The 287,721-nt window shown below is 45.9% G+C and overlaps 3 protein-coding genes and 5 long non-coding RNA genes across 10 annotated transcripts; 4 read left to right on the forward strand and 4 right to left on the reverse strand.

Annotated features, from left to right (window-relative positions):
* Positions 1-8,893: 8,893 nt before the first annotated feature.
* GALNT10 (polypeptide N-acetylgalactosaminyltransferase 10) lies at positions 8,894-232,951 on the forward strand. Of its 2 annotated transcripts, none has more exons than XM_055559625.1 (12): positions 8,894-9,177; positions 108,221-108,323; positions 111,480-111,618; positions 135,569-135,735; positions 187,124-187,309; positions 191,911-192,094; positions 196,700-196,817; positions 214,393-214,500; positions 220,161-220,382; positions 223,450-223,566; positions 228,254-228,403; positions 228,930-232,951. In XM_055559625.1, exons 1-12 carry the CDS (start codon positions 9,019-9,021, stop codon positions 229,086-229,088), a joined length of 1,812 nt encoding a protein of 603 aa, XP_055415600.1. In that variant the 5' UTR covers positions 8,894-9,018; the 3' UTR covers positions 229,089-232,951. The 2 variants fall into 2 exon arrangements, with proteins under 2 accessions (XP_055415600.1, XP_055415609.1); XM_055559634.1 differs by lacking the exon at positions 8,894-9,177 and adding an exon at positions 60,239-60,259.
* LOC129636263 (uncharacterized) lies at positions 27,579-30,465 on the forward strand. Its single transcript, XR_008706843.1, has 2 exons — positions 27,579-28,507; positions 29,343-30,465. It is a non-coding gene; the product is annotated as an uncharacterized LOC129636263 (long non-coding RNA).
* LOC129636253 (uncharacterized) lies at positions 30,373-31,713 on the reverse strand. The gene is made up of 3 exons (XR_008706831.1): positions 31,578-31,713; positions 31,084-31,253; positions 30,373-30,688 (listed from the first exon to the last, which is right to left on the reverse strand). It is a non-coding gene; the product is annotated as an uncharacterized LOC129636253 (long non-coding RNA).
* LOC129636270 (uncharacterized) lies at positions 35,821-52,645 on the forward strand. The gene is made up of 2 exons (XR_008706845.1): positions 35,821-36,828; positions 51,255-52,645. It is a non-coding gene; the product is annotated as an uncharacterized LOC129636270 (long non-coding RNA).
* On the reverse strand, positions 196,451-206,479 carry LOC129636269 (uncharacterized). Its single transcript, XR_008706844.1, has 2 exons — positions 206,274-206,479; positions 196,451-196,783 (listed from the first exon to the last, which is right to left on the reverse strand). It is a non-coding gene; the product is annotated as an uncharacterized LOC129636269 (long non-coding RNA).
* On the reverse strand, positions 211,345-222,637 carry LOC129636259 (uncharacterized). The gene is made up of 4 exons (XR_008706836.1): positions 222,502-222,637; positions 221,956-222,129; positions 218,142-218,214; positions 211,345-211,528 (listed from the first exon to the last, which is right to left on the reverse strand). It is a non-coding gene; the product is annotated as an uncharacterized LOC129636259 (long non-coding RNA).
* Positions 232,952-256,483: 23,532 nt separating the features above from the next.
* Positions 256,484-269,749, forward strand: SAP30L (SAP30 like). 2 transcript variants are annotated; one of them, XR_008706849.1, is made up of 5 exons: positions 256,484-256,823; positions 260,656-260,778; positions 262,949-263,047; positions 264,569-265,071; positions 267,088-269,749. XR_008706849.1 is itself a non-coding variant. In XM_055559680.1 (4 exons), exons 1-4 carry the CDS (start codon positions 256,626-256,628, stop codon positions 264,695-264,697), a joined length of 549 nt encoding a protein of 182 aa, XP_055415655.1. In that variant the 5' UTR covers positions 256,484-256,625; the 3' UTR covers positions 264,698-269,749. The 2 variants fall into 2 exon arrangements, 1 of the variants encoding a protein (XP_055415655.1); XM_055559680.1 differs by having other exon boundaries at positions 264,569-269,749.
* Positions 269,750-282,821: 13,072 nt separating this feature from the next.
* On the reverse strand, positions 282,822-285,903 carry HAND1 (heart and neural crest derivatives expressed 1). Its single transcript, XM_055566810.1, has 2 exons — positions 285,352-285,903; positions 282,822-283,805 (listed from the first exon to the last, which is right to left on the reverse strand). The coding sequence occupies exons 1-2, from the start codon at positions 285,901-285,903 to the stop codon at positions 283,701-283,703; spliced, it is 657 nt and encodes a 218-aa protein (XP_055422785.1). The 3' UTR covers positions 282,822-283,700.
* Between the last annotated feature and the right edge of the window lie 1,818 nt (positions 285,904-287,721).

Raw genomic sequence — 287,721 nt, forward strand, 5'->3', positions numbered from 1 at the left:
TGTCTGAAGCTGCAATGAGGGTAAGGCAAAATCTGGACTGATCCAGGCTTATCAGAGCCATGTGGGGAAATTTCGACTGCAGGACTTGGGTTCTCTTGCTCTCTATTTAGAAGTATGAACTTGTTAAATGACCAGCCTGGTAGAGAGAGCAATTTGGATTACTGACACCAGTGTTAATAAATTTTCTGAGTGCAGGTTTTAAAGAGGTGAATGTTTGATTGATGGATTGATTCATTTCCCAAATGTTTGTGGAGAAACTGTTTGGGTCAGGTACTGCATCAGGCATTGAGGGTAAGCTGGAGAGCAAAACAAACATAAGATGCTCCCTGTCCTCACAGGGCTCACAGTCCAGTGGAGGAGACAGATATCAATCACCCTGTAACTGGAAACACTGTGACTCTTAAGGAAAGGCATTGCTAAGAGGTCACAGAACTGGGGAGCTTAGGCAGGTTTCTCTGAGAGTGTTTGACGACCTTGACCATCTCGCAGAAAAGGAGGGGCAAGAGGTCTTCAGGCTTGCACACACCAGAAGTCCAACAATCAGAAATTTCCTGTGTTTTTCTTAGAGTCAAGGAGACCTCTCTCTCACCGGTTTGGAAATTATATTATGGAGTCACGATTATCCTCATTTCACCTATGAGGAAACTGAGGCTCAGAGTAGCTAAGGCCCTTGACCAAGGTCAAACAGTGTTAGAAGTAGACTGGTTATCACACGAACACCTCCTGACTTGCTGATCCATTCCACTTTCACACACCCTTAGCTCAGCCTGCTGCTGCTGCTGCTAAGTCGCTTCAGTCATGTCCGACTCTGTGCGACCCCATAGACGACAGCCCACCAGGCTCCCCCATTCCTGGGATTCTCCAGGCAAGAACACTGGAGTGGGTTGCCATTTCCTTCTCCAATGCATGAAAGTGAAAAGTGAAAGTGAAGTCACTCAGTCGTGTTCAACTCTTCACGACCCCATGGACTGCAGCCCACCAGGCTCCTTCATCCATGGGATTTTCCAGGCAAGAGTACTGGAGTGGGTTGCCATTGCCTTCTCCAAGCTCAGCCTAGGCCAGACCAACCTGAGGGTAGAGCCCTTGACAAATGGGGTCAACCACAGGAAGAAAGCTAAGGTGAGGCCGTCGAGAAGGAAAGGTTTTTGTATCCTCATAAGGAAGGCTGATGGCCTGCACCTATCTTGTCATCTCTCTTCCAACTGACCCTTCTTGCTGAAGGATGTCTGGGTATACTAAAAATCTACCTGTTGCTGATGACAAGTGGAAAACTGAAGAGTGAGCAAGACAATAAGCAAATCATAAAAATAAAGGAAAAAAGAAAAGGAAGTTAAGATGGGAAGATAGGAGGAAAGAGGAGACACTAACCACTCATCAGATGTGTGCATTCAACCCTTTCTATGTTCCAGGCATGCAGAATGTGGGGATAGAGCAAGAATGAGCCATTGAAATCTCAGCCCCACACAGCTGACATTCTATTTGGAGAAGCTCAGTGATAAACAAGTCAACAAGCAAATACATAAAACTATCACTCAGAGGGATATGCACCATGAAGAGAACGCAGCAAGATGTAAAGTAGAAGAGAACCATGTGCAGGTTGATGGTGAGGGAGGGTCTCTGTGAGGACGGAGGTCTTTAAGCTGAGATCTGAAAGCTGAGAGAGAGCAATGATGGGTGGAAGATCCAGGGAAAGAGAGGCGAGGGCTAGTTCAAAGCCTTTGCAGCTGGAATGAGAATAAAGCTTTCAAGGACCAGAAGGAAGGTGGGTGTGGCTGGAGCATGTGACTGGTATGGCTTGGAGTGAGTGACAAGGAGCATGATGGGTGAGGTGGGAGAGGCTAGGCCTGGAGGTGGAGGTTTTTGCCGTATAGCCAAAATCCTGTTCATCCTTCCTCAGTGTACCTCTGGATGCTGAACTTTTACTTCAACCACAGCTACTAGTCACATTAGACCAGGGTCTGTGGTAAGCCCTTTGTGCAAATTATCTCATTTAGAGCCCATAATAGCACAGGAAAATCTGCTTGGTGTTATGTGGCAGCCTGGATAAGGGGGAAGTTTGAGAGAGAATGGATTCATGTATATGTATGGCTGAGTGCCTATGCTGCCCTCCTGAAACTATCTCAGCATTGTTAATTGATTATACCAAAATATGAAATTAAAAGTTAAAAAAAAATTTTTAGTTTTATTTTTAAAATTTTATTGAAGTATAGTTGATTTACAATGTGTTAATTTCTGCTGTAAGCAAAGTGACTCAGTTATACATATATATATTATTTTTCATATTCTTTTCCATTTTGGTTTATCACAGGATACTGAATATATAATAGTTCCCTTTGCTATACAGTAGGATCTCTTTGTTTATCCATTCTATATATACAAGTTTGCATCTGCTAATCCCAAACTCCCAAGCCTTCCTTTTCCCACCCCACCTCCCCCTCAGCAACCATAAGTCTGTTCTCTTTGTCTGCGTGTCTGTTTCTGCTTTGAAAATATGTTCATTTGTGCTGTATTTTAGATTCCACATATAAGTGAAATCATGTGGTATTTGTCTCTTTCTTATTTCACTTTGTATGATAATCTCTAGGTCCATCCACATTGCTGCAAATGGCATTATTCTGTTCTTTTTTATGGCTGAGTAATATTCTATTGTATACATGTACCACATCTTCGTTACCTGCCAGGAGCCAGCATGAGGAGCTCAGCCCGTGGCAAAGGTCATGAGGAAGGAGGCTCGGCATACACAAAGGCAGGATCAAGCCTCAGGAGTCCCCCTGGAAATTCTCGAGCATCTACCCCCAAAACCAGAGTCTGCCTACTTTCTGCTTTGTGCTCCCACCTACACCTCTGACTTTACGGGGGCTGTCCCCCACTACCTCTCTCTGAAAAAAAGATAACTTACAGCTCCAGTTAATAATTCCTGGGTGCGACAGTGTTTCAACTTACAAACTCCTTTGGAAGTCCTCTAGCCTGTCTGAATAGGTTTTTCCGGCCACATGTGATTGTTCAGAGCCTCCCAACTTTGAGAGGCATGAGATGTTCTAAACTGTCTAAATACAGATTCCTTTGAGCAGTTAAAAGATTGATTAGAAATTGTATTGGTGAAGGGTTTTTCACTTCTTGGGCCAATGTTTGCTGCTAAGTTTCCATATCCCTTATCTACTGTGTCCCTGGCAGTGTATTGATTAATATAATCCGTGTAAGTAGTAGCTTTAATGTTTGTAACCTTGGACCCTTGAGTTAATTCTTTTTCTTATTATAGCCCACCACACCTTTGCCCTGTAGGAATGCAACTTTATCTAATGCTTTTGGAGGGTGGCGCCTGACCAATCACCTTTAGAGAAAAATAAGTTTTCTGAAGAAAGGGTCTTAAAATGTAAACAGGCCTCCAGGCCAGAAGATGATGCAAATCACCTAAACTTTTGCATATGATAAGTTTGCAGGAAGAAAGCCTGGCTTACTGCATGACTCTACCCCTTCCCCCATTATCCTCTATGCATAACTTAAGGTATAAAAACTACTTTGAAAAATAAAGTGCGGGCCTTGTTCACCGAAACTTGGTCTCCCCATGTCGTTCTTTCTCTCACCTTCTGGCTGAATTATTCAGCCTCTTTTCTCCACTGAAATTCCTCACCGAGCTATCCTTACTCTATTACTCTTTATATCCTTAATTAACGTTTAATTAAGCAATTGTTTCCTGATCCTCGCCGTCACCGTCCCCGCTTCGAATTCCCTGGATCCACCGGGGCTGGACCCCAGCACTTACCCACTCATCTGTCAATGGACATTTAGATTGTTTCCATGTCTTGGCTATTGTAAATAGTGCTGCTATGAACATTGGGGTGCATGTATCTTTTCAAATTATAGTTTTGTCTGGGTATGAAAGCAACATTTCTTGTTCAATTTCAGTTGATGACTTGATCAGTTTCCCCAGGAAAACAGCCTTAGCTCCTGTGCTGCTCACTTGTCTCCAGTGGTATTGTCTTGGTGAGTGTGATAAAGCCCTGAGAGGATCACCACCCTCACCCGAAGGCTCACCACCCAGGCCTGGCATGTCTTACATTGTGCTCAAAGAGTCCTGAAATTAGAGCTGGGTTTGTGGGCTAGAGTTTCTAGTGAGGGCTAATCCAGCTGATGTGAAGCTTTGATCAACAAGTCCCTCAGATAAGACATAAGAAACAGCTTAAATCCAATTTTGTGCAGACTCCTTCTGGGAGCTAGAAGGCATGGGGAAGAGAGAGACACTGAAGATTCTCCCATCCATGACCTCAGGTGCTATACTTCACTCAGCTGGTGATTAGGCACCCCACTCCAGTACCCTTGCCTGGAAAATCCCATGGACGGAGGAGCCTGGTAGGCTGCGGTCCATGGGGTCACGAAGAGTCGGACACTTACTGAGCGACTTCACTTTCACTTTTCACTTTCATGCACTGGAGAAGGAAATGGCAACCCACTTCAGTGTTCTTGCTAGGAGAATCCCAGGGACGGCGGAGCCTGGTGGGCTGCCATCTGTGGGGTCGCACAGAGTTGGACACGACTGAAGCAACTTAGCAGCAGCAGCAGCAACCGTGTTGCAAGCCTGAAGGAGCCACAGCTCAGCTCCCTGTGGTTGAGCAGGAGTAAGAGCTGAAATCCAGGTGCCCTGGCTCTGCTAGCTCTGCTATGACCAGGGCAGAGGTGAGCACCCTTTAGGCAAATTCCTCTACTTGGCAGGAGCACTCGTTTTCTGATTCACAAAAAGAGAAGTATGTGCTAGTAGAGGCAGGGCATAACGTAGAAGGACAAAAACTTACGAAGTTCCTTCTTGCTTGAAGCTTAACATTCTAGTGAGGGAAATGAAAAATGATACCTGTTCTAAAGCAAAATCAAGCAAAAGGAGATGATGGAGGCACTTTCTGATATTTTAGATCAGCTAGTGAGGGAAGCTGGCTCTAAAGAACATTTGATTTGTTCCCTAAGAGACGGGAGGGAGAGAACCATGTGCAAAGGTTTAGAGGAAAAGAAGCAATGGCCCAGCAATTTTGCAAAGGCCCTGAGACCATTATCAACTTGGTGCATTTGAGGAATACATTTGCATTTATTTATTTGAGGAATGAATTTGCATTTGAGGCAAATTCATAAGACCAGTGTAACTAGAAGGGAAAGAGAGAGCAAAACCTCAAAGTCAGGCCAAATCACAGAGGGCCTCATGGGTTTCTAGCATTGTGCTGGGTGCTGTAGAGGTGCTTAAGTGTTGCAACATTGTGTTTTCCTCAATGGAAAAAACACAAAAATTTCCTTTTGTTTCCCAAAAGGAAATTCCACTTTTGTCAAACAGAGAGGATGGAAATCCAATTACAGAAACACTGAACATCAGCTGCAGTGTAAAACCCACAGGGCTATTCAGAGCAGTGTTGTTCACCATTGCCCACCCTTAGATGAATAGAAAAGCAAAATATGTGTATACGTACAATAGAATATTATTCAAACTAAAAAGAAGGGTGAAATTCTGACACATGCTACAGCGTGGATAAATCTTGAAAACATTATGATAAGTGAAATAAGCCAGACACTAAAGGTCAAATATGGTATGATTCCACTTATACGGAGTACCTGCTGCTACTGCTAAGTTGCTTCAGTCGTGTCCGACTCTGTGCGACCCCATAGATGGCAGCCCACCAGGCTCCCTGGGATTCTCCAGGCAAGAACACTGGAGTGGGTTGCCATTTCCTTCTCCAATGCATGAAAGTGAAAAGTGAAAAGTGAAAGTGAAGTCGCTCAGTCGTGTCTAACTCTTAGCAACCCCACGGACTGCAGCCTACCAGGCTCCTCCGTCCATGGGATTTTTCCAGGCAAAAGTACCTAGAACCGGCAAATTCATAAAGACAGAAAATAGAGTGGTGGGTGGTTACCAGGGGTTGAGGGGAGCAGGGGGAAGGATGGAAATTGGGGAGTTAGTGTTCAGTGGATACAGAGTTTCAGGTTGGGAAGATGAAAATGTTCCAGAAATGGATGGAAGTGATGGCTGCAAAACAATGTGAATGTATTTAATGCCACTGAATGGTTAAAATGGTAAATTTTATATTATGTATATTTTTACCTCAATAAACAAGGGCAATAAATATTAAAAATCACCAGGTAGCTTAAAATATATATAAATACTATTAAAATATAATCTTCCCTTGAAAAATTCCTTGAAGGATTGTAAACCTTGCCTGTGACAATCCCTGGGTTTGGTGCCTTTCCTCTTCTTTGAAAGAAGGGCTGGAAATGGTTTTTTTATTATCTGTTTAGTTTTTCTTTTTAATAGTTATTGTGATATTCAAGATTCCTCTTTTTTCTTGAGTTGTGTTTGGTAATGTATGTTTTCTGAGAAAAATATTGTCATCTAAGTCTTCATATTTATTTGGCATAAATGTAATTTGTAACATTTTCTTACTATTTTACAATTACAATTGTGATCGTTTTCATTTGGAAAAAAAACAAAAGTCACAGGGCTAGGATCTAGTGAAGGAAGAGTGGGTATTCCAGACAGAGGGAACAGCAAGTGCAAAAGCCAAGTGGCAGGAACGTGCCTGAGGCACTCTGAGAAAGAGCAAGAAGGTCCATGGGCTGGGGCACAAGCAAGAGTAGAGGGTGGGGGTAGCACAGAGTCGGACACAACTGAAGCGACTTAGCAGCAGCAGCAGGTCAGAGGGTTCATATGGCCCTGTAAGACCTTATAGCTCCTTCCAGAAATCCAGTGGAAGTTGGGAAGCCATTAGAAGGATCTGAGCAGAGTGTTGATCTATCTACCTGATTTTTGTTAAATCAGGACCATTCTGGCTGCAGCCTTCTTTAATCTGAATCTCACTTGCAAACAAGAATAAGAAAAGCACTTAACTCACAGAGTAACTGTGAGCAGTAAAGGCGGTAATGTTTGCTGAGGGTTTAACACGATGACTGGCATCGAGTAAGCATTTCAGTATAAGGTAAGCAGTACTGTGACAAGACCAAAGACAGCAGCGCCCTGAGGAGAAGTTTTGAAGGACTTCATGGAGGAGATGGCTGTTCAACTAAACACAGAAGGAGGGACGAGGTTTCCACCGACATAGATGAAGAAGAGGAGCAGGCTTTCTGGGTGGAGGGAACTGTGTGGTCCACAACACATGAAGGAAAATAACCAGCAGCTGGCAGGCAGAACAGAGAGGAGAGAATGTTTGATGAGCTCTAGCAGATCAGAGCTGAGAAGGCGATGGCACCCCACTTCAGTACTCTTGCCTGGAAAATCCCATGGACTGAGGAGCCTGGTAGGCTGCAGTTCATGGGGTCGCCAAGAGTCAGACACGACTTCACTTTCGCTTTCACTTTTCACTTCCATGCATTGGAGAAGGAAATGGCCCCACTACAGTGTTCTTGACTGGAGAATCCCAGGGACTGGGGAGCCTGGTGGGCTGCTGTCTATAGGGTCGCACAGAGTCGGACACGACAGAAGCGACTTAGCAGCAGCAGCAGGTCAGAGAGGCATGTGGCTCTACAGTCTAGGTGATGGGAGTTTTGAAGGTTTCCCAGCAAGTGTTAAGATCTGATCTATGATTGCAGAAAACCGAATCCCCATCGCCCAGCCTGGAGCTGGAAGAACCGAGAGGCAGGAGTTGTCAGGACGCCGGTCCAAGGCCGGGGCGGGGGAAGGAGCGTTGCTAGCCACTAATTAGGCACAAGGGTCTGCGACTGGGCTGGAGACCCGGAGATCAAGAGAACGCATGTACCGGGGCGGGGGGTGTTAAAAAGGAAGGCAACCAAGAGGGCGCGTCGTCCCTGGGCAGCAGAGAGGAAGCAATTTATTAATAAACGAAGAGCACAGTAGGAGCCACAGGCATCACCGTCGGAGTCCCGCTCCTCGGCCGGCCGGCTGCAGCGCCGAGGCGGCCCGACTTCCTGAGTCCTTACCACAGCTATAGGCACATTCGCTCATCTAATGAAAATACGTGTTTAATGTTTTAGCCCCCAGACGTCAGGGCTACAGAATCTGTTTTCATTTCATCCCCATGCCTGGCACAGTTTGCCGAGGAGCTGAACAGGAGATAGGAACCCACAAAAGGTTTGGAGAAAGGGCTCACTCGGTGAGCTGACAGCCCAGAGTGCGACTGGAGGGCATTCCAAGTCCAAGGAGGCTGATCTCGCGTGAGGAGAGGTCCTGCAGAGACGCTGCGGTCACCTCCCCGCCGGTGTGCAGGGACCACAGGGAGGTGGCGGGGTGAGTGAGGCTGCACTCCCCAGTCTACAGATGGCGTTCACACCTACCACCAGGAACTCGGGGAGAAGAAAACCAGGGTGCACAGAACCGTGCGCTTGCAGCGCAGCGGCGGCCCCATTTCCCGCCTGGGAATACCGAGGCCGGGGGGCAAAGGAGGTCCGCAGGTCCTCCGGGCCGAGCCTCGGAGTCGGACGCCACAGCCCCACTCCCAGGAGTGGAGTGTCCGGACTCCAGTACCATTTGCATATCCCCTGGAGAGCCCGAAAACTCTCGGCTGGAGTCCGGAGCTGAGGTGGCCGGGCGGGACTTTGGGGGTCCCCAGGAGCGCTTCCTACAGAGCGCACCAGTTAGCGCCCAACTCGCCAACTCCGGGACTTTTGCAAAGCTCCCGCGGGCGGGGGAGCCGCCGAGGAGCGGGCCGCACCATCGCGGTCCGAGATGGGGGGGAGCGGGCCGCCCTGGGCCCGTCGCCCCCGGGCGGAAGGGAAAGAGCAGCGAGAAGCCGCGGCCCAGGGCTCACGGCTTTCTGCAGCAGGCACTGAAGAGGTCGAGACGGGACACGCGGCTCGGCGAGCCTCGCGGGAGGCGGTGTCGGCGGAGCACCCCCACCCTGCGGCGGCGACGCGGTGGCGGAGCCCGGCTCCCCGGCTGGCGAGCGGCGGAAGTGCCGCGGAGTTGGAGCGGGGCCGGCGCCGCGGTCGCTTCTCTTCGCAGAGCTGCTGCCGCCGCCGGGCGGACGGGCGGACGCGCGGAGCTGGGGGCGGCGCAGCGGGGCCGGCGGGGCGCGGCGGGGCTGACCGACCCCGATGAGGCGGAAGGAGAAGCGGCTCCTGCAGGCGGTGGCGCTGGTCCTGGCGGCCCTGGTCCTTCTGCCCAACGTAGGGCTCTGGGCGCTGTACCGCGAGCGGCAGCCCGACGGCACCCCCGGGGGATCCGGAGCAGCGGCGGCCGCGGCCGCCGGACAGGTGAGTCCCCAGTTGCCATGGAGTTGGAAACACGCTCTCCCTGATTTCCCTTCCAGCCTTCGGTTGGTTCCTTCCTTCGCCGTCCGCTGTTTCCTCAGAGTCAGCGCCAGAGACTCCTCTGTTCTTCCCATTGTTTTAGATGGGAAAATTGAGGCTCAGAGAAGGGCAAGGATTGTCCCCGCTATTCAGAAACCGAACCAGAACTACAAACCAGGACTCCTGATGCCCATAGGTCACCATCCTCTTTTCTGTTCCATTTCTCACCTCTTCAGCATCTCTCCCTTTTGGAAGATCCTGTCTGCATCCCCTTATCCCAGGATGGCACCTTCTTCTGGAGGTGCCGGTCCTTCTGTTTGGTGTCCAGGTCTTTTCTGCCCCCCCCGCCCCCCACCTGCTGATCCAAGTGTTTCCTACTCAGGTCAGCCCCTTTCTTGTTTAACTCATGTGCCCAAAGAGACCTCTGGACCTCCTTCCTCTCCACAGTATTCACCCTCCCAGCCTTCTTTCTTTCCCAGATCCTGTGGATTCCTTGGAAGATGCAAAGATCATGCTCTCCTTGGAGCTTCAGGCCCTGGAGAATGGGGGTGTTTGAGCTCCTGCTCATTGAGGGACCTGCTGCCTTTGACTTTCTGGGCGTCCAGAAGTGGGAGCTATGGTGGGAGGACCCCCCAAATTCCTCAGAAGCTATTTGTGCCCAGGGCCCTAAGCATGGAACATCAGATGCTTTTCCTGTCCCTTCTCAGAGTACTACCTGTGGCCCCTTCTGAACTTGTCCAGGCTGATAGGTGTGGTGTTTTTTGTAGCCAAGACTGGGATTTTAATTATTTTTGCCTCCTCTGAACTCAATTATGTACGTGTGTGTGTGTGTGTGTGTGTGTGTGTGTGAGAGAGAGAGAGAGAGAGAGAGAGACTAGTACCTATAGACTGATAGCAAAAACTCTGTCACATCACTCCTACTCTCAGCTCCTGGCTCAGTAGGTGCCAGTCAGGATATATATGCGTGAACTGTTTCACACAGTGGGACATTGCAGTTTTTCTTGTGGGATTTGTTTTGTCCCATGGCAAGTAGATAATTTTGCATTAGGGTTGAACTTGACTGATGGTTGGCAGACAGGGGAAGAGACTGACTTTGGATGGTTTGCCCTTATCCTCCCAGGTTCAGGCTGCTGTCTTATGTACAGAGGGCTCTTTATGACAGGGCTGACCAATTTGAGGGCAGCCTGTCGTTTTGGTAATTGTTGCAAACCATCCTGGCGGACCTGGTTACTCCTTCTGGGAGATCTTCCTGTTTGGAAGCCAAAGCCCCAACTCCCTTCCTAAACCCCCAGTTCAAACCCTGACAACTGACTTAGACAACCCTCTCTCTTAAATTCTGTATCCGTATGGGTTTTTCCTGCGTGAAATCTGTTCCCACCCTGGAGCAGCATCAGGGGCAGGAGGTCAGGGTTCTGTCCTCAGCTTTACTATTAACTTGCTGTGTGTATCTTTGACCACCTCCCATCTCCCTACCTGAGCTCCCCTTTCTCCATCTGTGAAATGTGGTCTCTGGTCCAGTGATACCATAAGTGAGTCAGTGTGGAGGACAACAACCACTTCTGTTTTCCTTCCCTGAGGCAGGAGCCCTTTGTAGCATCCCTAGCTGTGAGGGCTCCATCCTGGACACAGCCCCAGATCAAGGGGGCATTGTCCTGCCCAAGTGCAAACTCTCCTTTGGAATAGCTGTAACCAGTTCTAAAATAGCTCCTGACATTCTGCTTCTGCCCGGAGAAAGCCCTCGTATTTCATCTGCTGTGGATGCCAGAGACGTCCTGATTTTCATTTTCTATAGACCCAGATGTGTAGAGAGAAGGTCAAGGTTAACTGCCAGTTTGGCCTGAGCTTTCAAAGTAAATTACTCTCTTGCACAAGAGGGGATTGATGGAGTAAGGCAGCCTTTGGGGCAGAGAGAGGGGAGCAACAGCTGGGCGCTGCTTGGAGCCCGTAACTGAAATGGACAGAAAGGCTTATCTAGGAAGGTCTAGTTCTGTTCGTTTCTTTTGCTTTAGAATATCATGAAGTGGGAGAGAAGCCAGAAGTGGCAAAGGGGTTTGGTGGTGATGGTGTGTGGTAGCAACTAATGATCTTTGCTTTAGAGGAAATAGTGTCTCCTGGGAGCAGCAGAATGGAGCTGTTTCCCGAACGACCAGCTCTTCTAGGTGCTATAGGATTCGGCATCCGTCTGCTGCCTTTCAGGAACACTCTGCCAAGTTTCCACACAGCCCCTTTATGTTTCACTCTCCTGCAGATGCACAGTGCTCGGCTTGGCCCCCAGTCCCTTTAAATGTCAGCTGGCCTCGAGAGAGGAGGCTGACTTCTCACAGCACTGAGGTTCCATCTCATATCCCAGAGGGCTGGAACGTGCACAGACCACGTCAGGCTGCTATCTGGGGAATCTGGCATCTGGAGCACACACAGCTTCTTTCGACAGAGCTGACCAGTTCTGAGCTCAGCTTGTCACTCTTACAATTGCTGAGAATCATCCCAGAGCACCTCACTGATCTTTCAGGTAGAAATAACTACAGAGGCTGTGGAGGGAAGTCAGACAACGGACTTTACCCAAATGAAAACTGTATTCCTTGTGGGTTTGGGGTAAGTTTCTCTGATAGTAACATACCCACTGTTTTAGTCCTTTAACTCTTTGATTTCTCCACTGGATTAAAGAGTACAGGATTTTGAACTCAGAGGGTTTATCATCTGCTAGAATGTAAGTCTACATAACTCATACTTGCTTATGCTGGGTGTACCACTGGAGCCGGGTAGGGCAGTGAATTTGTAAAGGACGCAAAATGCTTCAAGGATTTGAGCATTCCTTTGGTCGGACAGCTGGCTTCTTGGAAAGTTGCAAAACCAAGCAAGAAAAGTCAGTCTTGAAGCCATCTTCATTTTAATTTGGGGGTGCCTCTCCTCCCTAGTCCCAGTCTGTTTAACATCTTGGTTTAATTCTCTGGTCTGTTTCACATTCCAGGCTTGGGAGCTGGCTATTAAAAACCTGTGTTAAAGAAATATGATGCAGTCCCTCCCCATTTCTGAGCCTTAATCTCTTATGAAAATGACTTCATTGGATAATAGCAGCTTGCAGTAGAAGTTGGGATAATGGAATACCAATGGGATAAGAAGGTGGGATAATGGAATACCAATGACTTTAATTTTCAAATATCAAAAATTTTTCCTTATTGTGTCAGAGCTGAACTTTATTCTTAGAACATCCAGAAATCAAAACTTCCCTCCTCCCCCCACCCCCTTTTTTTGGCTTCCTGGTGGCAGAGTCTTACCCATCAGGAAGTGAAGGACCCTAGAAAGGTCACCAGGGAATGATTTATTTCCCACAGAGGGGCTGGGATCCTTTAGATTGCTAATCCCATCTCAGTCTGCTTGCCCAGTTGAAATCTGATGCTGCTGGGGAAGGGTTGTTGATTTACCTGAGCAAATCTGACTTCCTGCATTCCTTTATCATCCTAGGCTTGCAGGTTCCCAAGGAGCCAAGCGGAGGAAGGTCTGGGAACAGAGGCCTGGGTTTTACTTGAGTCTCTTGCCCTAAACTCACTATGTGATCTCAGGAAAGTGGTTTAACCTCTCTGGGCCTTAGATTCTCCATCTGTGAAGTGAGGGCTTAGATTCAGAAGAGGAAAGGTCAGTGTGTGTCAGAAGAGCATTTCCCCTTCCCTGGCCAGGGCAGACATTGCTAATCAGTCTCTTTTCCTCAAAGCCCAGACTGCACCTCAGCTGTTTCTAAATGCTGCAACTTAAGTGGAGTTAATGGCATGTTGAATCTCATCTGCAATGGAGGGGATAGATAACTTTATTAGGTCTTTCCCAACTCCAGTGTCCTGGGGTTCTGTGAGTTTGTTTGGAAGCTTGTATTGGAAAGACCTGGTTAGTAGAAGCGTGTTTAAATAGGCCACTGTATCTAACTTGTGATGAGGTCACTGCTTTAGGGACATGTTCATACTCTAATGCCTTCTCTCAGACTGTGTTCAACCTTTAAGCTGTTGGCTCCAGTGACACGATAACAAATAATGGAATCAGGAATGAAAAAGCAGAGGCCCATTTAAAGGATAACCATCTTGCCTGCTAATTGTACCTTGTCCACAGACAGCTCTTACACAGAGATGGTATCAGGATCTCATCACTGAAAAAACGCCCTGAAGCAAACTTGGCAGCCAGAAGTATGTCCCATGGCAGCTGAATGCTCATGAGGGTGTTTGCAGTGGGCTCTGAACTTTGCATATATCTGACTGTATGCCATATATGGGGCTTCCCAGGTGGCGCAGTGGTACAGAATCTGCCTGCCAATGCGGGAGACAGAAGACTCCGATTTGATCCCTGGGTCAGAAGATCCCCTGGAGGAGGAAATGGCAACCCACTCCGGTATTCTTGCCTGGTAAATTCCACGGATGGAAGAGCCTGGCAGGCTACAGTCCATGGAGTTGCAATGAGTCGGACATGACTGAGCACACACACAGGCCATATACGTGTCAGAGTCAGCAAGGGAAGAGCTGATGCCCCCAGGGGTCCTTCCTGCTTCACAGAGAACCTCTGTCCTCATGCCCAGGAAAGGAGGTAGCCTATACGTCCCTGAGTTCCTGTGGCTAAGGAGTGCTTCATGACCTCCCCTCCCAGAAATGTCTTAGAGTAGAAACCACATCCTCTTCTCGCACATAGCTAAAGCCTTGGCACTTGGAAAACAGTCAGAACGTGTTTGCTAAATGATCTATGCATGTCAGAGCAGGAAGGGTGCCACCAAAGTTATCTAGTCCAAGCCCCGCCTATTGTAGGTACGGAAACTGAGGCCTGGGAGAGGGGCTGTCAGTTGCAAGAGGGAGGGATGCAGACAGAGCCCAGTTCTTCTCCGAGTTCTTTTCTAGTTCACCAAGCTTATTTTTCCCCTTGACAAGGAAACATTTTTTTCTTAATACTTGATCCTTCTCTATGATAATATCCCTCTTGAGCCAAGATTATCAGTCTCAGTTTTGGAGGCCAGTACTTATTGAGACCGATAATCTGCTGGAATTTACTGGGTTGTAAGTGTTTGTTTTTGGTTTTTGCAAATCTATTTTTGTAAATTTTCTTCCTGAATTTTTGCAGTTTTAAAGTAAGTGAAAAATATTCAATATGAAGGTGGCAGTGGGATCCAGCAGGGCAGTAGAAGAGTTAAAAGGATGCGTAGCATGTGGCACCATTAGTGCTCCCGTGGCAGGCAGAGCCAGTCTGTGTTTAAGAGCCATGTCGGGCTCTGTCAGTTGAAGTTAACAGAATGAATTAAGTCATGTGGGCTGAACCAAGTAAGGACCTATACTGCTCTTGGCAGTATAGTGTCAGCACTTTGCAACCCTGTGGACTGTAGCCCTCCAGGCTCCTCCATCCACGGGATTCTCCAGGCAGGAATACTGGAGTGGGTTGCCATTTCCTCCTCCAGGGGATCTTCCCGATCCAGGGATGGAACCCATGTCTCCAGTGTCTCCTGCACTGGCAGGCGGGTGGGTTCTTTACCACTAGCGCCACTTAATGGAATATATTAATTCCTGTCATTGCAGTGGACTTCAGGTGTGGTGTGATCTAGAGGTTCACATTCTAGACTGAGCCCCTAAGGTAGCAAAGAAATGGTTGTAGCTCTATCTGATCTCATGTCCACACCTAGATCCCAGAAGAGAGTCTGTCTCTTCTGGTAGCTTCTTTATAAGAGAGTAGAAACTTGTTTCCTGTACACTCTAGCAAGACTCCTTAGGTGTTATTGGCTCAATTTGGATGTAACCACGCACACTTGTCAGGAGGAAGGGCTCTGCTGAAGGACCTAACCTACTCTGGAGCTAGGGGTGGGGCCAGGCCACTCCAGTCACAGGAGGAACAGTGTCTGGGGACAAGAATCTGGATCCTCTTGTGGGGAGGAGGGGAAATAAAATCTAGGGATGAAGCCAACAATTGTCAACTCCAGAATCCTGCTGACACAGTGTCCTAGGCAGTCACTACTGGGGCATCAGATTTGGGCCTCGAGGCAGAACCTCTTTGCCATCTTGGACTCAGTTCTGGCTACTGAACCTGCAGTCTGGAGGTCCCTGTTCTCATCCCAGCCCTGCCATCCCTGGCTGAGACATCCCCTCTGCGTGTCTCAGTGTCTTCCTGGGAAAAGCTCGGGCGCAAATGCTTCCAGCATAATGTAAGTAGAGGGTTAAGATGAGGAGCAGTTAAAAGCTGCCTTTATTTCATCTTATGAGTTCTGCAGCCGCCTGCCTTTCCCCTCACAGAGCTGTCCCTCTCCCTCATCCCCCTGCCCCCCATTAAAAGGCAGTTCATTGAAAATTTCTCTCAAGCTGAAAAAGAACTTCTGTCTCTTCAGCTTCCACTTTTTTTTCTGCCTGGCCCTTCTTAGCTGGAGGAGGCGGAGTGTTCATACTTTGAAAGCTAGAGGAAGCTAAACAATTCCGCTTGCTGTGATGGGTGGGTGTGTATTTATGACTGTGTAGCTTTCTCTCCATGTGTCTCTCTCCTCTCTCTTATCTTTGGATGGTTCCTGTTTGCTGCCCTCTGCTGAGTATAGACAGTAGAGAGAAGGGGAAAAGCAGGCCCATTTTTTCCTTCCCTTGGGTTCTGAGAGAATTCTGAGCTTCAGATGCTAAATTGTCTTCAGATTTCTCAAATGGTAGAAACTACAGTATGAAATGACACTGATAACACGGTGATGATGTGGATGATAATGAAGATAATAATGTTAATGATAATGATTAACAGCAGCCACTGTTCGTTTAGCACTCATTCTGCTAGATGTTAGACTAATAAACCCTTTACCTGTACATCTTGTTAAGTACTCACAATTATAAACAGGTGGGAACCAGTGAAGGCATGGAGGCTCACAGAGGTACAGATATTTGTCCAAGGATGCACAGCCTGTGGTTGTTGAACTGGTATTTGAGCCCATGAGTCTCTAACCCAGAGCTGAGGCCAATCAAAGGCCCCGCTTTCCATGCCACCCCTCCACCCCGAGATCTGTGCAGAGGGAAGAGACCATGGCTCTCAGACTGAACTTCCTTGGTGGTGGAGGATGAGCCCACAAGGTCACTTGGTGACCTTGAAGAGGAGCCTTCACCCTACCCTGCTGAAGCCCCAGTGGCAAAGTGACTCCCTAGTGCCCCTGGATTGAGATTCTGTGGGGCAGTGTGTAGGGCTCTAGTTTTGGAGCTGCACTTCCTGATTCAGATCCCTACCCTTGGGCAAATCACTGGACCTCCATGCCAGGGATTCTTGGCCTGTGCAATGGGCATCATGTTAACCGTATAGGGGTGGGCATTCTGAGGGCTGGATGGGCCACCGCAGGTGGAGCCTGAGCACCAGGCCTGATACAGAAAGCACTCAGTGAACGTGGTGCTGCTGCTACTGGTGGGCAGTGCCTGGCTCAGAGTAGGGGTCCATTCTTTGTAGCCTCCCTGTGGCAGAAGTAGGGAGGGATGCTTACATTGTCATTGTGTGGAAGGTGGATAGGTGGTCGGCCTCATGGCACAGACTTCACCAGTGGAGCAGGGCCAGATATGTCTCTAATTATTATTTAGGGGTGGGAGAGGTCATGCATGCACAGGCTGCTCTGTGTACCCCACTGCCTGACTCTTTAGAATCTGAAGTAATCATTGGCTATGCCCACCTACTTCCTCATTTGGGAGAGAATACAGATCCTCTGCATCCATCTAGGTGATATTAACCACTTCCAGGAAGCATTCTTTGGTTACTCCAGCCGCCAGGAGTCGCTCACCCTGCCTTAGTTCCTCTGAGCCTTGGCATTCTCTGCCCATTTAGACCAGAGGCCCTTCCAGGAAGGCATGGTCTTGTCTGTCTGTCTGCTTCTCCCTTCCTGCCCCTGTCCATGTGTTCCATGAGCCTCTGGACCTCCATGTACCTGCTCCCTTGCCTTTGACACCCTTCTTCCCTGCCACCTGGCCCCTAAACCCGACTCACCCCTGCTGGGACAACTTTAGGAAGCAAGTCTCTTCTCTAAGCCCCTTATGAAAGTCTATCATGCAGCGTAGTCAGCGTTTTTGATCTGTCCAAACCATCTGCTCCTGAAAGCAGGAGCAAGTCTCCATTCTAGTCACCCTCTCTTGATTGCCCTAAATATTTGCTGAGGGACTGAGGAGCAGGCAGGTGAGTGAGTGATGTGTGCATGCTAGGTGACTGCTGGCCAGGTCCAGGAAGCCTGGCCTCAGAGAACGGGTCTTTTGCAACTGCAGGGCGCTTCAGCATCCCCTAGGAGCCTGTTAACAGTGGAGGCTCCAGGGCCCATGCCCAAGGAGCCTGCTTGAGCCTGTCTGGGGTGGGCCAAGGAGCCTGTATTCAATAGATCCTGCTGAGAGTACAGCAGGGAAATCTCTCCGCCCACATCCCCAGCTTGTCAGCACCCCCAGAAGGCGGACTTTGCCCTCCTTCCCAGGTGCTCACTCCTCTCCTCCCAGGAACGCTTTGAACAGCTATTCCTGGGGAGTGCATTTATCTGCACTTTCTCTGAGTTGCCAGCCGGTTCTCCCTGAGGGACTCTGGTGTCTGTTAATAGTGGCACAGTGTCAAATGCAGACAGCTCAGAGTCCGGGATTGGCATCCGGGATGAGCCATGCACTTTGCAAATCACTTTGCAGTGAGGGGCAAGGACTCTCTGGGGGCACTAATGCTCCACTTTCCATTCGTGCCTGTGATCTGCTGCCCTTCCAGGATGGGTGCTCTGCCATCCTGCTGTGGGGATGGGGTGAGATGCCCACAAAGGGGGCAGGGACTAAACTCAGGGCCTGCTTGGGGAAGGGTCGCATCATGGAGACCCTCAGGGACTCTCCCTTGATCTGGAGAGAGCATGCAGTTGTGAACCAGACCCCTGATTCCCAGACCCTGCTCTCCTTGCTCCTAAAATGAACACAACCAGCACCGCTTCCTCATGTCATGGTTATGATTAAATTACGTTAAAGATGCGAATATGAGCAGAGAGGTTCCGTGACACGTCCGGGGCCACAGAGCGGGGAAGTGATGGAAACAGGATCCAGACCAGGTGTCTCCCTGGAGCAGAGCAGAGTGCACAGCCCGAGGCTTCTTCCTGCTGCCTCGCCACCCAGTAGACCTCTGACCCTGGGTGACTCCATCCTCTTCTCCAGACCGGAGGAGGCCACAGAGGGAGGTTATCGTGAGAGCCCCATGAGCCTGGTTCTTGTGTCTCGTGTTGGCTCTGGAATGCTCTTCCGTGAGCTGGCTGCCTCCGTGCAGCGTTGCAGCAGGTCCCACAGCTACCTGGGAGCCTCACTCCTGGGCAGCTTCCCTAGAAGCCTAGTTAACCAGGGTTGTGTGTTTGGGCTGGTCTACCTCCTAGAGGAGGAGAGGCCAGGGCTGTGGAGCAGAGGGGCTTGGTGGGGCTTTGGAGGAAGGCGTTTCTTAAAGGGAACAGGTTGGAAACATCTGGTGGCGGAGTGTGTGTGAAAATTACTTCCTGCTGCTGAAGCACATTGTATGCGTTCAACTGAAAACTGTAATTTTTGCATGTCTCCTCCTGAGTATTGATCAGTCCGCTGCTGACAGTTAAAATGTGTACGTGTATGCACGTCTATTTGTGAAATAACCAGTTTCTAAATTTGGCACCTAACTTTGGTGAAAAGTTAGTGACTGTGTTTTTGAGACACCAGGGGCTGCAGTTTGAATTCCTAGTTATTTTATTGGTAATAAACCTTAATGGCTGTCTCCTTCAGAGAACTTTTTACTTATTACTTTATAATATAAAGTAATTATAAACTTCTTATTACTTTATTTCACCTTTGTATTATAAGGTGATAATACGAAGGTGAAATAAAAAAAACACCTTACATGGTGCTTTTTTGGAGATTGCAAACTGATGGCCTGTGGGCCACATGTAGCCTAAAGGTGTGTTTTGTGTGGTTAACCCAGTGCTGGCCATATGTGGTTGGGTGTCTCTATTTTTAAATGTTAGTAAGTTGTCAGTACGTAAAACATTGAAATACTTCACATTTAAAAAAATCTTTTCGTGCTCTTGGGAAAGAACGGAAGAGCCTAGCATCACAAAAAGTGGCTGCGTCCAGGAGCAGCTGCCCCTCTAGACAGGCTGCAGCTCTTGAGTTGGCCGCCGCCCCCACCACACTTTGTGATCTCAAACCTGGCTTCTTCACCTTTTCATGTAACTGGCCTCTGGGGACATTTGAGTTTGGGAGCCCTGCTTTATAGAACTTGTGTTCAGTTTGTTCTCTGCCTCATGGTAGAGGCAGGATGAAGTTGATGATACCCACTTGACAGAGGAGACAACTGCAGTTCAAAGAGCATGAGTGAGCGAGTAAGCTGAGGTGGTCCTTCTGAGTGTAAGCCTGACGCACTTTCCAGGGGAGTGAAAATGTGGTTACTTGGAAATGTAAAATATAAGCTTTAGGCTCTTGAACAGACTCAGTTAAGTTTCTACCTGAGTGACTCCTGCTCTGTGTGAGCCTAGGAACCACTTGCCTTGCCTCTGTCTCTCTAGCGGTTCTGAGTTTGAGGTCCACCTCGTCTAACATAGTTCGTTCCAGCTGTGTCAGGGGCCACCGTTGGTTCATTGGAACTAATGTGAACACAGAGTCTACTGTGTTTTCTGCCTGTGTTTCTTGGCATGTTAGGGAACCCCAGTATGTACATTCCTGGTATGGGGGTGTGTTAGGAGTCTGTGAAATGAGAGGAAAGACGCCTTTCCCAGCAGAAACGGCCTTTGGGAGGGGGGCCTTCAAAGGCATCCAGGGGCATTTCTGGAAAAGAGAGCCTGTGTGAGGGCAGTTCACTGAATGCAGCCACTTGGGTCTCTGAGTAAAGGGGCCTCTGCCATGGAGGAGTGGCTGCAGCTCTGTCCAATCTCTCCCCGCCCTGGCCCCTTTCAGGAACCTTCCCTTAGTGGTTCTAGGTGGCTGCTGGTGGGGCGGTGGAGGGTGGGGGTTGGGGCCAGTCTGTGTGCTGGCCAGTCCTGGGCCGAGAGTTCGGTCTCTTTCTGCCCTGGCTCCACAGCGGTACTATGCCATGCTATGCTAAGTCACTTCAGTCGTGTCTGACTCTGTGCGACCCCATAGATGGCAGCCCACCATGCTCCCCCGACCCTGGGATTCTCCAGGCAAGAACACTGGAGTGGGCTGCCATTTCCTTCTCCAATGCATGCAAGTGAAAAGTGAAAGTGAAGTCGCTCAGTCGTGTCTGACTCTTAGTGACCCCATGGATTGCAGCCTAATAGGCTCCTCCATCCATGGGATTTTCCTAGCAAGAGTACTGGAGTGGGGTGCCATTGCCTTCTCTGACAGCGGTACTGGTAACCCCCATTAATCATTACAGTCTCTCTGCCTGCTGTGCCCTGTGCCCATCTTATCTCTCCACTGTACTGAGTGCTCTTCTTGTTGTTCAGTCAGGTGGATTCTTTACCACCATGCTACCTGGGAAGCCGCTAAGTGCTCTTACTGTGGTCATTTTGCAGATGGCAAAACAGGGGCTCAGGAAGCATAAGTAACCTCTCAGGTCTGCAGAGGAAATACGTGGTGGGACCCAGACTCAGACTTCTGACTCTCAAACCATGCTTAACTGCCTCTTAACTACCCCATTTTATTGACGCCCGTGGCAAGTCATTTGACCTCTCTTGGCCCCCATTTCTTCACCTGTAAAGTGGGGATAATAGCTTCTTGGCACATGAACCAAGGACAGGTACAAGGGCCTTGTCAGCTTTCATACCTGGAACTCTTCCTGTGCCCTTCCCTTTGGGCCATTACCAGATCTTGCCATCTGCTGGGTGAGCTTTCCTGCTGGGAAAGCCAGAGTCAGCCCCACACATCTGGGGTGCACCTCCCCTGACCTCCCTGTCCCCAGCCTGATTCTGGCTAGTCCACTGCTCTTCTCCTCCCCTGGCAGTGGGAGAGGCGGTGGAGCCCTGCCAGGAAACAATAGGGCACATTAAGAAGGCTGGCAGGTGCCAAGAGAGATATGAAAGGGACATTTGATTGTTTTCACCCTAATTGTTGGGCTTTTGCTCTCTCTCTCTTTTCTCTGTAGGAGATAAGGGGACCACAAACCCGGGTGTGGATTTCTTCCCTTTGTGGTTGATGGGGGCTCTCTTTGACTTTGGGTGTGATACACCTCTTTCAGCCCCTCTGATTCTCAGCCCTCTCTTCTCTCTGTGTGTCTCTCTTCCTCTTCCCCTGCCCCCTCCCCAGCTGTCCCCCCTCTGCTGTGTGTGGCTTTCTGAGCAAATATGATGAAAGATGAGACTGCAGAAGCCATCTGCCTACCACTGTGGAATCCACGATCTAAGGGGGACTGTTTTTCATCTTGCTGTGTCTCCCTCAACTGCATCCCTGCCAAATGGTCAGCCATCATTGGCTTGAACATCTCCAGTGATGGGAGCTCACTTCCTTTAGCTGAGCAGAGTCCTAGATAATCTATTGCTGCTCAGGGTGGCCTCAGAGGATTTCTCGAGTGTCCACTACCCATCTTTGCAGGCTTCTCTCAAATCTTTCCTTTCCCAGAAAGTCTTCTCTGACCTTCCTGTTAGAATTAATCTGTCTCTTGGAAATGCATATAGAATTTAATTTATACAACTTTAGCGGCACGGATGTTGTCGTGCTGTTTTGCCATTTCTCTAGGCAGAGGGAAGTTATACTGAAGGAGCTTTCCCAGCAGGACAGCTGAGAGGGCTTCCACTGGAAAGAACAGGTCCCAGAGAGCTGCCGTGTGGGCCTAGGCCTCCTCCTGTCTCTAGAAGTTCCACCCCCAAACGTGGCCAACGTATTTTATGTATTCTTGCAGTCCAGAGAATATTTTAGGCTTTACAGGCCATACAGTCCCTGCCACGTCTCCCCAGCCCTGTCATTTTAGTGTGAAAGCAGCTGAAGACAATATATAAAGGAATGGACATATCAATAAAACTTTATTTGCAAAATCAGACAACAGACTGGTTGGCAGGCCCTGGTTTGTTGACCCCTGTTCTGTTTTCTTCCTAGTGGAGGAAATGCCTTCAATTGCTGTGTGACCTTGGGCAGGTCTTTTTCTAAGGACCCCCATCTCCCATTAAATGGATGAATGGACTCCTATGGGTTGAACTGTGTCCCCCACAAAAGACATGTTGAAACTCCAACCCCCAGACTCTCAGTATGTGACCTGCTTGGAAATAGGGTCATCACAGATGTATTTGATTAGGATGAGGACATGCTGGAGCAGCATGGTCTAGTGTGAGTGTCTTGTGTAACTGACTGGTTTCCTGCTGTGAGGAGAGACACAGAGAGGGAAGACAGCCGTATGGAGTCGGGGGCAGAGATGGGAGCTGTGCTGCCCTAAACCAAGGAGGCCTGGAGCTGCCAGCAGCAGATGAGGCAGAGGCGCACCCTCCCCTGGAGGCTTTGGAGGGAGCGTGGCCTTGCCAACACCTTGCTTTTGAATTTGTAGCCTCTGACTGTATGAGACAGTCAGTTTCTTTTTTAAGCCGTGTAGTTTGAGGGAGTTCTTTACGGCAGCCCTGGGAAGACCATTTTCTCATCGGATTGTTTTATGCGTGTCATGAGTGTGTTTGTGTGAAGATGGACAAAACACTGTTAGCAAAGGCAGAAATGATTGTCCTGATCTATTCCAACTACTTCAGCTCCTCTTTGGTTTGTGAGGAAAACGCTTACTTCCTATGGAGGATTAGCTTATTACCCTGTACATATGCATTCTTTAGCTAAAGCCATTCTCCTTGTCAAGAGATCAGCCTTTTTTTTTAAAGGCAAAAAAAAAAAAAAAACTCACTTAGCCATTAGCCTTGAATACCAATGAGTAAACATGAGTTACATTCTGCCTTTTACTTAACTGTATTGTCTTTTTTTTTTTTTTTTTTTTTTTGCGTGCCAACTACCCTGGTTCCAACCATTTATTTCTGTTTCTGGGCCCCCATTCTGTTGATTTGCGGGTGGGGGCAGTTATTACTATGTGATAGGTACGGAAAACAGCCCCTGCCTGCAGAGAGCTCCTGGTCCGTAGGGAACACAGTCAGGTTCCCAGTGGCGTGGTGCACAGGCAGTGGGCGGGAGGGGTCAGCCCAGCGTTGTGTGGTACCAGGAGGAGGTCAGGAAGGATGTCTGAAAGGAGGTGACTTTTAGGCTGACCCTGAGGAAGGTTAGGAATTTGGTGAAAGCACCCATGTTGGAATTGAAGTCTGTCAGGTGGCAGAGTCACCGAACCTTCGGATGCCCAGTAGAGAGTAACTGCAGGGAGTGACGGCTGGGTCACAGGGGCTCTGACTGGAAGGCATGACCTCAGGACGCGGGAAAGCTGGGGATAGAGGTTGCACAGATCACCTTGGCTGGATCCGAGGTGTGCCTCACAAAGGTGAATGTGGCAACGGCAGAAGGCACCAGAGCCCAGAGCAGCAGGTGGAAGCCTAATGGGAGTGGAGGGAGAATGAGTCCATTCATTCATCCACTACACCCTACTGTGGGCCAGCCCCTGCGCCAGGAAGTGAGACCACCAACATGCATGACTCAGCCCCCGAGCTTCAGACACTCATGATCATGACTCCTCTGCAGGCTGCTTTGGTAAGACACAGTCCTAAGCATTTTACATCCATGATTGTTCTTAATCTTCACAGCAACTCTATGGCCAACATAAACATCCCCATTTTATAGATGAGGACACTCAGCACCAAGGACATGAAATGTTGCACCCCAGTCATACAGCTGGTCACTGACGGAGCTGTGGTTGGCCTGCAGGGTCCTGCACTTCACCACTATCCCAGCTGCATCACTCGGGATCCAGTGGGATCTCACTCTGGTAGCGCAGGTGCAGGGTTCTATGTGAGCACACAGGAGAGCCAGTTAACCCGGATGGGCAGGGGGGTGGAACAGGGAAGACTTCCTGCAGGAGGGACTCATGACCTAAGTCTTTGGAGGCAGAGCAGGGCTGAGGAAGGGTGAGGAACAGAGGGGAAGCACCCAGAAGCCTGGAGTGGGGAAAACCACATGGTGTATACAGGGTCTCCTGAGTTCAGTGTTGTTGGCCCCTAAAAATAAACCCAGGAATGGGCCTGGGAGAGGCTGGGATGCTGGTGGGGCCAGGTCCATAGGCTAGATTCCAAACAGTGGTTCCCAGAGATGTAAAAGGTGTTAGGCAGAGAAATCAGGTAACCAGATTTGCTCTCTGATGAGCCCTGGAGATCTAGAATTGAAAAAGACCTAGAAGTCATTTATGTCAGCCATTGTCAGGTGTCTACCCATGAGGCCAGGTGGGACAGGGAGCTTCCAGGATAGCACTGCAGGGCCAGAGTGCTCCAAGCACAGGACGAGACCCAGAAGGCTCAGTCTATGGTTCTGGCTTTGGGGCCTGTAGTTCTATTTCATCCAACATGTCATGATCTAGCAGATTCTGACTGAATCCTGGAATATGCCCAGGCTGACTCTGTGCTAAACACTTGACATTCCAGGAGGAAGGGTCAGGGTCTCTGCTCTGTGCCCCAGGAGCTGCTGGGCCTCTGGGCAGGTGGTTCTGGGGCTGGGTGGGGAGAGGATGCACAGTAGCCTTTGAGCTGATCTGTGTGCTGTCTCCTCTCACCTCACTCCCTCCCCACCTCACCCGCAGAATTATGAGGTCACAGATTTACTTGGGTTTGAATCCCAACTCTGCCCTTTACTACCTTTGAGACTTTGGCAAAGTTATTGAACTCTGTTAAAATCTTTATGTAAATCAGGATTAAATTAATTCATATACACAAAGCACTTGAAACAGTGCCTGGCATATAAAAAGTGGTACATAGATGCTGTTATAATGTGAGGTCCAGAATTTCTTAGCCTAACTCCTCTAAATGAGGCAAATTTTAGGATTTACAACTATGTTAGCCAAGGTTCACTGAGAGGAGCGAGAACCCACCTGGTGATCTACCCACGGAACTTTAGTATAAAGAACTGTTCACTGAGACAGGAGACTGGAATAGTGAAGGATAGGCTGTTGCGAAGTAAGGCAAGCTCTAAATATGTTCTGAAGAATGTGGGAGTAGCAGGTATAAGAGCATTCTCTAGCCTTGGCAGAGATAGAATTCCCAAGGAAGCACTCCCTCCTGGGCTGAGAGCACTCAAGGAAGATCCTCCCCTTCCCTCACCCAGCTTCCCCACTTGCTGAGATCTTGACTTTGTTTGGGAGGGAACAGGTGTGCTTTACTGAATGGCAGAGAAGGAGCTCTGGTGCCACACCAGTGAACTGTGCTGAAGGAGGCTCTTGGTGGTGGGGTAAGCAATTCATGGTGCGGTAAGCTGTTCTTGGTGAGGTGTCTCATGGAACACATTCAGCTCCCAAACTGCCCAAGGGAGTAGTTGTTAAGGGGAAGCTGCTGGTCACTGAAGCTGGATGAAGGAGAACGTGTGCTTGCTACCGGAGCCTGGACAGAGGTCATCTGTCCAGTGGCCTACCTCACAAATACACCAAAACCAGGATGAAAACAAAAACAAAAAAGCCTTCCTCTTGCAATGTCTCTCTAGCATCTACTGATCGCTGTTAACAACATGTTATCTGCAAGGGAAAAATGTTTTTTTAAGGGTCCAGATCCTTTTTCGCACAGCTGTCGAAGAAGGTAGATTTGAAGTCGAGAGGCAATAAATTGACCAGTGGCACGAGAATCTTTCTGAATTGGGACAGTTAATAAATACAGTGCACACACTGGTTTCTGTAATAGCCCCAGCAGGGTCTCTGGTTGCTCCTTACAATCATGACGTATCCCCCCCCACCCTCGCCGCCCTCAACTCCATCCCCTGCCGAAGCAAAAATGTAAGAATATTCACACTAAGTGAATAAATGAAGATTATTAAGTAGCCTCATGTCCATTCAGGTCAGGTTTTGTCATTAAACGAGTTACTAAAAAAGCTTTTGGATTCCGAAATCGAGGCTAAGGGATTGTTGACCCATATTATTTTCATTACCTTTCTCCACATAGCAGCCAGAGTGGTCTTTTGGAAATGTGAATTGTGCTACTGGCTCTCCTGGGACCCATCAGCGGCTTCCTGTTGTTCTGAGATACAGATTCTGGGCCCCTCTCCACACTGCCACCTCCACCCTCCATTCTGCTGACCTTGAACAAGCCACCTAGAGCCTTTTCACACATCGTTTTCACTGCATGTCTTTCTGTTAAACTGCCCCACCACACACGCACATATGCACAAACAGCTTGGTTAACCCTGCCCCGCCTTTGATATCTCAGCTTCACATGTCCCAGCCTCAGGGGAGCTTTCTGATCCCAAACCCCCACCACCACCTGCACACCCACCAACTCTCACCCTACTCAAGACTTTTTTCCTTTAAAGCGTCTTAGTTTGTGATGCGGAGAAGGCAATGGTACCCCACTCCAGTACTCTTGCCTGGAAAATCCCATGGGCAGAGGAGCCTGGTGGGCTGCAGTCCATAGGGTCGCTAAGAGTCAGACATGACTGAGCGACTTCACTTTCACTTTTCACTTCCATGCATTGGAGAAGGAAATGGCCCCACTATAGTGTTCTTGACTGGAGAATCCCAGGGACAGGGGAGCCTGGTGGGCTTCCGTCTATGGGGTCACACAGAGTCGGACATGACTGAAGTGACTTAGCAGCAGTTTGTGATGATGAAAATAATGATTAGTGATTAATTAATACATCTCCCTACTACACCATCTACATCCACCATCTCCCTAGGACTATTACAATCTTGGACATGAGTTTGAGTAAACTCTGGGAGTTGTTAATGGACAGGGAGGCCTGGCGCGCTGCAGCCCATGGGATCGCAAAGAGTCAGACACGACTGAGCGACTGAACTGACTACACCATTAGCACCCTGAGGACAGTGGCTGTGTCTGTTTTCTCCCTCATTATTTTATCCCCTGTACTTTGACACAGTGCCTGACGTGACATACGTGATCAGTGAGAAAATGAACAAGCAATCTTGGATTGGATCCTGAACTAGAAAAAGATGAGCATAAAGGGCATCATTTAGAATCAGTTGGCAAAATTTGGATATTGACAGTAGACAGTCATGTTGTGTCAGTGTTAAATTTCCTGCTTTTGATGTCGTAAGTCATAGGAAATACACACCAAAGAATTTAGGAATCAAGGATTCTTATGTCTTCAACTTTCTCTCAAATGTTTAAGGAAAAAATTATAGATACGGATAGATGGGGAGAGGGAAAGCAAGGCAAGAGGAGGGTGGGAAATAGAGACAGCAAACATGGATGAAAGGGTCGTTGTGTATTTCTTTTCTGTAAATTGGAAAGTGTTTGACAACAAAACGTTTTTTGAAATGTGGTGAATAGAAATTAATGAACATAAGGGCAAAGGGATGCTAGGAGGAGGACCCCCCCCCTCCCCCCCCCGCAAGTGTGAAGGCCAGAGGGCAGGAGTGGGGCTTGATCCCTTTAGGGAACTTTGAGGAGGGTTTGTAGCTGGAGTGTGTCCTGGGGCTGAGGAAGGACCAGGTAGGGAGGGAGCCGGAGCTCTCATCTGGTCAGCCTGAGGGACTCGAGTGCTCAGCCCATCAGCCAGCCTTCCCTTGAGTTGTCCACACCTTCCCCTCACCTCCCCCTCGACTTCCATGTGGTGATTACCGAGCAAAAGCCCGAAAGCATGAAACCTGGGTCTCCTATCTGACTTTTCTTTTAGTTTAGTAACAGTGAAGCTCTCATCCACGTACGACGATTACTCCCTCTCCCCTAAACTGTGACTTTCCTGCTGTCTGCCTGTGTTGAATGCACCATGTGGTTCCTGTTTTGCTTTTATATTACCATATAAAGTGTGGTGGCTTAACACAACATTGATTACCTCACAGCCTCTGGGCGTCAGGAGTTTGGGCTTAGCTGAGTGGTTCTGGCTCACCAGGTTACAGTCAAGATGATAGCTGGGGCTGCAGTCCAGTGACGTCTTGACCGGGATTGAGAAGTCTGCTTCTGAGATGGCTCGTTCACCTGGCTGTTGGTGGGAGGCCTCAGTTCCTCCACGCCTGTACCTCTCCCTAAGGAAGCTTGGGTATACTCTCTGCATGGAAGCTTGCTTTTCCCAGAGCAGGTGATCTGAGAGAGAGAGAGCAAGCTGGAAGCCACGAACCTTCTATGACTTAGTCTCTGAAGTCACACAGTGTCACCGACACTTTATTCTCTTAGTGAGAGTGAGTTCAGCCTACTTGCAAAGAGAGGAGAACTAGTCCCCGCCTTTTGAGGGGAGGAGTGTGAAAGAAAACTATCGAACAGTTCCTGAAGGCCCTACTGTGTGCTTGGCATTGTAGGTGGTTGAAGGGATCCATGGCACGGATCATTCTGTCCTCTGGATGGTTTCATATGTTTAGGAAAGTAAGATGTGCTCTGAAACTTGTGATAAGAACCAAGATATCCATGGCAAACCAAGTCAGAATTCATAGCAAAGGAGGGCCCTTTATAACAGGTGACACCAGGCCTGGGCCTTCAGGGTGAACAGTAATTCCCTTGGTTCTTGACCCTGATGGTCGGCACCATTGTACGCGACAAAGAGTACTGATGGTAGCGTTTGGTATTTTCACCGTGATAGGCACTGGGCTGAGCAGGACTGCCTTATAGCACATCTCCATTTGTGAATAGCATTCCTTAGAGCTGTGAAACGAGGCAGTCCTGATGCTGAGAGCTTCATTTATGTTATCTCATTTATTGCTTTGAACATTCTTACAACGTTACTGTTATTATTCCCATTTTACAGATGAGAAGGGTAAAGTTTAGAGAGATTAAATGACTTCTGTAAGATCACACAGCTGTAAATGGCAGGGAGTTAAGACCACAGGCCCTGTAGGCTTAAATTCCAGCTCCCTTACTTTAGAGCTTTAGAGCCTTAAGCAAGGGACTTTAACCTTCCTGTGTCTCAGTTACCTCATCTGTAATATGCGTATAAAACTATTTAATGTTCTCCACTCAGTGCCTGGCATGGGGTCAGTATTAGCTATCGCTGCTCTCATTATCAGCTCAGATAGGCAGCTGTGCTGTCCTCAAGTTCTTCCCATTAGTTTGTTGTAAAGGGTTGAGATGAGAACCGCAAGTGGTAGCTACAGCCACCCCATCTTGTGCAGAGACCATGAATTTGAATGGAAAAACAACTTGTCCAGGCTGAACATGCCAGCAGGGCTTAAGTGACTGTTTCCAATTTCTGCTTTATTTCCAGGAGAAAGTGAATGCTTCAAGAGGGATACCTGCCCATTGACTCCTCTGTGTTGGAGGAGGGCCAACGGGTGGCCAAGCTGGGTCTAGAGGCTAAACTAGAGTTGGCAACTTTCTTGGGAAGTGCTTTCCCTGTTGAGAAGCAAGGAGCACTGTATTGGATCTGCTGCTGCTGCTAAATTGCTTCAGTCGTGTCCGACTCTGTTCGACCCCATAGACGGCAGCCCACCAGGCTCCCCCGTCCCTGAGATTCTCCAGGCAAGAACACTGGAGTGGGTTGCCATTTCCTTCTCCAATGCATGAAAGTGAAAAGTGAAAGTGAAGTCACTCAGTCATATCCGACTCTAAGTGACCCCATGGACTGCAGCCTACCAGGCTCCTCCGTCCATGGGATTTTCCAGGCAAGAGTACTGGAGTGGAAGAAGTGCCATCGCCTTCTCTGTGTTGGATCTAGGTCAGGATAAAAGTCTGTGCTGTGTGTCCTTGAGCCATAATTGGCTAACCTAAACCTTTCTGGGCTCCAAGGGCCTCTTTTACTAGACGAGCTTGGCAACCTCTCCCCTCCAGGGTTCTCCATCAGCAAGAAGATGGGTGTTTTGAAACCCTCCATACAACTCAGGTGCTAGCCTTTGGGACTCTTCATTCTCTTCCAAATGAGTCTGGAGGAATTGTGGCTACTTTAAGTACTTGGAATACAGAAATGCTGTTTGATGGGAGTCACTCCCCCTACTACCCACGCCCTCTTTGCTAAAACATTCTTGAGAAAAATCAGTTTCAGTCTTAATTCTGAGGATCAAAACAGCTTCCAAACAAAATCAAGAACCAGGTGAATCTCTTTTTGAAAATCCAAACCTGATACTCAACCTAGGGGACGTATCTTTTAGAATTAGCCTTTTTTTCCTTCTTTAATGAATTGGCATTTGTCTTCTGTGCCAGTTCGTTATGGAATTCACCCGAATGTTTCATTCACTGTCATCTCAGAAGCAGTGTGCACTCATGCAACATGCCCCCCCTACCCACCCCGCCCCGTGGGAACAGCAGAACCTAACTTTGAAAAAAAACTTCCTCCTTTCATTTTCTCACTTTGAACTAAAGTGCTTCCTTTTTTGTAAACTTAAAAAAAGAGGCTAATTTTTTTTCTTTTTAAAATTTGGATGTGCAAGAACCAGTTTTTAGAAGGATTATTGCACATCTCAGTGTATCCATCACCCCCCGGAGGCTCTGAGTGAGTCTCCTCTGAATCATCTGGCGGCGCAAAGTGATGGGCCGGGCATCTGGAGGCTCCTCAGTGTCTCTCCTCCATTTTCTCCTTGTTAAGTTGTACTGCCGGTGAGATGAAAGGGGGAGAGGCTGAGGGAAGAGGAGGAGGAGGAGGAGGAGGAGGAGGAGGAGGAGGAGGAAGCGAAATGTCAGCCAGGAGCCTGGGGCTGTCAGCGATTTCTGCTCCCCAGCTGTCTGACCGAAGAGCAATTACCTAAGCTCAGAGCCCCCATCCCATCTCTGAAATGGGGATAATGACAGCAGTTGCTGTGTCTAGGGCTGTGGCCATGATTACCTGAGAAAATGTATGTGGGGGAAAATGTGTGATAAATGCCATTATACTCTTGTTGGTGCTGAAATAGGATTGTGTACATGTGTAACTTGTGTGATTTAAAAATATATATTTTTTAAGGGTTGGTTTTATTTGTAGAAGCAGAGTTTGAGTCGGAAGGGAACCTTAGGAATCTTTCAGTAGGATGTCTCACCCTGGGGAGGCGTCCTCTCCACAGCAGCCTTCAAAGGTAGTCATCTGGTCTTTGCTTGAATAGCTTCAGGGACGTGGAGGCCACCACCTCTCCCTTTTCTTCGTTCTCTTCATCACCCCAGCGCTTTCATTCTTCCAAATACAGGACAGACAAGTGATTTTTCTTTTCCCCTAGATAGACAGCAAAAGAATAATGTCACGGTTAAAAATGAATGAGCGTGCCGTGGCATGCATTATGCAGATCTGCCGTCTGTACATACGGCTGCTGCAGGTATATTCGCTGCTCTCTAAACCATCTGAATTGCTTGTTTGGGGGGATCTGGTGTTCTCTTTACCAGAAGCTTCTAAGTTATGAGGACTAAGCCTTGCAACAGGGGGAGGACCCAGCAAGGCCCCCTTTGCTTTGAATTCCTTTCTTTTTTTCAGCTGGGGGTTCTTCTAGGTCTAGGTAGATGCGGATTTATCTGAGGAGTAGTGTGTGGCAGTAATTGTTACCTTCTCTCCTTTCCCTCTTCACTTTTCCCTCTGAAGTAGGAAGACAGGGAGCACTTGGTGGATAGCCCCTTGGCCTTAGGCCTGCTTTTGGCACTAGTTTTTCAGACCTTTCTGCTTAGGATGTAATGGTGAGGACGCAGGGGCCGAAGCTGGGGCCACCTCAGAGATCATCTCCAGCCGGCACTTTGCAAACTGTGGAAGTCCACCTGGGTGCTTCAGGGATTCGGTAAACATTCTTTCAAATTGTGTTGATTCTTTTTAAAGCTATAATAACATGGAAAAAAAATTAAAACCACTCATTTTTGTTTTATACTACCTTTTTTCATGTACAAGGTTCCCAGCTTATTCTTCTAACATCTGTTTAATCGAAGAGAATTCCTGACATTGTAGGGCAGGTTGTGTTTAAAAAAAAAGTCATCTACTGTCCATTACATCAGAAAAGTTTTCTCAACATTGGGCGACTAAAGTGAAACAGAGAAATGGTTCTTTGAGGCAGGTGTAAGCTGCAAGCTGTTGCCTCTTAACTCCTGTGGTCAAACTATTTGTGTTGATCGAAACAACCTCATCTGTCCTCACTGGTTAACTTCACAGTAAAAAAATGTTATTAACTTGATCATTTTAAATGTATGATAATAAAATGTAAATTCCTGGCTTAGACTTTACTCACTGAAAACCCACCACCCTTTCAAAAAACATAGAACTGGCAGCCCTTAGTATAGTTTGGGTTTTCTTTTAGTCCATCATCACTTACTTATTAAATTGTGTCCCAGGTAGGCTGGATAACTACATGATACTTGCATTAGAAGACCTGCCTGTTGGCAGCTACATTTCTATTTTCATGTTCATGTCCAGGCTACTCATTTTCACTTGTGAATGGACCCTGGCAGATTTTTCCCTTCTAAATTTTGTTGACCTCTGAAAGAGAAAAATTCCCCTCTCCTGTCCTCATGGGTGAGAAATTCTTTCCTCTGTCCAGGTGGTGAGGCTTTAGTTATAAGGATGTAACCTTTTACCTCCTGTCCAGTTTCTTTCCCATGCAGAGGAATGGGAGTTGTCAGAGGCCTGTTGGGCAGTTTGCCCTTAAAAGTCACTCCAGCAGCCGTGGAGCCCCTAGGATGAGGACTAGATCGTGCCCAGGCCTCCTGGAGGCTGAGCAGCCCCATTTCCTCCCTCTCCCTTCTGTCACTGGGTCACTTTCCCCACCTGTTGGTCTGTCAGACTGCCCTACTCTCACTCCTCTCCTTTCCAACCTTTGTGAACTACAGTGGCTCAGCATCCCGATGATGCTGACGGAGCCCACGGTTTGTCTGTTCTGAGGAAACTGAGGCTGTCACCCAGCCTTCCTGCTCACGGGGTGTGTGGCAGGGGCAGGGGCAGTGGGGGTGCAGGGTCTGCCACCTCTCCCCTTGGGGTTGGTATCTGTGCTCTTTAACGTTTCAGCACCCCAGGCCTGTCTGATGGCATATCTGTCCCCCTCCTTTCTCATCCCAGGAAGGCAGGTAGGAGATGGAGAGAGTTCCAGCTCGCCTCCTAAATAAATAAAATCAGTGAAAATCCCCAGCGCCCCACAGTCAGCGCATCCCTCCTTCCTCCCCGCACCCGGCCCCCGCATCAAAACAGATCTGGTTAGGGGGCCTCTCCCTCCAATATCACCCCTTCCTCAGCAGACATAAGAGCCTGGGCTTGAATTTTGGCTCTGTCATTTGTTACGGTTGTGTAAAACCTCAGGTAAGTTGCTTGATCATTTTGAGCCTCAGTTTTCTCACCTGTGAAATGGAAATAGTTACCACCATCATAGACATGCTGAAGATCATTGTGAGACTATAGTCAGGAGGGCTGTGCCTGGCCCTTTGTAAGGGCTCAAAAACAGCTGTTAACTTTTTGGTGATAGTTGGCCTCTGGAGCCTGTTTTCCTTTCTACTAATAAACTGCCCAGTTTTAATTTCCCTGTTTTACCCTGGATAGTAATGTTGGGGGTGAGGCTGGAAGAAAGGGAAGCCTGCCATGGGCTTTGTCTCCTCTGCTCCTCCTGCCACTTCCCTTCCCTGTCCTGGCCTAGCCCTCCTGTTTGATCAGGAGCAAGGCTGTCCAACCTCCCACAAGCGGAGAAGGATCCTCGGCTGTGCTCTGGCTGTGCATTCAGCCCTCTTGGAACAGGCGTTTTCAGCCAGTGTTTCCTAGCAGGCTCTGGATATCTTCTCCCTCCCCACCTTGTAGGTCCTTCTCTCATTTCAAAAGCCCTCCCAGGACTTCACGATGAAACACTTCCACCCTGGGCAAATCATTTTCATTGAATTCTCCAGTTCACTGTCTCCAGCGCTGAAGAGAGACATTTTAATTAATTACAGTCCCCGTGGGCTCAGGGATCAATAGCAGTAAAGTGCCGTGGGATGAATTCCTAGCCTCTGCTCTGTTTCCAGCTCTCTCGTTGACCTTGCACCAGTTGTTCCAGCCCCCTGGGTCTCGGTTTACACCCTTCTAAAATGGGAGTGCTTTTTTTCCTGGAGCACTGGGCACCTCCAAAAAGGTGTGGTGAACGGAGGCTTGTAAACTGTAGAGTGCAGGCCACAAATAAATGATTACTGAGATTGTATTTATAGTTGTATCAAGGATGATTCTCTTCTGAGCCATTTCTAGAACTTTTTGGCTTTTGCTTCTTGATACCTTAAGCCCAATTGGCAGTTTTCTGAGCCTGAGAGAAGCAAGCAGCCCAGGCAGAATAAGGCAGGCAGGTGTGTAGAGAGGGTCCTGCTCTCCCAGCCCTGAGTTTCTCCTACAGGGAAGAGCGATCCTATAGTGGGACCTGGGATAAGAAAGCCAAAGTCTGGGATTTTCCTGAGAGTCCTGGTCCCTGACCATTCTGACGGTCACTGGCACCGAGCCTTCACAGTCACTAGCAAGAGCCTCTTCTTCCTGCACTGTATTCTACACACAGCAGCCAGGGTGATCTTTCTGATGACGTTCATCTGGTCCTGTCCCTAAGCCTGCTCTGAGCGCTCCCACGGCTTCCCACAGTCTTCAGGATAAAATCCCCAGTTCTTGGTGTGGCGGCCCAGGCCCTGCATCACCTGGCCCTGTCAGCTTCTCCAGTCACCGTCTCCTGCTCTCCCTCCCCCGACTCCCTGGGATCCAGCATAGCCCACCCAGTTCCCAGACACACGTCCCTACCTAGCCCCCAGGCCTTGGACATGCTGCTGATTGGAAATTCCCATTGCAGGTTCTCCACGTGTTTCAGGTCTTTGCTGAGATGTCGCTTCTCCCAGCAGACTTCCCTGACCTCCCTGTTTTCCTCAGTCTGGGTAGGTTCCTTGACACCCTGTGCTGGTAGATGTTGTGGCCCCATCTGTATCCCAGGACAGTCATCCCTTTCCTTGACAGTTTCCTTTCCCCTTGCCTACGCCCTCCTACCGTGCATGAGTCCCTTGAGGGTTGTGCCTGTGTGACTTGTTGACTGCCACGACCCCGGCCCCTGGTGTGCCTCCTGCCACAGAGTGCATGCCAAATGGGAGAGTCAAGAGTCGACTTAGAATGTGACCATTGGATGAGAAATCTGGAGGAACGGGATCCCCTGGCCACTTGTCCGGCTCCATCTTCCTGACCCACTCCAGCCCAGATGTGGAATTTCTGTGGGTGTGCCAGAAATCTGCATGTTTAACAAAGCACACACCCAGGTGCTTCTGATGCAAGTTTGAGGTCCTCCCAGTGATCTGGTCCAAGCCTTGCGTTTTGCAAAACAGGAAAGTGAGATCCAGAGACAGGATCTCAGTCCCCACCCCAGCCCTCCCTTGTCTCTTTCTGTTTCTCTCTCTCTCACACACACACAATTTCTATGAGCTGAAGTAGGTCCAGTACATTTTTCACTCCCTAAGTGCTGATCTTCAGGAAAGCCATGGGAAGCACACGAGAGGGAATTTTTGTCTTTTGTCCCTGTTCTTGCCTTAGATCTGAACTAAGAACACGTGTACACCCGTGGCGGATTCATGTTGATGTATGGCAAAACCAATACAATATTGTAAAGTTATACTAATTATACTAATTATTTTACTTAGTTATTTTATTATACTTATTATATTTATTATACTAATATATACTAAATATATATTATATTTATTATACTAAGTATTTTAATTATACTAATTAAAATAAGTAAATTTAAAAAAATGGGAAAACTTGGCATGTTTTTATTTTCTTTCCATAAAAAGTACTTACCTCAGAATATGGGCTACTTATTTTTAAAATTTGAAACAATTACTTTCACTCAAAGATGTGTGTAATTTTTTAAAAACATAGGAAATCCCTGAGGTTTCATTTTTCCTGTTCAGAAGTGATTTGTAAGAGAGTACAGATTATCCTGCCTGATGCCATGGCGTCTATTTTTATCCATGTGGGCATGCTGAGAGTGAACTGGGAGGACATATTTACTGTTGCTTAGAGTACCTGGTGACGCTGCCTCTCTTTAGAGCTCACTAGAGAGAAGCCGTGTAGCAGCAACATGTGTTTGTAATTCACTCGACCAGCTCATTAGGACAAAACGGGGAGGAAGACTCCACCACGTGGGATAGATAAAGTGGAGCGTGTTCAGAGGAAAGCCCTGGAGACACCAGGGAATGAGGAAGGGCTATAGAAGCTGGGCTTTAAGATTTTCATAGAAGAAACTGAGCCCGTAAATGCCTGAAGGGCTGGGATGGAGGGAGAGGACATGAAAGAAAGCAGAGCCCCGGCCAAGGGTGCGAAAGTCCTCCCACTGAGGATCGGGAAGGACTTTCCAGTAGTGAAATCCTGCCAGCTAGTGTCCTCAAAAGTAAAGAGTTTTCTCATCAAGAGAAATTTTCCAGGCTGGGGCTGTCTTACGGGCCTGTCACAGAGTATCTTGGCTGAGGGCTGGTCTGGACTAGATTAAGTCCAAGTCCCCTTCTTGCTGACTCGAGAGCAGATCCAGTGCTCACAGATCCACTCAGAGAGCCCAGTGAGGGAAGGGTTCCCAGGTGGAGGCTGTGGGCAAGTGAGAAAGGGGCTCATTCTTCAGTTCCAGCTGATTGCTTGGGAATGTGAGCCCCATTAGGCCAGATCTTCAGGTTTTTCAGGAAAAGACAGACGTCTAGATATTTTAGATGGACTCTCCTAAGTTTTAAATATCGTGTGAGCCAAATAAAGCTATCTGTGCCTGCTGGGTCTGGGCCATGCCTTGTCAGTGTGACCCCTCTGTTCCAGGATTCTCAGAGTTACATGAAGTTCAGTCTTTGGGGGACAGGTGGGTGTGAATTGAATGAGGAGAATAGGGTAAGAGCTTAAGGGGCTTCCAGAGAGACCTAGGGCAGGGTAGTAAAGTTGAGGACTAGAATTGGGTGAGGCAGGGTGAATGGGCACAGTGAGGAGTGCAGTTTCCTGTCTTGCCTATTCTGACGTTTCACTTTTAAGCTTTTCTTTTAAAATAACATTTGATGAAGGGAGTACTGGGAAGGTGACTACTTCCTGAGGGTAGAGCTGGAGCAGGGAATCCAGCCTCCCAGTGGCCCTTTCCTTCTCCATCCTGCATTCTCCACCAGCACCACACGCTTTAAGTTGACGGTGAGTGGCGCCCCCTGGCGCCCCCTGGGGTTGTGCTGTGCTCAGTCTACACATTTGTGCCTGGAGCCAAGTGGAAACTGCTTCTCCTCTCCCTCAAGGATCTGTGTCTTTAGGCTTCCAGCCAAGGCTGAAATCTCCATTATAACTGCTTTTGGGTGAAGGCATCAGGGTACCCAAATATCTCTTTCGAAACACACGCAGGAAAAGAAGAAAGGCCACAGGAATGCAACCTGACATCTGTCTAAGGTTCCAAGTATTGGATTGCCAGGGACTTGGGCACCGAATAAATTAGCTTTGCCATGAAGCCAACCTCAAAAAGCCAGTCGTATCCAAACCACATTTATGGTGCTCCCCGCTGCAATCCAAGGCCTGTCTGCCTCACTTCCTGCCTCTCTTTATGCTGAGACTGCACTTTCAGGGGCGGCTTTCAGACCAGCTTCAGGCTTTGCTCACTTGGCCAGTGAGTGACTGGCTTGCTTTATTTTGTTGTTGTTCTTGTCTTTGTTTTAAGTATCAGTACTTTTTCATACCAGTTTGTTGTATGAAGTACAGTAAACTGCCCACTTTTAAAAGTGTATCATTTGATCAGTTTTAACATACATATATGTGAAACAATCCCCGCAATCATAATAAACATTTCTATCATCCCCCAACAGCTTCTCTGCCTTTTTCTAACCTGTCTCTCCCTCTATCTCCACGCAATCACTGACCTGCTTTCTTTCTCTCCAGATGAGGCTGCTTTTTCTAGAAATTTATGTAGGACTTACACAGTTCGTGTTCCTTTTGCCTGGTGTTGTTTTTTTTTTTTTCTTTCCTTTTTACTAAGCATGATGATATGGAGATTCATCCATTTCTTGTGTGTATCCATGGCTTGTTCCTTTGTATTACTGAGTAGTTTTCCAGTGCACATTATCATTTGTTTAGTCTATTCACCTGTAGAGAGACATTTGAGTTGTTTCTAGCTTTTGACTATCATAAATCTAGCTCTTTTGGTTTTTTGGGGGGAGGGGCTTGTTTTTTTTATTTTGATTAATATTTATTAGAGTATAGTTGCTTTACAGTGTTGTATTAGTCTCTACGGCACAGCAAAGTGAATCAGCTACATGTATACATATATCCCCTCTTTTTTGACTTCCTTCCCATTTAGGTCACTACAGAATATTGAGTAGCATTCCCTCAGCTGTATAGGAGGTTCTCATTAGTTACCTATTTTATGCAAAATATCAGTAACGTATATATGTCAATCCCAATCGCCCCATTCATCCCATCCCCACCCAAATCTAGCTCTTTTGAACATTTGTGTACTTTGTGTGGATATGTATTTTGTTTTCTTGAGTAAATACCTACAAAAGCAATAGAATGACTATGTGATGTGGCAGGTGTATGTTTAATTTGTTAAAAAAAAAAAAACTACCAAATAGTTTTCCAAAGTAGTTGTCCCATTTTCCATTCCCACATCACTGTATGAGAGTTCTAGTTGCTCAGCATCCTTGACAGCACCTGGAATAGTAGGTCTTTAATTTGAGCTCTTCTCGTGGTTGTGAAGAAATGAAATATACTTTTCTCACATGTAAATTTGCTTGCTTTCATGAAGAACTTTTCTTCATGTGTTTTTGGGCCATTTTGTACCTTTTGTGAAATGTCTATTAAAATCTTTTGCCAGTTTTTAATTGGGTTGTCGAGTTTTAAGAGGGTTTTTTAAAAATATATGTATTCTATAATACAAGTCTGATATATGTTTTGTGAATATATTCTCCCAGTCCTTGACTCTGCCTTTTTGCTTTCCTAATAAGTGAAATTATCATTTAGTAAAATCTGGAGCATGTGAAGTTTCCAGGGATAAGAAAGACATTGAATTGTTAACAAATGCAGTAAATCCTAACAATTCTGTAGAACCTTAATGTGGTCCCAACATGAATGAAAGCTTATTTAATATCACATCAGTTCTTTTCTTTTTAATAATTGTATTTATTTTTGGCTGTGCTGGGTCTTTGTTGCTGGGCGGGCTTTTTTCTAGTTGTGGTGAGGAGGGTGCTAATTTCTAGTTGACGTGCATCAGCTTCTCATTGCACTGGTTTCTCTTGTTACAGAGCACAAGGCTTTAGAGCATGGGCTCCATAGTTGTAGCACGGGGGGCTTAATTACTCTGTGGCAAGTGGGATTTTCCCAGATTGGGGATCAAACCCATGTCTCCTGCGTTGGCAGGCAGATTCTTTATCATTGAGCCACCAGGGAGCCCTATCACATCAATTCTTGATTTGGAAATTATTTTGCATAATTTGAAAAACTCTACCATACTAGGTACTAGAAGAGAGCGAAGGAAGGGCAGAAACTTCAAACATGGATATTCTTCTCAGGAGACTTATATCCATGGCAGAGGGATATAACACATGTGTTCTGATAATAATTATTGCTATATGCTATGTGCTCTAGGGGCATGGAAAATAGGTATTAATGTTGGCAGTGATCAGGCTTGTTTTTTTTTTGTGGGTGTGAAAGTCTTAGCTAAACACGGATCCTTGGGTTCAGCCTGGCAGGGAAGTTACAGCTTAGTCACTACCAGTGACAAGAGGAAGTTGTGAGAATGGCATGGCTTTTTTCTTCATCTTTGTCACTAATCAGGTCCATCATCTGCGTGGTTTTGTCTTTTGTCAAGCACACCTATAAACTAAACACCAAAACAGGAAAAAAAAAAGAACAAAGCTTAGTATGTTAGACTAAGAGACCCAGGTTCTATCCCTGGTTTGGGAAGATACCCTGGAGAAGGAAATGGCAACCCACGTCAGTACTCTTGCCTGGAAAATTCCATGGATGGAGGAGCCTGGTAGGCTGCAGTCCATGGGGTCGCAAAGAGTCAGACACGACTGAGCGACTTCACTTTCTTAAGAACAGTCCTCTGATACAGATTTTCCCCACTTTGCAGATGAAGAAACTGAAGCTTAGGAAAGTTAAGTAACTTATCTAGTTCATACAGCTAGGACATGGCAGACCTGATTTAATCCCAAGTCTATCTGACTCAAAAGTCTATGTTCCTAACCTTAGGCTAATTTGCCTCCCAAATAGAGCATAAGATAGGATGTGTTAAGAATCATCAGAGAGTTGTAAATAGAGTGTTGTAGAATAAGAAGTGAAAAATCTTCCTTTTGGCTCTGCACCAGAAAGCACCTTGGAACAGTTCACATTTGATTTGGGCCTTGAATAATGTCCCCAGCCTCTCTAACAAAGATGGTAGGTAGAAAGACACTTGAAGGGAACAGTTTAAGACAAGACTCAGAGGTGAGAACCGTCCTGGGATCCATTGACTAAAGCCTAGTATTCTTCAAGAAGAATGGTGAGAGAAAGGGTCATGAACATCAGTCCGTAAAAGGCCTTGAAAATCAGGCTAAGGTGTTTTGAATTTGATTCTGGAAGGCAGTTGTGACTATTGAATCATTTGAGCAGTAGGGTGGCAGGTAGTCTTTTCACGGCAGCCGTGTATCATGATGGGGTGACGTCTAGATGGACAAGGATGTAGAAGAAGGGCTGAGAGCAGCTGAGGACCTTGTAGTCTCTACTGTAGGTACTGAGGGCTGCAACTAGGGCATTAGCCATAGAAATGGACAGGAAGATAATTACATAATTCAAAACTGGAAGCTACTTCCCATCCATGCATGATTTTCATTCTGTTAACTTTTCTATAATCTGGGATTAATCTGACTCAGTCCCTGTTGCCTCCTTCTTCTTTGTCCATCTGTATCTTGTGTACTTCATTGCTCCCAGACAGTGGCCAGGGAAAAGAGAGAAACTGGATTTGTCCTGTCTATAATTTGTTGGCTAATCTGATAAATGAAGTGGTGCCTGAGTGCCTGGAGCAGGCTGAAACTTTTGACAAAGTGAAGTTTTATGTTGTTCATACATTCCTTTATTCATTCAGCTAACCGTGTTCATTGATTTACCATTCCAATGTGTTTTGTTCAAAATCAAGTAGTTCTCCAGTTTTTAATGGCACTGACTGAGTGTCCTACAAATTTAACTCAATTCTGATACTTTTCTACCCAGAGTTAGTATCAGATACCACAGGTTAAGGACTCAGTCCCACAAGACTACCCCACTTCAGATGCCAATCACAAATCCAGGTTGTCATCTGTGCTTCTGGCTGTCTAGGTGTAAATCAGACGTTCCCACAGCTCCTTCCTCTCGTTCAATTAGTTTGCTAGAGCAGCTCACAAAACTCAGAGAAATGTTTACTTATATTTACCAGTTGATTATAAAGGATATTATAAAGGATATAGATGAATAACCAGATGAAGAGGTATATAGGGTGAGGTCCAGAAGGCTCCTGAGAGGAGCTAGGGTGAACCACCCTCCTCTCATATCTGCCAACCCCCAGAAGCTCATCAAATCTTATTTAAGAGTTTATGTAGACATTTATCTGTAGCAGCCCCCTTCTCCTTCCCAGAGGTCCTTATGACCAGTCCCATCCTTAGGACCATCTGGGGCGAGGGTAGGGGGTTACCTTATTAGCATAAACTCAAGTGTACTCAAAAGGGCTTCTTATGAATGATGAAGGACAATCCTTTCACTCTGGAGAAATTACAAAGGTTTTAGGAGCTTTGTGCCAGGAACCTGAAACAAAGACCAAATATACTTCTTCTTATACCACAACCATCCATTCATCCAAACATTTACTCATTCAGCAAACTCTCAGTCATTTGATTATATATATCTATATATATATACACACACACAGTTACTGGAGTATATTTGCTTTACAATGTGTTAGTTTCTGCTACACGATGAAGTGAATCAGTTATATGTATACGTATTTCCCCTCCCTTTTGAACCTCCCTCCCACCTCCACTGTCAATCCCACCCCTCTAGGTCATCACAGAGCACTGAGCTGGGCTTCCTGTGCTTAACAGTGGGTTCCCATTAGCTACCTGGCTTCCCTGATGGTTCAGATGGTAAAGAATCTGCCTGCAATATGGGAGACCTGGGTCCAGTCGCTGGATTGGGAAGATCCCCTGGAGGAGGGCATGGCAACCCACTCCAGTATTCTTGCCTGGAGAATCCCCAAGGACAGAGCAGCCTGGTAGACTACAGTCCATGGGGTTGTGAAGATCACACACTACTGAGCAATTAAGCACAGCACAGCACTAGCTGTTTTACACGTGGGAGTGCATGTATGTCAATCCTAATCTTTCCGTTCATCCCACCCTCCCCTTCCTCTGTGTCCACATATCCGTTCTCTATGTCTGTCTCTATTCCTGCCCTGGAAATCAGCCATTTGATGTTTATCATTTGATGTATGTCTAATATGAGCCAGATTCTATGATATGTGGAGATACAGTGACCAACACAGCTTCTGTCCACAAGAAGTTCATATTTTAGTGGAAAATTATTTCTGCCATTTTCTTCTGGGCTTTGTTATTATCTCACCTTTACATGTATTTCCCACCCCCTACCCCATCTTTTCTTACCTTCTTTTGAATTTTTTTTTCCTCAGTTGTCTCACCTTTTCATGTTTTTTCCTTCCCTGCGTTTTGTCTTGCCTTCTTTTGAATTTTTTTCTCATTTTATTTTTTTCTTCTCTTCTACTAAGAAAGTTCAATGTTCTGTTTCTACCAAGAAAACCAAGTAAACCAAGAAATTTTAACCTGTATTTTGAGTCTAAAATTAATTGATATACTTACCCTGCTAAGTTGCTTCAGTCATGTCCGACTCTGTGCAACCCGTAGACGGCAGCCCACCAGGCTTCCCCATCCCTGGGATTCTCCAGGCAAGAACACTGGAGTGGGTTGCCATTGCCTTCTCCAGTGCATGAAAGTGAAAAGTAAAAGTGAAGTCGCTCAGTCATGTCTGACTCTTAGCGACCCCATGGGCTGCAGCCTACCAGGCTCCTCCATACATGGGATTTTCCAGGCAAGAGTACTGGAGTGGGGTGCCATTGCCTTGTACTTACCCTACTTCCAGTCAATACAGGGATCTTAGTGAACCCAACTTTGATCACTGCCTTCTCTGACTTACCTGCTATGGATGTCATTGTTATTTTTAATTCCATAAGACTGTAATCTTACTCTTTATGCAAAACCTTCAAAATGGAATCAGGTTCCTTCTACCTGAAGCATATTCTTTTAAATTTAAGTGAGGGTGTCTTGATAGCAAATTCTAGGTTTTGCTTGGGAATATCTTTATTTTGCTCCTGTCCTTGCTGGGCATGTAATTCTGTTTGATAGTTGTTTACCCTCATGTATTTAAAACATTATATACTGACTTCTAGATTCTTTTACAGCTGTTGGGAAGTCAGGGGTCATATAATGATTATTCCTTTACATTAAAACTATCTTTTTCTAGCTGCTTTTAAGATTTTTATCTCTTTTTGAGGTTCTGCAGTTCTGTATGATGTAGATTTTTAGAAACAGCTTTATTAAGATATAATTGGCATAGAGTAAATTGCACATGTTTAAAGTGTGTAATTTGGTAAGTTTTGACATGTGTATATACTTGTGAAACCATTACCACGTCAAGATAAAGAACAGATCCATCATTCCCCAAAGTTTCCTCTGTCCCTTTGTGTTTGTAACGCTTCCATCCTGTCCTTTTCCATCCTCCTCTGTTCCCCAGGCAACCACTGATCTGCTTCCTATCACTATAGACTAGTTTGTATTTTATAGAATTTTGCACAAATGGAGTCATACAGTATATACTCTTCTTTAGTTTTTTGTTTTAAGCTGGCTTCTCTCGCTGAGTATAATTATTTTGAGATTCATCCTTGTAGCATATATAATAGTTTTTTTTTTTTCTTTTTATTGATTGGTGATATTCCTTTGCATGGATATGCTGCTGTTTATTTATCCATCTGTCTGTTAGTGGATAGTTGTGTTATTTCCACTTTGGGGCTAGTACAGAGTTTTTGTGAACATTGATGTTCAAGCCTTTGTGTAGGCATATGCTTTTATTTCTCTTAGATAAATATGTAGGAGTGGAGTGGTTGGATTATATGTCAGGTGTATACTTTTGGCTCCCCCATATCCAAGGGTTCCACATCTGTAGATTTGATTCAACCAACTGGATTGAAAACAATTTAAAAAAAAAAATGTCAGTAAGTTCAGAAAAGCAAAACTTGAATTTGCCACAGGCCAGCAAATATTTATATAACATTTACATTGTTTTCAATATTAGATATTATAAGTAATCTAGAGATAATTTAAAGTATAGCAGAGGATACTATGCTATTTTGTGTACGGACCTTGAGTATCCATGGATTTTGGTATCCTTAGGGAATCCTGGAACCAATTCCCCACAGATCCTGATGCTCTACTTTATTTAGTTTCATAAAAATTGTGGTGGTTCCATTTTAAGTTTCCAGCAGCAGAGTTTGAGAGTTTTAGTACCTCCACATCCCTGCCAACACTTATGATCAGTCTTTTCAGTTTTAACCATTCTAATAGGTGAGTAATAGTATCTCATTGTGGTTTTAATTTGTATTTCTCTGATAACCAGTGATGTTGAGCATCTTTTCATGTGCTTATCTGCCCTGTGTATATCTTTTTGGTAATGTGTCTGTTTAAATCTTTTGCACATTCTTTTAAAAATGGGTTGTTTGATCTCTCATTATTGAACTTTGAGAGTTCTTTATATTCTGGATACAAGTTCTTTATCAGATATATAGTTTGCAGTATTTACTCCAATCTGTGGAAGGAGTGGTAGAAGTTTTAAATTTTGATCGTTTGATTTATCAGTTTTTTCCTTTGTAAATCATATTTTTGTCATATCTAAGAAATATTTGCCTAACCCAAAGTCACAAAAGTTTTTTTTCTTAGATTTCCTTCTGGAAGTTTTTTTTTTTTTAATTTTAGGTTTTAAATTTAGAGCTGTGATCTATTTTGAGTTAATTTTTATATACAGTATGAATATGAATCAAAGTCTTCCTCATCCTGCCCCCTAACCCTGCCATGGCCCTCTCCCTGCCTCTCTTTTTACATATCAATGTCCAGTTCTAGTATTATTAGTTGAGTAGACTGTCATTTCTACACTTAATCGCTTTTGCACTTCTGTCAAAAATCAGTTTTTCATATATGTGTAGGTCTGTGTCTGTACCTTCTATTCTGTTTCATTCATTCATTGTTCCTTTGTTTTTCTTTATGCCAGTACCACACTGTCTTGATTACTGTCACTTTATAGTTTGTCTTGAAATCAGGTGTTAGTTTCCAACTTTGTTCCTTTTTAAAGTTTTTTAATTTTTTATTTTGGCTATTCTAGGTGCTTTGCATTTCTAGATGTGCTTTAAAATCAGTTTTTGAATTAACTGTATAAGAGCATGATGGGATTTTTATTGGGATTACATTGAATCCATTGGTCAGTTTTAGAAAAATGAACATTTTATCAATAGTTATTATTTTGCATATGTATAACTTTTTGAATTGAGTTTTATTTCCCTTAGCAATGTTTTATTGTTTGTGTCTTTACATCTTTTTCAAATTTATCCATAGAATTTGATAACTTTTGATATTCTCATGAATATTATTTTTAAAATTTCAGTTAATTGTTTTTCATTGCCAATATTTTGAAATACAATTTGTTTTTAATATATAGTCTCCTGCAAACTTGCTAAACTTACTCATTAGTTCTAATAGCTTTTTATGTAGGTTATATTAGATTTTCTACATACACAGTCATGTCCTTTGCAAGTCTTGTCAATCTAGGTGACTTTTATTTCTTTTTCTTGTGTTATTACACTGGCTAGAATCTCCAGTACAGTACTGAATGAAAGTTATGAGAGTGGATATCCTTATCTTGTTTCTGATCTTTGGGTGAAAGTATTTAGTCTTAATGGTGACATTATATATGACTTTAACTGTGGGTTTTTTGTAAATGCCATTTATAAGATTTAGGAAATTCCTTTCCACTTCTAATTTCTTAAAAAAAATTTTTTTTTTTTAATCAAGAAGCAATATTGGATTTCTCAGAAACTTTTTCTGAGATGATTTAGATGATTATTTGGTATTTCTTTTTTAATTTGTTAATATATGGATTATATTTATAGATTTTGAATGCCAGCTTTGCATTCCTAGGATAACTCCACTGGTCGTGATTTATTATACTTGTTATATATTGTTGGATTTGATTTGCTAAAATTATATTTCAAATTTTAATATCTATTTTGAAGAAGGAATTTGTGTGTAGTTTTCTCTTAACGTCTTTTTCTGGCTTTGGTGTTAGTCTATTTTTTAAAATCATGCTTGGGCTTAGTCTTTCCGAATCTTGGATTATTGCCTTTTATCAGTTCAGAGAACTTCTCAACCATCATCTCTTCATTATTTCTCTTGTCCCATTTTCCCTTTTCTCTTCTACTGGACCTTTAGACATTTTAAAGACTTTTCCGCTCTATCTGTCTTCCTTGTCTCATAACTCCTTCCATGTCTTCTTTTTTTTTTTTCCTTTTTTCTCCCTCATTGCTCTATTCTGAAAAATTATCTTGGAGTTCTCTTCTAGTTAATCAGATATTTAAACTACTTAGGCTATTGTTTTACCTACCCATTTTTTTTTAATTAAAAAAATTTTTTTTCCTATTAGTATAGTTCTAAAAGTTGTATTTGGATTTTTTTCAAATCTATTTATTCCTTTTTATAGTCTTTTGTTATTTTTTTCATATTTTAAATCCTTTTTATTTATTAAAGCATGTTAAACACATTCTCTGTCTGATAATTTATGGACTTTTTTGGTGGGTCTAATTTTGCTGTGTGTTTTTCTCACTGCTTTTCTGGTACCTTACTTCTTTGTGAGGTACTTTGTGACTTCCCTGGTGGCTCAGACGGTAAAGCATCTGCCTACAATGAGGGAGACCCGGGTTCAATCCCTGGGTTGGGAAGACCCCCTGGAGAAGGAAATGGCAACCCACTCCAGTATTCTTGCCTGGAAAATCCCATGGACGGAGGAAGGCTATAGTCCATGGGGTCGCAGAGAGTCAGACACAACTGATTTTTATGCTAAGGATGTAGGGAGTTCTAGCTGAATGTGATTGCTAGTGGACCCCTATCCAACTCCCCACCTGGTGTGGACTCTGCCTTTATCCTCTGTCCTGTGTTGTTAGAGGTTGTGCAAAGCAACACTGGTGTTAACCTGGTTCAGTAAATGCCCTCAAACAAAAACCAGATTCACTTTTCTACCTCCCTCTGTATTCCCATTTTCATTTGATTTTTGGTTTCTGATTATTTCTTACTTTCTTGCAGACTTACCAGTACATTTTAATAATGTATGATTTTGTCTCTTTTGTTACTTTTTTATTCTTTTTTGGTTGTTTTCACTTAGTGAAACCATTTCCTGGAAATGGAAGCTGGGTCTCAGACATTTTTATGTTGTGGCTGTTAGAAATTGTTTCTCCTGTGGGATTAATTGCCTTGATGTCAGTTTTTGTTTTCATTTCCTATGGTAAACACTAGAAAACCAAAGGAGGAAGGGGTTTATTTTTCCTATATTGTGATCTATATGCTGTGGTGTTAAGACCATCTAATGACCCCCTGGGCTTTACATCTTTCCCTTTTACTAAATCATCTATGCCAGCAGAGTTGAGGTTTTAGTTTGTTTTAGTGTGATTAAAATACCTGTACTCCACCACATCAGGAGTCAGCCCCTTATGATATCCTCTCATACTATTCTTCCTGAGGGCCTGTTGCTGACCAGCTTTGTGAACCTTAGGTTGCTTTCTCCTTGTTTGAACATGAGGGAGATGGGCTGGATCTGTAAGTCCCAGGTACTGGTCCATTGGTGTCTTCCAGTTGTTAAAATTTTCACCAGTCTAAGGTAAAATGAAAAAGAAAATGGGGAGAGAGCAGTGAGTTTTCTCAAAAAGCTCATTGTGGTGGCGCTACTGGTAGAGAACCCGCCTGCCAATGCAGGAGACATAAGAGACCCAGGTTTGATCCCTGGGTTGGGAAGATCCCCTGGAGAAGGAAATGGCAACCCACTCCAGTATTCTTGCCTGGAGAATCCCATGGACAGAGAAGCCTGGTGGGTTACAGTCTATAGAGTTGCAAAGAGTTGGACATGACTGAAGCAACTTAGCACACATAAACACATCTTTTATTTTATTTTATGAAACCTATTGTAGTAAATGATAGAGTAGTCATCTCTTTGGTTGGTTTGAATGCATTTATTGAACAGAACACAAAGCTGGCAACACCAGGTCTCTTCCCACCTTTCTGGGATTGGGTGGGGGAATCTTTTTAAGTCCATCAAAATCACAAGTCAAAGAATTGCCAGGTTAGATGACTGAACAGCTTCATCTTTTCCATTGTATTGAGGAGAGAGATAACTTTCTTTTTCTTATTAGCTAAAAAGTTAGGGTTTTGATTACTTTAATTTTGGGTTTTATTTTTTACCATGGGCATATTAGAATAAGAGTTAAGCCTGTTCTCTGGAGAGAAAAGAGGCCGTAGTGGGGCAGTACCTTGGTCCATCATCTCAAGGTCATGCACATGTTTTCTAGGTCATGGTTTTGGTAGGACCCTTATTGCTAGCATATCTCTCCTGTGTATACCTTTTAGCTCTCTGAGATACTGGTAAGTTCTCTGACACTTGCATGCTTGCCTTTGCATTCCAGAATCCTAGAAACCCAGGTTTTTGTGCCTATCAGCTTTTCTGCACAAGATCTGGGTACTTTGGTTTGTGGATTAGCTTCACCCCTGAGAGCCTGTTAATTCACATTCCCTTGCAGTAAGTCAGCTCAAAGAAATGCTGCAGGCATGGGCAGCTCTCTGCCCTCAGGGGAGGGAGTGCCAGAGCCAGAGGGTTCAGCAAACAGCCCAGTGACCTGTGAGAAGTGGCAGTGGGAAGAAACTGGAGGAGAAATATTTTAAGCAGATTTTTATAAAATGTGACAGTGCTAGAAAGCCAGGATCTCTTTAAGGTCTAACTCCATCTCTCACTGCTGTGTGGCTTTAGGCAAGCTGCTTAATTTCTCTGGACCTCCAGTTTTTATCCGTAATAGAAAAAGAAGGCTGTTATCTATCCTTCTACTTATATCTGATTGTTTTAAGATTATTTGGCTATTGAATATAATTTGGTTATTATAAATGAGGTGCTGAGGATTGTAAAAATGGTCAAATGCCAATAAAATTTATTGAGTTATTCAGTGCACTTATTATTAATACTAAATGTCTGCTATGTGCAAGGCATATTTCCACAGAATGGGGTGTGCTGGTTCAAAAACCACTCCCTGCTTACATTCTAGTGGAAGAAACAGATGACAAACAAGCAAATATATTAATAAGAGTGGTGATGGGTGGTGTGAGGAAAGTAACTGGTTGTTGTGAGAGAGTCAGGGGAGGGGGTTAGAAGAAGTTCTATGAAAAAGTGGTGGTTAAGTGACCTGAAGTTTGGGAAGAATGCAGGAGAAGAGTTCCAGGCAGGACCAGCAAGGACAGGGGTCCTGAGGCCACAGAAAGCTGACTGACTTGAACACTGGAAAGACATACACGGGGCTAGAGGATCTACAGTTAATTTACAGATATATTCTAGATATTAAAAATCACTCCTAAAAATATCTTTAGAATGCAGAAGGGAAAATACTGTGTGGTAGAGTGCAGGCTGTGGAATCAGTCGCCCCTCGGGTTCTCATCAACTCTGCCACTTAGAAGCTCTCTGACCTTGGACAAGTTACTCAGCCTTTCCAAGAAGCCTCAATTTCCTCATCTGTAAAATGAAGACAGTAAACCCGGAGCTCCATCCCTCAGAGGAGTGTTACGAAAATAAGATATTTTAGAGGAAATGATAAATATGAAAAAGCATGGAATATTTAAAGAGCATTATTAGTGGAAGGGAGGGTATCTTGCCTCCCGCCTGGCTCTCTGTATCCCGGGCTTGTGGGGTTTGGAAAAGAGTCAACTCAGAGGTGACGTGCCTTGGTTGGGGCAAATCAGTGCTAGCGTGCAGGTGGGAAGCCCGTTCCAGGGCTGTGTCCTTCGAGTGCTGCAGCAGTGGTATTACAAGGAAGTAAATGAATAATAAATGAAGGGCTCTGGAGTCAGGCTGCTCCTGCAATTTTTCCGTGCCGAGGAAACTCAGCAGAAAGGACATGGCTTCACTGTGCTGTCCCTGCAAGGGGAGACCAGCTCTCTGCTGGTGGCCCCAGCATAGTGAAGGCTCTGGTCTCTGAACGCAGTGTGTGGCCCCCGGGGTCGAGGCCCTTAGTGGCTGGCAGTGGTGACAAGAGCCAGAAAGCCTCTTCCAGGTAAAGGGAAGGCTTACGAGTGAAGGCTAAAAGGGAAGGCTAAAAGTGCCGTGTGCAGATATCAAAAGCACTGATGTGGAGAGTGCCACGTGGACTTCTTTTTCTTTCTTGAGCACAAAAAGGATGGTGTTTGCTCTGCGCCTGGCTTTGTCCTAAGCACTTCACATTGTGACTCATGTCATTCAGAAACAAGTTTATAAAATAGCGTTACCCCCATTTTACACATGAGGCTAATCCTGGCTAGTAAATGGGATCTGAACCGTTGGAGTTGGCCATCAGAATCTGGCCACGTGGGCTGCGACCAGGGCAGTTGCCCAGGGCCCTGTGTTTAGAAACATCCCATGTTTAGAAGGGCCTTGCACTTGGTTCATTGCTCTGCTCTTGCGACCTTGAAATTCTTGGTGTTTTTTTTTTTTACTATATTCATTTAAAAATATATTTATCTGTTTACTCATTTGGCCCTAGTTGAGGCATGTGGGGTCTTTAGTTGCAGCATGTGGGATCTAGTTCCCTGACCAGGAATTAAACCCAGTCTCCCTGCTGGGAACATGGAGTCTTAGCCACTGGATCACCAGTAAAGTCTCTTAATTTTTCAGCAAAGGTCTCCATGTTTTCATTTTGCCTTGGGCAAAGTATCATTAGTAATGGGCACGGTCCATGCTCTTAGGCTGTCACTGCATTATTCAGAATATTGAACAAGGTGCCTCATAAGGTAGCATGTTCCACACCTTGGAGGTATTCAAGCAGAGGCTGGACGACCCTTTGGCAGGAATTCTTTAGAGGGGAACCTCAGTGCCAGATGGAAAGGGTGGGCGTGAGAGGTTGAGGTAGACAGCCTTTAGCATCTAAGCTCCTCTGAGCTCTGAGATTCTATGATTCTGTAACTTTCCTTTCTACAGCTTGATGAAAGTCAGAAAATAGAGGAAACAGGCCCTGAGGGAAATGATCTAATGCAAAGAATTTTGTGGAAAAGTGGGACAGTTCCCGAAGGAATGAATTCGTGGAAGGACACAGAACCCGGAGACGTGTCCTTAGACAGCTGGCAGTGGCCCTGGGCCGCGATCCCCTCACAGCCCAGCACAGGCCTGCTTCTCTCCCCATGTTCATCAGAAATGTCCCCGACCAGCCGCACATAAACCAGATGAGCGTGAAATGGGAGCCTCTTGATCTTCATGAGCCTGCGTAGTCCCCCCGCATGTCACAGGCCACCGCCGCAGCTGTGCACACTGCTTAGGGCAGCACAGATGGGCTGAATCTGATGCCACAGTGACACCTGTCCTTGGGCTGCGCTCTTCACGAAACTGCCGCCTGAAGACGGGAACACTGACTTGAACTGCGACTCAAAGGGGGACCTTTGTGGGTGGCTTCCCCAGCCCTGGGGAGTGTGTGCGTGTGCACGTGTGGTTGACTGAGGGTGGCAGTGAGAACGGGAGGAACAAATGGCTTTCCAGATGCTCTCTCGTGGCTGAGCCCCTGCGTCTCAATTCTGAGACCCTGAGCAGGTTATCTCATCTCTCTGAGCCTGTCTCTGCCTCCATAAGGGGACGTGAGAGGAGGCATGTCAGCACTTGACTGGATCCATTTTATCTCAGGGGTTTCGTTAACACGATTTGTACAGTGCCTTCAAGTTTTCAAGGAGCTTTTCACATATGTGATCTCACCAGATTTTCCTAACAGCCAGAGGGTCATATGGCCTCATTTTATTGATCAAGGCATGGAGGCTACAGAGTCAGGCCTGGAAGTTCACAGATGCATGGAAAAAGGGATCCTTTGTATTCTCCAAAAGTTTGTCCTTCTGTCTGTTGTGCTGACGACAGGGCCCCATAGTCTGACATTTACGTGGTCCCAGGCCTCCTTGAGTGCAGTGACGTTCAGGAACCCCCACTGTGCTCCATCCTGGGTCAGCTCTGGCTGGGAGGAGGGCTGGCAGGGTTACCTGGATCCCAAGCTCTAAAGCTAGACCCCACGTGTTCACAGCTCCAGTCTCTCACTCACCAGCTTGCTGCGCTGAGGCAAATGGCTTAACCTCTTGGAACCTGAATTATCATACATGTAAAATAAGGACCACCAAAGACTTACCACACGAAGCTATTGCGAGAATTCAATGAAATGATCCACACAAGATGCTTAGCCCAGTACCTGACCCAGTACATCTTCGCTGTCATCATTGCTATTATTATAATCATTAGCACTTTCACACTAAGCATCACCATCTTCAGATGAGCTACTTGCCATATTTTGGCTGTTATAAATTAAGCACATTTTTAATAAACTTGATTTTAGGCTTAAAGTGGTAGATTCTTCTGGTTTTCTTTTTAGCATCTGTTAGGAGTATTTTTTAAAAGCTCTGCCTGAATTCACGGGGAGCCCCTGTAAATCCACTTGAAAGCAGATCTCATCACTAAAAACCCACAAAACACCTTCATGAGAATGGAGAAGTCAGGCCTTAATTTATGGCGTCCACTTCTCGCTGCCATTTGGCATCTTGCAAACTGCCACTGCCATTAGCTGTCACTTTTGAGTATTTATGATTTTGCAGTTGGAGCACTTTGATTCTCATAACAGAAACAGGGTCACATTTAGAAAATGTACCCTACGCGGAGCTGGAAAATGAGATCCCCCAGGGTGGCTGATGAATGGGGCTGCCCATGGCAGTGTGGCTTGCCAGCCCTGCTGAACTGTGCCCTTCCTGCACACCCTGATGGGATGCTGTCTTTGTGTCTGAGGCCTCAGCCTGCCAGGCCCAGACTTTCTGCTTGGCGGTGACCTGGAGCTGGGGCAAAAGACATGTAGTTAAGTACCAAACCATTTTCCACGTGGTTGCCCTTCACAGACTTGAGATTGGCAAAGACAGAGCTAGGAATTTGGCAGGAATTCCTCCATGGCCCTAAACTGGTTCTTCACATCTAGGTAGTGGAGAGAGTTTGGGATATTACAAGCAAGGAAGCGTGAGTTAAGTGTGGCACCAACCAACACACTACCCTGGCAATAGGCAAGGCACTGTTTCCTCCTTCAGGCCTCAGTGTTTCTTGTGCTCAGTGGGAAGATGTGGTCTTAGTGAGCTCTGAGGACCATTCTTCTAGGCTATTGGTTCCTTTGAGGTGCTTGCTTGCCAGATTTTACAGGACTTTTGGGCAGTAGAAGTTGAGGGTTTTCAGAGGAGGGAGGAGACCTCATCTTAGTTGCAAATTAAAAAAAAAAAAAAATCAAGGAACTTCCCTGGTGGTCCAGTGGCTAAGACTTTGTGCTCCCGATGGAGGAGGCCTGGGTTCAATCCCTGGTCAGGGAACTAGATCCCACATGCCACAGCTGAGACCCAGGGCAGCCAAATAAATAAATAAACTTTTTTTTTTTAAATCAAGATATTTACTATGTATGAAGAGGAATACCACGTCCATCCTTCTGTAATACATCAGCACAATTGTGAAAGCCTATCCACCAGGAGAATCTCTAAGACCTTGGACGGGTCTCTCCTCCTAGACTAATTTCCCCTGCTGTAAAATCCATCTAGAAGAACACATCATATTATTAAATCTCTGTCTTCTTAGGCTCCTCTTGGCTATGATGGTTTCTCAGACTTTCCTTGTTTCTGGTGACCTTCACAGTTCTGAGTAGGAGTCCTGCTCGGGGATTTCATAGAACCTGTTGGAATTTATCTGATGTTTTTCTGATATTTAAATGGGGGTTATGAGGTTTTGAAAGGACGACCACAGAGACCTATAGTTCCATTTTCATTGCATATATCAAGGGTACATACTACCCATGTGACTTATCTCTGCTAATGTTGACCTTGACCACCTGGATGAGGGATGGTTTGTCATATTTCTCCACAGTAACGTTATTCCTTTTTTCCTCTTTTCTATGCAGTACTCTCAGGAAGGAGGTCACTGTGTAGCCCTTGCCTTCCTCTTTTGGGGTCATTCATTTGTTTCATTATGCTCTTGACTTCTCCTTACGTGCCTGGTGCAGTGTTAGGGCCAGAGATAGGGAAGGATAGAGGACTGGGCCTCTACACTCAGGGAATTTAGAGTCTAGAAGGCAAAGCAGAAAGTAGACTTAAGTCACACACACTTCTGTGGTAAGTGCAGTGACAAGCTTCCACAGGAACACAAAGGAAGTCCCCGCACACCAGGCTTTCCTATTTTATGTTTCTGCACTTTAAGTGAATTTTCCAAATTGCCCTCCATCTCCTTCAACCGTAAAATCATTTAAGATTTTAACATTTAAGTTAAAAAAAAAAAAGAGGCCAGCTTATTTCCTTTCCAGACTTATCCTGTGACTCCTGGATGTTATTTTTTTAAGCATCTGCATCACACTTTCCTTGTTGAAAGCATTTTTTAGCCATTAATTAGTAACCCACATTAATATGCAGATTGAATTAATCTATTTCAGGCAGAAGTTTGTCTTGAGGAAGCAAAATAGCTTTAAGTGTTATTCTTCCCCACCTGCATTTCTCCCCTCCCCCCATCCCAATCATTATTAGGATTATTGCTGTGATTATTAAACGCTGATGGGGCACCGCACGTGGCTGCCGCCCTTCCCAGAACTTGGGGGAGGGCACGTCCCTGTGCTCTGGACTAAGAGCTGTGCAGAGGCTGCCGTGGGGGATTCATTAGACTGAAATTGGCCTCATAAATAGTCATCCTCAGGATATGGTTTCAGCTCTCCTATTTCTATTTTAGTTGCACTAAGCTCAATTCCTGTTTGGCTGTGTTATTGTCTGAGAACGCTTTGCCCTTAAAAAAAAAGTGACTCCTCCATAGTATACCTACCATTTATTGAGCTCTTACTATGTACCAGGAGCTCAGCACACCTTATATTCGATTCACAACAGCCTCCTGGGGGCAACCTTGTGGTTTTCCTACCTGTAGAGATGAGGTGACTTAGCCTAGTGAGCGGAGAAGGCAATGGCACCCCACTCCAGTACTCTTGCCTGGAAAATCCCATGGATGGAGGAGCCTAGTGGGCTACAGTCCATGGGGTCGCTAAGAGTCAGACATGACTGAGTGACTTCACTTTCACTTTTCACTTTCATGCATTGGAGAAGGCAATGGCAACCCACTCCAGTGTTCTTGCCTGGAGAATCCCAGGGATGGGGGAGCCTGGTGGGCTGCCGTCTATGGGGTCGCACAGAGTCAGACATGACTGAAGCGACTTAGCAGCAGCAGCAGCAGCCTAGTGAGATGAGGCTCAAGGCTGGTGAAGTCAGAGGTGGGACTAGACCCTAGACTATATGGCTTCAAAGCCCTTCCTCTTCAGGCCTGCCTTTGGTCCATCCTTCAGGGCCTTCCGAGCCTCCCTCTCTGCCCACTTTTCATCTCTCTATCCCCATCACCATGTCCTCCCCTCCCTTCTCATGGTGTCGGGTGGCGAGGGCTTTCCGAGGGGGTTTCATTTCTGCCTCTTTAGAACTCTTTGCAGGTTAGGGGCTGACTTCATCCCCACTACAGAGATGACACTGGGTCAGGACCCTTCTGCTTGCCCAGCTCAGAGTCATCATCCTGGGCAGGATACATCTCTGTCATCACCAGATGACAAATGGTGTGGAACACCATTTATTGGCCCCTGCTGGGATTGCAAATATAAACGTTCCTTCCTTGCTCTCAGTGAGCGCATGTTCTACGGGGGTGGGGTGGGGGGAGGGGGGGACACAGGACACCTGGAGTTCCAGGTGTCTCATTAATTGGGCACTTGTTTCTGGTCATGTAGTAATAGCTGTCTGTGCTTTAATAGGCAGTTACTACATGCCAGACCTGCTCAGAGATGGACATCCTTGCCTCTTGTTCATTCCTCACATCCTCCCTAGGAGTGAGTTTGTAGGAATCCCCATATAACAGGTAAGAAAATGGAAGCTCAAGAAGATTGAATTGCTTAAAAGACAGATAACTTAGGATGTGGAAAAACTTTTGTCCAAACCCAGATCTAGCTGAATACAGAGCTCCTTTTTAAGTTACCCTGACTGTTTCCCCTTTAGTACTGTGTGTGTGTGTGTGTGTGTGTGTGCGTGCACGCACGCATGCACACAAGCTTATACTTACCTATATCAGGTACTGGACCAGGTCAGTAAAGAACATAATTCTGAACAGGATGCATCCCTATTGTTTTGGACCGACAGGCTGATGGGGTGACAGACCCCAAAATAACCCTCCAATGTGATTTGAGTATGATAAATGCTACAGGGCAGGCCCTAGTTCTGGGTGACCTTGGGCAAGTCCCTCAATGTATCCCCAGTTTCCTCACCTGTGATGTGGTGAGGGATATCTCACATCATTAGGATAAGGTTTAGAAGAGAGGAAGTACATAAAGCACTTACGTGGTAAGGCCAATGAATGGGAGCTTTCCTGCAAAAGTGTTAGTGAGGCTCTAATCACAGGGTTGAGTACTCAGTAAGGGTCAGCTAGACATAATTTTAGGGACCTCTCAGTCTGTCAGTCTTGTATCGACAATGAGATGTTTGGATGCTTAAGGACATGGACCATTTCTGGTATTAATAGGTTTTTTGGGTCCCGGGTTGAATGTGAGCGTCCCCAGCACATAGAATAAATATTCACCGATTGACTGAAAACAATCCTATTTTGTGGCTCAGGGACAGAGTCTGGGAAGTTGTGAAAAGTCCTGCAGGGGTAGCTGTCAGTATTTACTTAGTAATCTCAAGTGTTGAGTCCAGCTTCGTGGGTGAGGAAACGGAAATTCAAGGCCAGGTATACCAAGGTGTAGGAAACCATCATGAAGACATTGTTTCACTGTGTGCAGTAGAGTTAGACTTGGAGTTGGGTCCCTTGGGCTACTTCCTAGCTGCATGACCGAGGCCAGATATGGCAGAGCCTCCACTGCCTCATTCATAATTTGGGGGAAGAATATCTGTCTTGCGAGATTGTGGAGATCAAATAAAATAATGGTCAGAATGCATTTAACACAGGGCAAAGTAGAGCTTAACTGCTCAGGAAATGGCTGGAGATGTTACTTCAGGGGGCTCTTTGCCAAGAATCCGAGCCCCACAGAGTTCTGTCTGATGGATGGTCTATTTCAGACACATGTCATTCCCACTTATGCCTGCGGTTCTTTCTGGAAATGCCCATGAAAAGAATGTTAGATGAGGCTCCTATGGAGAGGCCCCACCCCAGCCCATTCCTGAGGAGTTGGGGCTTGGAGTTTGGCAATTCCTTGGAATGCTGGGCCTGAGCTGGGGAGCAGGGCTGCAGGCCTAGCCAGCCCAGAGTTCTTGGATGGTAGAAAAAGACATCTGGGGGCGGGGGGGAGGGGGGAATGCTGACCTGTATTTTGAATGCTGCAAACACAGATGAACTCAAGCACAAAAGATAATCCCCAGTGGTTATGGCCATCCCGAGAGCACCACAGTTATATTTTAGTATCTGTCCATTCACATTTTGTTATTGTTATGTGTCTCAGTTCAGGATGCCATAACAAAGTACCAAAGACTGGGTGGCTTATAAACAACAGAAATTTTTTCTCAGGACTTCCCTGGTCCAGTGGTTAAGAATCCACCTTGCAATACAGGGAATGCAGGTTCGATCCCTGGTCAGGGGATGTAAGATCCCACATGCCGTGGGGCAAAGAAGCCAGCGAGCCACAACTAGAGAAAGCTCATGCGCCACAACAAAGACCCAGAGCTGCCAAAACAAGAAAGAAATCTTTTCTCACAGTTTAGGCGTCTGGAAGTCTTGAGATCAGGGTACTAGCATGATTGGGTCCTAATAAAAGGAGCCTCTTCCACATTGCAGACTGCCAGCACCTCATTGTATCCTCACACAGAAAGAGAACCAATGTGATGGTATTTGGAGGAGGGGCCTTTGGGAAGTAATTAGGTCATGAGGTTGGAGCTGTCTTGAATGGGTTAGTGCCACTCTTGAGATGCATTTAGACAACAACACTCCTTTCCCGAAGGACATTTGAGAAAGCATAACTTAATCATTTTGTCAAGTGCTCACTCTATGGCAGATGCTATTTAATGAATTAACTGTATTAACTATTTTAATCCTCACGATGACCCCATAAGGTAGGACTATTATCCACCCCTGTTTTACAGATGAGAAAACTGAGACACAGAGTGGTTAAACATTTTGCTCAAAGTCACACAGCTCCGAAATGCTAGAACCAGGAGTCTAGTCCAGGTTGTCTGATTCTGGGTCATGAATTATTTAACCATAAGTAACATTGCCTGCTTTGGTTAAATCTCAAAGCGAGGGAGAGATGTTTAGGTGGGAAAAGCATGGCCAACTCCAGGAGCACTTGGGTCCTACTGGCGCATAGTCCAACAGGAGGAGTCAAGTCATTTGTTCAGCAAACACAGTATCTCCCATCTGTCCCCTATGTGAACTGCGGAGTGCTCAGGAGGGAGTGAGAGGGAAAAGCAGGAGTCATCTCAGCTCTTCTAATTAGTGGCATTTAAATTTCTGAAGTGCTCAAGCTCTGAGCTCTAAAGGGCACTTAGGGAGCTTCTAGTTCGCAGCCCTCGTTTTTTAGACGAGCATCAGCGGCCCAAGCAGAGAAGGTGGTTGCCCAGCAAGTGAGTGGCTGTGCCAGGAACCAGAAGCCACATCTCCAGCTCGGGGCAGGGCCATGCTGGCAAGCTCTTAGTTTCTGTTGCCACATTCCACACCGGCGGGGGGTGAGAAGGCTCATTTTCTGCTAAATGGGGGCTTTGCCCGTCCTAGGAACTGAATGGCTGCCTGGTGATGGTTGGATCGCATAGTTACATACCCTGAATATGGCCTGCTTTACACGTTGCATGATCACAGCCACGTTTGTGTTGAGAGTCATTCCACCCTGCTTCATCGAGAGATGGGATTCCAGCCCCTCAGAGGCTTTCCTGGGGACCACCAGAGCAGATTTGTTCTGTGAGCCCAGAGGGCAGTGCTGGGACTTGTGAGACTGGGGGAGTCCAGCACTTATCCATTTAATAAGTGAGTTGAGAGACTCTAATGCCAGGGAGGGTGCTTGGGAAAGAGGGACAGTCCGGGAGACAGCAAGGACGGCAGATGTGGAACCGCATCCAGTAAAGTGGAAGGGGTGCCATGAGAGAAGCGGGTGCCGCAGCCAGAGCAGGCACCAAGCAGTGGCAGTCACTTCTGCTGGGACTGAGACTTCAAGGAGTCTGTGGCTCTGGCTCCGTGTGGAAAGCTGAGTGTGGATTTACCAGGCAGGTGGAGGCCAGGCATCACTGGCTTAGAGAACAGAGCATAGTGGTGTAAAAAGGCCACAGTTTTTGTGTCCCCAAAGTGGTTAGGTGTAGAGCATGTGGTCAACTTGGGGGGAACCCCGGTGTAAGATAAAGATGGAGTGCTGATGCCCAGGAGCTGGAACTCAACCCCACAGATAGTAGGGTCTTGGGAAGCTCATGAGGCAGAGAGAGTGGCTCATCTTGGCAATCTAGAGAGCTCAATGGACCGTAAGGGTAGAGAGCAGACTGGAGGCAGGACTGGAGGCTAGGAGACCCATCTGAAGACTTGTGTGGTGGTGCCAGGGCATGAGATGAGGACCAGAGCATACTATGGCAGTAGGGCTGGACATGCAAAGACAGAGAAGAGGCCAGATGTGGGGGCATCAAAGAGGTGGAGTCAGCATGACTCAGTCATTAGAGGGACAAAATGATGTGGAGAAGAGCAGTGACAGTTGTGTGCATGGAGGACTTAGCTGTGTGCCGGGCACAGTGCTCAGCATCTGACATGGGCTATCTCATCTCAGCTTCACCACAGCCATTGTCCCTGTAAAAACACTGTCCTCCCTTCACAGCTGGGGAGCAGGCTCAGAAAGGTGAAGACTTGATTGCAGTGACATAGAGGACAATCTCCTGGCTGAGGTTTGCACCCAGGCAGTCTGCTTTCAGCACCTGATTTCATTACTCTGGACCACAGTTGTTGGGGTTTCAGACTTCCGTCCCTGGGTAAGTGGACACTGTCCTCTGCTCTGCCATAGAGAGGAGCTGGAAGGGGAGAGAGTGCCCTGGTCTTACTGTCCTGTGTTAGAAATGGAAGTGTTTCAGGCTCAAGGCTCCAGATGAGGTGTCGAGAAGTATGTAGACACTGGGAATGGCTCAGCATGGTTTTGAAATAGTTTGCAGTGGCTTTGGGCGTTACAGCTTTGCTTTCTTTCCAGTGCTGTGGGAAAGGCTCTGGACTGCAAGTCAGACTAGTTTAGTCTCTGCTGCTTTCCATCTGTGGGACCCTAAGTGAGTCACTTGAAGTCCTTGGGCCTGCACTTCTCCCCGCCCACCCCCCACCCCCCTCCGCCCCCTGCCTAATGAGGTTGTTGGTCTGGTCCTCCTGTGTGTGAAAGTCACCTGGAGGGCTTTTTCAAACACAGATTTCTGGGACCCACTCCTAGAGTTGTGATTCAACCGAACAGCTGGTAGGGCCTGAGAATCTGCATTCCTAACCACTTTCAAGGAGCTGCTGATGCTGCTGGAGTGGAGACTGCACTTTAATACCACTATCCTGGGTGCTGTCTCTGTCTCTTGAGTTTACAGCTCCATATCCGTGGGCAGGGACGCACTAGGCAAATGGACTCTCCCATGCTTATACCAAAGAACATTCAGTCCACAGCACAGAGCGTCAAACCACTGAAAGGGGTGGCACTTTGAAATGACAACAGGGTACAGTACACCCTGCCTTTCCATTCTCTTCTACTCTTTTTTAACCCTTCCCCACCACCAGTGACCCCAAGTCAAGATCCTTCAAATAACTTGTTTCCTTGTGTGGTTTGGGGGAACGGATGGGTCAGTGGAAGAGCCCTACGTAGCAGCTATCATCAGGGCTAAGACATCTGCCCTGAGCAGCTGGTAGATTGAAAACATCCAGGATGGGCATAAACTCCCCAGATCCTAGGGGCTCACCAGCTTGAGAGAACAAACTTCTAATATGGTGGTTGTTGTTCAGTTGCTAAGTCACGTCCAACTCTTTGCAATCCGGTGGACTAGCATGCCAGGATTCTCTGTCCTTCACTATCTCCCAGACTTTGCTCAAACTCATGTCCATTGAGTTGATGATGCCATCCAACCATCTCACCCTCTGTTGCCTTCTTCTCCTCCTGCCTTCAGTCTTTGCCAGCATGGGGGTCTTTTTCAGTGAGTCGGCTCTTCACACCTAATCGGGTAGCCAATGGGCTAACCTTCCACCTTGGTTGACAGTGAACTATGGCCTGAGCTTTGCCACCAGGGCGAGGAAAAGAAAATCTCTCTCTTGTTTTCCCCCAGAATACTCATCTTGTCCCCCTTGGACTTCAAGGGTATATAAGGGAATTTTTTTTTTTTTTTCCTGACCACACTCCAGGCATGAGCAGCATCACGTGTCTCTGTGACCCTGTGCCAGGAATCTGATGAAGAAATTCCAGGGAGACAAATGGAGATTACATGGAAATCAATCACACGCAGCTGGTGTTCTCTGCAGGCAACTGTTCAGTTTTATTTCCTTTTCATTTTTCTCCTCATTCCCTGGGATCAGCTCCTTTAAGAGCTTGACACCAGCTAGACTTGTGTGATTAAGTAGTAAACTTAAGCTGGCTGCTGGAACCTTCTGCGTGTTTCTGGGAGATTGATTGTTCAGGGCAACCAACCAAGACTCAGGGTCATGATTCTTCTGGACCACTAAGAGCATGGGGACTGTTTAAAGGGTATGTCTTGAAGTGGGCTTTTTTATGATTTCCCCTTACCGTAATTTTGGTAATTAATTATTTTCCCCTTATTTATAATTTTGGCTGCTTTCAGCTGCACGTAATAATATGGAGTTTCATTATCTCATATAATAAGAACCCTAGCAGAAGGGCGACTGTGAGATTAATTAACTTGGTGGCTTAGCAATATCATCTGAGATTTGTATTCTTGCCCATCTTTCTGCTTTGCTATACTCAGCATGTTCTCCAGAAGTTAAAATTCCTCATTGTCTCAAGATGGCTGCTGTAGCTCCAGCTAGCACCTGTAGACACAAAAAACTGCTGGATGGATAACAGGACAAGAAAATCAGAGTTCTGTTAGGAAGGAGGAGGGGGTTGGAGTGAGAAACAAGGTTCAGAAACATTTAATTAAGTACAGACATCTTGTCCTGGCATAACGAAACTTCTGCAGTGTGCCTTTAACTTATATTTCCTAGCTTTGTTTCCTGCTGTTCTCTTTGTAGAGCCATTGGGCAGCCAAACAGGATGACCATGTGCTATTGCCAGAATTTGCCATACATCTCATTTCTACCTCCTTGCCTTTGCTTAGACTGTGTCCAGTGTCTGGAATACACCTAGTCAGTGATCCCTGTCTCTCAGCACAAAACACGTCAAGAGATAGGTATAGAAATGGAACCTTGGGATTTCCCTGGTGGTCTAGTGGTTAGGATTCCATGCTTTCACTGTTGTGGCCCACCTTCAGTCCCTGGTTGGGGAACTGAGATTCCACAAGATGTGCAGAGCTGCCAAAAAAAAAAAAGAAAGAAATTGACTTTCTATTTTCTTTCCCATCCCTGTCTTTTAAAAGCAGTCTCTTTATTGCAAAATAAAATACAAGATACAGAAAACCACACACAAGAAACTGCAAACATAATAAATTATTATAACTGTAAATCCCCTTGCAGCGACCACCTGCCAGAAAATAGAACATTGCCAGTCCCTCCAGAAACTTCTTCTTGTGCCCAGTTCAGTCGTCATTCCCTCTCACTCCCTAATAGTAACTTTACTTTTGCAGCAGTCACTTCCCTTCATTTAAAAAATAGATTTATCACACCAGTGTGCATACCCAACAGTTTAGTCTAGCAGTTTAGTATTACCCATTTTTAAACGTGAGATTTTTTGTTGTTGTTAACTTTTTATTTTGTATTGGGGTATAGCTGATTAAAAATGTGGTGAGTTTCAGGTGAATAATGAAGGAACTCAGCCATACATATTAAATGTGATGTTTTTGAAGTCTCTCTTAATCTACAGCTTTCCCCTTCAGTTCTTTCTTTTTCTTATAATTTATCTATTAGAACCCAGGCTGGTCAGGTTTCCAGCAGTATGGATTTGATTGATTGCACATTTGTGGTTAAAGTTACCATGTTTCTCAGTTTACTTTCTGTAAATCAGCAGCTCTATCCAGAGCCTCGATCAGCCTGATGTTGATCCCTCTGGAAAGAATACACGTGATATTATGTTTCTTCATCAGGAAGCACACAATTTCTCTTGGTACAGTAAGTCCCCTACATCCAAAACAGTTCTGCTCCAAGAGCGCATTCGTTAAGTCTAACTTGTTCGTAAGTCCAACCGAGTTAGCCTAAGTACCCAACTAACATGATCAGCTATATAGTATTGTTCTGTAATAGGTTTATAATACTTGTCACACAAATAATACACAAAAAACAAACACAAAAAATAAAATGTTTTTAATCTTACAGTATAGTACCTTGAGAAGTACAGTAGTAGTATAGTTCAATAGCTGGTACTCCTATAGGAGTACCAGCTACATCACCACTGCTTTTATGCTTACTTCTGGACATCCTGGGCTTGAAACAAAGATATCGTACTACTGTTCTCTGTACAGTACTGTATAGTAAAGCACACAAAAGCACAACCACCTGTAGAGGACGCATGCGTGTGCAGTGTATGCCAGACAACTGAACTAACTTACGTGATTGGACATGCGAAACACACATCTTTGGAAGTTTGCAACTTGAAGGGTTGTGTGTAGGGGACTTGCTGTATTCTAATTCTGTTGTCTCTTCTTCATTTATTCGGTAGGAGGCTCTTCAAGTTGGATCCTGAGTCTATGACATACCCTTCTAATCTTTGATAGTGGCTTCTTTGCTCTCTGCTGTATAAGATGTTCCAGATTCATCTGGCATGTCTCCTCTCTTGGACCTAGAATTAGTAATTTGTCTAAGAAGCCCTTCAGTTTCTTTTAGTGGGGAATGATATTTTAAGACCATAATATGAGGATTAGAGATGCTTTTCAACACTAGACTTGTTCCTGACCTTTTCAATGAACAAGGTTGGGTAATTATAAATGCATTTATATTTATTTACATTTAAAGCTAAAATACCCCATGATGTATATATTTATGTTTTTTTTTTTATTTTATTATTTTGGGGTCTCAGCATGCAGGATCTTAGTTCCACAACCAGGGATAGAACCCATGACCCCTTGCAATGAAAGCACAGAGTCTTAACCACTGGACTGCTAGACAAATCTCTATATATGTTTACATTCAAGATTTTAGAGTGTTTTCCTTTTTCCCTGTTATATCTGTTATCTCCTTCGCATTAAAAACCCAAGTTTTCAGTGACACAAGAGATAGTAAAATTAAGCTTTTTGTCTCATCTCATAAACACAACAATATCAGAACAATAATATTAATACCACTATGATATGATTACTCAAAACACTAAAAAATCTTTTTTGCATATGCTTTCCCCATTCTCTCCCCATTGTTTTTATAGTTGTCTTCTCTCTGTATTATACTACTCTATCCCTCTTAACTTACAACTAATCTTAGTTCTGTGGTAGTTCTTAGGTAGCTTGGTGTTTAATGTTCATGGAGAAGGAAATGGCAAACCACTCCAGCATTGTTGCCTGGAAACTCCCATGGACAGAGGAGCCTAGCAGGCTATAGTCCATGGGATCGCAAGAGTTGGACACGACTTAGCAACTAAACCACCACCACCATCAGCCTATGTATTGATACCTCTCTAGTCAGATTGATTGTCTGAACCCTATTTCCTATTAGATTCCTTAGGGAGGGTTCATGGGAACAAAAACAGTATTTCTTGAATTCTCAAGTGTTGATAACATTTGTGCCTTTACACTAGTCTCTTTTGCTAGGTTTAAAATTGTTGGTTCACATTTTCTTGAGCACTTTGATTGTGTCACTCCAGTTTCTTCTGGCATAAAGTGTTACTTTTAGAAAGTTTGATAATAATCTAATTTCCTTTGCCATATAAGTACCTTGTCCCTTTTTCTTTCTTGAGTACCCAAAAGTATACTCCCTCCCTTCCTCCCTTTCTTCCTTCCTTCCTCTCAGTAAATTTACTGGATTATACCTTAGTATTGTTGTCCTGGATTGATATTCTTAGTTATGCAGTTTGCTATTTTAATATGTTCTTTCACATCTTTTTTCTTAAGTTTTAGGAAATTTTTCTTAAGTATTTTCGTATTTTTCCTGTTACCTTGTTTAGTTTTTTTTCTTCAGAGACTCTTACTATGTTAGATCTTCTTTGCCTATCTTCATTATTTGTCACTTTCTCTTTTTTTTTTTAATTTCTTCTGGATTTAAAATTTTTCTTCTTTTTACCTATTTTAAGGCATTAACTATTGTAGGGTTTTTTGTTTATTTGTTCATTGTTTCTTATAGTTTAATCTTCATTTCTAAAATGAAAGATTATTGCTGATTCTTTTTGTGTTTTGTTACCTCATTTTTTGAGTCTAATTCTAGTATGTTCTTTCATATCTTGGAACATTTTGTTAATGTTTTTTAAACTCATTTTTTAATACTAGGTTGCAGTTTTGATCTATTTTATGAGCATTTTTTTTTTCAAGCATGCTTTCATTTCCCATAGGAATGCTATCCTGCTTTCTGGGGTTTTTTTTAAGATAATAATTTAGCATTATATTTGACATCAGTACTTTGCTGTTCATTTTTTGGTGAAATTCATTTTCTTGAACTTTCAGAATGTGAGGTTTAGTAAAGCTTTTCTAACTTTATAGAGCTTCCTCTTGGTTTGTAGTATTAAAAAATATGGTGACTTGCTTTCTTAGATATCCTGGCTCTGTTTCCCTCTCCCACTTTTATCTGAAACTCCTCTTTCCTTTATTGCCATTGCTCCTGTCCTGCTCAATTTGAACTCTACTCAGCAGTTTCTCCTCAGTGAGCCAGACTGCTTCAGCCCCATCAGACTACACACTGTGGCCACCTTATGCTCGTCTATTACTGGATTGGCCAGAAGCCCTCCGAGTTTTAGCTGCTGTTCTCACACTGGTGCTTTGCTCTTTCCCAGCTGGTGTCTGCTGGTTGTTTGGTATCCACTCAAGGACTAGCAGCCACTGTTCCCATGGTTTCCGTTTATCCTCCTATACAGACACCAGTAATATGTAAGACTAGTGCTTACTGGTGACTTGTTCTCATTCACCCACTTGTATTCTAGGGTTCATGGGGATCCCTTGTGAGCTAATCTGGTTGTAATTGTTGTTCATGGGTTTTGTTATCCATTTGCTTTGTGCAGTAATTCTGTGGGGATTCAACTCTGGTTGTCGTCTTTTCCAGAGGCAGGAAAGGAAAGTTGGGAGGGTACCAAGGCTAGGCCTTGTCAGTATCATAGTCTGGTCAATACCTTACCCTACAGGAAGCCTTTCTTCTTTTTTAAAGAACAGCTTTATTAGGGAATACTTAAATAAACATACGTCAAGGCTGTATATTGTCACCCTGCTTATTTAACTCATATGCAGAGTACATCATGAGAAACCTTGGGCTGGAAGAAGCACAAGCTGGAATCAAGATTGTCGGGAGAAATATCAATAACCTCAGATATGCAGATGACACCACCCTTATGGCAGAAAGTGAAGAGGAACTAAAAAGCCTCTTGATGAAAGTGAAAGAGGAGAATGAAAAAGTTGGCTTAAAGCTCAATATTCAGAAAACAAAGATCATGGCCTCTGGTCCCATCACTTCATGGGAAATAGATGGATAAACAGTGGAAACAGTATCAGACTTTATTTTTGGGGGCTCCAAAATCACTGCAGATGGTGACTGCAGCCGTGAAATTAAAAGACGCTTACTGCTTGGAAGAAAAGTTATGACCAACCTACATAGTGTATTGAAAAGCAGAGACATTACATTGCCTAAAAAGGTTCGTCTAGGCAAGGCTATGGTTTTTCCCGTGGTCATATGTGGATGTGAGAGTTGGACTGTGAAGAAAGCTGAGCGCCGAAGAATTGATGCTTTTGAACTGTGGTGTTGGAGAAGACTCTTGAGAGTCCCTTGGACTGCAAGGAGATCCAACCAGTCCATTCTGAAGGAGATCAGCCCTGGGTGTTCTTTGGAAGGAATGATGCTAAAGCTGAAACTCCAGTACTTTGGCCACCTCATGTGAAGAGTTGACGCATTGGAAAAGACTCTGATACTGGGAGGAATTGGGGACAGGAGGAGAAGGGGACGACTGAGGATGAGATGGCTGGATGGCATCACCAACTCGATGGATGTGAGTTTGAGTGAACTCTGGGAGATGGTGATGGACAGGGAGGCCTGGCGTGCTGTGATTCATGGGGTCGCAAAGAGTCAGACATGACTGAGCGACTGAACTGAACTGAAATAAACATACCATACCATAACAGTCGCCATGTTAAAGGGTACATTTCAGTGGGTTTAGTATAGTCACAGAGTGGTGTATCCATCACCACTAAAGCTTTCATTTTTCAGTAACCTTTGTAACATTGCCTCTGAAGTGGGGAGGTTGACAAAGGAGGAGCTTGTTTCCCATGGAGATCAAACACAGATTCCTGAAGGGGTTCTGCAGGCCCCTTGTATGAGTGATATCTGGCTATGAAAAGGAATGTGGCAGGTTGGGGAGATTGTGGAAGTCCCTTCTCCCATCTGATGGGGCATCTGCTGTCAACTCAGCTGCTGTCAAGAGTTACTGTACTGGGTTGCCAGGTCTTCTGGTTACTCAAGAGAAGCTGGACATTTGGATCTTTAAGAGAACTTTCTGGATTTCTGGTAGCTGTCAACATATGCTTTTTTTTTTAAAAGCACTGTGTGTTATCCCTTGTAGATTGGAGGTGACCTTAGGCCTTTAGTTTGAGACCTCTTTTCTTTGACTTTGTCTCATTTTATTTAATCTATTTTCATTTTTTAATTTGTGTCTTTAATCTACTTATTTCGTATCACCAAGTGAGTGAGGTTTTCCTGGTGTGTCACAGAAGCCAGGCAAGAACCTGATCAGCCCCATTAGTTCAATGTAGCTGTGTTCTTAAATGTTAGGAGTAAACAGTCCCATGAGAGAGAGAGGGTTTGTTTAGATCTGATTCTCATATTTGTCTTGGAACACCATCACACTGTTGAATGAGATGGTGTGTTTCCCACCCTTGTTTCATAGTCAGCCACTGCTGTTTTTGATGCCAGCACTTCTGTGTGGACTTCAATGTCTTGTCTTCCCAAACCCAGCTGCTCACACCATCCTTTCCCCTCTTATCTTGCACCCCAGCAGAAGAAAGAAGTGATTGTATTTGATTAGGCAATGCCTTGCTGTTACACCTCCTACCTCTGTGGTTTTGATACTAACACCATGAAGTTGTTACTCCCATTTTAGCTGTATAGGAACTGAGGCCCAGAGAGGTTTAGCCATTGCCCAAGCCTCTTATCTGGCCACTTACAAAGTCCTGTAAGTGAATCCTGTCTGCTGATTTTTGAATCCTATCTGCTGCCTTCAAAACCAATGTTCTGTTGACTTCTTTATGCTATCTTGCCCTTATGACTGTACTTTTATCTGAGTGAAGCTGCCTGGCACTAGCTTAAATTTGCATTTTCAAGGTTAGCAAACCTCACTTCATCTCTACCTTCCTAATATTCTCTATTTTTAAAACACACTTGTGTTAGGACTCTTTCAGTTGCCAGTGACAGAAACTCTTCTCACACCAGCTTAAACGTAAAAGGGAATTTATTGGATTATGTAACTGAAGAGGCTGGGGACACACTGCCTTCAGGCATGGCTGAATCCTGGGGCTTCCGTGTCTGCAGTAATCTGTGTTTAATGTGGGCTGCTTCTCCTCAGACTTGCTCTCCCCATCATGGTGGCAAGAGGCCTCTGGCAGCTCCAGGCTTCCTCCCTGTAGCTGGGCAGCTCCAGCAGCAAGAGAAAGGCTCTTTCCTGAGAGCCTGAGTAGTCTTAGTCACTGAGCCGCCCTCCTGTGTCCACTGTGGTTTATGACTTATCTCTGAAGCTTTCTTTGTAGTCTGGAGGATACTACACTTTGGTATATGGGTCAGGTCTTCACTTATGGAACTGAGAGAGAGGCCAGCCCCCTAAATCTCATGCAGACAGTGGGAGAAGACTGGTTCCCCCAGATCAGTGTAGGTTCTAGAAAACCAAAGGAATAAAGACTGGGAGGGCAGTTTCATGCTTTTATATTTAAAGCAGCAGATATTTTAATGTTCAGTAAGTGTCTTTTGGACGAAAAACCATTATTAACAAGAATTCTGACTTTCCGAGAAAGAAGGGCTGACTACAGAATTTTAACAGCACTTCAAAACAGGTAATCTGTTATGAGCAATTCAAATATTCTTTTTTAAAAAAAATAAAAGAACCACTGGGACATTTGCCAAACCCACACCTTTCATAATAGAAAAAGAAAAGCAAGCTTTATTTTCTCATGCATAACTATTATAGGTACAATATAGATTTCCTAGGGTCTTAATACAACTTCTTAGCAGAGCAGTGCTTCATTTACCTTGCATCATTAGGGAGTGAGGTTTTCTGGATGAGTGAGTTGTGCAGATATGTTTGTGCTTTTAAGATTTAAATTTGTAAAAAAAAAAAATGTATATCTGTTTCTTAAAACAGAAGATGCTGATATAATAAACATAAACGTTTTCTAAGCCATTTTGCTCCACGCTTCCAGAAGTTAGGGTATATGTCAGTAGGTATCAGAATAAGCACAGATTGAACATGACCTTTCTTTTCGGGACGTGATTTGGTGGTAGTGGTGTGCGTCAGGGGGATGATAATACTTATATAAAAATAACCATGAGTACATTATGAAATAGAAGGCTAAATTCCTAGGAATTTTTCAGAGGAAACCTGAATTGATGTAATTGCTATCCGATTTCTTCCTTCCCTCCCCATGTCTCCCTTTCTCTTGTTCATGTCCATGAGTCTTCAGGGAGAAGTAGACCTCTCATGCGTTCAGAGGCTACTTAGACTCTCTGCCTCTTCACCAGTATCTGTGAGCTGCTTTTTTCTTTTTCAGTGTGTATTATCTTGAGCTGTTCTTCCTCACTGCTTGGTCTTGGGAATAATTGAGCATTGCCAGGGGAGATCAGAAAATCAAGCTTTTAAAAATGAATAACATTGAATTCACACATATACCTAAGTTAATAGACTTGGAAAGACAGGGGTTCTGTTATTTTTCTATAAAATAAATCCAGGTGCTTTGGGACTTGTTCTGGGGGAGGAAATGACAACCCACTCTAGTATCCTTGCCTGGGAAATCCCATGGACAGAAGAGCCTGACTGGCTACAGTCCATAGGGTCACAAAGAGTCGGACACAACTGAGAAACTAACACATGGGACTTGTTCAATGTGGACTCATACTGGGAAGAGACTGGTGATGTCTCTGAGACTCTGACCCCAGTGGCCTGGCTATTCATGACTATTCAAAATTCACACCTTTGACCATGAAGTTGAATTACTGTTAGTACCAGCAAGGCCTGTCTCTGTCATGGTTGATGACGAAAGTCCAAAAGTTCAATTATATTTCTCTTGGATGGTGGTTTTGTAAACTTTATTTAGGGACTTCCCTGGTCTAGTGGTTAAGAATTTGCCTTCCAACGCAGGGGACATGGATTCGATCTTTGGTCTGGGAAGTAGATCTCATATGCCACAACCAAGACCTGAAACAACCAAATAAATATATAAATATTTTTCAACTTTAGTTCAGAGACCTTATTTTACTCTTTATTTTGAACTAATTTTAGATTTACCAAAAAAAAAGTTGCAAAAATAATCCTTTGTACTCTTCACCCAGCTTCCCCTAATATTAACATCTTTCACAAACATAGTAGAGTTATCTAGACCATGAAACAGTATTCACCAATCTACACACCTTATTTGAACCTCGCCGATTTTTTCCCCCAATATTGTCCTTTTTTCTGTTCCCAGATCCCACATTACATTTAGCTGTTACGTCTTCGTAGTCTCCTCCAATCTGTGGTGCTTCCTCAGTTTTTCCGTTTTTCTTGACCTTGACACTTTTGAAAAGGGTAGCCAATTATTTTGTAACCTGTCCCCCAATTTGGATTTGTCTGATGTTTTCTCATGATTAGTTTGACACATTTGAGCAAATGTGCCACAGAAGTGACATGTGGTCTTCTCGGCGCGTCCTATCAGAGGCATAGGATGTCTTATTACCAGTGATATTAAGGTCATGTAGACCAGATTACTCTAGGCTAAATAACTATTTCCCTCCTTGGAATTAATGAGCCTCTTGTAGGGAGATACTTTGAGACTATGTGAATACCCAATTTTGGATATTTTTCTTCAAAGGATGTTTTATGTGAAAGTCTAGCATAGAAAATAAGTAGCAGTGACTTGTTTTTAAAGAGTTGAACATGGCTTGAGGGCAGCAGCCTCTTCCCCATTCCCCCCCTAACTCAGTCTCTGAGCCACCTCTGTTGAGCCCCCAAGCATCTCTGGATGCCCTTTGAAACTCATGGCTCTGGACTGTGGTTTTTGGTTTTGAGTTTTATGATGTGTATATACTACTGTAAGCCCCTGCACTCGGAATATTCTGCAAGACAATATTCTTTCAACATGGGAAGGACCAGCAGACATTTATGTTGCACCTCTGTGTACCAGTCTCTGTGCTAAATTGTGGGAGTAGAAAATTCATAAAATACAGTTCCTGCCCAGTAATCCTGCATCTTTTCTTTCAGAACGGAGGGAACTTTATAATGTAGACTCAAGGAAGAAATGTGAAAGGGGGAAACAAACGAAAAATCAGCTTTTAAGTGGGGGAAAGATACTTGAGGATTTGTGGTTTGTGTTTTGAGTGAGTGCAGAGGCTGCTTTGACCTAACTAGCCATCAGGTCTTGGTCAAAAGTATACTTTCTCCCTGAGCAGTTGAATGTACTTTAGTGGGAAAAAGAGAGAGAGAGAAAGAAAGGCAGTTCCAACCACCCCAGCCCAATAAAAGAACCACCATTTGGTCCTTTGATTCATCTTCCTGTATTTGAAAGACTCCAAATTCCCGTCCTTCATGGATGAGGTGTTTTAGCTGTCCATAATTATGTTATTATTCCAGACACTGTCGGCACGCTTCTTGCTGAGGAAGAAGGATTAGGCCAAGGAGGCTGGAGCAAGCCTGCAGCCATCATCTGCCCCATGCCTGGCAAGGGAGATTATGCCTCCAAAATGGAGGTTTCTGGCTGAGCCTTTGTTACTTAATTAGTTGCCTGTCTCTTTTCCCTCCATGACTGTGGCAGGATCCAGGACGCACTCTCTTTTAGACAAATGCAAATACCTTTAACGAAGTTTTCTAATCATTCCTTTTCAACACATCTGAAAACTCTCAAAACCTCTCTAGTCACTGGCAATTCAAGGGTGGGAAATAAGTTTTAAAGGCCTGTGTTTCTCCAGGGAAGAAACTAGCAAATGCCATCTCTTTAAATTCTGTTTAACATGAAGCCTTTATTGACTACTCATGATGATTCTGCATAGTTTAATGCTCTTTTAAGTGAATATTATTTAGCTTCTTCACCAAGTCAGTGTGGCTTTGTGGATTGGTAAATTTAGATGCTGATCACAACCAGAAGCCAGTGTATAAAATGGTTACAGTTTAATTAAGTGGTAATAGATCTTATGCAGTGTCAGGTTAAAGGGAATGTATAAATATTGCTTTATGAACCGGCTTTTGCAGACAGTAGACACCAGCCACCCTCTCCCCTCTCTGTCTCATAGGATGAGTTACGGCATGGCCCTATTAACTGCATTAGAATGTGAGGTAGGGTGAAGGGGGTGACCCATTATTAAGCAGCTGCATCCAGCCAATCAGCCTTAAAGAACTTGACTTCAGAGGTCAGTAAAGATTCCTGACACTGTTAATTTTATTTTATGAAGCACCATTGAAACACACTGACTTCATGCCTTCTCTCTGGTTTTTGATGGAGAAAAGGATGAACTTTTGAAGCCTCCTAATAGATTTGCACTAAAGAGCAAGCATTAGTTCAACCTGTTCACCTCATAGGTTGGGGACCTGGGAGACCCAGTCTCAGATGGAGAGGGACCCGGCCCTGTCTGGCAGCATCACGTGCTGCTGGTGAAATCAAGGACCTCAGGGCATTTACTCAAAACCTGAAATCCCCGACTTCTGGGCTCTTCAGGAGATGAGGCCCTTAGGCATCAGAGTTCATTATTCCACAGCTTTGTGTTCAGTGCCAAGGGAAAGTGTCCCATTGCCCTTCTCTCACCAGCCAAGCAGGGCCCAGGCGAGAGTTTTCTTCTTCAGACCTGAGGCACGTGACTTCCTCTTCCTTGGTTGACCAGAGGGCCGAGGACTCAGAGTTATGTTGTCTGATTTTCCCTGAGGAAAATCATGAGCCCAGGATAGAGGCTGTGCGTGGATTCCCCAGTACTTTTAACTTAGCAGTGCTCCTGTGTTGTTGTTGCTTATTTGTTGGTCTCTCCCGCACAACTGAAAGCTTGTGAGAATTCCTCCCTACTTGGCTGGTTATGGTGCCCCAGTGCCTGACATGGAGCATTCCCTGGAATGAATGAAGGAACCCCAGATCTGTAAGTCTACACATTCAAAATGGGAATAACTTGACCCCCTTCTACCCTCTGCAGGAATAAGCAAGATGACATATGCAGAAGAGCCATGAGGTGCCACAGAAATGGGAAGAGGGAGTTCACGGGAGTTACTGGCGGTCGTGTGACAGCACAGGCTATAGCTGTATGCATTTAGCTCCTCCAGTTGAAAGACAACCCTCATGTGTTCTTCTCCCCCTACCTTATAGCTGAGGGAGGGCCGCAGATAGGTTGAGTTACCTCCCAGCTTCATGTAGGGATTCCAGGGCTAAGCCAAGACCTGGCCCCAGGTTCCCTGACTCCATCCTCTCAGCTCAGTGCTCCAAGTCTTCATTCCTGCTGGAAAAGCTGTAGAGTATTTAATTAGCTAGTCTGTGATGTGCCGCATGTCAGAGCTCATTACTGTGGTGGGGCTGGTGGGTGTTCCTCTCCAGATCCCAGCCCCTGTTGTAGTTCAGCGGCCCCAATTAACTCCAACACTTGAGGCAGCCCAGCTACACAGGTGTCCCGGAAGGTCATTTGGAGGCGGATGCCCTGATCCCCCAGTGCCCTGCGGACTGTCCTCCTCCACCTCAGCCTGACCTGCTGCCCTTCCCGTGAGCTCCCTGTTGATGCCGAACAGGAGCCTTATGATGTTCAGAAACATTTCCCAGTTCAGAGGCACAAGATCGTGTTGCTCGGCCCTGAGCTGGGCTCTAGCCAGAAGTCCTAGCAGGCTGGTGTGGTTATCTTCCCAGAGGCTAAGTGCTCAGTGCCCCAGGCTGTCAGAGCACTGGACAAGAGACAGGTGCGTCAGGATGCACCAAAACCAGGGGTGAATGAGTGCCTTCTCTGGACTGAGCTCTGTTTTTATCCCTTTATTTTATTGTTAACACCAGGAAAGGCAAAAGGAGATTGGGGAATTGGTCCAGATGAAATCAAACGAAAAGACATAGGAAGTAAACACAATACAGAATTCATGATTCAATCTTGGTTTAAGGAGAAGATGGCTATTCCAGCAGTTTGGATACAGCCAATGGCAAGTGTTGGCAGAGAAATTAGAACTTTTATTCAGTGCTGGTGAGACAGAAATGATACAGCTGCTTTGGGAACACTCTGCAGTTCCTCAGAGGTTAAATGTAGAGTTACCATATGACCTGGCAGTTCCACTCCTAGGTGTGCATACCCAAGAGAAAGGAAAACTTACTTCCACACAAAAACCTGTACACGAATGTTCATAGCAGCCTTATTCATAGTAGACAAAAGGTGGAAACAACTGAGATATCTGTGAAATTATGAATGGGTGTACAAAATTTGGTGCATCCATACTATGGAATATTATTCAGCTATAAAAAGGAATGAGGTAATGAGCCATGCTAACTGAAAGAAGCCAGACACATATGCAAAAAAAAAAAAGCGTAAGAGATTGATGAGCAAATGTGGTCAAATATTAATCATTAGTAAACATAAGTGAGGGATGTATTGGTGTTTTTCTTACCATATCTTACAACTTTTCTGTTGAAATTGTTCAAACTATTACAGGTTGACAAATAATATTTTTAAAAGGCAGGGTTGGGGGGAATTTTAGAGCTCCCAGAGGTTGAGGTAACTCAGAAGGCTTTCAGACTGTCCTCCTTGACCCTTTGTCTGCATCCAGGATGAGGCTGAGCAAACAGTTGTCTCAGCCTTCCTTCCAGGGGAATGAACTACATTTCTGAGCAGCACAGACCCCCACTTGGCTGTTCTTAGGGAGTACCCGACATCCAGAGCCAAATACTGTGGGCCCACATTTTTGACTGTCAAAGGAGAGACTTTCTTCTGACCTCCCGTGGTCCAGAAAGGCGGCCAGGGGGGCCTCTGCGCACAGCTCCCTTCCTGACCTCGTTCTGAAGTGAAGCTGAGTTCTCTCTCTTTCTTCCGTGGGAAACACTAAATCACCAGCAAGCATGATTTCTGAAAAGGAGTTCTCAGTGAAGCTTTCTAAACCTGACATGTTCTTCTCTTGTTGGCAGTATTTAAATTTAGGGAAGAATGTACGAATTCTTGTCAAGACTTTTGTTTCTTGTCCCACTCTCCCAAGTATGAAAACAATCAGCAGGGTCTCAGACAGTGTTTAGACTCAGCCCTTCCAGAGCACATGGTGAGACCAGTCATCGAGAATGTCAGACCTGCAAGGCGGGCCCATGGAGCTACCTAATGTCTTCGAGGCCTTCCGCAAGCAAAACCCGCCACTCTCCCACCTGGTGCCCATCCAGGAAATAGAGTCCAAAGTGCTTGCAAAAAAAAAAAAAGCCTTTAAACCAACAACTGCTTTTACAGTCTGCAGGCTGATTTTTCAATGTGCAGATTTGCTATGAATTTATAGAGTGTTTTGATTCTAAATTCACAATGTGCATCTTTAATGGCTCCAAGTTGGGATAATTTCATGCTGTTTATATCCTAGCAGCAATGGTTTATGCATATTTCCCAAGTTATTACCCTCCTAGGAGAAGAGTGAACAACCTCCTTTTACAAAAGACAGTCCCATATGTCCTGGTTTAGTGCATCTCTCTTCAAAGATCATTTTGCACTGAGACGTGAGGAAAGCATGACAGCTGTTGGAGGCACCCACCCCACTTTGCAGTCAGGTGGGTTTGTGGGTTTCCTAGACCCGCATACACAGCTCCCAGATGGCCCTGCATTTGAAAATCACCAGTAAGGCACTCTGCAGTCTCCTGGACTGTTTCTATTGAGACATTTTTCAACCTTATTTCTGCAGGGGAGGGGAGGTTGGGGAAAGTTGCCCACCTCCCTCTACTCCCATCAGGAAAGAACTTAGTTATTGTACAACAAGAGCCTTTAGAAAATGATCTGAGAATTTTCTTTTTGGGAATCCAGCCTGGGGACGTAATCAGAAATGTGAGGCATATGGGCTGTTTATTGAAACTGAAAATAAGTTTTATTATAGTAAAATACATGTAACATGAAAAAATTTTAATAGTGGAAAATTGGAAGCAATTAAACGTCCAGCAGCAGGGGACATGATTCATCCATGTATTAGAATATAATGCACCCTTTGAAAACATTTTCAAAGAACTTTTAATAACAGGAAATTTCTCTTGACACAATGATAGGTGAAGAAAGCCAGTTCCAGATCTCCAATTAGGTCTTCAGATTTCAGATTCAGACGTGTGCATTGAAACAAGATAAAATGGGTAACCACAAAATTATTAACAATGGTTCTTATTGGCTAGTGGGATTGTGGGGGATTTTTTTTTATTAATTTCTTTTATTTTGAGATTAATTGTAGATTTCACATGCTGTTGTAAAAATATTTCAGAAAGATCTGGTATTCCCTTTACCAAGTTTCCTATAATGGGTTTACTTTTTTTTTTTTTCCTACTTTTCTCTTTTTCAAATAATCTACAGTCAGAAAACAAAGACACGCATGAAAAATCTACAATTTTAAGGGAACATAAAATTAAAGACTGTTATTTTTAAAAAATGTATTCATCCTTCTGAAGAGCCTTGCTCCCCTTTCTCCATACCCACAGAGCCCTTTGCCTGGCCTCTCCGTTCACTGTAGATCTCAACACCTGCTAGTAGTGAGGTTCAGTGGCTCTTTGCCTGTCTATAGGTTTTCATACAGTGAGTTTACATCGTAGAAACAAGGCATACCTTCTAGAAGTAACAGGTTTACTCAAACTCTTTGGAGCAGAGAGGACAGAAACGCAGTAATTTTATATGAAAATAAAGTTAAAATAAGACACCCAAATTATAGAGTGGAAAGTAAGTTTTTAGACTCGAGATGAATATTTAAGACAAAGTCAAGTTGCCATTTGAGAAGCACAATTAGTAGCTGTTGAACAAATGCTTCTTGTATTCAGCTGTGCCCTCTGCTTCTTCCACTGGCTTCTTGTCCCAGTGGGGGTTATCAGGGAACACACAGCTCTGTGGGAAGTCACCAGAGCAGTGAATGATTGGAGTCACTCTCCTTAACTAAGAAGAAAAAAAGATATTTAGATGTTCTGTCTGCCCTAGGGCCAAATCTTGCTGGAACACACACTGCCAGGGAGTCAGGGACCTGGGGTTGGATTCTTGACCCCACTGTTGACCTCTGTGGGAGCCTGGCAGGACATCACATCCTGGGCCTCATTCTCTTTACCTGCAGAATGAGCGGTTGAGACCAGACCATTGACTGCTTAGGGCCCCAAAACTCTAAGATACTAAGGTCAGTCAGCCTGTAGCATACGACTTGACCAGGCTTCCCAAACTCCTCCCACCTAACTGAAAATGCACACTGAACCTGTAAGGATTTTAGCATCCTCAGAAGTTAGTCTTCATTGATTTGAGTATTTCTCTGCCTCTTTGGTAAACCTTCCTGTCAACACTTTTCTTGTCATTTTTTAAAAAAGGATCTAGAGAAAGAAGGTTGTAGATACTGATTAAGAGACTATCCCTCTTTCCTCCCCGCTCCCCCCCACTTTCTTTCCCCTAAAGATTATCTTAGGGTTATCAAAAGCAATTTTTATAGGCAGGTTGATCTTTTATAGGAGATGTGTTTACAAAGCATGAAATTAACAATTTTGCACAGTGCCAAATAATTGCCTATAACATGGTGACTTTTGTAGTAAGTTTGCAGCTTGAGCAGTTATTAGCAAGGTCAGATGGTATATGCAGTAACGCAATTAGCAGACCACATCACCAAAACAGAGTTAGCCAAGTTCCTTGTGAGGGAACACATTCCTCCTTCTGAGGAGTTCGCCCATGAAGTCATTTCAGATGTTGAGAACAGTACAGTCTGTTCACGTTGCCGTCCAGCAAACCCTACAGTGCTACAGGACCATTCCACTCTTGGAGCTTCAGGCTCCTACAAACCTGCATACAAGGCTATACTCCTCGAGGGGCGGAAGAGATTCACCAAGGAAGGTCCAAGCCCTTTACTGCTCACAAGAAGGTTGGCTTTACCTTAGACTAAACATCACATTAGAATTAGGGAGTACCAGATGGCTATTAAGCTCAATAAATGTTAGCCTCTCTGGGGAAGAGACAATAGAGCAGACACTTTTAGGCCAAATAGCTCGCACATTCCAGGAGCAATTTAGGATATCCTTAAGTTCATAAAGATGGCAACAGACTATTAAGTTCCATTTAGGAAAATCCACTCGAGGGGGCATGTTGGTGTGTGATTTTTGGACATGCATTCCAACTGGTAGTGTTAAGTGATGTATTAGATCAACCCTGAAACATCAGCATTGTAACCCCACAGAAATCTGTTTCCCACTTATGAGTTACACTCCAGCCTAGGTCTCAGGAGCATTCAAAAGGGAGTGGGAAGTTTGGGGAGGTGGAATTATTGAGAGAGTTTCAAGGAACTTGGCTAAATTTCATTTGGGAAAATATAAAGCATCTGAGATGCTCTATCTTTTTGTGGCTCAGATCCAGGTGCATGGAAAGAAGGAAACTCCTGCTTTTTGTTCACCGGACTGGCAGACTGTGTACTCTAAAACAAAGGAAGTAAATAACAGTTTGAGATGTGCTCTACTGCCTGGCTAGAGATCAGATTGCAAAAATAAAGGTTACAAAACTTGGAGACATACAGACCTGGGTTTACCACTTGCTACATCTTTGGCTTTGGGAAGTTACTAAACCTTTGTAAAATCCTGGCTGCTGTCTGCAGCTTGGAGATCATAATTGCATCTACCTCACAGGGGTTGTTTTGAGGATACAGTGAGGTGATGCACTGAGAGGAAATTATTCCAGAGACCAGCACATAATATGCACCCATCATCCATCCACTCATTCCATTCATCCTGCTCACATTTACCGAGCACCTCTTGTGTCTGCTGCTGTGCCAGGTGTAAGCAAGCCAGGTGTTCCAGTGAGCTCCTGCCCTTCTGGAGAATATAACCAGGCACAGATATGCATGAATTAAATAATTACTGTAAATGAAGATCTCCTTACTAACCTAGTGCTCTGAAGGATAGGACTATCTTATGTTTTCCAGAAGCCTAGACTAAGAAGTCAGGAAAAACTTCCTAGAGGAAATGGCATCTAAGCTGAAATGTGAAGTGCATTTGGTGGAGCAGGAACAGGGTGTGACAGGTGTCCTCAAGGAAATAGCTTGTGCGATGGTCTTATGGTGGGAAAAGGGAGGTACCTCTGGGGAACTCAGGAAAGTGACTAGAGCTCTGAGACCCAGGGAAGCATGTGTAAGATGGGCAGGAGACATGGGCAAGAGGCCAGGCCGTTTAGAACCTTGTAAGGCTCTTAAGGAGTTTAGTTTCATCTGGGGGCTTCCCTGGTGGCTCAGATGGTAAAGAGTCTGCCTGCAGTAGGGGAGACCAGGGTTCAATTACTGGATCGGGAAGATCCCCTGGAGAAGGAAATGACAACCCACTCCAGTATTGTTACCTGGACAATCCCATGGATGGAGGAGCCTGGAAGGCTACAGTCCATGGAGTCGCAAAGAGTTGGACACGAATGAGCGACTTCACTTTTCTTTCTTCCTTTCATCCTAAGAGGCTTGGGATGCCATTGAAAGTTTTTAAGCAGGGGCTCAAAAACTATTATGCTCCATAAATGTTGGCTATTATTTTTCCTTTCCAGGAAATTTTATCCTACATCCCAACGTTAGCTCTCTTACAGGATCCTGTGAATACATAATTTTATAAAGCCAACAAGACTGTTGATCATTTGGTGAACTGAGAGCAGGATTTGTAATATGCCAGAGCCACATGGTCCCAGTAGCATGTGCTTCCTCCTCTGCATGGGATTAGAAGGGCACTAAGAGCAGCCGGTGACACTATGAGAACCAGAGCAGGACCAAGGTGCACATGGCCAGGACCAGACTCTACAGGCTGAACTGGGTAGACTTACACAGCCCATGCCAGGCCACCTTCAGGCCTCCGACAGTGCTTGATACAGGCTCGCGGGGAGGACAGTGGTGCCGGGGAGGGAGGCCAGCAAGACTCCTTAGAGAGTCTGGGAGAGAGCTCAGGGCTGGATTGGCAGAGGGTAGAGGGCACTGGGCTCTGGGTCAAAAGACCAAGGGAGACTCCCAGGCAAAGGTAGGCCCTTGTCTGGAGGAAGAAGAAGAGTCTGGGCTCTGAAACTAGTATACAAAATCCAAGTGTTGAGCCAGCATGAGGATGCGAAGTCCCCAGATGTGGGGCCCAGGAATCCTACCCTTTCTCCTGCCAAAGGCTGGATTGATCCCCAAATCCAGGTGACTTGGCTGAGGCTCCTGGTAGTGATCATGTGATCCCAACTCTCAGAACATACTGGACACATCCACCTGTGACTACATTTGATCTGGGGAGTTCTTGTCAGCTATCTGGTTCAAAACTGGAGATCCTAGAAACTGCTGCCTATCAAAACTTGTGTTTCACGTCTTTTGGCCCTTATCCACTCATCTATTTCCTGTGGTGAATCCTGAAGTTGAGTTAGGACAGTATGTTTTCCTCAGGCCTGACTTCTATCTAGCTCCATTCTAGGTATGAGACTGGATCACCAGTCATAGAATTACCTGAACTCAGCATCATTCTGCGGGAGAACTAAGGCAGGACCAGACTGGAGAGGGCCTGGACACACAGACTCAGCAGGCTTTTTAGAGATAAGAAGTAGATGGGCGGAGCGATTTCCTCACTGGTGACCCAGTTCAGAAGATGGTGCAGACTGCCTGCATGCATCTGGCCCTTCCTAGTGATGCTTCCATGTCCATGGTCTCCTTTGAGCCTCCATATGCTGATGGAGTACCCTAGGCAGCTGTTATCCTCCCCCCGTTCAGATGAAGAAACTGAGGCCTGGTCATCAAGGGTCACATGTGACATCACAGCTCCTGGAACATCAAGTGGCCAATTGGGGTTCAGCTACTGGGAGTGGCTTGTGTTGCTCATTCTGCATCTTAAAAAAAGGGAGAAAAAAAATGAACTAGAGACTCGATGGAGAAACAGTAGCCTGGACAAATATTTAAACCCAGGAACTGAGGGCAGGGCTGTATGTAAAGTAGACAGTGCTTCATGTGGGGTTAGCAATGGAGTCAGGGGCTTTTGGGGATGATTTTGGTGCATTCAGGCTTTCCAAGTTCAAGGGCATGAATGAGTGTGTCTTGCGTCCATGTCCATCTGGTGAGGAAGCTCAAGTTAATATGTCTATAAACTTTGCATTCTTTGAGCCCTGATATTTTGGGTTGGCCAAAACGTTCGTTCTGGTTTTTCCATAAGATTACATGGAAAAATCAGAACGAACATTTTGGTCAACCCAATATTTCAGACAATGGCCACATAAGTGCCACATGTCCAGTCATCTGTGACTCCTTTAGGAAACTAAAATGCAGAATTGAAAGCCACACCTTCAGATAGAGTTCTCAGCACATTCAGGTCAGCTCACAGGGTATGTTCTTAGAAAACCAGCCCTCTGCAGGTGAAGGCCTGCTCTGCCTCCTTCTCATGGGATTTTTAAAGGCTTGTGAGATGAAATGGGGCCCTTCCTGTCTGAGACACCTATTTTCTCAGGTCTCACACCTGCCTTTTGAATAACCCAAATAATGCATCTTATAATTATGGCCTGCCTGGCAGCAGGTTTCTGCCTCCTGAGTGATAGTTGAAGTTTCTTGGCAAGTGAATGCCATCCCCAACCAGCCTCTCTTTTCCTGCCCTGGTTCCTGGTGGCCCCTCTGTGGCCATCTTCCCACCTACATTGGCCTCCAGGGCTGTCTGCCCACAGGACTTCAGTCATTACACCAAGAAAGGTCCCCCAGAACATTTAAGACTTCCTGCCTGTCCCAGGGACACAGGGAGGGCTGACCTCCACTGCAGAGGAGCCATGCCAATCTGATTAATGAAGGTAAATAAGGGCGTGATTGGCAGTGGCTTAAGCTCCAGGCAGGTAACCTAGGCAACAGCAGGAGTCTGCACCTCCGCTGGCAAGTAACATGGGATCAATTTCTTCATGCATCCATGGCCTTCTCTCATGCTCAAAGTCCAGTTCAGGAGCCTTGAGAAGGAGCTGGGCTGTTGGATAATGCGGGGAGGGGAATTGCTGATCATCTGCTGGGCTTACTGTGGGTGTTCTGTCCTCTGAAGGAACATGATGTGAGCAGTGTAATTGGCAGACATAATGTCAGAGGCCTCAAGGTCAAAGGCAGCTCCCAGCTTTCGGCTTGAGCCTTGGTTTAGCCAGCTCTGTGTTCCTATCCCAGCTGCCACTTCCTAATCAGTTTCTTCACCTGTAAAATGGAATAACAGTAATGGTGCTACCTTCCAGGCTTGGTGTGAAAATAAGACCTGTAAATTGCCTAGCATAGCTTGTCCCATAGGATGCCCTCTAAATGTTGGCCTTTGGGGTTTTTCTCTAGGAGAGAAAGAGGCTTGGGGTGCTCTGTCTTCTAATGCTCTCTTTACTACCAGGAAGTAAATGGGCTCAGCCTAGAGATGGGTCCAGAATGGGAGGCAGATAGGAAAGGGGGCCACAGATGGGCATTGCCAGGAGAACCCCTGAGGTGCAGGAAGCAGACGGGAAGGTTGGTGGTTGGGGGAAGCTGCCTGAGGGCCAGGGGACAAGTGGAAATGTCAGCAGTGCACCCCGAGGGGCACTCAGGCTGTTGGCGGACCTCTTGAGGCCAAGGACAAGGAGATATTGCTCCTTTTAGCACTTTGGTTCCAGCCAGAGTTCCCGTCCAGCAGCCCCGACAGCTTGCTGAACACACACTTTTACAGGTGCTGTTCTTGACTTGAATGCAGGCCAGTTGAAAACATGATTTTGATTATTTTTCCATCATGTGAAACAAAGACCATGGGGAAATATGATCACATGAAAAAGACATGAAATTTTCCTGTTCAGTGAGTGAGGCCAGAAGATGCATAATGTATGGTTTCAGAAGCTGTAAGTAGATTAGGGAGAGAGTTTGCAGTCTGGGAAACATTTAAGACTTTTATGCAAGTTATAAAGAAACAGAGGAATGCCAGGAGCTTAATGTCCAGCATATCCCTGGCAGAATAACCTCAAACATGCCAACCTCAGGGGCTCAGTTTCCTTATTCAAAATTCTGGGAGGAATGCTCATAATATGGTTAATCGTGCTTACCTCTAGGGAGTGGATCTTGGGTTTGGGAGTGGGAAGAGATGTTTATTTTTCATTGTATATCCTTTTGACTTTTTGAATCTTTCACTTTGTGCCTTTGTTATTTTTATAATTGCAAAACAAATTATAGGGTTTGTCTTTAAAAAATGCAATGAAGGGTTGGCTTGGATCATTGGTTTTCAAAGTTGTTTTTTAGAGGTAGAACCCTTGTCATATAAGCTTACACAGAAGCCTAATGAATGTAGGACAAAGAAGAAATTGGAGCCTTTCTTGCCAGGCCTCCCCTGCCCCCAGCTCCCAGTCTCTGCATCTCTAAGGGATCCATTGAACATAGTTTGGAAATAACAGGTCTAAATGATTTCTCTCAACGCCCCCTCTCCACAGTTCTATGCTCCCCTTCTGTTTAGTGATGAAGCTGGGGCATCCTAGCCCTGGGGTACAGGCTACTGCTGTTTTGTTTTTTGTTTTTTTGTTTCTTTTTTCTTTTTTACTTTATTATTTATTTTTTTAATTTATTTTTTAATTGGAGGATAATTGCTTTACAATGTTGTGTCGGTTTCTGCCACACAACAACTTAAATCAGTCATAACTATACATATGTCTCCTCCTTCTTGAGCCCTCCCTCCCACACTCACACCCACCCCACCTCTCTAGGTCATCACAGAACACCCACCTGCGCCCCCTGTGTTATATAGCAGCTTCCCACCAGCTATCTATTTTCACTGCGCAGTTGCAGGCACTCCCTGCCCCTCTGAGGAGTCTGCACCTGGGCAGGGGTTGGGGGGTTGGGACTGAGCTGTGCACAGACTGAGTGTCACACAGACTCTGGGGAACAGGAGACAGGTCACCCTTAGATGCATTGAAATGATCGAGAAATGCTGTTAACAGCTGGATTTTGCAGTTCTCACAGATAAGTCTGAACCTGGGGCTTTGATAGGCAGGATGCTAAGGGGATGGTGAAATGGTATCAGATGGGAGAAAACTCATTCACCTTGTAAAAGTGTGGTTAGGAATGCAGACCCACTACTTGTTTACACTCTGCACTTGGTGAGTTACTTAGCTTCTCCGAGTCTCTTACTGAATCTGTAAAAAGGGGAAGTACTTGTGCCTACTTTCTAGGACTGTCGAAAGGATAACATGCAATCGTGGGTCTCAGTGTCTGATGTAGTGCTGTGCACACAGTAGGTGTTCAGTAAGTGTTGGTAATACTAATCGTCATCATCACCAAGTTCCTAGACAAGTCAGGAAATGGCCTTCCTGTTTCTTCCTGTGTATTAGTTAAATCTGTAGCCTCTCAGTACCTGTTTCCTTACCTGTAAATTAGAGATGCTCAGGAATTGCAGATCGGTAGCCCGCTAGAGCAAATCTAGTGTGCAGATTTTTGTTTGTCCAGGTAATATGTTAAAAATCAAGAAATAGTCTCCAGAAATCTGAATTATCCAGACTCTCTTTTAAAAATGGAACATCTGTTTCATTGGCACTCACTTGGTAATAGTCTTCTGGGGCCAGGGTGGCCATCGCCTCCCTTTACACAGGCAAGCATTGGTTTGCATTTTCACCAGACTCCATCCTCTCTGTCATCTTACACCTAGCCACCCGTCTTCACCTTTTGGCAGTTGAGTGGGAAGAGCCTAGACTAAAAGGTTTCAGGAATTCTGTGCCTTTATCATGGCTCTGCCTCTTGTCCATCCCACGACCCTGAGTATATTCCTTCATCTCCCTGGACCACATGTTGCCATCTATAAAATGAGTGAGTTGAGCTTCCAGTCTCAGCTTTCTTTGAGTGTTTTCTTTAGTCTATAAACATTTACTGAATCCCTCCTATATCCAGGAATTTTACCAGGCATTTGGGAGGATGCAGAGATGACTAAGAACAGGTGTGGCCCAGAGATCTTTTACAGAGAGGCCACCGCAAGGGTGGACTGCAGAATGGCGCCAGTGCACAGTGCGATAAACACAGGCATTGAAGATAAGCATTTAGGAACCTTTATGGCAATTAGACTTTGCCATGACAGCCAAGTGCATGCTCAGTGGATGGGTTTTGTTGAATATAAATCAGTTCACGTGTTGTCGGACTCATGGTGAGTTACAGGAGGCACAAGCTGCCTACTCATTCCAGCTACTATTGCTGCTTAACAAACTGCTCCAACCCTTCATACGTTAAAACAACAGCAGTCATTTATTTGTTCACAAATCTACAATTTGAGGAAGGCTGGACAGCACAGGGCACCTCCATTCTACATAGTGCCTATAGGCTCTGCCGGGGCCAGCAGGTCCACTTCCAACCTGGCCCATTCACGTGCTGGCCATTGCCTTTCCACAGGGGCACTTCTTCAGAGCTGCATAGCTGGGCTCCACTGGCCAGTGTCCTAAGAAAACTGGGTGGAAGTGCATGGCCTTGCTATATCTAGTCTCAGAAGTCACGTTGCATCTTTTCTGTCAGACTTTGCTGGCTGAAAGATTCACAAAGTTCTGCCTAACTTCAGAGGGAGGGAACCTGGGTCCTTCCTCTTAATGCACTTGTGGAAAGGTTCTAGAAGAACATGTGGGACATAAGATTTTGTTGCAACTGCCATTGGAAAATATAATCAGCCACACTGTATGGAGGTGTATTTATTTAATGAACACAAACTTAGTGTCTTCAAGTGATACACATTTATTGGCTCAAACTTTTATAGGTCAGGAGTCCAAGTTGATTGAACTGGGTTCTCTGCTCAGGATCTCATGAGGCTGAAATCAGGGTGTTGCTAGTCTGGGCTCTTGTCTGGAGGCGCTGCTGCTGCTAAGTCGCTGAGGCGCTAGGAAGAATCAACTTCCAGGCTCATTCGGGTTGTTGGCAGATTCTGTTCCTTGTGATTATAGGGTTGGGGTCCCCACTTCCTTGCTGCTCTAAGCCAAGAGTTGCTCTCTCCTCCTGGAGCCACACACATGGCCCCTGGATCTTCAAAGCCAGCAATGCCACGTTGAATTCTTTTCACTCTTTTAATCACTCTGACTTCTTATACTGCCAGATGGAGAAAACTCTTGCTTTTTGTGCAGCTAGATTATATATGTCGTACTAGATAATCTCCTTTTGCCATATAACAGAATGTAATCAGAAGAGTAATATCTCATCCTGTTCCCAGGTGCCACCCACACTCAAAGTGGAGGGGAGTATAAGAGGATGAGGGTGAATGGAAAGCATTCTTAGAATTCTGCCTACCACAGATGGCTTGGTTTTCAATGAATTAGAAATTAAAACAAAGTGGTTCTTCATCACAGATAGTTTGAAAGCACTGGTGTAGAACCCAGGAGAGAGGAAGGACGTGTATGCAAATGGATGCAATTTGAGACCTCAACGGCTAACTTCCAAAAGGAGAAGGGTACAGAGGTCAGTGGGAGGGAAGATGATTGTGTAAGTGGATGGGGACAGAATTAGTTTCTTGAGGATGTGGCGTTTGAACTGAGCATTGTAAGATAGGTGTGATTGGGGTCTTTTAAAAATAGGGTGGCAGACTTCCTTGGTGGTCCAGTGTTAAGAATCTGCCTGCCAGTGCAGGGGACGTGGGTTCGACCCCTGGTCTGGGAGGATTCCACATGCTGTGGGGCAACTAAGCCTGTGCACCACAACTACTGAGCCCACAAGCCGTAACAAGAGAAGCCACCCTGTTAGAAGCCCGCACACTGCAACTGGAGAAAGCCCTCACGAGCAAAGACCCAGTGCACCACCAAAATAAAGAACAAATAAAAAACTTTAAAGTAAAGTGGGTACTTCTCTGATGGTCAGTTGGTTAAGACTCTGTGCTTCCATTTCAGGGGGCGTGGGTTTGTCCCCTGGTCAGGGAATTAAGATCCCACATGTCATGTGGAGTGGCCAAAAAAAAAAAGGTGGCAGGATCCCAACATCTCTTTGGCACCTTTGGATGCAAACACAGAACTGAACTGAATCTTCTGAATCCTCTCTAAAGTAATTTTGTCTCTTCTCTGTGACCACAAACAATACTGCATAACAAATTACCCCAAAGTTCAGTGACTGCAGGCAACATCATGTATTACTGCTTACAGGCCTACAGGTCAGCTGGGTGGTCTCTCCGGCCTCAGCTGGGCTCTCTCTTGCAACTCTGATCAGCCATGGTGGTGGTGGGGGATGCGCTGGGTGGCTCTGCTGGCCTTGGCTGGGCTCTCATAACTTTCAGGGTTGGATGGCTGGAAGCTAGTCCTGTATAACCTCGATTTTCTTCACAAATTTCTTCTTCCACCTGCCCCTCACCTCCTTCTAGCATACCAGCCTGGGCCCATTCCCTGAGAGGAGACAGAGGAACAAAAAGTTGGGGAGAGTGCAGGACTTAGAAGTTTAGACTCAAAACTGGCACACTGTCACTTCTACCTCCTTCTTTTGTTCAAAGCAAGTTTCTAAGCCTGCCCAGATTCAGAAGTTGGGGAAACAGACTCCATTTCTTGATGGAGGAGCCAGAGGATCCCATCGCAGAGGGTGTGGACACAGGGAGGGGTGGAGAACTGGAGCCACTTTTTCAGTCTATACCACAGTCATCCTGAGAAGCCTTTCTAAATTTTCTAGAGGAAAGCAACAAGAGGCCCCCTCCCAACTTCAGATCCATTGTTTTTCAAGCTAAACAAAGGCTCTTGGAGAAGTTTATAGATGAAAAACCATTTGGAAAATGTAAAGTGGTCCATTAACCAGAGTTATAAGAAGCTAGACTTCTAAAACAGTCTGCAGTCTTTGTATGAATAGAAGACAAAACAGAAAGATTTCTGGGCAACCTTTCACCTTCACCAGCCCATATTGTATTCATCCTTCAATGCTTAGCCCCAGTGCGCTCTGCAAAACTGTTCCCAGAACAGTTATTTTGGGAGAACAATTCTTTTCCCAAATTGCAGTAGCAATTTTTATAATGAAATGATTTCAAATCTGGCCTTTGACATAGACAAAAACCATGCCTTTTATGATATTCCCTGAAGCACCTAACCCAAGGCCAACAAATAGTAGTTGCACAATAAATGATTATTAGATGAATGGATGGATGAGAAAACAGATGGATGGCAGATGCTTCAGCAGTTGACTGAAGCTTTCTTTTAGCAGAATCTGATATTATCATAGACTTTTATTTCCTTCCTTCCGAATAAGCATGTCAACTTGAAATCTTTTGTAGTTGTTCCATGTCTACATGCTTTAAAGAAAAACCCAGAAAACTGATTGCAGAAGGGAGGAACCCTGTTGTGTTTTCCCTCATAAACCCTGTCATTATTAGCATAGCATTTCAAACTGAGGTCCGTGAGTTCCCAGGGATATTGATCATTTTCTAGCTAGGGGTGGGGAGCGAGGGGAGGACTTCTCATCACATACATTTGTGAAATGCTGAGTTAAACAGACAGCTTTCTTGTTTGTAAGTCTTCATAGAGTCTTTAATATGCTAATATACATCTAATGTATCTCCAAGAGAGCATTAGAATATGTAAGGATTGGAAATTGGAAGGATTACTTTTTGTGAGGGAGTCAGGGCAGGGATGCAGGAGATGTAATTTTTTCTTATCTTGATAATACATAACATAATATTCATCATTTTAACCATTTATAAAGGTACAATTCAGTGACTTTAAATACATTCACGGTGCTGTATAACCATTGCTGCTACACCCAAAACTTTTCACCATCCCCAACAATAAGTCCATTTATACAAGAACAACACTTACCCCTCCCCGCCCCCGAGTGGCACATTACCTCTATTCTGCGTTCTGTCTCTGTGAGTTTGCCTGTTCTAAGTGCCTGTTCTAAGAAATGCACAACATCAGTGTTGCGAGTCACGTTTTACCTGGGGCAAAATGAGGACTATCGACTGGGAGACAGCATCTCAGATAGCTCTAAGAAACTGCTCCGAAGAGGTAGGGGGAAAGGGCAGTAGATATGTGATTTTGGTGAAAGGGGAGAACGTGCACTCAAGCATACATTTTTGCAGAAAGTTTCTGCTAATCTAGTGAAGAGGAACAGATGTCACTGTTAATGATTTTAGTGCTTTACTAGATACGAAGAGATACAAGAATTAGGCTTGTAAAATCTTCTGAAAATATTTAACTATTTTCTGTTAACTATTTAACTGACCCATTCTGCCACTTTTTCCTAGAGCACAGAGTACCTCATGATCTCCTGATCACTACTTTGACCTCCTTTCAGGATGTGTTGAAGGTCAGTGGCCGAAATGGCTATTGACTTCATCCTTGTAGAGGCAGATAGCAAATAGCAATTTTTAGTTGGTACCTCATGTCAGTGGAATCATATAACGTGCGTCCCTTTATCTGTTGATGAAAACTTGACTTATTTCTACCTTTTGACTGTGGTGAACAATGCTGCTATGAACATTGTGTAATAATTATCTGTTTGAGTCCCTGCTTTCAGTTCTTTTGGATACATACCTAGGATACATACCTAGGAGTAGAATAGCTAGGTCATATGATACTTCTGTGTTTTCATTTTTGAGAAAGCCACCAAACTTTTCCACAGAGGCTGCACCATTTTAGGTTCCCTCTAGCAACACATGAGCGTTCCAGTTTCTTTGTCAAAACTTATCTTCCGTTTTTTAAAATTATAGCTCTCTTGGTAGTGGTAAAATGATATCTCCTTGTGGTTTTGATTTGCATTTCCCTAAGAACTAATGATGTTGAGCTCTAAGAGTCTGTTATTCATTCTGAATATAACTCTTTTATTAAATGCCTGTTTTGCAAATGTATTCTCCCAGTCCATGGTTTGCTCTTTGAAGAACAAAGACTTTTAATTGTAATGCATTTCAATTTACCCATCTTTGACACTGTTTGTATCCTATTTAAGAAAGCTTTCCCTTGCCTAAACTTAGGTCACTAAAATTTGCTCACATATTTTCATCTACAAATCTTGCCATTTGGCTCTTATATTTAGGTCTGTTATCCATTTTGAGTTGATTTTTGTGGATACTGTGAAGTAAGAGTTGAGGTTTATTTTTTGGCACATGCATATCTAATTTTTGCCACTATTTGTTGATAAGATAATATTTTCCCTGTTGAATTTCCTGAGCACTTTTGCTCGTAATCAGCTGATTATCTATCTGCACTCTCCACTCCATTCCCATTGATTGTGTCTTTCCTTACTCTAGAATCACGCTGTCTTGGTCACTGTAGCACTTGCAATTAGGACATACTAAATTCTCCAACACAGTTCCTTTTTTTATTTTTTAATCTTTTGGCTGTGCCATGTAGCATGTGGGATCTTAGTTCCCCAAACCTGCACCCCCTGCATTGGCAGCTCAGAGTCTGAACCACTGGACCACCAGGAAGGTCCCTGTTCCTTTTTTTCTAAATTGTTTTTGGCTATTCTTCTAGGTCCGTCCTTTGCATGTCAGTTTTACAAAGATTGCATTGAGCCTCTAGATCGATTTTGAGATGATTGACACATTAACAATATCAAGTCTTCTAATCCATAAACATGATGTATCTCTATTTGTTTAGATCTTTGATTTCTCGGGGCTTCCCTGGTGGCTCAGCCAGTAAAGAATCTGCCTGCAATATAGGAGACCCAGGTTTGATCCCTGGGTTGGGAAGATCCCCTGAAAAAAGAAATGGCTACCCACTTCAGTATTTTTGCCTGGAGAATCCCCATGGACAGAGGAGCCTGGCAGGCTACAGTCCATGGGGTTGCAAAGAGACGAACATGACTGAGAAACTAACACTTGATTTCTCTCAGCGATGTTTTATAGTTTTCAGTGACAAGGTCTTGCATAGCTTTGTTAAAATTATCCCCTAAGTATTTAATATTTTGATGCCTTTGTAAATGATACTTTTATTTCCATTTCTTTTTCATTGTTGATACTTGGCAATACAATTGATTCTCATATGACAGCATTGTATCCTTCGACATTGCTTAACTCCCTACTTCTGTTAACGCTTTTATAGATTCCTCAGGAATTTTTTAGTATAGATAATCATGTCATGGACAGATACTGTCAAAGAATGGAGACCTAAAAAGACAAGGGACCTGCCTGCTGTCTCACTGTGCAGAGTTGGGGGTCTGCAACCTGGGTCTTCTGGACCCTCCTTCATGGCCCTCTCCACCACACACAGTAACTACTCAGGAGAGTTCAGGCCTCAAGAGAAGAAGTTGTATGTCATTTAAGATTAGATTTGAATGAAGTTTTTTACTCTCACTTAAAAGTCTGGAGGTTTACATTCCAAGGCTGGTTTGGCAGTTCTGCTCCATAAAACCCTCAGGAACGTAGGCTTTTTCCCCACAAATAGCTTCATCATCCCTAGGCTATGGACCTCCATCTCATGATCCTATATGGTGGCATTTGCATTCTAGATAGCATGGCAAAAGAATAAAGAGAATAAAGGTACCCACTAGTGATTTCTTCAGGTGGATTGCATGAATGACTGCACAGCACCTGCGCTCACATCTCACTGGGTAGAACCCAGTCGGGTCACACCTAGCACAAGGATGTTTGGAAAATATCATCTTATCCTGAGCAATCATATCAGCTGAAATTTCTGTTACTGTGGAAGAGAAAGGGAACAGCTGCTGGGAGATATACAGCAATTTCTGCCACAACCTAAAGGTTAGGAATCCAGAAAGGAAATAATCTGAAAATTGTTGACAAAGAATTAGTCGATCTAAGAAAGAATTGGAAAATTTTATTCCAGCCAAATTTGAGGATTATAACCTGGGAAGAGCATCTCAGAAAGCTCTGAGAACTATTCTGCCAGTTAGAAATCAAGGCAGAGTTATATGTTTTTTTTAAACTGAAGGCTGTACATTGACAGTTTACGTAATCCGGATCTCAGCAGCATCCTGGTAGATCATGTGACCCCTTGCAAGATCAAGAAGGAATGTTATCTTTTAAGGAGTTGTCTTACTAATGCTGGGAGGATGTTGCTGTTTATGGTTGAGCAGGTATTCCTGCCCAAGGAGGGGGGTGGGGGTGGGGGGACACTGGTCCATGCATGATCTGGATACACGGTGTGCAGTGTGGAGAAAGGGGAGGCCGAAGGGCAGAGAAGACTTTTTATGTTTAAATTGTCTTGCTATAAAACATGAATTTCATTTCACAAAATGAAAAGAGGGAAAAGATGGAAGAGTTCAAAGTTGGTTGCATCTTTTACAAATTGTTTTAGGATCAGGTGAGCTAGCTCTCTGGCTCAGAGGTTAAAGCTTCTGTCTGGAATGTGGGAGATCCGGGTTCGATCCCTGGGTCGGTAAGATCCCCTGGAGAATGGCAACCCACTCCAGTATTCTTGCTTGGAGAATCCCATGGAGGGAGGAGCCTGGTGGGCTGCAGTCCATGGGGTCGCAAAGAATCGGACACGGACATGACTGAGCGACTTCACTTTCACTTTCAAGTTAACCTGAAGCCATTTCAGTTCAGTTCAGTTCAATTCAGTCGCTCAGTCATGTCCGACTCTTTGCGACCCCATGAATCGCAGCACGCCAGGCCTCCGTGTCCATCACCAACTCCCAGAGTTCACCCAAATTCATTTCCATCGAGTCGGTGATGCCATCCAGCCATCTCATCCTCTGTCGTCCCCTTCTCCTCCTGCCCTCAATCCCTCCCACCATCAGAGTCTTTTCCAATGAGTCAACTCTTCACATGAGGTGGCCAAAGTACTGGAGCTTCAGCTTCAGCATCAGTTCTTCCAATGAACACCCAGGACTGATTTCCTTCAGAATGGACTGGTTGGATCTCCTTGCAGTCCAAGGGACTCTCAAGAGTCTTCTCCAACACCACAGTTCAAAAGCATCAAGTCTTTGGTGCTCAGCTTTCTTCACAGTCCAACTCTCACATCCGTACATGACCACTGGAAAAAGCATAGCCTTGACTAGACGGACCTTTGTTGGCAAAGTAATGTCTCTGCTTTTGAATATGGTTGGTCATAACTTTCCTTCCAAAGAGTAAGTGTCTTTTAATTTCATGGCTGCATTCACCATCTGCAGTGATTTTGGAGCCCCAAAAAATAAAGTCTGACACTGTTTCTACTGTTTCCCCATCTATTTCTCATGAAGTGATGGGACCGGATGCCATGATCTTCGTTTTCTGAATGTTGAGCTTTAAGCCAACTTTTTTACTCTCTTCTTTCACTTTCATCAAGAGGCTTTTTAGTTCTTCTTCACTTTCTGCCATAAGGGTGGTGTCACCTTCATATCTGAGGTTATTGATATTTCTTCCGGCAATCTTGATTCCAGATTGTGCTTCTTCCAGCCCAGCATTTCTCATGATGTACTCTGCATATAAGTTAAATAAGCAGGGTGACAATATACAGCCTTGATGTGCTCCTTTTCTTATTTGGAACCAGTCTGTTGTTCCATGTCCAGTTCTAACTGTTGCTTCCTGACCTGCATACAAATTTCTCAAGAGGCAGGTCAGGTGGTCTGGTATTCCCATCTCTTTCAGAATTTCCACAGTTTATTGTGATCCACACAGTCAAAGGCTTTGGCATAGTCAATAAAGCAGAAATAGATGTTTTTCTGGAACTCTCTTGCTTTTTCCATGATCCAGCAGATGTTGGCAATTTGATCTCTGGTTCCTCTGCCTTTTCTAAAACCAGCTTGAACATCTGGAAGTTCATGGTTCATGTATTGCTGAAGCCTGGCTTGGAGAATTTTGAACATAACTTTACTAGCATGTGAGATGAGTGCAATTGTGCGGTAGTTTGCGCATTCTTTGGCATTGCCTTTCTTTGGGATTGAAATGCCATTTAGTCAGAGGATAAACTTAACCCCCAGAACCCCTTTTGGTATTAAGTTTTTGTAACTATATTAGTTCCTGGAGGAGGAAGTGGCAACCCACTCCAGTATTTTTGCCTGGAAAATTCCATGGATAGAAGAGTCTGGTGGGCTACAGTCCAGGGATTGCAAAGAATCAGACAATACTTGAACACACACACAACTATATTAGACATGTCTAATCATGAATAACCTTCCTTCATCTAGAAAAGACAAAGCAAAAGATGTCTGCTCATTCATTCAGTCAACAAAAATTGCTATCTCCTACGCTCAGAGACCCCACAGTTTGAGGAAAGATAGGCAGTAATGACATAAGCACCTGAATGAATGTGAAATCACAAAAGGGAGATAAGGGTGCTATAGGAACACACTCAGGGATTCGGAGCTAATCAGGGAGGTCATGGAAGGTTTGCCTGAGGGTTTGGGTCCATTTCTGTCAGATCAGATCAGTCACTCAGTTGTGTCCGACTCTTTGCGACCCCATGAATCGCAGCACGCCAGGCCTCCGTGTCCATCACCAACTCCCGGAGTTCACTGAGACTCACATCCATCGAGTCAGCGATGCCATCCAGCCATCTCATCCTCTGTCGTCCCCTTCTCCTCCTGCCCCCAATCCCTCCCAACATCAGAGTCTTTTCCAATGAGTCAACTCTTCGCATGAGGTGGCCAAAGTACGGGAGTTTCAGCTTCAGCATCATTCCTTCCAAAGAAATCCCAGGGCTGATCTCCTTCAGAATGGACTGGTTGGATCTCCTTGCAGTCCAAGGGACTCTCAAGAGTCTTCTCCAACACCACAGTTCAAAAGCATCAATTCTTCGGCGCTCAGCCTTCTTCACAGTCCAACTCTCACATCCATACATGACCACAGGAAAAACCATAGCCTTGACTAGATGGACCTTTGTTGGCAAAGTAATGTCTCTGCTTTTGAATATGCTATCTAGGTTGGTCGTAACTTTCCTTCCAAGGAGTAAGCGTCTTTTAATTTCATGGCTGCAGTCACCATCTGCAGTGATTTTGGAGCCCAAAAAAATAAAATCTGACACTGTTTCCACTGTTTCCCCATCTATTTCCCATGAAGTGATGGGACCAGATGCCATGATCTTCGTTTTCTGAATGTTGAGCTTTAAGCCATTTCTGTAGGAGAGGCTAATTTCATAGCAGAGTAGTGTGTTCTGAGAAAAGTAACCTTTGTGCCATTGTGGTTATGCCTTATGTACCCTCCCTGGGGCACTGTTTGTGTAAGAGATCCTTGTCTAAGAACAAGGATGCCAGAGTGAGAGTAGGATGGGGGTAGGGGAGGTGGGGTTACTCAGGAAGTTTCAGAGTCCTTTGTGGCTTAAATCCCACAAAGGATTTCTTAAAGAGAAATGGAGAAGACCAAGAGTTCAGAGGTTTCAGGATGTCAGGTGGAGGAGGCCAGGATCATAGTCTGGTCAGAGACGATCCTTGTGGGCCAGGAAGGAGCCCAAAGAATTTGGGGAGCCCAGAAGGAATTTTCTAATAACTGTAGTCATCTGTATGGAGGGAGAAAGCTTCCCATCCTCTAAGCACCCAAGCCAGTCTCAGGGCCCGTCCATGTGCCGTGACAAAGAAAGGGTTACCAGGTCCAGTGGACCATCAGTGGAGGCAGCAGGTCACCTCCCACTCAGCAGTTAGATTCTGTGTGACGGAGGAACGGCACAGGGGAAGGTCCTAGCAATTGTGGGTGAAAGGAGGGCAGTGCCAGAGGAAAGGACAGCCATTGGTCGTCTTCTGCTTCTCCGCTTCAAGCAGCAAGAGAGCAAATAGCAAGCAGCAAACAGCAAGAGAGCCTGAAGAAATCAGCCATCAGACTACAGTCTACCAAGTGTACTTGGGAATTCACTCTTCCAGCTTACGCTAGGCGTGGTAGATGGGTCCTGTCCTTTGGCCAACGCTGGTTGACTCATAAGGGCCACTTGGAGCACTGTGTTGAGAAAGATTCTCAGAGTCTGGGAACCATAAGGAAAAGTATGCCTTCATCCTAGTGTAATTGTGAGGAAGAAATGGGATGATATATGTAAAAATGCTTTATAAATTGCAAAATGCTATCCAAATAATAACTAATAATGGTAGCTATGATTTTTAGTGCTTCCTAAATACCAAACACTGCCAAGAGCTTTACTTCTCACAATAACCTTTACGATAGATGCTGTTAATATCTTGCATTTTACAGTCGAGGAGCTGCAGCTTGGAAAAACAGTGTAATATGCCTAAGGTCGCACAGCTAGTAAATGTAGAACCGTGACACAAGCCTCCGTGTTTCTGACTCCAAAGCAAGTTCTTTTATAGACTTTGTTTTGCTGTCTTTAAAATGTAGGAGATGATGATGATTAATATTACTATTAATAGAACAGCTTTTCTATTACTGGGAAAGATTGAGGGCATGAGAAGGGGGCGACAGAGGATGAGATGGTTGGATGGCATCATTGAAACAATGTACATGAATCTGAGCAAACTCTGGGAGATACAGAAGGACAGGGAAACCTGGCCTGTTGCAGTCCATGGGGTCGCAAAGAGTTGGATACAACTTAGCGACTAAACATTGTTTTACTTGGGGACTGGGCCCTAATTCCTGGCTAACCGGAATATATCTGCAGCCATTTTTCAATCCCTGGAAGGGTTAGAACTTGCCTTCTGTTCAGTTTACTAATTTTGCCTTCCTTTCTCCTCACCCAACTCCATCCACTCTGCAGAGCAATGTAATGACCCTCTCTTATGCTCTACTCACCGAGCCTCTGAGAAGAGCACTTTTTAAAGGGCTGCCTGTGGTTGTTCAAGACCCCTGGTGAACAGGGCACAGAAGGATGATTCACTGTGTACATTGTGCTTTCCTGAGAGCTGACCATCCTCCCTGCATCTTTCTAAGCTCAAGGATGCGGGAAGCAGCAGGACAGTGTGTAGTAGGAACTATTTATTAGCTGCGATAATGACATGCATGGGGTGATTGGCAGTTTGCAGAACACTTTTCATATCGTTTTTCCTTTCCAAGCCTCAGTTTTGCCATCTACAAAGTGGATGTAATGACAATAATAATACAGTAAAGTCTCATCTTTCGAAAGGGTTCAGTTCAGTCACTCAGTTGTGTCCGACTCTTTGTGACCCCATAGACTGAAGCATGCCAGGCCTCCCTGTCCATTACCAACTCCTGGAGCTTGTTTAGACTCATGTCAATGGAGTCGGTGATGCCATCCAACCATCTTATGCCCTGTTGTCCCTTTCTCCTCCAGCCTTCAGTCTTTCCCAGCATCAGGGTCTTTTCCAGTGAGTCAGTTCTTCACATCAAGTGGCCAAAGTATTGGAGCTTCAACTTCAGCACCAGTCCTTCCAATGAATATTCAGGACTGATTTCCTTTAGGATTGACTGGTTTGATCTCCTTGCAGCCCAAGGGACTCTCAAGAGTCTTCTCTAACACCACAGTTCAAAAGCATCAATTCTTTGGTGCTTAGCTTTCTTTATGGTCCAATTCTCACACCCATACATGACTACTGGAAAAACCATAGCTTTGACTAGGTGGGCCTTTGTTGGTAATATCTCTGCTTTTTAATATGCTGTCTAGGTTTATCATAGTTTTTCTTCCAAGGAGCAAGTGTCTTTTAATTTCATGGCTGCAGTCACCATCTGCAGTGATTTTGGAGGTCAAAAAAATATTCTGTCACTGTTTCATTGTTTCCCCATCTATTTGCCATGAAGTGATGGGACCAGATGCCATGATCTTAGTTTTTTGAATGTTGAGTTTTAAGCCAAAAAAGTGTTAGGTTTTAATAAACTCATCACTTAAGGTGGAAATAACATAAAATCAGAATCACGCTTGACAATTGTCCATATCATATAAAGATAAACCACCTCTCAAAATCCCAATTTAGGCAGTTTCTCCTACAGTTTTAAAACCGATGACTTTTTCTCTGGTTGAAGTCATCTTGGTGCCTTCTGAGGTAATGAAAATTCTTATCTCCCCGAGTAGGTTCACTCAGCACCACTGTGCTCACAGTACCAGAGGCCAGAGAGAACTGGACCCCAGGGGACACCATCCAGGGAATAGGCTTGTTAAGCAGGGGGTCAGGAAGATGGTCAGGCTACCCAGTTAGGATTTCTTTCTTTCTTTTGGACCATGTGTCACTGAATTCCCGAGGCTTTAAGTATATATATATATATATATATATATATATATATACTGTATATAGGTTCCATTAGGTCTGATTTTCTGACTTGCTGTCTATGAAAAGAATTAAAACTTGAAAATAATGTGTAATGAAGCAGATACCAGGCTAGGTGAGGGGAGATCTGGGCTCAAGACCCCAGCTCAGCCCTACCTATATATTCATCGTATTGTGGGCCTATGGACCTTCAAGGTGAACTCATCACCCAACTGTCCAAGTCTTTAGGCTACATTTCTTTACTACAGACTTGCAGGGCCTTCATGACTCTTTTTTAAAAAAATACATATGTCCATCCCTGCTTCTCCCTGCCTGCCTAAGCTGGCAGCATCTCTGCCTACAGTGTGATGACAGTCTCCTCCCTGGGTGCCACCCTCCGCCTTGGCTGCTAGAGGGCCTTCCAAATGCCCCCTGATCTTGCTGCCTCCTTCTGTAAAATACTTAATTTCCAAACGCTTCTGGGGAAGACAGAATCCTCCTTCCTGCCCACCTCTCATCCCCACCAGGCTTCCACTCTTTCTCTGTGCAACACATACCCTGCTCTTCTTTTAGCCCCTCCTGTGTTTCATATTTGCCCGGCCACAGGGTCTCTGCACATCCACTGTCTGAAAGGCTCTGCTCTCTTCTCTTTGCTGAGTTAATCCTACTTATACTCCATCCATTTCCTCAGGGAAGCCTTTCCTGACTTTGCAGTCTGGATAAGACCCTCCTTATCTGATCTGAAAGAAATGGACACTCTTTGCACCATATATCCTTCTTTTCTGCACAGGCCACTGTAGCTATTTAAATTTTTTTGTAGTTGTGGATTAAAGTCTGTATTCCCTGCAGCCCAACACATTACTGTAAGTTCTATGAGAGCAGGGCCCTTATCTGTCTTGCTCACAAGTGTATTCTTTATATATAGCGCAGAGCCTGGCATGTGCTTATATTCACCAAACATTTAAGTAAATGGATGGATGGATGGGTGAGAGACCCAAATGAATATTATCAAATTATCAGAGTGTTGTTATTTGTTTTCCCAGTGATTAACCCTTTGGAAACTTCCTCTGAAGAATATGATACAAGTTGCAATCTTTCTTTTAGAATGAAAGAGAAAAGTTACTGGAGGTTCCATGTGCCCTTTAGATAATAGATATTATGAAGTATCTTGGCTCTTTTCTCTCTGCTATTGAAAAAGTCTTTTAATGAGCTTTCACACCCTCCATAGCAAATGACCTTTTCTAGAGCCATGGGTACAAAACAAAAGGGTGAATTAGATGGGTGGAATGCTTCTGCCCTTGGGAGTACAGGATCAGCCTTTTAAACACCACGGTTCCTGTCTGTGAATGACCTTGCCCTCTTGGGGAATGGGGCCCCATCCAGATTTCAGATTCTGACATCCTGGTGTTATGACCACAGGGTTATTGGAGCCAGGAAAATTGACACACCCGATTACTGGGTGGAACAGCAGGATCGCCTGACGTGGCCAACTTGATCTCGTGGTTGCTGGGTTATAGTGTCTCCATCCATTCATAAACAGCACCCTTTAGGGGTGATTGCTTTCTCATACTTCCTGGTCCTGGTTGTAGTTAAAGGTAGATTTTCTCAGAACAGAGGCTACTAGGTAAGGGCTGGGGCTAGGTCAGCTCATTTCAGTCTGTCTTGTGGAATGTCTAAGAGTGGTCCTCAGCCTACAGTGAGGGTACATTTCCTCTGAAAACAAAATCATCTTTCTCTATTTCTCCCAGATAGAGAGGGATTTTGAGATTAACAGGTGGATAGGTGGTAGCATATTTTATTATTGTTACTTGCTCAAAGACCATTTGTGGCTCCCATCTGCCAAACAGCTCAAATGTAAGGCCCTCAGATTCTGGTCCAGACTAACCCTAACTGACTCTCTTTTTTCCTGACTCTCATATCTCACTCCCACCAGCCAAATCAGGGTCCTTGCTATTAAGGAAACAGGCCCCTTGCTTTCTAACCTCCACCTCTGCACGTGCTTCCCCTCCAGCTGGACTGTGTCCTCCCACTGCTGCCAGTCAGAATCTTACCCATCCTATTAGGCAACTTTCCATTTTTGCAGGAATTTTTCCCTGATGGTCTTAGATGGAATTTAACCTTTGGCTCTTGTAAATACCTATAGAATTCATCTGTACAAATTCAAGGGCACTCACATGATAGTGTTGTGTGCTTTTTCCTTTCTTATATTCATCCTATTTGTTGAGGCTAAGAATGATCCTATTTCTCTTTATTTCCCCCACAGTTCTTTGGACATAGTAGGTCCTTAATTCTTCGATGGAGTCATCCTGTTTTATGAGATGAATGAAGAAATATAAACAAATCAGCTTATGTCCTCAAGACTCATGAAGAAAGTACATTTATCCAGTTGTCCGAACTCCCTTGCTTAGAGTCACTTTATGCTTTTGGATAAATGAAGTCCTACCTGGCCCTCTTTGAAGGATAACCTTGAAGGCAGCCTTGAAGAGAAAGCTCTGCTGTGTGTGTGTGTGTGTGTGTGTGTGTGTGTGTGTGAAGGTTATTAGAATAATCTACTTAGCAGATAAACAAATGTTTGGAATTATATAGAGTCATTTAAGCCTCAGAGCAAATCATTTCGGCGCCTTTGTAGGGTTATTTGAGAAGGAGATTGCAAGCGAGGAAACTCTCCTAAAATTTGCAGCAGAATCTAATCCATTGTAGTCTTCAGACCCTGGATGAAGCAGATGCCCCGCTCAGTTCTCCTTTCAGCATTGCTGTTTTTGAGCACACCACTCTTTTTCCATTGTTTTGAAGACACCAACCAGCTGGGCCAGAGACATAAGCATCCTCTCTGAGCGGGAGTTGCCGAGTCTGCAGGGTCAGGATTAGAGTATGTGCTTTAACAGACCTTTCTCCTTAGGCAGGATACACTTGGCTCACTTCACCACCCTTCTTCCCACCCTGCAAAGGATGCCAGGCACACTAAGTAGTGATTAAACAAAAGATTAAAATTCCGTGTGTGTGTGTGTGTGTGTGTGTGTGTGTTTGTGGCTGTTTGAACACTAATCAATTCTTTCAGTGGAATGTTAAGTAAAAGCACTCAGCTACCAGAAGCAGTTATTTAGAGCAGCCAGTCAAAATCCAGTTCCAATTTATTGTTTAATGTGATTTCCACAATCACTCTGCCAGCCTCCTCCACACACTCTCCCTCACCGTCCTTGACCTCTGCTCCTTCCCAGCCCTTCTGCTTCCTGTAGCAAAAGGACATCTAGAAATATTGGGGAAGGAAAGTAGCAGAAGATGGTTGCTGAAGGAAAATAATCACAGCTTTTATAGACAAACCTGTGAGTCTGTAGAATGAAAATTGCCTCTGGACTGAAATCCAGACTACCTTTTTGCATAACATTAAGTGATGGCCTTGCGTAAGAATCACTCTCTTTTAAGAAACAGTTAGCGTTTTTTTTCTGGTTGCGAAAAGGTCTGTGGCATTTGTTTCTGTTGTAGAATGCCACTATTAACTAAGAACTTTCTTCTTTCCTCAAGAACAGTGAGTTTCCACATGGGCACATGACCTCCTGTTAATGAGGAAATTCTCTAAATCCTGTTATCAGCAGTAACCAGTTGAATTGGCTCAGGTGTTCAATAGGTTTCCTCTGCAGGGCTCACAGTTTTATTATTAGATTCCCATCCCTGCCCTTTCTCCCCCAGACATGGCCATCACATACACCAGATCATAAACTTTCTCCGGAAATAACCTATTAATAGTTGCACTCCTTTACCGAGGGGGCCTAACTTTATGCCAGATACTGAGCTTGATGTGTTGTGTGGATGAGCTCAGTTCATTCTCTCAACAACCTGCACATTATTCTGATGGTTTTCCCTATTAACCAATCCAGGAAACTGGGGTCCGTCTGCCCAGGGAGTAAAACCTAGGTTTTTCCAACTCTGGAGTCAGAATGCTCTGAGTCATCCAACTAGACTTCCTGCCCCATTGATGAGCAATCATTCATGCAGTCATACACCTGATACTTTCTGAGGGCCTAGGTATTGACCTAGGAAAACACAGTGACAAATCAAAACAGACATGCCCCTGCCTTCAGGGAGCTCACAGTCTAACCCATGGAGAGAACAGCCAGATCTGGTTTGATCTTTGGGGCTGACAAACTATGGGGTTTGGGGCAACTCTGTTCTACTCTTTTAGCCTCGGGTTTCATAACTGTGAGTGAGACAGCTGGATTTTGGCAAGTGGCTTTCCACCTTTACTGTGAATTACATGGAGATGTGTTTAAAGATCCATTGCTTCCTGGCCTCCTATGCTCAGATACTTTGATTTCATAGGTTCAGGGTGGGGTCCAGGAAATTTTATATATAATGAGGGCTCAGGTCTCCGAAGAACCGTCCTTTGAGAGCAACTGATCTGGCTCTAAACCCATTAGCACCTGCACGGGATCTGTGTTGCCACACCCGTGTTCACTGTGCTTACCACAGTGCCTGGCACAAATATTTAGCAATAGTTGGAATGATCTATCTGTGGGGTTTCTATGGGTGGATGTCAGAGACTTCTGATCACAATTTTCATTAAGGTTTCTAGATAAGATTCTAAGGGCCTCCTGGGCTCTGAATACTCTGTGGTTTTAGGATTGAAACCAACTCTTTCTTGGACCAAAAGCTTAGACCTATTATGGGAAATCTTTTTAACATGTATAGTTAAAAAAAAAAAATTGGGCTTCCCTGGTAGCTCAGGTGGTAAAGAATCTGCCTGCAATGTGGGAAACCAGAGTTTGATCCCTGGGTTGGGAAGATCCCCTGGAGAAGCAAAAGGCTACTCACTCCAGTATTGTGCCCTGGAGAATTCCATGGACCTTATAGCCCATGGAGTCTCGAAGAGTCGCACACAGCTGAGCAACTTTCACTTTCACTTTTCTTTCACTTTCATAGTAAAATTTGAGTCCTGTATCAAGATGATTTGATCAGATGTCAATTTATAGTAGATCCTTAAAATCCGAAGGCTATCCACGTTCTATGTGTAAATTTTGAACATGCTTCCAATATACAGTTTGTGATTTTCTTGGTTCACTTGAAAGTACTTTTGGGGCAGGTTTTCCAGGTAGGAAAATGAAACTTGTCCAAGACCATGCTGCAAGCTCTCTCCACTAAAATCCAGTGTGGGAATCAAAGAACATGGCTTTTATCCTCTGGCTTACTTATGAGCCCTTGGTTGGGTAGTTTGGTGTCTTTGCACCTCAGTTTTCCCACCTATAAGATAGAAAAAAGGTGGACTTACTGTTTCTGAGAGGCTGCATAGCTTGGATACTTGAGAACCTCCTTGTAACTACATGTTTAACTTGCCGAAGTGCCTCTGTCGGCAAGCTCCAAAGTCCTCTTAGTTTAGGGAAGAAGTAAAAACTAATGCTTCCTTGGTGACTCAGCCAGCGAAAAATCCACCTATAATGCAGGAGTCCCAGGTTCAATCCCTGAGTCTGGAAGATCCCCTGGAGAAGTGAATGGCAACCCACTCCAGTATTCTTGCCTGGAGAATTCCATGGACAGAAGAGCCTGGCAGGCTACAGTCCATGGGCTTGCAAAGAGTTGGACATGACTGAGTGACTGTCACTTATCATCTAAGAACTGAGACCACCTAAAAAAGGCCATCTCTGGAGATCATTCCAGAGGGGCATGCATCATTAAGGCAAAGGCAGTGAGGTGGTAGAGGCTGTTAAGCATGAAACTCCCAGAATTTTGGAACCTTAATTCTGTAGCCTGTCAGTTCCGCAGTTCACTGTTCATTCTGATGAGATTCAGGGGAGTTGATCTCTGTGCAGTCACAGCTGTGAGATTCAGCTCCGTGCCCCGTTCCCAGGAACATGAGAAGACATCCACAAACATATAGATGAGACAGTGTCCTTTCCAGAATCTTAGACTCTTGAAATGTCTTTGCAAAGGTCACCTCACCCTTGCTACTCAAAATGTTTTTCGGGGATCAGCAGCATCACCTAGGCGCTTGTTAGAAATGCAGAGTCTCAGGCCCAGCCCAGATCTCGTGTATCAGAATCCATGTTTAACAAGATAACTCATGTGATTATATTGCATAGGAAAATTTGAGAAGCACTAGCCCTAACTCCAATACTTTGGCCACCTGATGCGAATAACTAATTCATTGGAAAAGACCCTAATACTGAGAAAGATTGAAGGCAAGAGAAGGGGACGACAGAGGATGAGATGGTTAGATAGCATCATCAAACTCTATGGACATGAGTTTGAGTAAGCTCCAGGAGTTGGTGATGGATAAGGAAGCCTGGCGTGCTGCAGTCCTTGGGGTCAACAAAGAGTCGGACATGACCAAGCGATTGAACTGAACTGAGCCCTAACTCTGTGTTCGACTCTCTTCCTTCACATCCTGATGAACCAAGCATCCTGTTCCTGGCCTCCCCTAACATCTTCTTCCAAGTGGGCCTATTTCATCTTAAGACCAGCCCACCTTTTGGAATTCCTTCTGTGTTTTCAGCTAACCTGTCAGGCATTCAATAACTTCTGCCCTTGGCTCTCACACTGGCCTCAGGGCCTCATAGAACAAGATAAACTCTCCCGTGTTTCCCATGGCTTCTCATCTCCAAATTGTCATAGAACACAGTTTCTAATCTTCCTCATGCATATCTGTATGTGGCAGCCCATTGCAAACTCACTGCAGCCAGGAAAATAACACAAATAAGGGATGAGAGCCAGGTCACATCACAGAGTCTTTGTGACCCCATGAACTGTAGCCCACCCACCATGCTCCTGTGTCCATGGAATTTTCTAGGCAAGAATACTGAAGTGGGTTGCCGTTTCCTCCAGGGGATCTTCCCAACCCAGAGATGAAACTCACGTCTCCTACTTTGGCAGGCGATTTCTTTACCACTGAGCCCCCTGGGAAGCCCTATTCCCCCCACCCTCCCCACCCCGCCAACACTGGCAGTTAAAAAAAAAAATCCTCAAAAGCCACCAGATTGTGTTTGCCAGTGACCACATCTAAGGTTTTTTGTGACCTTCAATGATGAATATCTGCTCAACTGGGATACAATAGCCCAGGTATGGTTTGACCAGCACAGACCAAACAGGTTTATGACGTCCTGAATTCTAGACCAGTAGTTCTCAAATGGGAGTGTGCATCAGAATCTCTTTGAGGACTTGTTAAAATCCAAGTCTCTGGGCCCCACACCCAGTTTCTGCTGCTGCTTCCTGGATGGGGCTCATTTCTGATGAGTTCCCAGCTGCTGTGAGTGCTGCTGGTTCACACTGTAAGAACCACTTCAGATTGGTTCCTCCTATTAAGACAGCCTGGGTTTGCAGAACCTCTTTAGTTCCACCAGTGACCTAACATAGTCAATGAAGTTCTCAGTCTTCGGGTAGCAGAAGAGGGAAAAGGAATTGGGAGAGAGGGCTGGAGGAAAGATTGCTAACCAACCCTTGACTGACCAATCCTGACGTCTAAATGTAGAGTGCTTAACTTGGGCATATCCCCGTTCCATTCCAAGACTTAGTTTCCCTGTTTGTGAAATAGGGCAGTGGCCCCAGATCAGTTTTTGAGTTTATGTGTTTGCTTGTGTGGAGATTTAATGGTCAGTTTGTTTTTAGCAGAGGACCTTTAGAAATGAAATCTCACATAGAACCCCAGTATAGAAAACAGACAGATGCATTGCTGGTCTGACTGAAGTGCAGGGGTCAAGTTCTTACTGTCAGTCTCCACCTTCTCAAGGCAGCACCAAGGTGTCTACTGCAGAAATGTGGCTCAATACAGTTGAAATCCCCTGAAAGAACTTCCCACTCAGCTCCTGTGATTTCTAAGACCCTGAGAACCGTTTGCAGGCACGTGACCTTTGTTTTTGCAGTTTTCTTTCCCTCTCTGACCACGACATGTGGCATGTCCACTTTCAGAATTTTCTTCCTGCAAGTCAGAGAGGTCTGCAGGAGAGGGAGTGCCGAGGATTATTATCATTAGAGCTGTTGTAGGGATATTGAGCCCTTATGGAAAATGTGCTAATGCGAGGATCAGCCAGGGACTTAATAAACAGGCATGAGGATGATTTTATTCCAGTGGCTTCTTGTTAGTGCTAATGTTCCAGCACACCATGCGTTCAGGGCCTTCGTAGGTAATTATACAGGAAATAGAACTAGTGGATCCTGCACGCCACAGTGGCATGAGCAGGTCTGTGGGTTTTTTTAAGGGCAAGGTCATGGGGAAAGCTGTTCTCATCTAGGTGAACACAAGATAGAAACAGCAGTGTGGAGCAGTGTCACCTTAGAAAGACTCTTACTGAGCCCTGGAGCCTGACTCTTGGCATGGGAAAGCATCTGGCACCTTTTGATGACCCCAGATGCTGGAATGCAGCCTCTGGGAAACTGCTTCCTTAACAGGCCCACCAGGACAGACTCCCCTCCTGGAACACATAATAAATGTCTTCAGCTCCAGCCTCTGGGGGCCACTCTCCTGTGTATTCCTGTTTTCTTTCAGTCATCTGAGCACTTGTTCAGACCTTCTACATACATCTGCCAGCTGCTCCCCGTCTCTGGGACCAGGCCTTCTTTGGGACTGCAGAGGTGACTGTGACCCAGCTCCTCCTCCTGTGCTCCGTGCTCCTTGAGCCACTCTGCCATGCTCCACCCACCCAGGGTGTGCACTCTGCCAGCCTCTCATTTCAACTTATCTGAAGTCCAGCCCAAAGGCCCCAGTGTCCGTGAACCCTTCCCCAGTTCTCCCGGGTGGAAGTGAAGTCCTCTAGCTCTTTCTCGGAACCTCTCATCCCAGGTTCATTTCCTCTGCCTCATCCAGTGCAGAGCCACTAGGCAGCCTTGGCTCTTAAGAACTTGGAAGGAGGCTGAACTGAGATGCCCAGAAGTATGACATACACACTGGATTTTGAAGACTCAGTACACACACGAAAAGGAACATAGACTTAACCTCAACATTTGCTTCCACTGCCTGTTGAAATGATCTTACTTTAGATCAGTGGTCCCCAACCTTTTTGGCACCAGGGACTAATTTCATGGAAGACAGTTTTGCCACAGTTTTGGGAACTCCTGCTTTTGATGGAGTATATGAAGCTAAATGAAATACATTATCAAAACTCACTTCACCTGGTTTAAAAAAAGTAGCGTTACATATGTGGCTCATCTTGGTAGCTTACATTATATTTCTGTTAGGCAGTGTCATACCTGCCGCCTTCTCTCTTCTGTAAAAGGAGTGTCTGTCCATCTGCCTTCTCTCCCATGGGTTTGTAAGTTCCCGGAGGGTGGGCACTGTGTGTCATCTTTCTGAACTTTGCACACCTGGTTGGCACAGGTGGGCAGGAGTAACCAAGTTCTGAGGGAATTAATAAATGAACCACTGATGGCAGACATTCATCCCTTAGGCCATGTACTTGCTGGGTCTCTTTGTTATTAAATTTATTTTCCCTTTTCTTCTTTTTCATAGTTTTTGTCTTTTTTTAAGGGCTCACACAATCAACCAAAGAAGAGCTTTTTCTTTGGAGACAGGCAGAAACTGAAGGACTGGCACGACAAAGAAGCCATCAAGAGGGATGCTCAGCGTGTAGGTACGAAGGGCAGGGCATCCACGGGTGGGTCCCCTGGAGAGTGCTTGCACGTGTGTGTGTTTTATGGGGGCATCTAGACCTCCTGTTGACTCCCTGTCCATTTGCCATTATCCCTTCCCCTGGTTCCCAGGGCCAGCCCTCTCCCCTCCTTTACCTGTTAGCTGACCCCCTTCTCCATTCACATCATCACCTCCACTGCTTTCAGGCCTTTGCCCTGAAACCTCTATGGTGATAGAAAATGTCTCCCTCCTGGAAGATACGTTACCACTAAAATGAGGAGCAGTAAGACTAAGAACCCACATTTACTGAACACCAACAGCAAAAAGGCCCACGATCCACACTTTGCACATTTTCTTGATGAAACCCCTAACCAACCTTTGTAGCTCATTTGATGAGAAGGAACCTGGAGCTCAGAGAGGTGGGGTAATTTACCTACAGACGTACAGTGAGAAAGAGGCAAGCTTAAGACTTGAACGCAGGTCTGGAGGGCTGAGTTGATCCCTCCCCAACATCACAGGGCTGAGTGCAACTAGTGGGCTTCTGCTGAAGCTTTCTTCACCTGATTAGCCTTTGGAACAGCTCCTGTTCTACTGCAGAGTTGGAATGGTGAGGTATATAGAAATCATGTGGAGAGTCGTCTCCAAAGGGCCTGCCTAGGAGCCAGGAGAGCAGCTCTGACGCCACCTACCAGCCATCTGACCCTCAGATAAATTCCAGACTCCTGGAGCCTCAGTTTCCCCTCTGTCCTCAGGGCTCATGCTTCCTACTTTGATAACCAAAGAGTATTTTTGTGAAGGTGACAAATAAAGTATAGCTTTACAATACTGGAAAGAAATATAAGGGATTTGTATTTTCATTTTTGTATCAGAGATATCCAGCACTATTGATTTTCTTTTTTAAAATGTTACACTGTGACAAAACCAGATTACAAGAAGCTCTAAATAGAGCTGATATAGTAACTGGTGGTCAGGGAAATCCAAAGACACATCTGCCAATGATTTAGAATGAAGGGTTGAAATGCTGCTTAGATTAAGAAAGGAAACATTTGAAAAGAGCTAATTTCCCAGGCACTTATACCAGAATTATTAGAACATTGGGCTAACTAGCCAGAAAAGAGTAATCAGTGGTGACATTATTAAGAATAATAGTAACCAGCCCAGGTTGAACACTCACTGTGTGCTGGGCATCTTGCTCTGCTGCTGCTGCTGCTAAGTCACTTCAGTCATGTCTGACTCTGTGCGACCCCATGGATGGCAGCCCACCAGGCTCCCCCGTCCCTGGGATTCTCCAGGCAAGAACATTGGAGTGGGTTGCCATTTCCTTCTCCAATGCATGAAAGTAAAAAGTGAAAGTGAAGTCGCTCAGTTGTATCTGACACTCAGAGACCCCATGGACTGCAGCCTTCCAGGCTCCTCCATCCATGGGATTTTCCAGACAAGAGTACTGGAGTAGGGTGCCATTGCCTTCTCTGTCTTCCCCTGCATTCCCTACTTAATCATCACACTGAACTTTTTCATCCCAATGAACACTAAGGGAAAAACCCAAGACACAGAAAAGCTGAAGGCTCTCCCAAGATGACAGCCAGGAGCAGCAGGGCTGGGCTTCAAACTCCACTCAATGCAGCTCCAGGGCCTGAACTCGGAATCATTCCCCTGCACTGCCCCCTCCACCAGAGCTTCCCTCCCCGCCCAAACAGATGCTTCTGCCCTTCTTTGTCTGCCTGCGGCATTTGTGTCCCTTGTGGGATCATGCTGGGCACTGGCCAGCAGTGTCTTATCCCAGAGCCATGCAAGTTACAGGCAGCAGAGTCTCTCTATCATTGGGCTGGATCAGAGCAGGCACCACCCCAGGCTCCACCTCTCTACTTGCACCTTCTCATCACGCTGATGTTAACATCATTTACTTTGCAAAGTAAATGGGGTGTTGCTCAGGCCACAGGCTCCAAAAGATGAGATGATTTTCAGTTAGCTGATTCTATTACCATTTCTTCCACACTGTCGCCAATGGCAGGTGCTTGGTCTATTATTGCAGGGGTTAGGGGACATCAGCACATACTATCTGCACCCCGGAAACCCAGAGAGTAATTTTCTGGAGCATCAGGGATTCTTTCCCCAGATGGCTTGTACAGAGAAAGGAAAGCTGGCACTGGATCCACCCAGATCCCAGACTAAGAGCCACACATTTCAGGCAGTTCAGGCCTAGGCAAGGCAGATCATCATTAGTTTACTGGCTTAAAAAAAATCAAAGCATCTTTGATCATTTGTGGCAATTTTGATTTACATGTAAAGTTCGAGTCGCCTGGAGAGGAATCACAGAATTTCTTCACATGGTTAATAGGGTTTATCTTTACCAAAAGCTCTTGGGTGTACAGCCTCTCGTTTGACTTTCTCAGGATGGTATGGGTACCAGACAACAACAAGATACAGTTCATAGAGCTAGTGTGACTGGCCCAAGGTGGGTCAGTTCCTAGGCAGGTGACCTGGCCTCCCATCCAGGTGGGCAGACTTCAGGGTCAGGGATGTTTGGGGCTCCTGGTAGAGGGTGGGGAAAACATGGGCACTGGAGCCCAGAGACCTACTTTTATAACCTTTCTGAGTCCTGGTTTTTCTTTTTTATTGCATAATTTTATTTACTTATTATTTTTGGCTGCACTGGGTCTTTGTTGCCATACTGGACCCTCTCCAGCTGTGGCGAGTGGGGGCTACCTTCCAGCTGCAGTGTGTGGGCTTCTCATTGCTGTGGAGCCCTGGCTCTAGAGCACGCTGGCTTCAGCAGTTGTGGCACGCAGGTCCCGTCACCCCATGGCATGTGGGATCCTCCTGGACCAGAGATCAAACCTGTAACCCTTGCATTGGCAGGCGGACTCCTTACCACTGGACCACCAGGGAAGTCCCAAGTCCCGGCTTTTCTCTCTGTAGAAAGAGGGCTCACATGTCCACCCTGACAGCCTGTTGTGGAGGTTACAGGAGAACAGAGCTGCAGTGCATGACACAGCCATGACTGAGTCTCATTCCCTTCCCCTCTTTAGCCCTGCAGAATCTAGAGAAACACTCTGTATCAAGTGTAAAGTCTTTTCTTGGTGATTTAAGCACGTTTTTCCTCTTCCCTTTCCCACCACATTTAATTGGCAACCCTGATTTTGCTGTTTGCTCCTAGGAGACGGAGAACAAGGGAAGCCCTTCCCGTTGACCTATGCTGAGCGAGTGGACCAGGCGTACCGAGAAAATGGATTTAACATTTATGTCAGTGATAAAATCTCCCTGAATCGCTCTCTCCCTGACATTCGGCACCCAAAGTGAGTGTAACTTCTCTCATCTTCTGGGATCTAAGGATTTTTGCCCTTGACTCTCGTTGAGGATTAAAGAAACAGGTCCATAAAGCACTGCTGGAGGAGATTCCCTCTGTTATCCAGGACCTTTGTGCACAGGTTCCCGTGAGCAGATTCTCCTAGAATTTAGAGCTGGCGTGGCCAAGGGAATGGTATTGTCTCCCCTAAAGAGTTGGTCTCCTTCCTCTATTCATGCAGTGGAAACCAGGATCTCTGTATTTCCTTTTTGGACTCTGACCCACACGGAAGTCCAGACCTCAATTTGCAAGACAAGTGCAACAACAGTTTCAACCCTCCCTCGCTCCACCTTCTGTGTGTGGCATTTTTATTTCCTTTTTTTTTTAACTCTTTATTTTAGCTATCCTGTGCACTTTTATGTCTGTGTCTCGGTTATAAGCTATCCCAAATCATTTTGAGAGCGTACATGTTATCACGATTAAAAAGATAACAGTGACCACTAACTTTGAACACGTAGTGTGTGTCCAAGCACTTTGTCATGTCAGTTCCCTGCACTGTAGGCCCCGTGATGATGCCCATGTTTACGGATGAGGAAACTGAAGCTTAAAGGGGTACTGCCACACAGTAGGGCCACACAGTGATTAAAAAGCTGAGTCAGTTCTTGAGCTGCAGTTCAACAAAACACTCTACTCTGGATCTTAAGCCATCCTGCCTTTCACTTTTGAAAGGAGTATTGTGGTGGTCACAGTGACTTTCTAATAGAGCAGTATGTCTTAAAGTTGCTGTGCTTTAGAATCACATGGAGGGCTATTAGTTGGAACACAAGATGTTGAGCCTCAAGCCCATACTTCCTGATCCAGTGGATCTGGGTCGGCGCCCAAGACCTTCATTACTAGTAAGCTCCCATGTGGTGTTCATGGGGTCCACACCTTGGGGACCACTGCTAGCAGATTTCAGAATTACTTCCAAAACAAAAAGAGACTCACAGACTTAGAGGATGAACTTATGGTTGCCAGGAGGGAAGGACAGGGAGAAGGGATAGTTAAGGAGTTTGGGATGGACTTGTACACGCTGCTCTGTTTAAAATGGATAACCAATAAGGACCTACTCCATAGCACAGGGAGTTCTGCTTAATGTTATGTGGCACCCTGGATTGGAGAGGAGTTTGGGCAGAATTGATACATATATATGTATGGCTGAGTCATCTCACTGTTCACCTGAAACTATCACAACATTGTTAATCGGCTGTACCCGATTACAAGATAAAAAAATTTTTTTAAGTTTTTTTTTTCCATGAAGGCTGTTATGAGTAGCAGTGGAGCAGAAACTGTTTTGCTCAGGGACTACAAAATTAGAGGCCAGGGAAAGATAGTAACAGCTAACACTTATTAGATACTTACTGTATGCCAGGCATTGTTCTAAGCCAATGGTTCTCAAAGCGTGGTTGCCAGGCCAGCAGAGCTTGTTAGACATGCAGATTTCTGGATCCCAGCCCAGGTGTACTGAATCAAAAGCTCTGCGTAGGGGCTCAGCCATCAGTGTTTTAACAAGCCCTCCAGGTGATTCTGATGCAAAGCTCAAGTTTTACATATACATTCTTTTTTTAATATCCTTTTCCATTGTGGTTTATCACAGGATATTGAATATAGTCCCCTGTGCTATACATTAGGACCTGTTGTTATCCATTCTAAATGTAATAGTCTTCATCTACCAACCCTAGAACCAATGGTACTTTAAGAATGTTAACTCAGCCAAACCTTCCCAAAACCCTGGGAGATAGGTACCTTTATTATCACCATTTTACACTTGAGGAATGAAGTCCAAAGAGTTAAATAATTAGTATTGGATGACATAGCTGGTAAAAGGTGGTGCCAGAATTTGCATGCAGAGAGTCTGACCTAGAATCTGAGTCATTAGGTCTTTCCACCTCTACGAGCTCAACTGGTAGAGTATAATAATAAAGAATCTTGGTAGTATGTTTGGCTACCTAAAAGTGCTTTTTGGCCCCTTACATCTTTCAGTCCCTGCAACATTACCTGAAGGTTGGCGTTATTATTATCATCTCCACTGTATAGATGAGGAAAGCACACAACTAGGAATTTTCACGAAAAGGTGTGCTGCTTGCCCAGACCTATAAGAATTCGCAAGGATTTCTTACAGTGAGGGGAGGGAGTGAGGGGCCTTGCAGGACTTGCCCGAGGGGTTGCAATTTGTTTCATGGTCTTCACTATCAAGCCTGGGATTTTTTTCATGTAAGTCTGAAAATGTAGTTCAGATATTTCGGATGTTGCTGGATTCAGAACTGTGACCTGACTCCGAGGGTCAGAAACTCAATTTATGTTTAGCCCCTTGCAGAGTTCAGTTTCTGCACTAATTTCATCTTTCTAAGTCTAGGAAAGTTCATATGGGAGCATTATACTCTCACCTCAACCACTGCTCTGTGGTTCTGTAGACTCTCAACTTTGGCTGTACCTGGGGTGGTTTTAAAAAATAAAAAAACTGGCGCCCCACCCCAACTATTGGAGTCTGAATTTCTGGAGGTATAGCCTGGGTCTCAGGAGTTTCTAAAATCTCAGGATGCGATTCTTACATGTAGATAGTGTTGAGAACTGCTGGTGTGAAATAAGGAATATTTTTTTACAATGAGAGAGAAGTTTTCATCCACTCATTCATCTGTAATGGATATTCATAGTGTTCTGTGTACCAAGCCCTGTTCTTAATACCAGTAACACAATGATAAATGAGCCCTTATTGCTGCCTTAGAGCAAGAGGTGGAGGCAGATGGCAGAAGCAGGTCATTACACCACAGATGAAAACCAGTGATGGGCGGGCATAGGCTGCTTTGGAACCCCAGAGGACACCCCCACCCTACACCAGCCTTTGCAAGACCTCATTGCAAGTAGAGAGCTAGGCAAGACAATGCACATTCTTTGACTTATGGGGTGAGTCTCTCAGCTGTTAGAGGGGAAGCCAGGGTGGGGATGTGCCCCTTTGTCTCCCAGTGCAGTGCTCTCTCCCAACAGCCAAGAAAAAGAAAGGTCTTCCTACTCAAGGAGTCCCAGGACCCACAGAGAGGTTTGTGACTAGAATTCAGGAGGGTCTATAAACTTGAGTGAAAACAACTTTGCATTTTTCTTTTCATGAACCTCTCACTGAAATCTAGTGCTCGCTTCAGTTATGAATGTAGGCAGTGAAGCACCTATGATGTCACCAAAAGAAATCATCTACTTTCCCATCACTTTACAGATATCTTGAAATGTCACAGATACTCATCACTGCTTTGGGATGAAGGTAGATTTTAGAACTTCCACTTGATCTTGTCATCTAATGTGTTAGTGAAGAAGCACATTTATGACTCTATTTCAGATTTCTTTATTATTTTGATAACTGTATTTCAGCCTAACTGGTTTCCTTTACAAGCTCATATATTTTATTTTATTCCTTGAGAGCATTATTCTGAGAAGTGACCATGAGCTTCACCAGCCTGGCAGAGGGGTTCAGGGTCTGGGTTTAAGGGAAGGAAGCCCAGTTCTGGGTGGGTGTGATTTCCACCTAAGGCTCCTCTATTACCAGTCCACCCACCCAGCCAGATCCAAGTTATGGTGAAAGATGCCGCTAAATCCAGTGCTCCTGACACTCCCCACCCCCCACCTTTTTTAGAATCTTGTCGTGGAAGCTGATTTTTCATAAATGAGTTGACAGGTTTCTTGAAGAACTTTTTTCTTTTTCCAGGGGAAGTGGAGTGGGCGGGGGATCTCTCCTGGAGTTTGACAGCAGAAATGTGCGAGGAAATTAGAGCAGTTGAGCTGCTCAGTCTCTCTGGTTTCTTTTAGCTTAAACAACTTCTCGGCAGGAGCTGAGGTTTATGTTTGCCTTCTACTCCCTCAGACTGAATTTTGGCAACAGCATTTCAGGAACAGAATTGAGGGGCTGTTTGTTTGTGCCAGCCGCATTCACTTCCTCCAGAAGCTGCGTGGGGGACCGAACAGCCACGGAGAATGGAGACTGGGTGGTACAGCCCCACTGGCTGGGTTTGCACAGTGGAGGTGGCCAGCTGGCTCTGAGCAGGCCTGCCCTCTGCACCTCCTGCCAAGGGAGCGGGAACAGAGGATGGCTGGTGGGCTGGCCCACTTTCCTTCTCCCCTGGGGGTGGCCCTGGTAGCCTGTTTGGCAACTGCACATGGAGCCCCCTCCAGGGCACACAGCTAATGGCAATGGAGTCCCAACTGCTGGAAGCATCCTGGGTCTAAAGATCCCTGGGCGAACCCTTCTGATGGGTGATCAGCTTCTTCTGTGCATGGTGGGGATGAAAGCAGCCTACAATCCTGACCTGCCTTTTCCAGTCATGAGTATAGCTTTCAGTAATGAATGAACTGAATGGCATCTTTGTTATAATAAAAGGCCCAAGTCTACCAGGTTCCTGGTTCCATGCTCCTTTTTACTTTTTGATCAGTTAACATGGTTAGTTTATGGTATGTGTTCAGTTTCTTCAAAAGAATTTATAAGCTCATGTTATTATAATAGGCCTGGATTCTATTGAGTGCCTTTACATCCCCAACAAGCTACAAAGGCAGCAAGGGAGGGAGTTGTAGCCTATTACCTTTGACATATGTTTATTAAATATACTCTCTGAAAAAAATGGTAACTTGCTGGCACAGGAAATTTAAGTCAATCACAGTTATTGCTACGGTAGTAGTAAAAGTAGCAGTAGTGATAATGCCCCAATATGAATGTACATGTAGACATAAAATTTGTATTTAGGGGCCAAGATATAACAGGAACCAAGTTTACCTGCATGACTGAAACAACCAAAAGAAAACAAAAAGTAAAATATATGAAATAATGGTTTATGGCAATGAAGGATAGTAATCTCTAAGAGATGGGAAATAAATGAGAGAATCCTACAAGGACCTCACAACTTGTTTCCTAGAGTTTCCAGGCCATGGTGCAAGGAGGTCCCCAGGTAGAACCCTGAGGACTTCCTGAGCTGAAGAGATGGAGCTAAGAGTCCAGAGTTCACCAGACAAGGGACTGGAGAGGAGAGAGCTGTGTGGAGACTCATCTGCAGAGATCTACAGATCCCCTGAGTACTGAGTAGATTGTACTGATGGGTGTGGGGAAGCTGGGAAAGGAGCTGCCTGGGAGGAAGGGAGCAAAAAGTGCTGGCTCTCACACTGGGTGGGAAATTGTGCCTCTTTCCTCTACTCAGACTGGAAAACCTCATAATCTGTAACTCATGGAGAACTGGATCTCCTACTTAGAAGAGTTTTGCGTCAGTGGGGACTAATTAGCCCTCAACTGAACAGTGCTCTGGACCAGTCTGAAGAAGCATAAATTATGCCCCAAAAGGATCAAACTGTTTCCAAGTAACTTCCTCCCAGGACAAAGCTCGAGAAACTATAACAAAATATTCAGCACCAACCAAGGTAAAATATAATCAGAGGCTATCAGACATGTGAAAAAGTAGAGAAAAGATGGCCCATAATGAGGAAAATACTCTTATCAAAATTGACCCCAAGTTGATGCAGATTTTCTAATTATCAGAGGACACTAAAACACTTATTATAACAGTATTCCATGTGTTTAAAACATTAGAGCCATGGAAGATGTAAAAAGACTCAAATTTGGGCTTCCCTGTTGGCTCAGTGTTAAGAACCTTTCTGCTGATGCAGGAGATGCGGGTTCAATCCCTGATCTGAGAAGATCTCATATGCCATAGAGCAACTAAGCCTGTGTGCTATAGCTGTTGAGCCGGTGCTCTAGAGCCTGGGAGCCACAACTGCTGAAGCCCACACACACTAGAGCCCCTGCTCCACAAAAGGGACGCTGTCACTATGAGAAGCCCAAGCACTGCAGTTAAAGAGTAGCCCCCACTTGCCACAACTAGAGAAAAGCTCACGCAGCAACAAAGAATCAGCACAGCCAAAAATAAATAAATGAATAATTTTTTATAAAGACTCAAATTCTAGAAATGAAACTAGCAGTGTCTGAGATGAAAAATGCAATATATGGGATGAATGACAGAACAAATATTTCACACACAAAAAAATTAGTGAATGGGAGGAAAAGAAATTACTCAGAATAAAAACGGTAGAAAAAACATTTTTTTTAATGAAAAAAGCATTGATGAATGTTGATAACATTAAACAGTTGAATATTCATGTGATTGGAGTCCATGAAGAAGAGGGAAATAACAGCCAGAAGTTCTCCAAAATGAATGACAACTATGAAATTGTACATCTGAGCAGCTCAGTAAAAACTAATCTCAAGAAGCATGAATAAAACAACATCAAGACATCATAGTAAAATTATTGAAAATCAGCAATAAAGAGAACGAAATTTAAAATAGCCAGAGAAATAAACCTTGTTCTAGACAGAGGACTAAAGATAAGAACGACAGAATTTTCACTGAAAACAGCACAAGCAAAAGCACAGCGTAGCAACTGTTTTAAAGTCCTGAAAGGTAAAACTCTGACAACCTAAAATTCCCTACCCAGTAAAAATATAAAAATAAAGGCAAAATAAAAACTTTTCAGACACTAGAAAAAAGCTGAAAGAATTCAGCACAACAGTCTTATACTACAAGAAATGCTGAAGGATATTCTCTGAGAGGGGAAGATATCAGATGGAAATAGGAGCCTTCATTCTTCTTTCATTCTTCATTCTTCATTCTTCATTCATATCTATGTAGATAGATAGATAGATAGATAGATATATGTGCTATTTTTTATTGCTGTTTAAATCTTAAAAAGATATCTGACTGTGTGAAAAAATAACATATTATTGTATTTAAAGTGTAGATAAAAATGTATCCCACAATAAAGGTTAGAGGAGAGAAATGATAGTATATCGTTATAACATTCTCTGTACTATTTGTGATGTAGTATACTATCATTTGAAAATAGAATTTATAAGCTCAAAGCTTATACTATAAACCCTAAAGCAAGTACTAAAATAGCAAAAGCAAAGAGTTATAGCTAATAAGACAGCAAAGGAGGTAAAATGGAATCATGAAAAATATTCAGTTAATCCAGAAGGCAGAAAAACAGGAAAGAAAGAGCAAATGCCAGAAAGGAAAAGTAGAAAGTAAGTACCAAGATGATGAACTTTTACCTAACCATATCAATAATCATGTTAAATAATCACATTAACTATTTCAATGGCAAAGCAACTGTCAGATAGGAAAGCGAGATCCGAGTACATGCCGCCTGCAAGAAGCACACTATAAAGATAAAGATACAAATAAATTAAAAGTGAAAAGATAGATAAGGTCTTCTGAGCTAAACTAGTAAAAGAAAACTGGAATTGCCATATATTAATACTAGTCAAATAGACTACAGAACAAAGACTATTACCGGGGATAAAGAAGGTCATTTCATAATAAAGGAATCATTCATCAAGAGGACATAGCAATCCTAAATGTTTAAGCATCTAATAAGACAGTTTCAAAATACATGAAGCAAAAAGTCATAGAACTGCAAGGAGAAATAGACGGAGCCACAATTATGAAATTTCAATACTTCTCTCTCAATAACTGATAAAACAAATAGAGAATCAGCAAGGATATAGTAGAGTTGAACAGCACTGTCAACCAGCTAATCCAGAAGGCAGTGTGACCCAGTTGACATTTGTGGAACACTCCACTCAGTAGCGAAATATGTAATCTTTTCAAGTGCATACAGAACATTTACCAAGATAGACTATATTCATGACCAGAAAACAAGTCTTCATAAATTTAAACGGGTTCAAGGGATACAAATTATGTTCTCTGACCACAGTTAAAATAAATGTTGAAACCAATAATAGAATATTCCTTTAGAATTTCTAAATGTTTGAAAGCTATATAATTCAGGAATAACAGTTGGGTCAAAGAAGAAATCAAAAGGAAAATTAGAAAGTATTTTGAATTGAAGGATAATGGAAACTGAATGTATCTGAATTTATGAGATGTCACTGAAGTAGCATGTAAGAAGAAATTTGTAGCATTAAATACCTTTATTGGAAAAGAAGAATGGTCTCAAATTGATGACATCAGCTTCTACTTTAAAAACTAGAAAGAGTAAGTTAATCTGCAATAAACAGAAGAAAGGAAATGTTTTTAAAAGATCAAAGCAGAGATCAATGAAATAGAAATAGAAAACCAATAGAAAAAAATCAATGAACCTAAAAGATGGTTCTTTGAGATGGTCAATTAAATTGATTAACATCTAACCAGACTGATAAGGGAAAAAAAGACACAAATTAACAATATCAATAATGAGAAAGGTGACATAACTACAGATTCTATTACTATTAAGAGAAAATAATGTTCTAGACAACTTAATTCCTATAGATTCAGCAACTTTTAGATGAAATGACAAATTCCTTGAAAGACACAAACTACCAAAGCTTACTCAGGAAGAAATAATTCATTTAAATAACCCTATATGGGAGCCTGGCAGGTCACAGTCCATGGGCTTGCAAGAGTCAGACACAACTGAGCGACTAAATGACAATATCTAGTAAAGAAACTGGAATTATATTAAGAACCTTCCCACAAAGTAAACTCCAGGCCCAAATAGGTTCCATGGTGAATTCCTCCTCCCGAAATTAAGAAACAATACAAATTCTACACAATTCTCCCAAAATATTAAAAAGGATGGAGTATATTTCACGTCATTGTGGAGCCAGCATTACCCTGATGCTAAAACCAAACAAAGACAACACAAAAAAGAAAATTACGGACCAATATCTCTCATTAACATAGACGTAAAAATCCTCAGTGAAATATTAACAAACCAGACTCAATAATAGTTCAGAAGGATCTGTGTGATTGAGTGGGATTTATTCCAGGGATGCAAAGATGGTTCAACATCCACAAATCAATCAGTGTGATTCTCATTAACAAAATGAAGGATAAAATCTGTATGATCATCTCCATAGATGCAAAAAAAGCCTTTGACAAGATTCAGCACCCATTTATGATTAAACAAAATCTCAAAAGTGGGTATAAAAGGGATGTATCTCAACATAATAAAGGCCATATGTGACAAATGCACAACTAATATCTTACTCAATAATGAAAAGTTAAACGCTATCTCTAAAATCAGGAACAAGGCAAAGATACCCGTTCTTGCCATTCTTATTCAGCATTGTATTGAAGCCCTAGATAGAGCAATTAGGCAAGAAAAAGAGAAAAAAGTCATTCAGAATGGAAAGGAAGAAGTAAAACTGTCACCATTTGCAGATGACATTACTTTATGTATAGAAAACCCTAAACACTCCACCAAAAAATTAGAAATAATAGAATTTAGTTGGAAATGGATTTGTTCTCATGGTTTGCTGACTGTTGCATTACCCACAACATCCAGATAAAAGGATAGGGAATCAAGAAGAGGGAGAGCACTGAGGGGAAACGGCTCCCTGGGCGCAGGAGAGCTAGCAGCTTAGGTCCTATTGAGGGACCACCAGCTTCCTCCCATGATTGTGTGGCCTTGATGTTGCTGGGGCGTGAGAGACAGGAAAGCCTGATGTTTATAAATATTCCCAGAAACAGACAGGGATGTGAGCCCAAGCAGGAAAGGCCAGGGATATAAAAGAGTTGAGGTTTCCTGGCCCAGAAGGCATCACCAGTTGTGCATTACCCTGGAGACCAAGGGAAGCTTTTGGCAGAGCTTCTGTGTTCTTGGGCTCCTGCTGCATAGACGCCTCATGAAAGTATCTAGAGCTAATTAAATCAGGAATTTAAGGTAACCGTGTATGTGTGTTAGGGGCTCCTTTCTCACTCCTCCATCCCCAATCTGTAGCCCACCTAAGATGCAGCCTGCTCCTATTCATTTATATTGATATGATCAAATGTCTGTCCCTGCCTTGAAGAGATCTCAAGGCTATTAGCCAATTAAAACTATCTCTGCAAGTCATTCATTCATTAGTTCAAATATTTATTGTGTGCCTATCATGTGTGCTTCTTGTGTAGGCTAGTCCTTGGGGAAAACAGCAATGAACAAAATAGGCTTATATTTCCCATCCTAGAGCTTACATTCTACTGGGCAGGGGAGGTCATAAACAAACAAACTAACATACTAATTTTTTAGTGATACGGGAGAAGAAAGAAGCAAGATGGGAAGTAGGGAAAGTGATGGGAATAAGGCGTATTTTATTTCAGTGGTCAGGGAATGCTTCGCTGATAAGGTGACATACGAACATAGAAATGAAGAAGCGAGGGGCCTAGTAAAGCAGTTAACTGGGGGAAGAGTCCTGCAGGCAGAGGAAACAAGTACAAAGACCCTGAGACCATCATGCTTGGCTGCGGTGCCCAGTGAGCCGGGAGGAGAGTGATGCAAAGCGAGGCTGGAGGAGTGCCAGAGTCATGGTGAGGCTTTGTTGTTACTGTTCAGTTGCTAAGTTGTTACAACTCTTTGTGACCCCATGGACTGCAGCAGGCCAGGCTTCCCAGTCCTTCACCATCTCCCGGAGTTTGCTCAAACTCATGTCCATTGAGTCGATGATGCCGTCCAATCATCTCATCCTCTGTCATCCCCTTCTCCTCCTGCCCTCAATCTTTCCCAGCATCAGGGTTCTTTCCAGTGAGTTGGCTCTTTGCATCAGGTGGCCAGAGTATCGGAGCTTCAACTGTTGGTGGGGCTTTGGCTTTTACTGAAGTGAGTAAGATGGGAAGCCTTGGAAGGTTTTGAGCCAAGAGCACCTGGATCTGATTTTCATTTTCAAAGGATCTCTTTGGTTGCTATGTTAGACTAGACCGAGGCAGCCAAGGATAGTGACAGGGAGACTAGTTGGGGTATATTACAGTGACAGTGAGTCGGACCACAGTGGGAGTAGAGATTACCAGGGGCCACTCTCTAAATGTACTTGGAAGATGCAGACGACAGAATTTACTTACAGACCGTATGGATAGAAGAAAAAGAAAGGAGTCAAGGATAGCACTGAGGCTTTTGGCTAGAGCGGCTGGGGAGATGGAGTTGCCATTTACAGACTGGAAAGAACAGGCTTGGGGGAAAATCAAGATTTGTATTTCAGTCAAGGTTAAGATGTTCTTAAAACATCCAAATGAGGATGTCAAGTAGGCAGTTGAATAAATTGATGCCATTTGCGTTGTGAAAAATGAAAATGGTGATGGGATCCTTTTCTGATTATACTATATATTACATTGTGGTTTTAATTAACTCTCTTTCCTTGACTAGCAAGAAATGCCTGAGGCATAACAGATAGTAAATCTAAAAATGACCCAAGGTCAGCTGTGGCCTGTGGTGTGGTGTGCAGGGTGAGAGTTTGGGTGGTGAGGGTGGCGCACACCTTCCGCCATCTAAATACAATGGTTGGAATGGCTGGAGTTTGTCTGTTCATACCCCTCTCTCACTCTCTACAGCGCCAGGAAGTATGTCAGGCCCTGTATACAACAGTGACAGGCTTGGAAGATATATTTAGTATGTATTAGCAGTTCTTCCCGTTCTTATCATGATTTGTGTGGTGAAGAAATCTCACTTGACACTTGCGTAATGGGGTGCTTGAATGTACGATTGGCGCCCCAGAGATGCTCAGGACGAGAGCGACCCGGAATCCCTAGTTTGCCAGGTTGTTAGCAAGGCAGTCGTGTAGGGAGGAGCAGCGGGAGTAGAAAGAGACTGTTAGCCTGAATGATTTGTGAGCCGGGAAAGGAAAAAGTTCAGGTTTCTCTGTAGCATCACTGATTCTTCAGGAAACTTCAGTCGTCTCTCCTCTGAAATTAAATTTCTCTCTTCTGAACAATAGTGTTCCTTCCATGACAACAGTTATTGATCCATCAGACCTAATATTGGAATTTAAAGGTGCTCATACATCTAAAGATGAAATGGCAGCCAATAACATTTCTCAGATTGACTTCTTTTCTGTAATTTTTAAAACAGAGCTCAGTGAATTCAGCCCTTGTGTTGAAATTACAGAGATAAATGGCTTACACACAAAAATGGCTGCCTGTCAACTGAAAGTCAAATGGGCCTGTACCCCTACGATTTATGATGGACGAAAATCACTCAACATCCACGTGAGCTGCTGTGTGGTTTGTGTTCTTTTACCATTTCTGCAAACGGATGCATTTTCTAAGTCGTCTTGAAATGGATGCTGCATCCTCCATGGATAATAGCAACACCTGCCGTTTATCCGAGTGCTTGTGCACCAGGCCTTGTGCTGAGGGCCCCACCAGCCTCTCAGCTCACCTGTGCCCACCTTGAGGTTTGGGGTGATGATATTTTTCTCTCCTTTATGTTTCGACATCATCTTGTCATTTACAAAAACTCTGTCACAACTCTTTCTGAGATTCTGGCCTCTCTGAAATCATGGGTGTCTAGAGGGACTGCTGGTCCATTTTACAGATGCACGTACTGAACCTCAGGGAAGGTGAGTTCTCTGCTCCAGTTCACATGGCCCATAGAAGGCACAGGAGACTCAAACCTGGATCCTAGCCTGTGCTGCTTCTGCTAAGACTGAAACCCATTCCTCAGGGGGAAGGAAGGAGACATTTTTAAATTCAAATATTTTGTGCGTGAAGGTTCTTGGGCCAGGTGTAGTGAGCAAGGTTGGCTAGATAAATGGACGCAGCCCAGACACTACTCGAATTGCTGTTCACTCCCTCTGCTGAAGGTAACAGATGCTTGTCCAGGAGCAGATAAATTGCCCTCAGTGAAAGTGGTTACAGAGATAGGTTTGATTTCTAAGTGGTATTGGCCTCGCAGGAATTTAAGGAAAAAGAGAATAATGACTGGAAGATAAAGGCAATTATCAATTCTCTCCCTTCATTAAGATGCTATCGAGGGCAGCATGATGATAAGACAGGCAAAGCAGCTCATTTAGGAGCACCGTTACAGAGACTAGAATGGAACTCCCACCTGGTTATAAGCCTCCTTCTCCACACCTTTTTTAGGGGATGAATTCAATAGTACTGCCACCCACCTCCAACCTGAAATCTGCCTGGTAGAGAATGTTAACAATTTAGCATTCTGTAGATGTTTCATTTGCTTATATAACATATATAGACATAGCAAGAGCTTTGGGGGTTTTTGTTTTGGGGTTTTTCCCCCACAAAAATGTGGTCACACTATATGTATTTTATTCTACATGTAACTTTTTCACTATGGTCACATCTCCAAGACATTTCTAATAGACATTTCTAATACCTGAGTAATATTACTCAGGAATCTCATCAATTCAACCATTCCTTTGTTGACAGGCATACATGTTGTTTCCATTCTGGAAACCTAGGCAGAAACATCCTTGAACATGTTTCCTTCAGTTTGGTTCCTTCTTTTCTCCTTTCATGAATCATGAAGAATCTTGACATTAAAGCCCTTTTCCTCCTTAACCATGTTCACCTGGCATTTGGCATCTAAGGGGAGGTGTGGTCCTTATGGTTTGTTATTTCATGCTGACAGTTCCAGGCATCTTGACCTCCCATACTGCATTGATAACGAGAGTTCCCCCTTCCTGCTGTCAGCCCATGTTTAAAGTTTGAGTGCTTGGTACACACTGCGTGTTATATTTGCAGAAGGATCAGTTTTAGCATGTAGGAGAACTGAGGGAAGAAACTGTTGGATTTTGCTATGTACTTAAAAAAATTTTTTTTGTTATTGTTGTTGTTTTTACACCTATCTCGAAACTAGATCTGATCTGAGCAAAGGGTTTTCTAAAATGTGAGTTCAAAGGGAGAAGCCAAAACTGCACAAACCAAGATATTTAAATATTGCTTGTATTTGAAGTCTCTGGAGCAGGTTCGGTTCAGTTCAGTTCAGTTGCTCAGTCGTGTCCAACTCTTTGCGACCCCATGAATCACAGCACACCAGGCCTCCCTGTACAACACCAACTCCCAGATTTCACTCAAACTCATGTCCATCAAGTCGGTGATGCCATCCAGCCATCTCATCCTCTGCCATCCCCTTCTCCTCCTGCCCCCAATCCTTCCCAGCATCAAGGTCTTTTCCAATGAGTCAACTCTTCACATGAGGTGGCCAAAGTATTGGAGTTTCAGCTTCAGCATCAGTCCTTCCAATGAACACCCAGGGCTGATCTCCTTTAGAATGGACTGGTTGGATCTCCTTGCAGTCCAAGGGACTCGCAAGAGTCTTCTCCAACACCACAGTTCAAAAGCATCAATTCTTCGGCACTCAGCCTTCTTCACAGTCCAACTCTCACATCCATACATGACCACTGGAAAAACTATAGCCTTGACTAGACAGACTTTTGTTGGCAAGATAATATCTCTGCTTTTGAATATGCTATCTAGGTTGGTCATAACTTTCCTTCCAATGAGTAAGCGTCTTTTAATTTCCTGGCTGCAATCACCATCTGCAGTGATTTTGGAGCTCAAAAAAATAAAGTCTGACACTGTTTCCACTGTCTCCCCATCTATTTGCCATGAAGTGATGGGACCAGATGTCATGATCTTAGTTTTCTGAATGTTGAGCTTTAAGCCAACTTTTTCACTCTCCACTTTCACTTTCATCAAGAGGCTTTTGAGTTCCTCTTCACTTTCTGCCATAAGGGTGGTGTCATCTGCATATCTGAGGTTATTGATATTTCTCCCAGCAATCTTGATTCCAGCTTGTGCTTCTTCCAGCCCAGCATTTCTCATGATGTACTTACTCTGCATATAAGTTAAATAAGCAGGGTGACAATATACAGCTTTGACATACTCCTTTTCCTATTTGGAACCAGTCTGTTGTTCCATGTCCAGTTCTAACTGTTGCTTCCTGACCTGCATATAGGTTTCTCAAGAGGCAGGTCAGGTGGTCTGGTATTCCCATCTCTTTCAGAATTTCCCACAGTTTATTGTGATCCACAGTCAAAGGCTTTGGCATAGTCAATAAAGCAGAAATAGATGTTTTTCTGGAACCCTCTTGCTTTTTCCATGATCCATCAGATGTTGGCAATTTGATCTCTGGTTCCTCTGCCTTTTCTAAAACCAGCTTGAACATCAGGAAGTTCATGGTTCACGTACTGCTGAAGCCTGGCTTGGAGAATTTTGAGCATTACTAGTGTATGAGATGAGTGCAATTGTGCGGTAGTTTGAGCATTCTTTGAGATTGTCTTTCTTTGGGATTGGAATGAGAACTGACCTTTTCCAGTCCTATGGCCACTGCTGAGTTTTCCAAATTTGCTGGCATATGGAGTGCAGCACTTTCACAGCATCATCTGTCAGGATTTGAAATAGCTCAACTGGAATTCCATCACCTCCACTAGCTTTGTTCATAGTGATGCTTTCTAAGGCCCACTTGACTTTACATTCCAGCATGCCTGGCTCTAGGTGAGTGATCACACCATCGTGATTATCTGGGTCGTGAAGCTCTTTTTTGTACAGTTCTTCTGTGTATTCTTGCCACCTTTTCTTAATATCTTCTGCTTCTGTTAGGTGCATACCATTTCTGTCCTTTATCGAGCCCATCTTTGCATGAAATGTTCCCTTGGTATCTCTTATTTTCTTGAAGAGATCTCTAGTCTTTCCCATTCTGTTGTTTCCTCTATTTCCTCTACTTCTTGGGGCAGGTTAGGTGGGCACAAAACTGGTGATGAACTGGTGGTTTAGAGGTACCTAATTAATACTAATAACTTTTGTGATTCTCTAAACTGTTGAGAGGAGGGAAGAGCAGGTGGGTGCTGCAAAGCCTGCCTTGAACGGAAAAGGACCTTTATAAAGTTGTCAGCCTCGGCACATGTTGTCGCACTCATTTTCCAGCTCCTCTGCTTCCAGCCAGACTGTGTTAAAGAGAAACGCACCCCTGTCTTATCCCCCGCAGAGTGAGAGAGGAGGGCTGGGGAGCCAAGCCCCTGCTGCGGAGGGAAGGCTTGCTGTCAGTGTGTGGGGAGAGGCCACAGACCTGCGTCTGGAGTGATGATGAGGATGCAGGGCAGGAGCTTTGCACACTCCGCCCACTAAGACCCAGTTTCTTCCTTTTGTTCCAGAGCCTGGAGCTATTTATAACTTTCACAAAGCTTCTTGGGGGCTCCAGAGCCCATAAGACAAGTGTTTCTGAGACTGTTGTATTATAAGGGACTGTCTTCTACATACAAAGTAGAGAAGGGAGAATTTCAGAATTTTGAAGCTAAACCGTGTGCTGGAAAATGACCTACACTGTGGCCTCAGGGAGGTGAGAAATCAGTTTTCTGAGCCAGATGCTGTACCAGGTGCATTCACATATGGTATCTCTTTTATTCCTTGGGACAGCCTTAATTAGGAAGGAGTTATATCCCTATTTTATCCATGTGGAAACAGGCTTAGGGAGGCCATGACCTTCGCAAAGTGACCCACTGCTAAGTATATAAGGTGAGATTTGAACCCAGATTTGAGGGTCTCTTCAGCTTATGCCCCTTCCCTTACGACACCTGCAGTTTCTGCCTTAGAAAGTACCCACTATTTGATATATGGGTTTGCCGTCTCACTTTGTGACCCTGGGAGGGTCCCTCCCTATTATGGGCCTCAGTTTCCTCATCTGCAAAACTAAGTGCAAACAGGATGAGGGTCAGGCCCTTCCAGTCTTCATATTCAGTTCTTCTCATTGACTTTTCACATTGAAGCTGTGCACATAGCCTGGGAGCAGTGCCTTTGCCTTGTTCCTCAATTCCGAAAGGTGCTGTCTTCTACCTCCCCCAAAACATACAAATCAGCTCTCAACAAGCCTCATCTAGACATGTGTTTGGTGGAGGAAGGCATGTTGGGTTAGCTGCCATGAGAAATGGCTAAAATGTTGCCCATTTCTAGAAGAAGATTGTTTATCTAAGAGTACAAGCACTGGGAACTTTCAAACAATAGAGTTACTCCACAGGATTTTCTAAATGATCATTCCTTTAAAAAAAGACTCACCCTTGTAATCATCGAAGAACGGTTTGCTGTCTGTAGTGTGCAGAGCATAGTGGTGGTGAAATGCTGTGGTCTACAGGTAATTTTCCTGATGTCAAGGTAGCCCAGTTGGCACGGTATTGATAAGGCATTGCTAATCATATGAAACAGTAACTGTGTGCCCCAGCAGTCTTAGTGTCCATGCTCTGGAAGTCCAAATCTCCATATTCATGATTTTTCTGGAGAAATTAGAAATCTTAATTCTAAAAGAGTCCATTCTTTTCAAAGTTATAAAGAAAAATTAAGAACACTTCATCTAGTTCTAGTACAATGTCTGGCTGCTTGTTTTTTACTCCAGGGAATAGACTTTTTACTGGCTGCACAGTTACTTCAGTTAATGGGGACTCCTCTGCAAGGAGACAAGGGCAATAAAGGGAAGCGGGAATGTGGAAAAAGCCAGCGAGGCTCTCCAGGAGGAGCAGGGGAAGCTGTGGCACTGCCGCGTCTCTCGGGGCCTGAAATACGAAGGACTTTCTAAACCCAGCCACCAGGTTTTCTTAAGATCTCAGCAGCAGAAATTTCTGGATCCCTTTGTTAAGAAGCCTTAGCTTTTCTCCATGTAGCTCTGCGTCTGCTCCTCTCATTATCTCTGGGACTGCCTTTCTATATGTCAAGGTTGTATAGCCAAGAAAGAGAATTTGATTGACCTGGTGAACCCCAGTTGGACACAGATTTCTTGCTAAACCATCAACCACAGACAAGTCAATGGATTAGCTGCCCTTGGGTCCAGGCTCTGCTTCTGCCTCTAGGCAGTGGATAGTGTCCAGTGTTAGGGAGTTAAATGTTTTTATTTTATTTTTAATTGGAGGATAATTACTTACAATAATGTGTTGGTTTCTGCGATACATCCACATGAATCAACCATAGGTATACATATGTCCCCTCCCTCCTGAACCTCCCTCCCAGCCCTTACCCCATACCACCCCTCTAGGCTGTCATGGAGCACCGAGTTTGGGTTCCCCGCGTCCTACAGCAGCTTCCCATGGCTGCATATTTTACCTATGGTCATACACGTGTTTCAGCTGCTTTCTCAAATCATCCTGCCCTCCTTCCCCCACTGTGTGCACAAGTCTTTTCTCTATGTCTGTGTCTCCTTTGCTGCCCTGCAAATATATATGGGTTTTTTAAAAATATAGTTCCCTTCAGAATGATTGGATTGTTCTTTTTCAAGGTTGACTCGAAGAAATTTTTGAAATGCTTCCCTTTGATTTCTTTTTTTTTTAATTCTAGTGCTCCAGCATTAAGCCCTGAGGGTGCATCTTAAGGGCCATTTCATGCCCAAGGGCTCAGAAGCCTTTAGGGAATATTAAACTGGGGGCTGCTCAGTCGTAGATGAGTCCTCTCACTGCCTCCCATTCCCCTCCACAGCCCTCTGTCCAGGCCACTTTCTCCTAGTCAGTGAGTGAACAAAGTTCTCTTCCTGCAGCAGGAGAGAGGCTGCCCCCTTCAGGTCAGAGAGGATACCTCAGACCGGTTTCTGCTTCTGTCCTTCAATAGCCTGAGGTCCACAACAGATGCATGTGGCTGACAGGGCTTAGAAATTATTTAGCTACATAAGCAAGAGTCTTATATTGGGTTGGCAAAAAATTCATTCGGTTTTAAGTAAAAATAAAAGGCACATTTTTCATTATCATCAAGAAGTGTATTGAACAACATATTTCCTAACTGAACAAACTTTTTGGCCAACCCAATAGTTACAACTGACAGAAGCCTAACTCAAACTGATTGAAGAAAAAACAGCGTATTTACTTGTGTAACTGAAAAGGCCAGGAGTAGACATTGGCTGCAGCCATCGCTGGATCTAGATCCCTAAATGATGCCAACAGGAACCTCTCTTGGCTCTGTTTTCTGTTCTGCTAAGGAGGAGCCTCATGGGCTGCAGTCCATGGGGTCGCTAAGGGTCGGACATGACTGAGCAACTTCACTTTCCCTTTTCACTTTCATGCATTGGAGAAAGAAATGGCAACCAACTCCAGTGTTCTTGCCTGGAGAATCCCAGGGACGAGGGAGCCTGGTGGGCTGCCGTCTATGGGGTCGGACACGACTGAAGTGACTTAGCAGCAGCAGCAGTAACTTCATTTTAACATGGGGAACAGACTGTATGGTGGCCTCAGGCAGACCAGACTTCCATCCTTCCATGTTCATTTACAGAAAAAAAAAAAAAGCGTCCCTCTCTCCCAGCTGTCTCAGCCACAGTTTTTTCTGGTTTTTGAGTGCCCACCCCTCAAACAACCACAGGGCTTAGGAGCTGCAGTTGGCTGAGCCAGGCCCTCTTGCCCACCCTCAAGGCAAGACAAGGACTTCTCTCAAACCCTGTGGAATCACGTGGGAAATTCCACAAGGGAAATCAGGATGCTCTTACCAAAAGAAGGAGAAGAAATACAGAGCAGGCATGCCAGACTTACTCTTTGTCCAGCTCCTTTATCAACAGAAGAGGAACTTGGAATCGGCAAGAAGTGATTCGGAATGTTGCACAGCAGAGCAGAAACCAGAAGCCCGGACTTCAGTCTCCTACTTAGTTTCCTCAGCTTTTGTTTTTTAGTCTCTTCATTCTTCTTTTTGTCTGTGCGATTAATAGTATACTATCCCTGTGGAAATATTTATGTACACAGGGCAGATGGCTTTAAATCTTGGTTCTAGCCACCACCAACTGTTTCACCTCTCTGCCTTGTTTCCTCCTCGTTGTAATGGGAATAATGATATTCCCATCATTCCCATAATGATGCTCTACCTTGTAAGAGCATTGTGACAATTAAATAGTTAATGCATATAAAGTGCTTACAACCTTGCCTAACATAATGAAAACCCTTAGCAGATATAGTCCATTATCATCATTGTCATCTTCTACCTTATTTTTAACTGCTGTCAGTACTCTATAGTTTGAATTTTTCATCACTTATTTAATATGCCCCCACTGATGGACATTCACTTTGTTTCTGCTCTCTTCACCATTTCAAAGTGTGTTAGGGAACACCCCCGACCATGCCTCTTTGTTCTCATGCTGTGCATGTCTAACTGAACTTTGTCCTGTCAGGGTTGGGGCCTCATTAGACTGTGAATCAGATGGCGGAAGAAGTGCTTGGGCAAGGGGTGGGATATTTTGCACTCAGCTCATAGTCGTCAGGTTTGAAACGCACAGGGACCTCTTCCTCTGTGGTGTCTTCTGAGACCAGAAATACTGAGCCATGAGGGCACCACCCCTGATGTCGTGTGACGCAAGTGTCACATGTCCCTGCTTTGACCCTTCGTGAGGGCATCACTCTGCCCTCTCCTGCCCCCAGGGGGCCTCTCTCCGGCATCTCAGGAGGCCACGCTATATCTGGGAGCCCACGGGGACCTAGAGCCATCAAGTCAGTGTGCCGTGTGCCACGTTGTAGAAGCTAATATGTGTTCAGAGAAGAGCACTGAGGAAGACACGCCCTGAATGTTGCACGGAAGTCAGCCCCTGGCGTCAGGATGTTGCCGGCCTTAGCAGTTGTCTTTTAGCCTTTCTGTGTTTTCCAGCTTCTCATTCTAAGCAGTTACCACTTTTGTCATCAGGAAAGATATTGTAAGCATTATTTTAGGTACATACACTCTAGATTTGAGGTTTGGGCCCAAGTTACTCTCCTCTCAGGGCTCCATATTCCCCAGGTAAAGAAGGGGGTTAGCACTGCCCAGTTTGTCTCCCTCCCAGGAGTTGATACAGCTTGGAGACGAGAGAAAGGAGGGTGTTCTGTAAACCCTCAGGCATGATGAACCAGGGGAAGGCAGAGATTATTACTGTCTGATCAGAGCCAAAACCAGCCTCTGCATTGGGAGCAGTGCCCTGGCTTCCGCTTGCCAGAGACCACTCTCTGAAGGCCATCAGGTGAAGGGTACTTCCTGTTTATCACACACAAAAGGACCGGGTGTCCTGTACCATCCAGTGTTGAGATCCTAAGACACAACACTCAGACAGGTCTTAAAGGGGACAAGTAAGATGAGGACGTCACAGGATGGCCTTCTCTCCTCCTCCCTGCCACCCCCATTCCCCCTCTGTCTGCTGCAATCTGAGGAGAACTGGGGCTTCTCCTATGAACTCCCAGCAGGGAGGTGGACTGTGGGCAAGTCTGTGGAACCACGTTTTCTGCGGGATACTGGAGAGATTCATTTCAACATGTCATATAATTTTCTATTTAAACCAAGAAACTCTACTAAACTGGGACCAAACTAATGATGAGTGCCCATGCCGAAATGCCATTTTGTGTTTATTTAGTAAATAAATAAGTAAGTGAATAGAGGAAGGAGAAAAAGAGTAAACCACCCCTCCCCCCCCCCCAAAAAAGCACATGGTCAAGTCTGAGCCTTTTTTTAAGTTCTGAATAATCTTTGATTCCAAGATTGGGTTAAATTAGAAGTGAATTTAGTCTGTTATGGCTCTGTCTACTTCCTTTAGTATATGATGGTGTGTCTACCCGTAGGCTGTGGGGCCCAACTCTGGGGTTCAAGAAAGCCAGGGCTCTCTGCTGAGTAATAGCTCTATTGTATTTCTCTCCATGGACTCCAGCGGTTTATTACAGCTAGCCCCGCTTCCAACCCTGCTTCAATCGAGTGAGCCTCCTGTGAAATTGGATGGAAAGCAGGAACTTTTGTAGAAAACTAGATAGCGCCTTTCTTGGCCGCAGAGGATTCAGACAAATTAACCGAAAGGGCTTTTTAAGAAGAGATGCTTTCCTTTATTGGTGAAAGCCAACATAATGAAGTTGAAGAAGGTTCCCCCAGAAGGCTGGCTGAAATGATCAAAGGGGTTAGAGAAGTGGGGGAAGGGGTGGAGGAAGGCTGTGTGGGGCCTCGATAAAAGCAGTCCAGCCAGATGGATGAACAGGAAGAGGTATAAAAGAAGTCCAGAGATTGCAAGTAGAAAGAAAAACTGGCCTGTTCATCAAAACTGGACTGCCAGAATTAGGGGCACCCTGTCCATGCAGCTGAAACTGGGCTCACAGCCAAACACCACAGGGTCAGTCCTGCCCCGTCCCACCCCCTAGCTTCCCTTGATGCCTCTAGGAGAGGTAGGATTTAAAGCTGAGGAGACAGTTGACCCTGACCTGTTTTTCCCTCCCAACGCTTCTTTCTGAAAATTATCAAACATACGGAAAGCTTGAAAGAATTGCACACGGGACATTCAATTTTCTCCTGACTAGATTCTGTGATTAACCTTCCCCTAATGATTTTATCACATACACATTCATCCCTCTCTCCATCTACCAGCCCCTTTACTGTCTATTTATTTGTGTATTTTTGGTCGCGCTGGGTTTTTGTTGCTGTGTGTGGGCTTTTACTAGTTGCAATGAGTAGGGGATATTCTGTAGTTGCGGCGTGCAGGCTTCTCATTGCAGTGGCTTCTCTTATTGCGGAGCACAGGCTCTAAGGCACACGGGCTCAGTAGTTGTGGTTCACAGGCCTCGTCGCCTCATGGCATATGAGATCTTCCCAGACCAGGGATTGAACCCATGTCCCCTGCATTGGCAGGTGGATTCTTAACCACTGGACCACCAGTACGTTGCAAGGAGATCCGGGCTTATTTAGACAGTGGATTGCAGTGGCATACGAAAGGAGATATTTTCTTGTTATGTTCATTGTCCTAGATGTCACAAGTTTCCCCCAAAAAACTTCTTAGCAGCCTTGTGGAAGCCCCTTGCATGAAGCCTTTTACCTCTGGGCTCCCAACTTCTACCTGTTGTGCCAGAGACCTGGCTCAAGGTGGATAGTTTTGTCATTCCCTCTGGGCCTGCCTGGTCTTCAGCTCCTCTTTTCTGGGCCCTGGGAAAATCTCTAATATCTCTATTGAAATATACCCCAACAATGAAAAGAAACGAAAGACGAAAAGATTCTTAAATTTTCTATCATCATGTTGTTAGCAATAATATTGGTATTGTTTTCCTAAAACTATTATTATATTATAGGGAAAAATAGCCTAGTAATGTTGATGCTAAGAACCCTGATTTTTAGCAAAAGAGTTAAAATGTAAAACCAGACAAAAGCCTAAGAAAACTCCAGACCAGTTTCCCTTATAAATATAGATGTAAAAATCCTCAACAAAATACTAGCAAACCAATACATAAGGATTATATAAGCACCTTATAAGGATTATACACCATGACTAAGTAGAATTTTATTTATTTCTGACTGTGCTGGGTCTTCTTTGCTACGCACTAGCACCCATGAAGAGGCTGCCAGAATATCCTCATCAAATCAGGTCAAGCCTCTAGCTCTCACTACCAGTTTACAGGAGCCAACATGGGGCAGACAGAGGAACATGTTGAGAGACACCACAGCAATGCAGAAAGCAAAATGCAGACTGTGGAAAATACTCTAGGACAGATGACCGGGTTTCCTAAACAAAATAAATGGTAAGGGGAAAAGAGACTAGGAGACACATCAACTAAAGGCACTGGGTCAGCCTTGTCTTGATCCTGGTTTTTAACAATCAGCTTTAAAAAGATACAGAAAAGTCAGAGAAGTTTGAACGTCAGCTGGATATTTTCTGATACTAAGTAACTGTGTTAAATCCTTGGAGTGTTACCCTATGAAAGGCCCACAAGGAGCAGGGTCTTCCACCCTCAGGCTTACCATAGGGCTGGTGGAGAGAAAAGGAGACCCAGTTTATTCTTCCAAGTTCATGGATACATGGTTTTTCCTCCATGGAGGAGAACGTGCAAGGGGTGGGGAAAGAGGCAAGAGTGCTATCTAAGGGCTGTCCCTCGCATGGAATCATGAAGATGAACAACCATGTTCCTATCACAACTGAGGTATGAACAAGTTAGTGCGAGTGCGTGTAAACACCAAACCCCAGTGCTCCTTCACCACTGGGAGTTGTTGTTTTGTAACTGTTCATGTACAGAGCTAGGGGGATCTTGTGTGTGTATATATCTATGTGAGTGTACGCGGGTGTGTTTATATGTGTTGGGATCCCAAGTAGAAGACAGTTCTGAAGTGACGGTGGTGTCCCCAGCTTTCACTCAGTCCCTAGGGGCTGGAGCAGAAGTAGGAATTGCAGTTAGCTGAACTAGATGCCTGAGTTCTCTGGGCAGCGTGAGAGCTGAACCTGTCCTCTTCACCTCCTGTGTCTCCCTCTAGCTGCAAAAGCAAACGCTACCTGGAGACGCTGCCCAACACCAGCATCATCATCCCCTTCCACAATGAGGGCTGGTCTTCCCTCCTGCGCACCGTCCACAGCGTGCTGAACCGCTCACCCCCAGAGCTGATCGCCGAGATTGTGCTCGTGGACGACTTCAGTGACCGAGGTAGGGCCCCTTTCACCCAGCTTCCCACCTGCATGCTCTGTTCAGTGACTTGCCAAAGGGATGGCAGGTTTTCCTTTCTTCAGCAGCACTAGCATATGGGCCATGTGTACTGATACTTGCTCCATGCCAAGCCATGAACCTGGCACTGAACACCCGTTATCTCAGTCTGGGACTAACTTCATGGGACTAACTGAGATGTAGTTACCAGTCACCATGAAGTGGATTCTGTTTTTATTCTGCTTGTATCAATGTAAAAAATGCATTAAACTGCAAGTAACAGAGAACTTTAGCTAACAGCTCAAAAAAGGGGTTTATTCATTTATTCATTCATCTCATAAAACAGTCCAGGGTTGGCATAGCTACTCAAGTCTTTCACTGGAGAACAAGACTTATTCTATCTTCCTGCTTCCTCATCCTCATCCTCATGGTCCTAAAATAGCTGCTGTACTTCTGGGAAGTCTACCTTTCAGGCAAGAAGATGGAGGAAGGGCGAAGAGAACAAAACCTCTTCCTTTGAAGATTTTGCCTTCTTATTCAGAATGCAAAGTCTCCCAGTGATTCTGAGCCAGAACTCTAACCTTTGGGCACCCATATCTGCAAGGGTGGCTGGGAAGGTGAGTGTTCTGATTTGGGGCCTCTTTATGGTAGAGATAGGAAAAGGAGAAGTGAATTAGAGAAGGCATCAGGTAACCCACCTACAGTATCTGCCACCCCATTTTACAGATGTGGAAACTGAGACTCAGAGAGGTTAAGTGACTTGCCTTTGGTCACACAGCTCTTGGGTGGTGATACAGTGAACAAACCATGTCTTCCTGGCCCTAAGCACGTTATCTTAACCTCTGGGCCACACTGTAGAGCCTCTTCGCTGAGTCTCACCCATGGGTTTGTGAGACATAGAGGGGGAGCCACAAATGAAATCCAAGAAGAATTTGTCCTTCAGCCAATGGTCTTAAGCTTATTCTTTGCATCAGAGCTTTTACCACTTGCAGTAAAATCAAGCAAAGCCCTTTCCTTTTCTCACCTTTTAGTGGAGGCACTAATAAGTAGTGAAGAGGGGCCTAAGGACATTCTAGAATAATCAAAACTTGAGTTTCTTGTGCCCCATTTTAATACTGCACGCCTAATTACCTGGCACATGTGTATGTGTGTGCATGTATACATACTCAAACATATACATATCTTACATTCAGTTCTTAGTACCTTTAATTCTCCCCTCACTCTTGACATACACTCATTCTCAGGGGACCCTTTACTTTTCCTTCTTTGATCTTATCACAGCAGAATTAAAATACCAATAAGTATAACATGTGAGCATTGTGTGTATAAACATGGACCTGTCGTGAGTTTACCCTACTGGACTCCACATTCTGAGAGCTGGGTCTTCCCGGTCAGTCTTGTCCACCACACATTCTCAGCTCCTTAGGCATACAGTAGGTGCTTAATACATGTTTGACGAGTGAATTATCAGGGCTCCTCTATCTGTCCCTTAGCACTTCCACCATGGTTACAGTAGCATCTGTTATATGAGATTTATGTATGTCCCTGAAGTGAGGTCTGCGAGGTCACCTGCGGGTGTGTCTCCATGTCTCTGTAGCACCATTCTTTAGCAATAGTTTCAGCTTTGTTCTGGCCCTGTCACTTACTAGCTCTGTGACCTTTATCTAGTCACTTAATCTCTCTGTGCTTCAGTTGCCTCATCAACAAAATGGAATCTACCTCTTAGGTTAGGTGGTCATGACTATTAAATGGGTTAATATATATGAGGTGGTTAGGATACTACATGGCCCAAAGTGAGCATCAGAAATAAACTTTTAACCCTGGCATCATAGTTATTATTGTTAACACTGTTTCTGACTGGTTTGTCAGAGGGGGAGTCGGGGATAAATGTGTAGCCATGAAGGTACGGTCTCCCCCTTTCCATCGGTGGAAAAACATGTGACAAATGTGCTGGTGTCCCACCTTCAGCCTAAATTGTCTTCCCATCTATTCACTGTTTCAAGAACCACGTCTATGGGCCAGAACCATGCATTATCTCATTTTGTCTTGATGACAACCTCTGAGGGAGGAGGCCCTGGCTTGGAGCATGCGCCTCTGTGCAGAAAGGGGCCCAGGGATGCCTCAGGGAGCACTGTGAGGGCTGTGGAGAACCTTGCAGGTGCAGGTGGGGTTCACATACCTCTCCTAGCAGAGTCTGGATTTGATTTGTGAAAAACTGCTCACTAAGAGGAGCGCCACTGCTTAAAAATGTGTGAACATCACAGCTGTGACTCAGCCTTTCCTTGTACAGATGGGAGGCTGAGGCCTGGAGCAGTGGACCGAGTTCACCAAGAGCATGTGGCCAGCTGGCTGCAGAGGAGGGATGGGAATCTAGGTTCCCCACACAGCCTTATCCCCCTCACCTCACCTTCTGTGTGAAACAAACTTGGGAAAGAAAAGGTAAATTTTATAAGAATGGCATTCACCAAGTGCATCTGTTTCTCCAGAGACCAAAAGTATTAATTGAATGCAGTACCATTCCCAAACCCTAGTAAGAGAGAGAATGAATACTGTCCCATTTCACAGATGGGAATGAGAACTGAGGCCCCTTGACTGTTGCCCTTTTATCTCGATGAATCGGGCACAAAACCCAGTAGAGAACTCTTACCTCCCGCCCCTCAGTCCTGCACATTAGCTGTCAGATTTTGCAAACTCCATTCTTCAGAAAAGCAATAATTCTTTTTATTTTAAGAAGAAATTCTCAAGGCAGCTTGGGAAGAAAACTTACTCAGCAGTGATTGTTTCAAAAATGAGATTTGGGAGAAACAATTTCAGCATTATAGAGAAGCCTGTCTAAAGTACGGCAAATATGGGCCATCGTGAAAGACAGATTTCTCTGGGCCACGTGAGCAGAGGCAGTTCTTTAGAGTTGAAATTCATAGATGCTAACTATGGGCTCAATTGGCGCTGCCTGGCAGAAGGCATTTTCCTCTGAAATAAGTCTCTTCCAGGATCCTCAGGGCAACTAATTGTAATTCAGCTGAGGGTCGAGACCTCGGGTAGCAGACAAAATTGGAGCAGATGAATTCTTGAAATAAGATCCAGAGCTTTGTGCAGGCAGCACTGGGGACTAGAGCAAAGGCAGACAGGAATCACCCTGGCCTTGCTTGCAAATAGAGTGCTGTGGAGTTTACAGGGGGCTCCAGAAGCTTCTCTAATGTGGGTGCTTCCTTGAGGATTAGGAGGACACGGACGTGCTTTTTCTCTAGTGGGAGAGAGAGGTGAGGGGGGAGGGTGGCAGGCCTGCCTCCAAATTGCACTGCCCGCATAGGAAATCTTTATTAGGAAAAACAAAAAGGGTCTTTGTTCATTTTTTTTTCCTTCTATTCTCCCTCCCCTTCGCATTTCCAAACAGTATTGGTTTTCCAGAAAAAATAGGATATGTAGTCGTGGAAGGCATTATTGTCTTTGGGTGAACTGTGGGCCTCCTGGAATGATGAGGCGCAGAAACAAAAGTCTGTGATATGGTCTCATTGACATCGTTTCCCCCAGCTCAGCTCCCCAGCAGCAAACAAAAGCATACACAGTACAGGGTTCCCTCAGAGGAGGTTCTTAAGCGTTTGCGGAGCTGTTGATGGATTGTTGGCAGTGATTGGTGCTGGAGGGCATTATGGACATTGCGGGGCTCATATGGACAGTGCGTGTGGTAGAGACTCTCAAAATTGAGACCAGGGTCCAAAAAGAGACCAAGGTCTTCTTTCCACCATGAGCTTTTTAACTCTTACCTGCGCTGTCACACCGGGCCAGTCCTGGTGTGATGCACATAAGGAGATCCATTTTCTCCGACCTGATTTGCACTGCAGTGTCTCACTCTTGACACAGGCCCGTGAGCGTCTGTCTGTTCCTCATTTCTTGTCATCTCTCTCGCAGCCCTGGTTTGTTTCCAGGACCACCACAACTGTCAGGGTGGCCATTCCCCACTTTCACTGTATCGTTCAGGTTCTTTTCACCTTGAGTTTTCTGCTGCTCATTTTGTTGTTTCTGTACAGTTGTCCTGATCTCATTCATATTCATATATTCAGAAAATTCATGAAATGACTCTATGCTTGTCGCTGCAGTAGGTGTTGGGGCTACAGTGAGAATAAAATAGACATCTCTTCTAAGGCTCACACCCAGCAGGGCAGACAGACAGGGTAAGGGGCAATCGTAAGTTCATGGAACATGTGCCCCTTGGTGGAGGTCCAGGCGCCATTGAACATGGAGAAGATCAGGGAAAAATTCCTGGAGAAAATCCCAGCTAAACTCGATCCTAAGGGATGAGTAGATACTACCCCTCAGGGTAGGGGAGCGAGGAGAATGTTCCAGGCAGAGGGAACCGCGTGAGCACAGGCTAGAAGTCAAGGTGGAAACGTGGAAAGTGCAGAAAGAGCTGTCTGTCACCTCCTCACCTGGAGGCAATTGCTGTTAACACTTAGGCTTCTCCCAGTGGTTATTTTTAAATAGGCCTTATTTTTTAGAGCAACTTTAGGTTCACATCAAAATTAAGCTGAAAGCACAGAGAGTTCCCATCCACCCTCCTACCTACTGCACACACACCCCCAACACCCACTCCCTCATCAGTGCCCTACACCTGCATCAGAGGGGTAGATTTGTTACGATGGATGGGCTATATCAACACATCATTATCACCCAAAGCCCATAGTTTATATTAAGGTGCCTTCTTGGTGTTATATATTCTGTGGGCTTGGATAAATGTATAATGACATATATCTACCATTATAACATCATACAGAGTAGAGTAGTTCACTGCCCTAAAAATCCTCTGTGCTCCGCCTTTTCATCTCTCCCTCCCTCCTAACCCCTGGCACCCGCTAACCTTTTTACTGTCTCCATAGTTTTGCCTTTTCTAGAATGTCTAATGCAATTGAAATCATACAGTATGCAGTCTGTTCAGTTTAGTTTCTTTGACTTAGTAATATGCATTTAATGTCCCCCCATGTCTTTTTATACCCTGTAGCTCATTTCTTTTTAGTGCTGAATAATAGTCTATTGTCTGAATGTACCACCATTTATTTATCCATTCACCTGCTGAAGGCCATCTTGGTAGCTTCCAAGTTTGGGCAGTTATGAATTTTTGTTGTTGTTGTTGTTGTTTAATCGCTCAGTCATATCCAACTCTTTGCACCCATAAACTGCAGCACACCAGGCTTTCCCGTCCTTCACCATCTCCCAGAGCTTGCTCAAACTCGTGTCCATTGAGTTGGTGATGCCATCCAGCCATTTCATCCTCTGTCATGCCCTTCTCCTCCTGCCTTCAATCTTCCCCAGCATCAGGATCTTTTCTAATGATTTGGCTCTTGGTATCAGGTGTTCAAAGCATTGGAGCTTCAGCATCAGTCCTTCCAATGAATATTCAGGGCTGATTTCCTTTAGGATTGACTGATTTGATCTCCTTGAGTCCAAGGGACTCTCAAGAGTCTTCTTCAACACCACAGCTCAAAAGCATCAATTCTTCAGTGCTCAGCCTTCTTTATGGTCCAGCTCTCACATCCATACATGACTACTGGAAAAACCATAGCTTCGACAATGTGTGCAATTACTTTGTGGACAAAGTAATGTCTCAGCTTTTTAATATGCTATCTAGGATTGTCGTGGCTTTTCTCCCAAGGAGCAAGCATCTTTTAATTTCATGACTGCAGTCACCATATTCAGTGATTTTGGAGCTCAAGAAAATAAAGTCTGTCACTGTTTCCATTGTTTCCCCATCTATTTGCCATGAAGTGATGGGGCCAGGTGCATGATCTTCGTTTTTTGAATGTTGAGTTTTAAGCCAGCTCTCTGCTCTCCTCTTTCACCTTCATCAAGAGGCTTTTTAGTTCCTCTTCACTTTCTGCCATAAGAGTGCCGTCATCTACATATCTGAGGTTATTGATATTTCTCCTGGCAGTCTTGATTCCAGCTTGTGCTTCATCCAGCCCGGCATTTTGCATGATGTACTCTGCATACAAGTTAAGTGAACAGGGTGGCAATATAGAGCCTTGACATACTCCTTTCCCAATTTTGAGCCAGTGCGTTGTTCCATGTCCCGTTCTAACTGTTGCTACTTGACCTGCATTCAGGTTTTGCAGGAGGCAGATAGGTAAACATCATTGTATGGGTTTTTTGTGTGGACATAAGTTTTCAGCTTACTTATTAGTTAAATACCAAGGAAGGTGATTGCTGGCTCATACGATAAGAATATGTTTAGTGTAGGAAACTGCCGAAGTGTCTTCAGAGTGCATGCCCACCACAGTGAGGGTGAGTCGGGTCGCCCCATGTCCTGTCCACGTTTGTTTTGCCCGTGTACTGGATTTCTGCCACGCTCACAGGTGTGTAGTGGTTTCTTACTCTTCAGACCTGTACTTCCTTGTGACATTTGCTATTGCACACATGATCTGTCAGTTCCGTTTTCTTTTTCATACCGTCCCAACACCCCCACCCCACCTTCTTGCAGCCCAACTGAAGTAATCCATGTCAGTAAGTGTGTGCATCCTTCTGGACCATTCTGCTTCCTAATACTAACATGTAGCAACAAAAGCAAACATTTATTGAGCATTTGTGCTCAGTGCATTCACCCATTCATCACCTCAGCACCAGCGTGGCTTCTGTCATCCTCAGTGAGAAAGCTACTGGACTCCATGATCTTAAACCTCCTTTTTCCACTTAAAATAGGTAATATTTTATCCCCATTTTGCAGATGAGAAAATTGAGATACAGAGTGGTTAAGTAAATGGCCAGTCTGCTTCGGTCAATGAGGCAGAACTTTGGTTTCAAACCATGTATCCTGGGAGGAAGAGAATGGGTACATGTATGTGTATGGCTGAGTTCCCTTGCTGTCCACCTGAAACTGTCTCCACATTGTTGAGTGGCTGTACTCCAGTATAAAATAAAAAGTTAAAATTTAAAAAATAGGATCTAAATAAAAAGGAAGAAGTTAAAAAATTTTTTTTAAAAACCATGCATTCTGATTCTAGAACTTTTGCCCTAATCTTCACTGGTTTCTTTTCTTCCTCTTTTAATAGGATCATACTGTACACATTGCTCTTCTTTTTGCCCCCATTAATGTATCACAGATATCCCTCATGCCAACAGCTATAGTGCTAACTCATCTGTTTTCTACTAGCTAGACAATAATCCACAGTGTGAAACTACATTTAGTTCCTTTACATCACGCTTTATGTAGTGGACATACAGTCATATTTCACTTTGTATCCAGGTTTCTTCCACTCAATTTTCTACAGTCATTTCCTATTGTCATTATAAAATGACTGTCACATCTTTCCTCCTCTGAGTCAGTTGTGACATAGAGACAGGGTTGGCATAACCCCAGAATATCAGGTATACTGTTTGGAGAAGCTGATCCAGAGGGCGCACATGGATCTGTCTCTACCATGTTCCTCCTGAGCTGACTGACGCAGGGACAGCTGAGCGACAGAGAGCTGCAGGCCTCCCTGGCAGGGCAGCCGGTGCCACGGAGGGGAGCATAAATTCACAGGACGTGTGGGCAGCATAAGAGTTCCTACTTTGGCCTGCCCCATGTCCCCTCTCCTGGCCACCCTAGAAGTGAAATATTGGGAAGCAGTTCCATCTTACAGATGACAAAACTGAGGCTTTGAAAAGAGATTGATGGGAGGTGCCCTAGACTGCTTACCTGCCCTTAGAGGACTCTCCTCCTGGTTAATCATCCCATTTCATAGGAGGTATCCATCTTTCCCACAATGGACTCTGTAACCTTTAGAATCACACTTCTCATGTATCAGTCTCTAGGGTGTCTTACCACTAAGAAAATCCACAGGTTTCTTATCCTCTTCTCCTTTCATATAACATCTTGAATGCTTCTCTCTCAGACTCCAAAGGAGAAAACTGCTAAGAAGATTAAAGCTGTTAGAGAATATCAATTATTTTATAATGAGGGAAATCTATAAATCTTTTGGTGGCTATCTGGCAAGAACACAGCATGCAGGAGTTGATATGTTTATGGGATATTTTGTGCATCTTAAAAAAATACACAGGATTTTATGAATCAAGCACTGTATAAATGATTTACTGGGATAGCAAAAAAAAAAAATTCAAATAAATAGCTCTGCTTGCCTCTGAAACATCAAAAGCTCTGATGTTTGGTAAAGAATGGTTCCTGTAGTGGAAAATAGCTGTGTTATATTTTCAGAAAGGTGATGCTTCTATTGAGGTGGGCAAGGCTTCTACATTTTAAAAACTCACCTCAGCAAAACTGTGCAAAATTGCTGATATTCTCCTGATTCTCTTGTGAGGATTAACATCTAACCTTTTCCACTGTTTTGGTGTTCCCTTAAAAATGTAATGGGGGAGAAGCAAAACCCAATGAAGATCTCCAAGCAGAGAGCCACAGAGCTGCCCCCTTCTGTAATAATCTGTCTTCAGAAAGCTTCTGGGCTTCTCCGCCAGCTTAGGTCTGACATGAATTGTTATTTGCTCAGAGTCTAAAGGGAGATGAGATTTGAGGCTGAAATAAAAGTAAGAGGTTCCTTAGTACCTAACTTGATCAAGTGCAAACCAACCAAGTCCTTTTCCTGTCAGCTTCTTTCAGCTCAGCAAGTTGGGGGCTGAAAGAGCTGGTTTTGTCCTCCTTATAAAGGGGAAGAAGCAATAGCGTCAGTAGTAACAATGCTGCTTACACCTGGACAGCACTCACCATGTGCCAGACACTGTGGTAAGCAATTTAAACATAGTATCTCTAATTTCATTGGGAGCCTCTTAGAAGCCAACATTTATTTGCCTAATGGGAAAATTCAGCTTTAGTAGAAAATGTAAATCCAAGTACAAGGAATTCACCTCCTCTCCATATCCCACCCCCTAAATAAAACAACTTTTAGCTAAAATCAACATCTTCTTGGTAAAGATATGAAGTGCTCAGTCATGACATTTGATACACATTCATATGTCTAAGAAGTATGTCCTGCTGTTTTCATTCACAATAAATGTAACTGGACAGGTCTGATATGCAGCTCTAGTTCCTCTGCTTGCTACTCAAGAGGTCAATACGCAGGAGACAAGTGCTGGTAGAAAAAGAAAAATTGCTTTATTCAGGAGGCCAGCAACCTGAAAAGGTGATAGACTAATGTCCTAAGACTACCTTCAAGTTGATAGTTATGAGATAAAAGTTTTGAAGGCAGTGCGAGGGAGGGAACTGCAGGGTACACGGTCAGCTCATGGTCAGCTCATGCACAATTCTCGGGTGGGTTGGCATCAAGATGAAGCTTCAAGTATCAACCCTCTTCTGGTTTCAGTCGATCTGGTTGCGCTTGCAGTCAGCAGTTTTCTGGTGGGGATCTGTCTCCTGTAAAAACAACTTGGGAATGTGTGTCAGGCGTTTATCTATATCTTTCAGGGAACTGGGAGTTCAGTGACTCTGTGGTTGGTTTATAGTCTAAAGTGTTATCAGTTTCTTGGCCCAGCAAGTATTCTTACTTTCTGCTGTTGCTGCTGCTAAGTCGCTTCAGTCGTGTCTGACTCTGTGAGACCCCAGAGACGGCAGCCCACCAGGCTTCCCCATCCCTGGGATTCTCCAGGCAAGAACACTGGAGTGGGTTGCCATTTCCTTCTCCAATGCATGAAAGTGAAAAGTGAAAGGGAACTCGCTCAGTCGTGTCCAACTAGCGACCCCATGGACTGCAGCCCACCAGGCTCCTCCGTCCAGGGGATTTTCCAGGCAAAAGTACTGGAGTGGGGTGCCATTGCCTTCTCCGTTTCTTACTTTCTACATCTTCATAAATCCTAATCATTAACTCCTGAGCCAGCCTTTTGGGACTCGGGAAGCGTGGGAGACCGTAACGTTTCTACGAATAAGAGGCAGGTGGAGGACATGGTGAGGTGTAGGGGGTCTGTCCTGGGAAGGCCCCATAGCGTCCTGCTTGGCTCCATAAATATTAGCCAGCTCCTCTAAATAATGTTGATTCTGAACTCTAGAGAGTCCCTTGGACTGCAAGGAGATCTAACCAGTCCATCCTAAAGGAGATCAGTCCTGGGTGTTCATTGGAAGGACTGATGTTGAAGCTGAAACTCCAATACTTTGGCCACCTGATGAGAAGAGCTGACTCATTTGAAAAGATCTTGGTGCTGAGAAAGATTGAGGGCAGGAGGAGAAGGGGACAACAGAGAATGAGATGGTTGGATGGCATCACTGACTCAATGGACATGGGTTTGGGTGGACTCCAGGAGTTGGTGATGGGCAGGGAGGCCTGGCATGCTGCAGTTCATAGGGTCACAAAGAGTCAGACATGACTGAGTGACTGAACTGAACTGAGCAGGTTAATGAAGCAAATCAGCCAAAAAGTTAGCATTAACTCTAACCTGCTGCCCAACCAGACCCGTGGCCAGCAGTGAAATAGACTCATTGCCAAAAGATACTTAAAGCATTTCTTCCCAACCTCCTTGCAGAACTTACAGCCCCAAAAGGTTCAGTCACGTCTTTATCAGGCAGTCACAGCTCCAGAGCCAATTTTGGCTTGATTTGAATCCAGAGGCACCTTCAGATCTGTAAACACCGGAGGCTTAAAATGTTACCAGTATTCATAGCCCAAAATAGGCAATGCTTGACAGTTCTGAAGATCAGGAAGGCCAGATCCACACATTTGTATGTCTCTTATTTATTCCAAAAATTAAAAGATTGCAGCACTGTCAATCAATATCGCGTTTGTGGGCATTGAAGGCTTCATTTCTCTTTTTTCTCTTTTTATTCTCCTGCTTTCCTATCTCAAATAGAAGAATCTCATGAAAGTGTAATTTTCACATCATTGTATAGAATAAAGAAACAGGCATAGGAAGACCATAGTAACATTCTTTCCTCTTGTGCTACTTAGGAATGTTGATTCTTGTAAAGTATTTACAGATGCAGACTGCCTTTTTCAACCTTTGGGATCCTTGTATACACTCAGGTTCTTGCCATAAAAGACCAAACTACTTGCTTCTCCTAGAATGATAAAAAGAAATAAATTTATTTGTTTGCTTTGTAAATGCAGACCTCTTCAGAGATGCCCACATTGTTTATGAGCAGCCAGGAATCTCAAAACAACTAATAACTCTTACTGTCTATTGGAGTCCTCTGTTGATGTGTCTGTTAATGAATGGAATTTATTGGGCATTGCTAATAATATGTAGTGAGGATGAAAACAGGTGGAATTATAAGGTTGTTTTCTGCCCAGTCTTCTCAGAAACTTTTAATTTTTTTCCCCGTGTGCCGTCATAATATATGTCTAGAATATTCTAAATAATAACTGCACTCCAGTCTCTGCTAATGGAAAACTCAAACTTTCAATTACCTTCCCAGAAACCTCCACAGTGGCCAGATTTGTTTTAACTAGGCGAGAGGAAAGACCAGCCCTGACCTTTCCCAGAAAATATGTTTCCACTGCCTTATGACAGAAGAAGTGGTACTTTAGCTCATTAGTGAATGAAGATGACCTATAAATAGGCCTTCCTCCTGAGCAGAGCTGACTCTCGGTATTCTCTGTTGTAGACACAGACCCTGTCTTTCCCGCCCTTCGAGCCGAAGGAAGGCAGGGGTGTAGTCAGTTTGATGGACTGCTCCTTGCCTACCACTCATTCCTTGTGATCCTGAAGGGACAGCCAGTCAGTAACACCACCCAGCCGTGATGAGGGCTCTGATCCCCCTGGCCAGTGCTGTCCCATCCCCATGGCCACAGTGATTCATCCAGGGTGCCAGCCTGTGGTGCCAGCTGAGCCCCATTCCACCCCTGTCCTTTTCCCACCCGTGAGCCAGGACACTGTCTTCTCGTGTGAACCAGCTGGGCCTGGGTTTCCATCACTCCCAACCCCGAAGCCGTAACTACCGTCCCCCCTTTCATGGGTCAGGTGAGGATTAAGTGAGATAATGCAGGGCCCAGCACATGGTCGGTGGTCAGTAATGGTCCCTGTTGGTAGTGATGCCTTTGTGGTGCTGGGAGTTACCCTCGCTGTTCTCTGAAACGAGGATGATGAGCACTCAGCTACCCCCATCTACCTCAGAGTCTCCCTGTAGAGATTAGATGAAATTAGAATGTGAAAGAGCCTAAAGAGCTAAAAAGTGCCATAAAGACTTCCAGGAGGATACTGGTTGCCACAGAAGGAAAGAACCCTGAGGAGAACTCTCCAGTCTGGTGGCCAAGGAGGAAAGTGACCTCAAAGGCAGGTAGCCCACACCTGGAGTGTGTCCCCCATGGTCTCTGGTTCCAACTAGTTTCAAGTAAGGCTTCTTAACTCTTATCCCTTTCAGCACCGACCGAGGAGCTTGTTAAAACACAATTCACCAGGGCCCACAGCAGAGATCCTGATTCTGTGGTTCTGGGGTGGGCCCAATAATCTGTATTATTTTTAAAAATACTTATTTATTTATGGCTGCATTAGGTCTTAGTTGCAGTACTCAGGCTCAGCAGTTGTGTGTTGTGCGTGGGCTTAGTTGCCCCTCAGTATGTGGGATCTTAGTTCCCCGACCAGGAAGCAAGCTTGTGTCCCCTGCTTTGGAAGGCAAACTCTTAACCACTGGACCACCATGGAAGTCCCCTAACCTGCATTCTTAACAGGCATCTCAGATTATTTTGATAGAGTTGAAATGCTGCTCAGATTTGGAAAACACTGGAATATAGGAACAGAAGACTGTGGATCACAAATACATACTTTATGATACAGTTGGATGGTGACATCTTTGAATGTAGACCCTGGATTACCGTAAGTGCAGAAAAGTCATGGCCCTTATGGGAGGAGCTAAGTTAAATGCCTTCAGCCTCAGTCAGACCCCTGTTTTTCAGGATGCCTTCCATAAATAATTGCCTCACTGTAACAGGTCTCTGGGGATTTATGGTCCCACATTTAATTTCAACTGCTGTTCATTAATCCTGATGATCTCACTTAAATTATTAAACAGTCATATTCCAATTTCGAGGGCACTAATTATATCCTTGAGAGGTTGTTATTATCTGCATGATCACATGCACTCAGCCAATACCAGACTGTTTTCTCCCCACTCATCAGAATTTTATACTTTTTCAGGATTTTGTTAGTTGCTGAGTAGGTGTGTTTCAGATGGCAGGATCTCACTGCTGAGGAGTTAGGAGATATTAGAGCAGGGGTTCTCAAATTTTGGTGCATGTAAGGATCACCTGGAAAGTATGTTTAGCATGCAGATTCCCGGGCCCCGCCCCAGTGAGAGAGTCTAGGTTCCCGGTCTGGGTGGAGCCTAGAATGAATGTGCATCATATCCAGCTCTCTGGGGACTCTGATCCAGGAGGTCCAGGGACCACCCTGGGGAAACTGAAGCCCAGAGAAGGACAGTTCTTGTTCAGAGCCCTGCAGCAGAGCTACAAGCTACGTCTCTGGCCTGTTGTAAGGACCAAATGAGATAATAGATGGGAGAGCACTTTGGAAAGCCTTCAGCAGTCTATAAATACAAGGATGCACTATTATTTTCAAGCTGGAATGGCTTTGTGACAGAAATGGCTTGGTACTTTCTCTCTAAATTACCATAATCACCTGTTTGAGGCCCCAACCAAGCCCATAACTCTAAATTCACCAGGCATGGAATAAATTCCTCCAGAAGTGTCCAATAAAATGTTTTCTGATGTGAGAATGTGCTTGTGTCCCTGCCTCGGGTCCTCAGTCAGAAACTCCCTGCCTTTTCCGTGGCCGTCCTAACCGGCATCTCCAGGTGGGGGCACCTGGCAAAAGCCCTGCTTTCCAGCACGTAGATTTTGGCCTTTTCTGGGATGATTAAATCTCTTACCAGTGAACAGTTTGCCCCAAAAGCTCTTCCTCCATAGGAGCTCGCTTATAATCACTTTCATGGCTTTAGATACAGAGAATCTCAAATCAAGACACCCGGATTTTGGTTCTTGCAGCCCAGGGTCCTCGCTTCCTTATGTTGGCTGCACTGACCTCTAAAGCCTGGTCGGCAATTCTGAGGGGCACCTCTGTGCACCTGTGCCACATCTGTCCTGCTGTGTCACAATTAACCAGACAGCTCTTACAGAAGTGTTTCATCATGTTGAATTACATTCATCCTCCTCGCCACACCCTTCAATGGGGTCTACCTCTGCCCTGATCTTCCCATGAGTCCCTCCAGGTTTCTGAAGACCCTGTGCGAATCCCCACCCCCAGGTTCCTTCCACTGCAAAATAAATTCCTAAAAAATGCTGTAGAGTAAATTCAAGAACAGACACTCCAGTTCTATTCACATTTCAACCTTTATTTTAAAATATTTCTTCCACACTCCCACAGATCCTATCTCTCAGTGAGCTCTCTACGTGTAAAACCTCGAGTTCAGGCTCTGCGAGTTACACACACACACACACACAATCTATTGTTAAACCTGGAAAAAATCAAGCCTTTCCACTGATGGAAGAGAGCCTCATGATCCCAGGCAGCATGACTGCAGAGTTCAGGGAATTCCTGCCCTGCTTTTGGGAATCTTCACCCAGCCTGTGCATTTTAGATCTGAGAAAGGGAGGCACACCAGGCGCTGTGGTTGGGTGACTAGTTCATGACCAAGTGCTGCTCCCAGTGTGGGAGCACCTGTTGCTGGCCTGACAACAGCCCCCACGGCTGTCTGGCACCTCCAGAAGTCAGGCACACAGTCAAATCCCACCAGTGCAGTCAAGTATCCGCCCCCATTTTAACATTTTGCTAATTGCTAACACAGCATATATACTACACTCTTTCAACAGGGCTGAACAACAGTTCTAGTTATCTAACAATGGCATTTTGCCTTATGACAATTTCTTTGGATGCTGGCCAGTGTCTATAGCTAACTTAATTACACAAGCCCACCTTGGCAGTAGCAGGAATCAGATTTTATGATCACCAGCCTCTCTGCAGATATACCATAAGATTATGCATGTGCAAATTATATTTTTTTAAAACTAGATGCAAAATTTTAAGTTGTTTGGGCTGTGAATCCTTGGGTTCTAAACACCCTGGGTTAAGAGTCAGACAGTAGGGTGACGTTTAACTAGTACTTAACCTCTCTGCGCCTCACTGAGTAAAACTGGGCTACTTTCTTAAAGAGTTGGGCAGTAATTGAGATGTTGCTCACAGAGCGCTTGGAACAGAGACCGGCTCAGAATCACTGTGGGTTAACCATACCATGATCATTAACCTGGATGCTGTAACATTTCTTGATTATGAAACTCTCTGTGTTCATCTGTTCCTTCTTTTCTTTCATCTTCCTTTGTATCTGCAGCTTAAGGACCCTAAAACTTAAAGTGTCATTATTAATATTAATAATAATGTTTAAAAACAGTAATAAATCCAGTGTTTATTGACATTTCATATACGCCAGAAAGTGCTAATTCATGATCTCGCTGAGTCCTAGGAAACTGGCATTATTGAGCTGATATTACAGATGATAAAACTGAGAATTAGACAAATTCAGTTCACACAACAAGCAAGCGTCAGAGTCAGGGTCCTAACTCAGGTGCATTTGGATCCAGAGTACTATGTTATTATGTGTTATCACCTCTGTGATGGTAGGAATAACATGGAAGGATTTCATGCTGTGTGTTTTCCTATTTTACTTACAGATTCATTCACTCTTGACTCCCTGACTTTGAAAATCAGGGGGCAGGTTGACCTGGGATGGAATATCCACCTATCAGGAAAATGAATGAGAAACTGGACATTTTTCTGCCTTAATTCCCACATTTGATTTGCTGAGGAATTTTCCCCCCTAAAGCAAAGTGTGATTTTCTTTCCGTTCAACCTTCATGCCGCTGGAAAGTTTTAAATTATTCAAGACATTGAAGGTTTATTATCTGCTTCAAGGCTGTAATGTAATTGCAAGGTATCATTTAAAGAGCTGTCTGTCTGTATGAACCACCTTGTTCTGAATACCTGCTCCTGCATAGAGCAAGAAGATATATATTTAAGAGTGGTAGTTTATAACTGCCTTAGATCAACCCTATTATTCTTCCTCCACGTCTAAAGCCCCAAAATAAATGTCTGATGATGCACGGAACATTAAAATCACTTGTGTATCATCAGTGGATTATTTCTCTTCTATCATTTGCATCTTGATGGACAGCCATGTGTTTGAGGGATTTCATTTTCATTAGTCTTTGATCACGTTGCCCATGTATAATACCAGTTTGGATATTAACCACCCCAATTAGAGAATGCCTTTCAAATATTATATCACCCCCAATCATGCTATTCACACCATGTTCTTCATAAAGATAAAAATGCCAACTCCCATCTTATTCTCTCTTTTGACACCTGTTTCCACATAGAGAGGTGGCCTTTCCCAGTGTTAATCATCAGTAACAAAGAAAATACCTTCGTGTGGGGGTGGGTGGGGAAGATTTTTCCTCCCTAAATATCTCATCAATTCAGTGGCATTATGGAGTAAAAGTTCATCAAGTGACTTTTCCAGGATTTGATATGGAACAAATAGACCAGCCTTGGTTCCAGCCCTGCCAGTAAATAGCTTTGTGACCTTGAGCAAATTACATCATCTCTTTGGGCTTCAGTGTCTGCATCTATAAAGTATGGATGACTTCTCACATCCTGGCAAGCTTTAAATCCTAGAAATTTAGAATGACTTTTTTCACCCCTTCCAGAGAGTTTAGTTAGGATTTGATGCCTGATAGTTGTCTTAATGAGCATCAGCTATCAGATACAGCATTACCCTGAAGAACAGCTGAGGTCTGGAGAAGTATTTGCCCTTGCACAAAATGACCCTATGGCTCTGTTTTCAGAAACCCAGGTTTGGTATTTTTATTTTTTTCTAAGTCTTGTCTGTTGCTGTATGACTCTTAGATGATATTTACTTCTTGTCATCTCCACTGTGTCTGTCCCTAGGAGTCTTTTCCCCTTTTAATGTGCTGTCTCAAATCAGCTTTGGAATAAAAAATCAAGTTATTAAAGTTACTAGAATTTTATCTAAAATGGGGGTTAAATAGGTCCTAGGTGGGGGTGACTCAAGGCTCTTACCTAAGCATGATCCATGGGCGCCATGTTTAGTGGCCTCAGAGAGGGCCACTTAAATTCATATTTAATTCTAAATGGGAATAATCAGGAGGGCTTCCTAGAGGAGGTGTCATTGCCTAATGAAGGAGATTCCCTGGTCAGAGGGAACTGCATAAGCCAAAGCACAGAGGCAAAATGGTCTATCAGCAATAGATTGATAGTAGTGATTATGGAGAAGGCAATGGCACCCCACTCCAGTACTCTTGCCTGGAAAATCCCATGGATGGAGGAGCCTGGTAGGCTGCAGTCCATGGGTTGCTAAGAGTCAGACACGACTGAGCAACTTCACTTTCACTTTTCACTTTCAAGCATTGGAGAAGGAAATGGCAACCCACTCCAGTGTTCTTGCCTGGAGAATCCCAGGGGTGGGGGAGCCTGGTGGGCTGCCCTCTATGGGGTCGCACAGAGTCGGACACGACTGAAGCAACTTAGCAGCAGCAGCAGCAGTGATTTTGAGGAGATTGCCTTCTGAGTGAACAACCTCTGTGCTTCTCTGCTGAGTCAGGAGCTCAGTATTTCCCAGTCCCCACTGGGGCATAATCTGACAAAGGGTTCCATGTAGGAAATGCAGTCTGCAAGATTGTAATTGTTTTTTTGAGGACTCATCCTTTGTTTTTTCCTTTCTTCCTTATTTTTTTAAATTATGACAGTGTGATAAAACATTTACAAGAGACTTGGAAAATACAGAACAAAGTTACATATAGTTCCACTATATATTACAATTATTTTTTTAAGTAGATAAGGAGATTGTAATTTAAATTCTGAAATATCAGAATTTCCAGACATTTAAAAAATTCCAGCATGTCAGTGTTTATGGCTCAGTGGGAACAGAGTGTGTGAAGTCAGAGCTGCTGCAGATAATGCAGGATCTCAGGTCACCATGATTATCAAATTAGAGAAGAACCATAAGCCACAGTCCTTCCTGAATCCCTAGAGCTGTGCTAATACAGTAGCCACTAGACCCACGTAACTATTCATATTTAAGTTAATTAAAATTCAATAAAAGTAAAAAATTCAGTTCCTCAGTCACACGAGTCATATTCCAAGTGTAGCCTCGTGTGACTAGTGGCTGCTGTCTGGGGCAGCACATAGAACAGGAGCAGAGAATTCTATCAGATGGTGCCTCTCAGATGGCCAAGTGTAAAGGAGAGTCAACACTCACCACCACAGAGCAGGAGACTGAGGAGGGGAACGGGGAGCAGGATGCAGAGCTTTGTACAAAAGGTCAGGATTTGCCCTATTCTTGGACTTCCCTGGTGGCTCAGGCGGTAAAGAACCTGCCTGCAATGTAAGAGATGTGGGCTCGATCCCTGAGTCGGGAGGATCCCCTGGAGAAGGAAATGGCTACCCACTCTAGTATTCTTGCCTGGGGAGTCCCATGGATGGAGGATGGGCTACAGTGCATGGAGTTGTAAAGAGTCAAACAGGACTGAGTGACCCATACTCTTCACTTCAGCATGGCCAGAGCCTGTGCAGGATCCTGGTCCACAGTCTGTAGCTCAGAAGTCCTCTGTGACCCATGCAGGGAAATCATTTTACTCCTCTCTGCTGGTGGGAGCGTTGACAGTATATATCAAAGCTCCTTAAAAATACCCTTTGATATAGCGGTCCCATCTCTAGAAGTTTTTCTCAGGAAGCAATCAAAGATGTGCAGGTAGATGTATGGTCATGGTCATGTGTATGTTCACGGCAGTGTTGTTTACATAGCAAAACTGTATGGAAATAGCCAACAGTGTGCTGGAAAAAGATTACAGCCAGCTGGGGTAAATATGGAGAGCCCACATTTGTAGCATATGCTGATTTCTGTGCTGTAAAACTTCTGTGACTGATTTCAAACTACCAAAATAATAGAGTTGAGAACACTCACAGTTGCCTCTCATGAGTCTGCACAGCCCACTCAAGCACCTCACTGGCAAATAGCCTACACGTCTGAAAAGAGGTGACTGATTAAATAAATCATGGAAGAAAATGCTGTGAAGCCACTGAAATCAGTGGTTCTCAAATTGGAATGAGCGTCAGAATCACCAGAAGGGTTTGTTGAAACCTCATCGGCTGGACCCCCACCCTTAAAAGAGTTTCTGATTCAGTCGGTCAAGACCTGGCTGAGAATTTGTATTTCTAGCAAGTTCCCAAGGAACACTTAATCCTACTGACCCTGAGTCACCTGGAGAACTACCATTATAGAGGAAAATTTGATGACATGATTGTCACCAAAAAGATTCATTTTTTTTTAAATAAAAGTTATGTGAGCATGTATGTATAATAATAATAATAACTACATTTATTGAGTTCTTAGAATGTGATAAACACCGTGCTATTTAACTTGCATTATCTTATTTAATCCTCATACTTAACTATTCTACAAAGAAAGTAATGTTAATATTATCCATATTTTATGTATAAGGAAACAGGCTTAAAGAAGTGAGGAATCTTCTCTGCAGTCACACATCTGAGAGAGGTGGGACTAGAGTTTGAACTCAGAAGCTGGCCTTGGGGTCCGCTTGGACCACTCTAGTAGGCTGCCTTGTGCTTTCACTCTTAGCTCACATGGCCGTACCACACTGAAACACGGCACAACACCTGGGGTTATTTCTAGATGAAGGCATCACAGGAGATGTCTGTGTTTTCTCTATACTTCTGTGTGTTCTCCAAATTGTCTCCAGGGCAATATTTTTGTAATCAGGAAAACTGTCCTGCTTCAGTTCAGTCGCTCAGTCATGTCCGACTCTTTGCGACCCCACGGATTGCAGCACGCCAGGCTTCCCCGTCTATCACTAACTCCCGGAGCTTGCTCAAACTTTTGTCCATTGAATTGGTGATGCCATCCAACCGTCTCATCCTCTGTCATCCCCTTCTCCTCCTGCCTTCAATCTTGCCCTTGCACAAAATGCTGGCATCAGGGTCTTTTCTAATGAGTCAGTTCTTCGCATCAAGTGGCCAGAGTATTGGAGTTTCAGCTTCAGCATCAGTCCTTCCAATGAATATTCAGGACTGAGTTCCTTTAGGTAAACATAAATAAGAAAGGCCATCGTACCCATGATTTGAGGTCTGTATGCCTTGCCCTGGCATCCTTTGAGTTGGGCACTTTGATTCATGGTCCTTCTTGTCTCTGCTCAGCCATCAGCATCTATTCACCACTTGAGAGTTTATATAAAGTTTCCACTTTGGGGAGCTGGCCTGATCCTCACAGCAAGCCTCTAGGTTAAGGTCTGACTGCTTCCATTTTATAGGTGAGTCACCTGAGGCTTATTAAAGTGAGGCGACTTGTCCAAGGTTACATACCTAAACAGAATAGTTTTCCCTTCAGTTATGGCTTGTTTGTTTTCTGGTTCCTACTCCTACTTCACAGTGCAGTCTAGTAGTTCCCATGTATTCAACACTTATGTTAGGCATTTTACTTACAGGACTGCACTAACTTCACAGCAACCCTGGAAAGATGTTATTAGCGCTTTATGGGAATGCTGTGCAGACTCAGAAGGGTAAATGCCATGCACAAGGTTACAGAGGCAGTTTTATGATTCCAAAGCCCATTGATTCATTCGGAGAACATTTATAAAACACCTACTATGTAATATTCAGCAGATACCTGATACCAGCCATTCTTTGCCTGACTCTGCACCCAGCGCCCCTACCTGGCAGGGCTCAAGTGGGAAGGCTTGCTTTGCAGCCCTGGGCTCAGATCACTCTTTTTTTTTTTTTTTTTTAATCAATTAATTTATTTTTGGCTGCACTGGGTCTTCACTGCTGCTTGAAGACTTTCTCTAATTGCAGTGAGTGGGGCTTACCCTCTAGTTGTGGTGCTCAGGCTTCTCATTGTGGTGGATTCTCTAGCTGCAGAGCACGGGCTCTAGAGTAGCAAGTTTAGTTGCCCCAAGGAATGTGGGATCTTCCCGGACCAGGGATTAAACTCATGTCTCCTGTGTTGGCAGGTGGATTCTTAAGTACTGGACCACCAGGAAAGTCCTTAGACCACTCTTAAGCACCCTGCAGTCCACCCAGCAGCTCTGGTGGGAACAGCTCTGAGTACTGACAGCCCCTCTCCAGGTGGACACAAAGTCCCCTCTGTAGGGGTTTAAAAGCCTAGCTTTAGATTGAGTGCTTACTGTGTGCCACACTCGGTGTAAGTGGTTTGCACTCACATCACAATAATTTTTCAGAACAACACTATGAGGTGGGCTAGAAGGATCTGCATTTCTCATGTGCAAACCCTGAGGCTGGCGGAAGGGAAGTGACTTGCCCAACATCACACTGCTTGTCAGTGTAGAAGTGGGGGCTTCCTGGGTCTGGGCAGGCTGCTGCTCCTCACCACTGCTTTCTGCCATGACACTGCCTGCCCTGAGAGCCTTGTCTGTCATTCAGGCAGCAGAATGGAATTGGCCTTGGACCTGTCACTGATACCTATTCAGTGGTACTTAATGCTAGGAAGCCTTGTCAGTGGCTGGTGTTCACTGGGTGAAACCCAAGTTGAATGGCAGAGACACCAGCAAGAGTGTGAATGATGGGTTGACCACCAGGTGCAGTGATGGAGAGCTCTGAGCCCTGCCAAGTGCCTAAACACGTCACTGCCGCCACCAAGCCACAGCTGCGCTCTCATGATTTTCTGGCTCTGTCGAGGGGCCAGACTTCCAGATTTCCTCGGTGGTCTAGTGGTTAGGGCTTCTCCTTCCAATGCAAGGGGTGCAGGTTCCATCCCTGGTTAAGGGGCTAAGATCACATGTGCCTTGTATCCAAAAAAAACAAAACGTAAAACAGAAACCATGTTGTAACAAATTCAATAAAGACTTTAAAAAATGGTCCATATCAAAAAAGGGGTGGGGGAGCAGACTTCCATAGCAGCTCCTTCAGAAGTTTTGTTCACATTTTTGGGGTTGAAGAAGCCTGTGATTACACCAAAGATTTATATCAGGACATAGCTGTATATAGCAGAGAGGAAACTTCACAGGGCCCCCAGCTCAGGAAGGCAAAACTGTAAACTTGTTTAAGAGAATGAGACTTTCCTTTGTTGTAGGCACTGTGTCCTATGAAAGTGATGCTTGGATCCAGGGACCCTCACTGTCTCTGCTCCCTGCCCCATCCCTGAACCCAGGCTTGGTTTTAGCTCTGGGGAGTGGTGAGGGCTGTGGATGCTCGCTCAGCAGTTGTCCTTCCACAAGGATTATTTGTAACAGGACCTTGGGTTTGCTGTCCTTATTTTTGTTTTCTGGGGTTGGTTATGGTTTCCATCTCCGGGGCAGGAGGCCGTGGTGTTTGGGGTTTCGTTTTGTTAGGGGGAGGGGTGGTGGTGGCGGCAGAGAGAGTGAAGCCGTGGTTAAGAGTAAGGAAGGGACAACCGTGACACTGCCACCACCACGAAAAGTCACCCTTTTAAAAAAATACTGTAATATTGTGGTAAAAGTCACATACTATAAAACATACTATTTTAAGCATATTTAACTGTGCAGTTCAGTGGCACTAAGTACATTCATATTGTTGTGTTAACTCTCACCATCATCTATCTCCCAAATTTTTTACCTTCCTAAACTGAAACTCTGTCCCCATTAGACACTAAGTCCCCATTCCGCCTCCCCATGTGGAATCTAGGTTCCCTAACCAGGGCCCGAACCCACGTTCCCTGCATTGGCAGGCGTATTCTTAACCACTGGACCACAGGGAAGTCCTACCACTGTATTTTCTGACTTTATGAATCTGACTCTTCTAGGTACCTTGTATAAGTGGAATCAAACAGTGTCTGTTTGTACCTATTGTATATTGGAATGCATAAAAATAACCCTTTAAAAATATCCCACCACATATAACTTAATCACTAGCCAAATTCCAGGCCAAGGTTCTCACTGGGGAAGCACTTGCCATCCTACCCAGAGGAGTGGAAGGGTTGCTGAGAGGCCTTTTCTCACTTCCAACCCCCAACCCACTTCCCAGAGGCAACTTGGCTGCAGGGGACTGTGGAGGCCCTAGGCTGGAGTGAGCAGCATCTCTCGGGAATGCTGGGTGGATGGGAGAGTTGGAGGTTACTGAGCCAGGCCATCTGTGCCTTTCCGTGGCTCCACAGTCTGTGCGGGGCCCCTGCTGCCAACCAGGTTTCTGGTGGGATTTTAGAGTTAGCCTGATGAACCACAAGACACAGTCCCTACCCTGAGGGGCTGGGGTCTTAAGGCAGAAGTCTGTGCTCCCAGGAGAGAATGGGCAGTAGGTAGCGGGGGTGCAGAGGTGAGAGCGACTTCTTCCCACTCTCACTGTGTCCCCCTGGCAGACTGTTCACCCTTCTGGACCAACCTCTGTCCTGTCCTCAGATAAGACAGGGAGGATCCAAGCCTCCTCTCTGCCCAGCTCCTGAATCCCTCAGCTGGCATGCCACACCTACCCCAGGTTTTTATGGCAGCTCCCCTACTCCCTACATGTCTTAGTTACCTCTGCGTCATGGGATGCTGTCCAATGCCAGGTGCATAGCGACATCATGAAATGTCTGTGGAATTAACAGATATGAATCAAACTTGGAATTAACAGGTTTTTGAATCAAAACCCACCAGTGCGCTCTCTCTTCTCTCATCCTCTTCTCTGGTACTGGGACACCACGGGTTGGGATGTGTGCTAAGGTGTGTTGCATGCATTTTGTTGCTGACAGCTCTTAAAACAGCAGTGTTTGTGAATGACTTTCTCTTATTTTACAAGTCAGAGCAAATGTGTAGTTATTATTTGCCTTACTTAGCCCACTGTCCTCTAGAAAACAGGACCTGAGCTATGATTAAAGGATTGCAAGCCCAAGGCAGTGAGGGTGAGATTAGAAGGGGGGAATGAGTTAAAAGGAGAGGAGGAATGAATTAAAAGGAGAGGCTGTTCCAGCTGTGGGTTCCACTGCACAGTGACCTCCAGCATGGGCCCGTGCGCTCTCCCAGTAGTGGTGGGTGGGCGGGGGGGTGTTCTCTCAGGGTTACAAGGAACAACACCCTAGTGTAGTCCACGAACTAGAGAGAGAAGGGTAAATTTTTCTGCCTGGCTCTCTGTTATCTCCTGTTTCCCGTGGGGCCAGATTCAAACTAACTTCTAGCCCATTGGCAGTCATTCAGAAAGCTAGATTCCATTCCCCGCCGTGATTTATGTGTTCCATCTAAGTCTCCCTGTGACCTGATGTGGGTGGGGTAGGGGATCAGGAGAAAGAGTGAGAGAGAGGAGGGTGGGGGGGTGGCCAGTATATCATTATGTCTCTGACACTTGTACATTTGCTGCTCCACGCTTTCCTAGGTGGGAGGACAAATGTGGCATCACAGCTCTGAGAGCTCTGGGTGTGGGCCTCGTGCACAACCCCAGGTCTATCCATGTGGGCCTGTCACTTCATGAACGTCCTCAGTCATGTGTGTTATCATCTCAACTCCAAGTCCATCTGATAAATCGGGCATTGTTTTTACTTATCTCATTCTCATTTCCTAACCAGATTGTTGAGTTGTGATGCTGTCAGTATATCGTGCTGAATTATGACATGTGCGTGATGGATGTAGGACGATCCTTTGAGACGTACTGAGCACGTGCTGTCCGTCTGGGGCTCTGTATGGCTGGGTTGGGACAGAGGAGGGCTGGGAGCTACAGGTCAGGGTCACATGTCTGCCGTCACAGGGCAAGATCCGATGTGGCCAGGAGAGCAACACCCAGAACCCAGCCTGCCTATCTGATCCCACACCCCCCAGGTTCCTCCTCTCTCCTCATCACTCCCTTTCTGCCTCCTCGAATCCCTCATCCCCCACTAAGTCCAAGATGATCAGGTCCTCCCATCTCTGAGGAGGCTTCTTTGATGCTCCAGCCCGGGGGCTTCCTCCCCAGGGCCCTGGAGCTTGCATGCCGAGCCTACAGCGTGGACCCTTAGTATCTGCTCCCTCCTGTTCTGGACCTGGCATCTGCCCCTCCAGCTGGAAAATGAGCATTTGAAGGGCAGACACACATTGGGGGCGGGCCTGCTCAGAAGCGCTGTCCGCTGTGTGAACACCTGCTTGAAAACGATGCATTTGAGGCAACAGCTGTTATTGTGTGTCCAAGAGTGGACTTGGCAGTATCCTGACTTTTCATTCTAAGCAAGACTCTCTGACCCCTCACTCCTCCGCCTAGTGTAAGTTGGTTTGGTCCCAAGACTTGATTTGGTGGTATCCTAACTTTTCTTTCCTTCTTTAATTATTCTTTATTGAAGGATAATTGCTGTACAGAATCTGACTTTTCTTTCTAAGTGAGACTCTGACCCCCTCACCCCGCCGCCTAGCATGAATAAGCTTGTTTGGTCCCATCATGCAGGTAAGGTCCCTGAAATTCAGAGGATAGGTGACAAACACGTCACACCAACTCCAGACACCACCCGCATTTCCACTCTCATTGTAATCCAGTGATGTTGGCTATACAGAAGTAGCCACATTTTAGAGACGAGGAAATAGAGGCCCAGAAAGGATAGATAAAGGCCTCAAGCTGAGTCACTCAGGCCTAGAACTGGGTCCACCCCAAGGTTCCACCCTGCCTCCCAGCCCCTTTCTCCTCCTCCAGTCTCAGATCCAGTGCTGTCCTCAGACATCTGGCCATAGAACTCAGGGAGTCTTCATTTCCTGACAGTCTCTGTTCTGATGTTTTAAAAACAGAGAGTCTTTAATAGTTATTTTTGTTTGCTTGGCTGCTCCAGGTCTTGGTTGTGACATGCGGAATCTTCCATCTTTGTTGCAGCACACGGGATCTTTAGTTGCAATATGTGAACTCTTGGCTGCAGCACGTGGGATCTAGTTCCCTCATGAGCTGTCAACCCCAGGGAGTGCAGAGTCTTAGCCAGTGAACCCCCAGAGAAGTCCCTATTCTGATATTTAGAGTAGGAATGGACTCTGAACTTGAATTCATTGCATCTTCTAGAGGAATCATAAAGGTGTCTCCATCTAAGAAGGTGACATCTGCATTTATAAAGGGTGAGTGTGCTCACCCTTTCTCTTGCACATGCTGGAGAGCCTACAGCCACGCACATCTCTGGGTTGATGCCAGGGTTTGATGGGGAAACACTCCCACATTGTCCAGACTGCCCCTTGAGCTTATGCCTTCCCATCTACACGTGAGAGGAACTAGGTGCGGAACCCTAGAAACTTGAATCACCTGATGTTTCTTTCAGGGAGAGCAGGGAGATCAACAGGCAGGCACAGTGTAGGGTTCAGGGTGGAGGCAGGAGAGGGTCTGGGAGAGAAATCCAGGGCTGGACCCGAGGGAGGGAGCCCAGCCTATTGGGAAGCGAGTCCTGTCACCAACTCACTAGTCACCCAGCAAGCCCTGCCCCTCCCTGGGTCACAGTTTCACCTTCTGTGAGGTGAGTATGGCCTGTCTCTATGATTTTCCAAATTTTTTCTTCCTTCAGTAGTAAAACATGTTTTTTTTTTAATTATACATTTTAAGTATACAGCATCCTAGTTTGACATCTTTACATTATCTATTTACACTCCACCACAGATCTAGTTACCATGGAAAACTTTCTTCAACAGCAGCTTTACCCAAGAGCTTGACATGAAAATGATTTTTTTTTTCCATTTAAAAATTGTAAATAGTTTTTAAAATATTTTAAAGACAATGAAGTATTCTCCCCCTGTAAAGGTAGGAGGATAACCTGGGTTCAACTCCAGAGCTCCAGGACCCACAAGTGAAAACCTCTGTGGTTTCTCAGCCCTGGGGCCTGCGGGGAGGAGGAGCAGACGGGGGTCTTCCTAGATAAAGAGAAGTTTCAGAGGCTGAACTCACGAGGGCCTTGGTTTCTATGGGACCCCCTGTGCTTGAGATCAGTGATTCTCAAGGAGGGGTTCAGTGGATCCAAGAGTTAGGCAGGTTTTCATTTCCTTTTTCCTTTTGAGTTTTAATCAGTTAAACTATTATTTTGGCAACTATAAAGACACTTCTCTTTGCCATGAAAATTCACACTGAAAGTCAGAAACCTTGGTTTCCTTGGTTAGTATTTCTCAGATAAATCTTTGAGTATGTTTATGAAAGAGGCCTCTGTAATATTTTTCTTTCAAAAGGGACTGTTCATCACTTAAATTTGAGACGCATTGGCTCAGTTCACGCCAGAAAATCTGCCGAGTGAGCATATTTTGGCAGGGACGAGGGCCTAGTGTAAGAGAGCAGCCCGAGGAGGACAGGACGCAGAGATGACTGCAGTACAGGGGTAAGTGCCAGGGGCAAAGGCTGCCAGTCAGTGTGCTCACCTGGGCCTGCTCCTGTTAAATATCAGCCCTACAAATCATCTGTAACCATATATATTTTTTTCCCAGTGCTTAGAAGTACATAGATTCAGTTGTTAATAGTGGCCTGGGCAGTGGAATTACACATGGTTTTTATTGTCTCTTTATTCCTGATCCGTTAAACTCCTTTAGTGTTAGAGAACTCCATTTGGTAAATGACTGCTTCTTTGCTCTAAGTCATAAATTTCTAGCTTTGAAGAGTTTATGTTCCTTTCAAGGTGCTGGATATAGCCCCGTAGACCTGTTTGTTTGGCCTTCAAAGTATTTTTTTTTAATCTGATTGAATTGCCATTATTTAGAAGTTGGGAGAATGCCCATTAAAATCTGGTACTCCGGGTCTCCTGATGTCATGTCTGGGCCCACATTCCCATGTGACCCCAGCTGGGTTTGTAGGTTTCTATCTGGTCCATTTCACATGCATCCCTCAGCTGCCTGGCCCCCATCTTTTCTCTATCCTGGGCCCTGTAAACCTTCTGTAGAGTCTGTTCCCACTGTGAGCTGAGGTGGGGACTTACATGAGGCCCAGGGTGCTCCAAAGTTTAGGATTTAGGGGCAGTGACTGAGTTGGAAGAGATGGTTTTGAGACCCTTTTGTCCAGTGCTTTACATAAGATGAAAGGGGGAAATAAAACAGAGTGTTTGGGGAAGCCTCCTCTGACTACATCCTCAGGAGGCACTGAACAATGGACCAAAGGCATGGTGGAGATGTTGGCACTCTTACCTAGCAGTTCATATTTCTGAAAAGGCCAAATGGGAAACAGTCTTTACCGCTTTTCTCCTGAGATGAAATTCACAGAACCCTGGGACGGAGTTGAATTTAGGACAGTAAGGTGCCCTCTGGCCTTAATGAAGTAGGAGAAATGGAATTTGAAGTATTGAAGGGATGGGGGGAGTGTCTTTAGAAGATATAAACTGGGGCAGTGGGGGCTGCAAGGGAGAAGCCCTTTTTCCTGGCATTTGGTGTGACCGTAGTAATAACTATGGCTAACAGCACTGATGCTCGGCCTGTCTCAGACCTGGGGCTTGCTGAGCACTCACACCCGTGATCTTATTTCATCCCAACACCCTAAGAGAGGAGCTTCTGTATTATTCCCACTTCTCAGGTGAAGAAACAGAGGCTTAGAGAAGTGTACGTGGCATGGCAGCACTGGTCTGTAGGAAAGCTAGACATCCGACCTAAGTCTGCCTGGATTTGGGGCCTGGCTCTCAGCCACTGTGCTGTATGTACTCCCACTCCTATCTGTGTGTCCCCTTCCATTTTCACCTCTGCCAGTCATGACGTCCCCATTGTGTGAATCTTTAAGCATCCTCCTATAGAAACAGTCCCTCCTGGCAAGCTGGAAAGAGGTTACTATCCCCAGGCAACAGTAAAGGGAGGAATCAAGGCCCAAAGAGGGAGAGCGACCCACACAGCTAATCCTAGTTCCTCAGAGCATCCCCAGGACACTGTGCCCCACGATTGCGACTGCGCTCTCCCCAACGGTCATGGCCCTTCAGAACTTGCTTCCACAAGCCTCTGCCTCATTGGACGTGCGATCATCAGAGCTGGGTTTTTTCCCACTGCTTTCCGCCTGTGTGTGTGAGTCGTGCCACCGGAGCCTTATTAATCATTCGGAGTTGAAGGTTACGAAGAAAAATATGCCAGAGCGTGACAGGCCATTAGTATTTGTGTTGTAAGGAAACCAGTAATCATCTTAATTGGCGCACACTTCAGGGCAGAGTTGGGCTCTGTTCTGAAGGCTTGTCTCCTCCATATACCATTAACACATCAAAAGCCATGGAAACGTACCTCCCAAACTACTGCAGTCCGCAGAGGCAGCTTTCACCTCTGAAATTCAAGGCTGGTCAGATTAGGCCACCTTCTTCAGTTGGACGTGCTGGGCGGAGTCACCTGACCCTCGGAGAGATTTATGAGGCTGGTGGAGCAGCCCTGTCTCTGGGGAGTTCAGGCCAAGTCCCGCGGTTTGGATGGTGACCAGATTTCCCTCCTAAGACACGGGTTGCCCCTGAGGCCATGAGCAGCCTTGGTAAGGAACACTCAGTGACTTACCCTTTTAGTGACCACCCCCACCTCCAGATCCTGACAAGTTTCTGGCTTTTTTCTGAATATTTACTTCCCTTTAAAAAACATGCAAGCCCTCTCCTTCCTCACCTCCCTCACTAGAGACTCTTGGAGGGACGAGGCCCGGCCCTCTCTGACAGTCTTCCTTTTGTGTATCGCCCCAGGCCAAGATTTTGTCCAGCTCCACATTTATCTACTTTGTATTATGACAAGAGTAGCTATCTTTCTAAATAATTATTTTATTATATCAAATATGTCATTTAAAAATCTACCCTCTCCTACCTCCACCCCAGCCTGCTTCCCAAGAGTCTCACCATTCTATACAGGAGTTGTTGAAGGGGATAAAAAAAAATGGGAATTCCACTTCAGAGGGCAGTTTGGAAGTATCCAGAAAATTTTAATTTGCACATCCTGTGACCTAGGAATTCCATTTCTCAGTGTCTGTTCTAGAGAAATAGTCACGAGGAACATATCAGGATGCTGATTGCAGACTCTTTATAATAGCACCAAATTAGAAACAGCCTAAGTACCCATCAGCAGAGCCATTTATTTATAAACACACACACAAACAAAAGCAATACTTTATGTTTTCAATGTGTATGCATATGTATGGGTAAACATAGGAAAAGGCATGGAAGGACATACTCCAAACTGCTATCAGCAGTTACTTCTGAAACAGGGGAGTGAACCAGGATCAAGGCATAGCAAAAGAAATTTAAAAAAACTTTCGTTGCTTGCTTGTATTTGTAGTTTTTTTTTTTTTAAACAAGGAGAATATGTGTATTATTTCTCATTTAATTGAAAAATAATACTATCTTAAAGAAAAGAAAATGTTTGACCCAGCGGTTGGTTTATTTCCTGCAAGGTTCTAGAGATTTTAGCATGTCCCCTTTCCAGGGTTACAGAAGATGAGATTTGTCTTAATTCTTTATAGGCTACATTTTCACTTCTTAGCACAGTCTCTATTTGATACTCACACATACTTAAGAAATGCCCCCTTTCAATTGAAAGATACCATGCGTTACTTCAGAACTGTTTATTAAGAAGATTTGTCATTGGTGAGAACACAGTGGACTCTACTAGTGGTCTGGATACTTGACAGTTTAAGGCCCTGCTTCCTTTGCGTGGCTTCTTTCTTCCTAGTCTGTCCTTCCCCAGATCACCACCCTAATGATTCCACTGAAACTCTATTTGGGAGACCTCCACTCTCCATGGTCCTCTCCCCAACATTAATCCAGCCCTAGGGCGCTGCTGCTCCTCTTTGCACACGCCTGCACTATTAAAGGAAAGCATGGTGGTTAGGAGCACATGCTCTGCAGTCACACCAGCCTGGGTTCAAGTCCCTGCTCTGCCACTCCCTAGCCGCGTATAGGACCCTCCACCTCACCAAGCCTCAATTGCCTCATCTGTGAAATGGAGATGACAGCCCCACCTTGTAGGACTATTGTGAACGTTAAATGAGATGATATTAATACTTGCAGGATGCTTGGCACCGTATCAGTGCAGAATCACTCTCACCATGTGTCAGCTGTTGATATTATTCTTGTAGCAGAAATATATCTTCCTCAGTAGACCTGAGGCCTCAGCGCGGTTGTCTTGGCTTCTGATCTGCTCACACCCTCCCTGGCAGATAATGGAGGCTCTGCTAAGTGTTATTTTGCACTCAACTGTGCAGTAAGGAATATGGAGGAATGGTGTTCCAGACCATGGGGATATTCTACTAAGGGGACATGGAAGCCCCAGCAGATGTGAAACATTAAAAGAGGCCACCCAGACAGTGGGTTAATTGGTGGCATTTCATTTATTTTCACAAATCTGATTTTCCACAATTTGCAAAATGACATGTATCCTTTTTTAAACATTTTCCCCTGCCTAGGGGAAGGCAGTGGTAACCCACAGGAACGGGACCACCAGTGGGGAGAGGCAGGCCTGTGACAGACCCAGATAGAAAAGGCATTGAGGAGCCTGAGCCATTGCTGGCATGCTGCCGACCATGCCACCTGGCTTCTGGGGGGTGCCAGGTGTCCACGACTCTGCAACCCAGACGGCCATCTGGGTCTCTGTGTGGAAACAAACCCCTTACCAGGGTTGAGTGCCTCTCGCCACAGCCAGCCTAGGCCAGTGTTTCCTCTTTGGTCTTGAGCTTACAGCAGCCAGGATGTAAGCAGTTCCTTCTGTCAGGCCCAGCAGTGAGCATTAGAGGTGTGTGTGTTTGTGTATGAATTTGAACACAAGTTAACAAATCAGACTACATGCTTCAAACAACTCGTACACAACCAGAGGACTGGAACAATCTGTCCAGTGCTACTCTGGGTTCAGAATGCACAAACACCCAGCCCACCTTCCTCACACAGACCCATACTGTGAAGTTCCCTTGGAGACAGCATTCCAGTTTTCTGGCCCTTGACACATAAATAGAATATTGAAAGCAAAAGTTGCTCAGCTGGGGCAGGGAGAAAAATTACAGGGGCAGATCAAATAGACCAGAACTTATGAACAGAAAACCTCGTTCTCTCCATGCTGATTACTAAGTGCATCTCAGAAGGAGCCCCTGGGTTAAAGGAGCAGGTCCTCAGAGGTGGACCGTCACTACTCTTAGAGCCTTTTGTATGGCAGGCCAGCTGTATTAGCAGGCATATCATCTTGGAACCATAGAATCAATCACACAATCCCAGGGCTGGAGGGGGCCTTCAAGGCCATGTCATCTTTCTCCAGCATTTGAATCTTTTCTATGGTTTGCATAAGTTCAGCCTCTGAATTCTTCTAGTGATGGACAACTACTGTCTTATGAACAATCTCATTCCTTTACTGGACACTCTCTTATTAGAAAGCTCTTTCCTTACTTTGAGCTGAACTCTCTGCAAATGTTGTCTTCTGGTTCAGGTCTGTTCTTCTGAAGGCAGACAGCATGGGGTCAGAGACAGGACATGAGGTAGAGGCAGAGAACCTGGTCTTCTCATCTACCTATTGTTGACTTTGGGCATGGCACTCCATCTGTCCCAGCCTCCTTGTCAGGCAAAATGGCACTACTCCTCTCACCTGGGCTAATTGGCGGATCAAGCGAGACAGTAGGGAAAATGTCATGATAGATCTACATGTACTGATATAGAGAGATAACTATGACATATTTGTTAAATAAAGGGAAAAAGACAGACTTCAGAAGAAATAGGGAAATAAGCACAAAAACACTGGAAAATTGGGTGAGAAGTACACCAAACTACTAAGAATGGCCTTCTCCTGTGGATGAGACCAGAGTGACTTGTCATTCAGATGTTACCTTCCTCCATGATGGCTTAAAAAAAAAACAAAATTTCTTTACCGTGAATGCATCATATTTATAATGACAAAAGAAAATAGTGAAGACTTTTCCATTTTAGAAAGAAAAAGATAAAACATTCAGAACACTTGACATCCAAAAATGGAGTCCACCTGTATCGGTTGTGGTGTTTCTTTCCCTGGGGTCCACCTGAATCACTGACAGAATTCTGTGCAAGTGTCCACCTCCAGGGAACGGCCTTAAACACCAACCAAAAGAATCAGTGACTGCTTTAGGTCCTGCCCCCACCTGCCTCCGGGCCTTTGCATCTGCTGCTCCCTCTACAGCACCTGGTAATCAGCCTGTGTTATACTGATAGGTGGTCACATCTGAAACACAACCATCTCACAAGCAGACTTGGATGTGATGGGCAGAGACATACCCTTCCGTTAAGCAGGGGGTGATACTTGAGTAGGAGTTTCATGAATGGTTCACTGATAAATACCAACTCTGAAGATGGCTTCTGCTTCCTGATGCTATGTCCTATTTTTAGAGACTCGTGAGTGAATACCTGGATGACAGAGCCCCCTGAACATGCTTGATGTCTTCCCTTGGGTGACATGTTGAGTCATGTCATGGTGGCATGGATTTTAAAAAATAAAACCCGCAAGTGGCAAGGAAAAGACATCAAGCCAGGACCATTCACCAGATATCTGTCAGCACATGCCACACTGCTGTGCAGGTGCTGTGAGGGACAGGAAAATAAATCACTCTCGGTCCTGCCCTCAAGAAGCTTGTTGCTGGGCAGAGAGACACAAGTCCTGAACCCATACGTGCGTGGAAAGCAGGGCATGTGCTACACTCAGGGGCATCTGGAGAGCGCCATTCACACGGATGTTGATTCAGGAGCACTTTGAGCTGAGCCCAGAAGAAAGAATAGAATGCCCTGGGACAGAGAAGCAAAGAAGGATGCTCTGAGCTGCAGGATTCACAAGAGTAAAGGAACAAAGGCAAGAAATTTAGTCAAGTGGTAGCTGCAGAGAAAGGATCGGGTGCAGGGTTGAGGTGGGAGACAGATCCGGAAAGGTGGGCTCTGGACATTGCTGGGAAGCCTGAAATGTCACCAGATGACCTCAGTAGACCTGTGCTGTAGCAGCAGTGTGGAATGGGAGGAGAGGAAAGGGATTAGAGGCCAAGATGACCAGGTCAGTCCCTGATGTGGAAGTCTCTGTGAGTAGCTGAAGATCCCACAGTTCCTCCTCTGGTACTAGCCAGTGAGGAAACAGGGAGGAGAGAGGCCTGGATGAGATATCTCAGGATGCTGCAAAGCAGAGATTTCCAGAGGTTGAGTTGGGATTTGGGGGGGTGGGTTGGCAGTAGTTAGGGTGGTGAGGAAAGCTCTGACATATGCTCAGCTTTCTCTTCCTGCACACCGAGCAAGAAAATATCCCCCAGGGGAAGGCTTTTGCCCTTTAACAAATATGAAACTGACAGGTTGACACTGTGGTTAAAGTGGAAGAATTTTTTTTCTTCTTTAATAACACCTTAAATGATAAGCGTGGAAGCCGGCATCCGAAACGAAACACATGTTGCTCTCCAACACCTGACAACCTGACATAATTTAAGAGGAGCTACCAAGAACCCACAGCTGAAATTGCCCATGAATCTGCTCCCCTGGATGGGCTCCAACTGGGTGAAAAAGTGGCGACGGCCAAGTCCAAGGGACCCAGCCTTCTATTCTCTTGTGTAGCTGATTGGTGGGGACTAGCTCTCAGAAAACAGGGGAGGCTGTAATTAACTTGATAGTGGTAGTTCCTGGTGTATTTTTATTCATCATCTGATTATTAAACAGATTTATGGCCCTACCCACCCAGTGAAAAGGGACCAATGCATTTAGTTGAAATTAAAAGTGCAGATAAGCTGCCTGTTTAGATAATAGCATCTCTTTTTTTAATAGATTACTCATCTTCTGTGAAACAGGAGAGAGGAGTTAATTTGTGTGATGAAGTGCTTTCTATTTCTGGGAGCTGGCTGGTGGATGTGATTGCTTAAGGAAGCAGTGTAATTCATTCTTAAAATCACCAAAAGCATGTTCAGGCCAAATACCTGTGCCCTGAGGAATGGGGTAATTTGTAATGTGATGCCAAGAAACAGAGGGCCTTGTGGTTTCAAAGCAAATGTTTGGGGAAGGTGTACAATTTTTCTTCAGGTTGGAGGTCAGATCTCCATTCATTCTCAGAAAAGTGCCAGAGAAACACAGCAGACCTTGGAGGTATTGGAGGTTTGATTCCAGACTACTGCAGTATAGTGGATATCACAATAAAGTGAGTCACATGCATTTTTTTGGTTTCCCAGTACCTATAATAGTTATGTTTACCCTATGGGATTCCCTGGCGGCTCAGAGGGTAAAGAGTCTGCCTGTAATGCAGGAAACCTGTTTGATCCCTGGGTCAGGAAGATCCCCTGGAGAAGAAAATGGCAACCCACTCCAGTATTCTTGCTTGGAAAATCCCATGGATGGAAGAGCCTGGTGGGCTACAGTTCATACGGTCTCAAAGAGTGCAACTGAGCGACTTCACTTTCAGTATACAGTAGTCTATTATGAAGTGTGAAATAGCAGTACGTCTAAAGAAAACAGTGTATATACCTTACTTTAAAAAATACTTTGTTACTAAAAAATGCTAACCATCATCTGAGTCTTGCGAGTCATATTAGTAACAGCAAAGATCACCGATCATAGATCTCCATTACAAACATGAAAGGTGAAAAAGCTTGAAATATTGCAAGAATTACCAAATAGTGACACAGAGACACGAGGTGATAAAATGTTGTTGGGAAAATGGTAGATAGACTTGCTTGACATAGAGTTGCCAACAAACCTTCGATATCTTTGAAGCTCAATACAGCAAAGTGCAATAAAATGAGCTTTGCCTGTAAACCTAACACATTAAGCCACCAGACCAAGAGGCCACTGATTGTAAGGAATAGTAAAAAGAGATGGATTAAGGCTGGAATTCACAACACTAGCTGTGTGATCATGGGCAGTGACAGACCCTTCTTGAGTCTCAGTTTCCGCATCTGTCAGATAGGATTAACCCTCATAGGCTGGCTGTCAAGAATGTGTGTGGGATGAAGCCAGCCAAGTACCTGGGACAGTGCCTGGCGCCTGGCAGGTGGAAGCCTGAGTCTACTGCCCTGGGGCTTCTGGCTTCTGCTCAGGGGCTCACTCTGTTTCCACTCTGAATGGAGAGCCCCCTGGAAGTGTCCATGTGTGCAAAAATATTAGGAAGGGCTTTAGGTTTTACTGAGCACTTGATGGACAAGGCAGACGAGGGAGATTACATCAGATGCCATAGCCACCCACATACAACTCTTGTCATTGTATTGTTTAGTTGTTAAGTCATGTCGAACACTTTTGCAGCCCCATGGACTGTAGCCAGCTGGCTCCTCCGTCTGTGGGATTTCCCAGGCAAGAATACTAGGGTGGGGTTGCCATTTCCTTCTCCAGGGGATCTTCCTGACCCAGGGATCAAACACAGGTCTGCTGCATTGCGGCCAGATTCTTTCCCACTGAGCCACCTGGGAAGTGCACAGCTCTCATTAGACATCCCTTTTCTCCCACAGCCTCTGGTCCACACCACTGGGATGCTTTGCTCTCACTCTTCCCACCACACAATGCCCAGGCTCACTGATTCCCTTTTCCTCCTCCCAAAGGTTCTGCCCAGAAATGTATTTTGTTACTGGAACATGCCCATGCACCTTTCACCCAACTTCTCTACCTCTCTTGCACACTGCCACTTATAGCTTACACACATGCCTCCCCAAAGTGAACTCTCCCCCCTCCCCAGGTGTGCCATGGTGCTGACTTTTCCAGAAATATATGTATGTCAGGGGAAGATTTGCTTCTGGGGATTGGAACTCCATCAAAAGTTATCCAGTGTTACAGGAAATCACATCAATAGCAGTGCAGCTTGTGGTACCTAAGTTGCCAGCCCACAGACCTGCACTGGTCTGTAAGGTAAACCAATATGTGTTCAGTAAATGACACTTGGAATTGCAAGCACTTGGCTACTTCTCTGTCTTCTTGTAGCCATTCCAGATATTTACATATTGAAACACATGTTACTTTATTATTTCTTCTCTGTATCACAGTTGGGGGATCATACAGAATTTTCCCTATTTAAGTGTTAAGCACATTGTGTTATTTACGAATTGTATTTTAGGGTGTTAAAGGGGGGCATACAGAACAACTGTCACCTAAAGGTACACAGAGTAGGAGAGGGCGGAAACCCCTGAATCAGAAGGTGAGTCAGCCCAGTGTCGGCGCCATGTTGGCGTTTGACAGTTTGGGCCCAGTTTCCATAAATCTCCTGTGTCCTTGATCTTTTTAGCTGCTCGAGGCAGTAGGCCCATAGAATGCAAAAGCCCCATACATGTATCTGCCTAGCAGCTCTTAGGGTGAGAGGAAAGACACCTAAAATGTGCTCTCTGAAGTTTTTGGTAGAAGGAAGTTGGCCATTTGGGAGTAGTGACTTTCTCCAGCCATGTGGTGTTCCAGAGATCTCAAATCAATGCACAGGATTTCTAGTAATGACCTACTGAAGTAAGCTATGCAGTAACTGTCCTGCTTATAGAACTGGACCCTCGGTACATTTTTATACATTCTTAGAAGTGTAATAACAATAACAACAATGGGGTCTTTTACAAACAGCACTAGCCTCAGGGGTCAGGGGCCATGGCCAAGGACCTCAGGGTCAAGTGGTACATCTTCTAACACTGTAGATTCCAGATGGTTCCCAGAGCCAGGGTTTTTCACCCTGTGGTAGACTCATTGGAGAGTCATGAAATCTCTTTGAGGGGTCATGACCAGCTTCTTTTCTTTTACTTTATTTTTTTGGCAGTGCTGGGTGTTCATTGCTGCACGGGGGCTTTCTCCAGTTGCAGACAGAGGGGACTGCTCTCTGGTTGCTGTGCATGGGCTTCTCATCGCAGCGGCTTCTCTCCTTGCAGAGCACGTGCTACAGGGTGAGCAGTCTCAGTGGTTGCAGCTCGCAGACTTTAGAGTGTGTGGGTTTCAGTAACTTCGGCACGTGGGCTCGGTATTTGCATCTCATGGGTTGTAGAGCCGCGGGCTCAGTAGTTGTGGCACACGGGCCTAGCTGCCCCGCAGCGTGTGGGATCTTCTTGGACCAGGAACTGAATCCATGTCCCCTGCATTGGCAGGCAGACTTCCAACCACTAGACCATCAGGGAAGTCCCATGACCCGCTTTTTAGCAAAAGTGAAATATAAGAGGATAGAAGAGAAGAAAACATCTCACATCACACCTTGTGTTTCAGTTATGTGTATGTGTACCAGGTCTTGGTATAAAATGTGCTTCTCTTTATGGGTCGTAGTCAAAATATTTGAAGCCACTGCTCCCTGACATAGGGAATCAGAATCTCTGAGGCTGTCCAGGCAGCTGTGTGAAAACCGTTCCCCTAGGAATTCTTTGGACTGTGGTTTGAGAAGCCTTGCCATGAGCCTCTCAGGAGGTGCAATCGTTTGTCAGATCTTTCTCACTTGAAGGTGAGAGGAGGGTCAGGGCAGGAGGGGAAGGGGAGGCCCAGCCAGGTGGGGACCACTGTGAGTCTGCGGAGGAGAACAGGAGGACACCCATCCCCTCCACAGTTTTGCTCAGGCCAGGAAATAGTTTTGGATCCCTTGGAGGGTTTTAGTTTTTCAGTTATTCCAACAGGAAACATAGGCTTCTGTTTCTAATCGCTTGGAGACCCTAAAACATCATCCTTTGGTATCCATGGGAAGATTGGTTAGAGGACCAACATCACCACCACCACCCCCCCTCAGATACCAAACCCGTGGATGCTCGAGTCTTTTATATAAAATGGCACAGTATTTGCATATAACCTTTATACATCTGAATACTTTAAATCATTTCTAGGTTACTTACAATGCCTAATACAGGGTAATGCTATGTAAATAGTTGCCAGCACACAACAAATTCAAGTTTTGCTTTTCAGAACTTTCTGGATTTTTTTTTTTCTGAGTATTTTCAATCCATGGATGGTTCCATCCCCAGATGCAGAAACCACAGATACAGGGGGTAACTGTATGGTCACAATCACCTAGGTTTATTTCCCTGGGGTCACCATCTGCATTGTTAGATAATTGTCTCAAATGTTTACATGTATCAGAATCACTTGGAGAGCTTGTTAAATTCCAAATCAACAGGCCCCACCCATCTGATTCAGATGGTCTGGAGTGAGGTCTAAGAATTGGCACTTCAAATAAGCTTCCAGATGCTGCTGCAACCGTCTGGGGATCACACTTTGAGAATCACCCTGTTAGATCAGAAGAAAGGAATGTGCCTGGCAAAGTTCCTGACACATAGCAGGAGTACAGTAAATGCTCTCTTGATTAAACTGAGCTAGGGACTTCCCTGTCAGTCCAGTGGTTAAGACTTCATGCCCCCACTGCAGGGAGTGTGAGTTCGATCCCGGTCAGGAAACAGATCCTGCATGCTATGCAGTGCAGCCAGTAAATAAACAAGTAAACGGAATTGAATTCTCTCTGGAAGAAAGGTCTTGACTAAGGGAGGGTTGCTTCACTACTTTTAGCTGTGCAGGAACGGCTGGTTGGCAGTGGATTGTAAGACTTTTAAATGTGTGAATTGTATGGCATGTGAATTATATCTCAATAAAGCTATTATCAAGAAGCAGAGGAGGAAGGGGAAAAGAAAGAAATGATTGTTTTTGTTTCTTCAAAAACACACATCAAAAGTAACTGTTATGCCTTAGAGTGTGTTATAAAAGACCAGTGTCAAAGGAGAATAAAAAAGGCCTTCTAGCTGAATTTGGAGGACCCTTTCAGCTCTGCCACTCTCTGAACTTCCTCCAAGGACTCTGGGCCAGAAAAAGTATGTTGCTCCTGAAGGGCTCATCTGCTTTCCTTTTCCAAACAATAAATGATGCTTCAGTGCCTATACATTTCCCCTACAAAAACCTATCCTGGTGCAAACATACCTTTCCTTCCTGACCTCTCTTTTTAATTTTCTTGCTGTTTATATTTACTTGTCTGAAAGTTTTCCAAGTAAGTGAAAGCCTGCGGGTAGACGATAGGGTGGAGGCTGTGGAATTGGAAACTGGTATCAAACCAGTCCTGAAGGAAATCAACCCTGAATATTCATTGGAAAGACAGATGCTGAAGCTGAAGCTCCAATAGTCTGGCCACCTGATGTGAAGAGCCCACTCATTGGAAAAGACCCTGATTCTGGGAAAGATTGAGGGCAGGAGGAGAAGAGGGCAACAGAGGATGAGATGGTTGGATGGCATCACCAACTCAATAGACATAAGTTTGAGCAAACTCTAGGAGATGGTGAAGGACAGGGAAGCCTGGCATGCTGCAATCCATGAGGTTGCAAAGAGTCAGACACGACTGAGCAATGAACAGCAACAACCACCCACCTGGCAAAATGGAGAGACCAGGGACTTGGCAGGGTGGCATCGCTTCATATGGTTAATAATGCCAGCTTTTGGATTAGAAACACCTGGTCTGATTCCTGGCTGTTACCTACCAGTGTCTGGACATAGATTGGCCCAGAACTTTTCTGAGCCTGTTTCCCCTTCTGTAGCTCACAGGGCCTACCTTACAGAGTGGTTGTAAGAATGAAATGAGACAGTGTGTATAGGTAACAGCACTTAACACTGGGCCTAGGCACACAGTAAGCACCGAGCAGAAACCATGGCAGGGACAGCGATGATAAAGATGAGGCCCAAACTCACGTTAACAATTGACCTTTGGCTAGAACCACCTGAGTATCAAAACAGCACACAGGGAGATGGTTTTGCCTGCGGGGAGCCCTTCCCTATTCCAGATGGATTGGCAGTGCCTTAAAATAGTGTCGAAGACTTAAAAGTGAATAAACCCATCTTGAAAGCAGATGAGCTATGACACTTGAATAGCCAGAAGCGCAGCAAATCTGAGATATGACAAGACCCAGAACACCTCAAAGTCCCAGAAGCCAGGCCAAGTGTAGGGAAGGCAGCCTCTCTCGCCGCGGCCTCTGCGCTATTGACAGCTCCGCCGAGGCCGGAGAACCAGCAGTGACACAGGGGTTTGTCTGAAGCATGACGTGCTCCGTACTTTCCCCATCCCCTTCCTCTTCCTCCTCGTCCTCTCTCTTCCATCTTCTCCTCCTCCTTTGGGGCCCCACCCGCAGGGCCCTGTCCCACAGGCTCAGCGTCCTGCCAGCACTGGGGAAACACCAAGCTCCTTTATCTTTGGTCCCCTCAGGAGTCTCTGCAGGGCTTGATATACCAGAGATTGAAGCTCTGGATTCTACTTGGGAATTAATTTGATTACACACAGGAGTGCAGCAAAGATTCCTGAACAAAGTAAAACTGGATTTGAGTCCCGTCTTCACCATGTACGTGGCTGGATGTGTAACCTTGGACCAGAGACGTCTTCTAAACTTGACTAACCTCATCTTGAAATGAGGATGATGAACCGTGACCTGCTTCCTTCACAAGGAAATCAAATCAGATCAAATCAAATCAAATGAAACGATGGAAGAGGAAAGCGTGTGGATTCAGCAGGGATTTGCAGATGCCTCTGGCCTCGCACCAGGCACAAAGGCCACACTGGCGAGCAGAGCTCGCTCCTCTGCCACCTAGAGTGGAGGGAGGCAGAGTCAGTCAGTGCACGGGGAGGGAGCCATGACCTGAGCTCAGCAGCGGGAAGAGCAAGGTTCAGGGCTCTGGGCCCATCTGCCCTCAGGATCTGTCCTTGTCTAGGAGGTCAGGAAGGGCTTTAGTGAGGAGGTGTGACCCAAGATCTGAAGGATGAACAGGAGTTAATGAGGGGGATATGTGAAGAGGCTTGTACATCAGCGATCCAGGCAGAAGGACTGGTTTGGACATAGACACTCAGGCAGAAGGGGTCATTATGGGGTCTTTGGACACCGAAAGAAGGTGACATGTTGGGGGCTGTGAGGAAGGAAGGGGAGGATGAGGCTAGAGAGGGGACAGGATCAGCCACACACAGCCTGTCATCCTTGGGAAGGATTTGGGACCTTCTCCCGAGAGCCAGGGGGAGCCATGGAAGGATTTTAAGCAAGAGAGTGCAAGGGTGCCAAGGTGCCATCTGCCTCTTTTCCAAGAGGCCACATGACTGTTGCGTGTAGACTAAAGACAGACAGGGTGGACAGGGGGACAGCAGTCGTGACTACTTCCGTTGGCCACGGAGCACAGCGGTCCAGACAAGGGACAGCAGTGGCCTGGATTGCGGCCATGTTCTTGCTGTGTGTCACTGTTTCGATGCCAGTGTGTGAGACCTCAGCCTTCTGTCTGCATGTCCTCAGGCTGTAGCAACAAGGCATCACAGACCAGGCAGCTTAAAACAACACGAGCTTAATCCCTCACAGTCCTGGAGGCTAGAAGTCTGAGATCACGGTGTCGGGGGGCCACACTCTCTCTCGGCAGGTTCTCACAGAGGATCCCTCCTTGCCTCTCCCTAGCTTCCAGTGTTGCCAGCAACCCTTGGAGTTTCTTGGCATATAGATGCATCACTCCAGCCTATGCCTCTGTGATCCCATGGCCTTCTCCTTGTGTGTCCAAATTTCCTTCTTGTAAAGGATACCAGCCATTGGATGAGGGCCTGCCATAAACCTATATGACCTCATCTCAACTTAATTACATCTGCAAAGACAATATTAGGTCATATTCATAGGTTACTAGGGTTTAGGACTCCAGCATATCTTTTGGGGGTCAGCACTCAGCAACTTCTCGTGCACAGCTTGCCAGATAGAACCATCCTCAGTCATAAGTGCCCTTCAGAGCAGACAGGAGGGAGAGGCTCCATTCAACCCAGGAGCCAGGAGGACTCCTGTTCCCAGGGAAATATGTGCGTTTCCAGGTGGGATACACAGGGAGGACAGAGGGAGCACAGGCCCTGGATTCTGGTCATCACTCAGGCCTCAGCCGTTGAGAGATGTCAGGCAAGGCCTCCGCTTTCCTGAGCCTTGGTTCCTTCTCCAGTTACCAGAATTGATGATACCTGCCCTGCCATGCTCCCCTTGTGATGGCTTTGGGGAGCCCAGTGAGATGACCAGCCTGTATTTTGTGAGAAAATACTGTGTGCCCAGCACTGAGATGGCTCACTAGGTGTGTTCCTAGGAAAGGGACAGCTAGTCCAGAGGAAGCTGTACTATCCTTCCCTGTTAATCACCCCTCCACACAACTGCTGCCTTTCCCTCTCTGAGAGCACAATGGTTATAAGCACAGACTCATCAGCACCAGTATCATCCAGTGGGTGGGGTGGGGATGAAGCAAGAGAGGCCAGAAGTGACAGTTCCAGAAGCTGAGTGATGGGTCCTTGGGCTTCATTTTTCTATTCTACTTTTTAAAATATGTTTGCAATGGTACTTAATTTTTTAAAAAGTTCAACAAGGAAGCCTACATACAGACTCTCGAACCAGATTGCCCAGGTTAAAATCTGAGACCTGCCACTTACTGTGTAGACCCAGGCAAAGTTATTAAACCTCTCAGCACCCATGAGTCCTCATCAGTAAAACAGGGATACTAGCCACGACCTGCCTTGTAGAGTGTTTGTGAAGATTCCATGAGTAAATACATGCAGGGTGCTTGGGTTGGTGCTTGGCAAGGTGCATACTAAACATGTGGGGATCATTAGTTACAGAAATAACGGTCCCAAAGATCATTGTGTTGCTGATCCAAAGTCATCACCTTCAAGGGATCACACCATCAGCCTTGCAAATCCTCTAACTCAGCGGAGCGGTCCCCAAACTTTTTAGCACCCGGGACCAGTTTTGTGGAAGACAATTTTTCCACAGACCAGGGTCAGAGTGGCAGGGTGATGGTTTGGGGATGATTCTCATAAGGAACACGCAACCTCGATCCTTCGCATGTGAGGTTCACAGTAGGATTTGAGCTCCTATGAGAATCTAATGCCACCACCACTGATCTGACAGGAGGCACAGCTCAGGCAGTAATGCGAGCGAGGGTGACTAGCTGTAAATACAGATGAAGCTTCGCTTACTTACCTGCTACTTACCTCCCACTGTGTGGCCCGGTTCTTAGCAGGCCATGGACTGGTACTGGGGTTTGTGGAACCCTGTTCTAGCTCATACCTGCCACTTGGACTCTGTCTTGGTTTGGGTTTCCTGAAGCAGATTATGAGATGGGCTGTGAGTGCAAGTGGTTAATTTGAGAGAGGCTTTCAGGAAACACCAGCAAGAGAGCGGGGAAGTGAGAAGAGGAAGGGGGAGGCAGCCAGGAAGGGCACCTATGATGGGCACCAGGACTGGCAACCACGGTGACCCCACAGGGAGCCTACACAGAGCACATGCTCGGAGTTATCCCACCTGAGGGGCAAGGGGGCTGGGGTGGTTGTCCACACACACTGTGATCCTTGGCTGAGGTCCACCATGTAGGCATAGAACCCCAGGCAGCATCAGGTGCCGGCAGGTGGGAGGCAGGCGGGGAGAGAACAGAATACTGAAGAGGTATGGGCAAAGCACGCAGAACCCACTTGTGGGCACTCTGATCCATGCTTTGCAAACACCTGCTGAAAGCCTTGCACTGATGGGGGCTCACCTTCAGGATCAACCTCACCCCTTGTTGGATAGCTCTGACTTATCCTTATATTAGGAATTGTTATTCAGTCACTCAGTCGTGTCTGACTCTTTGCGAGCCCATGGACGGCAGCACGCCAGGCTTCACTGTCCTTCACCATCTCCCAGAGTTTGCTCAAATTCATGTCCATTGAGTTGGTAATGCCATCCAACCATCTCATCCTCTGTTATCCCCTTCTCCTGCCTTCAGTCTTTCCCAGCATCAGGGTCTTTTCCAGTGAGTTGGCTCTTCACATTAGGTGGCCAAAGTACTGAAGCTTCAGCTTCAGCATCCGTCCTTCCAATGAGTATTCAGAGTTGATTTCCTTTAGGATTGATAATAAGGGCAAACGCAATTCTGTTTTGCTTTCCAATCAGAGCAGCCCCTGGAATGGGCATGGTGCTTCTGTGGCACAGGGCGGCTGCTGCCTTGCTGCTTCAGGCCAGACATCTCTCAGCCCTGGCATTTTCACACTGAGCCATGATCTGGCCTCAGAGCCTTTCTTAACGCTGCCTATACCCATTACAAACCTATGAGTATAGGCATTTCCATGACGCCTGTTTGCCGTCCTTGCCCTAGGGTTTATGAAGCTGGGGGGAGCCAGAGAGTGGAAGACTCACTATATGATTCTGGGCAAGGCATTTAACTTGCCCTAGCTGTTCCTCTCTGGGTAGAACAGAGGAGTTAACAGAATGGAGGTAGAGATGGGCTTTGATGTGGCTGGAAGAGCCAGCTCTCTTACAATCAGGGATGGGATTTAGACGTTGGCCTCATCATTTATAAACTGTGTTCTTTGGGTAGGTTACGCCACCCATTCTGAGCCTCACGGTGTCTTTTCATACAAGACAGGACCGTAGTATCCCCATTTGTAGTGGTGTTGTAAGCAACGGAGATTATATAGAGAGAGAGCTCCATGTGTGAGCAGAGCCTCAGTAATTGTTCCCTGTAATTGTTATCATTATAACTATCATCATCCTCATCTAAAGTCCCTTCCAGCTCGAAAATTCTATGACTTTATGAGATGTCCTCATCCAAGAAGACGGCATGGTAAAATAAGGCAACAGTCCTGATTTTGTGTAAATGTTCTTTCTAATACGGACAGGAGGAACATAATTGCCCCTAAATAATTGCACCGACTTTGCCACAAGCTGTCAGAAGGCCTTAATTGGTCCATCTGTAATGACTGCGGCCATCTGCGTGCAGGGTGATTTAGCGGTGGGTCTCTGCCGGAGCGGGGCCCTCATGATTAGAGCCGGACGGGGCCATATATCTCCCTCTGATGGGAGTAGTGGTGTGTGGTATAGAAGATTAGCTCATCCTCATGTTAACGACCGACCAGTTGAACCTAGCCAAGAAGAAGCGCTGGTCACAAGACAATGACTATGGATTTTTTTTTTTTTTTAAGGTAGTGTTCCTGCCCTAACAGCAGCCTGTCTGGAGTGTGATCGTGCCTCTTGCTATCATGTCTCGCTTCCCAAGAAAGTCTCTTTTGGAAAGATTTAGTCCCTCAATTAGGGCGAATTGATTTCTGCTCTCTACAGAGCCACTGTTCTGAAGAGAAGTGGGGAAGGGCAGGAGGAGCCATATTAATCTTTGTGAGCAAGTGAGAGGCGACCTGGAGTGTTTTTCAGCCTTGCAGCCTGGGGTTGTATCTGGAGTTAATCTTTCCTCTGTATATCTTTTAATTGTTCCAACTTGCAGGGTGCCAGACAACACAGCACAAAACACACCTCATCTCTAGTCCTTACGTTTCTGAAGACTTAAATCAAGTGTTTCCCCAAGTGCACCAGCACGAAAGTGATTTTAAGTGGTACCTAAGATGATCTCAGGTGGCTCTGAGACTTTGCATTAAGTAACATTGACTCAGGGAGAGTACATTTTCTCTCTTCAGATCTCTCTTTCATTTCCTGTGATTACCTCCAATGGAAGGTCTTGGCTGGTTACCCTTATCTCCCTTCTTTACAAAGAGGGAAGCAAGATCTGGCTGAAATCTAGTAACATTACTTTATCCTTATTAATTTGGCTTTTTTAATTCATTAGCTCTTTATCACAAATGGTACTGATTTTCCACTTATAGTGTTCAATGTTTCCTTTTAAAATTAATTAAGTAAAATTATTAGCTTGAAAATAAGTGAGTTGATTTAAAAAAGAAAGTCTTAAGGAAGTTGTTGTAAGGTAGGTGGAAGTGGCAAAAATCATGCAGGTAATATGATGATGAGAGATTGGGAAAACACAGCTAGAGAGGGGGAAAGCCTCCTGTTTCTACAGCGAACCCAGCAGTTTCCTGGCTGTATGACCTGGGGCAAGTTTCTAAGCTTCTCTAAGGATCAGTTTTCTCATCTGTCAGATGGGAAGACTTGTGATGCAGAGTCAGTTCAGTTCAGTTCAGTCACTCAGTCATGTCCGACTCTTTGAGACCCCATGAACTGCAGCATACCAGGCCTCCCTGTCCATCACCAACTCCCGGAGTCCACCCAAACCCATGTCCATCGAGTCGTTGATGCCATCCAACCATATCATCCTCTGTTGTTCCCTTCTCCTCCTGTCCCCAATCCCTCCCAGCATCAGAGTCTTTTCCAAAGAGTCAACTCTTCGCATGAGGTGGCCAAAGTATTGGGGTTTCAGCTTATGATCAGTACTTCCAAAGAAATCCCAGGGCTGATCTCCTTCAGAATGGACTGGTTGGATCTTCTTGCAGTCCAAGGGACTCTCAAGAGTCTTCTCCAACACCACAGTTCAAAAGCATCAATTCTTCGGTGCTCAGCCTTCTTCACAGTCGAACTCACATCCATACGTGACCACAGGAAAAACCATAGCCTTGACTAGACAGACCTTTGTTGGAAAAGTAATGTCTCTGCTTTTGAATATGCTATCTAGGTTGGTCATAACTTTCCTTCCAAGGAGTAAGCATCTTTTAATTTCCTGGCTGCAATCACCATCTGTAGTGATTTTGGAGCCCAGAAAAATAAAGTCTGACACTGTTTCCACTGTTTCCCATCTATTTGCCATGAGGTGATGGGACCAGATGCCATGATCTTAGTTTTCTGAATGTTGAGCTTTAAGCCAACTTTTTCACTCTCCACTTTCATTTTCATAAAGAGGCTCTTTAGTCCTTCTTCACTTTCTGCCATAAAGGTGGTGTCATCTGCATATCTGAGGTTATTGATATTTCTCCCAGCAATCTTGATTCCAGCTTGTGCTTCCTCCAGCCCAGCATTTCTCATGATGTACTCTGCATATAAGTTAAATAAGCAGGGTGACAATATACAGCCTTGATGTACTCCTTTTCCTATTTGGAACCAGTCTGTTGTTCCACGTCCAGTTCTAACTGTTGCTTCCTGACCTGCATACAGATTTCTCAAGAGGCAGATCAGGTGGTCTAGTATGTCCATCTCTTTTCAGAATTTTCCACAGTTTATTGTGATCCACACAGTCAAAGGCTTTGGCATAATCAATAAAGCAGAAATATATGTTTTTCTGGAACTCTCTTGCTTTTTCGATAATCCAGAGGATGTTGGCAATTTGATCTCTGGTTCCTCTGCCTTTTCTAAAACCAGCTTGAACATCTGGAATTTCACGGTTCACATACTGCTGAAGCCTGGCTTGGAGAATTTTAAGCATTACTTTACTAGCATGTGAGATGAGTGCAACTGTGTGGTAGTTTGAGCATTCTTTGGCATTGCCTTTCTTTGGGATTAGAATGAAAACTGACCTTTTCCAGTGCTGTGGCCACTGCTGAGTTTTCCAAATTTGCTGGCATATTGAATGCAGCACTTTCACAGCATCGATGCAGACTAGAAGTTTATGAATCAAGGGAGATAAAATATGTGAAGCTTCTTCACAAATCATAATTTGCCTTTCCAGTGAAAACTATTCATTTTTATACAGGGTTAGAAAAATCAAAGGCTCAGAGGGTTTTGGATCAAGCAATTAAGGGGCCCTGGCTTTACTGTTAACTGTGGCACCTTCCCTTCTCTGGACTTAATTTCTGTCTATAAAATGAAGAGACTGAACTACTCCAGTGCTCTCTAGGCTGGCTGTGCATCAGAATTATCTGTGGGTCAAGTAAAACCAAAGATCCTGATGCTTCCTTCAGTCTCCCAGATCACAGGGAGAATCCAGGCAACTGTATTTACAGTCAGCTCACAGGTGATCTGGCCACATCCCCTAAATCAGGGGGACCTGTCCAGCTCTAAGCCCTGGTGGAGTGAATTCAGAGCAAGACTGTCTGACTTTCTTAATCCAGCATACTCTTTTTTAAGGTTCATTCATATTATTGCCATAGCTCATTCTTCTTTATTGCTGAATAGTATTTTCCCTGAATGGATATACTACATTTGATTTATCTGTTCTTCGGTTGATGTGTATTTGGATGATTTGATTTTCACTTTGGGGATATTATGAATATTGCTGCTATGAACATTAGTGTACAACTTTTCATGTGGATATATATGTTTTGGGTATTTTTTATTTTTAACTATTTATTTATTTTTGGCTGCACTGGGTCTTTGTTGCTGCACGTGGGCTTTCTCTAGTTGTGGTGAGCAGGATCTACTCTCTAGTTGCCGTGCATGAGCTTCTCACTGCAGTGGCTTCTCTTGTAGCAGAGCACGGGCTCTAGGGCACACGGGCTTCAGTAGTTGTGGCTCATGGGCTTAGTTACTCCATGGCTTATGAAATCTTCCTGGACCAGGGATCAAACCCATGTCCCCTGCATTGGTAGGCAGATCGTTAACCATCGGGCCACCAGGGAAGTCCAATATATATTTTCATTTCTCTTGGAAATATACCTAGGAGTAGAATTGCTGGGTTATATGGTAACTGTGTTCAATTGTTTGAGGAACTGCCAGACCGTTTTCCAAAGTGGCCGCACCATTTTATTACACTCCCATCGACAGTATATGAGAATTCTTATTTCTCTACATCCTTGTCAATACTTGTTATTATCTTCCTTTTTCATCATAGCCATCCTAGTGGATGTGAAGTATTAATAGTATTTCATTAAGATTTTGATTTATATTTCCCTGGTGACTAATGATGTTGAGCATCTTTTCATGTGTTTGGCCATTTCTGTATCTTTTTTCAAGAAGTACCTATTCATATATCCTTTGCCCATTTTTAAAAATTGAGGTAAAATCCACATAACGTAAGGTTAACCATGTTAAAATATGTAACACTCATGTTAAAGTACATGATTCATTGGCATTTAGCATATTCATAATGTTGTGCAACCATCACCTTTATCTAGTTTCAAAATATTTTTGTCACCCCCCAAAGGAAACCCCATACTTATTAAGTAGTTCCCCTCCACTCCAGTTCACGGTAATCACTGATCTGCTTTCCAGGTCTGGATTTACCTAATCTGGAATTTCGTACAAGTGGAATGCTATAAAACGTGATCTTTTGTGTCTGGCCTCCTTTACTTAATATAATGATTTCTAGGTTCGTGCATGTTGTGGCATGTATCAGCACTTCATTTCTTGTTATATGGATATATTCCGTCTTTGTTTACCTATCTGTGAAATAATGGAAATTGGGGTTATTGTCACCATTTGGCTGTTGTGAACAATGTTGTTGTGAATGTTCAAGTAATCAATAGATTTTTAGCTGTGCGGGATTCCTTGATCCCTTACATTTCCATCAATTTTTGTATCAGCTTGTCAATTGTCAATTTCTGCAAAGAAGCCAGCTGTGATTTTTGATCACATTGAATTTGTAGATCAACGTAGGAGGTATTGCCATTTTAACAACATTAGGTCATCTGATCCATGAACACTGACTATTTTTCCATTTATTTTGATTGTTCATTTCTTTCAACAATGTTTTGTAGTTTTCAGAGTATACACTTTGTACTTACTTTGTTAAATTTTAAGTGGTATTTTTACCATTTTAATTGCATTTTTAAATTGCTTTCTTATTTGCTAACCTGTAGAAATACAGTTGATTTTTAAATGCTGACCTGTATCCTGAAATCTTTCTAAGTTTACCTGTTCTAGTTTTTTGTAGATTTCTGAAGATTTTCTGTGTAAGCAATCACTTCATCTATAGTCTTTCCAATCTTTATGCCTTTTCTTTGTCTTACCAATTGCACTGACTAGGAATTCTAGAATAGTGCTGAAGTAGAAAGAAAATGGAAAGCCTTTCTCCTGATCACAGGAGCAAAGCATTCAATATTTCACCATTAAATATGATATAAACTATAGGTTTTTTGTAGCCATACTAGTTTTCATAAAGGGGCCTAACCCTGATTAAAATCAAAAGACACTAATGTTAAAGCTAGCATTTTTAGTAGAAAGAGAATGTCTTTGAGATTTATTTATAACAGCTTTTCTAGGCATGGGCCAGAAGCCAGCCTACATTAGAATAAGCAAAAAGAGGAATTGGTTGTCATATGTAATAAGAACAACTAGGAGTCTATCTGCTTCAGGCACAGGGAGATCTGGAGAATCAAAATGTTATCAGGATAATGTCTCTCTTCATCTCGTCACTGTGTTTTTACTTGTTGACTTCAGTCTCAGCAGATCCTCCCAGCATCTCTCATCACCTCATTTTGCTAAAGATGTCAGGAGCAGCTCCAGACTTAGAGCCAACCAACCTAGTAACTCTAGTAAGAAAAAGGGCCTCATTGTTCAATAGTTCGGGAAAAAAAATTCTCAGGATTCATTGTTTGGACCAACTCAGGTCACATGTCCATCCCTGAACCAATCACTGTGGCCAAGGGAATGGAATGCCCTGATTGGCCAGGCCCAAGCCACACGCTCCTCCCCCTGGGAACTAGGAGATGAGGTCAAACCCACCCAAGTGTGGAGGACTGAGAATGGGAGGGAAAAGGTAGTTTCCCCCAAAAAAGAATCAAAGTATTGTTGCCAGAAAAATGAGGGAATGGGTCCAAGCCAGACATGAATCACAGCTGCCAACTCTGTCATACAGAAGTTCTCTCTGTGTTGCAAGTCTGGCACTAACACTGGCCCGCTTTAAACTTCAGTTTCCCCCTTTGCAGTACACAGGTGGTGCTTCCTGCCCTTGTTGGCCCCATCTGAGAGACCCAGTAAGACAGTGTACCAGAAATCTGTCTAAACTGTAACGTGCAGTGCACACGTAAAAAAAGGGGGGGGGGGGGGCGGGGGGGTTCACAAGAATGATTACTCAGCAATTGTTCTTACCCACCTGTCCATCTTTTCTCTACTCTCTGTCTTGCAGAACACCTGAAGAAACCACTTGAAGACTACATGGCCCTTTTCCCCAGCGTGAGGATTCTCCGAACCAAGAAACGGGAAGGACTGATCAGGACCCGAATGCTGGGAGCCTCAGCTGCAACTGGGGATGTCATCACATTCTTGGACTCACACTGTGAAGCCAATGTCAACTGGCTCCCCCCCTTGCTCGGTAAGGGAGGCTTGCAAGGGGAAGTAGGCAGCCTGGAGTGTGCCAGTGGCCACCGGCCCCACCTTTTGCAGGAAGTCACCTACAGGGCTTCCCTTGCCTGCCTGAGATGCACCCAGCACTGTGCTAGGTGCCACGAGGGTGTCAGATCTTCAAGGGTGCTCAAAGTGACCTTATGAATCCATGCAGTCCTGCCCCTTCATTTTACAGAGGAGGAAGCTGGGACTTTGAGAGGGGAAGTGACTTGCCCAGTGTCATAAAGCACGTTAGTGTTAGTGATATGACTGCTTCTCCCAAGTTACTTCAGGTGTTATTGGAAAGCAAGCCAAGACTGCCTACTTACAAGAACTAAATCTTAGCAGTAAGCATCTTGATTTGATGATGTAAGGGACATCATCAAATCAGCTCAGAACAGTGGTTGTTCATTGCGTTGCTACTGTGAGCCAAGAAAGCTGTAAGCTTTATCTCCAGGCCTCACAAAATCAGGCCAGGTCCAAAGTGTCCCCTTTTTATATTAGAAGAGACTGAAGTTCTGAGATAATGAGTGACTCGCTAGTTCCCTTGGGCAAAAAGTGTCAAAGTCCCCATCTGTCTGACTCCAGAGTGTATCCTCTTTCAGGATTCCACACTGTCTACCTAAGTTCATTTGCTCCTTGGGGAGTTTCTGACAGCTGTCAGGGAAGAGGTCCAGACAGAGGGCAGCGTGATCCAGGAGTCCATTCACACAACCTTGTGAGCAGGAGGGAGACCTGAAGCCAGGCTGCCAGGCAGTGAGGTGCCTCATGGCTGGTTGAAGAACCAGGTCTGAATCAGAGGTACTGAGCGTTGAGGAAGGCGGTGAGCTGCTCCCAACAGGTAGATGCTGAAGAGGAAATCCCCTAGTGGGGCTGGTGGTCAGGTGAGGAGCAGGGATGGAGGCAGATTGGGGAACATCTGTCAGTCCAGAGAGAAAAGTGAAAGCCTCAAAAATAGATGAGTATGGGAATTCCCTGGTGGTCCAGTGGCTAAGGCCTCTATACTCCCAATACAAGGGACCCGGGTTCGATCCCTGCCCAGGTCAGGGAACTAGATCCTACATGCTGAAAAGCTCCTGAGTGTCAAGTCCTGCATGCAACAACTAAAACCAGGTGCAGCCAAATAAATAAATAAAATTAATTTGCAGGGCAGCAGCAGAGACACAGACATAGAGAACAGACTTGTGGAGCCAGTAGGGGAGGGAGAGGGCGGGACGAATGGAGAGAGCAGCCTTGACATGTACACCCTCCCATAGGCAACACAGACAGCCAGTGGGGATTACTGTATGACACGGGGAGCTCAACCCAGTGTGAGCTCTGTGACAGCCTAGACAAGGGAAAATAAAAAAAATGGAGGGATATGCTCTCCATAAGAGAAAGCATAGAGAACAAAGAGGACTCGAGATTAGGGCAAGCTTGAGCATGTATCAGAGTCACCTAGAGGATTTGGTAAAACACAGAGTGCTGGGCCCAGCTCCAGAGTTGGTTCGGGAGGTCGGGGTGGGGCCTGAGAAGCTGCATTCCTGAGGACCCCTGGGTGATGCCAGTGCTGCTGGTCCAGGGACTGCACTTCAGGAGCACTCTTTAGGCCCCCATGCAGAAGTGAGGGCAGAAAGCAAATCCTACACCGATTAATGGGATAACCCAGCATATTTGTTTCCTAACACAGATCAACATGAAACTCTAGTATGAGATTATATGCTTCTGGCCCCAAGGGTCCAGGATCCCACTGGGTTAAGACATAACCCAGATTTTTCTGGTAAACTCTTTATTTCATTAAACCCAGAGGTCTAGATCTGCCTCTCATGACTGAAAGAGAACAAAAAAGGGAAAAAAAAAAAACTCATTCTAAATACCCTAATTTATAGTCCTGAAGGAACATCCCATTTGGTGGGTCATTCAGTGACTCATAAAGAGAAGGAAGTGGTAGCCACGATGCTGAGCTTGTGGTCCAAATAGCCTAAACTCTGTTTCTATGGAAATATATGAGGGTAATTTTCATAATCTACAGGCATGCATGGAAGAAATAGTCTTCCTCTTTTTTTTCCTTTTTCCAATAGAAATGTGAACCAGGGGTGTAGATGTAAAAGTCTGTCCCTGCTAATATAAACAGCTGATATAGCCCACCTTGGCTTTTGTGTCTGAAGCCATAAACATGCACAGTTCACTCTGCCTTCTTTGGAGAGTAGGCATTTCTGAGCCTGAGAAGGATTTAGCCCTCCCTTCCCCAAAGGCAAGCCACTCTTGATCATCATTTTCTTTATTTCTATCATCACCATCAGCAGCAGCAGCATCATGCCTCTGCAAGTCCCTTATCTTTTTAGGCCACAGCTATGTTCGAAGGTGACAGTTATATGGTAAAGGAGATAGGCCAGGCATTATTATCCACATAGAGCAAATAAGAAAACTGAAGGGCAGAAAGAATGAGGCTCCTGCTTCTGAGCTGCTCTCAGCAATCCTGGGCACAGAGGATGTCAGCAGAGAAGGGGTCACCTGCTGGGCTAAGCCTCTTGGCCATATCATCCTGCTTGGTCTTCACAGAGACCCCACGTGGTAGGTGCTGTCTTCCTCCGTTCTGTCAGCCAGGAAACCGGGGTTCAGAGGCACCAGATAACCTTTCCCAAGGTTATACTGTTCATAGGTGGCAAAACCAGGGTTTGAACCTGGGCACCCTATCTCCAGGTGAGGACTGCACCATGGAATGCTGCCTGTCTGATGCCGCTGCCTTGACCTCACAATTCCCACAATGAGCTGGCATCCAGCAGAGCCTTGTTTTCTCAACCCACACCCTCCCTGGAAGGGAGGTCCCTCTCACAGCCATGAAGAATTAGGAAGGGAAGTGAAAGTCACTCAGTCGTGTCTAACTCTTTGCGACCCCATGGGCTATGCAGTCCATGGATAGAGGGGGTAGCCTTTCCCTTCTCCAGGGGATCTTCCCAACCCAGGGATTGAACCCAGGTCTCCTGCATTGTAGACAGATTCTTAACCAGCTGAGGCACAAGGGAAACCCAAAAATACTAGAGTGGGTAGGCTTTCCCTTCCCCAGCGGATCTTCTAGACCCAGGAATTGAACCAGGGTCTCCTACGTTGCAGGTGGATTCTTTACCAACTGAGCTATCAGGGAAGCCCTGTTAGGGAGAAAGGGCCCTTCCCTAGATTTTTCCCCAAGAAGATTCTTCAGCTTCCTTAAAAATTCCTGCGGAGCCTTCCACAGGGCAGATCCAAGCTCCACCCCAGGAGATCCTGATTCAGCGGGCCTGGGGCAGGCCAGCCCTGGGGGCTTGGGGGAGAACACTTAAACACACCCTGCATGCTTCTGACACTGTTGGTTCCAGATCTGTTCGTGGGAACACAGTGTCAAAAGCACCATTTTTCACACTTTTATGACCGTGTGCCACAGTTAGAAATACACTGGGGATCTGTCAGTCCATTACACAAATGCACACACTGATGCAGTATGACTGAAATATTTCCAAAACAGTGCCTTCCCTCATCACCTAGAATGCACCCTGATATTCAGTGATTCAATGTTCTTTTTTCTTCAATACCAGTTGACCCACCTATGGATTGTGTATTGCAGTTTAGAAAAAGACAAAACTTCCGCTTTCTCTCCTGGAAGAAAAATCCACTGTATAACTCAGTGAGTGAAGCTTGGGCCCTGGGCAGCTGCCAGCCTACCCTGGCCCTACCAAACTCCCCATTCCAAGCCTTGAACTTGATCCCTGGCCTAAGCAGCAAGGCAGTCCAGCACAGCCCACTTGCCCCTCATAGCAGATCATCTGCCCCAGTCACTGGTTGTCGTCAGGGCTTCTTGGCAGAAGGCTCACTGGAGGGCAGACAGTGAATTTTATAGAGTCTGCGTCTTTCTGGCTTGAAAGGGACTTAGAGCCATTTTGAGGTTAAGACCCCCATTTGCCATCTTGGATCGCCTTGCAGGCAGAATTCCTGCATGGCCGAGGTCCACCAGACCCTGCCTGCCCTGAGGAGCTCATGGGATAGTTCTCTCACTCATCACCAGTTCCGACTGTTGGGAGAGGTGAACCGGCCTCTCTCGCAAGGACCATTTGTTCTCTGACGGCAGCCAGGAGGTGTTGGGGAGCTTCAGGGACAGGCAGTCTGCCATGAGGGGTAAGTGCTGGAGTGCCTGGATGCTGGGCCACAAGTCAAGTTAGGAATCAGAATGGGGAGCCTTGCAGGGCCAGAACAGGGTCCTTCCCAGAAATTAATCTCTTTCCGTAACAGTGCTGAGCATGATGGGCACCTGTGCTAAACATCTTCAAATGTTACTGTATCCAGTACTCCTGCGACCAGAGCCTCTTCTCCCCATTTCACAGAGGAGCACACTGAGGCTCGGAATGTTATTTATGTTGCTGACCCAAGAACCCATCGTGGATGGCAGGATGGGCTGGGAGCCCTGGTCCGTCTTACCTAAAGCTTGCACTCTTTCATCCTCATGGAGTCTCAAACTCAAGTATTCAGAGAAATCACCCAGGAAACATGTTAGAAATGTGAATAAATTGCAGAGCAGGATCATGCAGGTAGCTGCTTTCCCATCTAGCCTCCCTAACAGGCATCTCTTGGCTTCTTCAGACCGCATCGCTCGGAACCGCAAGACCATCGTGTGCCCAATGATCGATGTGATTGACCACGATGACTTCCGGTACGAGACGCAGGCGGGGGATGCCATGCGGGGCGCCTTTGACTGGGAGATGTACTATAAGCGGATCCCCATCCCTCCAGAACTGCAGAAAGCTGACCCCAGCGACCCATTTGAGTAAGTATGAGTTACCCAGGCCAGTCCCAGTGGCTGACCCCAGGGACCCCTCCTAATGCACGCAGAACTCAGGATCACCACCTCCCCCAAAAGTCCAGTGTAGGGGGGTAGGGCAGACCTCCCCAACCAGAAGCACAATCCGTCCCAGCTTGTCACAGAGCTTGGGCTCACGGACCACCAAGCTGGTCGCTTCGTCTTTGCCTACCCCGTCTGGCAGCGGGGCTGACAAGCCTGGCGCCCAGCTGTAGTCGTCATCGTCACCGTTGTCACTGTCACCACCGTGTTGGTGGTATTCAGTCGCTAAGCTGTGTCTGACTCTCTGTGACCCCGTGGACTGCAGCATACCAGGCTTCCCTGTCATTCACCATCCCCCGGAGTTTGTTCAAACTCATATCCGTTAAGTCGGTGATGCCATCCAACCATCTTATCCTCTGTCACCCCCTTCTCCTCCTGCCCTCAATCTTTTCCAGCATCAGAGTCTATTCCAATGACTTCACTCTTCACATCAGGTGGCCAAAATATTGGAGTTTCAGCTCCAGCATCTGTCCTTCCAATGAATGTTCAGGGTTGATTTCCTTTAGGATTGACTAGTTTGATCTCTTGCAGTTCAAAGGACTCTCGAGCGTCTTCTCCAGCACCACAAGTCACCACCATTTACCGCACATTTTCTAAGTGCCAGTGCAGTGCTGAGCACACTGCACACTGATCCTTTTAACCCCAGCAGCCATGTGTAGTAAAAACTATCATCCGTGTTTTCCATGTGGGGACACCAGGGCTCCACGAGGAGCCTGTCCAGGTCCCACAGCTGTGAAGCGGCAAAGGCTTAATGCCATGCAGGTCTGACTGCCCCTGGAGCCAGCTTCCCCATCCATCCTCTTGGAAGTATCAGGGAAGTAATAGTTTGTCCCCCAGTGGAAGACTGGGAGCACGGGACTGGACCCATCACATCCTGGAATATGAGCACTGGAGGGAACCAACAGGTCATGGGCTCCAAGCCCTTGCAGAAGAGAAGACTCGGGTCCCAGGACAGGGAAGGGCTTCCCTGGGCACACCGTGGGCTAGCGGCTGAGCCTGTCCCTGTCTGGTCCCCCAAGCTCCAAAAGGGTCTTTCTGACTGAGGGAGTCAGTCAGCTCACCATCCCAGCTGTCACATGAGCCCCTCCAGCTCTCCTGCCAGAGGTGTGGGAAGATCTCTGGGCATGAAGCCGAAGTCCAGCCTTCCCTGCTGTGTTAGTTTGCTGATCAGTTTCCTAATTATCACTGCAGTAATAACTTACCACATCTTACTGGTTCATCAAAATAGCACAGATTCATTCTCTTCAAGCTCTGGTGGTCAGAAGTCTGAAAGGGTCCTCCTGGACTAAATCACAGCGTCGCTGGGCCGCGTTTCCTTGAGATGCTCCAGGAAGGGACCCGTTCCCATGCCCTTTCCTCCCAGAGGCTGCTCTAGAGAACACCTGGATGCTGAGAAACATTGAAGGCAAAAATAAATAAATCTTTAAAAAATCCAATTTATAAAAAGGAGGAGGAGAAAGAAGTGTGAGGAGGAAGAAGAAGAAGAACCACCACTACCCAGGCTGTCCCCGAGTCCAGTAACACCGGAGTCTCTGGGTGGGGATCCAGCCGTCCGCTGGGTGATGCTAACACGTGGACAGAGTTGAGCACCACTGGCCCAGATGCTTCCCAAGGGACACTCCATCCTTTGTACCCTCCGATACCTTCCCTAAGTCTCTCTTCTGTATTGCAGAAATCCTGGTCATTTCCTGCACTCCTCCCTACGGTGCCCAGCAAGTGGGCATGCCACAGGCACAGTGCCATGTCATGATATTTGAAAGACACCGGCTTCGGTGGCAGCTCATCCACTTACAAACTACATGCCCTTGAGCAGAGTATAGAGCATTTCTGAATTTCAAATTTCTCCTTGTGAAAAGAGGGCTAGTAATAGGGCTTTGTGAGAGCTGGAGATAGTGTGGGTGAGGTGAGTGGCACCCACTGGACACTCAGGACTGTTGTAATTATGACTGTTGAACATGGCAGGAAACAGACCAGGCTGGAGAAGAGGCCTTCCTCTGGAGGCAAAACCCTTGAGCATCCAAAATGCCTCACAGCTAATATCCTGCCTTTTCCACAGCCCCTGCTGCTGGCATCCACCCAAACTGATATTTTTGTGCAGTCTTAGGTTTGATTTTCCATGAAGCACTGAGTCAGAACCACTCTCTGCCCCTCCAGGCATTACAACTCCAGCCAGAAAAACCCAAACTCCACAACCTTCATAAGACAGAAGAAAGCTGACACTAATAACACCTTACTTTCCTACAAGACTGAATGCTTTCAAAATTATAGCAGCAGTGTGAGCTAGGGAGAGTAGCTGTACGTCCTTGTGTAGATGGGGAAACGGGCTCAGAGAGGTTAAGTCAGTGCTGCCCTGGAGAAATACAGTGCGACTCACATATGTGCTTCTCAGTGTCCTCAAAGCCACATTTAAAAAAGGTAAAAGAAGCAGATAAAATTCATTTTACTACTCCCATTTTATTTAACCCAGTATGTTTAAAATGTTCTCATTTTAACATGTGACCAACACTTTGAAATTATTAATGAGATCTTTTCTGTTCTTTTTCTTCACATTAAGTCTGGGAACTCCAGTGTGTATCTCACACTGCCAGCACCTCCCAGTTCAGACCGGCCACACTTCGAGTGTCAGTAGCCGCGTGTGGCCCCCATACTGGGCAGCGCAGGATTCTGGGGTTACACTCTCTGTCCCAGGTCCCACCGTGGGTTAGGGAGAGCTGAAGTTGGAGTGAGGGTTTCCTTGTTTCTGATCCCAAGTCCTGTTCACTCATCACCTACTTCTGGATTGTTCCTTCCCAAGAGGAAGCAGTGTATTGTAGCCACATGGGGTGTGGCTACAGCACAGATTGGAAGCTCAGATCCCAGAGGTGCTGTTTGGTAGCTGCGGAGCCTTGAGCACGTCACCTGTCAGTACTCTGGTTTCTGCGTGCATAAAATGGGGTAATGATAACTGGGCCTTGTGAGATCAACGGGAGGAATAAATTCATTTTAGTAAAAAATTAGTTCAGTGCAGCAGTGGGCAGATCCGAGCCCTAGAAGAATCCGGGAAATCCCTCCTGAGGGTCCCCTCCTGTGCTCTCCAGGCCTGTCCGCTGCAGGAAGCCTGGCGAGGCGGGTGGGGCACTTCAGTGCTTTCCTAATCAGTCCACTTCCCTGAGCGTGCAGTTCCCAAGGCCAGGAGGGTTGTGGAGGCTGCTCCTGCAATGGATTTTCTTTCTGTATGTGCGTGCCAGGTCACTCAGTCATGTCTGACTCTTAGCGAACCCATGGACTGTAGCCTCCCAGGCCCCTCCGTCCATGGGATTTTCCAGACAAGAATACTGGAGTGGTTGCCATTTCCTTCTCCAGGGGATCTTCTTAACCCAGAGATTGAAGCCATGTCTCCTACATTGGCGGGCAGATTCTTTAGCACTGCGCCACCTGGGAAACCCAGTTTTCTTTTTTTTTTTTTTTTTTTTGAGGGTTTGAAGTTGGAGCCAGACATGAGCACAACCACTCAGAGAGGTTTCCATGCAGTAAATGCTGGTGGCCCCTCCCAGGGGAACTGGGGGAGGCCACACCCCATGCATGATTGACCATCTCAGTTCCTGGGCTCATGGTTTTCCTCCCTTCTCTCCCCCAGCTCCACTTTGTCCATACCCACTTCAAATGCCACCCCTCTGAGCACTCTTCCTCGACTCTTGCCCCAGCCTCTCTCCTCACCCCCAAAATATGTAGGCAGAGGCGCCCTCCTTTCCTGTAGTGCTGGTTGCACCTCCCAGAGGCCCTCGTTACACCCAACCTGGCTTCTGCACCCTCCCATCCTGAGGTGAGGACCCTGCTACACTGACATCCCCTGCAGATTCAGCCTGACCCTGATTCACCTCCAGATTGTTCCAGCCTCTGCTCCTCAGCTGGCACTCAATGAATAAACTAATGAGTGAATGAATGAGTGGAGGAGTCTTATCCCAGTTTAACTGCAAGAACAAGGACTGTGGCTTCTTTTGTAAACTCTCAGCAGAAAAGCATGCCTATGCTGGGCTTGGAAAGTAAGAATCATCAAATCATCTCATCGAAAAACACAGAACCTAAGCTCCATCCCCCAGAGATTGTTGCGTAGGTCTGGGGTCAGACCCAGGAAGCTGTGTGTGTTTTCATCTCTCTAAGGCATTCTATAGCCTAGACAGGCTTAGAAAGACCTAATCCAGACCATTTAACCAGTGGGAGAACTGGAGATAGAGAGAGAAAGACATGGAGATATATAAAATATGATGGAGCTACAAGGCCCACAGAGGGAAAACACTATGATTCCATTCCACAAGTATTCTTAGGTGTTAACCATGTGAAGGAGTCTGAGGTCCACTGGTTAAAATGTAGCATTTATGAAGAAGGAAGAAAGCCAGGGGCTGCACTCAGAAGGGCTTTGGATTCCCTGCTGGACGTGAGGGCTATGTTGATGGAGCAGTGGGAAACGGCCTCCCTGGGGAAACAGCAGCATCCAAGAGCGGGATACACACCACCAGGATGTCCGCTCTTCACACCACCTTCTCCCTGCAGGTCTCCCGTGATGGCCGGTGGACTGTTCGCCGTGGATCGGAAGTGGTTCTGGGAGCTGGGCGGGTATGACCCAGGCTTGGAGATCTGGGGAGGGGAGCAGTACGAGATCTCATTCAAGGTAAGCCAGCCCCTGGAAAAACCCCCAGTCCTGGCAGGTTGCCTGCCTAGCAGTGTCTGAGCCTGGGGAGACTGTGGAGGCCTCAGGTTCTGCAGCCCATCTGCTCAATGTTTGCATCATCCCTTCTTAGATGATAGTTTGGAATAGGACAGGCCTCATTTCCACTGAAGAGATGGTGTGTCTCCCATTGAGACACACAGCACACCAGCAGAGGGGAAGAGAGAGCCAGTCGAGCAGGACACATAGGCTGGTGGGAAGCTCTGCTCTGAGAACGATCCCCCGGCCTCACAGAGGCCAACTTGTCCTTAGTGGTTTCTGGCCACGTGTCTCAAGTTTTGCCTTTGTGCCTGTCCCTGCTGGAGTTGGATATACAGAAACCAGGGGCTAAGAGCTCGAGTTGTGGCATCAGAAAAGCCTGGGCTGCAATCCCAGCATCACTACTCAGAAGCAGTGTGACTTTGGGCAAGTTAGATTACCTCTCTGAGCTTTCTTTCCTCATCTAAGAGGATAATAAGACTACCTACCTTACAGAACTTTTGTGAAGATTAAATGAGATAATATCTAGAAAATGGTTAGCACCCAACCTGGGGACATAGCCACCAATTAATAACTGGTAGAAATAATTAAAGAGTTGGAGAATAAATATTTACTATAACCTATTAGAGCAATCCATGGGCTGTAGAATCTCTGATAATGGTAGTAAAGGAGACAATGGTTACTAGTTAATTACCCAAACTTCTGAGGCCAACTTCTGCCCCTTTTTGTTGGATTTTTGTATTGATCTCAAGTGAAGAATGAAGGCTTTGTCCATCGGTAGGGAAGACTATCGTGTCTTGTGCCCCTGTGTCGGCTAGGGCCTGCTTCTAACACACCTGGAACCCTTGGTAAGATATATCCCCAGCCCATGAGGAATGGCCAGCAGCATTACTGGGCTGAGTCCTGTGAACGCACAACCCTGATTCCACCAAGTCTGGCATCTACTTCCTAGGCAAAGGACCATTGTCACACACACAACAATTAAGGCTTTGGTGCTGGGGTAGATTGCCTAGGTCAGATTGTAGCTCTGCTGCTTTGTACCAACTGTGTGATCTTGGACAAAGAGTCCTTATCCATCTGAACCTCAGTTTCTACTTCCATAAAATGGGTATAGTGACCCTCTAATCTTCACAGGGTTGTTGAGAGGATTAAAGAAGATCATTCTTGTTATGTGCTTCTCAATAAAAATCCTAAAATAATGAAATAATAAATAATGAAAAATTATTTTTATTATTGTCATTGTCACTGCCACTGCGTGAGCAGTTCAGAACTGGGGGACATTAATTCTTCGGCCACCTGATGCAAAGAACTGACTCGTTGGAAAAGACTCTGCTGCTGGGAAAGATTGAAGGCAGGAAGAGAAGGGGATGACAGAGGATGAGATGGTTGGATGGCATCACCGACTCAATGGACATGAGTTTGAGTAAGCTGCGGGAGTTGGTGATGAACAGGGAAGCCTGGCATGCTGCAGTCCATGCAGTCCATGGGGTTGCGAAGAGTCGGACACGACTGAGTGACTGAACTGAACTGAGCAAGAAAAGAACCTAGAATTCTCCTGAAACATTATTTTGGTTTGAAAAACAGTCTTTTTCCATTTTACCTTCAGATTTCTGAAGTTATCTCCCATAAGGGAGCCAGCCTTTAAATAAAACTAATATTAAAATCCAGGGGTAACATTAAAAGTATTTAGCAATCATGATGGCACCAGCCAGTCAGAGCAATGCCAGCTGTCAAAAAGCGTCCATCCACTCTGGTGTGCAGCAACTCAGGTGCCTGGATCAGAGCTGGCAGGACCCTGTGCAGAGCCCTTCACACGTGTTGTTTTATTTAATCCTTACAACAGCCCTAGGAGGATGGTATCATTATTATACCCATTTCACAGGGAGGCAAGTGGAGTTCAGACCGAGGTCCCACACATTTAGAACTAACAGAACCAGGACATGAAGCCAGGCCTGCCTGACTGCAGGGTCCGCACTCTGACCTGCTGTGTTGTACAGGCCTCTGCAGGGACGTGAGAACACTTGAGAGGAAAATTAGCCTGAGAGATTTCTCTGCCATCTCTTACTTCCTTCTCAGTTTTTGCCTCCTCCTGGGGGCAGTTAACCCCCGCTTGGGGTTAATTTACTAGGCGACTCTACAGCCTCTCAGTGAATTGAATTAGTAAACAGTCTAAGTCAAAAATAGTTTTGCTCTCCCAACCAACTCTGATCCACCAGTAGAGGCTGCCCCTTACTGTGTGAATATATATTGTGAGGCTACGTTCAGAAAAGGAGTGGTGATTAATTAGTGATGTCTGCCATGGGTGCAGGTTTGGTGAGTGACAGCATGTATGTCATTTATAGTATCTCTGCTGCTGCTGCTAAGTCACTCATCCTTCTGGGCTCAGCCTATCTTATGTCTCCTCTTAGCCTTACCTAAGCTCCCAGTGATGATTAAGGGCCACCCCAGTGTCGCTCCCAGCATGTCTCCGAATTCCTCCCACTGACCCAAAGATTGACCTGTCTCCCCAGCTACACTCTGAGCTCCCTGGAGGCAGGGAGGGAGTCTTGTTCATCTCTGTACCCTAGTTCCTGGCCCATCATAGATGTTTTAAATACCTGTTGCTGCTAAGCTGCTGCTAAGTTGCTTCAGTCGTGTCCGACTCTGTGTGACCCCATAGACGGCAGCCCACCAGGCTCCCCCGTCCCTGGGAGCCTGGTGGGCTGCCATCTATGAGGTCACACAGAGTCGGACACGACTGAAGCGTCTCTAGCCCATGCAATTTAGTTTTCCAAATGCCACATCCTTACAGGTACAGTAGAATCACACATAAGGCTTCAGAAGAGTTTTAACTTCACAGATCCTCAGTTTACCAGTTAAACAAACCTAACTTACAAAGTTTGTTTCCACAAATGGACACATCAGAGTTCTGAGTTCTCAGAATATGAACTTCAACAATGTAATAATCTTTGTTTGTTGTATCCCAAGAACCAAAAGGATTGCCTGACAGGGAGAAAGCACTTAATAAATAATTGTTGGTTGACTACTCAGAGCAGGTGTGTCATTGCCCGAACCAACCTCCCTTGTCAGAAAGTCCCCCTTCAGAAAGTCTGTGGAGAGTGGCGATGGTAGAGAAAGGAGCACGAAGGAATTTCTGAACCCAAAATGATCTCATTCTGTGCCTTTCAAAGACCCATCTGATGATGCTCATCAGGCAATTATGGCAGAACAAATGGCATTCTCCCCCCACGGTTTATTTACAAAAGACTCAGTAATGGGTGATGAGGTCTCTCAGCCGGGAGGAGGAGGGAGGCTGGCTCCTGTTTCCAGTTGATGCACTCCGGAGAGGAAATGAGACTGTGTGATGAGGAGTCCCCCAGGTCTGGGAGGGCCCCTTCTCTCGGGCTGTGGAGCTGGCAGCAGCCCCTCTGTCAGCACGCTGTCTCCCGGGCAGGCTTGCCCACAGCACTGAGGGCACAGGGGGGCCCAGTGGTCTGCCTGAAATGCCGGGTGTTCAGTTTCAGCCAGAGCAGGGCATTTACAAAGGGCCAAATGGCCTCTGATAAATCTCTGCTGGGCCTCCTTTTCTTTTTGGTGACAGAGAAGAGAGACCGGTCTGAAAGGCATGAGTGTATTTTCAGAAATTAAGATAAATTGATATATGCCATCAGGGCTGATGGATTAATAATTTGGCTCCAGTTTCAGACCAGGCCATCTATCCTGATGGGAAAACCCTAGAAAAGATGTTCCGAAGGCTCTGAAATTTCTGGAAGAGTCATTGACTCTTCTTCTTCTTTTCTCCCTTAGTCAACACCTTTTGTTTCTAAAAGGCACAGTCACATTATGAGAGTTCTCCTGCCTGGCAGTTACACTCTTCCCAGTTCTGATGGTCAGATAATTCTTTAACCCTGTAGCCTGGCCTGCACCCACCTCCACGAGCTGCTGACCATTCCTTGCTTTCTCTCCACCCTCCTCCCCAGTGCATTAGTCTGGACTCTTAGTAACAGATAACCAATATCCTGGTCAATCTGGCTTAAGCAAAAAAAGGTCAGAATTGATTGGCCCACACAACTGAAATTCCAGGGTAGATCCTCCAGGTCCAGCTAGATCCAGAGACTAACCCATCTCATCTAGGCTCCATCTGCCTTAATCCCTCAGCTCTGCTTTTATCTGAGTTGGCTTCCCTCTCAAGCAAGCTTTCTTTCATGGAAATACCCAGCAGCACAGTGGGAAGAGTTTCTGTTTCCCATAATTCCTATAGTAAGTCCCCAAGTCAAGTCTCATTGACCTTCTGGTTACTTGCTCATCCCTGAGGAGTATTCTGATTGGTCAGCTGCTGTCTGAATCTAGTTGGTCACATGCCCATCCCAGAATCAGGAAGGTGGGATGAGCTGGTTCCCCAAAGGAAAGTCTAAGCACTGTGTGCAGAAGAGGTGGGACAGGGCAAACCACAGAGGTCCACCTTACCCAGCCATATGGGATGCTCACAAGCCTCAGGCTCTCAGGCTTTGCCATCTTTAGGGGCATGCACTGTTCATTCTTCCTGAAATACCCTTCCTTAGTCTGGCCAACCCACACTCATCCTTCTGGGCTCAGCCCATCTTATGCCTCCTCTTAGCCTTACCTGAGCTCCCAGTGATGATTAAGGGCCAGCCCAGTGTCACTCCCAGCATGTCTCTGATTTCCTCCCACTGACATGACCCAAAGATTGACCTGTCTCCCCAGCTACACTCTGAGCTCCCTGGAGGCAGGGAGGGAGTCTTGTTCATCTCTGTACCCTAGTTCCTGGCCCATCATAGGTGTTTTAAATACCTGTTAGTGGCATCAATTCCTGTCTGATATACTTTCTTCATCCTGCCCTTCCCAGACTGACATCTCCATCTTTGGGTTCTGGTGGTGTGATGAGAAAGGCACTCGGTGAGAAAGCAGGGCACTGGCTTCTCATCTCTGCCACCTGTCCACCTGGAGACAGGGCCAGTCGCTTGACCTCTCTGGCCCTCCCATCCCACATGATACTGATGGAGTTTTCCTTCCTACCCAAGATAGGCTCAAATAAGATGCTGTAGAGAAAGCCCTTGGCCTTACATGAGCACGAGAGTGGTTTGGATTAGAGGTGGTGGTGGGAGGATGAGCCAGAAGGGGACTGCACAGCATCCTCAGGAGGCTGAGGTTAGGATGTCTTCAACTCTGAGCTCCTGGAGAAGAGAAGTGTCCATGGGACCACGTGGCTGAGCTGGTGTGAGAAAGACATGGGCTTTGGGGCAATGAAAGTGGGCATATCTTTTTTTAGCAATTTGGCAAAATCTGTTACATTTCAAAGCAAGCACATTCACTGACCCAAAATTCCACCCTCAGGAGTTTAGCCAAGAGAGATAGAGCAAAGATCGAGGCAGGAGCTATTTGTTGAAGTGTTACTTACCAGAGGGGAAGACTGAAAATGACCTTTACTGTGAGTCCTTAAGGGATATGTAAGTTAGAGCACATCCCAGCAGTGAAATATTATATAAAAAAAGTTCAGTCGCTCAGTCGTGTCCAACTCTTTGCGACCCCATGAATCACAGCACACCAGGCCTCCCTGTCCATCACCAACTCCCGGAGTTCACTCAAACTCATGTCCATCGAGTCGGTGATGCCATCCAGCCATCTCATCCTCTGTTGTCCCCTTCCCCTCCTGCCCCCAGTCCCTCCCAGCATCAGGGTCTTTTCCAATGAGTCAACTCTTCACATGAGGTGGCCAAAGTATTGGAGTTTCAGCTTCAGCCTCAGTCCTTCCAAAGAACACCCAGGGCTGATCTTCTTTAGGATGGACTGGTTGAATCTCCTTGCAGTCCAAGGGACTCTCAAGAGTCTTCTCCAACACCACAGTTCAAAAGCATCAATTCTTCGCCGCTCAGCTTTCTTCACAGTCCAACTCTCACATCCAAACATGACCATTGAAAAACCATAGCCTTGACTAGATGGACCTTTGTTGGCAAGGTAATATCTCTGCTTTTGAATATGCTGTCTAGGTTGGTCATAACTTTCCTTCCAAGGAGTAAGCGTCTTTTAATTTCATGGCTGCAATCACCATCTGCAGTGATTTTGGAGCCCAAAAAAATAAAGTCTGACACTGTTTCCACAGTTTCCCCATCTATTTCCCATGAAGTGATGGGACCGGATGCCATGATCTTAGTTTTCTGAATGTTGAGCTTTAAGCCAACTTTTTCACTCTCCTCTTTCACTTTCATCAAGAGGTTTTTTAGTTCCTCTTCACTTTCTGACATACGGGTGGTGTCATCTGCATATCTGAGGTTATTGAGATTTCTCCCGCAATCTTGATTCCAGCTTGTGCTTCTTCCAGCCCAGCGTTTCTCATGATGTACTCTGCATAGAAGTTAAATAAGCAGGGTGGCAATAAACACCTTGACATACTCCTTTTCCTATTTGGAACCAGTCTGTTGTTCCATGTCCAGTTCTGACTGTTGCTTCCTGACCTGCATATAGGTTTCTCAAGAGGCAGATCAGGTGGTCTGGTGTTCCCATCTCTTTCAGAATTTTCCACAGTTTATTGTGATCCACACAGTGAAAAGCTTTGGCATAGTCAATAAAGCAGAAATAGATGTTTTTCTGGAACTCTCTTGCTTTTTCGATGAGCCAGCGGATGTTGGCAATTTGATCTCTGGTTCCTCTGCCTTTTCTAAATCCAGCTTGAACATCTGGAAGTTTACGGTTCACGTACTGCTGAAGCCTGGCTTGGAGAATTTTGAGCATTACTTTACTAGCATGTGAGATGAGTGCAAATGTGCGGTAGTTTGAGCATTCTTTGGCATTGCCTTCTTTGGGATTAGAATGAAAACTGACCTTTTCCAGTCCTGTGGCCACTAATGAGTTTTCCAAATTTGCTGGCATATTGAGTGCAGCACTTCCACAGCATCATCTTTCAGGATTTGAAATCACTCAACTGGAATTCCATCACCTCCACTAGCTTTGTTCGTAGTGATGCTTTCTAAGGCCCACTTGACTTCACATTCCAGGATGTCTGGCTCTAGGTGAGTGATCACACCATCGTAATTATCTGGGTCATGAAGCTCTTTTTTGTACAGTTCTTCTGTGTATTCTTGCCACCTCTTAATATCTTCTGCTTCTGTTAGGTCCATACCATTTCTGTCCTCTATCGAGCCCATCTTTGCATGAAATATTCCCTTGGTATCTCTAATTTTCTTGAAGAGATCTCTAGTCTTTCCCATTCTGTTGTTTTCCTCTATTTCTTTGCATTGATCGCTGAGGAAAGCTTTCTTATCTCTTCTTGCTATTCTTTGGAACTCTGCATTCAGATGTTCATATCTTTCCTTTTCTCCTTTGCTTTTCTCTTCTCTTCTTTTCATAGCTATTTGTAAGGCCTCCTCAGATAGCCATTTTGCTTTTTTGCATTTCTTTTCCATGGGATGGTCTTGATCCCTGTCTCCTGTACAATGTCATGAACCTCTGTCCATAGTTCATCAGGCACTCTGTCTATCAGATCTAGTCCCTTAAATCTATTTCTCACTTCCAGCATATAATCATAAGGGATTTGATTTCGGTCATACCTGAATGGTCTAGTGGTTTTCCCTACTTTCTTCAATTTAAGTCTGAACAGCTCTCGGTCTTGTTTTTGCTGACTGTATAGAGCTTCTCCATCTTTGGCTGCAAAAAATATAATCAGTCTGATTTCAGTGTTGACCGTCTGGTGATGTCCATGTGTAGAGTCTTCTCTTGTGTTGTTGGAAGAGGGTGTTTGCTATGACCAGTGTGTTCTCTTGGCAAAACTCTATTAGCCTTTGCCCTGCTTCATTCCATACTCCAAGGCCAAATTTGCCTGTTACTCCTGGTGTTTCTTGACGTTCCAGTCCCCTCTAATGAAAAGGACATCTTTTTTGGGTGTTAGTTCTAAAAAGTCTTGTAGGTCTTCATAGAACCGTTCAATTTAAGCTCATAAAAAAAGTTAGATGCACCCAAAATTAAATTTTAAAAGATGTGAAAGTTTGTGATTATATATATAATATATATATATAGTCTCATGTTTAATATTCACAAATGTGACAAGTGCAGGGCCCTGGTGGCTCAGTGGTAAAGAACCTGCTGCCAACGCAGGGGACACGGCTTCAGTCCCTGGTCCGGGGAGATCCCAGATGCTGAGGGACAACTCAGCCCTGCTTAAGCCCTCAGCCCTAGAGCCTGTGCTTCATGACAGAATCCACTGCAATGAGAAGCCTGCACAACATCATGAAGAGAAGCCCCTCTTCGCCACAACTAGAGAAAGTGTGCCCGCAGCAATGAAGACCCAGTGCAGCCATAAATAAATACATATATCTCTTTTTTTAAATGTGACAAATGCAAACAAACAAACAAAAAAGAGTTTGAGTATCATTACACCAGCTGAAGTTTACTGAGCACTCATAACATCGCATGGTTGGAGCAGGGTTTTCAGCCTTGTCCTCTGACTTCAGGCCGAGCCTCTGCCCTGCTGTCCTCTGACCCCTGGTGCCTCAAAGACTTCCCATCGCCTTGGGGCATCTGGGGTGGAAGGGCCGCAGTGAGGCTGTCCCTTCCTATCCATGTGTTTCTGTAGCATTGAATGTATTTATCATCACACATATCACTTCTAGAATCAGGAGAGAAATTAAGATTTAACAATAAGGAAAAACTGTTATTTTTTTCAACCCTCTCGGCCCACCCCTCCCCGCATACTTTGTTAGGGCCATTTGCCAGTTCAGGGAGGAGTTTCCCCCAAGTGAGGCCTACAGAGAAGGGAGTCACAGTGAGGAGCCCCTAGGGAAGGATGGAGCCCCCTGAGTACAGGGTCCACTCCAGCAAGCAGAGGCAGCAGCCCCCTGCTCTGGGAGAGTGAGATGGAGACCCTCTGAGGGCCTCTTGGGGCAGGATCAGCTGAGCAAGGGAGTGACAAAGAGCCACAGGAGGGGACCAGGAGAGCCTTGTTCCCAGAGGGAAACCCACACGTCCGAACAGAGGCAGGAGGCCTCCGGGGTGGGGTTTGCTTAGTTCAACACTGATACAGTTACCAAAGGCCAAGCCAGTCCCAGACTGCCTTGTGCAGATTTAGAAAACTCCAGACCTTGCTTCCATAGAGCTCACAGCGTCATCAGGAGGATTCAGTGGAACACAGTGTATGAAAAGAAAGCCGAACACACAGCAGAAACCGGTGAGGGGTGGGGGCTGTGACCTGATGCCTGAGCGCTGGAAGGTGGCAGAGCCAGGGCCGAACTCCAGATGTCCCAACTCAGCCCAGCGCTTATCTCACTCCACCTGGAGGGAGGGGGCAGCCTAGAGCAGGACCCCAGAAGTCAAAACCAACCCCGAGGGGATTAAGTTGCCACCCGGGAGGGCGTTTGGGGCCCCCACGCAAGTGCCAGCCTGCCGTCACCTCTCCCAGCCCTTCCACCGTCCCGTCCAGCCCCCACTGACTCAGACCAGTTGCAGCATCTCTGCCGGGAACCCAGCGCTGGCTCCTTCCTTCGCGGGATTATCTGAGGAGGCTGGGAACTTGCTCTGCTGCGTGCAGCGTTTTCCTCCTGGCCATGTGTACCCAGACTTTCTAAGAGCTGTCTGACGGGAACAGGGAGGCATTCTGCCCCCGACTTCGAGCGGCCATTTGAGATTCCATGAATGTCTCTGTCTGTGGGCAGCTGCCCCTCCCACCACGCCTCTAGGAAAAAGGCTCGGAGGCTCGAGGGTCACCTGTGGTACATCACTCTTTAACCAGCACACAACCATCTCTTCCTGCTTCAGTCTTTTATCACTAAAAATGGCAATAATAACTTCTTCAGAGGTTATAAAAACTAAATGGCATAAAACATTTGTTTGGCCTAGAGACAGACAAAAAGAAGGCAGTCAGTGAGTGGTAGCTGTTTGGATCAAAACCTTCATGTTAAAAAAGGAGGCAGAACAGCCCGGGGATAAAGTACATTGGCTTTGGAATCACACCACCTGTGTTCTGGTACAAGCTCCATCAGCTAGTGGCTGTGTGACCTTGGGAAAGTGACTTAACCTCTCTGGATTTCTTCATCTGTAAAGTGGCAATAGAATGACCCTTACTTCATAGGGTGGGTGTGAGCACGATGTTAGTCAAAATGTGCTAAAAGCTTAGCTCAGCTCCTGGCGCATTATAAATAATCAATTATGATAGCTGTTAATGTCACATTGTGGTCAATGTGTATGGGCTGCGGTTACAGGAAGACAGGAGTGGGAGAAGCTTTGAGGCTGGCGAGACAGAGGCCAGAGGCCTTGGCTCCAGGCCCAGCTCTGAAATGAACTCCTGGTGAGACCTGGGACAGCTCACCTGCCCTTTGGGCTGAGCCTTTATTTCCTCACTGAAAGGACACAAATAACCCCAAACTCACAGCGCTGTCTAAAGGCATAGTGTGAACTGGCATTACCACCGTCCTGAGAAGGGCTGTCTCTAATCCAGCATAAGCTAAGCTCATTCTCAAAGTGTGGTCCCCAGCCCAGCAGCACCAGCATCACTGGGAACTTGTTAGACATGTAAATTCCCAGACTCCACGCAGACTTGCTGAGTCAGACATTGTAGGAGTGGGGCCCAGCAATCCATGTTTTAGCAAGCTCCCCCGGTGCTTTGTTCTCTCAGGATTGAAAATCATGGCTGTAATGAGTCGGTGAGGTCTTACAGAGTGGAGGCTCAGGCTGGGGTGTGAAAAGACCCCACGTTGGTTGGCAGGGTGGCTCATAGGTACCAACACCTTCACCTCACTTTCAGGGCTCGATATCATTAGGCCCATCCTTGGCTGCCACTTTCTGTTTCATCTCTTCCAGCAGGGTTTTAGAGCAAGGCTGACCAATGACCAGCCTATGTGTGAATGAATGAATGTTTGTACTGGAGCATTGTTCATGGAAAGAAAAGCACACGTGCCCAACAGAGAAACATGAGTGCCCTGCAGCTGACTCCCACAGCATCCAGGGTGTGTGGAAGGGTCAGAGGTGACTGGAACAGGGGGCAGAGGCCTTGACTGCAAGCCTAGGGTAACCACTTTGTCCTGCAAACAATATGAGTACCAAGAGGGGTCTTTGTGGAAGACTATGACAGGGTCAGGACTAGGCTTGAGGAAGATCAAAGGTGCAGTCTCAGACCTGCCTAGTTCTGGGGGCCCCCACCCTGGATTCCACTCTGGGCTCTGCCACTTACGAGCTGCGGAGCCCTGGGGAAGGCGCTGGAGCTCGCCAGCCTCGCTTTCCTCACGTGTGAGAGGCATGGCAGTACCTCCCTCACTGGGCGGTTGTGAGATGGCTCTGTATCAAACGTGAGCCAAAACCTAACAGATACTGCAACTTAATTCATTTATTAAGGGGAAAAAAAGCTCTAATGTAAGGCGGCCACCCCCTATTTTTGGCCAAGTTGACTATAAACACAAGATATCACTGAAACAATCAGATATTCAGTTTATTAATTTAGACCCACATATGCTTAAAATTGTATTTTTGATATATAAAATAATATTGGGCTTCCCTCATAGCTCAGTTGGTAAAGAATCCACCTGCAATACAACAGACCTGGATTCAATCCCTGGGTTGGGAAGATCCCCTGGAGAAGGGAAAGGCTACCCACTCCAGTAAAATAATATATTAACCTAGAAATAAATTTAAATGCATTTTTAAAAACTAAAGTTGGGCTTTTCTCCTCCTCTTTTACCAATTGAACCTGGTAACCATTATAAGCATCTAAAACTAACATGAGTGAGATCCTTTCCTGCTGGTAAGACTTCCTAAAACAGTACCTTGTTGTTCAGAACAACCTAATAGGTCCAAAATAGTATGAACTTCTGGAAGACATGGATCCATTCCATAGAAGGACTGTCATTCGTTCTTTCCTGAGGGAAGTTGCATGGCATGTATGTGGTGTGCCCCACCGGTAGAGCCAGCTGCTGTGTGCCCAGGTGACAGCATTGGGTTTGCTCGGAGTCCTGTGTGCCTCAGAATTACCTCATTCCAGGCTCGTCACAGCCCTAGGAGGGAGGCACCGTAATTCACCCCATATTGCAGATGAGGAAACTGAGGCTTTCAAATTCACAAACTTGCTTAAGAGCCAGAACCGAGCTCATCACTGCTACCCTTTGTTCTTCCTAAGCTCACAGATAATGCGGAATAATTGGTGACAGTTATTCTTTTAATTGTGTATTAATGCAGCAGCTCCCAAGCACTAGTGAATAGGGTTTGGACTTCCTCAGCCGAGCTGCCAACAGCAAAGCCATGGCTGGCTGATGGCTTCTCCCTTCCATGGCCAGGTAGGATGCCCGTCCATTCCCGATTGGTTTCCAGGCAGCCATTCCCTTGAGCGAGAGGTTTCTTCCCACCCCCGCTTGCTGGCAGATCCCCTCCGCAGGGCAGCCCCTCTGCCGCGTGGTCTCCAGGGCCCAGTGTGTCTTCCTGATGCTCATCACCACTCGTTTCTTTCCTCCTCAGTTTAGGAGATAAGAGTGAGTAATTGTCTTTTATAGACACTGTAATGAAGCCTGTCATCACACAAAAGAAGTTTGCTAATAAAATAAATCAAAGCAGCAATGAAAATGAATGGGGAGCAAGCTTTTACAATTAGATTTGTACTTGTCTAGTGGCATGGTGCTTCCAGGGAGAAGACTGGTGCAGAGGAAACGGCACCAAGAAACAAGCTGGCAGAGCGTGTTCAGAAATTCCTTACGGTGGAACTGGGCTCCCTGCGCAGGCACAGGAGCAGAGGCTAGGGAGGGAGGCAAGAAGGCTGACGCAGAAACAGGCTGCAAGACGTCATCTCAGCGGCCCATCTTTGTCCCCATCCAAATACAACAGGGTCCTGGCCAAATGTGGGTGATCTGCACCGCCTCTCCCCTCTGCCCCCAGCGGGGCTCTTCTCTTGCCGCTGTGTTACCTGGGGGAGAGAAGAACCCCTCCGGCAGCCAGTCCCAGTGACTATGCCCCACCCGCCTGGCCCTGTCATCCTCCTGGTCAGTTTCAGGTACTGCCACCATGTCAGTCAGAAAAACAACATCATCTCTTTGAGCTTCACTTTCTCCATTTGGGAAATCGGGCCATAGGATATAAAACCGATGGTGTTGGGTGTATCATTTCAAGGCAGTGGTATTTCTCATCCGTTCGCAAAGAGCAGTGAGTAACACTAATCAGGTTTGCTGTGGCCGGGCATCAAGCTGAGTGCTCTTCACGGCTTGTCTCAGGCCGCCTCGGTAGCCTTGCACGGTGGCAGTGACCCTCATCCCCCAGGTCACGTGCCTGCGCTGGTGGCACTGGCATTAGAAGAGTGTCTGCTCACACCAGCGCCTTGCTGTGGTTCTTGTGGGCCTTGGGTGGCTGCTGCCCTCTGCTGTAAAGGGAGGGAGGTGGGGGGCCTGGAGGTACACAGGTAGGTGCCCTGGGCCAGGAGCTGAACCTGGAGTCCATCTCCCCGGCCCAGAGCAAGTCAGGACATAAGTCGATGCCTCTAGCTTTTATCATGTCCCTAGATGGAAAGTCCCCTGCAGTCTCGGGATCCTGCCAGATAACCAGGGACCACCACAGCGGGGTGGTGCTGCTGCGTATGGTGTGTTCTGAGTGGCCAGAGTGTGGTTTGTTTGGGGTTTTTAGGATTTATTTAATTTTTGGCTGTGGTGGGTCCTCATTGCTGCGTGTGGCCTTGCTCTAATTACGGCAAGCAGGGGCTACTCATTTCTCTTTGTGAAAGGATGAGAAATACAGTCGCCTTGAAACTATACAGTATTTGCCCTTTCACCCAACACTGTCGTGTTTTTTGTCTTCATATATCCTGTGGCCCGATTTCCCAAATGGAGAAAGTGAAGCTCAAAGAGATGATGTCGTTTTTCTGACTGACTTGGTGGCAGAACCTGAAACTGAAGCCACGCCATGGAAGTGGCTTCTCTTGTTGCAGAGCGCAGGCTGTAGGCATGTGGGCTTCAGTATTTGTAGGACAGGGGCTCCGTCGTTTGGGCTCTCGGGCTCTAGAGCTCTGGCTCAGTAGCTGTGGTGCAGTCTTAGTTGTCCTGCAGCACGTGGGATCTTCCTGGACCAGGGATCGGACCAGTGTCCCTTGTATTGCAAGGTGGATTCTTAACCACTGGACCACCAGGGAAGCTCCAGAGGGAGTTCTGAGGGGTTGGATGTACCCAGAGCTGCTCAGACCGCTCAGGTGCTCCCAGGGAACGCGGCAGTTGGCAGCAGCTTTCCCTGAACTGGTATGCATCTCTCGGAAGGCAGTTTGCATTCTGACTCAGCTGTCAGGTCTAGGGCAGGGAAGCCATTGTCCAAAACCAGGACTCCTCCTGGGCTCCGGACATCCTGGGAATCTGAGGGCATTTTGGCTGCCTCAGACCTCTCAGTAGATCAAGGTCATCCTCAGGAACCTTCAGGCTGATGGCCAGCATGGTCAGGGCCAAAGAATCCCGAGGTCACAGCACAGAGAAGGATCTGGAAATCCATCTGCATAAAGGAAGGCTCCTTGCCAGGCAAAGCCAGAGACACAGCCTCGTTAGCTAATGCAAGTTTAATATGGAGTTAAGAGAGCTGGATGCCAGCCTAGTCAACTGCCCAGAAGACATTCAAAATAGAACAGGGGAAGGCATGCCCCACCTGCTCCCTGCTGCTCCGCCTCCCACAAGGCAGGGGCAGCCCAGCGACCCGGCCAGTATCCGCCAGACAAAAGCATCGCTTCCACATCAGTCACTCTGTATAAAGGAAGAGTTATTGTTATAGGATGCTGGCGCCTGATCAATATCTCCTGCTTTGAAAATAAACTTCTTGGCTTGGCCTTGACATTAATCTACCATCAGGAGCCCATTATCTCGAGACCAATGTTCTGTTCTATTGACTTGCTCGATTTTTTTTTTCTCCCCCAAGATCAGAATATAATCGCATTTCTCCAAGCAGCATTTCCACTAATTGCAGCCCCATATGTGCCTATCCCCTCATGGGATATGACTACTGCCTTGCCAGGGAGGCTTTCCCTGACAGGTGGGGGTAATGCAGCATATCCCATCTGTCTGTCCAATGAGTCCGTCCAGTTACCTTGCTTTAGCTTCTGTAGAGTGCACATCACTGTCTGAAAGTCCCTGTATTGGGTATCTGCTGCCACAGGAAAAAATAATCTCAAAGCAGCAGTAGACAGTTACTGTCTCAAAGTCTTGGAGGGTCAGGGATTTGGGAGTGGCTAAGTGAGATAGTTCTGCCTGGGTCTGTCACGCAGTTGTGTCAGCCAGGGCTGCAATCATCTGAAGGCTTGCCTGGGGCTGGAGGATCCACTTCTAAGCTGGCTTATTCACGTGGTGGGCTAGTCAGGACTCTTAGCAGGAGACCTCAGCCCCTCACAACCTATGCCTCTCCACGGGGTTGTTTGAGGGTCCTCACAATGTGGCTGCTGGCTGCCCCAAAGCAAGTGATCTCAGGGAGCAAGGTGGAAGCCAGTGTCCTTCATGGCCATCGTTTCTGTAGCATCTTGTTGGTTACACAGGTCAGTCTTCATTCGGCTCTTTTGGGAGGGAACTGCCTAAGGGTGCAAATGCTGGGACACAGGGGTCACTGGGGGGGCATCTCCAAGGCTGGCCACCACACTCCGCCTCCATGAGAGCAGGGGCCTTGGCCAGCTTACTCACTGCTGTACGTGCCCAGCACAGTGTTTAACATGTACCAGGGACTCCACAAATATTAGCCAAATGTATGAACCCATCATTGCAGTATCTCACACCGCTGTGACTAGGTGCCAGGTCTTGTGGTAAGCTCCTCACCCAAAAGACCTCATCCCCTGAGCCTACCTCATTTCATCCTTTACAGATGAGGAAACTGAGCCTCGGAGAAGTTAGGTGCCATCATCCAAGTCACAAAGCTGGATAGTGATTGAGTCAGGATTTGAACCCAGGACCACCAGAAGGGGGTCTGTTTAGGCTGGGCCTCTAAGAGGGTTGACTATACTTGTTAATAATTCTCATATTTTGCCATCAGACCAGATTCCTACGCAGGGGAACTCTGATGCCAGTTATGAAGGGAGACTCAGGAGCAGCACCAGCTCCCACACTGCAGGCAGCAGTGCCCAGCTGCACAGCTTAGCAAGCCAGCCTGCAGGGGAGTCAGGGCAGGGGGAAAGGTGACTGCTCAGGATGACCCAGAGAGAGGTTTACAGGCCTAAAAGGGAACTCCAGCAGCCAATGCCAAAGTCAGCAAATACACAGCCTAGTCCCTACCAGCACAAAGTGCAAAGTGATCATCACAGTCCTTCCCATAGAGCCCTCCATGCCCCCTTATAATTCTGACACTTATCCAGAGCTCAGACTCTGGAGTCAGCTCAATTCAGTTCTGTTCAGTCACTCAGTCATGTCCGACTCTTTGCGACCCCATGGACTGCAGCATGCCAGGCCTCCCTGTCCATCACCAACTCCCGGAGTTCACTCAGACTCACGTCCCTCGAGTCAGTGATGCCATTCAGCCATCTCATCCTCTGTCGTCCCCTTCTCCTCCTGCCCCCAAGCCCTCCCAGCATCAGAGTCTTTTCCAATGAGTCAACTCTTCGCATGAGGTGCCCAAAGTATGGGAGTTTCAGCTTTAGCATCATTCCTTCCAAAGAAATCCCAGGGCTGATCTCCTTCAGAATGGACTGGTTGGATCTCCTTGCAGTTCAAGGGACTCTCAAGAGTCTTCTCCAACACCACAGTTCAAAAGCATCAATTCTTCGGTGCTCAGCCTTCTTCACAGTCCAACTCTCACATCCATACATGACCACAGGAAAAACCATAGCCTTGACTAGACGGACCTTTGTTGGCAAAGTAATGTCTCTGCTTTTGAATATGCTATCTAGGTTGGTCATAACTTTCCTTCCAAGGAGTAAGCGTCTTTTAATTTCATGGCAGAGTTTACTTAAACTCATGTCCATTGAGTCAGTGATGCCATCCAGCCATCTCATCCTCTGTCGTCCTCTTCTTCTGCCTTCAGTCTTTCCCAACATCAGGGTCTTTTCCAGTGAGTCAGTTCTTCACATCAGTTGGCCAAAGTATTGGAGTTTCAGCTTCAGCATCAGTCCTTCCAATGAATACTCAGGATTTCCTTTAGGATGGACTGGTTGTTTCTCCTTGCAGTCCAAGGGACTCTCAGGAGTCTTCTCCAACACCACGGTTCGAAAGCATCAATTCTTTGGCTTTCAGCTTTCTTCGGAGTCAGCTCAAATTGGGTTTAAATTTCTGGCTCTACCACATACTAACCCTGTGACCTCAGAGAGGTTTCTTAGCTTCTCTGAGCCTCAGTTTCTTAATCGGTAAAATGGAGCTCCATGACTACCTAACGTTATGTGTTTTCTGATGAGGCTTCCGTGAAGCTGTGCGTGTGAAGCTCACAGCAGAGTGTTTGGCCTGGAGTCAGCACTCGATGCCCTGAGCTGTTTTTGCTGTTGTCATCACTGTGTTTTCCTACATCCCTGGTTCTGTGAATGGGGGCTTTAGTACACAATCCAAGCTGATGCTTTCTAGAGATGCACGAAGGAATGCTGGCCTTTGAGGAGGCTGTGAACTGGGGGCAGAAATATCACCTCTCACTTCTCATCCCACAGGTATGGATGTGTGGAGGTCGCATGGAGGACATTCCCTGCTCCAGGGTGGGCCATATCTACAGGAAGTACGTGCCCTACAAGGTGCCTGCTGGAGTCAGCCTGGCCCGGGTAAGCTGGTAGCTTCCCTAGGGGGTGAGAGGTTGGCCTGTGACCATCAGCAGATAAGAGGCGCCCCATGCCCTAGGCCCTAGTGGTCCCCAGTGCTTGCTACATGTGAGGATGTGCACCGTCCCCACCCTCCAGGGAATTTCCTCAGGGTCCAGCGGTTGAGACTCCAAGCTTTCACTGCTAAGGGCATAGCTTCAAGCCCTGGTTGGGTAACTAAAATCTCACAAGCCGCACAGCACAACCAAAATAAATAAATAAGTGAAAAAATTTAAAACCTTACTTAAAGCCCTGCTTAATCACTTATTAGCTCTGTAACCTTGAGAGGCTTGCTCTTAGGCTCTATTTACTCCTCTGCTTCAAGGAAGCTCATTTTTTCCAACTCTTAGCATGGCCAGAAGAATTAAGGAGATAATTCAGTTTCCCAAAGTGTGACCAGGGAGGTGATTTTAGGTGGAAGACATAGGAACATTTTTATTTCCATGTGTTTAAATTATTGTGGATTAGTGTAGGAAATTCATGATTTCACAGACATTGTGACTTAGGATAAAGCTAAAGTTGGTGCCAAGTTAGACTAGGGGTGATTTAAAGAAACATGTTAGATAAAATTTAATATAGGTAGAGTGGCATGTCTGAGAAAGACAGATGGTACTTAGAGGTTCTCAGGTGGTGCTAGTGATAAAGAACCCACCTGCCAATGCAGAAGACATAAGAGACATGGGTTCAATCCCCGGGTTGGGGAGATCCCCTGGAGGAGGGCATGGCAACACATTCCAGTATTCTTGCCTGGCGAATCCCCATGGACAGAGGAGCCTGGTGGGCCACAGTTCATAAGGTCACAAAGAGTCAGACACAACTGAAGCAACTGAGCACGCACATGCATGAGATGGTATTTAAAAGGTCTGGGCACAGTGGTGGTTAATAAATGTTAGTGTCCTCTCCTCATCCCCTCTCCATTTTCATGCCAAAAATTCTATGTTAAACTGTTTTATTGCCTTAAAATGGTTTATATCAATCATCACTCTAATTAGTGGCCATTATCTACAAGTGGAAATAGCCAGAAATTTTTATTTGTTTTGTATTATTAATATTTCACTAAGCCATAATAATAAATTTTAAAATATTAAGAGTCTTGAAAAAATCAAGATGACTACAAAAGAACAATGAAAGTTGAGGAGGGGGAGCGGATCTCGGAGGGTAAAGAGCGCCAGGAGGTTTGGGGGATCTGGAAGGGTCACAGTATATCTTTGCCTCTTGGAGACCCCCACCCTAATCCTGAAGATCCCTCCTAACAGAGCCCCCCCTTGCCAGCCTGTTTGGCTTCAGTCCACACAGCCTCCTGCCCAGGCCACTGTCTCTCCCTCCCTTGTTACCCGACAATCAGCGATGTGCAGAATTGCAGCCCAGATCGAAAAAGCCCTTGTTCTGCAACTTACAATGAAGACCAAGACGGTCAGAGTGGCAGTAGTCTTCCGGGATGCTGGGCCGGGCTACTATAGGGACCAATGTCGACGGAAAAGAGAGCCAGCAGTGCCCTCTAGTGGTCGAAGATTCCAACGACAACCACACCAGCTATCCCTGCTTGGGACAGCCTGGTCCCATGCAGGTGTGAGTTCTAGTTCTGCAGGAGAGGCAGAAATCACATTTCCTCTGAAATACTGTTGGCAATTCCAGAAGAAGGTGCCAGGCAGAAAGTCCCCAGAGTCTCTCAGTAAGCCCAAGACTGCGACTCTTCCAGCTCCTGGGGACTGTGGGACCATTGAGACACCTCAGACCCCTGAGAAGGACCACTCCCAAACTATCCTTTCCCTGACCAGAGCTGTCATGCCAATATGACCCACCTGGGGAAGAGACACCATCACTCCCTGTGTTATTGACCCAAGGATGAACAAAAACTTCCTCTGAGCCGGGCCTTGTTCAAAGTTGGCATCTTACATATTTACCTCGCTTAGTTCTCACTTGTTTTTAATCCTCGTTTTAGAGATGAGGACAGTGAAATGTAAAGACACAAAGTAACTCAAGCCAGAATTCAAACCCACTTAGGTCTGACTGGTGCCTGGCACAGAGTGATTATCATTTAAATAGTGACCGCTATTGTTAATACCCGGAGAAGGCCAATGGCACCCCACTCCAGTACTCTTGCCTGGAAAATCCCATGGATGGAGGAGCCTGGTAGGCTGCAGTCCATGGGGTCGCTAAGAGTCGGACATGACTGAGTGACTTCCCTTTCACTTTTCACTTTCATGCATTGGAGTAGGAAATGGCAACCCACTCCAGTGTTCTTGCCTGGAGAATCCCAGGGACGGGGGAGCCTGGTGGGCTTCCTGTCTATGGGGTCGCACAGAGTCGGACACGACTGAAGTGACTTAGCAGTAGCATTGTTATTACCAGTATGTGTTGGCATCAGTATTAACAAGGCTGGGAAGTTGATTTCAGTGTCTTATCTGAATTCTGTGTTTTAACATTTTAGCTTCTTTTTTCACCTGTCACTACTGAGTCAATTGGCTTTAAACCAGTTAGCAATCTGCGTGGTGCTGATGTAGGCTGACAGGACCAAAGGTGCCTCAGTCAAGGTCTCCTGACGTTTTATCACAGTATCTAACTATTTTTGCTTAGTTCCAGATCATAATTTACATGTTTTCTCAGTGTTTTATCAACCAGGTCCTTCTAGAGCATTATCTCCTAGAACATCATACTGATAGATTTGAGAAGAGATATTCTGAAAGCCCCAAGACAGCCAGATAAAGAGGAAAACCAAAATCTTACTAAAGGTGTACAGACTCGGAAGGACAGAGCCAGGCAGCAGTAGAGCAGCAATTCAGGGAGAATGAAGTGGCCACCAGCTTGCCTGCCTCAAGAACCAGTAACCAGTCAGTTTGTTCACTAAATTTGCTAAGATCCTTCTCACCTGTGCCTCTGGCCAAGGGGTCTTTGGGAAGGCAGTAACAGAAACCCATTCAAGCCCGATGAAGCAAAAGTTGACTTTTGTTTAGAGACTTATTCCAAGATTCCGGGCAAAGCTCTGTGATCCAAGCATAAGAAAAGCAAGGGGAGCCTCAGGTAGGACTGGAACCCAAAACTAGAAAGGTGTTGTTCAGTCACTAACTCGTGTCCAACTCTGCAACCCCATGGACTGTAGCCCGCCAGGCTCTGTCTATGGGATTTCCCAGGAAAGAATATTGGAGTCAGTTGCCATTGCCTTCTCCAAGAGATCTTCTCAATGAGGGATCAAAGGAAGGTGCTCGATCCCTAGGCTGGGAAGATCCCCTGGAGAAGGGAACAGCTCCCACTCCAGTATTCTGGCCTGGAGAATTCCATGGACTACAGTCCATGGGGTCACAAAGAGTCGGACACGACTGAGCAACTTTCACTTTAGCCCACTAAAATCTCAAGAGTCCTTTTCATGACTCTAGCAAGGGGAGAAGTAATAGACATAAATGTAAAGGTCCTTACTTTGGTCCAGTAACTGTACCAAAGCTCAAGATCTGGGAGAAATGACTTACTAAAGCCATCTGGAAAATATAATACTCATTAAAATAGTAATTTAAGTATCAGTTAAAATTAGAATATTATTTTATTTGATCCTTTAAAAAGAACACTGGTGAATTTCAGCACCTTTCCTTGGTCAGTTTAGCCATCCTTACCTGTGGTTGGAGAGGAAACCATGATGGTCCCTCATCATCTCTGTGGCTTCAGATAACCAGTGAGCCAGAGGACCTGGGTGGAAGACCAGGAAAAGGAGAGTGTTCACATGTGCTGGCCCCTTTAGGCCTTCAGCTTCTCAACACGGTTGCTTTTTATTGTTGTTATTTGGGGTTTTTTTTTAGCAGAAGGTGGGGGAGACTGCACTGCATGGCTTGTGGGATCTTAGTTCCCCAACCAAGGATTGAACATGGGCCCTCAGGAGTGAGAGTGTGGAGTCCTAACCACCAAACTGCCAGGGAACTCCCAGGGCAGTTTTAAATTAAACCTAGCCCCTGCCGTGCAAGGGCCTGGCAGGGATAACAATGTTCCAGAATTGATTGCTGACCCACTGTCAACCTCTTCAGCACTCAAAAAAAAATGAGGCAGCAGCAAGAAATTTTGTAGTTTCCTACTCCCAGACTCAGAGCCAGCAAAAGTGAGGAGTTTCAGCTTCAATACCAAGGTTTCCCTTCTCCTTACTCAGCAGTCAGCAAAGTATTTTTGTGTGACCTATGAGCTTAGAATAGTTTTTACATTTTTAAATAGCTTAGGGGGAAAAAATCAAAATAATAATAATATTTTGTGACACATGAAAAATCCAATTTTAGAGTCCATAAAGTTTGATCAGAACACAACCACACCCATTCATTTATGCAGTGTCTAGGGCTGCTTTATAGCAACATCAGAGCTGAGACCACATGGTCTGCAATGCCTAAAATGTTTACTGTCTGGCCCTTTACAGAAAACATTTGCCAACTGCAGCCTTACCTTCTGCTTCTAGGGCAGTCATGTGTGTGTCATAGTATGCTAACTCACTTTTATTCTTCAGGAGGAAATCTGGATTAGAGAAGGGGGAAAATTATATGATAAATCCTAGAGAATAAAATGGGAGGGGAGCGGTATCCTGGCAACAGCCTGGAGTTGGAGGAAGATGTTTAAGAGCAGGGAAGTTCCCCTGAACTCTGATGTTTTGCTCTTCCAAGCCAAGTAAGAGGTTGTCAGCAGGTGGAATCTACACTGCAGAGGTAGTGAGAGATTTTCATCACAGTTACACAGAAGAATTCACTTTTCCTTTCTCTTCCAGTCTACTCATAAACAGGATATTTCCTCACCTCTTGCTGCTTTGACTTGCGAGTAATAATGGTTGTCATTCTTTTTATTATCTTTGTGCCTCGTAATAATGTGGCAGCAACCTTAACACCTCAAAGGATTGTTAAAAATGCTAGCTGCTGAGGGAATTTTACCTCCTGGTTGCAAGTTGTAATTCATTTTTACCAACCAACTTGGGCAGAACTCTTAGTTGAATGTGACAAAAACCCAACTAAAATTGGGTTAAGCAGAAAGCCAAGTTACTGACCCATGTAAATGGAAAGCTCTGTGCTAGTTGTGGCTTCAGACAAGGCTGGATTCTGGAACTAAAAGAATAATGTGTTCCTGGCTCTAACCCTCAGCTCTGCCTCATTCTGGGATGACCTAACCTTGGACGGGGTTTTCAAATGGCCCAACACCTCTCCCTGGCATCTTACCCGTCGGATCTTACCCAGCAATTCTTCCAGGACTAATGCCTCTTGATTCTGATTGGCTAGACCAAGGTCACATGCTCATTCCTGACCAATCCCTATGTCCCCACTATCTATATTCCCATTGGCCAGGCTGGGTCACATGGCTTTCCTTCAGCCATCTAAAATAAAAGGCAGGGGTGGGTCCCCAAATTCAGTGGGAGGCAATCTCCAGGAAGGAAGGGGCACAAGATGGTCAAGAAAACCAGCAGCAGTGTACTTACTCAACCGTAAGCTATAGAGCCCTTAAAATGTTGATTTAAAAAATGGAAATACTGAAGGTTTAAAAACAGTCTGGCTACAGTCCTTAATAGAACATAAAATAAGAAAGGTTGACCTCAACCTCACAGACCCTTTGCACCCCCTGCCCTCCTTGACCCTACGGAGAGCCTGACCCTTGCACCTGCCGGTCTCCTTCAGAACCTGAAGCGAGTGGCAGAGGTGTGGATGGACGAGTACGCGGAGCACATATACCAGCGCCGCCCGGAGTACCGCCACCTCTCCGCTGGGGACGTGACTGCCCAGAAAAAGCTCCGTAGCTCCCTGAACTGCAAGAGTTTCAAGTGGTTTATGACCAAGATCGCCTGGGATCTGCCCCAATTCTACCCACCCGTGGAGCCCCCGGCCGCAGCCTGGGGTGAGGTGAGTGTGAAGGCTAGGGCCCGCCACATAAATAGGTCTCAAGTCAAAATGCATGTGCAGGGTCCACAATTTAGAGAAAAAGTGGTGGTAACACAACACTGTAAATCAACTACATTTCAATAAAAATTAAAATAATAATGAAAAAGCTTAGCGTCATCTAGAAAGTGCCAGTAGAGGTATAACATATAAAACTTTCTCCTTTCCTTCACTGGTCTCTCTTAGCCTTGGGGGTGGTGGTTTTTGTTTGTTCACTATTTAATGTTACAAGTAGAAAAAAATTAAAACTTTAAATTATTAGCATGAATTTTACTATTCATCTTTATGTTCTGCTGTGCCAGTTTTAAAGGCAAAGAGAACATTCAATTTGTGCACAACTGGTGAAATTTCACAATCCATGTTTCAGACCTCACCCATGCATGTGTATTTCTTACCAGAGCTGTAGAAACACAGCACAGAACTAACTCAGCTGTATTTATTTCACTTCTTGATAATGCACACATCCTATCAACATCTTACTGATGAGTGAGAAAGAGCTGAAGGAAGAGGAACTCTAGGTTGCCCCCTCCTTCCCCTTGTTTCTGTGCTATTTGCTGCTGAAGTAGTTGGGTCATCCAGGGAATTAACGCAAGGAAGAAAGGACATAGACTTCCCTGGGGGTCCAGTGGTTAAGAATCTGCCTTCCAATGTCAGGGACTCAGTTTTGATCCCTGGTCTGGGAAGGTTCCACATGCTGCAGGGCAACTAAGACCCCGTGACCCAAGTACTGTAGCCCAGGCGCCCTAGAGCCTGTGCTCGGCAACAAGAGAAGCCGCCACAATGAGAAGCCTGCACACCGCAGTGAAGACCCAGTGCAGCCGGAACGAAAGGACACGATAGGGTTTCCCAGTCCCTCCTGTGTCTCAGACACGTTCCTTTGTGAAGCTGAAGCCGGTTCTGGTTGGAAAGGAGGGTGTAGCCTCTGGGACAGGCCAGCACCCCCGCTTAGTCACAGCTGTGACACCCTCAGACCCTACTTGCTTTGAGTGTTGCTGAGTTCCCATGCCTGTGGGGGACCCAGGGACTCTGTGCTGCAGGGACTCAGAGATGCTATATGTGAGCTCGGCAGAGAGAAACAACAGGTGCTCATGGAGTCCGTGTCACCTCTGCCCATGCGCATGCTCTGTTATCCCATGAGATTTCACTTACAGGTCCAAAGGTAAAATTATTAGGACATTTAAGGCAGTGACAGCAGAGCTTTAAACCAAACATGGACTCTGAGTAAGGAGCCCTGTGCCGCTGCCCTTCTCACACACCCAAGAAGCTGGTCCCGCTGGAGGAGGCAGACAGTCAGTCCATCACCACATCCCGGCTCCTGGGTCTCTGGCTGAGAGGACCACTCAGAGATGGGTATAAGGGGATTGTGGAGGGGGAGTATACATGTTGGGGCTCCTTCTGTTGTAAGTGACAGAGTCCATTCTAAGGTGGAAAGGGGGTGATTGATTCTCATAGAAATAGTGGGTAACTGTGGCTTCAACTGTGAACACCTGGATCCAGGGGGTTTGAATGACGTCAGCCTCTTTTTTTCCTACTTAACTGTGCTTCCTTGTGTGTTGTCCTCATGCCGAAAGTAGCAAGGTGGCTCCCGGAAACCTCAGGCTGAGAGAGCCCCAGCTTGGCCCACCTAGCAGGAAGTGAACACCTCTTTCCCAGTAGAGTCAGCAAAGGTCGATTGAAGTCTTACTCTTGGATCCGCATGAATCACTGTGGCCTTTGGAAAAAGAGGGGACAAGGGTGGGGTGGATGTTCTGACCACGGGATGGGCCACAACACCCAGGAGAGAAGTGTGTTGGGCTGCAGACACACGAGGTGTCACTTGTTCAGCCAATTAGAGAGACCTTTCCCCGCTAAGCCCTCTGCCTGGCCCCACCCGACACCACGTGAGTTTTCTAGATGAGGTGCCTCTTGATTTCCCTTGTGAAGCTCTTCATTTCTTTGCCACCTCATTGGCTTTCTCCCCCATGTTAGTTCAGGTCCTCTAGGAAGCAGGCACCAAGAGGGAATTAGGCCAGCAAGAGACTTACTGGGGCTTCGCCCGGGAGAAGTGAGCAGGGAGGCGAGGAGAGGCGAGCAAGAGACTTACTGGGGCATTGCCGAGAGACGTGAGCAGGGAGGCGAGGAGAGCTGCCAGACCGGCGGGCTGCCCTCTGGAAGAGGAGAGGAAAAGGAGAGCAGCAGGAGGAAGCCCCAGCCGCAAGTGAGGCTTTGAGGAAGTCTGGCTATGTTAATGAGCAGTCTTCAGGCGAATCACCTGCCAGAGGAGTCCTCCTCCCCGGGGGACGGGCCTGCCTCTCTCGGGCCCTGCTGGAGGCAGCCCAGGGGAGCGTAGCCTCCCCCGACACAGTGCAGCTCACAGCAGCGGGGTGGTGAGACTGCCTGCAGCTGGACACTGGAGCGGGCCTTTCCCCTGCCCCGCCACACACACCCTCCACCCCTCCATCACATGAGGAGCCGTGTCTGTGAGGTTGGAGCTACGCGATGTGACGCCGGCACCTAGCACAGTGGCCTGCCTGCCGTCGATGCTGACTGACCAGCGCATGCTGAAGCCCCTGCACTCACAGGGCATCCTCCCCTTCCTTAGTGAGACTCTGTTCCTCTTTGGAGCCTCCCATTCACCTGCCCCAAGGCCCAAGAGCAAAGACCCTACACCTTTTCTAAAGTGGTCTTCAAGGTATAGCCTTTACATCACCTGGAATGAGGATAAAATTTGATTCCTGAACCTTCTGGGTCAAATTCTCTGGGAGAAGAGGCAGGAGTCCTCTTGTTCACACCCCCTCCCCTCCAGGTCCCAGCCCCACCCCAGGACTCTACACGCTCTAATTCAAACCAAGGTTGAGTGGAGCTGCTCTTTGTGTTCCCTTATTAACAGGTTCTGTCCTGCCCACCAGTTCAGGACGAACTTCATTAGGAGAATTCACAGCTCAGCCCACTGACATCCTCTACCTTGCCTCCCTCCTCCCGACCCAGCAGGGGCCCCACTGGATATCTCCAAGCACCTCACTGGTCCTCTCTTTGCTTCTTTCACATCCAGATCCGCAATGTGGGCACAGGGCTGTGCGCAGACACGAAGCACGGGGCCCTGGGCTCCCCACTGAGGCTGGAGAGCTGCATCCGGGGCCGCGGGGAGGCTGCCTGGAACAACATGCAGGTAGGGGCTGCTCCTCAGACCGGCCACCAGGTTCCCTGTGCCATCATAAGCCTGCAGTGCTCACGTGGTCAGGGCTGGCAGGGAGAGGCCCAGGCAATGATGAGTGACAGGTCAGCCCAAGGGACGTGTTATAAGAGCCTACTGGACACTTTGGAAAGAGGAATCCTGCACATCAGTCTGGACTGTTGGTTACAAGTGACAGACACTCGGCCCAAATAGCTGTCAACAGAGTTTCTGGCTCATGTCACTGAAGTCTAGATGATGTCATCAGGGTCTCTCCAGGGCCCCAGCTCTGCTTCCCTCTCTCTTGGCTTCATTCTTAGGCTGACTATCTTCCCAAGTGGTGGCAGAGGTGACCACCGGCAGCTCTAGGCGGCCAGCTACCTAGTGAAAAGGCATGTCCCTTCCAAGAGTTCCAGAAAAGCCCTGGGGCTCTCAGATGCTGGGTTTCCTGAGCCAGCGATGATGGAGGTATGACACAGTCCTCTTAGTGACCTGGGTCATGGGCCCCTCCTGGGGCCTAGGGTATGGTCGTCCTCACTGGAAAGATAGGGTGACACAGGAGAGAGGGTTGGTCCCCAAGGGATCTCCCAAAGGGTATAATCCGAAGAGTGAGGCGTGCAAGCCCACCATGTAGGACATGCCTCTCGCAGGAAACTGCACAAGCTTCTCCCGGTCCCTCCCAGATTCACCCCATTGTTAAGTCACACGGCATCCGTTGAATCTTGGTTTGAAGACACGTGGTTTATAGTCTCCCTGCTGCGGATTTTCTGGCATTTGGAAAGTGTACACTGATGTAAGCCTATAAGGCGGGTCCTCTGTAAAAACAGAACTCAGGAGGACTGCGCAGCGTACACACTGAGAATGCACAGCACCACTTCCTGGCGGGCACGGTGCCAGTCTCCGGAATGTGTGATGCCCTCCCCCATCCTTTCTTGAAAACCATTCTTATTAGATAATGGCTGTCACTGACTAAGGGCTTCCCAGGTGGCGCTAGTGGTAAAGAATCTTCCTGCCAATGCAGGAGATGCAAGAGACTCAGGGTCAGGAAGATTCCCTGCAGGAGGGCATGACAACCCACTCCAGTATTCTTGCCTGGAGAATTCCATGGACAGAGGAGCCTGACGGGACAGTCCATGGAGTCACAACGAGTCGGACACAACTGAGCAAGTATGCCCACATGCTCATCAGTTAATTTTGAATTCTCCACAGTCCTGTATGGCTGCCCCTTGATCCTGGGGCTTCAAGAGAGACAAGGAGAAATACAGGGCCTGGATAGAACAGGCCTAGGCAGCTCAGCTTCAGAACAGCTCCCCTTGCGGTGGAGAGTCCACATGAAGACCGGATTCACTCAGACTAACTGCAGAATGTGCCTGGGGTGTGGGTGTGCCGGCCTCCACCGTGAGGCGGGGAGCGTAGCAGCCCAGTTGCCCCACTGGGATCTGTGTCCCATGGAGCCCACAGCCATTCTGAGTGATGAGCTCTAGTGAGCCCAAAAAGGAAGAAATGCAAGTCTAAGCTACAGCTCCTGACCTGGAGGAGGCCTGGAAAGGCGACGTTCAGGGGGCAGTCACTGGCTAACGCCGCCGCCACCACTGCAATGCACCTCTGGCCAAGATGGAAAAACAGGGACCGGGTTTACCCTTCTACCAAAAGCATCCAAAGAAGTGGACAGAGTATGGGAAACAACTGTTTTCAGGAGAGCCGATGTCAGCCCTTGAAAGACAGTGACCCTTGGAAGACCGGGAGCCAACAAGCATGATGGTTGTCCCGGCTTCCTTCCTTGAGAGAGTTCCCAGTCCACAAGTCAGGGAGAGAGAAGCCCGGGGGAGCCAGGCACACACCCTGAGTTGAGGAGGCAGCGCAGAGACTGCAGGAGGTCAAGGTGGCTAGAATTCACCAAATGGAATCCTGGAGGCTTGGAGAGAGCCGGACGCTGATAATGTGTGGGATTTACAGAGGGCCCCCTGCATATCCAGCAGAGTACTGGTGTGTGTGAGGAAACTCCTGGGGCTGGACAAAGAACCACCTGAGAGGATTCATATGGAAAAATGGACGGGACAGAATAGCCAAAAAAAATTTTCAAAAGAAGTACAAAGTTAAAGGACTAATTTCAACATATATTGTTAAAGTATCACTGATTAAAGCAGTGCCATATTGACATAAAGAGAGAATAGAGACTCCAAAAATAGATCCATGCATATATGGACAGCACACTCTTAAAGACATTCAAGGGAAATTAATTCAGTGCAAAAGTATAATATTTTCAACAAATAGTGCATATCCATGTGCAAAAACATTTTTTTCAATAAATACATTATACTACATATAAAAATTAACACAAAATGGGTCATTGACTTAAACGTAAAACTGAAACCAAAATACTTTAGAAGAAAACACAGGCAAAAGTGTTTGACCTTGGTAACCCAAGCAATGATTTCTTAGATACAACACCAAAAGAGAACTGATGAAACAAAAAAATTGATAGATTGGACTTCTTCAAAATGAGAAAATTCTGTTCTTAAAAGACACCATTGAGAAAATAGAAAGACGAGCCACAGACCAAGAGAACATATTTACAAAGCATATATCTGATAACAACGTTAAATGTTTGTGAGTGAGTGAGAGTCACTCAGTCATGTCTGACTCTTTGCGAACCCATGGACTATACAGTCCATGGAATTCTCTAGGCCAGAATACTGGAGTGGGTAGCCAATCCCTTCTCCAGGAGATCTTCTCAACCGAGGGTTAGAACCCAGGTCTCCCACATTGCAGGCGGATTCTTTACCAATTGAGCCACCAGGGAAATGTTTAGAGTATAAAATTTCTCAAAACTCAGTAAGAAAATAAACAATGCAATTTAAAAATGGGCAAAAGATGTGTAGAGGTTTTAGTGAAGAAGTCATATTGGTCAGCAAAGAAGCACATCAAAAATGTTTAACTTCATAGTTATTAGAGAAATGGAAATTAAAATTATAACCTGTTAGAAAGACCAACCATACCATGGGTTGGCAAGGATATAGATGAATTGCAGCCATACACTGCTGGTAAGAATGTGACTTGTACAACCACTTTGGAAAACAATTGGGCAGTTTCTTGGAAAGTTACGCATTGATGTATCTTGTGATCCAGCCATCCCTCTTCAAGGGGTTCATCCAAAAGAGAAGAAATTATGTCCATGTCCATACAATGGCTTGTACACACGTGTTCATAGCAGCTCTAAGACTCTTGAGAATCCCTTGGACTGCAAGGAGATCCAACCAGTCCATCCTAAAGGAGATCAGTCCTGAGTATTCATTGGAAGGACTGATGTTGAAGCTGAAACTCCAATACTTTGGCTGCCTAATTTGAAGAGCCGACTCCTTTGAAAAGACCCTGATGCTGGGAAAGATTGAAGGCAGAAGGAGAAGGGGACAACAGAGAATGAGATGGTTGGATAGCATCACTGACTCAATGGACATGAATTTGGGTAAACTCCAGGAGTTGATGATGGACAGGGAGGCCTGGCATGCTGTGATCCATGGGGTCGCAAAGAGTTGGACATGACTGAGCGACTGAACTGAACTATTTGAAAACACCAAAACTAGAAACAACCCACATGTTCAACAACAGGTATATCAAGTACCATGCAGTGAATGAATATAGCTCGGCAATAAGAAGGAATGAACTGTTGATAAATGCTATTGGTATAACGTGATTAAATCTCAACAGAATTGTGTTGAGTGAAAGAAATAAAAAAAGAAAGGATCCATACTGTCTGATTCTTTTTATATAAAATTCTAGAAATTGTAAGCGCCTCTTTCTTAAAAAACAAAGGAGTTTCCTAGGGGCATGGGGAGGGATAGAAGGAAAAGATCACAGCGGGCAGGAGGGTACCTTTGGGGTGATGGATGTGTTCACTGCCTTGAGGACGATGATGATGGTGGTGGTTACACGGGTATAAGCTATGTCAAAATGTTTCACGCTGTGCACTTAAAATGTGTGCAGTTTATTGCGTGCCAATTATTCAGTAAAGCTCCTGGGGAAAAAAAGTTTATCAGCCTATATAATATGTGAACCTGGTTTGGATCTTAATTCAAACAGACTGACTCTGAAAAGAAATGTGTAAGGCAATTTGAAAACGTGTGAACTTGAATGAACTTGAGCTGTTTGATGACACTGAGAACCTTGTGGTAGCTTTTCACTATTATCAGGGCACTTACTGAAGTCATGACACCTGACATGGTAAGATGTCCAGAATTTGCTTCAAAAGGATGTGGGGATGGGGGATATGGTGCAGGGGCAGCTCTAACAAGACTCGCTGTGATTTAGTAATCATTGAAGCTGGGTCGTTGGGACAGGTGTCATCAATATAGTTTTTGTATATAATATTTTTTATTTAACCCTAAATATGGAAATTATCGTTTCAACATGTAATTGAAGGTATTTTTTCCTTTAAACGGAGCTTTATTTTGGGGTGAGACTACCTTTTGCTTTAACCAGTGAAAATCTAGCAGTTGTCATTGCTGTAAGCGTAAAATAGACACTGAATTTTGGAGACATGGTTTAAAAAAAAAAGAGGATAAACACTTTTATATCAGTATACAGTTTTCTGAACCCCTGTGTTTAAAATTTCCTGTAATGGGAAAGAAAGAGAAGCCCCTAGCTTTGCTTTGCTGTCCACGTCATGGCATCCCTGTGCGTGCAGGTGTTCACCTTCACCTGGAGAGAAGACATCCGGCCCGGAGACCCCCAGCACACCAAGAAGTTCTGCTTTGATGCCGTGTCCCACACCAGCCCCGTCACCCTCTACGACTGCCACAGCATGAAGGGCAACCAGCTGTGGAAGTACCGCAAAGTAAGACGGGGTGCGGAGGGGGGTGTACAGGGGAGCCTGCTTGATTTAAAAAAAAAACAACGTGCCTCCCCTCTTCTCTCCAGAGCCCCCTCCCTCATGCATTTGTTACACAAACCTCCCTGACTCTCCTGTCATTAAGAGAAATCAGAAATCCAGCTTTAGTATCTTTTTTTATTTTCTATTATTTTTAATTTTTTTTTTAATTCAGCTTTAGAATCTTAAATGTTGGCAACTGAGTCTTTTTTTTTTTTTAAACCACCTTGAGAGCAAATGAAATTTGACTGGAGATAGGCATGATTAGGGTCTCAGCCCAGAAGTGGCATACATCAGTTTTGTCCTCATCCCAGCAGGCACTGCTCAGGCACGTGGCAAGGCCAGCCTCACGCGAGGTGGGCAGTGTCCCCTGTGTGGTGGGGAGGAGAGCCAGGCAGGCCTGCAAGCCCCAGCCCCGTCCCCTCGCTGGTATCACTGCTGCTTGGGCTCATTTCCCTGTCACGGCCCAGCTGACCACCTGCCTGTTCCACAGGACCAGACCCTGTACCACCCCGTCAGCGGCAGTTGCATGGACTGCAGTGAAAGTGACCACAGGATCTTCATGAACACCTGCAACCCCTCTTCTCCCACCCAGAAGTGGCTGTTTGAACACACCAACTCCACAGTCTTGGAAAAATTCAATAGCAACTGAGCCCTCACGTTCCCACAGTGAGCCTGGCGGAGTCCCCTCCAGCACTCCCTGCAGCCTCCCTCTCCAGAGGAAGGCAGGGCTCCAGGGCTCCCCCATTCTGTACAAGGTGCTGGCCAGCCAGGTCAAGGCAGAGGGGGCTCTTGAAGCTGGCCTGGGTGTCCACCCAGCCCTGCAGGCCCCAAATGGTGGCGGCATGGAGAACAGACCCTACAAGAGGCCCCACTCCAGAGCAGAGCCCGCTGCACCCCTGGCAGCGGCGTGGAAACCCAGGAGAGCCTTTTCACCCCATCACCACGTTCCCTTGAGCAGTATGTGGGAGGAATGCCAGGGTAGCCCTCGGCTACCCAAAACAGAGTCCTCCAAGCCTGCCTGACCTTCAGCTGGCTCATCCATGATGGTCCTTTAGCGAGAGAGAGAGGCAAGTTGTGTCTGTAGGCGCCAACTTTAAGCAACAGTGCCACTCATCAGCAACAGAAGGGCAAGAGTCTTTCTCGGGGCCATTGGTTTCAGCCTTTTCATTTTGGCCCCAGCTTGGGATAACTGCAGTTACTCCCCGGCATCTGTTCTCTGTCATGACCCAAGGAGATGCAGTTAGAAGCCGTGCCTGGGGCCCTCCGAGGGTTCAGTACTGACCACCGGCCAACTGTCAGGCCTGGGGCAGAAGCGTGGTCCTCCTTTGCCACCGTGGACAGCCCAGGTGTCTCCCCTGGCTCTCGGGGTGCTCAGGATGCCCATATCAGTGCTCTCCAGGCTCAAGGACAGTCCGGCCACCAGCTCTTCAGGACTGGGTTTCAGATGGCCTTGAGTCTGTGGCGCAGGCATAGTAGAAAACCTCCAAACTAGAAATTCTGCTTGAATTTCCCCCATCAGCGCTTCCGTCTCCCTCTCTCCCTTCTTCTCCCTCCTTCGGGCAGCTGCTTGTCTCAACAGAAGAGCAGAGGTGTGATGTGCTGGCCTCACATAGTCCGGAGGCTGCCGAGGTGGACCGCGGGCAGGTTGCCTAGCCCCGACTCATTGTGGTTCTGGTTCTCATATGGAATTCTAGAATTTTTAAAGAACTCTGTACTTGGGTCACAAACTAGAGTACCACATAGGATTCTGGTATTCTAGCATCCAATATGGATTTCTGGAATGCTGTGATTGAAGGAGCCAGTCAACTGTAAAACCTTCAAGGCAGCCCCTAGCCTAGAAACAATCTGTGACGTCCAAGGTTGGTGTTGGGGGACGGGTGGGGGAACCCACGTCCACCCGCTCATACCAGCGACTGGGTGTGACACAGTCCTCAGCCCAGGCCGGAAGCTGTGCCACCCCACCACGGCCACGGCTGCAGTGAACACCCCAGCGTCCCACAAGCAGAGATGTAGTCCACTCCATGAGGCCCTCTGTGTTTACCTTTTGCTTTGTTAATTACGTGTCAGACTCCCAGAGGGCTCCCAAACTAATAGGAAGTGTTTCTCTAACCAGCCTGCCACCCACTGATTCAGAAATGGAAATCACAGTCTACAGCCCATTGCTCCCGCCAGCTAGCCCAGGAAGTCTTTCAAATCGGTGTTCCAATTAGAGCCGAGCCTCTCGATTGTGTTATTTACCAGTGAAATAACTGAGACATAAATCTGGGAGCAGAGCCACAGATCTGCCTTTGAGATGCTGGCTGATCTCGTCAGTTACCTGGGGAGGGAAGTGAACTCTCCCAGCCACCACCACCCCGATGAAGCGTGCAGCGGGCAAAGCGTCGCCTCCACCTTCTGCCTCAGCACAGCTCCCACTCTGGCCACCTGTCTGCAGGAGAGGCAGCCCCATGCTTACAGAGCTTGCTTGTCCATCCCTGGTGTCTTTTCCCAGTGAGTGCTATACCTTTTAGCAGTGGCCCTCTTTAGGAGGGAGTCAAAAGATGCGGCCCCTTCCAGAATCCAGGAAAGCAAGAGTGTTGTACTTTGGGAGAATTGAGGTAGGATTCATCATCAGAAAGTAATGCAGCATTACTAAAATGAAAACTGTGCCTTTTAAAAAGAAAAACATGCAAACGTACAGCCAATCCCTAAACTTGAATCATTTCCTAGTGCCTTGCTAGATGTAAAGGGGCAGGGTTGGGGGGGAGGGGGACGTTTTTGGTGATGTGTGCAATCCCTGTTGGATGAGTGTGTTTCCTAATGTCTGATTTCAAGCAGGAGGCGTTGGGCCTAGAGCAGGATCTGAAACAGCAATGCCCACCAAGGGCCAGAGGGCCAGGTGTTATTCCATTCAATGAGAGTAACACCCTGAATTTAAAGGGCAACTGGATGGCTCTTTTAATCCATGGCCAAGAAAGGTCTCAGCCACCCCTGGGAGAGGGGCCTGTTTGGAAGCCACGGCTGCAGCCCCCATCCCACCCCCAGCGATTAGCTTTGCAATAGGTCCCACTCCAGTAGGTGACAGTGTTCTCAGCAAGACCGGGGCGCACGTGGAAAGCAACAGCAGCAGCAAGGAGTCTTCATGTGTCCACTTTTATGTCCTTTGGTTCTCCTTTTGAGGCTGGTTTTGCATCCTCAACAAAGGATGGGCAGATCCTCTGGGCACTCTGACATTTGCAATTGCTGAACCCACATCTGTGGGTGCCGAGACTTGACATAGCCTGTAATCAGGGAAGGAGGGAGAGAAGTCCATTAACAGACCAACCAATCGCCCATAGAAGCCATTCATTGTTTTGTCTTCATTTGGGAAAGCTACATGTCTCAAGGATCCGTGAGACTGTGGAGGTGCTGTCAGCCAGGTGATGGATGAGAATGTGGACCCCTTCTCCTCTAAAGCCTTTCTTCTGAGCATAAGGTCACAAAACGGTGTGGCTACAAAGTATCACACCTGCGTGGCCCCAGCAGCCTTTCCAAAGGAGAACTACAGGAACATTTCAGAATGCAAAGAGCATCTTCCCAGTAGGTTCAAGGCCATGGAGGAGATGCTACGTGTGCGGGCATGTGTGAGAAAAGCCATTCCACCTTGTGCTTCCAGCTGGAGCTTTCAACTTTTAAAACCATCCAGGAGCTATCATTTCCCCATTTTTGGAAGAAATAACTCAGAGTCAGAAGGGAGTACATCCACAGAAGAGATCTGATGGGGGATGCAACCTCAGGACCTGGGGAGAAAGAATGATTCTTTTTGGAGATGTAGAATATGGATTCCCAAAGTCCACATTATATTCACCACCTGTCGAATTTCTCTTTCTCTTTAAGAAATAGGTGATGTCCTTGAAGATGGCTCCATATTTTTGTGTATGCATCTCTATATTTGTAATCTCTGAAGTTTCAAAGGAGCGGCAAAGCACTTTACAGAAGTAACTGAGAAATCCGGACACCTTGCTTCAGAGATCCCTTGTTTGCACAGATCGGGTGATCTCTGTCATTCTTAGGAGGCAATGCAACTTTGATTAAGTTTTCTGATGATTTCTAAGTATGAGAGAAGGGCAAGGAGTGGGTCCTGTCCTGGAATTCTTTTCTGCTTTCAACTGATGCTTTTTTTGAAAATTCAAGTAATACTTTAGTTCTAACTGGATCTTGTGCCAAAGCCCACTGTCACCTCTGGGGTGGGAGTTGCACCTACATTCCAAGTGACAAGGTCCTCTTTTAACATTTGCTCCCAAAATGGCTTTGATTCAGCTGTGCCGGCCCACAGGGCTGGGTTCCTGCTGTGTTTCAGACTTGAAGGAGGATCCCAGAGGGATTACATGCAGGGAATATCTGAGAGGTCAGATGCGGGATTCCATAGAGAAAGCTTGAGACCACCAGCCTCTCATCTCCTGCCTGGAAAAGTGAGCCTTTGTGAAGACCTGACTTACCATGTACAACTGTGATTGTGACTGTTGTTGAGTAAACTTCCACACTTTTCTCTAACGTGGTCTCTGGCTAATTCCTTGTCTGCGCCTTTCTCCAGTCCTTTGTTCCCTGTGTATTCGTTGAGCACCCACCCACTCAGTGCCTCCGCTGGGTCCTGGATAAATTTCCTACAGCCATCATTCTAAGGAGGAAGGCGGACCGCAGACAGCTCACCATGATGATTTCAGGTGTGAATAGGGCCGTGGAGGTTATAAAACAAGGTATTTTAGAGACTGGGGTGGGGATCAACATGAAGCAGGGTAGTCAGGGAATGCCTCTGTAAGAGCTGAATGACAAGAAGAAGGGAGTATGAGCCAAAAGGCAGTTTCAGATCAGATCAATAGCTCAGTCGTGTCCGACTCTTTGCAACCACATGAATCGCAGCACACCACGCCTCCCTGTCCATCACCAACTCCCAGAGTTCACTCAGACTCACGTCCATCGAGTCAGTGATGCCATCCAGCCATCTCATCCTCTGTCGTCCCCTTCTCCTGCCCCCAATCCCTCCCAGCATCAGAGTCTTTTCCAATGAGTCAACTCTTCGCATGAGGTGCCCAAAGTACTGCAGTTTCAGCTTTAGCATCATTCCTTCCAAAGAAATCCCAGGGCTGATCTCCTTCAGAATGGACTGGTTGGATCTCCTTGCAGTCCAGGGGACTCTCAAGAGTCTTCTCCAACACCACAGTTCAAAAGCATCAATTCTTCGGCGCTCAGCCTTCTTCACAGTCCAACTCTCACATCCGTACATGACCACAGGAAAAACCATAGCCTTGACTAGACAAACCTTTGTTGGCAAAGTAATGTCTCTGCTTTTGAATATGCTATCTAGGTTGGTCATAACTTTCCTTCCAACGAGTAAGCGTCTTTTAATTTCATGGCTGCAGTCACCATCTGTAGTGATTTTGGAGCCCAAAAAAATAAAGTCTGACACTGTTTCCACGGTTTCCCCATCTATTTCCCATGAAGTGATGGGACCGGATGCCATGATCTTCGTTTTCTGAATGTTGAGCTTTAAGCCAACTTTTTCACTCTCCACTTTCACTTTCATCAAGAGGCTTTTGAGTTCCTCTTCACTTTCTGCCATAAGGGTGGTGTCACCTGCATATCTGAGGTTATTGATATTTCTCCCGGCAATCTTGATTCCAGCTTGTTTCTTCCAGTCCAGCGTTTCTCATGATGTACTCTGCATATAAGTTAAATAAGCAGGGTGACAATATACAGCCTTGACGAACTCCTTTTCCTATTTGGAACCAGTCTGTTGTTCCATGTCCAGTTCTAACTGTTGCTTCCTGACCTGCATACAAATTTCTCAAGAGGCAGGTCAGGTGGTCTGTCTGGTATTCCCATCTCTTTTCAGAATTTTCCACAGTTTATTGTGATCCACACAGTCAAAGGCTTTGGCATAGTCAATAAAGCAGAAATAGATGCTTTTCTGGAACTCTCTTGCTTTTTCCATGATCCAGCATATGTTGGCAATTAGATCTCTGGTTCCTCTGCCTTTTCTAAAACCAGCTTGAACATCAGGAAGTTCACAGTTCACATATTGCTGAAGCCTGGCTTGGAGAATTTTGAGCATTACTTTACTAGCATGTGAGATAAGTGCAATTGTGTGGTTGTTTGCGCATTCTTTGGCATTGCCTTTCTTTGGGATTGGAATGAAAACTGACCTTTTCCAGTCCTGTGGCCACTGCTGAGTTTTCCAAATTTGCTGGCATATTGAGTGCAGCATTTTCACAGCATCATCTTTCAGGATTTGAAATAGCTCAACTGGAATTCCATCACCTCCACTAGCTTTGTTCGTAGTGATGCTGTCTAAGGCCCACTTGACTTCACATTCCAGGATGTCTGGCTCTAGGTCAGTGATCACACCATCATGATTATCTGGGTCATGAAGATCTTTTTTGTACAGTTTTTCTGTGTATTCTTGCCATCTCTTCTTAGTATCTTCTGCTTCTGTTAGGTCCATACCATTTCTGTCCTTTATCGAGCCCATCTTTGCATGAAATGTTCCTTTGGTATCTCTGATTTTCTTGAAGAGATCCCTAGTCTTCCCCATTCTGTTGTTTTCCTCTATTTCTTTGCATTGATCGCTGAAGAAGGCTTTCTTATCTCTCTTGCTATTCTTTGGAACTCTGCATTCAGATGTTTATATCTTAACTTTTCTCCTTTGCTTTTCGCTTCTCTTCTTTTCATAGCTATTTATAAAGCCTCCCCAGACAGCCATTTTGCTTTTTTGCATTTCTTTTCCATGGGAATGGTCTTGATCCCTGTCTCCTGTACAATGTCACGAACCTCATTCCATAGTTCATCAGGCACTCTATCAGATCTAGGCCCTTAAATCTATTTCTCACTTCCACTGTATAATCATAAGGGATTTGATTTAGGTCATACCTGAATGGTCTAGTGGTTTTCCCTACTTTCTTCAATTTAAGTCTGAATTTGGCAATAAGGAGTTCATGATCTGAGCCACAGTCAGCTCCTGGTCTTGTTTTTGCTGACTGTATAGAGCTTCTCCATCTTTGGCTGCAAAGAATATAATCAATCTGATTTCGGTGTTGACCATCTGGTGATGCATTCTGGGCAAAGAGAACGGCCAGTGCAGAGATCCTGAGGCAGGAAGGAGTTCCTGTGTTGGAGGCGGGGAAGGAGGTGAGTTCACAGACTTAGCCCAGGTAGTGCACAAAGGATCTTACAGACTACACCCAGGAGTGGAGGATTTCAGTGACAACATGAAACAAGCTTAGCTCATTTCTTGCGCTCACCCATGAGCCACAAGTCCCTGCATACCAAAGCATTATGAGGGTTAGATTATCAAAGCTTTTGAGGGTTGGATTACATAATACCATGTGCTGGAAAGAACCCTGGCTGGCCCTGCTGTGCAAGGTGAGATCTTACGCAAATCCTGTCTCCTAGCTAAGTCCCAGTTTTACACAGTGAAGGGAGTTTTTCTATGGTGCTTCCAGCTCCGCCTGTTCTGCTATAGTTGAGTCTTGGTGTGGAGCTGGAGACATGAACAGAAGCTACCCTGGTGCTGTCATTCAGAGCCCACTAGAGGGCGCTGTGGACCGTGGCTTGGAGAAGGTTCCTTTACAGACCCGGGATCTGATTACTGGCCACTGTGCAGGTTTGAGCCCTGGAGCAAGAAAGTAGAATCTGTCTTCCATAACTTGCATTTCTTGTTTGTTTGAAAAATCTTTTATAAACACCCATAAATTATAAATGTTTTAATGGTGTCTTTAAAGAATTTACTAGGAAATAAAGTGGGGGCTTCCGTGGTAGCTCAGACAGTAAATAAAACCACCTGCCTGCAATGCACGAGAAACAGGTTCGATCCCTGGGTCAGGAAGATTCCCTGGAGAAGGGGATAGCAACTGACTCCAGTATTCTCACCTAGAGAATTTCACGGACAGAAAAACCTAGTTGGCTACAGTCCATGGGATCACAGAGTCAGACACGACTGAGCGACTAACGCTTTCACTTCACTTTTTTTTTTTTTTCCCAAAAGGAGAGAACATTCCAGGTGTAGGAGCAACCTGGCCAAACACCCTGTGTAGAATCGTGACAGGTATGAACGTCTGTGAGGCTGGAGCAGAGTGGGAGAGAGAGGAGACGAGGAGGCAAACCAAACCAGACCCTCTGGGGTCCTGTGGGCCGTGTTACAGGGTCTCTGATCTTTATTTCAAAGGCAGCAGGAACCATTAAAGGTTTGGGGCAGAGAGAGCATAAAGGGTGCCCTTGAACTGAAGTCTAGAGCCAGGAATGAGTTGCTCAAGGTGCAGGGCACATACTAGGACCTGGAGCCTGCAGGGTGACAAACAAATCCAGGGCACCTGGCCCTCACGTGTCTCATCCATTTCAGCTCCTCATCCTCCCAGCCCTACACGCGAGCGGAGAATCCAAGGTAAGTAGAGCACGTAGCCACACGCACGGTGGGAGCTCCTCCTTGTTGTTGCTTGCTTACTGGGAAACAGATTCAGAGAATGTGGCAATCCCCTCAAAGGTTTGCATCCTTTTTTTCTCCTTGTGTGATTGGGGTTGGGGCTTTGGGCCCTGGCACTTGGTAAGGGTTCAATAAGTACTTGACAAATGGACGAATGGATGAATAGTCTAGTTTCAAATTACACTCACAGCCCAAAGACCCTAGAGTGAGTTCTCCTGTCTGTCGTATGCTGTGTGTCCCTGAGCAGGTCCCTTCTCCTCCCTGGGCCTCAGGTTCTCCTTATAGCCATGAGAAGAAGGGGAGCAAGTTAAATAAAGCTCAGCCTGGAACCTTCTAGTCCTCTAGATCCTGCATCTCATATTTTGAAATGGCCCAGATCTTGTCAGGGATTTATTTTCCAAGTTTACCCAGAAAGTGGAGTCCCCTCCCGGTTTTCTTAGCGGTGTCTCCCACCTTAAGGTTTCTGGGCTTCTGGTGGAGTGGGTCCAGGAGTCAGCATCCAGAGCTGGCTTCCTGCAGCTGCTCACAGTTCTGCCAATCTCTGGCCTCAGGCAGCTGCCTCCTCTTTTGTTCCAGGCTTAGCATACCTGGCTTCCCGGATGGTGCTCAGAGCAGTCTGCAGCTCTTTGCCTTCAAGTCTGACTTGGTTTGGGGCTGGCATAGTGACAGCCCTGGGCGCACTTCACACCCACTCTCACAACACAACGCCACAGAAACAAAGGAACACGGTGAGCCCTCAGAAAAAGCAGGTTTCTTAGCAACTTTTACAGCCTTTGTTCATGAGCTCCTTGGAACTGAAGCAGCGTCTGATCTCCTGCCAGCTCCTGCCTGGGGATGGGAGAAGGGGATGGCGAGTCTGGCTTTGCTGGAGCTGGGAGCTCAGCTCCCCTACCATTGGCCTGTCAGTCAGCCTGGGAGGCAGAGACGTAAATGCCAAATTTGTCCAGGTTCTAAGAAAAGTCCTCGCCATGGTTTCTACACAGCTGCAGAATTCAGCCAGCAAACATGTACTGAAACGTATTCTGTGGGCTTATGGTGGCCCTGGTCTGTGTCCAGAGTAGTAAATCCCAGCTCTGCCCTTGGCCCAGGAAAAACAGGTGAATAAGGGACCACCTGCAACCTCTCACATCTCTTGATAAGAACACACAAGGACCCAGGCAGGTGAGGGAGAAAATTACTTGACTCCAACTGTACTGTCTACTTGTTGCAGCTTCCACTGGGATCTTAGTTCCCTGACCAGGAATCGAACCTGCACCCCCTGCATTGAAAGTGTGGAGTCTTAAACCACTGGACCACTAGGGAAAGTCTCCTTGCTGCAATCTCGAGGTCACTTGTGGACACGTGCATGTGTAGAGTGGTGAAAGATTGGAGTCGCCCAACATGCATGTTCCCAACTGAGGTCAATTCAGCTCTCACACCATAAACAAGGGTCCTTCTTGCCGTCTTACTCTGTGCCACACTTCTTACATTTTTGTGCTTTTGTGGGTGGTTTTGGTTTTAAGATGCCCTGCAAGCATAGTGCTGAAGTGCTTGCAGCAGAGCGGCCAGTGGGTCTGGAGATGGAAAAGCCTTGGCCTGTGTGGGCACCGGAGCCCTGTTGGGAGGTGTACAAGCCCATAGTACCTGTTTCAGTACATCTTTGTTGGTTGAATTCTGCAGCTAATATGGTTTACTACAGGCCTTTAGAATAAAACCCAAACTTCTTAGCCAGGTCCCAAAGCTCCTTTGGAGTTGGCCCTTGGCCACTTCTCCATCACCTCCCAGCAGGGCTCAGGTGCCCACACAGGCCAAGGCTTTCCCATCTCCAGACACCACTGGTCCCTCTGCTTGGAATGTTCTCCACCTGCTCGGCAACTTCTTTTCCCCCTTTGGGTCTCAGCTCAGCTGTCAGAGGCCTCACTCAAGAGGCCTCTCTATCGAGAATAGACACACGAACATCATTCCACTCTTTCTCAGCACTTCTGTAGCTCCCCTTCTCTTGCTTATCCTAACAAAACAGCCCATTCCCATGACGCACAGTAGTTTTGTTCAGTAAAGTTGCTGCGGATGCCAGATGAGTGAATACAGAACTATCGGTCCCAGGGGAAGCACGGGGTTAGGTTCCTCCAGGCTCTGGTCACCCACTGTCATCACGCCATCAATACATAACCTTGTTCTGTGCGCATTTCTGTTTAAAGAGACCTCATTTCATATAGATCATTAATTCATTCACGTTGAACTTACAGCCAACAACACTAACTCAAGCTGCAGTGAAACTTATCTAACATATATCTTTTCTCCATCAGGCACAACCCGGCCTTCTGTGCTTAGGAACACGAGACAGCACCTCAGCACTATGCTTACAGGACATCTAAAAACCAAAATCACCAACAAAAGCACAAAAATGTAAAAAATGTGGCACAGAATAATGGCAAGAAGGACTCTTGCTTACAGTGTGAGAGCTCAATTGACCACAGCTGGGAACATGCGTGTTGGGCAACTCCAGTTTTTCACCACTCTACACATGAACATGTCCACAAGTGACCTCAAAACTGCAGCAAGGGGACTTTCCCTAGCAGTCCAGTGGTTAAGACTCCACACTTGAAATGCAGGGGCGCAGGTTCGATCCCTGGTCAGGGAACTAAGATCCCACATGTCTCGGGGCACAGCCAAATTAACTAATTAATTAAAGTAGCCTTTAAAACATGCCCCAAGTATCAGTTTTGAGCTTATATTTTAGTGAGTAGAAGAATTTTCAAACAAGAAATTAGTGAATGAGGATTATTTTAATTGTTATTTTATTTATTTGTTTGGGTGTTTGATGTCTTTCTCCTTCACTGGACTTCATGAGGGTAAGGCTCTTTCTGTACTGGTCACCATTTTATCCCCAGCTCTTAGCAGAACTGATTCGGACTTTGGAAATTGTTGAGCCATGATGAACCAAATACTTCCCTCTGGAATTTTAGTTTTGTGAGGTTTATTAACACTCGTTATTTATTTCAGCATTAGTTGTGTATTTAGTTAAGACCAAAATGAAACTGTTTTCTAGGGCCTTTTTCTGATCACATTCACAGAAGACTGATAAATCAAAAGTTGATTTTTTTTTTATGGGCATTAGAATTTTCCAGTGAGCCAAATAATTATATGCAGTCTACTAGTCTCGGTTGAATTATTCCTTAGAAACTTGCTTAGTGACCTGGCACTGAAGAAAGAAGTGGAGACGGCTAAGGGCACATTTGCCTTCCCTATGACAGAGTATACACAGGCCCCTAAGTCCATACATAAATTCACTTCTGAAAATGTGACTAACGTCAAAAGTCAAACAACAAATGTACTCTAGTCAACAGAGCACATCTGTTCCTAGGTAATAAAACGTGGTATAACACTGCCAATTACACCTGCATTTTTGGACACAATCTGGGATGATATATATTCAGTCTTGGCTAATATATCTTCAGTTTGACTGTTTCCCTTCACAAATCAAAAAACAGGCTTAAGAATATTTAGTGGAGGCTAAAGATGTATCCCTTTCAACAAATCTAATTATTTCTGTATCAATTATAAAGAGTTAATAGTATCCTTTTTTCCTTTTTAAAACAGCTTTATTGAGCTTTAATTCACCCATTTAGAGTACAGAATTCAATGTTCTTTGTATATTCACAAGGTTATGAAGCCATTACCACTTCCTAGTTCCAGAACACTTGTCCCCCTAGAAAGAAACCCGGTACCCATGGGCAATCACTCCCCGCCAACACTCAACCCCCCAAGTCCCTGAGCCGCTGGCAACCACTAAATCTTACTGTCTCTATGGATTTACCTTTTCTGGACATTTCATGTAAATGGAATCATAAAATATGTGACCATTTGTGTTTGGCTTTCCCTTAGCATGTTTTCAAGGTTTATACATATTGTAATGTGTATCAGTACTTCATTCCTTTTTATAGATGTCCGGGTAGACCACATTTTCTTTATCTGTTCATCAGTTGATAGATTTTTGGGGTGTTTCCACATTTTGGGCCATATGAATAATGCTGCTATGAACATTCATGTCCAGGTTTCTGTGTAGATATATGCATTTGTTTCTCAGGTAGACACCTAAAAGTGGACTTGCTAGGTCGTATGGTAATTCTGTGTTTAACATTTTGAGGAACTGCTGAACTGTTTTCCACAGTGGCATCACCATTTTGCATTTATACCAACAGATGCACGTTGCAGTTTCTTCAGATCCTCACCAGCATTTGCTGTGGTCCATCTCATTGACTGTAGCCATTCTAGTAGGTGTGAAGCAATATTTTAGTGTGGCTTTTATTTACTTTTCCCTAACAATTAGTGAAGAAGAACTAAAGAGCCTCTTGATGAAAGTGAAAAAGGAGAGTGAAAAAGTTGGCTTAAAGCTCAACGTTCAGAAAACGAAGATCATGGCATCCAGCCACATCACTTCATGGCAAGTAGATGGGGAAACAGTGGCTGACTTTATTTTTCTGGGCTTCAAAATCACTGCAGATGGTGACTGAAGCCATGAAATTAAAAGACGCTTACTCCTTGGAAGGAAGTTATGACCAACCTAGACAGCATATTAAAAAGCAGAGACATTACTTTATCAACCAAAGTCCATCTAGTCAAGGCTATGGTTTTTCCAGTGGTCATGTATGGATAAAGAAAGCTGAGCGTCAAAGAATTGATGCTTTTGAACTGTGGTGTTGGAGAAGACTCTTGAGAGTTCCTTGAACTACAAGGAGATCCATCCAATCCATCCTAAAGGAGATCAGTCCTGGGTGTTCACTGGAAGGTCTGATGCTAAAGCTGAAAGTCCAATACTTTGGCCACCTGATGCTGAAAAAGATTGAAGGCAGGAGGAGAAGGGGACAACAGGATGAGATGATTGGATGTCATCACTGACTCAATGGACATGAGTTTGGGTGGATTCCGGAAGTTGTGATGGACAGGGAGGCCTGGCATGCTGCAGTTCATGGGGTTGCAAAGAGTTGGACATGACTGAGCGACTGAACTGAGCTGAACAATTAGTGATGCTGAGCATCTTTTCATGTGCTTATTGGTCATTTGTATACCCTCTTTGGAGAAATATCTATTCAAACCCTTTGTCCACTTTTTAATTGGCTTGTCTTTTTATTATTGAGTTGTGTTATGTATTCTGTATACAAGCTTTTTGTATATGTGACTTATGAACATTTTCTCTCATTCTGTGGATTTGTCGCTCTCACTTGGTAAGAAACATGTCACATCACTGCTGTTAGTACTTTCATTTTTCTATTCACAGGATTTTATGAGATTAAGATGCAATAAAATAATCAAAATTTCCCAATTATTGCTGGGTAGATGGATATGGAGACCACCTATGTAGAAGCCAAACATCTGGAGATGAGCAGTGCCACCGCCACTGTCATGTGCTGTCTCCCTCCCTAACATGCAGAAGCCTGAGCTCAGTAGGAAGCTTACAGGTGTTAGCATGTAATATATGAAATAGTAACTGCTGCATATTGAGCACTTACTATGTGCTAGCCATTGTGCTAAGTGCTTTACATTGATCACATCTGAGTTTCACTGGTGGCTCAGAAGGGAAAGCGTCTGCCTGCAGTGCAGGAGACCTGGGTTCAATCCCTAGATCAGGAAGATCCCCTGGAGAAGGAAATGGCAACCCACTCCAGTGTTCTTGCCTGGAAAATCCCATGGACAGAGAAGCCTGGTAGGCTACAGTCCATGGGGTCACAACGAGTCGGATATGACTGAGTGACTTCACTTTCACTTTCAAAGTCCTGTAAAAGAGAGATTAATTGCTCTGTCATGTCCGACTCTTGGCAACCCCTTGGACTATAGCCCACCGGGCTCCTCTGTTCATGGGATTTTTCCGGTATGAATACTGGAGTCAGTTGCCATTCCCTTCTTCAGGGGACCTTCCTGACCCAGGGATCAAACTTGAGTCTCCTGTGTCTCCTGCTTTCCAGGCAGATTCTTTTTTTTTTTTTTTTTAATTTTATTTTATTTTATTTTTAAACTTTACATAATTGTATTAGTTTTGCCAAATATCAAAATGAATCCACCACAGGTATACATGTGTTCCCCATCCTGAACCCTCCTCCCTCCTCCCTCCCCATTCCATCCCTCTGGATCGTCCCAGTGCACCAGCCCCAAGCATCCAGTATCGTGCCTCAAACCTGGACTGGCAACTCGTTTCATACATGATATTTTACATGTTTCAATGCCAGTCTCCCAAATCTTCCCACCCTCTCCCTCTCTCACAGAGTCCGTAAGACTGTTCTATACATCAGTGTCTCTTTTGCTGTCTCACATACAGGGTTATTGTTACCATCTTTCTAAATTCCATATATATGTGTTAGTATACTGTATTGGTGTTTGTCTTTCTGGCTTACTTCACTCTGTATAATAGGCTCCAGTTTCATCCACCTCATTAGAACTGATTCAAATGTATTCTTTTTAATGGCTGAGTAATACTCCATTGTGTATATGTACCACTGCTTTCTTATCCATTCATCTGTTGATGGACATCTAGGTTGCTTCCATGTCCTGACTATTATAAACAGTGCTGCGATGAACATTGGGGTACACGTGTCTCTTTCCCTTCTGGTTTCCTCAGTGTGTATGCCCAGCAGTGGGATTGCTGGATCATAAGGCAGGTCTATTTCCAGTTTTTTAAGGAATCTCCACACTGTTCTCCATAGTGGCTGTACTAGTTTGCATTCCCACCAACAGTGTAAGAGGGTTCCCTTTTCTCCACACCCTCTCCAGCATTTATTACTTGTAGACTTTTGGATCGCAGCCATTCTGACTGGTGTGAAATGGTACCTCATAGTGGTTTTGATTTGCATTTCTCTGATAATGAGTGATGTTGAGCATCTTTTCATGTGTTTGTTAGCCATCTGTATGTCTTCTTTGGAGAAATGTCTATTTAGTTCTTTGGCCCATTTTTTGATTGGGTAATTTATTTTTCTGGAGTTGAGCTGTAGGAGTTGCTTGTATATTCTCGAGATTAGTTGTTTGTCAGTTGCTTCATTTGCTATTATCTTCTCCCATTCTGAAGGCTGTCTTTTCACCTTGCGAATAGTTTCCTTTGATGTGCAGAAGCTTTTAAGGTTAATTAGGTCCCATTTGTTTATTTTTGCTTTTATTTCCAATATTCTGGGAGGTGGGTCATAGAGGATCCTGCTGTGATGTATGTCGGAGAGTGTTTTGCCTATGTTCTCCTCTAGGAGTTTTATAGTTTCTGGTCTTACGTTTAGATCTTTAATCCATTTTGAGTTTATTTTTGTGTATGGTCTTAGAAAGTGTTCTAGTTTCATTCTTTTACAAGTGGTTGACCAGATTTCCCAGCACCACTTGTTAAAGAGATTGTCTTTAATCCATTGTATATTCTTGCCTCCTTTGTCAAAGATAAGGTGTCCATATGTTCGTGGACTTATCTCTGGGCTTTCTATTTTGTTCCATTGATCTATATTTCTGTCTTTGTGCCAGTACCATACTGTCTTGATAACTGTGGCTTTGTAGTAGAGCCTGAAGTCAGGTAGGTTGATTCCTCCAGTTCCATTCTTCTTTCTCAAGATCGCTTTGGCTATTCAAGGTTTTTTGTATTTCCATACAAATTGTGAAATTATTTGTTCTAGCTCTGTGAAGAATGCTGTTGGTAGCTTGATAGGGATTGCATTGAATCTATAGATTGCTTTTGGTAGTATACTCATTTTCACTATATTCCAGGCAGATTCTTGACCACTGAGCCATCATCTCATTTTACAGATGGAGAAAACTCAGGCTCTTATAGTTTAAGCTGTCAACAGTTCTACAGGGAGTAAATTGCCAGAGCTGGGATTCAAACCAAGGGCTTCTGAGTAAGGAGTCCTTGCTCTTATCCACAATACCAAGAGCTGCGCTCAAGTGCCAGACTGCAGACCACGGCCAGAGTCACAGAAGATCTCATAGGTGGAATGAGGGAAATGAGGCTAAATTTATACCATTTCGGGGGCTTCCATGGTGGCTCGGTGGTAAAGAATCCACCCGCCAATGCAGGAGCCATAGGAGACTCCAGTTCAGTCCCTGACTGAGGAAGATCCCCTGGAGAAGGAAATGGCAATCCACTCCCATATGATTGCCTGGGAAATCCAATGGACAGACGAGCCTGGTGGGTTATAGTCCATAGGGTTGCAAAGAGTCAGACACAACTGAACCCGAGCACAATTCCATTTAGATGACTGGCTTTTGAAATTCTTCTTACTTTTTTGGTATTCTATATAGCCTACTAGTAGTACCAAAAGAGGTATTTGTCTTACTATTATTATATACAAAATATCAGATCAGTAGCTCAGTTGTGTCCTACTCTTTGCGGCCCTATGAATCACAGCACGCCAGGCCTCCCTGTCCATCATCAACTCCCAGAGTTCACTCAGACTCACATCCATTGAGTCAGTGATGCCATCCAGCCATCTCATCCTCTGTCGACCCATTCTCCTCCTGCCCCCAATCCCTCCCAGCATCAGAGTCTTTTCCAATGAGTCAACTCTTCGCATGAGGTGCCCAAAGTACTGCAGTTTCAGCTTTAGCATCATTTCTTCCAAAGAAATCCCAGGGCTGATCTCCTTCAGAATGGACTGGTTGGATCTCCTTGCAGTCCAAAGGACTCTCAAGAGTCTTCTCCAACACCACAGTTCAAAAGCGTCAATTCTTCAGCCCTCAGCCTTCTTCACAGTCCAACTCTCACATCCATACATGACCACAGGAAAAACCATAGCCTTGACTAGATGAACCTTTGTTGGCAAAGTAATGTCTCTGCTTTTGAATATGCTATCTGGTTGGTCATAACTTTCCTTCCAAGGACTAAGCGTCTTTTAATTTCATGGCTGCAGTCACCATCTGTAGTGATTTTGGAGCCCAGAAAAATAAAGTCTGACACTGTTTCCATTGTTTCCCCATCTATTTCCCATGAAGTGGTGGAACCGGATGCCATGATCTTCGTTTTCTGAATGTTGAGCTTTAAGCCAACTTTTTCACTCTCCACTTTCACTTTCATCAAGAGGCTTTTGAGTTCCTCTTCACTTTCTGCCATAAGGGTGGTGTCACCTGCATATCTGAGGTTATTGATATTTCTCCCGGCAATCTTGATTCCAGCTTGTGTTTCTCCCAGTCCAGCGTTTCTCATGATGTACTCTGCATAGAAGTTAAATAAGCAGGGTGACAATATACAGCCTTGACGAACTCCTTTTCCTATTTGGAACCAGTCTGTTGTTCCATGTCCAGTTCTAACTGTTGCTTCCTGACCTGCATACAAATTTCTCAAGAGGCAGGTCAGGTGGTCTGGTATTCCCATCTCTTTTCAGAATTTTCCACAGTTTATTGTGATCCACACAGTCAAAGGCTTAGGCATAGTCAATAAAGCAGAAATCGATGTTTTTCTGGAACTCTTTTGCTTTTTCGATGATCCAGCGGATGTTGGCAATTTGATCTCTGGTTCCTCTGCCTTTTCTAAAACCAGCTTGAACATCTGGAAGTTCACAGTTCACATATTGCTGAAGCCTGGCTTGGAGAATTTTGAGCATTACTTTACTAGCGTGTGAGATGAGTACAATTGTGCAGTAGTTTGAGCATTCTTTGGCATTGTCTTTCTTTGGGATTGAAATGAAAACTGACCTTTTCCAGCCCTGTGGCCACTGCTGAGTTTTCCAAATTTGCTGGCATATGGAGTGCAGCATTTTCACAGCATCATCTTTCAGGATTTGGAATAGCTCAACTGGAATTCCATCACCTCCACTAGCTTTGTTCGTAGTGATGTTTTCTAAGGCCCACTTGACTTCACATTCCAGGATGTCTGGCTCTAGGTCATTGATCACACCATCGTGATTATCTGGGTCGTGAAGATCTTTTTTGTACAGTTTTTCTGTGTATTCTTGCCATCTCTTCTTAATATCTTCTGCTTCTGTTAGGTCCATACCATTTCTGTCCTTTATCGAGGTCATCTTTGCATGAAATGTTCCTTTGGTATCTCTGATTTTCTTGAAGAGATCCCTAGTCTTTCCCATTCTGTTGTTTTCCTCTATTTCTTCGCATTGATCGCTGAAGAAGGCTTTCTTACCTCTTCTTGCTATTCTTTGAAACTCTGCATTCAGATGTTTATATCTTTCCTTTTCTCCTTTGCTTTTTGCTTCTCTTCTTTTCACAGCTGTTTGTAAGGCCTCCCCAGGCAGCCATTTTGCTTTTTTGCATTTCTTTTCTATGGGAATGGTCTTGATCCCTGTCTCCTGTACAATGTCACGAACCTCATTCCATAGTTCATCAGGCACTCTATCTATCAGATCTAGGCTCTTAAATCTATTTCTCACTTGCACTGTATAATCATAAGGGATTTGATTTAGGTCATACCTGAATGGTCTAGTGGTTTTCCCTACTTTCTTCAATTTAAGTCTGAATTTGGCAATAAGGCTTTCATGATCTGAGCCACAGTCAGCTCCTGGTCTTGTTTTTGCTGACTGCATAGAGCTTCTCCATCTTTGGCTGCAAAGAATATAATCAATCTGATTTCGGTGTTGACCATCTGGTGATGTCCATGTATAGAGTCTTCTCTTGTGTTGTTGGAAGAGGGTGTTTGTTATGACCAGTGCATTTTCTTGGCAAAACTCTATTAGTCTTTGCCCTGCTTCATTCCGTATTCCAAGGGCAAATTTGCCTGTTACTCCAGGTGTTTCTTGACTTCCTACTTTTGCATTCCAGTCCCCTATAATGAAAAGGACATCTTTTTGGGGTGTTCTAAAAGGTCTTGTAGGTCTTCATAGAACCATTCAACTTCAGCTTCTTCAGCGTTCCTGGTTGGGGCATAGACTTGGATTACTGTGGTATTGAATGGTTTGCCTTGGAAACGAACAGAGATCATTCTGTCGTTTTTGAGATTGCATCCAAGTACTGCATTTCGAACTCTTTTGTTGACCATGATGGCCACTCCATTTCTTCTGAGGGATTCCTGCCCGCAGTAGTAGATATAATGGTCATCTGAGTTAAATTCACCCATTCCAGTCCATTTCAGTTCGCTGATTCCTAGAATGTCGACATTCACTCTTGCCATCTCTTGTTTGACCACTTCCAATTTGCCTTGATTCATGGACCTGACATTCCAGGTTCCTATGCAATATTGCTCTTTACAGCATCGGACCTTGCTTCTATCACCAGTCACATCCACAGCTGGGTATTGTTTTTGCTTTGGCTCCATCCCTTCATTCTTTCTGGAGTTATTTCTCCACTGATCTCCAGTAGCATATTGGGCACCTACTGACCTGGGGAGTTTCTCTTTCAGTATCCTATCATTTTGCCTTTTCATACTGTTCATGGGGTTCTCAAGGCAAGAATACTGAAGTGGTTTGCCATTCCCTTCTCCAGTGGACCACATTCTGTCAAATCTCTCCACCATGACCCGCCCGTCTTGGGTGGCCCCACGGGCATGGCTTAGTTTCATTGAGTTAGACAAGGCTGTGGTCCTAGTGTGATTAGATTGACTAGTTTTCTGTGAGTATGGTTTCAGTGTGTCTGCCCTCTGATGCCCTCTTGCAACACCTACCGTCTTACTTGGGTTTCTCTTACCTTGGGCGTGGGGTATCTCTTCACGGCTGCTCCAGCTAAGCGCAGCCATTGCTCCTTACCTTGGACGAGGGGTATCTCCTCACCGCCGCCCTTCCTGACCTTCAGTGTGGGATAGCTCCTCTAGGCCCTCCTGCGCCCGCGCAGCCACGGCTCCTGGTAACTCCTCTCGTCGCGGCCCCTGGCCTTGGGCATGGGTTGCTCCTCCCGGCTGCCGCCCCTGGCCTCGGATGCTGGGTATCTCCTATAGTCACATGCTAAAATATTCAACTAGGGAAAACATTTACTAACTTCAACTTCTTTCTGCCTTTCCTCCCTTGACCTGCAATCTCCACAGAAGCAGCCACAATTACTAGTTTCTTGTGTATCCTTCATATACATGTGTGTGTATATGTATGTGTAAAATTTTCTTGAAATACAAATGGAGCTTCTACTTTATATACTGTTTGTGTTTTTTTCGCTTAATAAGTATCTTGGTATAGTTGAACACTGAAAAAATATTGACTGACTCTCTACTCTAGTAGCCACCAGAATTGGAGAATTAGTGTTGCAGGCCAGGGAGCAACAGCAACAAATAATCCAGGAGTTGTTCCTGCCTTCATGGAGTTTATATGTATGAAGAGAGACTGTCACACAACAAAAATAACAAAAGAGATTAATTACGTGTTGTGATGAATGCTATAAGACACTGAATAAAGAATAGTGATGGGCAGGGGGAAACCAACTGCTCTTAATCAGAATAGACTCTCTAGGAAGATGCTGCTGCTGCTGCTAAGTCGCTTCAGTCGTGTCCAACTCTGTGAGACCCCATAGATGGCAGCCCACCAGGATCCCCCATCCCTGGGATTCTCCAGGCAAGAACACTGGAGCGGGTTGCCATTTCCTTCTCCAAGCATGAAAGTGAAAAGTGAAAGTGAAGTCACTCAGTCGTGTCCAACTCTTAGCAACCGCGTGGACTGCAGCCTACCAGGCTCCTCTGTCCATGGGATTTTCCAGGCAAGAGTACTGGAGTGGGGTGCCATCTAGGAAGATGACATTTAAATTAAAATTTGAAGGATGGAGCCTTCAAATAGAGGAGCAGGCGGGACAGCATTTCAGGCAGAGGGAACTGCCAATTCAAAGCCCTCAAGGTAGGAAGGGACTTACCTAGAGCCAGACATCCTGGAATGTGAAGTCAAGTGGGCCTTAGAAAGCATCACTACGAACAAAGCTAGTGGAGGTGATGGAATTCCAGTTGAGCTCTTTCAAATCCTGAAAGATGATGCTGTGAAAGTTCTGCACTCAATATGCCAGCAAATTTGGAAAATTCAGCAGTGGCCAGAAGACTGGAAAAGGTCAGTTTTCATTCCAATCCCAAAGAAAGGCAATGCCAAAGAATGATCAAACTACCACACAATTGCACTCATCTCACATGCTAATATGGAGAAGGAAATGGCAACCCACCCCAGTGTTCTTGCCTGGAGAATCCCAGGGACGGCGGAGCCTGGTGGGCTGCCATCTATGGGGTCACACAGAGTTGGACACGACTGAAGCGACTTAGCAGCAGCAGCAGCACATGCTAATAAGGTAATGCTCAAAATTCTCCAAGCCAGGCTTCAGCAATATGTGAACTGTGAACTTCCAGATGTTCAAGCTGGTTTTAGAAAAGGCAGAGGAACCAGAGATCAAATTGCCAACATACGCTGGATCATTGAAAAAGCAAGAGAGTTCCAGAAAAACATCGATTTCTGCTTTATTGACTATGCCTAAGCCTTTGACTGTGTGGATCACAATAAACTGTGGAAAATTCTGAAAAGAGATGGGAATACCAGACCACCTGACCTGCCTCTTGAGAAATCTGTATGCAGGTCAGGAAGCAACAGTTAGAACTGGACATGGAACAACAGACTGGTTCCAAATAGGAAAAGGAGTTCGTCAAGGCTGTATATTGTCACCCTGCTTATTTAACTTCTATGCAGAGTACATCATGAGAAATGCTGGACTGGGAGAAATGCTGGACTGGAAGAAACACAAGCTGGAATCAAGATTGCCGGGAAAAATATCAATAACCTCAGATACGCAGATGACACCACCCTTATGGCAGAAAGTGAAGAGGAACTCAAAAGCCTCTTGATGAAAGTGAAAGTGGAGAGTGAAAAAGTTGGCTTAAAGCTCAACATTCAGAAAACGAAGATCATGGCATCCGGTCCCACCACTTCATGGGAAATAGATAGGGAAACAGTGGAAACAGTGTCAGACTTTATTTTTCTGGGCTCCAAAATCACTACAGATGGTGACTGCAGCCATGAAATTACAAGACACTCACTCCTTGGAAGGAAAGTTATGACCAACCTAGATAGCATATTCAAAAGCAGAGACATTGCTTTGTCAACAAAGGTCCATCTAGTCAAGGCTATGGTTTTTCCTGTGGTCATGTATGGATGTGAGAGTTGGACTGTGAAGAAGGCTGAGCGCCAAAGAATTGATGCTTTTGAACTATGGTGTTGGAGAAGACTCTTGAGAGTCCCTTGGACTGCAAGGAGATCCAACCAGTCCATCCTAAAGGAGATCAGTCCTGGGTGTTCATTGGAAGGACTGATCATAAGCTGAAACCCCAATACTTTGGGCACCTCATGCGAAGAGTTGACTCATTGGAAAAGACTCTGATGCTGGGAGGGATTGGGGGCAGGAGGAGAATGGGTCGACAGAGGATGAGATGGCTGGATGGCATCACTGACTCGATGGACGTGAGTCTGAGTGAACTCCGGGAGTTGGTGATGGACAGGGAGGCGTGGTGTGCTGCGATTCATGGGGTTGCAAAAAGTCGGACACAACTCAGCGACTGAACTGAACTGAACTGAATGTAGGAAGGAGCTTGGCTTATTTGAGGAGCTTAAAGAAGAATAACAGAGCTGAGGAATGAGAAGCAGGGCAAAGAGATGGCAGCTTCCCAGGATGCACTGGGAAGCTGGTGAGGGGCCTTAAGGAGGGTGTGGCATTCTCTAGGTTTGCTCCCTAGAGAATGAGTGATTTAGGTACAGGCCAGTGAAACATTCCAGGCAAAAGATCATGCTGGGCTGGGCTGAGCTGCTGGCTGTAGAAAATGAAGGGGAGAAATTCTGAATATCTATTGGAAATAGAAGAAAATGCCTTGATGATGGGTTGGCTTGAAGTAGAGGGAGAGGGAGGGAGAGTCAAGGATGATGCCGGTTAGAGTTTATGGATTTGGGTGTCAGAAAAAGTTAACTTGAACATTGTGGTCTGTAATGCCTCTAAAGCATTCCAAGCAAAGAGCTGAATGTTGTTATCTGGAGTTCAGAAGAGAGGTCTCAGCTAGAACTATAAAATTGGGGGTTACTGATCTGCTATTTTAAATACCTGGGGGTAGGTTTGGGTATGGATAAGAATGCTAGTTGCCCATTTAAAAACCTAGCTTATCTTAAAGACTTTAAGTTCAACTTATGAACCTTACTATTCTATTATAAATCTAGTAAACTTTTTGTATAAAGATAAGAACAATCACTTTCACTTGTTCTGTGATTACTATTAAGTTTAGTAGATTCAGTCCTCCTTAAACATTGAACAGACTTACAGCCTTAATTAATCAAATTTCCTTAGACATTTCCAACTGCAATTACTAATTTAATATGCCTGATTTTCTCAAACATTTGAAATGGCCAACAGGGTAGACTTACAAATCTAAAAAGTCAGATATTTCTAAGCACTTAAGCAAATGCTGTAAATTAATTACCTAAACTTGTAAGTCAGACTCTCAGGGCCATTTCAAGAATCTTAAATCCTGCACAAAGCAGGACAAGATCACAGAATCTTCTCTCCTGTATTCGTTCCTGCAGTATCTGACTACTTATTCATATCGTCTTTCTGGAGTTATAGATTTATTCCCCCAGCAAGGAGATTGGAATTTTTTTCAGATATTACTATTTGTAACTAATCTATATAATAACACAAGGAAAGTTTATGATAAAGGTTTCTTTTGTTGTTGTTTTGTCTCTCTGCAGTGGGCTGGGGTTGGGGTGGGGCAGGTAAAGCAGAATGGATAGCTTTATTGCTTTGCCAGGCAAAGGGAAACACACCAGGCTTCTGCCTTGAAAAACTATGTCTCAACCCCAGGGAATTTGATGAGGGTTTTTATGCTGCTGCTGCTGCTGCTGCTAAGTCGCTTCAGTCATGTCTGACTCTGTGCGACCCCATAGACGGCAGCCCATCAGGCTCCCCTCGTCCCTGGGATTCTCCAGGCAAGAACCCTGGAGTGAGTTGCCATTTCCTTCTCCAATGCATGAAAGTGAAAAGTGAAAGTGAAGTCGCTCAATGTGTCTGACTCTTAGGCGACCCCATGGACTGCAACCTACCAGGTTCCTCCATCCATGGGATTTTCCAGGCAAGAGTACTGGAGTGGCATGCCATTACCTTCTCCAGAGGGTTTTTATAACAGTGGGTCAAAGGTGGGGTCTGACAAGATTAGGGTGTGAATAGGGTTTGTACTCCTTTAATCTCATCTCACATAGTTGGTCTCCTTTTCTTGATGAGCTTCTCTGGTTTCTTTAATCTTGCCTCAGGTGGTTTCTAGGCTGCTTCCAGTCCAGTGTTGGGAACTCAGGGAAGGTCAAGGAGGCTGGAGATTTGCGTGGCAAAGTGCATTGCTTCTCTGTTCTTGGAGCCCTGTAATCCAGGCCACCTAAAACAGCTATTCCTATTTCCAGGCAAGCAGGTGATTCCTTAGCCCATGGCTCCCTTCTTCCATCCTCAAAGACAGCAACGTTGTATCTCTCTGATCCTTCTGTATTAGTCATGTTTCCCCTAAAGAAAGACTACAAAATTGTATGTAAATGCTAGTTAAAAGCATGTGCCCCACCCCCAAAAAATACATAGAGGCTGGAGATAATTGGGAGAGAAACAGTACAGTAATTTGAATGGAGAAAGGTAAAGATTTATTAATTATAATGAGACTATAGTAAGGAGGCATTCCCCAGTAAGAAGTAAAGAGAACTCTAAAGAATACAGGAGTAGCAGATATAGGAAATCCAAAAAAGGGGACATATGTATATGTAAAGCTGATTCATTTTGCTGTAAAGGAGGAACTAACACAACATTGTAAAGCTACTGTATGCCAAAAAAATTAATTAAAAAAAAACTATACTTTAACAAAAAAGTTTTTTTTAATAGATGTCCAAATAAATGATGGCCAGTGATACAGTACAAATATTTCAAAAAAAAATAATAATAACAGATATAAGGAGCAGACAATACTTTCTTCTAGGGCTTTCTTCTAGTTGCTCAGTTGTGTTCAACTCTTTGTGACCCATTGGACTGTAGCCCGCTAGGCTCCTTTATCCATGGGATTCTCCAGGCAAGAATACTGGAGTAGATTGTCATTCCCTTCTCCAGGGGATCTTCCCAACCCAGAAATCTGACCCGCATCTCCTGTGTTTCCTGCGTTGCAGGAGAATTCTTTACCCATTGAGCCATCCGGGAAGCCCCCAAGAATAAGGACCCCATTCCCCTCCCCACCAGAAGGGTAGTGATAGGAGAAGCTGGTGCAGTAGAAACTCTGTGTACTGCAGCACCCTGGTGCTAGGTGCAAATGCTATTTGGAAAAAATATAGGGAAAAAATATGGAAAATGTAGGAGCTCTTATCCATACCAATGAAGTTTGAAACCAATATCACACACTGCCTTGTACAGATAACCAGCTGTTTTTCTGTGTGTATGTGAACTTCCCTGCTAGAGGCTATACTCTTTCAAGCCTTGGATTATATTTCATCTTCTTCCTGTGGCCAAGCCTGAAATGAGTATATACACTATATGTTCAATAATTTACTTTTGAATTTATGAACTCCAAGGGAAGAATCTTATTAAACTTGCCTTTTTTTCTATTAATTTTTATTCTATTTTTTCCTACTAGAAAGGCAAGAAATGTTTATTGGGGAAAATGCAAACGTAGAATAACAGGAGAAAAATATTAATCCTATTTCCACTCCCCAAAAATAATTACTGTTGATACTCTGGTGTATTTTTTATGTACAAATAGTTGTTTTTCTTTTTTAAAAAACATAGATGTACACACATCATATCCCATTCAGAGGGTTAGGTTGTTGATTTAACCATTTCCAGTATGGAACTTTTCGGTTCTTTTCAAATTTTCCCATTATAAATAATCCCATAATGAACACTGTTGTGTTTAAAATATTTTCTAGTAGGCCAATTTCCTAAAATGGCTATCTCACATGAGAAATTACTAAGCTACAGGGTACAAATACGTTGAAGGCCACTGAAGAAAACTGAAGATCACAGGGCATCTGCTTCTAAACACGGAAACTGGTAGTTTCCCCGTTTTCAACAAGACACAAACCAGAAGCCTCTTCAATACTACCTAGTACTACCAAAATAGGTACACATGCGACTCTAACGCTCCCTGTCCCCTTCACGCCTTTCCCCCGGAGAAAATGCCTCCCAGCCCTAAAAGACTGCGTGACTGCCTGACCCTGGACTAGTCCCTTTGGGCCTTTGGCCCTCATTTGTCCCCAGGCCACCCAGTGGAGAGGTGGCCCGACTAGGCGTGCTGGAGCAGATTTCCCTACGGCTTTGGGGGTGTGCGTGACATTCTGGGCTCCAAACCCCAAGTCCCGGGCTCTGCAGGGCGCGGCCACCTCGCGAGTAAATCTCCGGCTTAAAGCAATAGAAGCCTCAGTTTACAGAGCTCCAGGGAGGGCCCAAAATACGGCAAATCCTTCTCCACGCAGAGATTGGCCCAGCCTTTTTCTGCATCTCCTCGGCAGCCCCTCCTCTTCCCCGCGCGGTTCACTCAGTCCACCCTCCAGACCTAATACCGACTTCCGATTCTTCCCAGCTGAAGGGTCACCCAAGCCCCTCGGGTCCCCGTCCCTCTCCACTTCTCTTTCCGCACCGACCAAGCCTGTCCTAGTCTCCACAGTGGGGAGTCTCCGCCACCCATAAGCTTCTGACCGCCTTACAAGACCCGCCATCAGACCCCCATCACCTCTTCTCCATGTCTTTCCACGTATCTGTCCCGACTGTCCCTCTGTCTTTCCCGCCATGACTGCCTTTCTATCCGGTTTCTATCCCGCGGGTCTGCGGGTCCTCTGGCCCTGGTCCTTCCGTTTCACCCAGTCTGAACCTGTCATGACAGTACCTCTCTCTTTAGGTCCCCCCGTTCACAAGCCCCACCGCGTAACTGTCCCTCTGCGCCTCCGCCCACGTCTGTACTTCTGTCCCCCGAAGGTGATCCTCTGTCCCCGGAGTCGGGTCCTCCGTCCAGCCGGGACCCCGCTAACCATCCCTCCCAGAGCCCGGAAAGTCTGCGGCCCGGTTCGTCTCCCTCACCCGGGGAACTCTTCCCTCTTCCACTTTCTCTACTTTGAACCCATCCCAGCAGAGTCCAGGAAGTAGCCAAGCGCCGGGGACTGGCGGCGATGGCGCCCAATGGGACGTGCCAGCGGCGGCGGAGGCCCCGCCCATAGAGGAAAGGCTGCCAATGAGCTCGCGGAGGCGGGACTTCCGCTGTCCCGCGGAGGGCGGGGGGGCGGAGGGAGCGAACTGTTGTGGTGCGGAGCGTTGGGCGGGCGGCGGCCGGGCTGCCCAGGGGCTGCCTCGGGACTCGGGGCGCAGCCGAGCGGCTGCAGGGGTGGGGCGGGCCGGAGGAGCCGCGGGGCCCGGGCGCCGCGGGTTCGAGGCCGGGCCCCGCGCGGGGAGGCCGCGCCACCCCGGGGGAGCTGCCCGGCGGCGAGTTTGCCCGGCAGCCGAAAGAAGGCGGGAGCCGGCGGGGGCCCTCAGAACCCTTTGGCAACCCGGGCCCGGAGCCCTCGGGGAGCTGCTGCTTCCTGGGACGCCCTCCTGGACGTCCCCGCCGAAGGGTAACGGTTCAGGGCCCCCGGCAGAAGGCGCCTCAGGGTGACTCCCGGCGGGGCCCTGCAAGCCGCGGGAGACGACCCCGGGGCCGCGAGCAGGGAGGAAGGGGCTTGGTGGAGACGCGGGCCGGGAACCGAAGGAGCCGGAGCGCGGCGGAGCGGAGCCGGGCCTCCCGGGCACGGGGCCGGGCAGCGCCTCGGCTGAAGACGGACTCTGGGACCCTCGAGTGCGGGGGCCTCGGCGACCTGCCCCGCGGGGAGCGCGGCTGCGGAGTGGCCTACGGGGGACCTTCCCCCAGAGGGGCCGGCCCGGGGCGAGGAGATGAACGGCTTTAGCACCGAGGAGGACAGCCGCGAAGGGCCCCCCGCCGCCCCCGCCGCCGCCCCGGGCTACGGCCAGAGCTGCTGCCTCATCGAGGACGGCGAGCGCTGCGTCCGGCCCGCGGGCAACGCCTCCTTCAGCAAGAGAGTCCAGAAGAGCATCTCGCAGAAGAAACTCAAGCTGGACATCGACAAGAGCGTGAGTCCGCCCCCGCCCCCGGCTGGGTCCCCGCGCTGGGCGGCTCTCGGGCCGCTGCCCTGGGCTGCGGGCGGGACTCGGGGGCCCTCCCCGCCCTGGGCCTCGCCGCCCTTTATCTGCAAATTGAGGAGTTGGACTCGGGCTTGCAGAGGCCGCTCGGCGTTGACGGGTTCTAACTAGGACTCTGCCCAAATCCGGGAGGTTGGTGGCGGGGCTGCTCCGAGGACCGTTCCTGCCTGGGAAAATCTGACACCAATTTTTAGCGCGTTTTATCGGTGTAGACAGGGGAGCAGGAAGAGGTGGGTTCATTTGGTTGGCCCACGGAGGAGCAGGTGATGAAGGGACCCGGCTCTTCTCCAACTTCTCCCTCCTTCTCGGATCCCTGTTATTCCTTCAGAAAAGGAAAGGTGGCAGCTCCTTTCCTGTCTGCGGCGGCCTCAGCTTCTGCACAGGGTCGCCGAGCTCGCTGCTTAGCAGGCAGCTGTGGGGAAATGGGATTTCAAGGATGTGGCAGAAATAAGGCCAGGACCTGGTCTTGGGAGGTGGCTCAGGCAGTCAACGTGACTTGGAAGGAAGAAAATCCACTTTTATAGGGTTAATTTCTTTAGAAATGCCCGGGGAGCGGTGGGGGTGGGTAATTTAAATTTGAATAGAAAACTTTTCCGGTGCGATTTCACCACTGTAGTTAACTATTCTAAAAATTCTGAAGATGTGCCTATTGTCAACCAATTAAGAACTTTTTCGTTTGACATCTGTTGCTGTAAGCCTAAAGTGGCTGCCAGGTGATTAGGAACTGGAAATGAGTTAGGAGGGGTATTATTAAATACCAGGTGAACCAGCTAGATTAGGTGGTTACCGCCTCTTCTAAGACCAAAATTTCTCCACTTTGGAGGGAAATCAGAGATTGCTCATTAAACTGAAAGGACACCCACTTTTTCCACTTCTGATGTTACAAGGGAAACTGAGACCCAGAGATAGGAAGCGAGGGTGCCAAAGTCACACAGCACCTAAGAGGCTGGTTAATTTCTTGAATCTGTTGTCTGATTTACCTCTGGGCCTCATACATAAGCCTTGATTAAGTCTTCAATAAATAAAAAATTAAAAATATCTTCCCTGTGCTTTCTTCTACACTCTTACTCTCACTTCCAGTTGTTTTAAGTTCACTGTTATATTTGCAACTCTTCAATGGAAAGATGCTATTTTTAAGTGGTTAGGGGTGAATTGATGGCTTTCTCACTACAAGTCTCTATCAATGAATGAAAGGAATTCATCTGAGAGCAAATAACTGGCTAGCCACTGTGGTGGTCTGGAATGGGACAATATGGAAGTGAAATGCTCAATTCTAGGACAGCACTGGATTCATCCTCATGGAAGCACTGCCCACCTTCTGTGTAGATTGTTGGGAGTCTTTACTTAATATTTTTTCCAGTCCTTAAGAAACAGAAATTCCCGGTTCTTTTAAACCCACCATCTGAACAATTGTATTACTGCATCTGGGACTCCATTTTCCCAGTGACCCCTCTGGAAAACCTGTGTAGGGCTAGGTTGACTTTGATACACACTGTCTGGAAGAGAGGTAGCCTGAGCCCAGTACTAGAGTCCCCAAAAGGTAATGCTTTTGAAGGAGTAGGATTTCAAGGCAGACTCACTCACTCACAGTTTGTTTCAAGGTGGTGGTGTAGAGTCATTATTTCTCAAAGGGATTCTATTTCATTCTCACAGGCTTAGGCATGAATTCAATTCTAAGTAACTGCTGTGTTACAAGAATTTTTAGCTGTTGCTGAAAGTGAAACAGGAAAAAAAAAAAAAACAACACTTAGAGCCTTTTCTATCACCCTCCTTCCTTCACCCCCAACTCCCCAAAGGCCACTGGGCTTTGAAATTTCAGAAAACCAATATGTACTTGAAAATGGTTAAGGAAGAATAATGACTATTTATCTTGTAAAAGGGTCTAGCAGAGAACCTTTTAAAATAATAGCACCTTAAATCCAACTCAGGCAGTTTAACTCCTTCTGTATAGACACTGGCAGTGTTCTGTGATTTATTAAGATATAACATGCTTTCAAACATCCCTCCAATTGACATATATCTGCTTTTTCTGGAGGAAAGTGGAAGTGGAGTACAGTGTAAGGAAGATGTTGCAGTAGGAAAGGACACGTGCCCAGGGTTAGAAGGTCTGGATGACCTTGGCCAGGTCATTTCCTCACGCAAGGTGGCTTCAGTTTACATCTCTAGAAAATGAGATGGGAGCCAGGGGGTTTGCAGTAGTGAATGCTGAGTTCTTTTCCATCTAGGACTCTATTATTCTAGCATCTTGACCTGAAATCTCCCAGTCACAGCTTTAGGAATCATGCCTTCTGCCTGTTCTTTTTCTAAGTCTGTCAGTCTGTGAATTTGAAGACCAGCTTAGTCTTACCTGTGAAACTGGCTAGCATGAAGGATGTAGGATATGTTGTGAATGTGCTTTCTTCCCTGATGAAAGCATGTCCAGTCCTCTATGCATCAGCTGGATGGGATTCTTTGAGACGGTGGCACGTGCTGTGTCTCAAAGTCCTTTGACGGAGTTGAATCTGGCAAAGTCATTCAAATTTATAGCCATATGTAAATGTGGCTTTTACTGGCCTAAGCTGCTTTTAGATGCAAGGGGCTGCCTGTGTTGGTTCAGCAACATTTATTGGATACCTGCTGTCTGCAAGACACTATCACAATGTAGATGTAAAACCACTCATGGCTCACTAATCTAACCACGTGAAAGTGCTGATTCATGTGAATAAGAAAGTTTCCATTATTTTCTCCATGGAAAGGCCTGAATTACGCTGGTTTCCTATCAGCTTACTTTTATCTTTAAGCAGTTGAGGAATAAACTCATATTCAGAAGTCTCTAAAGAACATTTGTGTAACAGCTGGTTCAGTGTCAACAACCCCAAGTCATTTACACAGGCATTCAGTTTGTTAGGTTCTTGAATGGTTCCTCCATCTCAACCCTGGTACTTATATTCTTAATAAAAACACGTCCTTCACATCTTAGCTGCTGCTTCCACCTCCACTTACTATTATGCCTCCAGCCTACATTAGAAAATCAGTAGTGGTATCCAGCTTCTTTTATGTGGTTTCACCTTGTGAGAATCTCTGCACCTCTTTCTGCTTCTCTTTGTGGATTCTGTGAGTGCTGATGCAAGAATTATAAATTGATACATAGAAATAGTTTTTCATAGGGTTGTCATGGTACAGTAGTTGCTATTGTCAATGGAAAAATAGGATGGCGGCTATCCTATCATTGCCACAGCGCCCGCTTTCCTGCTCCCAGGGGCAGTGCATTCCAGCCCCATGTAAGTTACTCACTCCTACAGGTCTGAAGATGTCACATCACAGGGGAGACTGTCTTGTCTGAAGGAAAGTCTAAGCTGTTCTCATGTCCCAAACCCCCTCATTTCTCCTGATGCTCCTGCACAGGCAGTCACTTTGAAGTAAGTGACACAGTCTCCTCAGGGCCTCCTCACTCGCGCCTTCTGTCAGCCTCCTTTGAAACTTCAGTCTTGGCTGTTCCACCCAGAATGCTTCCTGTCTCCCTGCAGGTCCTCCCTTCTGGTCAGGGACCTCCACTCCAGCAGTATCTGTCACATGTGTTGTGTTTATCATTCAGGGGGAACTTGATTTATGATGAACTGCTCGGTGTGATATCAGTGTTCTCTTTGAGGAAATGATGGCTTGTGTCTGTTTCTTCCTGTGGTCTCTCCAATGCCTCACAAAGGAGAAAGGCCCATAATTTGACAGATACCTGTTGCTATTTCCATGGGATTGGCAACTCTGACTTTAATTTGCTTCCCATCAGGTAAGGCATCTGTATATTTGCGATTTCCACAAAAATTTCATCCAGAGTGTACGAAATAAAAGGAAGAGGAAGACAAGTGACGATGGCGGAGATTCTCCTGAGCATGACACTGACATTCCTGAGGTAAAAGTCCAAAACTTCACCTTGAGAAAGCTGGAGAATGAATTCTGACCTGATCCTTACCTCTGGCCTGGTTTAAGAAGTAATTTTAGTCGCCTTTGTGTTGCTGTGGTGTATCTGAAAAGTGAATCATAGCATCATAGTAATATGGAATCTGAGGGCTGAAAGCTTTGAAATCAACTGGTCTAACTACCCCACCATTTTACTGACAGGCACAGACACTCAGGGCCACACACTCAGTTTGGGGGCCCCAGTCCAGTGCCCTCTTCAGTATCTGTGCTGCCTTTCTTCAAGAAGCCCCTGAAAAATACTTAAATAGAACCACAGTGCTGAGTTTTTCAGAACTTTGGTCTTGCCCTTAAAATTGGAGACTGAGTGTGTATGGATTAGGGAAGTCACTTCCGCTTTGTTTCCTGGTCTGCGAAATGAAGGTGTAAATTGTCCTGTCCCACCAGCTCGGATTTTCTATCACTCTCTGCTTCCTGGTCCAGGCTTATTCCCAAAGATCTATTCCAAGGTCAGTTACACTGGCACAGAGTTTCTCAACAGTGGCACTGTTGGCATTTGGAGCCAGATAATTCTTTGTGGTGGCGGCTGTCCTGTGCCTCGTAGAATGTTCAGCAGCATCCCTGGCCTCTGCCCACCAAGTGCCAGGTACGCCACCACTCCCAGTGTTTCCAGACATTGCAGGTGTCCTCTGGGGACAGAATTGTCCTGCTGAGAATTGTCATCACTTCTCAAACCAGAAGGCCACCATCCCTTCAAAGTGCCAGTGTCTATTAAGCAGGGTTACAGGAATGAATATCGAATTTTCTATCTAAATTGTTTTCACTTAAGACTCAGCAAAAGAAGAACCATTTATAATGTACATTGAATATTTGACGCATGAATATTTCATAAGGCAACCGCCTGTTAGCACTCAGGGTGAAAATGACTGTGTAGGAATAGAAAGAGTAGGCGAGCCTTTGTCTGCAGATGCGGAGGAAAATCTTTGAAAATATGGCCCTTTCCTCCTGCCCCTCTCTGTGTCCCCTTTTCTATCACTGGTTTACAGTATCTTTCTAATGCTTTTAGCATTATTATTATTATTTTATGAAGGAATGGATGTATTCACTATCAAAATGCTTTTCACAAAAAGATTTGAGGAATGTTTGAAAAGAATGAAGGACTTTGGTCCCTCATATTGATCATTCATTTTGTTTTTAAGTGCTCTCCACCTGCCTGAAGCAAGAACATCTCTTTTAGAGGCAGGTAAAGGCAGCCCAACTTTCCGGGCCTTCACTATTTCATGACTGTGCAGCTTTCCTCTCTTCCTTTATTAGACAAAAATAAAAGGAGAATCCTTTCCCCTCTGTTACCCAGTCTTCTGCAGAGACCCAGACCCTAGCCTGCCGATTTGTACATCTGCTGCAGTACTTTGAGCTGTCTCTGGGCGGGGGGCGGTTAAGGACCCTCACACCCGAAGGCTAGGCCTAGGGGAGAACTACCTGAGAACACTAGTGCGTCCAGCTGTCCTTCACGCCCCTCTGTCCGTTCTGGGCCGAGCTCCAACCTGTCCTCCAGGATGTCTGTCTGTTTCTCCCTTTTCTCTCCTTGCCTGCTGCCCCCTCCAGCATCAGCACCCCTGCTTTCCCATCTCATTTCTGGATCATCACTGCAGCAGCTCCCTCTGTCATCCCCCCACACCCCAGTCAGTCTTCCTGCAAACACCACAGATTCATCTTCTGGGGATAGCACCCCCCTCCCCAAACCAGGATCGCTACTTTTGCTTGTCAAGACATGCTACCACCCAGTCTCACCCTTTAAACCCACCATAAGTGCCTCTGATCCCCTAGCCCGTGTGTCTCTCCCCTGGCTTTCTGAGCTCATGGCCTTCTCTATAATTCCCTACTGTCTGTTCCCTTGCTCCCTTTTGAAACCCTCCCTGTCCTTAGCATACGCTTCACCACCTCCATCAGCCTTCTAGGACCACCCCTCCCTGGCCAAAATTCTGCTTCCACTGTTGTTTCTGTCCTCCCAGCTAGTAATTAGTCCTCAGTGGGCCACTTCTAAGACTTGTCTGTAGTCCTCTCCCTCCCCGCCCCTACCTAGCATAGTGCTAGGCACATTGGGGGCATTTGATGAGTCGTGGCTGGTCAGGTGATGGATAATGTGTTTCTCCTCTTCTCTCTAGGTTGATCTGTTCCAGCTGCAGGTGAACACTCTCCGACGTTATAAACGACACTACAAATTGCAGACCAGACCAGGCTTCAATAAGGCCCAGTTAGCAGAAGTAGGTAGACAGACTTGCCCTCTACAGAGGGAGCACCAGCACCGTGCTGCTGACCGTGACCTTGATTCTCCCTGTGTGTCTATACATAACCCCTCCATACCTCTGGAAGCAACTTCCTCTTCCCTCTTTTGCACAATTTAGAATCCCCCAGCTTTAGACCTAGAAAGGCCTGATTTCCATAAAAGAAACCAGGGCACAGAGAAAAAGAAAGGACTTGCTTAAAATCACATAGCAAGTTGGTAGCTTGGAATCTCACGACTCCTGATTCTAAGTCCTGAGAGTTCTTTTGTTTGCTCGTTTGTTTGAATCTTGTTTTGCAAGATTCTTTCCAGATATGTTCCATTCTGCACATGAGGTGTGTCTGATTAATCATCCCTAAACCTTCACTCATATTCTGTAGGAGCTATTTTTCTTTCTTTGTTTTCTTTCCTTGATTTTTTTCTACTCTGGTATTGGTAATAGAAGTATTTATTATAATGAATAGAGCCCAAGAATGTATTCTCCTGCCCTGAGTCCTTATCTAGTTCAGGGCATGGGATGGGGGTGGGGGTGTTCCATTGTCCATTATTTTAATATACTGACAGCCTGCCTTGATACTTCTGTCCTATTGGTATGTATATGGGCATCCTCTCATCCTTCTTTTCTAAATGTGTTTTTCTCTCTTTTATAGAAAATTTGGAAATGATGAAAAATACACTCCTACCCCTCAAAGACAGCCACTCTGTAGTTTTCATTCTCTGACTCCCTTTTTATCTATCTGTCCTAGAGCCCTTGGTCCATTCAGAGATTTCCTTATGGGCTCACATCCCTGTTGGTTTTTGATCTTTACTTGAGAGCTTTATTGCTGATTCATCATTTTTTCTTAAACCTCTCCTTCACTAGCATCCAGATAAAACATAGAAGTACATAAACCTTTCATACTTCAAGACGAGTGTCCACCCCTGGTGGGAAGGATGGGATGATATGGGGCAAGCGGAGACTGCATTCTCAGGACTTGAAATAGATCAAAATATTGGGAATACATATGAATTTTCCTTCAAATCTGATGTCTTTCAAGAGGTAGTTACGTACTATTTAGATGATTTTTTGGGTCAGGCCCTTACATCTGTTCAGTTGGCTGTTTATTTGACACAATTTTAAAAAGACACTTTTCAGCCCAGTTCCAGGGCCTAAGAGGTTATGGTAGCAGCTGGTCACCCAGAGCAGTCCCAGTCTCCTCCTCCATGGAGATGACCTTGAGACTATGCTGTGATGGATAGGCTAGCTGCCCCTGAAATAGGACTGCATCTTGGGAGTGCTGTTAAAACGTTGCTTTTGGAAGCCTGGAAACCAAATCCCCTAAGCCTGGGAAAGAAGGGCATTCACATTCTGCATTCTGGAGCACTGCAGGGAGTTGTGCAGTAATCAGAACTCCTTCCCAGCTCTGGAAGCAGCTTGCTGTTTCCCTTTTACACAACTGAGAATCCGCGGCCCTGGTTTATTAACATGGTTTAATGGGCTCTGTTTTTCCCTCCCATATAGACTGTCAGCCGACACTTCAGGAACATACCTGTGAATGAAAAGGAGACCCTCGCTTACTTCATCTACATGGTGAAGAGTAACAAGAGTAGACTGGACCAGAAGTCAGAGAGTGGCAAACAGCTTGAGTGATGATGAAGCACACCTTCAAGGAATGAAGTATAATACTTAATGCACAGGTGACATCTGCTACATTTAAGCCCATAAAGACTGTTAAATTTTATTGTAAATAAAAAAGTTTGAATAATGAATACTGTAAATCTTTTCGGGCAGGAGGATTATATTCTCATGATTCAGCATGTTTATACACAGACTTTCTTTTAAGGCAACTACCGGACTAAAAAAAACACAAGATCGGAAAAAGAAGGAAAGGAAAACAGTGCATTGCCGCATTCTGCAGAGCATTAAGTCAGTTCTGCTGGACGTGTGGGATGACAGATATTTTGGTATTCACCTTGTAATTCCACGCGACCACTTGTGAGGTATAGCCCCGGACCAGCAGCGAGGTACGGCTGGCAGAGAGGTGCATGAGCAGACGTCTGCCTGGGACGTAGACACCACGCTTTGTCGCTTATCAGCAAATCATTTGACCCCGGCCCCTCACTGGCTCTGTGCTGTGCACACAGTAGGCACTCAGGCAGGGTTTATTGGCACATCCAGCTGTCACTAGCAGAGCCAGTCTTGGGCTTCCCACCTCTTGGTATCGAGGCCTCTGCTGTTGCTGTTGCTCACCACTTCACTTCTAGACCGTGAGGAAGTCCTGATGCACCAGCAGGAAGTTTCAGGTCAGACCAGGACTCCAGGGCAGACTCATGTGCCAAGCTGTATTTGTGGAGGTGCCAGAAACCCTGATGCAGAGCCCCTCCTGGGAGCCATGGCCCATTGTGCACCCCTCCACGCTTCATGCTTCAGGGTCAAGTGATGTATTGGGACCTCATTCTCCTGGGCCGGAAATGCTTTGACACATGGAGACGTTTAGTGCTTTGGGGCTCATGCTTTCAGAAATACTAATCCTTAATTCACAACCACAAGGAAGCTTCCAAGGACCGGGTGGTTTCTGCTCCGAAGTCCAGCTCTGGGATAGAAAGTCTGACCAGCTTTGGCCTCTTTGGGGGTCAGCAACAAATCATGGGTTTGAGCAACACAGGTCAGTGCCATCTGATGTTCATTTTTGTGAGCAATTTGCCTCTCTTTTAGGGGGAAAGTTGCTAAAGGGTTGTTGTTTTTTTTTTAAAGTATTAATAATTACCTAATTTTTTTGTTGTTGTTGTTGTTCAAAACCTCAGATTCCTCTATCTAATTATATCAGAGCCAAAGTATCCTTTGAAAACAAAGCTTTATATCCAAAAGTATGCTTTTGCAAAATTTTCTAGTCAGTGTATTGGAGGGCAGAGGATGTGGACAGGGCGTGGGAAGAAAAGAGAAGAAAGGACTTGAATTCTAATTTCTGACCACCTTGACATATATTGTGGTCAAAGGTACCGCTTTCTAACTTAGTTTTCATTCTGAGTTCTTCCTTAAGCCTTAAAAATAGAAGCAGCATTGGACAGCGTAGCCTGGCAGAGTGTTTTAGTGTCTCATAGATGACTTAATCTGAGTACCCACACAGAGAAGTCAGAACCACCCCCAACACATACACACCCAGCAGGGTGGTAGAGCGGCCAGAGGTATCAGTTCCACAGAGCGTGCTTTCTGTGGACGGTTAGGGCCACCACTGTTGCTCGGTAGTGCCGTGTGTCCAGCTGCAGCCCAGCTTGCACCAGTGTTCACCATGCATGTCTAGCAGGTTGCAGCCTTTTAAGATATGTATACATGAATGTACCTAGAGCATACTTGAGACTGAGTGGATCTTATTTTCATACACCTGGCCATGGATGGCACATCAGGGTGCTCTGTGCGTGTTTCCAGTTGTGCAGATTCAATAGGTGTTTAAAGAGTCTCACTACTCACAGCTGAAGGCTCTTGATGTGTGGGCATCAAGAAGGCTCTAAAGTAGATTTTTATTTTCCCTTGAGGAGCTGAGTTAGAACGGCTTTGAAGGCATCAAACACCAAGCCCCCTTTATCCAGGAAAGTGTTTTCTTGTCAGGCTGGAGTTTGGGGACAGATAGGCTTAAGGCATTGGGAACCTGCTCTCTGGAAATGTCCACAACTCATTGAGAGAAAAAGTGTATTTTTCTGATGTTTGAGCCAGAATTGTGGACCTGTAGGTCATGTCACTGTTTCTTCAACAGCAGATCTGTGTTCCCAGTTAAGAGGCAGCAGTTCACTTCTGTACAAGAAGCTGTGGTATTAGGTCCCGTCTGTTCAAGCATGGCTGTGAGAGTGCTTTCGTTCCCATGTGAAGCCTGGGGAAGCTTCCCCCTCAGCCAGATGCTATGCGTCCTCAAGTCCTGTGCCAGCTCTCCTCTAAGGAGAGGGCCTTTGGAGAGTGGAGCTTGTGGGTGTCTTTTCAACCTTTGAAAGCATGTTAGATGAGAGAAAAGACAAAACTCTCTGAGCTTGTATTTTTCTTGTGTGCAGAAATGTATTTCATCAGACCACTAAGCCACTTGCCTTAGCCTCTGCAATTTCCCTCGGTTTGATCTGGAGCAGGAGACGTCTACCTGTTAGAGGCCAACCCTCCAAAGCACCCAGGTCTGGCTGTGGGGAGCAGTGGGGCTTGGGGAGCTCAGTGCTCATCGCGGCTGCCTGCATTTTGCTACCACCTGTCAAGGACTCGTGCTTCTCTCCACCTGTCATGTCGCAGCATTGCCTTCTCTCCTCTTGGTGCTCCTGGGCAAAACTGGAATATGCAATCCAGAACTGGCTTTGTCTTCTTAAAGAGCATGGCTCCTGCCTCAGTTCCAGCCCGCTTGGTTCTTTCCTGTGCCCTGAAGAGTCACATGGAATTGTCAACATCTTGCCATCCGTGTTGCTTCCTTTTAAGGTTTTTAAAAAACAAATGGACAGACTTTTTATTTCAGTGAACAAACTCTTAGGTTGGCAACAGCATGTGAAAAAGATCATAGCCAAATCCCTTGAGAGATTGCAACCAAAGGATTCAAGACCAGGGGTGTAAAAGGAAGAGGAATTTCATGTATGTGATGCAGCCGCCAAGTTGTTAGATGTTCCTGTCATAGCTAAATAGTCACAGCTAGTCTTCCAGAGAGCAGATATGAATAACTGCTTGAAGCTGGAATGTTGCATCTAACCTTGGCATTTCAGCTGTTTATTTAGTGGGAACTTATTGTTAACATCCTGGAGGGTACCTGCATTATAGGAAGGAGAAAGCCGGAGTGGGAACTTACTCAGGAGCCCAACCACGGATCCCAGAGGTGTTGCTGCACGGAAATCATCTGAGGACTCTGTCATTACAGCGACAAGATCCAAAAGTTGGGAAAGGACCTCTAAGTCATCCAGTCCAGTCTCCCATAGGTGCTGACATTCTGCCTACAACCGTCCCACCAAGGTTGGAGCAGTCTGGGCTTAAACACCTCTGAGGACAGAGAACTCACTACCTCCTGGGAAGCCTGTCCTATCTTTGTAAACCTCTGGCTTTTCTATGTTCTCTGTAATTTCCATCTTAGTCTCTGCCTAATGGGGGCCAAGTAAGTTAGCCAAGGACTAATCGCTGTCACCGTCCCAGGGCATAGTGTTTGTCTTCGGGGAAGGAGCAGCTAGCAAACAAGACACTTTGTTGTCCCAAGTGTTCTCCCCGCTAAGTATTATTAGTCCATTTAGTTCCTTATTGAAGATGTTGAGGAAACCCCAGTTATTCTCCCTCAATCTTGCTAAAGCTGATGGAGGAGGTCAGGGGAGAAGAGAGTGCTCTCAGAACTGCTAAAAAAAATACCTTAGGACAGAAAAGGCCTTAGTTTTGTGTTTGCCTCACAAAACTTAGGAAAAGTTTTAGCTGGAAGATTGTAAACTATGATCATGCTTTGCCTGGAGTTGAAAGGTTAAATAGCCCGTAAGGGTGTATACTTTAAGATTGCTGCAAGTACTGCACACACTGCTTTTATAGAGAAAGCAAAGCTTAGGAACTTGGGGGAACCACATGTCTCAGTGTCAGAGAGGTGCCATCTTTTCCAGCTGGAAACTCCTTAAAGGTTGCCATTGCCCAGTCATTGATTTTTAGAGATGGGGAAACCGAGATTCGAAAAGACTTGCCCGAATGCTTTGGCATCATCTAGACCCACTTAGCGCTGGTTCACTTCACAACTCACAGCATAGCTGGAACCCAGTCTGCAAGGGAGCTGCCCTCAGATCCTTGAGACCTGCCACTGAGCAGAGGTTCCCCAGGCCAGCCTGGCTGTCAGGGACCGTGAACAAACTTGCAGAACTCAAGGCTGTAAGACCTAACTGGGAAGGCCATCAGTTGAGTTTTGTAAAATGAATGGGAGGGGAGAGCGGAAGGAGCCTGTAATTTAAGACCAAGATTCCAGGGTCCTGGCGGGAAATGTGGTGGTGTCCTAGAATGTAAGTTCTCACAAAATGCACTTGCCTTTCAGGTGGGTCAATCAGGTGACCCTGACTTGAGCAGACACAGCTCTGTGTCCCTGCCATTCGCAGCCCCCGTCCCTGTTAGCGAGAGAAGCAGTTGAACTGAAGGACAGGTGAGCTGAAGACCACGCCCTGGGAAGCGTGGTGCTCTAGGGGTGCTTTTGTATTCATTTTATTACAGACTGTTTCCAAGTTCATGGTCAGGAAGGGTAAAGTCAATCCCATTTTTTGAGGTGGAATCCAGCCAGAGGCAGGGTGGGACTTTTCTTACAGTAGGAATGTCTACAGTCATTTCATCTGGCTTGCATCTTCAAACTCTTCAGTGGCTTTCATTTAATGAGCACATCTTTGCCAGTGGCAGAGGCTTGTGCAGGATCCCTGTCTCACGTGTCTGTTATCTGTTCAGACCATCAGAGTGTTTTAGGGGTGCGGGTTGGTTTGGGTTTTTTTTTTTTCCATTTTGTAACTGCCTTATCGAAAAGCAAGTGCCCTTCCATTCCAGGCCTCCTCATTGTACATGTTTCCTGCCAATTGGGGGGATCATTTGTATTTTAATTTTGTAATCTATGGCTCTGTACTGTTGAAAGGCTCTCAATTCTATGGGGTCTCCTTAGTATGTATATGACTTTTCATGTTGCAATATCACACAGATGGGATGGCCCGACTTTTGCTCTTAATAAACGATCTAAATGAGAAACAAGAGACACATTCTGTTGTTCCCTTTGAATGCCCACATGGAGCTCAGATCTTTCACTTGTGCGTTCGGCCCCTAGCTGTGTAGGACAGTGACTGGTGATAGCTGTCTTCCCTCCATTTGCCCTTCCACCCCCAGTGCAGCCTGCACGAGTGCAGGTCACAGAAGTCTGACCCTGCCCTCCTGCTCACTTCTGTGCAAACTGACTGCAGCTGATCGGCCGGAGTCGAGCCTAAGTGCTACCCAGCATAGCAGGTACCCTGGCCCCGGAGCTTCACTCTGGTCTTGGGTTATCCATGTATAGTTGTCCACCCTTCTACGGGATGGATGGTTGCAAATTGAAATGCCTGCTGGGGGCGCAGAGGGAGTTGCAAACTGGAAAATCCAGGTCCCTTCTAAGGGCTGCCACCACTGTGTGACACATTGTGTTGAGTCGTTTAGTCGTGTCCAACTCTCTACGACCCCGTGGACCATAGCCCACCAGCTTCCTCTGTCCATGTGGATTCTCCAGGTAAGAATACTGGAGTGGGTTGCTACGTCCTCCTCCAGGGGATCTTCCTGACCCAGGGATCAAACCCAGGTCTCCTGCATTGCAGGTGGATTCTTTACCATCTGAGCCACCAGGGAAGCCAGCCTGTTTTTGCCACATGGGAGTGCAAACTCTGAAATTTTAAACAGAAATCTTCAAAGTACAGTTAGTTCCCCCCTCAGCACCCTCACCCTCTCCCATTCCATAGTGTGAAGGTGGATTTCTCAGCATCCTAGGTGGCAAGGAGAATGGGGAGTCTTACTTGTCGCCTGGAGCCTTCAGGGTCAGTGACAGGTTGTTGCTGGAACATGCCATTTTTCAGAGTCATCTTGCTTCAGAAAGCAAAGGAAGGCCCAGTCTTTTGCCGTGCGGCCTCTTGATCTGAAGTATAACAAAAAGTAGTTCCTTCCACTTCTCTGTGCCCTCCCTTTCACATGAAACTGCTGAGGGCTGCCTCTGGCCCCTCACACGCTGAACCTAGGAGAGGTGCTTTGTTGCCAGGCTTCCCCTGAACTGGCCAACCCCTGCTGAGGTCGACCTCACATGAGGATCCACAGACATCCGTCATGATGGACAGTCATGATGGAAGGATGAGCCCACATCTTACTGTACCATTAGGACAGAGGTTCTACCAGGAACCAGACATCCTTTTTTCAAAACAGACCTTTAGAATGTTGAATATCAGATCAGCTGAGGTCCAGCCTTTTGGAAGGGTGGCACTTGCCACCTCCCACCCCCATCAGACTGTTAACAATGCCAATTCCTGGACCGCACCCCAGGTCCTCAGTATGGAAAGCTCAGGGGCTGAATTCCAGGAATATGAGTTTTTTAATTTCCCCAACTAAGACTCAAGCTTATTAGAGTTGAGAAGTACAAAACTGGTCCAGCGGTTTCTCGATTCAGCAACTTCAAACTCATCAGGAATACTGGTTAGAAATTTCCAGTAAGACCTACTTAATGAAACTCTTTGCCAGGGCAGCCCAGGAAAAATCCCCTGGGGAATTTGTGCATCCAGATGCAGATGGCCCTGAGTCCAACTGCCTAAGGCCCAGGAAGGCAAAGAAGCTACCATCAGCCTCAAGCAGCTCAGAAAGGTCAGAGCTGAGCAAATGCAGTGACGTGCACAGGGAAGACACTTTGAAGATGAATCATTGGAATAGATGCTCTTCCCTCTGGAGAAAAAACAAAAAACAGAATGAAAATAATCCACAGTGCCTGGCATGTAGGAAGACACAAAAAATGTCTGGAATTGAATCTTCCATTTACTTAACAGTTTTTTAGTTTGTAAGTATCTTCTACATCCAGACATAGTAATAGCCATTGAGTGCAGTGTGCAGGGCTTCCCAGGTGGCTCAGAAGGTAAAGAACCCACCTCAGTGCAGGAGACAGAGGAGATGTGGGTTCAATCTCTGGATCAGGAAGATCTCCTGGAGAAGGAAATGGCAACCCACTCCAGTGTCTTGCCTGGGAAATCCCATGGACAGAGGAGCCTGGAGGGCTACAGTCCGTAGCATCACAAAGAGTCAGACACAACTGAAGTGACTGAGCACACACGCAGGCAGTGTACATACCAGACAACCTGTTACTAATTTTACATGCATTGGCGTATCCAGTCTCACTACAGTCATACCAAGTAGGAACTGTTATTAACTCCAGTTTATACAGAAAGTAACACAGGCTCAGAGAGGTCTAGGAACTGTCCAACTAACAACAAGAGCTGGAGGCACTCCTGGGAGTGAGTCCAAGGATTGTCCAGCCGAGGGACACTTGTCAGCTCCACCACCAAAGGGCTCAGGAGCACCACATTATGCAGCTGTGCAGCTGCAACAGTTCCCCTTGTCCTGATCAACTGGACTCACTCCACTTTAATGAGGGATTCCTCGAAGTCACTCAGACTCTAGTTAGGAAATTTAATAGGGTTTAATGGAGGTTAACAAGGCACATCCAACTTTCCAGCCAGGTTTTAACTTACCAGAGCTGAACAGAGATTAACAAGCCCAGGAGGTGTAACGGCACCTGCATGATTTAATGGGGTTAATGAAACTGTCAGAGGTTGGCTGAGAGGGACAGAGCTGGAGCACACCTCTGTTAACGAGTCAATCTGCTGAAGGTCAACAGACATTAAAAAGCAGATGCTGGCCCTGGCTTGCCCTGGTGCACCACAGGGCTAGCAAGGAAAAGAAGACCACAGCCAACGTGCCAACCATGCTCCATCCTGGTTACTGGGATCTGGAATTTTATTTTCTTCTTTGTGCTTTATTGGTGTTGTCTAAATTATTTAGAATGAGCATGAATCATTTTCACCAAAACTGTAAAATAGCAAAGCAGGTTTTTTTTTTTTAAAGTGCTCTCAAATGCATTTACTCTCCCTTTGTATAGTTTGTTGCTGCTGCTGCTGCTGCTGTGTCGCTTCAGTCGTGTCCGACTCTGTGTGACCCCATAGACGGCAGCCCACCAGGCTCCCCGTCCCTGGGATTCTCCAGGCAAGAACACTGGAGTGGGTTGCCATTTCCTTCTCCAGTGCATGAAAGTGAAAAGTGAAAGTGAAGTCGCTCAGTCATGTACGACTCTAGCGACCCCATGGACTGCGCCTACCAGGCTCCTCCATCCATGGGATTTTCTAGGCAAAAGTACTGAAGTGGGGTGTTTCATCGTCCTAAAACCTGTGGAAAACAGTAAGAAAAATGAAAACAGAAGCAGTAATACATTCTTAAATTAAGCAGCACTTAACTGCTGCAGAGGGCTGCCACCTGTTACCTCCGAGGGTCTTTGTCACGCACTACAAAACAGGAGTGTACAGAATGACACTGGTCAGGGGGACAGTGAGTCCTCCTCTGTCTCCCAGATTGCTGCAGTTTCTGGCCTGAGCACTTACTATCTGCCAGGCCCAATATTAAGCTCTTTACGTTCTATTGTTCTATTTGATAGATAAGGAAACAGAAATTTAGAAAGGTGAAATGGCTTGTCCCGGGTCAGCAGAGAGTGGTAGGTGGGAATAAGTCAAACACAGGTCTGTCTGACCCAAGTCCAGTGTGCCTGGCTGCCTGCTAACTGGTTAAGCTAGTATTTTGTGGGAGCATTGTTTAGAACAGTGAAGAACTCTCAAATATGTCAAATAATAGGGGACTGATTTTAACAGTATTACACTTTTGTCAACATTGTGAAATATGTAATGACATAGAAGGCTGTTCCTATCAGTTTAGAAATAGCAAATATGTATATCTACGTATGCATATTATATGAATATATATGTGTGAGCGGGTGTGCATATTTATATATCGTATGTATACAGTTGGCCCTCCATATCCACAAGTTCCAAATTGAGGTTACAAAGGGCCGACCGTACCATGCCGTTTCATATAAGGGACCTGAGCATCCACGAATTTTGGTATCTTTGGAGATCCTGGAGCCATCTCCCTGTGAATACAGAGAGGTTCAGACTGTATACACTGCATGTGTGTGTATGTGTGTATGTATACACACATGTTTATATACACACACATTCCTTAATCTCTGACTATGGGCATATCTGTAGGCATATCAAAACATCTACCAACTCCATGTGTAGCCTGCTGTATCTGTATGATTCAGAGTAAAGAGGAAAGGTCAGGAAGGAAAGGGCTTTCTGAAAATCAAGGGGGCTTCCTGGAAAAAAGGCTCCTCTGTAGGCCCTTGAGGGAAATGGAAAACAGGAGACAGGAGTGAGGGCAAGTCCAGTCCGGTACAGAAACCCTCACACGCTGGACTGAGGAGCTTGTACTCTGGAGTCACCAAACCTGCTTTCATTAAACAAGGAAATGTGATCAAGAAGATGTTTGTGTGTCTACCGGGAGCCAGGGGCAATCTGGAAATGGACTCTACCCTCCAGGAGCTGGGAATTTCAGAGTTCACACCCAGATAGGGGTAGAAAGCAGTCCTTCCACTGCTGATATCCTAGGATCTGTGAGGAAGCCTCAGAGCCCCCCGAGTTCTGATGAAGGAGCCGGGTGTAATGAGCTCTGAGGTCTTGGAGAAGCCAGTGAAACTTACAAAGTGTGATGAGTTTAATTCAGCCAAGGTGGCTAATGAGACTTCCTGAGAGCGCACGGCCACCAGCAAGGCTGGACTCTGCTAAGGGAGCAGAGGCAGCATACCTGTGCCCAGCCAGACCCCTCTGAGCATCCTGCTCAGGAGACACGGGGCGGTAGGAGTCAGAGGGCCCCAGGGAGAGCCAGTGCCGCCGAGGGGCAGGGGTCAGACTCAGGCTATGTCAGCAAGCAACTGCCTGAAATGAAATCATGTGATGAAGCTCAGCACCACCGGGAAGAATGAGGTCTAAGAGAGCTCAGATTGCCTGCCAGGGTTTAGCTCAACTAGGTGAAACTGAAACTTGTCTGAGCCCACAGTCCAAGGAGGCCCTGCCATCTCCAATGGTAAGGGTATTTTCTTTGTGGTTGCTCATATCATCTTCAAATGCATACTATTCCTGTTTCTATCTAGGAATGTTTCCAAAACTGAACATGAAAAAAGAAAAGTGGTCAGGATGACCTGTAGCAATGGTAGCCTTTATTTGTTAAACACCTACTAGGTGCTGGACACGGGGCTAGAACACTTAAGTTCACAGTCATAATCCTCACAGAAACCTGCAGAGAAGCTGTTACCATCCCTAGTTTTCAGATGGTAACTGAGGCTCAAGAGCTGTTAGAAAAACTCAGGATCCCAATAGTCTAGAGTGTTTAAGGGGAAACAGCCCCCTGCATTCTGTTAGCCCAGAGCAATAGTGACAGAAGGATGCTGTTACCAACAGAAGATTATGTTTTGTTCAGTAGCTCCCATCCAAAGAAACAGAAAGAAAAAAAAAAATATATATATATATATAGGATGCATCGTACACTCCACATAGTAGGAAAATACAGATCCCTGCCCTAAGGTGCCTTTAGAGGATTTGGATTGCAAAACCCTAATGTCCTTTGTTGGATGCTTTCGAATTGTGGTGCTGGAGAAGACTCTTCAGAGTCCCTTTGACTGCAAGGAGATCAATCCTGAATATTCACTGGAAGGACTGATGCTGAGGCTGAAGCTCCAGTACTTTGGCCACCTGATGTGAAGAGCTGACTCACTGGAAAATACCCTGATGCTAGGAAAGATTGCATGCAAAAGGAGAAGGGGGCAACAGAGGATGGGATGGCTGGATAGACTCAATGGACATGTGAGTGAAAGTCACTTAGTCATGTCCGACTCTGCGACCCCATGGACTATACAGTCCATGGAATTCTCCAGGCCAACATACTGGAATGGGTAGCCTTTCCCTTCTCCAGGAGATCTTCCCAACCCAGGGATTGAACCCAGGTCTCCCACATTGCAGGTGGATTCTTTACCAGCTGAGCCACAAGGGAAGCCCAAGAATACTGGAGTGGGTAGCCTATCCCTTCTCCAGCGGATTTTCCTGACCCAGGAATCGAACTGGGGTCTCCTGCATTGCAGGCGGATTCTTTACCAACTGAGCTATCAGGGAAGCCAATGCACACAAATCTGAGCAAATCTCAGGAAATAGTGGAGGACAGAAGAGCCTGGCATGCTGCAGTCCATGGGGTTGCAAAGAGTTGGAAGTGACTGAACAACAATGACAACATCCCTCAGGAGTTAACCTCATGCCCAGGACTCCTAGCTCTGTGAACTTTCTGGGTCCCCTCTCTTCTCTCCTCAGCTTCCAAAGGAAGTTAGAAAAAGTGTGCCCTGGGACTCTGGGATCACTGCTTGAGAGTGGAAGTGAAATCACTCCGTCGTGTCCGACTCTGCGACCCTATGAACTGTAGCCCACCAGCTCCTCTGTCCATGAGTTTTCCAGGCAAGAATTCTGGAGTGGGTTGCCACTGCTAAGGGGAATTTGACTGATGCTCCACACTGAACTTGCCACCAGGTGGCGCCTTCCCCTTAGTCAGTGGCAACCCCAGGCCACCGGGGAAGGCTCAGGGCTATTTTCTGTGCCCTTCATAAGCTGCTGTGTTTGGTAAACGCCTTGATTCATATCAAAGCAAAAATCTGGGCAGTCTGAGCAAAAAGGGACTTAGTTCTCTGGTCCTAACCCTTCATTTTACAGATGATACCAAGGTCCAGTGGGAGCAAGGAAGTGCCCAAGTTCACACAGCAGGCTGAACTCTTCACTGCTGGGTGTATTGCTTTTTCCACCATGCTAACTGTTCTCACTCTCCCCTGAACACCTCCCACACGTAACCTGAGACTGCCAGAATCCTACCCTGAGCCAGAGCTGGCTCAGCTTCCCTGCCATTCCCTGCTGTTTCCTCACCAGGCCCTGAAGCCCAATCCCAGCTGCTACAATAGCAGCAGGAACAATAGCTCAGGTTTACCACTTCCTACTCTGGGCCAGCTTGAGAGCTTCCCATTGGTTATTTAATCATTACTGGATCTTGGCAATGTCGCTGCAAGCTATTCTGCTTTCCTTTTTACAGAAGTCTCAGAGAGGTTAAGAAACCTGTACAGTGCCACACAGCTCATCTAACCAGTTCATCTGGCTGTGAGTACAGGCCCTCGGGCCAATCCCAACCTCCCTGTTGATACCTGCCTGGTCTCTCATGCTGTATTCTCTGTTTCAAAACACTATCAAAGACCTTTCCCCCTCCTTTGCCTGACAAGAGTTCAGTGGGGTGAGGAAAGGTATTGTTAGCCCATCTTAGAGATTAGAGGACTGGGGCCCTAGCGGATGATTGTCCGAAGTCACCTGACTCGTGGGAGACTTGGATATGGAACAAGTTTCCACCACCAGCAGGACATTCTAGAGGACTCTCCACATCTCATAGCCCAACCTACACCCCTGCAGCTGTCCCTGAAAATCATGGAACTCAGTGGCCAAAACTGCAGGTTTGGGAGACAGCCGGTACTGGGTCTGCCTGCCCTGTATAAGTCATGTGACCATAAACTACCCTCTGTTGTTGTTGGGACAAGTAAGTAAGTCCATGTAAGTTGAGCACTGCTGTTGGGTACACAGGAAGTGCTTAGTAAATGGTGGCTACTTATTGATATGATTAACTAAAGCTCTGTATTTAATACTCCTGCTACATGATCTATTAGGTCTGCGCTGTCCAAATGGTAGACACTAGCCATGTTTGCTGGCTTTTGAACGCTTAAAACTTTGTCCAAACTGAGATGTGCTTTAACCTGTGTAAAACACACCCCACTTTCAATCAGTATGGAAAGAATATGTAAAATATCTCAATAATAATTTTATGTTAGCTACATGTTGATATTATATTCTAGGCATATTGAGTTAAATACATATATCAAATTTAATATTAAATATTGCATTGGCCAAAAAGTTCTTATGGAAAAACCAGAACAAACTTTTTTGGCCATCCCAATATATTATATATATTTAATATATATATTTTAATTCAATAATAAATTCACCTGTTTCCCTTTATTTTTTAATGTGGCTACTAGAAAAATTGTAATTGCATACATGGCTCCCTTTGGTGACTTGCATAAGAGAAATATACTACTATATTCTTACATTAAGAGCACTATGCCACTTAGTGCTGCCTTAGACAGTTTCAGAAACTCAGCTGCCTCAGCGTGCCTGCCCCTTGGTTTGTTTAATGATGCGGTATATAAGGGCTTTGAACCAGAACTCTATTCACTAGCTATGTGCCTGTGGGCAGGTTGCTGCAACCTCTGTGCCAATCTTTCCAAAACAAGCAAACCAAAATAAATCCTCAATGCCTCACAAGGCTATTGCAAGGATTAAATAAAATAATAAAAATAGCTCTGCCATGGACACAACACTAAGTGCTCTGCACACTTTATCTCATTTGAACCTCACAAGCCCCAGGAAGTTGGGACATTTTGTATATGAGGAAACTGAGGCTCAGAAGTGTTCAGTAACTTGCACAGTCTCATGGCCACTGTTGGATTCTATGCCCCGCCCTGGAAAGAGTGGGGTTAAGTAGACAAGGGGGAAAGAAGAGTACAACTTCCCAGGTAATCTTGGGCAAGTCTGTCCTCTCTGCAGGCCTCAGTTTCCCCTTCTATAAAATGACAGAAATGTTTGGATGGTGTATAAGGATCCTTGAGGTCCCAGTGTGATGGGGTGCTTGAACGTTTCAGGAAACATAAGATCTCTGGACGGCTTCGAAAGTCCGATGCCTTCCGTTGTCCATTCTGTGGGGATAAATGTGCATTTCTGTTTGTTTTAATAACATTTGTAGGAGCTTTATATAGTGTCTATGTCTGCTTACATTAGACGCTGTGTATTATAGTTAAGAGTCTTTCACTATTTCCCATATAAACCTTGTTTTTTATGGGTTTGGGAGAGCTCAGCTGTAAAAACTCCCTTGGTTGAAAAAAAAAATTTTTTTTCAAACAAATTAGGTTTAAATCAGGAGGCTGATTTCAGACACTTTAGAGCCTGTGTATTTTTTCTTAGCAGTCACTTTTCATTTAAAAAATGAGACTGGCTGATTTTTTAGTTTCATTTCTTTTATGAAGATTTAGGACTTCCCTATTGGCTCAAACAGTAAAGCATCTGCCTACAATGTGAGAGACCAGGGTTCAATCCCTGGGTCGGGAAGATCTCCTGGAAAAGGAAATGGCAACCCACTCTAGTATTCTTGCTTGGAAGATCCCATAGACGGAGGAGCCTGGTAGACTACAGTCCATGGGGTCACAAAGAGTCGGACATGACTGAGCAATTTCACTTCACTTCACTTAAGCTGGTTGCTTGAAGAGAAAGATCCAGAGCCTTTTCCAGTAGAGACCTGGGCCTGCTGACTGCCAGCTAATGCCAGTTGTCTTTGACTGCTGTGTGACCCCGAGCTGGCCTTGTCGCTCTCAGAGTCTTCCTTTCTCCTTCCACCCAGGGGAGCATAATTCCTGCCCTTCTCCCTTCTCCCTTCTAGTAAGGACAAAGATGTCCTTACTAGACATTTTTGTCTAGTAGAAATGAAATAGAAATGAAAAGTACCGAGGAAAGGTGAATGTACTATACAAACATCAAAGGCTGGAGCAAAGAATAACATGGTGTTTTTCACCAGCAGAATGTAGATTCCTAGAATCAGTGTTACAGTTAGGAAAGAAGCTAGAGGTCAAGGAGCCCACCCCTTCATCATTTTATAGATGGGATCCATTCTGAGTTGGAACAGAGGAGGAGGATTCCAGGGGAAGACTAGAGTTAGAATCTAGATCCCTTTACAAACCCCCTTCTTTCTTTCTCATTTTGGAGACCAAAGAAGATTAGACCAAGAAAGGCTGTATTTGTTTGTACACACACACACACACACTCACACACCCCCTGGAGATGCTCCAGGATGTGGGGGAAACCCAAGTCCCCGGAGGCAGCCAGACCTGCCCTTTGATCCAAGCCCAGCCTGCCTTTTACCATCTATGTGACCTTGAACAAAGTTCTTCACCTCTCTAAGCCTCACCTGCCTGAGTATTAACCTCATACAAACTCTTAAGGCTTGAATGAAATAATACATGCTAAGGGCTTAAATAATGTCCTTAATAAAATTTAACAACTTTTTTTTTTTCAATAAAAAGACTACATTTACTGTGTGGAAGGAATAATGAGCCCTTCAAGACAGATATTTACTATTGTATGTTAATTAGTGATGATTATTAGGATTCTCACTTGTTATTTATACCCACAGTGCCAAGCACAAGGTGGATGCTCAATTAATGCACGTTGAATAAACAGTGTACTGAAAGTACACTGGCCACGGGAGAAATCAGAAGGAAATTTCAGCTTAACTTTTTATTGCAAAAATAATACTTATTCATTGTATAAAAATACATATATACATATGGCTAAACAGGAGAAAAAGTCAAAATTATCCTTATTCCTACAATTCAGAGGTAGAGGTATAAATGTTTTGGTGTACAGTTTTCCACATTTTCTCCATGAATGATATTTATGTATTTATTTTTATGTAAAGCAGGTCGCTACTGACAGTCTTCAGTAAACTGAGGTTTTATTTTCCCTCAGTTATATCAGGAACAATCTCCGTATCAATTATATTTTTTTCTTAGGGGCTGAGTAGTAACCCACTGATGGATTTATTTAACCAGTTGTGTAATTATAACAAATTTGGAGATCCCTTTAGATCTTTAGAAAATCTTTAGATCCCTACTAAAGCTTTCATTCTTTAGTAGACTAGTTCTGTGCTTAAAGCTTTATAACATCAGTATTTTCTTACAGCAAACTCCTGGAATTTACTTTGAAGTTAGTGATTATACTCCACTCCCCGTTAAAAAAAAAAAAAAGTGATGTCCTTAATTCAAATTAATAATGATACCATCTGTCACAGCCAGGTGGAGGTAGGTTTCCCAGAAAAGGCGTTGAACCCTGGGAGAGAATGAGAAAGTAAAAGGCAGGCTCCAAAGCTACTCCATGGAGATGGAGGTAATGACGGAGGAGAGGGTTGAGAGCCCGGTGCAGGAAGAAGGTCTGGACCCCTGGTGAAGAAGGTCTAGAGCCGTCGGCGAAAACTGGTTCCTGAAACCCGGAGCAACTCTGCTCTGCCCAGGGACCTCTGCTTTTACAGCTGGGAATGAAGACTGGAAATGTGGCTCGAGCGTTCTAGCGATGGAGTTAAGTCCTGGGGAAACTGAGACACTGGCTGGCACCGTGTCTCAGCTCCCGGGTGCCAGGTCTGAAATCAGGACCAGACGTGGCTGGGACGGAATGTGAGGTTCCCAGCTGTCTTTTCCAAGAGGGTTTGCGCCCGGCGGGATGGGGTTTTCAGAGCAGGCTGCCGCTGTCGGTACCCCTCGGTACCCCGCTCTCCTTTCACTGGCCGGGGCTTCAAGAAAGCAGGACCGGGTTCGCATTCTTCCCGTGCCTGGGATACTTCATGGTGCTAAAAATAGTCGCGGGCGGCTGCTCTGTGTATAGCGAGCGGATGGTCGGTAAACTCAACTGGAGTCCTGGGTTCAAATCCAGAAAACGTCTCCTCCGTGCCGGGGCACCTCCAGTGGCTTGCTCCCCGAGTCCCAGTTTCCCTGTGCATGCCTGGATTTCTAAGGCGCTTCACAGCTCTCGGAAAGAAAATGAAAAAAAGAAAGCTCGATTTTTCTTTCCTGCTCCTCCCCGAGGGGCCTTGGGGCCTCAGGCCGGGTACCAGGGCCGCACAGCTCATTACCGCGAGGTGTTGCCCTAGTTAAATCGCCGGCCCGTTTGATCTGGCGGCGGGTGGCGAGAGGGAATAAAGAAAAAAGTAGGGGAGTCAGAGTAAAGAGAAGCTCACACCTCCGCCGCCGTTTCCTCGCGCCCATAAAACACCTTTTATTAACTCCTTCGCGTCCGGAAAGGCCCCCGTGGCCGCTCAGCCCTGCCACGGGTGTTTACAGCTCAAACTAATGCGGCCCCATATTCACCCCGATGCGGGTACGAGGCGCCTGGGACACGCCTGGTCCCGGCGCTGCCCGAGTCTCCTTTCTAGGCCCCAAGCTCCGGCCTCCAGCTCCGGATGTGGAGCGGGAAAGCGCGGAGAGACCCGCGCACGGGCGTCCTGGCGCCTGGCTCGCAGAGCGCGTCGGAGACCTGCCCGCACTGCAGAGTATGCGTTCCCTCCGGCGATCTTGAGATACAAAAGCGCTTAGTATAGAGCCTCGCACACAGTTGGCACAAACCAAACTGCTTGTCTGTACACTATTATTCAGGGACAGAAACGCCAGCATTTGCCCGCCCCAGTTCATCCCAGCACGCATCCAAGCCTTGACAAGCTCAGCCACTTTTATTTTCACCCTCACACCTAGCCATGGATGCACACGTGAAGGCTCAAAAACCGCTGCTGTCCTCCAAGGACCCGAAGTGTGCGAATTAGCCACCACGCCCCTCACCCCATCTTTTGCACACATCCATATATTTGCACAAATACTTGTTGAGTACTTTGTTGCTCGGGAGAAATGGCTCACTTTGACCATGAGCACTCACAAACTTCCTTCCCTCACGTCTAAGATCATAGCTGCTCCGTCTTGCCGAGTCCTTACAGTGCGCTGGGTCTGTGTTCCACAGCCGTTTGTCGGCCCCACCTCAGCCACGGGGCTCCATGTGAGTTCTTGCACCAAGGCACAAACTATTATTGTAGGTTCATAATTTCACATAAGTGAACATATTCCGGAGGGCATTCCCCTCTTCCGAACTACCCTGCCCTTGTGTAGCCTTCCGTTTGTGTGACGGGCCCCCTTCCCACTTGCTCCAGACCGCCGACGGCAGACACCGATGTGCAATACCCATCCACAGACAGGCCCAAATGCTGGCCCACAGAAATCCTAGCCTGTCGTCTCTGGGTCTAATTCATTTCCAGGTTTCCCTTCTTTAGGTTCATTATAGCTATCATGTCTCCCCATCATCTTCTAAGGAGAACTTTGCTTTTTATACCAGGAGTAAATTCTTTATCTGCCCCCTGCCCTTGATTTAATTTTGCAGTTTGTTTCGACATTTATCAAAAAAAAAAAAAAGAAGAAGAAGAAGAAGAAGTAGGAACAGGAGTTTCTCCAACTAGCAGAAACGATGGAGTGGACCGGGGATAGCCAATATATCACACAGGCTTCTGCTGATTTCAAAAAATGTTTTATTAGTCAAGAGCATAGATACTGCTTTGGCAAAAGGAGGGGATGGTGAGTGGTCATATAGATTTGAGGTAGAAAAAGGGTGGGGATGGGGGGAATTAACAAACACCTGAGCAGAGCAGGCATGGTAGGTAGTTTAAATACATAAAAACTTTTCAACATAGGGAAAAGTTTTTATTTACAAAGGAAGGAAGGAAGGAGGGAAAGGAAGAAAAGAAAGAATGGAAGAAGGAAGGAAAGAGCCGTTTTCCTTGAACTAAGTAGGAAGTGCAGTGACAAAAAATACAATAAAAACATCACTGTTTGAGGAAAAACAGCAAAGGCAGCCCTTTCATCTTCCTGGTTTGGTTCTCTTTCCCTGGCAGAAAACTATTGATTCCTCTTATTGCATTTTAATTAGGGAGGAGAGAACGCGCGCGCGGACGCGCGGAGGGTTTTGACGCGAAGCCGAGAGGGGCGCGAGAATGAAAGGCAGATAGTGTAATGGGGAAGGCGTTAGGGGTCCTGATTTCGCCCCAGAAGGGTTGGAAGGTTACGTCTTAGCGTGCTTGGGTCCCGCAGTCCTTCCTTCTCAATCGTGCAGCCAAGAGCCGCCCTCTCGGTTGCCGTACGGGTGGGGATAGTTTTATATATATATATATATATTTCTCTTTCTCTTCATGTATTAAAAACAATTTCAAATGACATTGCACGTGCGATTGAAGTGTGTAGTTGCAGCCGGCGACCTGCCAGCACGCAGCGGAGGCTAGGCGGGATGCTCCCATAAGACCCTGGCATCCAGAGCCGGGCACTGGCCTCCGCCTTCTTTCCTCCCGGGGCTCTGCGTCGGGCAGCTGTGGCGGGATCCTCGGCGCAGGCCTCGGCTCACTGGTTTAACTCCAGCGCCCAGACTTGCTGCGGCCAGCCTGTGCGCCCTTTAATCCTCTTCTCGCCTGGGCCCAGGGCAGGAGGAAAGCCTTCGTGCTGCTGCTGCCAGAGAATACACACAAGAAAGGGGGCGAGAGAGACAAGTTTAAATGTTTCTGCTCCGCTCACCCAGGCGTAGAATAAAAGTAGGGGTGGGGTGAAAGGTGTTGGGAGCAGTAACTGGGAGCCTTTAAATAAGTGACGAATTTTTGTTTGCAAAATAGGCAAACAGGCTCATAAATTTGCCTTTATACGCCGAGTTCCCGGGAGACCCGGATAGGCTGGGCAGCTTCTGGGGGGTTGGTAATGAGAATTTTCTGCGGCTGTTGAAACTTGCTCGTAGGTTTGGCTTTATGGCGCCGAAGGGGGACTGCAGGGTTTGCAATGGGAGGAGTGAAAATCAAGTTTCCTCGCTCGCGGACCTGCACCGGCGACACATCCACCGGCTTTTCTCCTTTAGCGCCTGAGCATGGATACCGGGCTGGGTCCCTCCAACAGGCTCTGGGCGCTCAGAAGTCTCCTCGAATGAGGGAGGAAGTCGGTCTGGCCTAGGATCCTCTTTTCCGGCTACTTGAAGAAAGCAGCGATATGCCGGGGGTGGGGATACGCCCAATAACTACTTCCAACCAGGAATCCCGATCCCCAGGCCTGCATCTCTTCCAGCCCAAGGCAGTGGTTTAGAGATTCGCTGACCAAGGTCTTTCCCAGTCTCCCGAAGTGACTTCCCTAGATTAGCACAGCTCCTGCAGGTCAGAGAAAACCCAGGGGGGCTCTCTAGTCAACTACAACGCGTGGTGGTCCCCAGCGCAACAATCTAGAGAAACTAGTTGGGCTCCCCAGGCTGGGAATCACTGTCTTCAGAGGCCCCAGAGCCCTGGGCCACTGAAACCAACCTCCAGAAATTGTCACTCGAGAGAATCCAGAAAGGCCTAGTAGGGACTGGGATCTCCAAAGCCAAAAAGAAGTCATCAAGGTGACTGAGGAACCAGTGGTGGGGAGTGGGGAGCAGGGAAACGTCCTCTGGACAGAGAATAAACTGACTTTTTCTACCGAAGTAAACAACCCCTTGGGTAGGTGGCCTCCACATCCTGTCCAGCTCTGGGCCTCAGTTTCCCTATGTACAATGATGAAAATAGACCAGCCTCTCCAGCAAAGATCTTTTGAAAACAACAGCTGAGTCTATATGCATAAATTCACATTCAGGCAAATGTAAGTAACAAACTCCTGCAGCATTCTTAACCTGGCTTCCAGGAGAACCCAGGGATGAATCAGGACACCTCGAAAATATAAGTGAAATATATGGTGTGTGCATTTTCTCGGGGTCTGAAGCTTCCAACGGATTCTTAAAAGGGACCCTATGATCCTGTCCGAAAAGGATGAGGTTCCGTCTAAATTCAGTCTTACAAACACTATCCGCATTACAAATGAATTCAAACATGAATCGGCCTCCCTCCACGCAAACAATCCCACAGTTCGACCGTCTCAGAACTCCCCACAGCCTCTCAAAATCTCACGCAGGGCAAGGCAGACTCCTTGCACTGCGTATTCGGCCTGCGGGTGCTCACCACGCCCGCGCCCTTGGCTAGAGCACGCAGGCCCCCGGACTTACCAGCTCTCTTTTTCGCTTGCTCTCGCGGCCGCCATCCGCCTTCTTCAGTTCGGCCTTGAAGGCCTCGGGGTCGCCAGCCTGTGCGTCCTTGGCCAACACGTCCATCAGGTAGGCGATGTAGCTGGTGGCCAGGCGCAGAGTCTTGATCTTGGAGAGCTTGGTGTCCGCCGGCACGTTGGGGATGCACTCGCGCAGCTCCGCGAACGCGCTGTTAATGCTCTCTGTGCGTCTCCGCTCCTTCTTGGGTCCTGAGCCTTTCCGCCGGCCCAGGCGGCCGCCGAGCGCCTCCAGCCGCCCGGGGCTCTGGCCGGGCCTGGCGTCTGGACCATAGGAGGCGGCGGCTGCCGCGGCTGCGGGCGGTGGCCCGCCGGCGGGGAAGTCCGGGGCGGCGTCAGCGGGGCTCAGCAGCCAGCTCTGGAAGTAGGGCCGCTCCTGGTGACAGCGCGAGGTAGGGCCGAAGAGGAAGGGCTCGTGGAGCATGGGGTGCGCGGGGTGCGGATGGTGATGGTGGTGATGGTGGTGATGATGTGCGTAGCTGCCCACGAGGTTCATGTTGGAGCGGCCCCTGGCCTGCGCCGCCAGCCCGATTAGCGCCGCCCCATGCGCCTCAGAGACTGCCGGGGCCACCCGTGGGCTCTGGGGCGGCGCTCTCGTAGGCACCGGCTTTGAGAGATTCTGGAGTAAGGTTGAGGATGACACGCGCAGCCCGCCGTCTTCTTGCCTGCTTCGGTCGCAGGCGAGGACGAGGATGCAGAGAGACCAGTTTAACCCTTCTGCGGCCTCCCCTTCAGGGTCTGGCTTATATAAGGCCGGGGCTTTGATGTCAACCTCTCCCCGGAGCCAATGGCAGGGGGGCGGGGAGGAGGAAAGGGGGATGGCCGTCCCCGGTTTTAGGCTCTGCCACTCGACTCTAGCCGCGTGCGGGGACAGGGAGGCGCCCCGTCTCCGCCCCTCCTCCTTTCTCCCCCCCCCCCCACTTCCGTCTCCAGTTCCCGAGTTGGGGCTTCGTGATTGAGGCACAGGCCTGTCAATGCCCAGGTCGCCGTCTGCCACCCCCTCCCCGTGCCCAAGGAAAGGAATCATGGAGCAAAAGGCCTTTACCTAGATTTTACAGATAGGGAAACTGAGGCGCCGAAAAAAAGAAAGGTTCTCATTTCTAGACCTTCCAGAATCCAAAATAAGAATTCCAGAGGTTCCCAATCCTGAGCTCCATCTGCTCTACTTGGCCTCAGAGCCATAAAATGAGATCGGGATGCTGGAGCAGGATAGGCCCCTAAGGTTCTCCTCTAAGCTGCCTCAGTCCTTAGTCGACGACCCATCTGGCCACACTGCAGCAGGCCCTGCAGCTGGCAGAGCATCCGCCAACTTTGGTCAAGTCTTGTATCTACAGCGCAGGCGGCCACCCACCCGAGTAGAGGTCGGGGACAGGAGATGGAATGAGATGGGTGGCAAGTAGGAAGAGGAGGGTTCCGAGCCCACAGTCATTTACTAGTTTGTTCCGGGCTCCAGAGCTTGAGATCACTCTTCTGGCCTCGGGGCGCCTGATCTGGTCCAAAGACTGGCCGGCTAACCGAGGGGCAGACTCCTCTCCGCCGAACTCGAACAGAGGGCCCAGAGCGCAGCTACTTGGGGCCGCTGCATGCAGGCCACCGCAGTTTTGGCGTTCGATTCTCGGCGCCAAAGCTCACACTGCAACAGATCAGCGTTTGGCGGTGAATGTACACCGAGGAGACCACCACCTCCACACTCTCCGCGGGGCTCACAGCGAGGGAGAAACTTACTACCCACTGGCGTAGAGACACGGTTCTGGCGCACCTTCCCGATTTTACCTCCTGACTAGGGCCCTTCCGCTCGTCGGGTTCTGTCCCCAGGGGCCTTTCTCTGGGCTGCAACTGGGACTTGGGAATTTCAGGGTGACGGCGCTTGCAGCTGAAGTTCTCTGTCTTACCTCCCTGATGGGGAGCTTCCCAGCTGATGTCCTCATACCTGGGCGCCTCCAGCCTCACCAGCCTTTCCCAGCCAAGCCTCTTCCCTAGGTGGGGTAGAGGGAGTGTACCCTTCTCTCAAAAACAATGTGGAGGGGAAGGCGAGAGAAGAGAAATACATGTCTGCTCTTTTTAGACGTCAGATTTACTTCTTCATCCATTTTTTCAACAAGTATTTGCGTGTACAGTAAATATTTGTATTGACCCCTGCTATGTGCATTGCACACTTAGCAACCCAAAGGTAGAGGGAGAAAGGTCAACTAGCTCATTGCACAGATGGGAAAAGTGAGGCCCGGAAATGAACGATTTTCCTTGGGCTCGGGTAGCCAGTGGATACACCGTATTTTTCTTCTGTACAGACGGAATGGGGACAGTGCAGGGGGGG

This window comes from Bubalus kerabau, chromosome 1 (genome assembly GCF_029407905.1).
Source record: "Bubalus kerabau isolate K-KA32 ecotype Philippines breed swamp buffalo chromosome 1, PCC_UOA_SB_1v2, whole genome shotgun sequence".
Classification (NCBI taxonomy): Eukaryota; Metazoa; Chordata; class Mammalia; order Artiodactyla; family Bovidae; genus Bubalus; species Bubalus kerabau.

Excerpts from the sequence above, each read along its gene's own strand:
- GALNT10 (XM_055559625.1), top strand. The coding sequence starts at position 9,019 with ATGAGGCGGAAGGAGAAGCGGCTCCTGCAGGCGGTGGCGCTGGTCCTG. Across the intron at positions 108,324-111,479 it reads GAGGGATGCTCAGCGTGTAG|GAGACGGAGAACAAGGGAAG; the intron begins GTACGAAGGGCA and ends GTTTGCTCCTAG. Across the intron at positions 228,404-228,929 it reads AGCTGTGGAAGTACCGCAAA|GACCAGACCCTGTACCACCC; the intron begins GTAAGACGGGGT and ends CCTGTTCCACAG.
- SAP30L (XM_055559680.1), top strand. The coding sequence starts at position 256,626 with ATGAACGGCTTTAGCACCGAGGAGGACAGCCGCGAAGGGCCCCCCGCC. Across the intron at positions 260,779-262,948 it reads ATGACACTGACATTCCTGAG|GTTGATCTGTTCCAGCTGCA; the intron begins GTAAAAGTCCAA and ends TCTTCTCTCTAG. Across the intron at positions 263,048-264,568 it reads ATAAGGCCCAGTTAGCAGAA|ACTGTCAGCCGACACTTCAG; the intron begins GTAGGTAGACAG and ends CCTCCCATATAG.
- HAND1 (XM_055566810.1), bottom strand. The coding sequence starts at position 285,903 with ATGAACCTCGTGGGCAGCTACGCACATCATCACCACCATCACCACCAT. Across the intron at positions 283,806-285,351 it reads GCAAGCGAAAAAGAGAGCTG|CAGCAGCACGAAGGCTTTCC; the intron begins GTAAGTCCGGGG and ends ATTCTCTGGCAG.